This window comes from Xenopus tropicalis, chromosome 7 (genome assembly GCF_000004195.4).
Source record: "Xenopus tropicalis strain Nigerian chromosome 7, UCB_Xtro_10.0, whole genome shotgun sequence".
In the NCBI taxonomy this organism is placed as follows: domain Eukaryota; kingdom Metazoa; phylum Chordata; class Amphibia; order Anura; family Pipidae; genus Xenopus; species Xenopus tropicalis.
Genome location: NC_030683.2, coordinates 75,076,932 through 75,365,289, shown reverse-complemented (window position 1 = coordinate 75,365,289; position 288,358 = coordinate 75,076,932). Strand labels below are relative to the sequence as shown.

Sequence of the window (288,358 nt, the reverse complement as noted above, 5' to 3'; positions counted from 1 at the left end):
TGAGCTAGAGCTCACAGCTTTGTGAGGTTGTTCACCTTTGTTGACATTAATGGAACAATATTTGCCATACATAGTTAACAAAAAATGTGAAGCTGGAGAGATATTCACCTCAGTTCTGCACAGACCCTGTGATGGGGGGGGGGGGGCAAAATAATTCACTCCCATCCTTTCAGAAAACTGATCATTGACACAGAAGAAGGGCTGATTTACCAGGTATAAAAAGTAGCTTTTACAGTGGCCTTTTTACTTTTTTATGGAAAATGGATTTTCTAACACGATGGGAGCATTGTTGGTGATTTCATTAGATTTGGACATTAAAGGTGAACAACCCCTTTAATTAATACACTAGTACATTGGATGAATCAAACAAAATATATTTTTGCAACATTTCTTCTCCATTTAGAATTTGCTCTTCGTGACACTTCAGACATACATTTAACATGGTAGTTGGGTGTTTGGGAATTAAATGTGTGAAATTTCTGTTATTGTTCTTGATGTTTTGTTATCTGACATATTCATACTAGTGTTATGAATCTGTTTCAGCAACGTTTGACATTTGCAGTATACCTCTGTGCATAAAGGTAGTTATAAACTATACCTCCCTTAATGTTAAAGGGATAATTGCCTCCCCCCATCAACTGCTCATGTATTCATGGAGGGGCAACCTGGTCATTGATGGTGGGGCAAGTTGCAAAGTATGAAAAACATGGTGGCTGTTTTCTGCACTTTGCACCCTGTCCCACCTTCAGTTATGAGTCTGCCAACTCCAGTTCGGTGCATCTAAATACACCAATATTTTAAATGCTTTAAAATATCCATATATAGTAAAGTCATATAAGGTCTTTGTAACACTGAACAGGTTGTTGCTTCGAGTTTAGAATGCAGCCAATCACATGGAGCCTTCAGGACTGTCTATGCCCCGCTAACTATAAATGACAGCTATAAAGGAGAGGTGTTATTGTCAGGGAGGAAGTAGAGCAACTCCAAGTTGGCAAAGGTATTATTCTTGATTGACTTTTGAATTGTTTTCAGGAACAAATAAATATTTTGTATCTCGAAGACAGTATCCCTTTAAGAGCTTTCACCCTTTACTAAAAATAAAATCTTCCTCTGTCTTCTTTTAAGAAGCAGCCCTTTAATATATTTATATAATAATTGTTTTTCCAAGGCTTCCATGAGATCCTATGAATCAATTATTGAATTACTGCTGAACATCTATTAATTACAGCAGCTTTATTATAGATATGTAAACCATGTTTCACAGAACATTAAATTATATAATTTAGTTTACAATTTTTTCAAGCCTTGATCTGAGTACTATAAACCAATAAAGACTATTACATAATGAATGACATTATACTGTTTGTAGCATAATCTGTTCTTGTGGATACCAAAAAGATCATTTTACAAAATATGTCACATTCTTCACGCTGATTCATTTCCATAAAATGATTCATCATTGTGCTTATGTAATCCTTCCAGGCCCCAGATCTTTGTACAGTATGTCTTCTTATTTATGAATGGTATAATTTAATGTGCACTCATAAATCACGAGCATAGTTTTTTTTCTATTTGTCATCTAATCATGCATTAATAGCAGAAGCAGCAGTCTTTTTTATGTTAGTCACAGTATGTGCCTGAAATACATTCGGATTCATAAAGCTGTGCAGATGAATTCTAAGCAACTACAAAATAAACAAGCACACCAAAGGAAATGCTATGGAGAAGGCAACTACAGAAGAGACTCAGACATATACAGCTATGGAAATAATAAATATTTGAAAAAGGAGCCGAAAGATTGCAGAACATTTGTTATTTTCTCAACTTACCTGTTTCTGTGCCAAACTGCTTCCCATGATCTGCTAAATTGCTGTTTAATACCAGCTGAATGCATTAACTCAAAGATTTATCATTTGCTTTTTAGCTAACATTGTGAATGGCAAAGCAGATGATAAAAAGTGGAATATTGTTGGATTGTACATCCATAGGGAACAATAATTGAAATACATACCTGGGTGTTTTCTGATCAACTCTAGCAGCCAAAATGGCTAGCTTAAAAAAAATGAGTATAATGTCCAAATAGGTAAAAATCACTATGTTTTATTACCCCTGATCCAGGGGTATTTCCCAGAATTCCAACTGTAGCATTTACTGCTAATTGCCAGAAAATTACAAAAATGGATACACATTGGTAGATATATGCAAGTTAGGTTTTGTAGGGATCAGTGTGAAACACAGCTACCGTAACTTTTCCGCAACTTTTTTGACACAATTGCGACTTACTGTATTTGAAGCAACTGTGACTTTTTCCTCACTCAGAAAATTTTTGTTAAGGCGAATGTTTTCGGCGGTTTCATGAAAAAATTCACCAGTGCTGAAATGCAAAATTTCGCAGTGAATTCATGCCTGGTGAAAAAGACCGCTCAGCACTAGTAGCACGTTCCACATGACAGATTAAAAAGCATTAAATAAAGTAAGTGCAACATCCATTTTTTTTTATAGAAATGAAGTACATAAAGGCAACACTTTATTGTGACGTTACATCGGATGTTGATAGCATATCCTGTGCATGCTATATAAGCTTGAAATGTTACTTACTACTAAAGGTGGCAAAACACATTATTAGCTTCAATTAAATAAATCCCTTGTTTGCTATGTGTAGACAGGGATTGTTTTACAATGCAGGGTATGACGTTGAGCACAGCTTGCATCCTCTCATTAAATCTGATCCAACAAAATGATTTTCATTGGGCTCCTTCATTCCTCTAAAAACCACTGAATAGTGCCTTCTCTCAATTGCTGCATGCTGAATTAAGCACTTTCTATTCAGATGGTATAAGCTCCCCCCTAAAAATCCAATACATTTCAGTAGAACATATGGAAAGGCTGTTCCTACTAAGCTATGAAAGGACTGCATAGTGTAAAAATTTCATGGCTTGCTAATAATTAAAAGCAGCAGCTTTGCACTGACTTTTTTATTTCCAAAAGGAATTCTATAGGTTTTATACATATTGCCCTTTGGTAAATCTTCAGTTTGTAAAAGCATTTTTAAGGGAAGAATCTTTTTAATGGGACTTATTTTCTGAGTTTTATATAGGAGGGCCAGATGGTAATTGCAGTCTTATTACAACTTGTCATGGGAGCCATAGCCAGGAATTGCAGTTTGACCCTGGAAATTATGGAAGCTGTTGAATAAACTATAAAGTAAATTACTGTATGTTATAATAGTATCTATATTGTTTAACTTTTTTATTGAAAGGCTAATGGACTAAAGCTGGCCATACACCAGCAGATCCGCTCGCTTGGCGATGTCGCCAAGCGAGCGGATCTTCCCCCGATATCCCCACCTACGGGTGGGCGATATCGGGGACCATTTAGGTAAAAAAAATAATAATCCGATCGTTTGGCCCTGGGGCCAGACGATCGGATTATGTGGGCGGCAATGGGGCAGTCGGATCGGGGACCGCATCAACGAGCCGATGCGGTCCCCGATCCGACCAGATTTTCTAACCTGGCCGATCGAGATCTGGCCAATTTCAGGCCAGATATCGGTCGGCCAGGCCGATCTGCTCTCCCCATACACGGGCCGATTAGCTGCCGAATCGGTCCAAGGGACCGATATCGGCAGCTATAGTCGGCCCGTGTATGGCCACCTTAAGACTACTTACTTATTTTTCTTATCTTTTATAAAATAAATGTTGAATAAATTCCCATTATTTTTGGTACGTACTTAACTTAGAAAACCCCTAGGTACATATTTTTTCTTGTGTCACAGTGTGCTGTTTAATTCTCCCAGACTGGAATTATAGAATCTCATTGGTCAGATTGGCTGGCACTTTATAACAATTTGGGGGTAAAAGAAAAGGATCTTTTGTCCTTTTCCACAATGTGCTGCTGCGTAGTTCTGATATGCTATGATGGTGCAATGTCATTGATCAGATGGGCAAGTTAAAGGCTAAAGCTCAGCACATTTGAAAACCCCTGGTACAGGTTTTGTTGCATTTGATCATACCTTGATCATACTTTGTGGAATGCCAAAATCTGATTTGTCACATAGATTGGTGGGCCATTTGAGGTGTTTTGAGAAGATCGTCTAAACGCCTAATTGCCTAAACGCTTTTGCAACAGAAGCTGTTGTTGACCTTCTGGGCGAAAAGATAATTAATATTAAATAAATATATAATGCAAATATTAATGAATATATTAGAGTATATGTGAAAATATTCTATTATTTCCATTCATAAATTTTGCTGTATTCATGTAAGAATATAAGAAATTTCATATTCTACTATATGTGAATATAGTGATATTGAAGAACTGGCATCCATATTCAGAAAGTCATCCATAGTTACATAGGGTTGAAAAAAGACCAGTGTCCATCAAGTTCAACCCATCCAAGTAAACCCAGCACCCCTAACCCACACCTACCAATCTATACACTCACAGTACTACAGTACTAACTGTAGATATTAGTATCACAAATAGCCTTGGATATTCTGATTGATCAAGAACTCATCCAGGCCCCTCTTAAAGGCATTAACAGAATCTGCCATTACCACATCACTAGGAAGGGCATTCCACAACCTCACTGCCCTCACTGTGAAAAACCACCTACGCTGCTTCAAATGGAAGCTCCGTTCCTCTAATCTAAAGGGGTGACCTCTGGTGCGTTGATTGTTTTTATGGGAAAAAAGAACATCCCCCAACTGCCTATAATCCCCTCTAATGTACTTGTACAGAGTAATCATGTCCCCTCGCAAGCGCCTCTTTTCCAGAGAAAACAACCTCAACCTCGACAGTCTCACCTCATAGTTTAAATCTTCCATCCCCTTAACCAGTTTAGTTGTACGTCTCTGCACTTTCTCCAGCTCATTAATATCCCTCTTAAGGACTGGAGCCCAAAACTGCACCGCATACTCAAGGTGAGGCCTTACCAGGGACCTATAAAGGGGCAAAATTATGTTCTCATCCCTTGAGTCAATGCCCTTTTTTATACAAGACAGCACTTTATTTGCTTTAGTAGCCACAGAATGACACTGCCTGGAATTAGACAACTTGTTATCAACAAAAACCCCTAGATCCTTCTCCATTAAGGAAACCCCCAACACACTACCATTCAGTAGATAGTTTGCGTTTATATTATTTCTACCAAAGTGCATAACTTTGCACTTATCAACATTGAACCTCATTTTCCAGTTTGCTGCCCAGTTTTCTAATTTTGTCAAATCGCTCTGCAAAGCGGCAGCATCCTGCATGGAACTTATAGTTTTGCAAAATTTTGTGTCATCAGCAAAAATAGAAACAGTACTGTCTATGCCCTCCTCCAGGTCATTAATAAACAAGTTAAAAAGCAAAGGCCCAAGGACTGACCCCTGCGGTACTCCACTAACCACACTGGTCCAATTAGAAAATGTTCCATTTACCACCACTCTTTGTACTCTATCCTTCAGCCAGTTCTCTATCCAATTACAAATATTATGTTCTAGGCCAATATTCCTTAATTTGATCATTAACCTTCTGTGAGGTACTGTATCAAACGCTTTAGCAAAGTCCAAGTAGATGACATCAACTGCCATTCCAGCATCAAGGTTCCTGCTCACCTCCTCATAAAAGGCGACTAAATTAGTCTGGCAAGATCTGTTACGCATAAAACCATGCTGGCACAAACTAATAGTATTGTGAACTGCAATGTATTCAAGTACCCTATCCCTTATTACCCCTTCCAAAAGTTTTCCTACTACTGATGTCAGACTAACAGGCCTATAGTTTTCAGGCTGAGAACGGGATCCCTTTTTAAATAACGGCACCACATTAGCAATCCGCCAGTCTCTCGGCACCATGCCAGACCTCAATGAATCCTGAAAAATTAAGTGAAGAGGTTTGGCAATCACAGCGCTCAGCTCATTTAATACCCTGGGATGAATCCCATCCGGCCCTGGACCTTTGTTTACCTTTACATGTTCAAGTCTCTTTTGAATTTCCTCCCGAGTGACCCATGCGTCAGTAGCTAAATTACTAGAACTGGGCATATAACAAGGGAAGCCTTCATTATCTGGCTCCTCAGATGTATAGACAGATGAAAAAATAAGAGTTCAAAATTTCAGCTTTTTCCCCGTTCTCATCAACCAACTTACCCCCCCGTGATAATAAAGTTCCCACCCCTTCTTGCTTTATTTTTTTACTATTCACATAATTAAAAAATAATTTAGGATTCTTTTTACTCCTAGCTGCAATATCCCTTTCCATTTCTATTTTAGCTTGTCTGATTTGCTTTTTTGCATGCAATATTTGCTTCCTTGTACCTGATGAAAGTTTCTGCTGTCCCAGCTAACTTGAATGCCCTAAAAGCACGTCTTTTCTTACCAACCTCTACAATAACACTTTTATTCAGCCATAAAGGTTTTGCTTTGCGATGCCTCTCCTTGCTTACAAGGGGGATATACTGTTGTGTATACCTACAAAGCAATGTTTTAAAGATGTTCCATTTTCCTTCTGTGTCTAACCCCATGAAAAGCCTTTCCCAGTTGACACATTGCAGAGATGCCCTTATACTGGCAAAGTCTGCACGTCTAAAATTGAGCGTTTTAGTTACTCCCTTATAGCGCTGTCTCTGCAGCATTATCTCAAAGGAGACCATGTTGTGATCACTGTTCCCCAAATGCTCACCCACACAAATGTTAGAGATGAGTTCATTATTATTAGAAATCACCAGGTCCAAAATAGAGTCATTCCTAGTAGGTTCTTGAACCGCCTGAAATAAAAAGTTGTCATTTAGCATATTTACAAACCTACTAGCTTTTTCTGACTTAGCCACCCCACTCCATGGCTTTGAAAATATTGTTTTTCACCTTCAATAAGATAAGTACTTTCTAGATACAGATAAGGGATCTTTTTTTTGGAAAGTTCCTAAATGTATTTCCCCTAGGGTATTTTGTAAAAAAAAACTATTCTTGTTTATGGCTTATTTAATTGTTCTTAGTATTTAAAATACATCAGCTTGTAAATGATTCTAATAATGCTAAAATAAATCCATGTTTATGGTATAACAATCTATTTTTTAAGTTTTTAGCCTTCAGGCATGGGCTCCACATTATGGAAAGTAAACACCAATTCCCAGTCGTTCTGGAAATAAATCTCATACCTGGTTTAGGCCACAGCACGTTCTGACTTTTTACATGATCTGGTTGTAATGTAGCTATGGCAAGCTGCAACTTTAATAAGCTGAAAGCAGAGGCAATAACTGTAAAAGATGCTATTACATTTTTAGGATAAGCTTGAACATGAGAGAAACAAAACTAAACTGAAATCACATCAAAACTGTATTCTGAAAACTTGTGTTTCTGATTCACTTGAAAGCTAAAACAAAAATACAAAGGCATCTTGATTGTGAACAGTGGCGTAAGTACCTATACAGCTGACACCATGGTTGTGGGGTGGGGGGGGCGAAGATACAGGGGGACAGTTTTAATATAGGTTTGTTAAACCCAAAAATACCATGACACAGAAACAGGAAGGGTCCCTTTCTATTTCTGTAAGGCACTTAATATTAGCATTTTAGAATGACTTTGAGAAGTAGGTCTATTAACTACTGAGGGATCTCCAGATGGGAGTCAGTGTAGGACGATACCTCCTGTGATTTTTTTTGTTATTCATAGGCTACAGCTTGAATTTGGCCTTCTTCAAAGTACATCCTTTACTGTCTGTCATGAGACCCATAGCTTCTCTTTTGAAAAAGGTATCCATGTTTGAGAGAGAGACCCAGAACATTAATTATCTCTGGTTCCTTATAATGAATACATTAGCTAACATTACAATTACAAATCATCTGCATATTTAGGATTAATTTGCATATAATGCGTTGAACTAGGTAAAATCATTCCAGAAAGAGTAAATATACATTGTATAATGAAGGCTGCAGAAAAAGAAATGAAGTCAGAATGGTATGTTTAATTTAACTGAAATGCATGGTCTGCCTGTTAAGGTTGTGTCATTGTTACACTTCTTTCTCTACACTTCCCAGTTCTCATTGTTCTCATTGAGAGTTCTTATTGTTCTTGAGCAAACATATTTCTTTACTGTTTGGTTGGATTAAACCTCTACAATTTTCAATCTCTTTCATGCAATACTGCGATCAACTAAATACAGGAAAATTGATCTATAGTTATTTATATAAGGCTTTAACATATACACTTCCAAGACCTAGTGAAAGTAAATAGCTTGAGTAAAATATGTTAACTGGAATCGGAAATGATGTCTTTGTTGAAAGAATAGCAGTTGGATGCACTGCTGGTTAGTTTACAAATCCAGCTGCCCCTGTGAATTGCCTTCCTTCCAAACAATAGACCACATACTTTATAATTCAGTGTGTGATCATTGACAAACCCTCTTCTTTGTTCCCCCTTCAGACCTAATATCCCAAGCCCAGATGGGTTAATACATAATGCAGACATGCAAGTAATTGGCTTCATCTCTCTCATATTCAGATATAGACCCCTGTCTCTGTGATCTGCTATTAGAGGTCAGGCAAACACTCCTTCCACCTAATTAAGCACAGCTTTGAAACCTCCTTCCCAAATGATGCTTTGGTTTTAAACTCACCAAAAACACATGAGCCACTACCTGTTGGCCGCCTTTCCAACTCTCTTTTGGGACAAGCATCACCGCCTCCCTCAGGCAGCTAGAGATAGTTTGGCCCTAGGGGACTGAAAAGTAATAAATTAGGGCTAGATACAAAGAAATAAAGAGGAAAAGATTGGCTGTTAATAAACCCCCAACTGCTATATCATAAAACATATGGAGGAAAATATTTGGTAACAAACTGGCCTGAAATTGCCTGAAAATGGCAATTTGATGAGTAAAAAATGTTAATTAGCAAACAGTATAAATCATTTTTTCTATACATATAATTACTGATAACACAGTTGACAGATTTTGCTTGATCACTGCTACAAAGTATTTTCTACCTTCTTTGATTTCAAAATTCTACATATAATACAATTCTAAATTGTATTTTAGTAGTTCTACTCTCTAATATAGCTTTGTACAGTGTTGCTTTTTAACATCTGTTATAAAAATAAATATTAAATATATTCTTTAGAAAAAACTTTGACTGTGTTCCATTATTTTTAGTTATGGTGCCTATGGTCTGTACAGCCCTACAAATACTGATGAGTGAAAATTTTTACTAGGTATAAATGTGTGTGAAATTTCAATGGCAACAAAATTCCCATAGACTACAATGAAAAAAAATAAACTTAAATGTATTCTGCGGGAAAAGTCGCCAAAAAAAAAAAAGTTGCGGTGAAGCAAAACGGAAAAGATTCGCTCATCACTACCTGCACAATGATTGCATCAGCAAATTAGCAAATATACATTTGCTTAAATGTTATGAAATTCCCAGTTTGGGGAACAAATATGTCAGGCACTGAGACTTCAGAAGACATGTTTACACAGTGCAGGTGGAATTCCACTAGGGAAACTTGGAATTAATTTCAATGTTTCCTTGCTTCCAGGCATACAACTAAGCACACTTAGTTGGGAACTCCCCCTGGTCGGTTCCGTCCATAGACAGTTGTGATGGCCCACAATGACTGGTATTGTGGGGGGACGGGGGGGGGAATGGTAATTCGCATCTGAATTTTGCCCTTTTTACTTTGAACTTGCTTTATAAATGAGCCCTAATTACTTTTTTACCTCTAGAAATATATTGTATATGAGTTTTATGGACCTAAAAAATAGATACAGTGCTAAGCAAAAGTATTCAGATTCCTGACCAAGTCTCTAAAATGTTGTGGTTAAAAAAATTCTATTTTGAGTTTGTGGCCTTATATGTGTATTGCCAAATGCTTTAGGGCAGTGGTACATGGGGAGATTAGTCGCCCTGCAACAAATCTTTGCTGTCATGGGCGACTAATCTCCCCACAATGCCATTCAACCGGCTAGAATGGGGGGATGGCATATGCGTCGCTGCAATGTCCCGCAGTCGCCCAAAGTTTCCTCTCAGGACAACTTCGGGTGACTGCAGGACATCGCATCGATGCATATACCATCCCACCGGCGACTTACATTCTAGCCGGTGGGATGGCATTGCGGGGAGATTAGTTGTCCGCGACAACGAAGATTTGTCACTGGGCGACTTATCTCTCCGTGTTCCACTGCCCTTAAGCTTGCTTTGTTCTGAATGGTGCATTTATCAATAAACATTGCAATTTCTGATAAAGATGTGAGGGTGTGTGATATGGGGCTTTATTCTTTTTTTTAATATACCACATGCATGTTTTGGTCTTTTTAGGCCCAGAAACTTAACTGTACCATTCTACACCTATCTAGCACAATGCAATGGACCATTTATAAGCCATGTTGTTTAGTTAATGTCCACTTAATATTACAAGGTACTTTGTCATTGATACAGCTTGCATGATTAAGTTCTGCACCTGTGTTGTGGCATATATTGTGCCTTGCAATTAATTTTGACTGCCGCAATTATGCTTGAATTCTACATAAAACCCTGGATTTAAGGGGGGAAAACATGACAAATTGCACCAATATTTTGAATGTAGCCTTTTAAGTAAATGAGGCCCACAGGGGTCATGTAAAAATGCAAGTCAAGGTATAATGATAAAAAAAACAAGCGCAAACTGCTATGTTTTATGCACACTTGCACCGTGCTCTGCCCATTTTTGGAGGGTAGAGACCTGTACAAACAGGATGGAACCAGCACTGCCTGTGCCCCATGGATACAGCACTGCCTCTGTTCAGCAGCACTGTATTCATGAGAGGTGTCCTCGCTCATTTCTGCTACTAGGTGGACAGCAGAGCCAGATTCTGCATGCAAATGGTTTAGGAATGAGTACTAAAGCTAGCCATACACACAACAATATTATCATACAAAACAACATTTTGTGCGTGTATGGTGGTTTGACAAGGTGACCAATATCGCAAAAGCTTTGCATATCGTTAGTCTCATTGATTGGGCAGGCCATTGAAGACTTCCGAGCAAAAGCTGTGTTTAGGGCTGAATCGTCATATACTATAGGGGAGAATTCTTATTGTTCAGCCCTGAACTGTAGTGGAGGGTAGGGACGATCTTTCCTGCGCCCATTATTGCCACCTTGGGTTGGCTTTTCCTCTAATTAATTCTCTACTGCTTGGATCCAGGGTCATACTCAATGCTCCGATATCCATAAACTAGGAAACTTTGTAAAAATTTTTTCAAAAATACAAGTTGACTTTACAGTTGTTGTTTAAAGAACTTGGGTAACTAATTTACATTTTTCTTTGCCAAACAACAGGTGGATTTCAGACTCCATTCAGAGTTTTAAATGTGCCTGCTGCTGGTCATAAATCAAATGTCATGAAATGAGTTACATCAATATGCAGTCTATTCAGGCTTTTGCAGTGGTTAAGACTTTAAAGAGGTAATTAGGAAGCAGACGTACACCAAGCTATTCCATGTGATCAATAATTATAAACCACAGTGTTAGCATCACATATAACAATATGTTCTTTGTTGGGTGGCTATAAATATGAAAACCATGGCAGATATAAACTTGGACTTTACACACTGTATTATGACCTACAGTATATTTGCTTTAGGGTTATTTACTAAATCACCACTACAATGGAGCATTTTTCCAGATCCTTTATGGAGTTAAAACATCACTTGGCTTCATTTATCAAGAGTGGGTATACTTTCACCAGGGTAACACATGATAACTGATTATATGTTAGAACCCAGGTGCAAACTTGCCTAGTGTTGATAAATGATAATTCATTCAAAGAAATGTAACCTAATTAAAAATGAATAATTTTAACTGATAACGTCACCTTGTCTGGGCTATTTTTGACCAATATAAATGAAATAAGGTCTACCACTCACTTCTTAACTATTCAGTGGTGTGTTTCTTCCCTAGATGTCTGGTATTGGTATCAATTTTGCCACATAATTGGGAAGAGGAAGCTACAAGAAAAAAGGTGTGTAAAGGTGGCCATACACGTATCAATTTTGATCTTTTGTGCGATCGATGGTCGAAGATCGTTCTCACCCTCCACTGACGTTCAGGGCTGAATTGTCAGATATGGAGGTAGAAACAATAGAAATTCATTCTACCTCCTTCTGCCGATTCAGCCCTGAACGTAGATTTTGCTTCGGTGCTTTCAATGGCACCCGATCAAAATCTTTTAACCTGGCTGATCAGCGAGTCGACCGATATCTGCAGCATTTTGCAATCATCAGTCACCTCGTCGAGCCACCATACACACACCGAATATTGTACGAAACGAGGTTTCATACGATATCATCGGTGCATGTATGCCCAGCCAGATTGTGACACAACATTTTGGGGGACAAGCCACCCTTCATCATTCGCAACCCCTCTAATAATCCACCGTGATGTAACCCTGTCTTCTCCCAAATTAATAGTTATCAGTCTACAGAATGAGTCCTTGATTATGCTTGGTAAGCCATAAGGTCATCACTTGTTATATTAGTCCTTTATATAATACTGCAAACAGCTATTATTAAATTGTAACCGATATGGTTTGTGGAACAGACCTGTGAATACAATATGCATGCTTAACAGTAAAAATGAAGTGTACAATTTACAAAATACTATACCTAGGGTATAACTGAGGTGAGATATTGAAAGAGCCGCTGCTTTGACTCACCATGTAGGAATCGCCGCGCTCCACATATAGGGATCGCCATGTAGGGGATCACCGCACTTCAAAGCATTGGTTAAAACATAGTTCTTTGTTTGTCAAAAAGTAACATCATCCAGGAGCATCAGTCACCTGATGCATTTTGGGCACATCTGCCCCTTAATCATAGGCCTATGATAAGTGGCGGATACACCTGAAATGCGTCAAGTGACTGATAATGCTGGATGATTTTAAATAAATAACTGTGTTTTAACCAAAGAATTGAAATGCAGAGATCCCCTCCTTTTCTTGTTTTTCAGTATAACTGGTGACTGTAAGCTAAAATCTATCAGCTGGGTTTTTACCTTCTGTACTTGACTGCAACTGTAGAAACATAAAGTTATAGGTTGCTTTTCATGCTTCAATTTCACAGTTGAATTATTTCCAGTTCCCCAATCCAGTTGCGGTTTCACGTCGCAAAAGATACTTGTGAGCTCCACCCATGCTGAAGTTTTACAATTTTAATGCCTGCTATTTTATTTGTGCAACGTTATGTTTCTTCTCAAGGAAGTGTTCAGCTAAATATGTTTTGCTTGTGTTCTTTTAATTTTTTTGTTTTTGTTCCTCATTTTTGCATTACATTTCCTGATCACTCCTATATGATCATTTAGCCTTTGTCAGATTTACCTGCTGAATTAATCGGCAGGAGTGGACAAGAGCAGGACAGGAATTCAGGATGGCTTACAGGAACTTACAGGACAGGAACTCAGGATGGCTTGGTCTCAGCAGAACAGCTAATAATCCAGCACAGGTTGTTGGAAGGGGAAGGCTTAAATCGCCCCTTAATTTGGCTATTGCCTGCAGATGAATTGTAGGCAGTGTTAGCCAGGGAAAATGGACAGGTGAAAAGCCATTAACTGACCGCAGCACCAATAGCCAGAGGCCTCCAGTGGCTCAACATAAAGAAGCTGTGGTCAGGGAGTTCCTGACAGTACTAAACTGTTCAAAATTACCCTTTGGGTAATACAAGATAATATTTTCTGATCAAATTACTAATTGAAGTACTAAGGGAGGCAAGTCAGATGTGCTGCCAAGATCATAGAACTGCCTGGAGAAGGGGAGCCACCAGGATCTGAAAAACTGGAGGGAAGGGCTGCAGACACAGAGGCTGGTGGCATGACTGCAGGCATATAGTTTATGCAGCTGTTGACTGGAGGCTAGTCCCTAGGCTAAGGATACAAAGGATTAAAAATTATCAAAATACATTTCTAATCCATTGTATCCTTAGCCTAAATTAATAAAAAAAAAAAAAACACAAATGCAAAAGTATTGTAGAAATGATACCTATATTGGATAACAATAAAAATACATTGCAAGGAGCAAAGCTTTGGAGCTTTTCGGAGACCCTTCATCAGGCAAAATACATATCCTTAGCCTAGGCACAGTCTCTTCTGTGCAAAGATAGTTGCAAAGACTGTTGCGTCTGTCCTTCCTCCTGTTATTGCACACAAAGTTAGCAGTAGCTCCAAGGTTTCCATGGTGGGCAGTGGCAATCCTATGCAGAAGTAATTTCTGGGCACCAGAAATTATACAATCCTAACTACCAAAATTTTTAGCACAGTTGCCCTTAATTCTTTAAAATGAGGGGAAACACGTGGCATTTGCTGTTTTAGTCTCTACTTACCTCATAACAAGGTTACAGAAATGTGAAATTATTTTTAAAGCCTGGTTGCTAAGGTAATTTGAACTGCTGAAATTCCAAACTATAAAATAAATTTACATAAATTTAGTACTAAATCAAGTGATTTTTACAATACTAACTATTTGAATGAAATATATTTACATCAGAGTTACCGACAAGTGTAAAATGTAAGAAAACATGAATGTTAGCTTTTCATTCTCCAGGAGGCCCATCATGGCTCCCCTCTGGACCCACTCTTGTTCCCTTACATTCTCACTCTTCACACTTCTTTCCAGCTCCTGCAGTCCCTCACTACTGATAAGCATTACTACTGTAATATCTGGCACTCATTAAATAGAAATTGTTATTGCATTGTGCAAATGGCATTACTTCTGGAACATGCATGAATTACTAGACCCAAATCAGTCAGTCAAATGTGGTGCCAAAACCTCTTAAGGTAAACATAGTAAACCTCCTTCTATATTTTCCCCAGATCCCATTCTATCTGTGGGTAGTGCCCATGACTTCTTCCCCATTGTAAATGGCACCATACTGCCACTAAGAGTGATGGAGTTAGAGTCCATACTTTTCTTTAAAAAAAACAATAAAATAAGCTTATTTGACTGGCCCTTTCTGCTTAGTCACTGAAACATTGCCTTCTCTCTTCTGTATCCAAAATAAAGAGGTAGGAGGGCATCCAGAAACCCCTTATCCAGAAAGTTCTGAATTACGGAAAGGCCATCTCCCTTAGACTTCATTATGAGCAAATAATTGAAATTTTTAAAAATGATCCCAACTAAGATATAATTAACCCTTATTGGATTATCTGGAAAACCCCAGGTCCCGAGCATTCGGGATAACAGGTCCAATACCTGTAAAACACTTTAATAGGTAATGCGGGGGCCCTCTTCCTTTGCACCCTGAAGCACAACATTGGGAGAACTGCACCTACCTCTACAAACATGGCACCAACTTGTCTCTGTGACTGACTGCAAGTTAATATACTGTAAATGGCAGCTAATAACAGAGGAGAAACGGACACCAGTCCTTTTTAAGGATGCACAAAACACATTTTTTCATGGTCAGTGACTGATGATAATATCTGCCCCAGCCCTATGAACTTCACACCCACTACTTGTCAGACGCTTTTACTGGGCAGAGTTGGAATCTGCTCTTCAAGTTGTGGGGTTAACGTGCATAGTGAATCTTAAAACCTGTACATTTGTTTGCTTATCTGTTCAAACGTAATCCTCTTAAACATCACTTAAAAAAATAAAAAGGAAAAAAACTGTGGTAGAGGTACCAAAGAAATGCGTAAAAAAGTGAGTTTTTCGTTTAAGTTCTCCATAGTGAGAAGTGTAAGCTTTAAGGGAGATGTTACTAAATAGAGAATGCTTTCTTTGTTTAAAGAAGAAGGAAAGTCATTTTGGCATTTTACTTCCAATAGATTAGCCACATTAGTGCCACCTAGAATTCAATATTTATTCTGCAGAAAGCTTTATCATACCTGAGTAAAGTGCCATAGAAGCTTTCTCTGTTTGTTTAAGATTGCAGCTGCCATTTTACTTTGGTCTTCATAGCTTCCTGCTTAGCCGTTATAGCTCAAATTACACATTCTTAAGGGTGGAAGGAGTGAGTATTATGAATTCTTATGGGAGGGGGAGGGGGAGCAGGAGAGAGGAGATAACTGCACAGACTCTGGCCCCTGGAATGAGGTATTTTTCTGAGAGAGGAAGTCAGATACCCTAAGAACATGTTTACAAAAAAGTAGACCTGTGTTTCTTTTGATAGAGGACTTTGTAAGTGCTTATGGCTGTATTTACATAGACTTTTCTGATAAAGATTACTTCGTTTTTACCTTTCCTTTAAAGGATTTTGCTGCCTGGTCCAAGAAGCTATAGTGTTCTGGAAGAAGCAAACAGATCAGGCAATCCATTCCACTAGTCCAGCTCACGGATTGGAGCTCATTTTCCACAGGAAGGCTGTAATTACTGGAAACATACACTTTCTTTGCACTGCATCACCAACTAGCAAATCCTTAATTGCTTTATTTGGGTCTAGTGATGAGCAAATCTTTTCTGTTTGCTGCTTTGCTGAAAATTTTTCAAAAGTTTTTTCCTCACTCAGCGAATTTTTGTGGCAGTTTTGCAAAACAATTTGCCAATGGGAAATGTGGAATTTTGCAGTGAATCCATGCCTGGTGAAAAAATGTGCTCATCACTATAGGGGTCATCTACTTCTTTCCTACATGAGACATGCTTTTACAGGAAATAAATCCCAATAGGGCTTCCAATAGTTTTCCACAAAATTATACTGAAGGCAAACATGTATCCTGCAGGTAGTTTCCATTTTACTCTCTCATGGGGGAACTAATAACACAATTTTACAAGATCAGGAGTTACTTTACAAAGGTTTCCTTTTCATATTGAATTTAAACTATAAATATGCAATGCACCCAGCTTTGAATTTATCTAACAAAGGTAAAATTCTATTAAAATGATAATTCTACTAAGAATTTAATTCACTTGACTAAATTAGGTTTACAAGCAGTTTTATTTTAGAGCTTCTCAATCAGTAAAGATATACCTTGTTTGAGCTGGTACAAAATGGGTTTTATATCAAATGTCGGAAAGTGAAATCTAAGGAGACATAACAGGAAAAATTGCCCAGCGTTTTACATTAACAGAGTGAGTGACTGTCAATCTTTCTTTGCTATCTGAGTGGCAGGTAATGCATTTAATCTTTCAGGCACCAAATCCAGCAATATAAAAGATTGCTTTAAAAACTCATACACCCATATGTATCTATGACTTTGCATTGTATACCCCACCGCTCCTGCAGTAAAATGGAATCCTGCTTTGCTAAAAGCTCTATTTTTTCTCCTTATGTTATTAATGTAAGTAGACCCGTGTCTATATAAGAGTAGCAGTTCAATCTGCATAAATTGCATTATCTCTGTTATAAATTATTATTCCATTCTTTATCTATCAACATACATCGACAGCTCTACTGCTTTGTGTATAACTTTAATATTCCACAGCATGCAGTCTGTGGAATATTGATTATGCTGGTGCCATCTGAATATGGAATATACACTCTTATTTACAAGTAATTGTCAGACTCTGTGTAGTTTTTTTTCTCTGATTAAGGCACAATAAAAAGATAACTTTGAGTAATTAAGGGACAACCAAATTTGTGCAGATAAGTTTTTGGTTCATTCTGAACAATGTAAAGTCAATCTTTGAGTGGAACAGAGGATTTCCGAGTTGTAGTCTTTCCATAACCTTATAAAACCAAGAGGCCAAAGTCTACTTTTATACAGGTTATATAACTTTGGGGTGACTTCCAATATCTGCATATTTTATAAATGTGGTTCATTAATTTCTGCAATACACAAATTTCAGTGAGTCCTGTGACACATATGACATCACTAAGTACTGATTATAACTAGCAACTTCACTTAGCATCTTTATAACTAAATCATTTACAGAATATTTATGGCTCTTGTGTATTGTATGGTGGATAGTGTGCCCTCTACTGTAATTTCTAATGATATTAGAAGCAATCAAGTCTTAGATAGCACAAGACCACAGGCTAAGTGATCTAATACAGGTAACATCAAGGTGACTGTTAATATGCATATAAATGTAAGTACTGGGTACATTTATTTTTCTTCTTCCATTATGTTTCCATCTGATATTTCCCTTGCATTCATTCCCCTCTGCTGTCTTCTTAAGTTTTTGTGGCAGCCTTCCTCAAACACAATTGCCCACACTGCTCAGCTGAGAAGTGCCGACATGTTATACTGGTAGGTACTCTTGCTTTAAAAAAACAGACATGTAGGTTAAATAATGCTATGATTTTTTTGGGCCTTAACCCATTGTTTAATTGATAGGGGGCTTGAACCCAAAGACTCAGATAAACACATTTCTGTACTGAGTGTTATGCCACATGCACATATGTAATGATTGCAGTAGGTGATTAATGACTGCAGGGGTTGCAACTGCAGTGGCTAATAAAAGCCTTATATTTTATTTCTAATGTGCATCAACAAAACACTTATAAACTGTGTATAAAGGCAAATGTACACAGGCAAAACTACTACAACAAAGCACACACACATAGATATACTGCAAACTGATGAAATCAGTAACATAACCAATCTAATACAAGTTAGTTATATTACCTATTTCAATACGTAAGATGACTTTACATGGCCTCTATTTCCATTAGTAAATCAAGTTTTCTTTCCAGAACAGAGTTACAAGTTAAGATTTTCCATTATCACATCCAAATATAAATAACAAGGGCAAACCCCTATTCCAGTAGCAGTCCCAACATGTACAGGTTGTAAAAACAATCTTCAAATCTGGAATTATGAAATATTTAAAATCACATGAATTACATCTCTACATCTGGCAGGTTGCTGTTCTTTTTTAAAGAAAATATTGAATTACTTTTCAAGTCGATTGATGCTGTGTTGTTGAATATAAACTATTTATACCTGTAGCCCCCATATGAATGGCTTTTCTGAGTAGATATTGCTGAGCATTGCTTTTATCGTTGGAGAAACTCTCATAGAATCATCAGGGAGCACATTCATTTTTTAAATGTTGTTGTGAAGACACAGTTCATTAAAATATTGGATTCAGGATATATTAACCACTTCCCCTTCCAACTCTACCAGTAATCTGGATATTGTGAATGCTACATGCCTCACATTGTAACAGTGACACTTTATTAAATAAAGTGCAAAGTAAGCATGCTTAGGTGCTGCTACATTTTCCTGCAGGTGGGTTACAAATAACATAACCAAGCCTTGGTAGCTATAACTTGTTGTTTGAACTACCAGCCTCTCTAGCAAGAGTTGGCAAATTTTAGATCCCTGGCCTATTTATTTCACAGGTAAATGGAAAGCTCATTAACTTCAAGCATTATCTGTATAAAACTGTATCAAACAGCTGTAAAAATTCCAATCCTGATTTCCTAGTTCATTGCAACAATACAATTATAATATAACACCAAAGGATTTAGGACAAATAGTATTTTTTTTACCCACAATTCCAGCATAATTGTAGCTGAGTGTTTGATAATGAGTGTTTTGATGCATGTTGTGGCGAAATTTCTTACAACAGGGGAGGCATTACTTCCTCTTTTTGCCACTGAAATGGACACAAGTCTGGTTCATCTCTTGACCCTGGGAACCCTAATATTACCACCACTTTCAGAGTGGCTGTAACTCCAGGGTTCCTTCACACGGATAAGCACACTTGCACACAATTTTTACAATGAAGGTACAGGATAAGTATCTTTAATGAATAGCATCAGTCTTGTGTTCATCTCAGCTCACATGCACTTGCATTAAAAATAATTATAATATGTGAGTGTAAATTCTAAAAACAAACATATTCACCGAGATGTACCGAAATGTTAGGTACCACCTATTGAATAAAATCACTAGGTTTGTTCCTTGGGTCAGTTTCCTGTTAAGAAAAAACTGTATCAGCCAGGGAAGTTTAAATTGCAGCCCCATTTTATCTTGCTTTCCCAGTTTCCAGTCAGGCTTAGGGGCTGATTTACTAAGACACGAATTCGAATCCGAATTGGAAAAATTCAGATTGGAAAACGAACATTTTGCGACTTTTTCGTATTTTTTGCGATTTTTTCGGCGCCTTTACGACTTTTCGGAAATTATCGCGACTTTTTCGTTACCAATACGAGTTGCGCAAAATCTGGCGATTTTTCGTAGCGTTAAAACTTGCGCGAAAAGTCGCGCCTTTTTCGTAGCGTTAAAACTTAAAAGGCGCAACGTTTCGCGCAAGTTTTAACTCTACGAAAACATTGCAAATTTGTAATAAATGTATATTGTTGCTTAGAATTTTGCTTAGAATGTTTTCTTTTATTAGGCAAAAAATATGTTGGGTTAACATTTCCTTTAACACTTTAAACACTGTTTAAAGCCTAGAGATTCTAGAGACCATTTATAATCAGAATTATGCCTAGTAAAATAGCATACACTGGCTTGTTCGCATTTACATTAGCACCCACCAATTTGATAACTGTGTCTACCTTATTAAATGACGTGCAAGCTGTCACATGCTTGATCTCAAGAGATCCTTGACAAGGTGCTATGCACAGGACTTCCTTTGGCACATAAGCTATTGATCTTTTATCAGCTGAATGGCATGCAATTGAAGGTCATGTAAATGTTCACCAGCATGCTGCCCCTTCCCTCCCAGTTCAGCAGCATGCTGCCCCTTCCCTCCCAGTTCACCAGCATGCTGCCCCTTCCCTCCAAGTTCACCAGCATGCTGCCCCTTCCCTCCCAGACACAAGCTGCTCCTATTTGCTGAAAATGGACTAACTAGTCCAAATCTTTTCACCTCCAGTATCTTTACTTGATGGATGGTGTAGTTATGGCAAACTTACTGCTTTTTCAAACTTTTGGAGGAAAGTGATACACATAATACAGTGTAAGACAATGGATGCTTGCTTCAGTACCCTGTTTAAGAAATTGTTGTACCTGCCTCTCCATGGTAGGACATAGTTAGGGACCTAACACATGATCAATATGTAAATGAGGAAATCCTTGCTTACATGGAGGGACAGTAAGCAGGGAATAAAGTGTACCAGGAACTCATTAATAGGAACATAAGAAATTTATTAAGCAAAACACAGAGCACAGTCATCAGGCAGGAACAGTGTTAGTAATTACTAACTGTTTTATAGTTGCTGGTTGTTCAGCCAGGAGATTGGTGACAGTTAGCATGATACAAATGCAGGATAGACTTGGGCTATATTCTTTGTCAGAACTCCCATAACCCTGAGGGACAGTTGACTTTGCTTTTGAGCAAATCAGTAATGCAGCACTTGCCTTACAGGTCTGCCCGAGGGAAAAATCCTCACAGCCCATTTATAATTCTTAGGGAAAAAGGGGATGCGGGCTAAGGGAAGCAGGCAAATAAACATGAGCTGCACATTTATTTATAGGCATATTGATTACGTTTCAGTCGGAATTTTAACATGTTCTCAGTATAGTAAATCTTGGTTTGTATTTCTTGACAACTTTTAAAGAAGGTACACATATACAATAACGTGGGGCTTAGCATGGGAGCACAATTGCTTCAGTTAATTGTATATTATTGAGGTTTCTTTATATTTACAGTTATGAAATCTGTTATTTGCAAACCCCCCAGACTCCCAGTCTGGACCTGTGTGTACCCACTGCACTTCTTCATATAATTTGAAAAACAGAAAGGGAGAAAATAATAGTGTAATATGCACTAAATTTATCTGAAACTTAATAAATCACAATTGGCTACTCACACAATGTGCATATACTGTAGGTTCAAACATCAAAACCTGCATCAGGGTAAAAAGGCACCAGTATCACCCTTATGTGTCACAGTCCCAAAAGACTGTGAGCAGTCCTTAATGATATCTAGAATGTGTTTCACGGACCACTGGGTCTGCTTCCTCAGCCAGTGTCTATTTTGTGTAGCACATCCACCCTTTAAAAGGGGCAAGGGGACATAGAGCATTGGCCCTTTGCTCTCAGCCTGCATTTTTTATGCAAGCTGAGAGAAGCGGATTGCTCCCTCTTGCTTCTCCATATAGCTGTATTGACAATTACATATCCTGCCTGTGTGTGGTTATAAAAAGCAGAAGCTGAGATTGAGCTGAAAATACGAAAGCAGGTCTCCACTTCTTTTCTGCTTAGTGTAACCACACACAGGTAGAAGCTGTGATTATTAATACAGCTATACAAAGTAAGGAGCAGATCCGCTTCTCTCAGCCTGCAGAAAAAATGCCTGCAGTGCCCTTGCCCTAACTCCTAGCAATACTTAATAACATCACTCAGAACACCTCTTACATCAAAGCCGGGCAGAAGTGCAAGAAAAATCCCTACCCCTTAGGTTAAATTGAAATAGCACTTCCATCTGGGTTTTGGTTGCACTCTGCCCCTTGCACCAGATAAAAAAATCCGCCCAAGCTAAAGTGTAGCGTCTGGGAGGCGCAAGACTCTATCCTTATCACCTATCGTAGGACAGGTGGTAAGTACTGGACCCCATTGCATACTGCACCCACTGGTGCCTTCTAACTTGAATGTGTGAATGTCTCAAGTTAAAAGGGTGGGAGGATAATACACCTCTCATGAGTACAGTGCCGCTGAACAAATAATTCAAATTATGCCTGTTTTTGGCACTTAACACCATTACCCTGCACATAGTAAATGATCCCTGTATGCAGTAGTTATGCAGCATATCACAGGTCAGAATCTCACTTCTACCTCTTGGGTTAGTTTCATACAAGGTTCTTAATAAACAAGAAAGAAAGACATATTTAGTTTTGATAATTATTTGAATATAAAATCAGTGTCAACTAGTTGCTGAAAGATAGGTAGTGTGCATATAACGATTCAGTACTTTGGAGCAACACATGCCCTCCACCATGCCCCAAAATAAAGTGTTGATTTAACACCTTAAAAACATGAAAAAGCCTAACAATACCTTGCTTCGGTGCTTTTTGTAAAGGTTGCACCTCCACTTCCTAGGGAAATGTCCCTTACCTGAGCATTCATGCATGCTGTTGTGCGCAGTTCAGCAGAGCAGGCTGAGGGAGTGCATTGGTGCTTGATGAACATTACTAGGGGCATGTACAAATATAGGCCTAATTTATGAATGGGAGGCTAAAAAGAACACACAATTGATCACTCATTAATGCTATTCCCTTTAGGGTAAGTGATCAATTTTGTGTTCTTTTTAGCCTCCCATTCATAAATGAGGCCTATATTTGTATTACTATTTGCTGGGCTCCCTACAGCAGTCCCAGAATTTACCTTAAACCTGTTTGATCTTCATGTACAATATACTGAGGGGAGCACTCACCGGAGCTTCCAGCTGTAAATGGTTCCCATGCTGCGACGTCTCCTGCGCCCCCGATCCAGACACAATCCAATGGTCAGAAACAGAAATACAGATGGAGCACTGGGACCATTTCTCCATTTAAAATATCACTTTTATTGTTAGCATTAAAAGCATGGCAATCCTATGTAGCACGCTTAACGCGTTTCATGGCTTCGTGCCACTTCATCAGAAGCTGCTACGGTGTCCCTTTTCCACCATTCTTAAATACACCCAAGTGCCCCCGCCCAATTGTGTGTTAACCCCATATACACCAAATAAATAAAATAGTAGTTAAAAACATCACTATCAAGAAGCCATAATATTCATTAAGCAAGAAATAGAATTCCACATATATGATTTATAACGGTATCGTCCTAATGCGCAACATAATAATCATTTAGTAAATTATACATAAAATGTAATAATTATAATTATAATAAGTTAATACAAACCCCCATACACCAAATAATTGGTTCATACAGGGATGTCAACAAATGCCCCATCATAAATTTGCTGGATAGGAAAAGGTAAACAATTAATATTGACCATAATAAAATCTGTAACTGGTTCACAAAATTAGCAAAACTAACAAAATTAACAAAATTAATTTGATCGTCAGACTGGTACAGCTCGAGGGTATGGAGAGAAGTTATTGCAAGAACTAGCACATGTAAATTGTACTGTGTCACTTTTTAGGGCCCTATAAGTTCTACAGGTACAATATCTACAGATGTACTAAACAGCTGGCTGCTTCCTTTAATGTTCTCATGGATACAGGCTGTACCTGGACTCATTATAATTTAATTAGTCTCTCTTGACAGAGAGCCTAATAGTTTTTAAGGTAATCCTTTAATGCTCATGTGAATTACTATGAGAAGCATTATTCACCAGCACCTAGACTGCAGAAGGCTTCCAAGATTCCGCTAAAACTCTGTAAGAATAAAATTATGCACCACTTGGGGATCAGTGTCTGACTTCTGAACATGTTTTTTATTACTTTAATAACTAAGCTATGATTATAGTTCTAATAACTACTTCCAGTAACTGCATTGATTTTTTTTTTACTTAAATACTGACAGCATTTTGTGGGATCATTAATATTATGTATTAAATAAAACATAATTAAAATAAAGAGACATATTAGCCTAAACTACCTGCATTTAAGTGAGAATATATTTAAGAAATGCAGTTATTAGAGAGCTTTTGCACAGGAACAGTATGGATACTGGATATGTTGTTTTATAGTATGGTATGGGACCTGTTATCTATAATACTTGTGATCTGGGGTTTTCCAGACAAGGGGTCTTTCCATAATTTCAATCCCCATACCTTAGATTTACTAAAAATCATTTAAACATTAAAAAACGCCAATAGGATTGTTTTGCTGAGAAAAAGAAAATAATTTGGAGAGGTCCTTCCTGTAATTCAGAGCTTTCTGGATAATGGGTTTCCAGATAAGGGATCCCATACCTGTATGTATAAATATGTACCACCTGTACTTGATACTCATGTATACTAAGACTGCATTTGTTTTGTATAAGATGTTTAAATTAAAACTGTTGGAAATGTTGGGTAAATGGGCTTGGACGCCTATGATATATTTAAGTAGCGGTATGGTAGCTACACAGGATTTAAAAAAATAAAGAAATGAATTACAATTCCACTTGTTGCAGATATTTCTTAGCATGCAAAATTACACTTGCAGCTATTATAAAAATGTCAGCTCCAAAAAGAGTGGTGATGGTCTATGGCTAATCCAATTGCAATGCCATCACGCTAACTGACTTCATTGACTGTTCCTCCCTAGGCCACAAGGAGTTTGCAATTTACAGTAAATAACAAGAACGTATTGAAATGTGTATTTATTAAAACCAATTTTATATCCCATGCAAATGAATTCTTGAAAATCAGCTAAAAACCTTAAATAGATAAAACAACAGAATAAACTATAAATAATATTATGGCAATAAAAGATTCTACAGAAATGAAGAGATCCCAGGTAAAATGATGTGACACACATCATTGCCGTAGATTATATAGTGAATAATTTAAAGGCAAAAGATGCATTATCTGGAAACCCATTATCCAGAAAACTTTGAAACACAGGAAGGCCATAGTATACAGTAAATTTTAAGTAAATGCTTTTTCTCTATGATAATAGTAATAAAACAGTACCTTGTGCACCCGATGGTAACTTAGCTAGGATACATCCATGTTGGTGGCAAAACAATGCTATTCATTTCTAAACTAACTGGGTAGGGTTTTAGCAACTGTTATTCAAATTACCAAAAGATCCCTGCTCTGGAAAACCCAAGATACCAAGCATTATGTATAAGAGACCCCATAACTGTACCCCCAATTGCATAATATGAGGCTATTAGAAGTCACTGAGGAGTTCCATGACCATATGAACTTATACAGGTCACAGAGTTTAATGTTTGGAGTACAGAAACCTTTGACTGCCCATTTGAACGTGGCCCTGTGTTCGGCAGCACCGTATTTATGGGGGGGGGGGGCAGTAGAAAAAGTAGACTCGCTGACTCTCTTGCATTAATTAATGCTATTAAACTTTTGTTGTGACTCTTTTTAATTGACCCCTATAGTATGTTATTATAATCCCAAGATAAAACAGCCATTATTTGTGTTCTCAATATTATATTGGGGTTTTTTTTTTGCCCAACCAAATCATGCTTCCATATGCATCAAACATCACAATCCAGAACTGCACTCCTTAATTACACACTTGTCAGGATAGGTCCGAAAATATGTTTTGATCTAATGGGCTGTAAAACAGGAACAGGACTGCTATTGCATTGCATAAGCAGTCCTGTTCCTCATGCTATAATTTGGCTACACTTATAGGCATCACATCACAATAAATTACCACTTCTATTTAAGTCCTGTGAGTGCGGAATCTATCTTTATGGTCTATGTGATATCTGCTATACTGCACCCAGGCTCCAGAATTATACGTGGGGTAACCTCAAAATATGCATAAGGTCCAAATAGTATTAATGAGCAATGGCCTACCTGAATGAATGTTGCTGGGTAACAGTTTTGTGCCAGTTGTATACTCGCCTACTCCATCTTTAAAAAAACATTGCAGGATATTTTAAATACAAAGGTTTTAATATGGTGCATGGTATAGATTAAAGTGGCAATGTTTACTGTAAATGTTTTATATTGTTTAAAAAACAAGTATGTGCCAGTTCATTATACTCCTCTAAATGCTAAAGGAATGTGCTTTAAGAAATTGTGTTTTAGACTGATATAATAAGAAATTTTCACAAAACCCTACTAGTCTCGCCCCATCTGATCTGCTTCTTGCTGCCTCTTTTCCCAGACTATGCAGGGGTGCCAGAGGCACTCAACTCACTGCACTGGATAGGAACTGATAGGGAACTGAATCCTCCCTTTGCTTGTATTACTGCAGGGCTGTGACTGGCTATTCCTCTCCTGCTGTGCTTCTGGCAAGGACCATTAGAACACACCCACCCCTCAGACAAGGACCATAGAAGATCTATAGGGAGCTCCAATAAAGGGGATATTTTTAAAAACTAATGATAATTTCAAGCCAAGAGTGTAACGGGCACCATATATTATTCATTATCGCCTGCAAGATTGGGGGTTTTAACTTATAATATACGGTATGTCTCCTTTAAAAGATAAATACCACAGTAACGGTTGCTGGAATTATTTTATTTTATTAATTAACCATAGCTACATAAAGCATAAATGTCTATACATTACATTAAACAAACATGTTTATATATATACATTTTACTGAACTAAACACTAGTGATGCTTTTATCTAAAATAGTAAAAAATATTTTCTAAAGAGAAAGTGTACCGGCACAGCAGCAGAAGGAAGGGACAGAGCCCCAAGGTACTCCTATAAGAGAACCTTTAGAAGAAAGGTTGTTTAGTAAGATGGGTTTGCTATTGATTATGAATAAACCATAGTAAGCCTGAGAGAGAAGAACATTGATATACAGTAAGATTATTTTATTTTATTTGGTGTATAATAACACATATGTGAGTTCAGCCACAGACAGGTTTAACGCAACAGTGCCATGTTTGCAAACTGAGCACATAATTATTGTCAAGTTTTTTAGTGTCAAAGTATGCTGTGAGTGAGCTGAAGTAGTTCATTAGCAAATCAGATTTTGTCATCATTTGCCACTAAAATTCACAGCATGGGGAGGGTATTTATGTTGTAATGTTGTCACAGTGCATTATCCTTAAGAAAGGTTCCCGGGTGTTGGATTTGATGCTGTTTTACTTAGTGAAATGAAGATCACTTGTATCACTAAGATAGTGCTGATCCATCACATTCACATATACACACTTCTGCATATTGCACCTCTTATCAAAAATGGATTGAGTGCAGGCACTTCGGAAATATACAAATACACACACAAGCACACACACACATGTTTTAACTTATTATCAAGAACCAAATCATGCTGGAAGCTGTAAAGCTGTAAACATTAACGGCACTATGTGTGGCTTTCTGATGTTTAAACACAATTTAATATAGACAAGCTAATGTGCAGGTTTAACAACATTTATCCAACTGAATAGGACTGGGCTCTGCCCATTTTTTTTTAATTAAAACAAATGTTATTGTTTCATTTTAAAGTGCTAGAAACTAGAAAAGTCAGGGCTCCTTCCTTTGTCTCACATCTACAGTTAAGGAGATGTTTTTAATACAGTGGGGTTTTACTGGCTTGGGTAATGAGATAAAGAAGAACCATCAAGGTAGGATAAAGTTAAAAGGAAAATGCTTTCCGTTTTACAGCTCAGCACTGTTTGGCATAACAAATAAAAACTTTAAATGCATAACATGCAGTCTTATAAATAAGCCCTGGAAAATTGTCTGCTTAGCAGCAATTTAATATTATTATTGCAGTATATCAGTAAAAGTAGAGCTTTGCCAGAAAACCTATAATCTAAGACCCACACTAACAACAACTCAGTGTAGTTAGGGTGAATTTTATAAGTGGCATATAGGCCTGAACCGATGGGGAGACCTTCTTTTACTGTGGAAGACCAGACATACCCCAAATAAATGGTAATTGCTGCTTGGTAGCTATCACTATTACTGTGCATAACCCCCACTGAATGTTGCCAGTTTTTTTTTTATCTGAAAATGAAATACTTGTACATGTATATTCTTTGAGAAAATGTATTTTCTCATTTGTTCAACAGGGAGTAGTTGTTTATAGGACTTATTATCTATGCTACATTTGCTACCTATTTTATTCAGTGATTACTTGCTAAAAAAAAATAATAGGCAAATAATACAAAAACTATAAAAAATGTATGATTGAAATGCTACTTAGAATTGTCCATTGTATAACTTACTAAAAGTTATCATAACAGTGAACTACCCCTTAAACTTAAAGCATGTGTTAACATTATCTAGCGCTATCTAGCATTATCTAGTGAGCGTTGTCTGTTCAACACACACACACTGGTAAGTTCCAGAACAGTCTATACCTCATAATAAGTGTGCATTGTATATCAAACTCACTGGATATATGCTGTTTCTTTGTATATATATTGTAAATGGATGTGCATAACAGTTACTACCCATTTGTTATGTACTCAGCCCCATGGACCCATTGCAGACAATGAGGATTTTCTCTTGCCCATGCAAGAATGAGGGCTGGCCATAAAAGGCCACTGATGCCTTAGTACACCTGAGGGTTTCTGCTAGTTCAACCCTGATCTAAACTTCAAAAAAAATCTACTGAACAGATTGTACAGTTGGGACTTTAACTTGTTTACTTGTAGAAATAGGTGTGTACACTGTTGGGGGCTGTTGGCTGGAAGTCAATACAGTTATTTGGGATTTACATCAGATCATATCTGAAACAGTTATTTAAGACTAATTAGAGAAAAAGCCTGATAGCACCTTTTATTAATTGAGTTTACATGTTTACACATTTCTTCTGCTAACCCACAGATTCAGTTTTCTTCCAAACACTTTCCATACTTCATGCTTCCTTGTTTAATTACAGGATGTTTGCTGTAGGATTTGAACAGAAAGCTCTCATTTGTTATGGCAAAGGATATGCAGACATGGCAACCCAAACACATCTTGAGAGTCTTTTGTTCTCAGTTGATTTCTAATCTGCTATGATCCCATTTGTGTTTGTGATCTGCTTAGACTAAATTAGAAGGGAATTTTGTTTTTTACATTATTAAAACTTAATTAAAATTTGGGGGACCATATGGCAGTGTTTGTTGTACTAACTGCTGTATGTACTTGGGATTAATCAGGATGATTGTTCAGTAAAGTTCAGTAATCAGTGGTAATTGATAGAAGTCATACATTTGCATTTCTTTTGTAGAAGCCCGATTAACTGTGCTTATTGCAATTTGTTGCTGTGAATATCTTAAAATGAATGAAGGAAGGAAATGCCCATTCAGGCTAAAAAGAAAGTCTGCTCCATGTGGTGCATTTTGTTCTATAAAGATTATTTCTATTCTGCATTGAAGACTATTCGGAAGAAGATGTAGCTAAATAAATTTATTTATCAAGGATAAACAGATAGAAAAATAATGATAAGACAAAACAGAGGCGCCAAAAGGATAAAATTAGCTAAAAACACTTAAAAACCCAATGGGTAATTCAGAGGAGGTAGTAGTGAACTTACCTCCTCCAGGCAGATACCAACAAAAGTGGTAATTTTCAATAATAGTTTATTCACAACAAGCGCCTCTGTTTTGTCTTATCATTATATCGAGTCCACCCCGAGTGGAGGGGTGTCATCCCCATTTTTCTTCCTTCTACAGAGAGCGACTTCTTATTCCTGAGTGGGGTCAGGATAATCTCCCCACCTGCCTATACAGTGGTTGCCTATTGGTAACCCTGGCTTGTGAGTATTAATTTGTTTACTCTACCATTACTCCTTGTAAAAACATATAACACTATTGGGGCTCTTGGTGTTCCTTTTTGTCTTTAGATAGAAAAATAAAACTGTATTGATAACTTTGTTCCCTATATCTTCTTCTACAGTAGAACAGTAGGTGCTGTTATGTGCATGTGTAGAATGTCAGTAACCAAGTGCCCTGCTCGTCAGTGTCCTAACTATTCAGACCAAACATCTACAGTGCTTTCTGCCATCCTGATTCAAATACATGTGGTATCAGTAACTGCATTAGCATCAATTTCACTTTTCAAAGTTCATTTTTGACTATGAATAGGAGCCACCAAGAGAACCCAAAAATCCCCAGCAGGTGAACGCTGACAGTAATTCCAGGGTTCCCTTGGATCAATTAATGAAACTGCACACATTTTACTAGAGAAGGCTGAGTGGGTGCAGAAGTACACACCACAAATTGCTAAGAAACTTCTATGGAAAAAAGTACCTTTGTGAACAATACAATTTATTTTAAATACCTTCTTATATATTTAAAGAAATGGCCCAATCTTAAGGGCTATGGCACATAGGCTTCATTAGCATTTTTGAACTGTCATTTCTGCAACCATTTGCTTATAGCTTAATAATGGCACAAATCTGGGAGCCTATTGTTTTGAGCACTTCATGTTAGTAAGCCCAATTATTTTGGCAATGAGAGAAAATAATATTGCATGGTGGGTAAAAAGTATGGTGAATTGCAGATTTGTTTTGCACTAAATATCTTCTAACCAAAGTCAGTAATTAAAACAAGGGAAAAATTCCTGATTTATTTCTTATTACTGTTGTAAACAGCATGGCCCATCACTCAGCTGGCTTGTCAAAGGCAATACATTCGATCTTTTGGATATATATCAGACCTTTGTCCAAAATGCACAGCATAGGCATTTTGTTCTGCATATTATCTTGCTGCTTAATCTGTGCATGCAAAGAGGGCTAAAGATAATAAACCAATTAATTAGCATTTAGCTTGAGCAGTTTGAAATGGCAATTAGCTTTGAACACAGTACGAATGAAAGCATATGTATTATCTGTTGTAGTAGATGCAATTAAGCTTGCTTTACTATACAATGCTCTAATAAGACTCTAATAAGACTAGAACATTTTAAGGCTTGTTTAGACTGATATTATTGGTTCCCACATGTAAACAACAAGTTTATCCTGAATAATTCTAAGTACAGGAAAAATGTATATTACAGACAGTTTTTGCTACATGTATGTACAGGAAAACACAGAGGAGTTTTCTTGCTGATTTATGCCCCAGTGCTAGGCTACTTCTGTTTTGACCACATCCTATACTGGCTTTATATAAGAGGTTTATTGTGCTAAAGTAGGGCAGGGTGTGGCCAGAGAAAAAGAAAAACATGACATTTTGTATATGGCAGAATTTGAAAAATAATTCTAGAATTTTGACACTGAAGTGAGAGCTCATTGTGCAACACCCTATCATAAGATGGCCAGTGCTATAATTAAAACTGAGTTTATGGCTAAAGCATCCACTGACTATATTTAGTCAGTGGATGGATGGTACAGGTAAGTACAGAAAAAATTTGGTGCTGTTCTGTAATCAATGCAGTGTTTTTTCAGTTTCATTTCAGTTCCCACTACACATTACCGAAACATTCTGTGCCTGCTGATTATTGGGACAAGTTACCTAGTATGTTAAAAAAAAAGTTTAGTTGAAGACTGATAGTCTAGAGCCCATATGCTAGATAATGCAACTAGTTAGGACCATGAGCAGTCTGCTTAAGATCTATGCTGTCCAACTTCTGCGGTGCCAAGGGCCGGAATTTTGCTTCCATACATGGTGGGGGCCGCTAATGGAAACCAGTTTTGACCACTCCCCCTTTTAAACCACACCCACTTCAAACCAAACCCATTTTATCACAATGGTGGTAGTGCAGCAAAACCCCAAATGCTTGGTCCTCACTGCAGGGATATCAACAATCCTTCATATGTTAAAGAATTATATTACCCTACCCTGCCTGTGTGTGCCATACTCTGCCAGCCCTACTCTGCCTGTGTGTGCCATACTCTGCTTGCCCTACCCTGCCTGTGTGTGCCATTCTCTGCCTGCCCTACCCTGCCTGTGTGTGCCATACTCTGCCTGCCCTAAGCTGCCTGTGTGTGCCATACCCTCCCTGCCCTATGCTGCCTGTGTGTGCCATACTCTGCCTGCCCTACCCTGCCTGTGTGTGCCATACTCTGCCTGCCCTATGCTGCCTGTGTGTGCCATACCCTCCCTGCCCTATGCTGCCTGTTTGTGCCATACTCTGCCTACCTTATGCTGCCTATACACAGGCAGAATAGGCCAGGCAGTACATGCAATGTCTGAGGTGTGAACAGGTGAACAATGTGGGTGATTAAATTTTTAAACAATACAGGAGGATTACAGCCTGAATCTGAGGTGACAACCATGCAGGGGGGCAGTTAAACTCAGTAATGATACCATTTAAAGCTAACACAAAGTTAAGCCATCAAAGCAGCACTTCCAAAATATAAAAGAATAAGCACATGATTAAAGTACCCCTTTACATTTACTGAAATATATACAGTTTTACAACTATAAAAAGTGGCAATATCAAAAACATATTTGTTTGAATAAATGTAATTTACTAAACACTTCACATTGCTATCATTTAAAATATTTTATTGATGATAGTATCTCTATAACCTCTTGCCTATCTGCTGGAGTCTTCTTGATGTGAACCAGCAGGAAATGATTCACATAGATCAACAATTAACCCAGAATATTGTGTTAATTCAGCAACTTATCTGTAGAAAATCTCTGCATGCACAAATAGACCAACTACTGCATGACTGCAGTTTGGTTGTGTTGTCACCCAAGACTATCCATTAAGCACATCTCACCCTTTTACATTTTTTGCATTTATGGAATTGTCTGTAAATATAACTCACAAACAGACAGTAAAAATACTCTATAATGTTATTTATTTTTTTGAATTTATTAATGTACTTTGGCTCTCAGCTACCAGTTTACCACAATCATTCTTTTGTACATACACGTCAAGCCTGAATTATTCTTGAAGGCACACTGCTTAAGATTATGCTGCATGCTACTGAGTATTAACAAATCTTGTACTTGGAGAGATATATTACACAAGATATATTACACAAAACAAACCCTTGGTGCTTGATTAGGAATCCATCACAAACTGTTGCCTCTCCATTTATCTTGTTATTCTTTTACATTTAGCAGTTACATTAACTTTTTAGATGAATTATTTGTATTTTATTCATGGAAGCAGAAGGCCCTTAAGTGCTTTTGGTTCCATGTTGTAAGGCCCTGCTGAAGAATACAATACAGATGGACATTAAATAAGAATGGATTGAAAATAAGGCCAAACAGGGAAGATAACGGTAGAAAAATAGAGAAGAGCAAAAAAAGTAATGAGAGAGGACAATAAAGCAAAGCAGCAAAACACTGAGAAATCAATGGTGACAAAAGTGAGTAATAGAGTCAAAACAAAGGTAACCGAGAAAGAGCACATTATAGGCTAAGATAAAGATATCTGATTGCAGTAATGTCAGGAACGTATTTAACCTGAGATTAAAAGGAGTTCAGAATATATATGTTACTCTTTATGGAAACATTTCCCTAGAATGTTAAATCCATGCCAGTGCTATAAAGAATCAGCAGGGAAATTTGTTTTTCCCAAAACAATTTTCTTACGTTTTGTTTATCCCAAAATGCATTGATATCTTTCAAATGCAATATATAATGTGATATGAGGGTCAGTATTTGTATACAGGTTGGGAGGGGGGTAGAAGGGGGAAGGTTGATGAACTTATCTTAGCTGAGAGTCCCACATCTTGTGCAAGGTGTTAATTGGCTTCCTATAGGGAGATTGTGGTACTTACCTGGAGAAGAACCCACTTCTTCTATCCTATGGTCATTATATCAATATGGACAGGGGTGATGTGGTCATTACATTAGGAGATGGTAATGGGATTTTCTGGGCATGGCAATCAGCCCCTGTAGATACAGGAGGTTCAGGGAAAGACAGTTCGGGTGAGGACACATGCAGTCACACTGACAGATGTATACCCCATTGATAGATGTATTCATATGGGGTGTGTAATGGTGGGTCATCTGAGTGGTGGAGGGGGCCATGAATAATTATGTTGGAGGGCCCAGAGAGCCTAGGTTATGCCTGTGACTGTGCCCTTGGCAGAATGTGGATGCAAACAAAAAAATTGCCCCTTACTTGTGCCCAATGTTCCCTCTAAGCAGCATGTAGATTTGGAGGCTTTTTCTGTGAAAACACATAATTGAACACTTATTCTGAGCCAACAGACTTTGAGTTTGCATGAAAGATCATTTTGACACACCTGTTTTAAAAAGTGGGCATAATAAATATTATTTGCACACACGTCTCAAAAGACATGCATCAAATCGCATCAACCTCAGTGGTGTCAGGCACAACTCCCCTCAGCAACCAAAATGATGCTGGAATTATGGGGAGAAATGCTGCATTGTGGATAATAAATATTACCTATAAAATTGCACACTGCAGAATGGTAAGTAAATGTCCCTTATTGTAAACTATAAGTTAAGTTCTTGTTATTATCCTTTATGTGTTGTCCTTTATGTAGCATTAGTATGTTCATCACTGATATAAATCCCTGCCCCAGTGGAGCTTACCATTTAAATCTCTTCATGCACACACACTAGGGGAAATTTAATCAGGAGTCACTTAACTTTGTTTTATGTTTTTGGAAGTGGAAAGAAACCCATGCAAGCACAGGGAAAGCATACCGATTCCATTCAGATAGAGTCCAGATCAGAAGCAACACTAGGCCCCCTGTGCTGCATTGAAGCAATGCAAACCTGCTACCATAGATCTTAGTAAAGCACACCAGAAGAAAAGAAAAACACTTCATTAAATGAATAAATAATGAGAAAAGGACAGTTTGTTATGAAAGGTCTTGAAATAGCATAATAAAGCAAATATTTTAAAAATATATATGTTATGTATCAGATAGATAGATAGATAGATAGATAGATAGATAGATAGATAGATAGATGGAGAAAAACCCTATGTTTCCTGAGTGTTACTGGTGCACTAAGGAATATGCTGCTTATTAACAGGTCACTGGGTTGGTTCATTACACTTTGAATTGGTGGAGGTTGATAAAGGCAGGTCAAAGATAAAGTTTTCATGCTGTGTGATGTGTATGATGTAAGTCTCCAATATGATGCATACTGTGAGGTGTATGATATGGGATAGGGAAAGTGACTACGAGATTAGAGTCTGTAAGTGTAGAGCAATGAGACACTGCTCTTTATGTAAAAAGTAATGTTCACTGACAGCCTTTATAGTCACATATGTATAACACATACTGTATATGACTTCTGGAGGTACATTGTATGAAGACTCCTACTGGTTCGAATATGCAACATGCAGCAATCCTTTTACTGTGCAGGCCTGAGTGTTTCTGCTTTTGCCTACATAAATTTTAATCACCCCTTTATTTTGTCTTCAGCAATGCTCATGAAGTGTTTGCATTCTATGCCAATCATAAGGCTAATTTTAGGGCTAAACTCCACAAGTGTTTTTCATAAGATTTTTGGGACAGATTTAATCTGATCCTCCATACAACAACACGCAACCCCATGCAACAAGCATGAGATTCTGTAGGATCCTATACAATCTGGTCTCCACAGGTTGTAATGTAAAGTCGGATCAGCTAAAGTTAGATGGTACTTTATTCCTGCGTCTACACACTGCAGTCAATGTATTTCAAGGCAAAAAAAAGTCGCTCCAACTGGATGAGATGAAATTGCCTCAAACACAGATGCAGCATGCCATGTTCACATCCAACTGTTGTGTCACATCAGATAAAAAACATTCCATGTAGTTTAAGCATTCGATTTTTGTATCAGTCCCATTGTATTTTAATGCAGTTTGTCACATGCGTTTTTTCGATCCAAAGCCATACGAGAAAAGGGCTTGTGGAGTTTAGCCCTTATAGGCAGATTTACTCATTTTCTATTTCAGTCATGTGATCTTAAATTTTAGTAAATTCTCCCCTAGATTTATAGGAAAGCCCAGGAGCTATAAACACAGGGGCTGCATGACAAGGGATCTGGATGACCAGCAGCCAGATTACACTGGTTTATGTTTAAAGAGTTGGTAGAATCAGATGTAGCTGTGCCTGAAGCAACAAGTCAAGACGGTTAAAAGCTGTGATGTCACAAGAGAAGCAGTTCACTTCCTATCTTTTGAGCAGGTAGAAACATCCCACCCACCCCTCTTTTTTGCATATTATGTGAAATCCCAGGAGTTTCTCTTCTTTATTTTCTCATATTTTCTATTAATAACTAAATGTGGATGTTTTCCTGAATACATTGTTATATTGTGGTTTCAGTAACGTTATACAGTATAAACATGAGAGTCTGCATTGTATCATTTATGTTAAATGAATGTCACTTCCTTGATCCAGGAAATGTTTCAGATCCCCATTGGGTCAGGAAGGAATTTTTCCCCTCTTGCGGCATAATTGGCACAGGCTTTAGGCTGGGTTTTTTTGCCTTCCTCTAGATCAAAACAGTGGATATATAATAATGTATTTTAAGTAGTGATGGGCGGAATGTTTCGACAGGCATGGGTTCGTGGTGAATTTCACCATTGGTGATTGTGTCGTGAAATGGATGAAAAAATTTGCCGTGCGTCCAAGAATTGTCGCAAGAATAGTCGCGGGTGTCAAAAGAATAGTTGCGCGGGCAAAATTGTCGCAAGAATAGTCGCAGGTGTCAAAAGAATAGTCACATGTCCAAAATTGTCAGAAGAATAGTCGCATGACCAAAAATTGTCGCAATAGTCGCAGGCGGCAAAAGAATTGTCGCAAGAATAGTCTCAGGCGGCAAAAGAATTGTTGCAAGAATAGTCTCAGGCGTCAAAAGAATAGTCGCACGTCCAAAATTGTCACAAGAATAATCGCAAGAATAGTTGCAGGCATCAAAAGAATAGTCGCGGGTGACTTTTTTTCCACGCAACACGCAATCTTTTGAAAGATTTGTGAATTTATTGCAAAACGAAATGGGACTGATTCGCTCATCACTAATTTTAAGTTTTATTTGTCACAGCAGCAGTAGGACCTTGCCAGAGTACTGCACAGGAAAGAGGGAGAAAGGAGTTTCTCTCCTGTGACTGCATGGTAGGTTGATTGATACAGTTGCTACTACTGCTTGTGCTAATAGTCGACAAAAAACGAGGTTCCGAGCACTCCAAACCTTCTAAATTTAAAACACCATCTTTATTGATCCCTCAAGACACAGAAGCCTAACGCGTTTCGTGCGCGTGCGCACTTACTCATAGGCTAGGTGCTTGTGCTAGGTGACAGCCTGCTTGGATTTCTTATCATAGAGACACTGCAGATTCAGGACTGGCAGCAGGGCTGCTGAACTTCTCTCATGGTGGGAGATGCAGCTCCTGCTGGTAGCAGAGTTTGGGGCCATCCTCTCTGTAGGTAGAGGCAGCCTAATACTCAGTGGTGGATATAATGACATAGTGCTGATCTCAAGTCTTCATTAAGGAACGGCAGAGCATAGTAGCAATGAATTCTGGCTTTGAATATTGCCTTGCGGTGAGGCTGGCAAGGTCCTATTTATTTGATAAAATGTGAATAAATGCTGTGGCCAATTTACCCATTTCTGGCTCCTGGTGTTTGTAATAATGGGGTGTAAGGTTTGTAATAATGGGGTTCAAAGGGATGGTTGAAAGCAAAGGGTCAGTTGAGGAGTCCCCTTGTCAAGAAACATTTAGATGAAATAATGTACAGTGGATCTTACCCAATATTTTATAGCTGCAATGAGCATGATGAAATGTTAATTGATTGGTACAACTCATGAACAACGTATTTGAGAATATTTATGTTTTCTCTTTTCCTGTATTGGCATGTGCATAAAATAATATGTTAGTCAATTGTTGGTCCATTGCCTCCAGATGGGGGTGAAAGACAGTGTATTGAAATCTCAAAGGACCTTGTAGCATGAGAAATATTTTAAGAAAAATACGACAGCTATAATTGCCCATAGTCTCTGACCCAGGGTGGAAAAAATACTTTTTAGAGATTGCACATAGTTTTTAAGTGTATTTGTAAGCACTGAATGCACAGGTTTTTTAGGGGCAGATTTATCAAAATGTGAGTTTAGAGTTATCAATGGGTGAAAGTTAGAATTCACCATTTCATAAATACACTTCTAAAAATCCCATAGAAATAAATAGAATGTGCGTGAGTTTTTATGTATTAAACTCTAAACTCACATTTTGATAAATCTGACACTTAGGGGCACATTTACTAATCCACGAATCCGAATCACGAATGGGAAAAAATCGTATTGGAAATGAAAATTTCGGAGGATCTCAAATATCACGAAAATGCTTACGAAAAAATCGTATTAGTCACGATAATATCGTATTGGCGATCCGAAAGTCACGAAATTTTTGTAACGAACAATTGTAAACAGCGGTAAAACCTTTCCGATTTTTTCGTGCAAACGTCCGAAAAAGTCGTGCGCTGTACGAAAAAGTCGTGCGCCGTACGAAAAAGTCGTGCGGACGCCCGAAAAAATCGGCGAAAATACGCTCGGAGCGTTCGCATGAACGCTCAAGCATTCGTGCCTTTGTAAATGTGCCCCTATGTGTAGACTCAATTTCTAAATAATACCAGGCTGGAAATTTTGCAACATGCATATAAATGCACCATGCTAGAACACTGTTTCCCCATTTGAACTACTGCATGCATTTGAATGAAAAACTGCAAATATATGTATTGTATACTCATGTGTACTGTATGTAGCCTACTTGAAAAGGTTATGTTTATGCCACCATTGAGCAACTCAATCATAATTATGCAATTGCTTTATGGCCCTCAGGGACAACAATAAGGGCAGCTGAGCTTGCAGTTGGTAGATGTCCCTGGACTAAATAAAGACCAATGGCAGGCATGGATCTGCAGAGAATTTCCACGTTTCGGCATTGGCGGATTTTTCGGCGAACTGGGTGCAAAAATTTGTTGTGGAAAAAAATTGTCACACACATTGTTTTTTTACACGTGCAAAAAATTTTTTCGACTTACATTTTCCACCATCATTTGCAAATTTTTCCACTATTTCGCAAATTTATTTAAATTTAAATTATAAAACATGTTTGAAATAGGTTATTTTCCCCACAATGTGCATTGTGATGAGACATCTTGAAAACAGAAGCTGATTTCCAATATGGAATGCTTAAAGTAGTGATTTAAAGGGTGTCAAAAGAAGAACAGTGCATTTCCAATCATAAGGCTATCCCAAAGATTATGTGTCTATTGCAGAATGTAATTACATGCCTTGAAGGGCTTATCTGAGCTTTTTGTGTTAACTAAAGAAAAGATTTGCTCAGTTACGGGACTGCAAGAAACAATTCATTTAATGAAACGATGAATGCTGCTGACTGAGGCATTTTTAAAAATCAATGCTGAATTCGACTTATTCAGGATATCGAAGAATAAGTTATAGCATCTTTCCACAATACAATGGTTAACTATTTCCCAGCTTCTGGATGATGTAACTTATGCTTGTTATGCATATATAGCTGGAAATAGAGTCACTGGACCTACCTCTACAATACCAATTTCCCACATGTAAAATATACCATTTTCAAAATCTAATATGTTTATACATGTATCCAAACCTTGGCTGAATTTAACATATATTACATTTTCTTCAAATATTTCAGCCTCTGAGAGTGGTTATTTTTTAAAAGCAAATCTTGTTATAGCTGCATCACCGTCTCTTCAGTAAGTGCAATATAAGGCTGGAGCAAGAGAAATGCCAAGTAAACTGATCTCCCAACCTAATCAAATACAGCAAATACAAGTTTAAATATCTAATGCTTCTGCATGATATGGGAACCAATACATATAAATCTGCAAATGTTCCAAAACCCTCTTCCAGCCAGGTGCAAATTGTGATTTAATGAAGGCTTCCCTTGAAATATATATTTTCTTTCATTAAATGTTAATGTGTTTTTGACAAGTGACTCAGAGAATTGCATTTCAGAGATTTTAGGTAAACAGTACCAATTCTAAGACAAAGCAAGGTTTATTGAAACTTCAGGGAAGTTCTGTATTTGCAGGGTCATTGGCTGATACACTGCAGCTGCATTTAGGGCTTTTTCCAACAGAGATTACATTTCTTGCTGTTATCCATTATAGATATACACAGCGGTATATGCCTTCCCCTGAGATTCTCACTGCACTAGTGATGAGCAAAATTTTTCATCAGGAATCAATTTGTGGCGAATTTCTACGCCTTGGCATTGCCGGATTTTTTTGTGAAATGGGCGAACAAATTCACTGCAAAAAAAATTTGCCACACATCAAAAAAACATTGTTGTGCGCTTAAAAAAATGACACACGTCAAAAAAATGACATGCACGTCAACAAAAAAGTCTAATTTCACAAATTTTTTTCCGCTTCACAATTTTTTTCACAGTTATGACATTTTTTCAGCGAAACAAAACGGGACAGATTCGCTCATCGCTACTCGTCACTACGGTTGTGACCTCATAAAATATAATTGTGGTAAAGCACTTATTGGGGATAAAATATTATAGGCTAGATTCAAATTTATAACAAGAGCTTATCTTTTAATTTAATTCATTCAATTCATAAAGCCATATGCAGTTCAAATAAAAAAAAACTTATCTCATTGTTTATCACACAAAAACTCTATTAAAGTCTTTAGGAAAAATAGACTTGGGAGAAAATGATTTCTCCTCAAACCTATTCTCACCCTTAACTTTTATGTTATAAATACGGTTTCTCATTCATTTGAATCTGGGATATGGGATATTCTTTTTCCATTGAATCTGGTAATATGCTAAACTATAGGTATATTAAATGTATATTGCTAATAACAAAAAAAACTTTATTTCAGGGCAGATTTACTCAGCTGTCTCCCATCTGCCAGCGTTACCTGAAACATTGTCTGGCTTTGTGTGCCAATAAATATGTTTTTAATTCAGTCAACAACTGTTTCCATTTTTGTAAGATTGGCCATAAATGAGCCCTGAAGTCACACTCTGAACTAAGACCTTTCTTGAGCCTTTCTCAGTCTTCTGTATATGTATCTTAGCAGCAACTAAGTATCATACAGCAGGGTCTGCTGAATGGTTCCAGCTCCCCAAAATGCTGCCTGCCACTCACTGCATGCCTGGGCAAAGTGTTACTGGAGTGCTTTCAGGGAGACCCTAAAATTTATTTTACAGATGACCTGGCTACCCATCATTATAACATTGAGTAGAAGATGCTTCTTATCCACCAGATCCAAAATTAAGTAACTGTAAATGGTAAATATAACAAAAGAGCTTAATATAAACTAATTGAAAAGTACAGGTATGGGACCCATTATCCAGAGTGCTCGGGACCTGGGGTTTTCCAGATAAGGGGTCTTTCGTAATTTGGATCTCCATACCTTAAGTCTGCTAAAAAATCATTTATACATTAAATAAACCCAGTAGGATTGTTTTGCCCCCAGTAAGGGGTAATTTTATCTTACTTGGGATCAAGTACAAGGTACTGTTTTATTATTACAGAGAAAAAGGAAATCAGTTTTAAAAATGTAAATTATTTGATTATAATTGAGTCTATAGGAGATGGCCTTCCCATAATTCCGAACTTTCTGGATAATGGGTTTCCGGATAAGGGGTCTGATACCTGTAATACAAAGCGCAAAAGAAAATGCTATAGCTCTCATCTTGACTACTGTCTCTCTGTCAAATCAAATTAGTGCATATTATGTACAATGTACAAACTTGTTAGATCTGTAAGGCTGTGTCTGTACCCTCCCCCTCTTCTATTGATTTTTTCTGTCACTGTTGCTGCACCTGGCTCTCTAATGTAATTTCACAAAATCTAATGAAAAACTGTAATAAAGAAAAAAAAAAATTGCAGTATCCATATCCATATGTCTGGAGTATATTCAAGGAATGTGTGCAATGTTTATGAATACATGCATATGTATATATGAGTATAAATATATATATATATACACGTAGGTGCACCTTTGCACAAGTAGGTCTGTATGCAAACATAGGTGTATATAGTGTATAACTAGGACTATACTGATAATTTCACATTGTTGATACACATATATACATATATTTGTTTTAAATATATATATGTCTAAAAATAATATATAATGAAAAAAGAAACTGAGCTGCCAGAGGCATAGACAGAAGGCACATTTGGAAATGTTTATTCAGATGAGAAGATTGCAAAGCAATAAGATATAAGGCATGGGAATTTCAATTACAGTGACAATGATTAGAATCACAAATAAAGAATGGCTGAAGCAGGTGGTAGATTTCTATAGGGAGAAGAGGTGTTCCTTTTACCAAGCATCTAAAGAAGTGACATGCTCACAGGCTTCTTAGGATCTGCCAGATATTCATTGTGAAAAGCATACAATTAGAGTCTCTTATCATTTCTTGGAAAACAAACATCATTTGTTTCTGAAAATGTAACTGGTGCTACATTATTTGACTGATATATATCAGCTGGGGGGAAGTAAAAGCAAGGAATTATAAGAGTGACTGTATTAAGGATAGCTGATTTTGCTATATGACGTAAGTACTATCACAAAATAAAAGAGCAAGCGAAAAAGGCAATATCATTTTTAAGAAATGTTTATTATGCTACTTCTTATAAATTAAATGGTGCTATGTGACATGAAACACTTCAGTGATGCCTTTTGACATAACTGCCAATAATGAAAGACATGCTACTTTTTATAAATAGTGTACGTTACCACCATTATGAGGTAATACAACTTGCTTAATGCTTTGGCCAGTAATCATCTGTAATTATTGCTAAAAACAGCCCCTCAGGTTCATAACAGAGGTTTCTCTGATAAGCTGGCCATACATGCACTGAAATAATTGTACGAAACCTAGTTTTGTACTAATTTCAGACCGGGTGTAGGCTGTGAATGTTAGATTTAGATTGTTGCATTTAAACATATGATCGATATCCGAACGTTCTTCGTAAGAAGATTAAAATCTTAACATGTGTGACCACCTTTAGTCTAAGAAACAATCTTGAATTTCAAGAGGTTTAGCTGAACATTTATAGAACAATGGCTCTTATTGGCAGTACCACTTTTACACCAGATGCGACAACAGGTAATTTTTCTCAGAGCTGCAACACAACAGTATCAGACTCTTTTCAGTATCAGATTTTTCTCACAAAAGCCCGATACTGAAAAGAGTCTGATGCTGTTATGTTGTAGCCCTATGGGAGAAAAATGGCCTGAGAATATAGCATTAATATTTGAAGAGTAGCTTCTTCTATATGTTATAGAAGCCTGTAAGGTTTCTATAACATTTATATTTAAAGACTAATACATTGAAACTGAAGATGAATGTATACTTATATATGTTATGTGTTACATAAAGGTGTTATGGATTCTTCCTCATTTTGTCTCTACAATTCCAGGAATAGTAAGTAGCAATCTGATACAGCAATAGCAATTATGTGATTGCGTTATTGCGTTGCAAAAATCATTTTCTTGCACAACATTTATTACACAGGCATAAGTAAGTCCTTAAAAACATACATTTATTCAACAAAGTAGAGGTTTCCTGTATAGAGATATATAGTTGAGGTGCTGCTCCATTGCTTATGAGGGGTTACTATATAAGCAGTGCTGGAACTTAGGAGGGATGCAGAGGGATGCCATCCCTCCACTTCCTTATTTCTGGAAAATTGCATATCCCCCTGGGAGGATGAAACAGTTTTAAATTCTGGAAGTTTTGTCTTGTAATACTGGAGCTTTCTTTTGCTCCTCTGCACTTCCACATTCTTTAAAATACATAACCTGCAGTGCTGCCATTTTCTAACATCCTACAGCGTAATGGCTCATCTTTTTCTCAAAGTGTAAGTTTCGGTACAGCCACACAGTGATTGGATAGGTTGGAGTATTAACTTTGTACCTGATTCCAGCCTTTTAAATCCCCATGTGGCTGTACCGTGACTTACAATTTGAGAAAGCTATAGGAAGCTATGAGAAGCCATAGAAAGTTAGAAAATGGTAGCGCTGCAAGTCAGTACTGAATTAGAGACTGAATAAAGTGAAAGCAGAAAACAAAATATAAAACTGAAAGCAGAGAAAGAAAGAATGGTGAATAAAGATAAGAAGGGTGGATAGCAGGATAAAATGATGTAAAAGAGTTAAGAAGGAGAAAATTAAAACAGAGAGGTTAAAATGTGATATGAAAAGACAATGAAGTGAGGATGACATGTATAACATAATGAGGGGGTTGTTTTGTGTTATGACAAATAATATGCAGGTGGGGGGCTTTGTTTGCAGGAGCAGAATTGCAAGCCAAGAAAAGTCATATGCACAATTTCATTTTAGGGTCCCTACAGGCCAAATACTTTGGTGAATCTGTGTATATTGGCATCAAACTTTTCAGAAGGTAGAAAGTGGGTGAAACCATAACGTTTTAATGGGCAAGGCTCATTATACAAGTGGGTGTGTCTTATAAATGTGGGTGTGGATTATTTGTGACACGTCACGCTACTGGAGGTACACATAGCATCCCTTCACTTTTTTGCCCCAATTCAAGCACTACCATATAAGAATTCTAAAAAAACTGGCCTGATGACAATTCTTCCAAGAAAAAACCAGGGACCTGTCATGTAACAGGGCCTGACATAATTCAAAATGATTGGTCATGGACAGCTGCCTAAATCTGCCCTTAGTTTGTACAGAAATTTCTTAATGTATATTATGGTTATTCTTGCTTACTTACTGTGAGGAACATTGATGGGAATATTGTTCAATATTTACTGAAGTAGTCAAATGAATAACGTTATTTGCTTTACTGGAAATTTTCAATTCAAAGAGCCATTTTGTAGGCCTGACAATGCTACGTGAATTTGAATATTCAGCCATAATAAAATTCACCAAAATCAGAAGACATTCTATACAGGTATAGGACCCTTTATCCAGAATGCTCAGGACCAAGGATATTCCGGAGAAGGGGTCTTTCTGTAATTTGGATCGCCATACCTTAAGGGGCACATTTACTAACCCACGAATCCGAATCCGAAAAATTCTGATTGTAAAACGAACATTTTGCGACTTTTTCGTATTTTTTGCGATTTTTTCGGCGCCTTTACGACTTTTCGGAAATTGTCGCGACTTTTTCGTTACCAATACGATTTGTGCGAAAAAACGCGAGTTTTTCGTAGCCATTACGATTCGCTCGTATCTTGTCGCGACTTTTTCGTATTGAGCGCTCGTAAGCGGCGGGCGAAACTTTCAGACTTAGCATGATTTTGGAAGCCTCCCATAGGACTCAATAGCACCCTGCAGCTCCAACCTGGCCCAAGAAAAGTCACCATACTGAAGCTTGAATGAATCCGAATGTTTCGTACTCGGCGCGAAAGCTGCGAAAAAATCGCAACATTTTGCGCAACTTTCGGAATGGCTACGAAAAAGGCGCGACTTTTCGCGCAAGTTTTAACGCTACGAAAAAATCGCCAGATTTTGCGCAACATTCGGAATGGCAACGAAAAAGTTGCGATAATTTTCCGAAAAATCGCCAAATACCGATCATTACGAAAAAAACACAATCGGACGCATTCGGCCCGTTCGTGAGTAAGTAAATGTGCCCCTAAGTCTACTAAAAAATCAATAAAACATTAATTAAACCCAATAGGATTGTTTTGCATCCAATAAGGATTATTTATATCTACTGTAAGTTGGGATTGGTTACAAGGTACTGTTTTATTACTACAGAGAAAAAGGAAATCAGTTTTAAAATTCTAAATTATTTGATTAAAATGGAGTCTATGGGAGACAGGCTTTCCGTAATTCGGAGCTTCCTGGATAATGGGTTTCCGGATAAGAGATCCCATACCTGTACTTGCAGCATTGTTATAATAACATTTATATGCCTTTTGTAAGTAGTCATTATTTAAAAATGAATTTTCTTTTTAGCATTTGTCCACAACTAGTAAACATCTGCAACAGCTTGGTTCTGAGGAGGTTCGGCTCTTGCCCATTAAGTTGTGCAACACAAATGTTCTTGACCTCCAAATCCAAGCTCTAATACACCTTCACTTTGGTACATGATCTCATAATAATAAATAAAACATTTGTATACTTTACAGAGAAAATATGGTCAGAAATACAAAATGCCAGACTTGACACTAAGGTTGTATGACTTTATTATGCAGAAGCTTTTAGTAATTTTCTTCTTCATCCTGTATAACAGCCGATTAAGCATAATGGCAGCCCTTCACAAGCCCAGCAGACTCTGATATTCCATTGCGCCAATGTAACAAAACTCTCCTAAATAAGTGTAGAGTGATTCTATGTTAGGAAAGCGCATGAATATTTACACAACCTTAATTGCAGATAAAAATGCAAACATTTTATCTTGGTCTGTGTGGATAATTGGCAAGACTACACAACTCTTGTTAGTACTGAAATTTATGTGTTTATTTTTAATTAGAATTATTCCAAAAATTATCACAATTCATTGCTTATTTTTCTAAAAACATGTGCTTCCTTCTCATTAATCACTGGCCATTTCAGAAAGAAGGCTAGCTTGTCTGCTAATATAAATCACTTACAACTTTTCATGGTAGAATGCAACAATTATAATCTTGTTTCTTTTATTCAGATCCAGAATGAACATAAAAAGAGTGAACTTCTTCTGCCTACTAAGTATTTGGAAACATCAGATTTATATTTTCAGCCTAAAAAAATATAAATAAATCTATATGTATATACATATATATGTTCTTGGCCCATCCAGAATTTTATGATAGTTAAAAATGCTGTTTTTCATAGTGATCCTTGACAGGTGCCTTTTTTATGGATATCTACAAAGAATAATTCATAGATCAGTATGTAAGTAGGTTGTTATGATGGATCACCCCTCTACTACAGCAAGAATATCCAGGAAATCAATGGTTGGTCCATTTCATTTACTAAGCAAAAAATCTTTAAAAGGTTGATAAGAATCCATTCTGAGACATTTCTTCAAAAAGACAGACTGCTGATATTTTTAGGTTGAACATTGTGTTATACACAGCAGGGACCTGTGTAGGATGGTTATTGACACAGATATGGACAGCTGAATTTGCTGTGTGGCAAACACACATATAAATGAGGTGTGTGAGAATGCAATGTTAGCATATCCGGTACCTTGCAGACGGGACTTGCAATATCAGGGAAAATGGAGTCAGCAAGAGAATTATTTCTCTTTTTTTTTGCTGATAATAGCTTTGTTTGTACCGAAGCCCAGTAAGATCTTGAAAAGCCACAAGTAGTAACAAGGTAAAACAAATATAAATAAACAGACATAAATCTATAAATAAAATATACTGTATATATACTGTGTATATATATATATATATATATATATATACTGTATATATATATTTATAGTATATACAGTATATTTATTAAGTCCTATAGCAATGATGTCACATGACTCGTTGGAAAATGCAATTTTTTTTAAAAACAAAATGTTTTTAAGGCCTATGGCATATGGGTTGAATTTTGGATTCTTGTGCCTTCACATAGTTTAATGTGGGCCCAAAATTGTCCTGAAGTTAAATGGAAAATGCTTAAAAAAATCAGCACTGAAACTTGACAAAGTCTAAAGGAGATGGCACAGGGGGCAATTTAAAGCCCTTTGGTGCTAAAAATTCATCCAGTGTCCCATTAGCTTCAAGCTTTGGCACACAAGATTTGCATTCCCAAATCAGAATGATGAAAAAAGTTGGTGCTACAACATCAAAATCCAGCCAATTTGCAGAAATGTTAGTGCATGTATTTTGTAATAAGGTTTAAGAGCTGTTTGCAGGATTAAAACCTTTTTTATATATTAAAATCCTTTTCAGGTCTTTTTCCAGTTTGTTATTTTAAAAGCAAAGTAATTAAAAAGGCATACAAGTCTACATGGAGAGCATTGCCCAGTACAGAATTAGCATGCACAACACTCTCACTGCACCGTGCTCTGACTCAATGAGCTAGTCTCAGGAGATGAGTAATTGCCTTGCTACGGTTAAGGCATTGGCATTTTTTATGCTAACTAATGCATCTCCACTTGTGACAAAGACCAATCACTAATCTAACATTGGTTTTGGGTTATTTTTTTTTATAATCTTGAAGGTCTGTGGGTCATTTAGTCTTTGAACAAGTTTGGTCATATTTTTCTTATTAGTTCTAGTAGTACATGAAAGGCCTCTGAGAGAGAATAAAGTCCAACAGGAGAGAACAGATGAGCACTGGGAAAAAACGACTGATAATCTGTATCATTTTCTGATATCCTCAAGAGACAGACTGATTCAGTATAAGTATATATTTTATTGCAGGTTTATTTTACCCCAGTTATATTGAAAGAAATTGGCCGCAGAGACAATGACAAATGCCATAGATGCCAGGCTGATTAAGCCATATTCTTTTATATGCTCTGGAGCTGCCCTAGGATCGAGGAATTTGTGGTGGACATCACCACCCACGTGTTGGCCTACCCCGCTCTCCTATCTCGACATACCTGTCTATTTGAGATTATGTAGGACCAAGTGAAAGGAATATCCTCCAGACTGCTCGCCTGTTTTCTATTATTCTATGCATGGAAGTACATTGTACTCCGGTGGATGGGGCTGAAGCCCCCCCAAAAAACACAGTGGACTAAGTTAATTAATGGGGTTTTACCCTCTATCAAACTAACATACCTAGAGGTTGCCCAACAAAATTCGACAGAGTATGGCAACCATGGTTGGAGACTGAAGGAGATACTTTGCCTGAAATAGGCAATCCCTGTGAACCACCACACTAGGGGGCACATTTACTAATCCATGAACGTCTGAAAAGCGTCCGAATGCGTTTTTTGTAATGATTGGTATTTTGCGATTTCGTAGCCGTTCCGACTTTTTTGTAAATTTTCGAACCTTTTTTCTAGCGTTACGACTTGCGCTAATTGTCGCGACTTTTTCGTAGCCGTCGCGCAGAGTAAAAAAGTTTCGGATTCATTCAAGCTTCGGTATCGTGACTTTCCTTGGGCCAGGTTGGAGCTGCAGAGTGTCATTGAGTCCTATGGGAGGCTTCCGAAATCATGCAAAGTCTGAAAGGTTTGCCCGCCGTTTACGAGCGCTCAATACGAAAAAGTCACGACAATATACGAGCAAATCGTAACGGCTGCGAAAAATTTGCGACAATTCGCGCAAGTCGTAACGACTATGAAAAAGTCGTGATAATTTATGAAAAAGTCATAACGCAAAAAATACGAAAAAGTCGCAAAATGTTCGTTTCCAATCCGAATTTTTCCCATTCGGATTCGTGGATTAGTAAATGTGCCCCTAAATGTCCAAGCCTAATTTATTTTGAAGCAAGCAAGATGTACTCTTTAGTCTCCCCTCTCTCTCTTTCTTTTCCTCTCTTTATTCTCCTCTCTCTTTTTCTTTGCATGTACTCTTTGTGCTTGTGTTGGTTTCCTCAGTTTCCTCTCACACTCCAAAAACATAAAGAAAAGTTGACTGGCTCCTCTTGAAATGATTCTAGTGTGTGATTGTAAAACCCACCGGGGCAGGGATTGAGGTGATTAGTGTATAATCTCTGTATTGCACTGGGGACTACACTGTGCTATATAAATATAGTCATCAAAAACTAAAATATCTGGACAGGTTATGTCTGTTGTTGTTTGCAGCAATTCAATTATGCAGTTTTTTTCTTTCATAACTGATAAAACATACTGATTCTAGGCTATATTTTTGTATATCATCCTGCCCAAGATATTTTTCATAAGAAAGGGTTACTGTGTTAGGGTACACTATTACAACATGATTTATAACCATACATCATTACTTTACTTGTCAGCTTATTTCTGCAAGTCATTCACATATCATATTAAAATATCATCTATAAAACTAGTCCACTACCATATGTCTTGTAACATTACAATAAAACCTTGCTTGTAACTTGTACCTATTACTTAAATGTCACCAGCCTCAATAAATCATGCCATAATTATTTGTAATAAATGACCGTATCTCAGGTAACTGCAGGGCTTAGTGCACATGTGATACTGACACTGAAACTACTCTTCAAAATATTAATGTATGTAAAAAGTTACCTATAGGTCATGCTTTTGATTTTTTAATGATAGTGCTGCTTTTGTAAGTAGTTTGAAACTTGAAGTTCCTAAACCTGACTGTTTTGCCAACCTGACTGTCCCTTCTCAGCCTGTCAGTTATAGCTTCTAATGCTAAGGGCCTACTGCTGGACAAATATGGCAGTCCCCTTGTAGAGGAACATGGAGGATCAGATAGGGAATATAAAAAGTATTGGGCAAATACATTTATGGCAAAATTATATTATAAATTATAACAAGCAAAGGCAATGTTATGACAGTTGTAAAAAGTGTTTCATTTCTGGTGTCAGTATCTCTTTAAGGGGAATGGATAATGAAAAAAACAAGTAAAGAAATTAATTTTGTTGCATCTATTGCATCTATTATTTTATTAAACACTTAAATTCAAATATAGCAGCATTAATCTGGCATTGAATGAAAATAGACTTTACCACAGTTCTGTTTGGGAAAATACCAGTACCAGTGGATAATAATTGGTCCCTGATATCTAAGTAAGCAGATAAAGTTAAGTAGAAGCTAGACAGTGGCATTTGGGAAGCATGAACTCAATTTCTGTGCCCACTCATCCCATTAGCCATGTCAGAAAATGTATATGTGCCCCACCCAAACAACACAAAATCTATAAAATAAGCACATTTTAGCCATGTCCTCATCAACCCAGCCAAAGTTTTATAACTACAGCCCACTGACCTTCTCTTTCTTGTATGACATAACTCATTTTTATCTATGGGTCTATGGACTATTCTATAAATAATTAGAATCAAACAGATACCAAAGTTGCTTGTAGGCTTTGTATAGAAGGTACTTACAATTCTTCAACATTAATTCAGTTAAATTAAAGGAAAACTATACCACCATAATGAATACTTAACCAAGTGATAGTCTATATTATGTTAAGTGACCTATTAAAGAATCTTGTCAAACTGGATTATATATATCAGTAAATATTGCCCTTTTACATCGTTTCCCTTGATCCACCATTTAGTGATGGGCTGTGTGCTCTCTCAGAGATCACATGACCAGAAATAATGCAGCTCTAACTGTAACAGGAAGTAGTGTTGGAGGAAAAAGCAGAACTCTGTCCATTCATTGGCTGATGGGGCCTAGCATGTATGAGTGCCTTGGCTTGTTTGTGTGCACTGTGAATCCTATGATCCCAGGAGATGGCCCTTAAATCCCAAAATGGCAATTTTCTATTTAGTAATACCCAATAGCACATACTACTAAAAAAAGTATATTTCTATGAAAATGGTTTATTTAGATGAAGCAGGACTTTACATATGATATATTGAACCCATAAAGAGTGAAAACCTATAATTATTATGTATACTGATCTTAAATTAAGAAAAAAGCAAGGTGAGAGGTGGGGTATATATTTTAATAAAGGTTTAAGATCTGTTATCTGGAAACCTGTTATCCAGAAATCTCCACATGAAGGCCATCTCCCAAAGAGCCTATTTTAATAAAATCATTCACATTTTTCACTATTATTTTCTTTTCTCTGTAATAAGAAAACCATACCTTTTACTTGGTCCTAACTAAGATATAATTAATTCTTATTTCAGGCAAAACAATCCTATTTGGTTTGTTTAATGTTTTAATGATTTTTAGTAGATTTAAGGTATGAAGATCCAAAGTACAGAAGGACCATTATCTGAAAACCTCTGAGCCCCAAGCATTTGGGATAACAGGTCCCATACTTTTAATAATATTCAGGAAAAGTGTATGTATGAACAAAATAAGCCAAGCTTAATAAGCAGTAGGAACGTTCAGTAATGAAATTACAATATTGCCACTGTCTTTTCTAAACTGTTAAGTGACTGATACTCATACTGGCATTTTTTACTAAATTGGTGGGTCACTGGCCTTTAAAGGGCTCATACTCAAAAAGTATTTGTACCTGTGCTCCCCTGCAGTGGAGTTCTCCTGCGTTCCACCGCAAGGGAGTACAGGAAGAAACGCATTTCATTCTTTCCAATGGGGCTGTACTAACATAGGCACATGTAAGTACCAAATGCAAGTGGAATGCAGGGGAGTACAGGTAAAAATGCTTGTTAGTAAAAGCCCAAACTGGATACCTTTGAATTAGTATTGCACAATGGTCCAGTAGTTGATCAGACAGGGTAGAAAATTGTGTGAGTACGTTTCCAACCAGTTAAGACAGCTAGATTTGGCACATTTCATGACCATAAATCCGCTTATTTACTTGAATTTGGCCCTTACCTTTAAAATATAACAGGAATACTGCTGACTACTTACTGCAAATGTGGAAAACAATAAACAATAAAACAACTCATAATAAGAGAAGTAACTCCATCATATAAGTACTATATACTGTATATGGCCCATGTTAGAGGACATGGCTTATTTTGTGTTTCTATACATATGAGTGTGAGCTGCCATATGCATGCGTGGGTATACAGATCTTCATTAGTATGCAATAACAGCAGCATGTTTATAATTGCTATTGGTGAAAAATTACATTTTCTTCTTTGCAAATGCAGCTTCTACACTAAAATATACAATTAAAAATAGAAGGTTTTGGCATAAAGAACACAATAACAACACATTATACTGTTATACTGTCTTTTTCTTAGGCAATTTAGGTGGAAATAAACGCCACTTATAAGTATGGAGCATTTTCCCTTTAATTAACAGGCACACAAGGAAAACCGGTCTGATCACCTCTGGCAGTGAAAAGCTACCAAGGAATTTGTAATACATTTTTATAATTATTCCAGCCCCGCAACTTCATATGATTGCTATTGCATGCTTAATTGGTAGGGTGAATGACCCTTCTCAAGGAACACCCACTGCTCGTTCTCAATCTCAGCTGCTGGACCTGCTCAGATAATACAGGGCAAATCAGAGGCTACAGCACTCAGAGCCTTGTAATTGCACTGGTTTGTATGCAGTGACATGACTGCTGGGTTTAACTTACATCTTTAACCAACCTCCAATTCACTCCAACACTTGTAATCTATCCTGGGCTGAAATAAATTATCTTTATAGTGAGCCACTATCTGTCTCACTTTCATTTAGAATTAATACCTTGAGGTCCATAAGCTTCTCATAACATAATTATTGTGTTTCAAGCAGTTATGGTTTCTGTCACACTTTTCAAAAGTAGTTCCAGTCATGGTTGCTCTGGTAGTTATAGATTTATTAATGAATATATGATTTTGAACATGGGCAAAACTGATTGTTTAATTCACCACTGACTCATAGGGGCAGATTTACTAAGACACGAACGCTTCGAGTGTATTTTCGCCTAATTTTTCGTCGCTTGCTCATCTTTTTCTTATGCTTGCGCAGAAAAATCGGAAAGGTTTTCCCGCTGTTTGCAGTCATTCGGTACGAAAATTTTGTGACTTTCGGATCGTCAATACGATATTATCGTGACTAATACGATTTTTTCGGAAGCATTTTCGTGAGATTTGCAATCTTCAGAAATTTTTGTATCCAATCCGAATTTATTCCATTTGGGATTTCATGAATCTGCCCCATAGACTTTATATATTCACAGTATTTAGAGTGTATATCTCTAAAGTGGGAGGACATGTTGATTTGTCAATTTCATTTTTAACAGATTTAATCATGACACAGTTATTGACATGCAAGCTTATTTGCTATGAGGTAGATTTAATGATTCTTGCACATTTATTGGCATTCATACAAATATTTCATAAAATATGTACAATTTAGTAAAATTAGCAAAATGGTAAAATACTTTACGCTATTTGCTTGTAGTTTTGCAAATTCAATGGCAAATTTGAGGGAAGCCTATTCCTCATATAATATAGTTTAACTTGCCTTTTTTAAAGCCATGCTCAATATTCATTGTTTACAAATTTAAAGGAGTTGTTCTCCATAAAATTAATTGCTTGATTTAGACAGTGCTACTGCATTCTGAGATGGTTTGCAATTAGCCTGTATGTTTTATCGTTTGTGGATTTTGAAATATTACAAATGATTGTTCATCTACTCTCATATTTAGAATTTCCTCTGCCATTTGATTCCTATGGATTAATTATTATACCAGATTGGTTAGTCCATCTATAACATAACCCCTTATGTTACAAAAGACACTAAATTTTCTCAGGTGCACTAACCTAGAGCAACCAATAAGATGTTTGCTTCCAAACAGTTGACCAGTATATGCTACCTGCTAGGTGACTAGAGCTCCAGCTGAACCTTCCATTTAAGGAAAACTAAAAAAGACCATGGTTGTAGAGGAAACTTTGCCTGATGTGTTATGAGCATTATACTGTATGTAAGTGCAGGCATGGAAAATGAAGGTTAAAGGGAATATATAAATCCTGTACAGACCCCACTGATAGTGTATTTAAAGTATAGTCTGTAGTTTAAAAATCAAGGGGTTTATTTTAGTTTATTTTGAGTATGAAATTGCCATATATTTACCCTTTGTACCATATTTATAAAACCAGTTGCTGCCATGGGCACAGGGTTTAGAAACTGAGTGATAACTGCTAGATTCAGCTCATTGACAAATATTGGTTAAAGAGGATGGGAGACTGGGGCATGAGCCTCGGAAACAAAAGCTTTCTATTCGGGGGTTTTCTGGGCACTTTCCTAAGGTGATACCCTAGCAGTGTTGCATAGAATAATCAGCACTTGCCTGCACCCACAGTTTCTTTTCTTGCTTACTGCAAGTGTTCTGGGAAAACTTTCAGGACTGAGACAAAACTGTGAGCGCAATACTGACAGAATGCTTAGCAATCCATTAGTACACACACCCCTCCACTCAGGGATCAGATTAGAGCTGTAAGATACATAAAACAATAATATTTTCAAATATGCCCAATGTATCCCTATTTACTTCTGCTTTCTAACCAGCTCCTCTGCTCCATATGTGTAGAGCCATTGACACTAGGGACAGGTGAACAAACACCTTGTTGCCCATAGATACGCAAGACATGTTCAAAGGCTCAGATCTATAATGCCATTGTGCTGATGCATGTATAAAAGCTTTTACAGCTTAGCTTGTTGGTAGTATACAATGTTATAGACATACTGCACATAGAAAAACATTAACCAGGAGTGCATGCAGAACCATAACAGTCTAGTCAGTCAAACTGTCACATATCGCTTTATACAATTATACCTTATACTTATGAGAAAAGATTGGTAACTATCAAACACAGCCTTATTGGCCTGTCATGGAGAAGGGCCATTAAATTAATGCATACTCCTGTGCACTTCACTAGCATGGATAAAATGTAGTGGACTGTGGCCATCTCTGGGCATAGCATTAGCTGTGGGCATGGGGGGCAGTGTTAGGTAGGGGACTGGCAGTTGAAATCAAAAGAAGGGCACAACGTGGTAGGAATCAAAGCTAGGCATTTCCCTTGTAATTCATGATATAGTTCACATCAGAAGAAAGCTAAAAAAAAATGCTTAACCTTAAACTTAACTTTAAACATTATTATTATTGTGTATGAGGGCAGAGTTTATCAATGCATTTCCCTACCCAACAAATCGTTAGGTATCAGTAACAGACTTTTGCAAGACAAATCTTTTCTGTGGAACACCTCACTAATATCAATTGATCTAATCCCATGTGTTCTGTTGCTGGAGGGGAAGACGGCACTGACAAGTCACTATGGGAAACAAGACAAAATTCAACCTGATAGCTCATTGCTTGTATACAGTCCACTGTGAGGCCAATGTCGTGGTGAAAATATCACTGATCTGATCAATAAACTCTGCATTCCTCCCAAAGTGCATGGGTTAATCAGCCCGCTCTCACCTGCTAGCAACCAGAGGTAGCATCTGACATTCATAACCTAAGATACTTAGTTTTTGCTAAACTATAACTCCCAGCATCCTTCAGCGGTCATAGGGACAATGAGACCTGTAGCTAGGCAGGTTTTACTTACATAAAAAGGGTAACTGCTAGTGATGAGTGAATTTTTTCACCAGGCATGGATTCACTGGGAATTACCGCATTTCGACATTGGCAAATTGTTTAGCAAAACTTTTGCAAAAAAAGACGTGTCAAAATAGGCGCAGTTGCCGTAAAAAAGGGCGCGCATCAAAAAACGACACGCATCAAGAAAGATGTGTTGCACCCAAGTTTCGCACATTCTTCCATAGTTTCACAAATTTTTCAGCAAAGCAAAACAGGACAGATTCGCTCGTTTTTCGCTCATTCGCTTGTTATTTTTAGCCTTGTGTACTGTCTTTCTATGTTACAGCTTAAACATTCCTGATGCAGCCAGTGCCATGTAATTGGTCTGAATGCTAGTGATTAGCCTAATTAATTTTGTTGTTTCACTTACATATTTATTATAAGCTAACTGTCAGGTGCTGATACTACTAGTGCACATACTACAGAAAGACTGGAAATGTGTTAACAAGGAAATATCACACATAGAACAGGGTAGACATTTTACTCAGGGTAAATGTGTGATGTTTTTCATTTGCAAATGACTAAGACTGTAACAAATCTGATATTTATAGTGTTCATTATGCTATAAAAAAAAGTCTATTTTGTGTTCTTACAGGTTTATCGGTATTATGGTTTTAGATTGTAAGCTCTGTTGATCAGGGCCCTTTAACCATCTGTATTGATTGGTATTTGTATGTTTGGAAAATACACACTACTATTGTACAGCTCTGAAGAATACATTGGCTCATTCTAACTATGTATTAATATTAATTATAATAACTGTTTACTTTGGAACCCATCATATTATTCTAATTATTGCTGAATATGAGGGCCCATTCCATCTGTCCGGATGTGCAGACCTCAGTGTCTGTGTGTATAAATGATAATATGGAAGTTGCCCATACCCTGTCCCCCTTACCCTCCTAGGAATGGAAGTGTAGCAGCTATTTATCGCTCACAGAGGATGCTCAGCACTGGGCTGCCAGCAGTGTGCCTTGTGTGTGTGTCACCATGCCTGCCCCCCTCCAGGGAGTGCTATTAATCCAATAATTAAACATTTATTGGTGCCAGCACCTGGTTTCTGCCTTTCCTGTGGGCTTCCCTGGAGACCACCCATCAAACTGCTAGTGGAAGGGGGGACAGACAGAGAGGGAGGAGTGAGAGGAGAGCACAGAGCAGCAGATGAGCACAGGCAGGGCTGGGAGCAGTGCATGTCTCCGCACACACACAAGCCTGAGCATCTGAAGTTATTCCTGACAGATGCCTGGACTGCCCTAGAGCCGCACTGGCTGGGAGGCTTCTCTCTCTCTACAGCCTGCAGCATTGGCACTGCCCTCCTGCAGTGAGTGGGACTCCTCTCCTGGCACCGCAGCGGCAGATCAAGTGGATTGTGTGCAAAGGAACAGGTGCATGCAGTTGAATGTAATATGGAGTGCAAAAGCTACAGTTTCCAGTGATAAAGGAACAGCACCCAGAGATCCCTGCAGTACCAGGATACAGCACCTCCAGGCTCTTTCCTCTGGGTATAAGGGGCACTAGGCGTGCGGCTGCAGGCAAACATGCTGCGCTATCTGCTAAAGACTCTGCTGCAGATGAACCTCTTTGCGGACTCCATCCCAGGCGAGAACTCCAATTCCACTGATTTATTTTACCAGTTTAACTCATCCTTTCCTGCTTTCAATGACAGCTTAATTGACTTCATCAACCTGACCAACTTCAATGGTAAGAAAGCCATTTACCCTCTTGTTCCTTAACAAATCTGCTACCATTCCTGCCTGGTGCTGGGCAACTGTGCGGCATTTGGCACTCACGTGACCATGGCACGCCTCTGCCTCCTGTAATGAGCTCTCACACCCTGGATTGTATGGGCACTGACGGGCAGGGAAGTTTTCTCTGGCCCAACATGAAGTTGGCAGTGGGTGCAGCAGAGTCCAGGATTGTCCAGCCTTCTGTCCTACAGCTGTGGTTGAACTACAACTGTATTTGGGAGACTCTATAGGGATGCTGAGAATTGTATTGGGCCAGCTGTTATTGGAAGGGGGAGATATAGTTCAAAAATAGCTGGACTGCAGGCTGGACATCCATGATTTATTAATATTTTCAAATATGCTGATTTTGCTGTTAGTGAAATAGTTACTTTTACATATAGCTTTTGATTACAAACATACTAAGCATTTATGACATTTTACAGGTGTGGTTAAATCATTATACACTTCTTAGGAAACCATATGTCAAGTGATAATGCTAATAAAATGCCATTTTAGGGAGTATGGGAGATATACCAAAAATTATAGAATAGTAGTACAGTACATACTGTTCTGCAGCACATCTTCTGCTAAAGCTCATTTGGTTGCAGGATCATTTTTGCTTCTACCAGCTTGATAGATCTCTGGTTTGGACTGTCAGGAGAAGCTGCCACTGAGAATTGGTTAGTGCTGCAGTGTGCTGATCCTAGCATTAACCCCCCATGTGTGGATAGGAAGAAGATCTGCTTAGTGTTCATAAATATGATGGTCACTGCATGAGCTTTTATTTATGGGGTGTGGGTAATCCTGTTCACTGTATCATGTAAAAATAAATACACAACAAGATTGCTCTGGGTGTGATTTCATATGAAAGAATCATTACATTCTCAACCTAGATGGCAGATAGCATATAACACGGGCCTGTCAAATATGAGGGTTTCTTTGGCTAAGGGTCACAGTTTTTAAATTTCATTTATGTGAAAACATAAGTTGTAACGTGTAACGTGTGTAATATATCCTATATACTTCTGCACTAGTGATAATAGCACAGTATAATAGTCACCAAGTAGAATAAGTATGCAGGGTGCTATCTATCTATCTATCTATCTATCTATCTATCTATCTATCTATCTATCTATCTATCTATCTATCTATCTATGTCTGTCTTTCTGTCTGACAGAAAGACAGACAGAAAAGATTGACAGGTAGATATGTATCATCTACCTGTCAGTCATTTCTGTCTGTCTATCAGTTTGTGTATCTATCTTCATTAGTCTAACCCTATAACAAAATGTGCCCAATGTAAACTGTATTTCACATGTTGTGCCAGGTACCTGCAATACCGGCATCTTCTTGTTTTTAAAATATTTTCATGTGAGCAGAGTTTAGGATTAAGGGAGGCGTTTTGTGACGCTTTGTGACTGCCATGTGGCATTTCACACAACTTAATCACTTATTTACTATTTATATGGGTGTATTTATTGTATTGTAACACTATACATTGAATGTATTTTTACTTGTATCTCCTATATGTTCTATGTAAGTATGTCTGTGTCTATCTATCTATCTATCTATCCAGGGTTGGACTGGGGGGTGAAGGGTCCACCGGGGCTCCTGCCCCAGGGGCCCTGCAGGTGCCCGCGCCGCCGCACCCCCCCCCCCACAGGGGCCCCCCTAACCTCCCTCGCAGGGCCCCCCACCCAACGTCCTCCCCCAAGGGTGTAAATTTAACGCGCCAGGGGAGAAACAGTTGGGCAGTGGAGCCCTGTATCTATCTATCTATTTCTGTCTGTCTATATATGTGAGTAGCACTTCTGGCTTGCTGCGCTGGGGTTCAATCCCAGTTTCCTACAGGTACTCTAGTTTCCTCCCACATCCAAAAACATACAGACAGGTTAACTGGCTTCTGACTAAAATGACCTTATTGTGTGTGAATGCGATAGGGGCAATAGATTATAAGCTCCTCTGGGGCAGGGACTAAAGTGGATGATGAATATTTGCTGTAAAGTGCTGCGGAAATGTTTTGGCAATAAATAACTAACAGAAAATAAATATAAAAATAAATGAAAATCTATTTGTCGCTGCTATTACAAAAGTATGTGTTCACTGGGGCCCTTGTACAAGTGTAATATTTAGTACTTTCTATTCCTTATCAAGTATTGGTTTTCAGAATTGAGTGCCCTCCCCTACCATTGCACCCCCATTGGCTGCCTGGCATTTAGTGAATCTGTCAGGCTAATTATGTGTCTATCTGGTCATGTATACCTGCCACTTTATCTGTAGGCAGGGAACAGATGTGTGTTTCAGGCTCCCTCTAGTGTCCAAGTGTGAATTACTGTGTTGCAGGGGCATGGAGTAGTTTGAATGAGGATTACTTTGGTGTATCTAGTAAATGATGTTGAGTTATTGCTATCCTTGCAGATAACATAAACAAGATCCCTTGTTGCATGTCCCTTATTACTGATGAATTGAATGTTTTCTATCTTCTCTGCAGAAAACTTCAGCATCTCCTGTGTGATTTTAAATTTTGCCTCAGATTCAATACACAGTTTGGCTCTGGGTGCCACACTTGTGTGCCACTGGGTCTTGAGCGATTTTGTATTCACAGTTCAGTCTATCTACTGGTAATTACTGTTTAGTGTGTTTCAACATATAATTACTGTTCCTCATGGGTAAACAATTTGCAGATATTTAGATAAAAGTTTCACTGGAGACTAAAGGGATGAGTTACAGTGTCTGGGTTAAAACAAAAAAAGATTGTAGAAATAAGGGGAAATACAGGGTCAAGTGTTTAAATGAGGATGGGAAAAAGATCTCTGTACTATTGAGTATCTAAAAGATTATATAATATATGAAAGCAAGCTATCATTCTCCCATTTCATGTGATCATGTGGAGGCATGCTTTGGTTGAAACCTAAGCCTGAGCATTTAAACTGGTAAATCAAAATACTTTCTATAAAAAAAGAAAGAATAATTATTCTAATATATCATTATTACAAGTCATTCCATGGTTCCTTTTTAAAAGCTAATCAGCTGAAAGTCAGTAGGTGGTACACTGTGAAATTCCAGGTCAATTCTCAACATCCTCCAATGTTCTTACAGTGGGTCTTTATACTCACATTCCTATATTCCTGGTAGATGCATAAATAATTTGCGATTACTGTTACATTCACTGTTTGTGATTTTCTTGTCGCTCAATAAAAAGAGATATTTCTTACACAGCATGGTACTTTATTATGTTACTTGAGATGAAGAGTAAAATGTAATTACTGTTACTATTACTGACAGTCGCTTGTGTAATTTTTCCCTTGGCCATAAAGTGCATGCAATTATCAGCTTTCTGGATGTGTAATATATGTTTTATGGAATGTGTAATATATATTCAATGAACCCAGCTACCTATACACCAGTTGTACTTCATAAGCATCATTCAAATATCTGCAAAAGCATAACCTGTTATGGATTATATGTGCTGGGGAAACAGAAAGTTCCAGTGCGGGCTGCCATAAGCAAGTTTGTATCTCTCTTCTGCCTATGATGATATAAAAAATGTGCAGCTGCAGTATAATGAATGTACTATTGTACACTTGAACTGTATATATGTAATGTAATATCAAGAGCTGAGTTTGTACCAGGTCTAGTAACCCATAGCAACCAATCACATATTTGCTTTCAAGCATCTGACTGAAAATGTTACCAGCTGCTAAGGGTTACTTGATCTGTTACAAACTTGTGGGGTTTTTTCTGTTTTTTTATCACTGAAAATAACTAACACTGGTGCTTCTGCGAGTACACAGGATTTTTTAAGGATTTGTTATGATCACCAAAATTGCTCAAATAACTGTACTTTCTAGTGGTATATGGCAACTAAACTTTACATGATATCATATGTATTGATTTTGCTGTATACAGCAAGAAATATAGTTGTTTAAAAAAAATGTGTCCAAATATTTCAAATAAATGCTACTGCACTGAGTTAGTATATGAGCCATCCAGTTATTAAAGTGTTTATTTACCAGTGCCCCCTATCTGCAGAGCATAGTAATTAAAGACAGAGATGTGGTGGTAGGTGTTACAAGAAGCTGAAGACTTGAACTGTTTAAATAAACATTATGATCAATTATTTATATAAGTCCCTTTAATCAGGAGAACATTTATTGAACGCCACACATTTAAAATGTCACTGCGGGAGAGGTTAATAATGAAGTGTTTTATAAGTACAAAAATAACTAAGGTCATGCCTTCCACCTGCAAAACAGAATGTGTTGGTTTTACAGTATATAACCTGTGAAAAGAAAAAGATTTCTAACAATTCTACGTGCACGTTTATCAGTGGATGAAACTGGTACCAAGGAATTGTACTGTCTGTTCTTTCTCTGTCCTTGGAAGCTGAAATCATGTGGTGGCCACAAGCTCAGGGCATTCTAACTAAAACACTCATCTAAAAAAAGACAATCAGCAAAGAATGTTGCTGCCATATCTTGTCGCAATGGCTGTTGCATAAATTTGGTTTCATATAGAGGAAATATAAAAGCATGACCAAAAATAAAAATATAAAAAATGAACAAATGGTTTACAGTAACTTTTTGGTTTATGTCTCCCCCAAAGATTGGCAAGTGATAGCTCAAAACACTGCTACAACCTTCTATAGCAGAGAGGCAATTGTTTTAACTGTACTTGCCCAACTTCTAGGTTTCTAAGCCTCATATTTTTGATGAGTCCCTTGGCTATTCTAATATTCTAGTGGTCACTATAGAATAGAAAGCTGCAGTCTGTCAGTGTGCCTGCAGGCATAGTGTCTGTTACCATTATTGTCTAGCTGTGATCAGCTTGTCATTTTGAGTAATACTAATGAAGGAGCCATCCCTGTCCATTTCATTATTTGCATTCACAATTCCTTCCTGATTTGGTGCATCTGTTACATGCACAGTTATGCAAACTAGTAGTTTAGCATTCATATCTGAATTGTTCTGTACATGACAACCATTTTGCTCACAGCTCTGCCTTGTGAAATAGGAATTTTAAATTTTGGAAATGCATTATCGAAGACTTTTGAAAATGTTTATTATCTGCAGAAGATAAGATTATCCATTTCATCAGTGCTGGCAGCATGAGACCATGAGTTTATTTTAATCTTAACTAAATTTGGCATCTATGGGGGTTATGTAATTAAAGGTTTAAAAAAAAAAAAAAAAAAATATATATATATATATATATATATATATATATACTTGTATATAGTGTAATACCATACATCCCAACATTTGTAAAATGGAAAGAGGGACAAAAAGAAATGGCACGCGTAGTGTCATTTTTGCAACCACACCCCCTAAATACCACATTTTACTAAGTTTGGCAGGTTAGTTAAAGTTTGAATACATTTCTGGGGGTTTTGGGGTCTTGGTTAATCTGTTATTACAGTTTTGCTAATGAAGGTGAAATTGCCCTTTAAGATGCAAGTCTTCCAAGTCTTCCAAGAGACCTGTTTAGCTTATTAGTTACAATGTAAGTGCAGATGAAGCTTGTTGAGATTTCTGGGCTCTCTGCCAAAAGCTACTTTTTAATGAATGAGAAACAATGTATCTAAGTGCAGGTGAAGCTTGTTTAACCTTCTGGTCTCTCCACCAAAAGCTACTTTTAAATTAAGTTTGTATCTTTTTTAGCGTTCAGTGCAGGAGATCAAAGGGAAATGAGGGACTTTTCAGTAAGAATCAGGGACTCGGCTGTTAAAAGAGGGACTGTCCTGCGAAAATCGGGACAGTTGAGAGGCATGTAATACTGTTAGTTAATTTCCAATGTGCACTCCCATATGTGCATCCATTAATCACCATTGATAACTTTACTTATAACACCCTTCTTTGTGCACAAATACAGTATTTGATTATTAATCTACTTGCAGACCCCTTGGGTTTGTATAGCATCCAATAGGTCACTTTCAACCCACAAATCTGTGCTTTTTCTTTTCCATCTCCTATATTCAGGTAGTATTAAGAACCTTTTCAAATAGATTTGAAGGAAACTTTAAGCCAATTTCACGACTTATTCGTTACCTTCTTCTCATAGATCAGTGTAGTCTGCTCACTTACTGTTTTCTCGAGATGTACCACCCTGTAATGTACTGCCAGATATTTATACCTGTATCTACCTTAGGCTATGGAACACTTGTTGCATTTCCAAGGGTTTGCAATTAGCATGAGTGGCAGGACTATCTGTTATGTATCCAGGGTGATGGTGCTGACATGTAGATATACAAAAATATAAGCAGCTTATCTGCTTTCTGGAAGACAAAGTATAATGTTTTATGTACCATATTAATGACCAGGAAGATGTAATGAATGGTGCATTGGGGTAGAATGCAAACTTATAGATATCTTATGTATTTGCCTAGACTTTAGCAGAGGGCAATAGTAGTTGTTTTATTAAAAAAAAGCACATCTACCACTTTATGTGTTATATCCCAAGTTTTAAATTTGTTTTGTTCACATATAATTACGCTTATTCAAACTCGCTGCCCTTTTACACAGTCTTTGATTTTGTCCTTGAGTTTTAGAGAACATGGCATGCATCTGGGCAGCTGCCACATTCTCAAATCTGTATTCCAGGTCAATTTAAAGCATTCTGATATATGTAGAGAGAATAAAATATTTGACACATACTTACTAATGTAGTGTTAAAAAGAAAAGGGGCAATAATGGATATCAGTTCTGTCAGATGTTTAAAATATATATACATAAGTATATGCTTAGGTGAAGCTTTGATGAACTGACTTGGATAACAAACCAATGGTGAATGCCTCCACCTGGTCTCCTTTCTACATGATTAAAGGAAGTGGGATGAAAAGCTGAATTTTCTGAGATAATCTTTGATGTGATTTTATATTCAAGAGATAAAAATACCACAATACACTTGGACCAAAAAAAAGAAAGGCTTGTTCAGAAGAAAGGCTTGTTGACAATTCCCTTTTTTGCTTTCAATATCTTGTGAACTGAATTGTGATATGTTTTACTAAGAATGTTTACAAAAAAAGAAAGGTGCAAAATCTTCTGGAAATGTATTTGCTTATGTCACATGGGGCACGATGATGGTATTAGTACTCTCTACAAGTCACCTCACACTAACATCACTGACAAATGGTGTTCTATGCATGAATGGTGGTCCCCCAAAAACACAAACCTATCAAAACCACCTATGTTTTGTCACTATTGTTGACTGGAAGCATCTCTGCTTATGGTTGTTGTAAACAACTTCCTGCGTAACATAACACAAAGGTGAACACAATTAATACCACTGCATTCTTTTCCTCTTATTATAAGTGCATTAAATAACACAGCAAACTTTCCCCTTTCTCATTATAAGTAAATATTGAACCAGAGTGATCTTAGAATTTGTCACCGTGAGCTAATTAAAGCCACTTCATTAGCTTCTCCAAGGTGAGATAGAAAGAAAAGGACATAAGATATAAAAGTTATCTTGGAATCTGCTCTGTGAGAGAATGCTCAGTTAGATTAAAAAATACCATTGAATCCATTTTCCATATTGAATACAGTATAACCACAACATGTCCTTAAGAATAATTTAATTTAAAACAGAGCATTGCATTGAAGTAATGCAGTTATACAAATCTCAAGGCACACAAGATGTTACTGGCTGCCTCAAAATACAGATATTAAAGGGGTTATGTAATAAAAGGCACTTAGTTTGCCCAGGTGTAGTAACCCATAGCATTTACTGGTTACAAACAAACATCGTACAGGTTGGATTGCTGCTAACTTTAGTGCATTTTATTACAAATGGGGGTTAGGGGGTCATGGAGGATGGGGGGGGGTCATCATTTCTGCCATAGGTTTTTAAATTTGCCAAAATCTACACATTGATAAACAGAGGCAACAGCAACCTGCATAGCACGGACCATAGTATGTACAAGAGCACTCAATTTGAAGGATGTTTACATGAAAAACATAGCTAAAACACTTGGGGCCCTATTTATCATATTGTGAAAAAAATAGTGTAAAAAGCTTTGTAAGACAAATGGTGACTATATTAAGGTGTGAAATCTATATTTTATGCCATTATTTACATCACTTCATTTGTTAAAGTCAAGTACCAAGTAAGGTACTTCTGAAGTCTCTCTGGGAAAAATCTGTAAAAGCAGCAATGGATATACATCATATTTTCCCAAAGCATTTTCAGGCAGCTGATTACTTTTACACTGGATCTGCACAAAAATGTATGTAATTGCTGGAAATCAATGTACAACTTGATACATACACCATTTTTATTCAGCGATGCCTGGTGATGTGTGATGCATTTGGTTGCCATTTTATTTTATTTTTTAGGCCCATAGGGATGTCCATACATTTCCATGATAGCTTCATAACTTTATAGACAATGGGTCAAAGTTAAATTTATTATTAAAACTGTTTAACAGAGGGAAATTGGCTGATTTTGCAGTTGGACAAATTTTTGGTAAATCTGGAAAATTCTTGAAACTTTAGGGACTTGCTCTGCGTATGTGGAAACTGTAATGACGCAAGAACATACATGTCTTTTTGCTCCATGTTTGATAACTAATAGTTATTTAAGTATTATCAGTAACTATTAATTTAAGCTATAATTAATACACCAATAATGATACATTAAGAATGATGTCTTAACTAACCTATTGGGTTTCTTTTATTTAAATGTTACCAAAAATTTGTATACTTAAGGCGTGATGCTCCACATTATAGAAAGTTCTCTTATCTGGTTGAAAGCATTCTGGATAATAGCTCCTATACCTGTATGCCATGATTGGCCTCATTTATTATAATGGGACAAGGTACAAGTGCAAAAATCTAACACAAAGTGCGCCTATGTTTTGCAGTTTGCATCTTGTCCTTATGTGATTTCCATCACTAAATTCGGCAAAAAAAGTTGTGTTTTCTGTAGTCAGTGCTGCCAGAGCTTGCTAATGCTGTATATATATATATATATATATATATACATAGCTGCAGTAGAAAGCACTCACGGCTTCAATTGTTCAAAAGTATCAAAAGAGTTTTATTGCTCCACACTCACATCATATATATATATATATATATATATATATATATATATATATATGTGAGTGGTATATTGACCCTATTCCCCAATGTGCAAAGCACAGCCATTGCCCTAGAATCTAGTGTTATGTGCATGGGCAGTCTTGAACCCCTTACTGCATCTGTGGCAGTAGCAAATAAGCCTGGATATTTTTAGTTACACAGTTTGGTAAATACAAAAATAATTTTGATATATTTTTTACTAGACATGCATGTAATGATATAGAACAAATAATCCATCTTTATTTCCCTTGCCACTGACAATGTTCATTAGTGTGTTGCATAAAAATATCTGCACTGGTTAAATAAATCTCATCTGTTTTAATATCAGTGTTTTGGCAGTTCATCTGTATAGGTGAAATCCATACTGCCCTGGATTAGATGCCCTTTATGAGTCTGTGCAACACGTGCAACAATAGACTTATTTGAGTCCTCAGTGAATTGCATGAAAGAAAGGGCTGAATGACTTAAAAAGCTGATACTGCAAGGGAGGGCTCAGTCACTGAAGTGACCTTTTAAAAACCTTTTCTTTTCAAGAACACAAAGAAGATATATTGATTATTTTTTATAACACCCACAGTTAACTGTTTCACCATCTGGGAGTTAATAAGGTTTTTTTTCCATTGTAAAATGTGCCAATACTTCTGGCTGGTAACAATGAGAACATTAAACAGTACATTATAATATAATGCTTATTTAAATAAAATTGTGAAAATACATTAATTCCCTACTGTAACATGTCTCAACACAGCAGACTTCTGAGATTAAAAATCCAAATAATGTTTTAATTTACTTAGCAAAAGTACAAACCTTGTCCAGAGTTCACACCTGACCATATAGTGTAAACTAACTATAAGCATTTTATAAAAGAGCAGTACTAGGTAAAATTATTCACAATCTTTAAAATACAGGGTTCGGGATTGCAAACCAACAGCACTGCTTCCCATAACAAACAAATAATTCTTCATTTTTGCATGATTTACCTTTTCTCCTGAATAAATAAGCAGTACCTTGTATTTGACGTACAGTGATTGCAATAGCCTGGAATAGACATTAAGTTCCATTTTGCGTAAAGATCAATTATCCAGAAAACCCAAGCTCTCAGTTATTCTAGATAATGAAGTGACCAGGTATTGTGCGCATTATTACATTTAATTATTACATTTAATATTACATACTACATTCCAGGTCTAGGATCCCAGAGCAACCAAGCAGCAGGCCTTGTTGTCATTTATCAATACTGGACAAATTTGCTTGTGGGCAGTAACCCATAGCAACCAATCAGTGATTAATTTTTTTAAGCCAGCTGAAGGTAGAACAATAAAAGCAATGTCATTTTTTGTTTCTAGTGGTTACTAAAAGGTGCAAATTTGTCCAGTATTGATAAATAAACCCCCTACTGTTTTAAACTGTTTATGTTATTGGTTTGCATGTTTCACTGCACCTGGAGCACAGTTTGGTCTTGTTCCTACACTACTGTCAATCTTGTAAAATCATAGGGGTTATATAAATATTTATACTGGTCTATTCACCTACAGCACCCAATCAGCAGGTAGCATTTGGTCACCTGTATAATGGAGCATCTTACTGGTTGTTATGAGTTACTGCACCTGGGCAAACATAGTGCTTTTTATTATTAAGGGAAGTGAGCCTTAATCATTGTAAATTGATATCAATTCCCTATGAAAACTATGCTCATTTAATATTTCTAGTGTAAAGTGTGTTTAACAGATGCAAAATGCTGTGTTTACGCACAATGCAGTTTTCTCAATGTAATAGTGGGTGCTTACTAAGTGACATCTACAGTATTTGTGTTTAAGGGTGTGTTGTATAAGGGTGCTGTTATTTCTGCCTCAGTGTCCAAAACAATGTTTTAGACACTGGGCAGTAGTGGGGTTGCCTGGCATCCATATGCGTAATTGTGTGCAGCTCATCACAGCAAGCTTAACAGGCATATTGGCGGGGCAAGTTTCTACTAACATGTGTGGTTGCAACTTATTTTCTGAATTGTCTTAATTTTTGCACTTCCACGTGTGTACACAAATAGAGCCGTTATGCCATTATTTATTCTGCAAGTAATAACCCAATATGAATCCATGTATCCATATGTTAAATCATATGCTTATAACAGTTCTTCAGTTAATTGATGTTTCTAAATAAAAATGGCTTACTAAAATATGTATTATGCATTAAAACAAGGAAGAAATCTGGTTTTATCATTTTCAATTACTAAAAAGACTTCTGTGAAATACTGTGACAGACCGTAAAAAGCGTGACTCAGGGCAGGCCATATTTGCAAAGTGCCTGAATGCAACTTGCACACCATCATGTATTGTTCTGATAAACAGTAGTTTCACATTTGCATTTGGTCATACTAATGCTTGCCAAGCGCTACGGGGTCACTATGCATTTACATTCTTTTATAAGGGAGGATCTACACTGGCATAAAATGAATGTGCTATAGCTGTTGGTACAGTCTGTAAGAATATAAGGAGTTACTGCTATAGGGTATACAATTTATAGGACTCTTAGATAGGCTAAGCCCATGGGTTGCATCAGTCCACATGCTCTGGTTAGTGCCGTCTGTTAGTTTACATTACCTAACACAATAGGAGGGCTATGGGAGGTGATAAATAGGCTATCCAGAGTTATTGGCTGCTTAGATAGAGCTATAACTTTAAGCTAATAAATTGTACCTTTATAGAAGTTAGGGGGAAAACACAAGATTAGCATAGTTATGCATGTACTGAAAACAACACATTTTCATCATAAGCCCTGGTTATTGTGTTTATGCTGAACATATGTGTTTTTTGACCTTTAAGTTAAATTTGAATTATTATGCAAGCTCAAGGATTTGTAAACACTTGTCTTGCCTTTATAACTGTTGATTTTCTATGTTAGAGAGTAGCAATATGCAATTTTAATGAAATATTTGCATTCTTTATGCAATATATCAATAAAACACCAACTGCCATTTGTAGCTTGAGCTAAAATCACAAACACTGCTACCTACTTATGCATACAGCTCTATTTCCATTTTAAATGCATTCTTACTCCAGTGTTCCTGTGTAGCTTTCAGAATCTAACTCCCTACAGTATTGAGGTGAGATTGCTACATTTGAATAAGAGGAAAAAATACCAGTAAATTATCCAAGTGTCCTAGTTGTCATGAGTGAATAGTTTCTTTTATGAGGATGCTAATATGATATTGTTTTCTGCATAAAAAAATTCTGTGCAAATCAAAGAATGCTGTTTTATAAGTAGCAGATTTAAGCCTTATTTACCATGATTGGCATGGTGCGCAAAACTGGAGCAAGTCATGATTTTTGCCCAGAAGGCAATTTTTTGGCCCATCATGCATTGATAGCTGTGGCTGTACAAATCTTTGCACATGATTCTGTGGCTTAAAGATTTACACCTACAAGAGAATGACTTCCATCCAGGTTCGAGTTTTGCCAACAGTTTGGGCAACATGGGGGTGTTCTTTTGCAGGCCCTTTATTAATGCATCACTCTGTTGGTGAGTGTTGAAGCTCATAGGGACTCATGGAGGTTAGCACCGGAGCTTATGGGGTTCATAGGGACTCATGATTTTAAGGCAAGTTATAATCCTTAATCCTGTGTATTGGGCATTGTGTTACTAAATAATAGGATATATATTATTGGTACCTTAGATTTTTGTTTTGCCCTTTTTTTTGTCTAATGGAATTATAAAGAAAATGACTCTTTCATACCTCTCCACTAAATGTTTATTATCAGGACCAAACCTTCCAGCTTTCTGTCTATGAAAGTTTTCATTCATCCAGGTCATGGTATATATAGTAGAAGTAAATCTAGAGCAACTGGACTTGCTGAGTAATCATAGAAGATTTTTCACTACTCATCCCAGCAGCTTCTTCAGTTCAGCTGACTGGTATGGGCAGTCCTTGGCACATAACCTCTTCCACTAAATCCAATCACAACAGTGCATTGTAACTCGTCAGAGAGGTGACACCTGAAACTCACAGGGGTGTGAATGCTGTGGGGTTACTGTGATAGAATTACCAAGGTGTCATACAACTCACAGAAATAACAGCTCACCAGGCAAATGGCTCAGTATACAAAGGTGAACTCCACAGGGCAAGACTCAGCTGTCTTTCTACCCTTAAAAAACAAGAAAAGATAGAAATGTTAACATTTTGGACAGGGAAGACCGCTGGTTTGAACAAGGCTTAAAATAGGCTATTTATGCCAAGCTGGAGAAACCACCCCTAAACAAAGGGAACAAGATCTGTTTTCCAATTTTAGGCTAGAAGGAGTCTAGCTGGTTTTTATATGTGCACTACTAAGAGTTTGTCTGAGAATTTCAAGAAATCCAAATCAAGGTTCAAAAGACCTGTTGAAGCTGAGATAGTCATCAATTGTCTAATTGTATTACTTATTAAGTCAAATACTTCATGCCAATACAATTGTAGTTTAGGACAATTCCACCATATGTGAATATGAGAAGCTTCTTCACTGCAGTTTCTCAAACACAAGTTAGTTGCCGTTTGAGGGTAGATCTTATAGAATCTTGTTGGGACCAGGTACCATTGGAGCATAAGTTTGATACTAGTTTACATTAACCTGACTGATTTGAGGATCCAGAGGAAAATTGGAAGCGTCATTTAATATTTCATAGTAATTGGAAATATTGGCACCCTAAAGAGCAGCCATGGTAAGTTTTTGTTGGGGTCCTGATAAAGTTTTTGATTTACCATGAACATTATGTTTGCAATAGCTTGCGAACTGGAAGTAGGATAAAAAAAAGTTGAGTTGGGTAATTGCCACTTTTAAGGAGATCTTCAAAAGATAGTAAGTTATTTTTTTCAAACACATTCGCCAGTGGTGTAATTCCAGCCTGTATCCATAGAGAGGGATTCAAATTTAGTATGACTCCCTTCAAAACCGTAAATGGTAATTTAGGATGTAGATCTGACATAAGTGAATCAGCATGCATGACTTTAAATGTAGCTTGTGTAGTAGGAAATAACAAATGGGTTTTAGATTGCAATTTTGGGGGGATTCAAGCTATTTGTTCCAGTTGCAACACAGGCAATGTTGAGAAGTTTCCTTCTTGTAGAACCCATTTGGGTTGATTGACTGTAAAGAAAATATGCTGAGCAATTAAAGCGTGAGGCTTGATAGTATTAAAGTTAGGGAAACCAAGGCCACCTTGGAGTTTGTTTTTAGTAAGGATTATGTTCAAAGTTCTAGGCCTTTAAATTTAGATATTTTTTTTTGTAATAGATAGAATCATTTATTTGGTTATATAATAGGTATCATTCCAAGAAAATATAAGATTTTAGGTAAACCTGAATTTGATTTCCACCATTCTGCCTATCCTTGAAAGTTTTTTAAAGGATCATGCTTGAAAATACCCAGCAAATTTTCCTAAAATGGGTTTGTAATTAGCTTTATACAAGTTTTTAATAGTAAATCCATCTTTCAATCCAAAATAAGAAATAACAAACTGTTGCCAGACAAACCAGTAACAAGTGTTTAAAGTATTTAGGGTATCTTGAGGAATCCAGATAGGTAGGGCTTCTGTCTTGGTTGTATTTATATTGTGCATGCAAAAATGAACCTTCACCCGCACTCCCTCCGCTCTCCAAAATCCACTCACCACTCGGTGCACAGTGCTTAGAGGGATCGGTACCCTCCCCACAACTTCCAAATAGATAGCAATGGCACTCAGGAGCTTAATACGGGACTCAGTCCTTCAAAAGTTTTATTGCGGAAAATGCAACGTTTCGAGGCAAAGATAGCCCCTTTGCTTGACAAAGGGGCTGTCTTTGCCTCGAAACATTGCATTTTCCGCAATAAAACTTTTGAAGGGCTGAGTCCCATATTAAGCTCCTGAGTGCCATTTGTATTTATATTGTAACATGAGGCCTTAGAAAACTGAGCTAATAGTTGGAGTAAGGTCGGTAGCGATGTAGAAGGGTTAGTAATCGGTAAAATAATATTGTCTGCAAATAGGGACACTTACATGTATATGGACCTTTTGAATATCCATGTATTTGTAAATGTCACCCAAAGGATTCCACTTAAGAACCTTGGTAATCACATTAACTTCACAGCATTCACACCCCTGTGAGTTTCAGTTGTCACCTCTCTGAATAGTTACATTACACCATTGTGATTGGATAAGTTTATATGCCAAGGACTTCTCCTACCAGATAGTTAAACTAAGAAAGCTGCCCGGATGAGGAGTGAAACATCTTCAGTGATCTAGTCTAGTTGCTCTAGATTTATTTCTTTGTATTAACAGTGAAGCAATATAAAGAGCATGTTATTTTAGAAATCTATTAAATGTTGGATGAACAGTACTGGGACTGAGAGTTTTACAAGGGCCTGTATGACTGATAGTTTTCTCTAGCACAGGCTCAACAGCAATATTGCTGATCTGTGTCTGTGTGTGACTTGGCCTTGTGTGTAGCGAATGGTCAAGTACAAAATCCCTTGATTTCACTAGAAACCCTATTAAAAATAAAGCACTTTATTTTGTGATAGATTTTTAAGAGGGAATTTGGTGTACATGCTGTCATTCCTCCTAATTGGAACAAAATTGTTACTTTGAAAAGACAAACCAACCTTCTCGTTGTTTACCGATAATTGATTCTCAGTACATGATTAAACAATTGTCATTTAAATGAGTTTGACTTTGAGCAATTGCAATCAGGGAGCAGGTAAAGGGCTCTTGTGTTTCCCTAGCTGCTGCATCTCAGTAAAGATGACAGCGACAACATTGGCCAATGACAACACAAAGAAAGAGGCTCCACTTGAACAGCAAAATGTTGATTAGAATCAAGTCATAAAAAAAAATTCAACTCTATAGAGGGACCAAAATGAATGCTAATAATATTCCTGTCTGGCTGAACGTAATCCACCTATTTGATGTAATTGATATCATTTTCAGAGGGACTTTTTTTAATATTGCTAAAAGCAGCCACACTGATTAGTACCATTGTGTTCTACACTATCCATTTAACACTGAAAAAATTGCACAGCTAAATTGCAGTGACCCGAGTTGTCTAGTCTATCATTATTAGTCTATTATTAGCACAAGACTCTATGGCACCTTGATTTCTCATCTGTGCTCTTTCTTTTTCTTTTTCAGATAAATCTGAAGTCCTTGTTTTGGCAGCGGTTTGCCCAAAATGTTATACAAGCTGGATATCTTTTTTGTAAATACACCTTAGATGATCATTATTTAGTCAACATATCCAATATATTCCAAATAGGAGGAGAGTCAGAGTAATATTATAGTTGCTTCAGATGCATTGCAGGATTAATAAAGAATAGTCAGCAACAGATCAGATACCTTGTAAGTAGAAGGGCTTACCTAACTGTCTATGGCTTTTTTCCTTGCGCAATTATTATACACTTGCTATTCTCAAGACACAAAAGCAAGCACATATGAGTGCATCAACCTTGTAGGCAGAAATTTTATAGTACACAATAAAATATGTCTACTTTTTAGGGGTCATTTATTATTTCAGTACCACATGCACAGCACTGCTGCAACTTGTGGCCACCACCACTCTGTAACCTGCATGTCTGAATAAATAGGGAAAAGCAATGTGACTCACCTAACCCACCCACAGGTTGCAATGTATACTTTGTACTGTATCCCATTTAAGTAAATGAGCATTTTTTGTCTTGTGGGGTTCCCTAAGTAAAGTACCTTCTTCATACCTCCCAGCACTAGAGTTTCAACCAGCCTACCTAAATGAATTTGGTTAGCAAAACCAATTCAGATTTATTACTTTATAATAATAGTTGTTTCAGTATTGTATTGTAAAGAGAAGTTTTCTACTTTGAAGCCAGTGTCCAAATCCAATTAGTAGGCATAAATTACAATAAATACAGAATATGAGAACATGTCATCCCTGTACTGCTGGTGAGATATTATTGTCCTTGATAGTGTACGTATGTGAGAATATTCTTGAAATTCAGAACTTAAAATCAAATCAGTGCATACTCATGTCAATAATGTAGAATTGATTTAGTACAAATAAGAACAACAGAAATCAAGTCTTTTCTAAGCAAAAGTGTATAATTATGCATAATAAACAATAATTAGTTTCATGGGTACTAGGAAGCTACCCATTAATTACAGGAAATCAGCTTGTTTTGGCTACATCCCCAGAAAAAGCTCTGAATATGCCCCTTGTGATGAGTCTGGATAAATAACTTGAGAATGCTGTATTGTACTATGAAGGGAGGATTGTACAAAAACAAACACTTATCTGCAATTAGTAAATATATTCCATGAGAATGTACCCTGTTTATTTATTATTTTGGAATCTATTCCCTTTACTGGTACTGCTCTGTATTTTTGTGTTCATCCATATCTGTGGGAGCTACCACACTGCTTTTCTCATCTGAGACACTATTTAGGGACAGTTTGTCTTGGTAAATAATAATCAAAGTAAACAAAGCCGGTAACACGGTAGATGGTGAGGTTGTAGTTGTTGCAATTGCCTCAGTTTTAGCAAACAATCTTGATTCTGTGCCATGTATATAATACTTTAAAAACAAAGGTCAGTTGGAAATTCTACTTGTACATTACAGTAAAGTAGAGCCAAATTGGTGCTGTCATTTTGTTGGCAGTATATGAAGCGTATTTATGTATGCAGAAAGAAAGCAGCTCTGCTATGAGGAGGTGTTATTTTTGTGCTGGCAGCCTACAAAGGCAGCTCCCAGGTATATGTATAAGTGCAAATATGCTGAGATATAGGTGGTAATTTACCAACACAAGTGAAGTTGCCAGTAGCAACCAATCAGCAATTTTTGAAAAGTCTACTACATGTTGTAAAGTGCAGTCTGCAAAATGCAATGTTGGTGCAAGCCGTCATGTACAATTTACCATTGTACCATTTTCCCCACAATTTCAGCATAATAGTGTCCACGAGGTGGTAATGTTCCTGACTCAATTGCAGCTGGTGCATTAAAACGTACACAATTGCGCTTAATATCTTTGGTGTCAGAATGTCTTCATTTCCAGCAACAAACTGACATCTGTACTCAGATTTTTTAGGTGCAAGCATGCTGCATCAATTGAAAAAAGGTCACTGGAGGTGACAGTGGATCCAGGGTTACCTTGAAACATCCAAAAAGAGTGGTGGGGCACAATCACTCCAAAACGCGCAAGTGCGGGGAGTAGCTTTGGGTGCAACTACCTTGAATGTTGATTCATGCAGATTCTACATTAAGTTGAGTACTTAATAAACAACCTTTAGAATGTTTTTTTCCATTGGTATTAAATCAGCATTGTGACCCTTGAAAATCCAAAAAGTTTATAGTTTTGTTCTTGTAATGTACAGCTCCGATCAATAGAGCTTCACTTCCAGAGACCTTTAAAGAGTGAATATTGTGGCTTTTGTTCTGGTTTTGCCAGGGATGCATTTTTTTGTTTATTTATTGCTAATTAAGCTGTTAAAATGGATGTTGGTAAATTAAGATGCAGCACAGTGTATTTTTCTCAAACAAAGGCTGCCAAGGAGTCACACCTAATTAAGCAAAAGATGTTAAATGGTGCCCCTTTGGCCTTTCTTAACACCTATTGATCCGCATTTGGCCATCTGTTCTGTCGCCAGCTCTGCAGTTCAATATTACCTGATACTTTCATTAGAATTATTCTCACAGAAGAAATACAGAGAAAGAGCTTTTTGCATAAAACACCACGTGGGCACAGAACCAGTGCTTCTCTATAAATCATATCTAGTTTAGAATCCCTGCATGGCTGAGATCAGAGATCAGTATCGATTGTTATGCGGTAAAAATGTGAGATTGTGATATGCAGTGTAAGGAAAGAGTAGAACCAGTAAAACTAGATGTGTAGCCCTCCAGATTTTCTTGAACTACAACTCCCAGTATCCCTTAACAGCTTCAGCTGTCAAGGGATGCTGGGAGATCCTGATCAACAATAGCTGTGGGTTTTTTATTAAAAGCCATGCTGACAGGTACATGAAAACCTCAAATTTTGATGCTATGGGATTTAGAGCATTAAATCCCACATCCCATTCAGATCATGTCATAATAGTTTTTAATGAGAGTACACATAAATTATTTTTTCTTCCAATGTAGATGAGCTACGTGAAAGGTTACAGTTGCACCGGAGCTACAACGGAGACAAGGTGGACTGCCTAGAAGTAAGAACATTAGTGAGAGGGCAGCATTCTCTTGTAGTGTATAGCAGACTATGATTTAGGAATGATTTCAAATGTTTCATTCTCTGTTGGGAGCATGTATAACTGAAAGCCTGGGGCTGGATACCTTACCAGTTTTCCCCTTACATGAAAAGGATTGGACAGCTCTAGTATAGGAACAATCTAAACTGACATGTACTATCAGGGACCACACTGAGAAGGAAGGCATTTTACTTGCAGTGATCCTTATGTCATGTAATGGCAAGGCATTTTTTGAAAATCTCCCCCCTCCCTGCGGTGGCGCAGATTTACCGCAGGCCATTGCCCTAATAGAATGTTCTTCTAGCACAATTGTTGCGAGTTGAAAAACAAGAAACATCTCCTACTAAATCTCCTATAGAAGGCACCCAGGAAACACTGTGCTGTAGGCTGTAGGGCACACATTACTACTGTGGGCTCTAAACTAGTGTTAGATGCTTCAGAGGGCAGTTTTTCTAATAGCTGAATCTGAATTCACGAAACCACAGAAAAATTTGCACAACAGTGTAAATTTGTCAAACACACTGAAGTTAATGGCATTTTTATTGTGGCTACTTTTTCAGCAGCGACTTTTACGGCGCAGAATACATTGGCGTCTATGGTCGCTGCATATTTTTGCTATAGTGTCGCAAAATATCTGGCAATGGCAAAATGCTGTGGGTAAAGCAGGCTAAACTATTAAAGTGTTATTACATTTTCCCCAAATAGATATATGTTGTGGAATCTTATCACTGATTAAATGTAGGAATCTGCTTTTTTTTTTATATTCAAGATAGAATTGATAGCTTTGTCACCTGCAGTAGTGATGAGTGAATCTGTCACGGTTGCGCTTCGCCATAAAATTTGCAAAACCACGAAAAATTTGCGAAACACATTTGTCGCACGATTTTTTTGGCATCAGTGTCTTTTTTTTTTTGTCGCCGCGGTTATTTTTTGTCGGCCACGCCCAATTTTGACGGAACTGCTGCCTTTTTTACATGACTGCGCCTAATATGACACGTGACAAAATAAATCCGCACAACAAAGTTTTCCGCTCCAAATTTTTGCGAAACAATTCACCAATGGCGAAATGCAGAAATTCGCTGCGAATTCATGCCTGGTGAAAAAATTTGCTTATAAGCTAACCTGCAGTTTCTTACCTTACCATTGCTCACTGCTGTTGAAGGACAGTGTCATAGCCTATGATTTGTGCAGCATCATGCTACAAACTATTCTTAATGGCCGAGCAGATTTTAATCAGGCTGTGCCTGATATTAGCTTCATTCAAAGTGTATATAACCACATTATACTTGTGCAGAGTGTTTCAGTGCATTCTATACGCCAATCTTTTTATTTATAACAGTAGTTGGTGTTGCTTTTTAATGGATACAAAGGATTTTGCTTATACAAAGTATAAATAATTATTTGTATGATGAAGCAATCCCAGCCTATCACTGTCAGCTTTCTGTGGGTAGATCTAATATTACAGCTTTATTGATATTGGCAGGAGAGTTCTGCTAAGAATAATGATTAGCATAACCTATTTGTTAGGTTGAGTTGGAGGCTTCTGTTTTATACAAATACAGCTGGGCTTTTTCATATTTTATAAGCAACTGTTGGAAGCTGGGTGGATTTCACATCTCTATTCAGATAAAGCCTCAGTATGCCTAACCTTTCTCTGGCATTTTAGCCAAGAATCATGCTTTCCCTTTAAGTAATAATTCCACACTCCATTATTCCTGATGTGAAAGTAGGCCTTGATGTTGTGATAGCAAGAAAAAGGAACCTTGGGCAATACTAATACCTTGAGGGGGCCACATGAATTGGAGAAAACTGACACCTTTCAGGAAAGGGCATCTGTCCTAATAAAATTGTGCCCAAGTTGTAGTGGATAATTCATATTTCTGTTTCTATAGCATCTTTTATGATCCATTTCTTACTTTTGAAATATTTTATAGATAATTAGTGCATCCCTCAACCCAGTAGATTGTTAGTGCTATAAACAACTCTTATTCTGTTTGGCAGTGGGTTATGCTGAATCTATCACTCATTCTGAAATCTGTGTGCTACACCAACTAACCTTCCCAATGGTACAAGCAATTGCTCTCTTATCAGCCTGGGCTTTGCAACATGACTTTGTTAATAAATCAGTAAATATATTTGTGAAAATGGTTTATTAACAAATGAGTAATCTTTTAATTGCAATTACAGTTCTTCTTATATGTATCATCCTTAGGGCAGCGGCAAAGTCAAGCACCTGCCACAGATCTGTGATATTTTTCCATTGTAAAATTTGTTGGTATATTTAAGGGGGTAGTTCACCTTTAAATCAACTTTTAATATGTTGTAAACATTGCTATTCTGAAACAATTAGCAATTGATCTTTGTTTTTTATATTTTATGGGTTTTCGGGTATTTCATTTTTTGTTCTATTTTAGCAGCTATCTGGATGCTACGGTCTTTTTTACCCTAGTAACCAGGCAGTGGTTTAAACAAGAGATGGTAAAATGAATCGTAGAGGGCTTGCACAGAAAGATAATTAATAAAAATTAACAATAATAATAAAACTGTAGCCGTACAAAGCAGTAGTATTTGGCTGCCGGGGCCAGTGACCCCCCCCCCCCCCCCCATTTGAAAGGTGGAATGAATCAGAAGAGGAAGGCGAATAATTAAAAAACTATAAACCTTTATGGCTGAATAAAAGTGTTATTGTCGAGGTTGGTAAGAAAAAACGTGCTTTTAGGGCATTCAAGTTAGCTGGGACAGCGGAAACTTTCATCAGGTACAAGGAAGCAAATAAAGCATGCAAAAAAGCTATCAGGCAAGCTAAAATAGAGATGGAAAGGGATATTGCAGCTAGGAGTAAAAAGAATCCAAAATTATTTTTTAATTATGTGAATAGTAAAAAAATGAAGCAAGAAGGGGTGGGAACTTTATTATCACGGGGGGGTACGTTGGTTGATGAAAACGGGGAAAAAGCTGAAATTTTGAACTCTTATTTTTCATCTGTCTATACATCTGAGGAGCCAGATAATGAAGGCTTCCCTTGTAATATGCCCAGTTCTAGTAATTTAGCTACTGACGCATGGGTCACTCGGGAGGAAATTCAAAAGAGACTTGAACATGTAAAGGTAAACAAAGGTCCAGGGCCGGATGGGATTCATCCCAGGGTATTAAATGAGCTGAGCGCTGTGATTGCCAAACCTCTTCACTTAATTTTTCAGGATTCATTGAGGTCTGGCATGGTGCCGAGAGACTGGCGGATTGCTAATGTGGTGCCGTTATTTAAAAAGGGATCCCGTTCTCAGCCTGAAAACTATAGGCCTGTTAGTCTGACATCAGTAGTAGGAAAACTTTTGGAAGGGGTAATAAGGGATAGGGTACTTGAATACATTGCAGTTCACAATACTATTAGTTTGTGCCAGCATGGTTTTATGCGTAACAGATCTTGCCAGACTAATTTAGTTGCCTTTTATGAGGAGGTGAGTAGGAACCTTGATGCTGGAATGGCAGTTGATGTCATCTACTTGGACTTTGCTAAAGCGTTTGATACAGTACCTCACAGAAGGTTAATGATCAAATTAAGGAATATTGGCCTAGAACATAATATTTGTAATTGGATAGAGAACTGGCTGAAGGATAGAGTACAAAGAGTGGTGGTAAATGGAACATTTTCTAATTGGACCAGTGTGGTTAGTGGAGTACCGCAGGGGTCAGTCCTTGGTCCTTTGCTGTTTAACTTGTTTATTAATGACCTGGAGGTGGGCATAGACAGTACTGTTTCTATTTTTGCTGATGACACTAAATTGTGCAAAACTATAAGTTCCATGCAGGATGCTGCCGCTTTGCAGAGCGATTTGACAAAATTAGATAACTGGGCAGCAAACTGGAAAATGAGGTTCAATGTTGATAAGTGCAAAGTTATGCACTTTGGTAGAAATAATATAAACGCAAACTATCTACTGAATGGTAGTGTGTTGGGGGTATCCTTAATGGAGAAGGATCTAGGGGTTTTTGTTGATAACAAGTTGTCTAATTCCAGGCAGTGTCATTCTGTGGCTACTACAGCAAATAAAGTGCTGTCTTGTATAAAAAAGGGCATTGACTCAAGGGATGAGAACATAATTTTGCCCCTTTATAGGTCCCTGGTAAGGCCTCACCTTGAGTATGCAGTGCAGTTTTGGGCTCCAGTCCTTAAGAGGGATATTAATGAGCTGGAGAGAGTGCAGAGACGTGCAACTAAACTGGTTAAGGGGATGGAAGATTTAAACTATGAGGTGAGACTGTCGAGGTTGGGGTTGTTTTCTCTGGAAAAGAGGCGCTTGCGAGGGGACATGATTACTCTGTACAAGTACATTAGAGGGGATTATAGGCAGTTGGGGGATGTTCTTTTTTCCCATAAAAACAATCAACGCACCAGAGGTCACCCCTTTAGATTAGAGGAAAGGAGTTTCCATTTGAAGCAGCGTAGGTGGTTTTTCACGGTGAGGGCAGTGAGGTTATGGAATGCCCTTCCTAGTGATGTGGTAATGGCAGATTCTGTTAATGCCTTTAAGAGGGGCCTGGATGAGTTCTTGATCAATCAGAATATCCAAGGCTATTGTGATACTAATATCTACAGTTAGTACTAGTGGTTGTATTTATAGTTTATGTATGTGTGTGTATAGATTGGTAGGTGTGGGTTAGGTGTGCTGGGTTTACTTGGATGGGTTGAACTTGATGGACACAGGTCTTTTTTCAACCCTATGTAACTATGTAACTATGTAACTATGTAACTATAAAAAGTAATGAAAACCAATTGCAAAGTTGCTAGGAATAGGCCATTATATAACATACTACTACTAAACGTTAACATAAAGGTGAACCAACCCTTTAACCCACTCCAGTAGTCACTTTGATTACATTATAACCAAACGCATTAATCTTTACTAAAACATATATAAATATTTGTGTGTCTGCATAGAATATTGGGTTTTATAAGTATTGCTGCAGTCTCTTTAGTTGGAAAATATTTCTAGGTCTGTTTTATTGTAAATGTATTATCTGAAGTGGGAGCTACCATACTGCCAACTATGGAATTAGTTCTTGAAGCAAAACATAATTAGTAAAATTTTGGCTGTGCTTTAAGTTGGGTCTGAAAAACAGGTCAAGTGTGGCATCAGCTTCAGGGCTCCCCAGTGTCAACTGAGTCATTTGTTGTGATCAGAGAATTACAGACATTTTCGGTAGAAATTCTGCTAACAGTTTCATAAATCATAAATCACTAGGCATAGAGTAAATATTCAAGGGTATATCAAGGTACATCTCTTTAACATTAAATTAGTGCCTTCAGACATTGATATTCTTATTCAGCAACCAGCATTAGTTTCTTGAGCTTTTTTGGGGGCAGGTAATGGCTCACCAGACCCACCTAATAACAAAATCTGCTTCTGTAATACAAATGCTATGATAGATGTGGAAAGGTCAGCATTAAATATTCATCAAAATAGTTATAATTTAGTTAAAATATCTTTAGAGTTCAGTAGTAATTAGCAGAAACTCTCACCCAACATCTTTCTGTTAAACAAACAAAATACATCTATGCATGCATACTGGGACAAACCATTTTAATATCAGCTCTCAACATTAATGGTAACAGAAGAAAATGTTGCTGATTTGGTTTTACAAGCTATGCAAAAGTACCAATGTTGCTTGAGTTCTTTGGAAAAGAGAATACTAATTCTGTGCTTAAAATGTCAGTTGGTCTGTACTGCATATTTGGACCACCCTTGGAAGATGTACTGTAGCTCATCACATCACAGCAACAACCACCATTATAAATATATGCAACCATCCAACTGTTGCCTACCCCTAGCTTCAAGCACCCCCAAGAGTGGGTGCCAGCAATTGTAGTTCAGTTACAACAGGGGAGGCATGAGTAGAACATGAAATGTTACAAAATTATAATTATTCAGTGCAGCACAAATGATTCAGTCCCAAAGGAAAAGGAAAGGTAAGCAGGCATGTGAAATAATAATTCAGTGCTATTATACCATTTCATTATATATGAAATGTTTAATGGCACCTCTCAGCTTAGTGTGATGAAGGGAAGTATGGGGTTATTGACGTTTGTTGTGTCAGTTTTCATTTGTATGGGGCACTGCATTGTTATGATAATCAAATACACTCCCACATTTCATACACCATTTATCTCATTATCATGACAAAAGTAAGAGGTTGCAACTGCTGTGCCAGGTGTTTTTGCCATTCTGCATAGAAGCTTGAGGAGGTGCTGAAATGGAAACAAAATGGCATGATATAGAGAAGATGTTATGAAGTAAGTTGTTATTCTCGCACATTTCTATCCATGCGAATTACTACTGAGTGTAAAATTCTGTATCATCCCATGTGACATGATTGTTCCTAACTCATGAGCATTTAAAGATGTCTAAATGGTTGATACCTAAAGAATACTAAATAGTTGAATTAAACAGAACAAGATCAAATTGAAATTTACATATTTGTATTATTTTAACATCAAGTAAATTCACTAGGGTTATGTTGCCTTCGAGTAGCAAACACTGCCCAGCACAGACGTTTCAAGTGTTCAGGATTCAGCAGCTTGTCTGCCTGTGTATGGGGCCCCGATGGATCTCCCCGATCAATATCTGGTAGGCCCCTATACCCACCAATTAATTCAATTGCTTGGCCCTAAACAATCTAATTAGCCCGATATCACCCACCTTAAGGTGGCCATGCACCTTAAGATCCACTTCTTTAGTGACCTCAGCAAACGAGTGGATATTCCCCCAATCAGGTCCAAAGACAGCACCTTGTGACACACTTGTGCAACAGTTGCCTGAATATGGATGTATGGTTAGTTAGGGGTGTGTTTCTATAATGTCATATAGCGGCTTCCTCTGGTCATGCCAAATTTAATGCTTGCCCAATAGTTACCAATATCTACCACCTACATCCAGCTTGTGTTTATGTAAAGCCATGAAAACAGATTACATTGAAGCCTGATTCTTGCAGTTCTCAAACCATTATCTCCCAGCATTCTCTGAAAGCGACTGTGATACTTTAGGAAGTATAGGAGAAAAATTGCCAGCGCTTAGGTTGCCTTTAAAAATAATTTTTACTTTAGGAAGTATCTAAAGAAACACAGGTTGAAAATTTTAATAATAAATTTGCTAGCAAGGTGTGGTAGTGTGAATGTGATCAGAATTATTTCTTGCTAAACTTCCTACTTTATACATACTGCATAAGCTATATGATAAACGGCAATGTCATTTGGAGCCTACTGTACAGATTAATTCATGTACATCTCTCAACAATGATTTCTACATAACCTATTCCACTGAGTTTTAAAACAGTATGAAGAAAACAACATTAGCAATACTTTCTGCATTTCTGCTGTGGATAATGAAAGAATATAATTGCACATAAACCCAGACCTGTCAAGAGCAGGAAATAAACTAGAAGTGGCAGAAAGAAAAAAAAACACACACAGTGTAGCATGTACACAAAAAATAGATTTTGAAATGAGCAATGAAATGGATTCTCAGACACAAGCGGCGATATTGAATATTGGGCGCAATGGAGTTGTTTTCATGTATGCCACAAATTCACATCCAGTGATCTCAGACAGAATGTAAATCAATATGAATATTTCATCATTTATACAAAACAATGGGGGTTAGGGAATCGTGTAAAGCTTGAAGGCAATACAGAAAAAACTGTGTATTCTTCTAACCCATGGTAAAATTATTCAAGAATATGCTTGGTGGTGTTTCGTATTCTTCCTTCGTGCTTAAAAATAATGATTAATAATCAGATGCTACAGCCATCCTACATTCAACAAGCAGACTTTTAAGAGTGGAAACAGCAGAACTGATGGCTGGTGGGAGAGCCAGGTGTAATGAGAGGCTTGTTGGGATTTAAAGCACAGTTTAAGTCACTGTATGAAAAGCTACACATGATTTTCTCAATGTCTATTTAAGCAACTGCCAAGCAAAATTCTTGGTAAAACATCATGGGTATTTTGGGCCTACATTTTTCTGTTGACTTTAGGTTTCCTCATAATTATTTGCTATTAATTGTGGTGTCTAATGTGGCTTACATTTATTATTAGGAGTAAAATCCACTTATAAAAAGCCTAACATGTTTTTGTAGTAGTTATCTTAAAAATGTTGCTATTTTAAAAATGTTCCCCTAAGTAGGTATCCCAAGCGTATCACCGCAAGAAGATTATCCAGTTAGAATTAACCCTGCCAGAACTATATCACTCAATTTTCTGTAAACACCTTTGACACTGGGTTTTTGGGTTCCTATAGTCAGGGATCACCAACCTTTTTTACTCAGATGTAAAAAATTTTGGTAAGCCACACAAGCATGAAAAAGTTCTTTGTGGATGCCAAATAGGGAATATGATTGGCTATTTGGTAGCCCCAAACAGCCCTACTAGCCTGCAGGAGGCTTTGCTTGGAGTAAAACAGTATCTCTGTGCTTCCAAAACTTGCATCCAAGCCAGCAATTTCAAAATTGGCACCTACTTTGAGGTCACCTAGGAGTAACATCAAAGGGGCGGTGAGCAACATGTTGCGCATGAGTCACAAGTTGGGGATCACTGATATTATTATTCTGTAATCAACATCACATGGACGGTTTAGTTTTAGATGTAATATACCAGTGATCTGGGTTTTAAAAGAAGGCAAGATGCACACTTGCATGTATTATACAAACCATGAAAAGCAATGGAAAGGCAACACTTAGGGGCACATTTACTAACCCATTTTCGTAATGATCAGTATTTTGCGATTTTTTGCGGAAAATTGTCGCGACTTTTTCATTACCAATACGATTTGCGCGAAAAAACGCGAGTTTTTCGTAGCTTTAAAACTTGCGCGAAACGTCGCGCCTTTTAAGTTAACGCTACGAAAAAATCGCCAGATTTTGCACAACTTTCGGAATGGCTACGAAAAACTCGCGTTTTTTTCGCGCAAATCGTATTGGTAACGAAAAAGTAGCGATAATTTCCGAAAAGTCGTAAAGCCGCCGAAAAAATCGCAAAAAATACGAAAAAGTCGCAAAATGTTCGTTTTCCAATCTGAATTTTTCCAATTCGGATTCGAATTTGTGTCTTAGTAAATCAGCCCCTTAGGGGGAATTTATTAAGACACGAACGCTCGGAGCATTCATTCGAACGCTCCCAGCGTATTTTCGTCAATTTTTCGCGCTTGCGTGACTTTTTCGTACGCCCACACGACTTTTTTGTACGCTTGTGCGAAAAATTCGGAAAGGTTCTGACGCTGTTTACAATCATTCGGTACGAAAATTTCGTGACTTACGGATCGCCAATACGATATTATTGACTAATATGATTTTTTTGCAAGCATTTTCATGATATTTGCGATCTTCAGAAATTATTGTATCCAATCCGAATTTTTCCCATTCAGGTTTCGAACTCGTGTTTTAATGAATTGGCCCCATAGTGCTCATGACTATGGAAATATGTAGAGTCATAAACATAGTATCTTTAGAATACTTAGAACATTTTATGTTAGTTTTTGTACTTTTTACACAGTGCATATCTATGAGTGCCATTTTGGTAATATTTGGGTTTATTATGGACCAACGACAAGGCATGCTAGGTGCCAGAGTTCCCCTCTCCCTAATATAGCAAAAGCTGTTTTACTGCAATATAAACAAATCAGTGCTTTGTGCATCTTCAATTATCTGTCTGAATGCCTAGAGAGAAAATTGAGTAGCATTATCCTACAAAGGCACAGGCTCTCATTAAGAAGAAACAATTTTATAAATATAATTTTGTGGGATGGATATTGTCACCTTTTGTAATGAAAGGATTAACATTCTAATTCACTTATATACTTCAGTGTCTCTGTCTCCAACTTCCTCGACTATATTCAGAAGGGGGATTAGTAAACCTTTCCAAACAGTCACGCACGCAGACATCCTAGGTAGGAGCTGGGTTTATGGCAATGAAGAATCTCGTGCTGTGAGCAGGCTGAGTGCTTATTAATTAGCAGCTTAATCTCCAACAGATAGAATTGTGAAAGATGCCACTCACACTGGTAGGAGGTGGGGGGCTTGCTGGCACTGAGACAGCAGGAATAAAGTAAGTCAATAGCTCATTGGGGATAATGCATTTCCTTGGAAACATAGTGCATTGGACAAATATTTGAATAATTTACCCTTAATCTCATCTCCTCTAGTTTCCTGTTTAAGCCAAAAAGGTTTACTGCTAGCCTTATGGTTTTGCAAAACACAGAGAAAATGTTGCAGAATGACATTTTATATAGGTGCTAGTTTCAAAATGAAGAAAATATCTCTATGTGGATATAAGTTACAGGCTACACTTGTATTAATTAAACCCAGTATTTCCTATATACATAAACATATATGTTATAAGACACCTATTATACTGTCAGCTTGCTACATACATGAATGGCTCTAAAATCTTAAAAATATTTATGCTATCTCATTGACACTTAGGGGCAGATTTACTACAACTCTATAATTTCTCTCTTTTTTTTTAATTTTAAAATTCGACTAAACTCATTTCCTCGAATGTTTTACATTTACTTAAAAAATCCGATATGGAAAGTCCCACAAAAAACCAGTGTCAAAAAACCTAAAGTTTCAAGACAAAAGAAGGATCTTGAAGGAAAGGTACCTCTGGCATTGACTTCTACATGATCTCTGCAAGTTTAAGCTGGTGAATGGTCAGACTTGTTTTTGCCATTTTGCCGCATAGTAAATTTTGAAAAAAATCAAAACTTTTCTTTTCTGTGCTAAAAATCAGAATTGTGAAGAAAAAAATGTGATGGTTAGTAAATTTTTGGTTAAATCCACTCATTTTGCCGTTACACCCCAAAAAAACCCCAATATACTTTTTCCTATTTATTCCTACTAGGAATTTCCTAGTTATTGACAGGGATTTTGAAGAGATCTCAGCAGGGCATTATAATGCCTGTATTGCATTTTGTTCTCCCAATCCACACACATATATCTTTTTTAGAATCTTGCAGAACACAGTATGAATAAAGCTTGCTAACGTGCCATTGCTTAAACAGACATGGTGCATTTTGTTCGAATGTATTCCATAAATCCCAATGAGCCCTGTTTTCCATTTTTTAATTGCAACACTGCTCTGTAATTCTTATTCTCTCATTCCAAGGCAGCATTATGATAACCCATCCTTTTCAAAAATATTTGTATAGTTTCCTTTTGGAGCTGATCCACTCTAATCCTAAAGCTTAGCCTATTCATTACCAGACAAATTACACAGCAAGATAATTGTATCAGAGGGCCAGAACACAGAGGGTTCCATCTATCAGGTTGAACACAAAGGGAGATATATGTTTGCACATTTTAACAAATGAGTACCTGAGCCTCTCAATAACTTTTAATTAAAGCATTAAGCAAACAAAATAGGGGAATTAGAAAATAAAACCTGTATGCAGTAGTGTTGCATCTTTACATTGAGAAAATACAGCCCCTGCATAACAAGAACTGAAAAAAGGTTTTTTTTATCATAAAGGGGAGGTTCACCTTTAAGTTAACTTTAAGTTTGTTATAGAATGGCCAATTCTAAGCAACCTTTCAATTGATCTTGATTATTTATTTATTTGTTATCGTGTTTGAATTATTTGTTTTCTTCTAACTGCAGTTTTCAAAAGGGGATCACTGGCCCCAGGAGCAAAAAAACGATTGCTCCGTGAGGTTACAGTTTTATTGTTATTGTTACTTTATATAACACTTTTTTCTATTCAGGTCCTCTCCTATAAATATATCAGTCTCTCATTCAAACCACCGCCTGGTTACTAAAGTAATTTGGACTCTAGCAACCAGATAGCTGTTGAAACTCCAAACTGCAGAGCTGCTGAACAAGAATATAAATAAATAAAAAATTACATATAATGAAAAATTAAGACCAACTGCAAATTGTCTCAGAATATTACTCTCTATGTCATAAAAAAAGTTAACTCAAAAGATGAACAACTCCTTTAACATTCAGGATAACATGGGGTGGAACAATATAAGCATTATAATCACTCCAACATAATTAGATCTAATGAGAAATTACCATTTTACTAAAGCCCCTGTGGGAAGGATATCCCTTGGAACACTACCCCTTTACACAACCTTGTACCTGTGTTCCCTTTGGAATCCCTTCCCCTAAAGACACAATAACCACATCCAAATTTTGGGGACTTAAAAGGCCACAGCTTATAATTAGAGTTTTTAAAGCAACATTACATGATGAAAGTTTTCCCAAGCTCCTCAGGGCAAGAGGCTCTAGTGATTGAAGAGGAATACACCAGAATGCAGCTAGTTCTGTTATCAGACATGTAGGATTTAATATTTGGATTAGCAATTCCTAAACATTGTTAGAGTTTATGCAATACAGGTATAGGATCCGTTATCCGGAAACTCCTTATCCAGAAAGTTCAGAATTACGGAAATGCCATCTCCCATAGACTCCATTTTAAACAAATAATTCTAATTTTGTAGAAATGATTTCCTTTTTCTCTGTAATATTAAAACAGTGCCTTGTACTTCATCCAAACTACGATATAATTATCCTTATTGGATGGAAAACAATCCTATTGGGTTTATTTAATGTTTAAATTATTTTTTAGTAAATTTAATGCATGGAGATCCAAACTATGGAAAGATCTTTTATTCAGAAGACCCCAGGTCCCGAGCATTGTGGATAACAGATCCCATACCTATAATACATAACTAAACTGTTACCGGGGGCAGTACACAATTATTTGAAATTATCAGCCCCTTCCAGGATCAGTTTTAAAATGATTTGAGAATTATTGAAATCACTGCCTGCTTTGTCTGCTGTTGATGTTAGGTAGAAGTGGAGAATATTGTGTTATATGAACAAAACATTTTAATTGTGCTTTCAATTCTAGATAATCAAGTTCCAAAGTATGAATGGTTTCATTATGTGCACTCTTGTTTATGAAATCCAGGCTGTGCAGTCACAGGAGACGCAGTGAGAAAATATACCCTGACATGCAGAGAGTTGTGGCAGGAAGTACCCTGCCGTGATACCTACTAAATAAAAGATCAGACACATCATGAGAAAACTGCATGAACCCTCCACTTGCCAAATGCCAGAATACTGAATGACCAGAAACAGTTCTTGTTAATACCGTTTAGAGGAATTCTTATTTTTAAGATCCAGAAAGGAGAGATACTGTATCTATAACAGAGTCTAAACAAGATCTATACTTGTTCTATAGTGGCTCTTACATAGAACAAACGTGAAACACACTGATAAATGACTGAATGTGCTGGTACTTTCACACACATCATATGCCTAATGGGAATTTCATAAGTTTGGCAATATGATACTTGCTGAAAGTGCTTGCAGGGAAATTATTAGAAACCTTGAAATCTTAAAACATTAGGGTGCTCTCTAGTGTATGTGTGGGGTTGGTGAGACCTGTGCCACCAACACAATCAAATATGCAGTTGGAAGTTATTAAGAAAACAGTTTTTTTCTGCTAAAAGATTGGGTTTTTTTCCCAGATTAAAAATGAAATGAAATTAATCATTGGTTAAAGAATTGATCATCTTTAAAGGACTGTTAATGCTCAATCAGCCAACCTTCCTCGTTACCTGATAGATTTTATTGAAAAAAAAGACTCAATGGGAATGCATCTATCAAGCAGGAATGCATCTATCAAGCCAATGATACATGTGATCGATGGAGGAATGGCAAAACAGACAAAAGTATAAAGAGAAAAGAGAAAAGAATATAGCATGCCAATGAGTGCCTAATGGAGGATAATGAGCAACAGGCATACAGAAAGAAAGATGAGAGTAGCTGAGAAGTTATATAGTGACATGATAACTACAGAAAACAGTACCAAGAAAATAGCATTGAAAGCGGTTCTGCTTTTATTGGTTTTCTCCTTAGCCATTAGGCATCTGATGCACCAAAATTGCTTGTTATAAATCATGGAATTGATTTGCTTTTTTCTATGCTAAAAGTTGTGTTTGTCTTATGATTTTATCAGGGGATGTAATTTCACCCTGTAAGCTGCTTGATTCGTGCTGCTACCTTGCTGTGCTAATTGCTGCACTTTCGCATTTTGTCCTGGAACAGAAACAGCTGACACCAGAAGATTCTTTTGTGATACTTTAATAACTTCAAATGCTAATAATGTTGCTCTAAATGTTTGCTGCAGTAGATACCGCATAGCTATCCATTGCTTGGCCTCTAACACCTCGTTTCATTAGTAAAAATGATTCTTATTTGCATTCACCAAGCATCTCTCTGCCAAAGCCTGCCTCAGTCTTTCACCTCTCTGCACCGTGTTCTGCCTATCTGTTTTACATTCTGCACCATGCTATCTAATTTCTTATTTCTTATTGGAAATGGAAATTCTTGCTATGCTTTCACAAGCATTTTAGCATCTAGTCCCTAGTCGCTTTGTGCACTTGTTCCTTCTAGCTTGCTTCTACTTCAATGGAACTCTATTTCTGGAATGCCACTTGCATTATAATGAGAAAATTAAAAATATACTGAAATATCTGCCTATATTTTCTTACAGCCAAGCAATATACTATAAGGCATACCCTGAAATCCTACATATTAAAAAAAAATCTATTCCCCTGGGTAGCCATTAGGGACAGAGGTTACAACTGCTCCAGATGTCTTCATCCATAGGGGTTCTACAAAGACATACTAAGTCCTGCTCTGCAAAACAGCATGCGCATGATGTCCTGCTGCTGTCTTGGGATCCTAAACACATGGGTGAAAGAACCACATGGCTGTTGCTCCTTACTTCATTCTATGCCTTCTCCCAAAGTAAGTCTCCCTATTAGTGATGAGCGATTTTTTCACCAGGCATGGATTCAGGCCGAAATTCTGCATTTCGTCATCAGTGAATTTTTTTGCGAAACTGCGGCAAAAATTTGCTGTGAAAAAAAAGTTGCTGCAGAAAAAAACACCCATTGACTTTAATGCATTTGGAGTTAGAAAAAATGGTCATAAAAAAGTCGCCTATTGACTTCAATGCTTTTTGCAAAGTTTTCAGCAGTTTCATGAAGGGACAGATTTGCTCATCACTACTCCTCATTAGAAGGACACACCTAAAAACACCTTTGCTAAAATGGGCACAATAAAGAGGTTTTGTGTTGAAATTTCATTCTGCCTATTGTTTTAATTGTATTACATTATTCTATTTTTTGCCATTCTAAAGCACTAATTTGAAAGTTGGGACTTTATAAATAGGGCCATTTATTCCGAATATAATATCTACCTTTAAATAAACAAACCCCTTCCTTATCTAAGCAGCAGCTTTTGAGCAGCTCACTATCAGGGGCTTCTCAGTAGACTGGTAATTAGTTTTATCAGCTCCTATGAAGTTCGAAGTGACCACAAGTGACAGGAATTACTAAAGTGAAACTGCCTTTATTTCTTCATTAAAACAATAGACAAAAAGTATGTTCAGCACAGTCCTACTTATTCAGCTCCTGTTGAAAAGGGGTTTATTATGTGCCTTTAATGAATGATGAGTTTATATTAAAAAAAATACCTGTATGTTGATTTATAACAAACCATTTTGGGCCACCTTCTGTGGAGGGCTGGGGAATCCAATGGGATGTCAGGTCCAGGGTTTATTTACTAGATTAGCAGTTGATTAAAAAGGTTAGGTGCATCTTGTCTGTCCTTTGAATATGCTGGATTTAGCTATAGACAAAATAGCAGCAGCTGAGCATTTGCTCTGCAAGTTTTTCATTATTAGTTAAGGGTTTGCGCTGAAAAAAGACAAACTTGTCAGTAAATGTAATATATTATAATCACATTTGACTTGGTCTGGGGGACCAACAAGTTGGGTTATATTTTACATACATGTATGCATTGCTATGGTGTTCATCACTGGACAGTTATGTGGAACATGTTGGGTGCTTTTTCAAGGGCATTTGCACTGTATGGCAGTTTGGCTCTGTTATATTTGTGCATAATTTAAAATTAAAACAGATTTTTATGTGCCTTTGTTAATCAAGCATTTGCAGCATACTGTACTGTATACAAAATAATTGAATCTACCGTAATACAGTTAAAATGATCCTGTTCTATTATTTACTTTAGGAGCGTGTCTTCTTGCCAGGTAATTACACATTGTAATGGAATAATTATGCAAATGATTTAACACTGTATTATTAGCGAGAAAGGTTCTACAGGCTACGTGGAAACAATCTAGAGTTTGGCTCACTTCAGATATGCCTTGGTTGCTATGGAAAATTGGAAATCAATTTGATTTGGTCATTTGCTTTTAGTTAGGAACAATTATTTGGATGTAAATAGTGCAGTTTAAAATGTCAAAATAAATGAATTATATTGTCAGCACAGGTACATAAAATCTCCTTGATTCAGTTTTAGTGTACAGATTGTTATCATCTTAAAATATATTTTATAGAGAGAGCTCTAATGGCTAATGGGGCTGTTTTAGGCTCTTTAGGTGCATAATCATAGCATAAATAACAGCCCCCATTGCAGTCACCTGACTAGCACTAGTAAAAGCACCACAAGCCCATGTAAGTCTATGGGCAGTTAATTTCTGCACTATAGCACTGCTTTTTTGGGCTATTTAATACAGGAAGCTTAATGCAACCAAAACAGCCCACTGTGCCACTACAGTTAAAACAAGGGGTATACCTTTACCTTTATGGGATCAAATGTAATTCTAACTATACATCAGTGTTTTGCCTACAGGATAGGAAGGATAAGGAAAGCCACATAGGTGAATAGGCTGTTCAGCATTGCCTTATCTGATGTAGGTTTATAGATATTGGCTGCATGTATCATGGTGCAGGGAATTGCTGGTCTATTTGATCTCCAGTGCTGACTACAAATGTACATTTCTAGAGCGCCTGTGGCAATTCCAGTGAGATCTCAGAGGACCTCTTCCCATCTGGCTACTGCAGAACACAGGGCGCCACTGCTGGGGACTTTAGAAATACTTTCGAAATTGCATGTCTTTTTCTTTCCTAAAACTGCATAAATCATAACCTGTGTGAATGTTTGGAGGTATGAATAGAGAAATGCATTATTAATAAACACAAAAAAGAGATCTCTTCTACCACATCATTAATATATTATAATACCTAAGAGACCGCAACAGCCAGGTAAGTACTTACCAAGAAAGAAATGTAGTATAAGGAGCATTTAGTAAATGCCACCCTGACCAAGTGTCATATCTACAATATTCTGAATGTATTAAGATTTGCAGCTTGACTGATGGCTTGGAGTTCCAAAAATGTGCTGCTGCTTTAGAACAGGCTACATGGCATAGAAAGAGATTTCAATAGAAGGGGTGCAGGCAGCAAAATTATAGGATACATTTTAGATCCTTGCTATAACATTTGGTGTGGCTGGAACCTTGGACTTTTCTGTATTTGTCCATGTAATAAGAAGATATAGTAGTGTATATTGCTGCTAGAGATAGGACTTTGTTTCTCTGAAGTGGGTTTAGGGCATACTCTTTCAGTTCAGGTCCCACTTAAAGGTCCACCCTTTGGTCAGGGGCATCCTAATGAAAAGAGTACAGATACAGAAAAATATTAGTGTTTAAGTCATTCAATCAAGAATATCAAGACATCAAATATAGTTACCCCAGATTTCTCCTTAACTAACATTAAGTTGGTAAATTGCCATTCTCCCGAATTGTCTCCTTCTTGCTGAGCACCCCCTGCCGCTGCTCTAAGGTCCCGCCCCACAGTATGGGGGAACCAGGCTATGTCTGTATAATAGCAAAGCCCAGAGCAGGCAAAAGCAAATGCTATCCAGATTTTGTGGGTCTGTATGAATGTTAAATAGATCTTGTTGTATCTGTTATTGTTTCTGTTAGCCCTTGTGACAAAGTGTTTGATTCATCAATAAAATGAGAGCAAATGAAAATTACCCCAGCAGCTAAATGGGAGACAGCACATCTAACACAATGTAACTAGAGCTCTAGAAAATGATGGGGACTTTCATATGTATCCAAATCAAAGTACAAAACACTGGTGTTCCTAAACACATTGGCTATTGCAGCATCTGGGCCCTTTAATTAAACCCTGTATGCTGTGCATACTATCTTAGAATTTAGTCTTAATTATATTTTCACTTGCATTGACCTTGGTCCACCTCTGGTCTCTCAATAATGAATCTATTTGAACAAAAGTTTTAGTTCTTTTTAAGCAACAGACATTCCATATAACATAAATTGTAACATTTTTTCCCCGTTACAGAAAGCCTGCGGTTATACAGTAATGCAACTGCCAACATTTGTTGTAAAATGCTTGTTAAGTATAATATTGTGTCTGAAAGATGTCCTTGTTATCTGGTATAATGAATCTTTCAGCGAAGATTCTTTTGTGTTCATCCGTGTCCTGTTTGTTTAGCTCCATTCACCCTAACAAAGTGTTACTATCATCTTCTTCGGAGCTGACCCGATAAAGATCAAATAGTGTTCTTTCTTCCAGAGAAAGGCCCCGGCAGTAATCATTCTGCAATTGCTATCTGATTTGTTTCGCTTGTTCCCAGATGAATGAAAACCAAAATATCAGCCATACTATCTATTGCTAGAAACAAGCAAAGGATTACATTTACCATTAAAAGAACAAACATGACAGGAATGGTGGCGGAAACAAATCGATAAGCTCATTTTCCCCGCTCATTCCACTAAAGATTTTTGCGTAACACAAGCTGTACCTATTAATGGCCATGTTTCTATTAAAGCTGGAACAGAATGCAATGTATTTTGCTACAGTGGATAAAGATACTGCATGTGTCACTGCACTGGGTATATGAAAACCACAGACACCCAAAAGGCACCTCTTTGCCTTAAAGGGGTTGGTCAACTTTGAGTGAACTTTTAGTATGATGTCGAAAGTAAGATTCCGAAACAGTTTGCAATTGGTTGCATTGTTTATTACTTGTTTTTTAATTATTTCAATTTTGTTTAGCAGCACTGCAGTTTGGAGTTTCAGCAGCTGTCTGGTTGCTAGGGTTCAAATTACCTTAGCAACCAGAGAGTAGTTTGAATAAGAGACTGCTATATGCATAGGGCAGGGCCTGAATAAAAACACAAGTTATGAAAATTAACAATAAAACTTTAGCCTTGCAGAACAATAGTTTTCTGGCTGCCGGGGTCAGTGACCCCCATTTGAAAGCTGCAAGGTGTAAGAAGAAGATGGCAAATAATACAAAAACTATAAACTACAAACAAATAAATAATGAAGAGCAATAGCTTAGAATTGCCCATTCTATAACCTACGCCTTTAACTAATTAGCTGACTGAGAACTACAATTGTAGTCTTTTTGTATAAATTTAATATAAGTGTAGGATTAGGAGCTTCATCCTGTTTTCCAGGTCACTACACGTATCCACATGACTTTAGAGCATCACAGGAAGGTAGGATGGGGAAGCTGTTAAAGGTTTAAGAACAAGCTTTAATATATGCTCGAAGTATTGCATCTACATTGGCTTTGGCTGATAACCTTTTAAGTGAAAATGCATTACAATTAAACTAATCCCTATAATCCATTCATTGATTATTTCAGATGTTTAAATGCTAAGCCTTTTTAGCAGGGCAGGATTCAGGACATACTTTGCGGTTCAGTATTTGGACAGCCATTTTCTAGAGTCATGATAAAGTAATAGACAGACTGCCATGTTGACCATCATATTATAGTATAAGGAAAACTAAGGAGCGTAAGCAAGATAAGTTTGACCAGAGAGTACCAGCAAATCTCCCATTGTGTCCAAGCTCTAGCGGGCTCCCAACCTAGGAGAATGCCCATCGTCTATCCTTATTTACAACATGGGCCTACATAATAGCCAAAACCATTTGACTGTATCTACTGTATTTCTGATTGTCCTGAGAATAGGCCCAGGGTGTCAGGTTCTCTGGTGGGCCCTAGGAGACCCAGTAATAATAAAAAAGCGTACATTGCAGTTTTAGTTAGATTGCCAATCATACTGGGCTTCATGGCTTATGTAAATAGTAAATAAGCATTGATCCCAAATCGTATACTGAACAGCTTTCAATCATACATCCCTATACAAAGTTTGGGAACCTGCCAATGGGAAGAGTGCAAAAATTGACCAAAGATTCACCCTTTGTACAAATGCAGAGAGTTTCCTATATGAGCTTGTTACATTTGGCTTCAGTTTCTAGCTTCTCATGAAATCCCTAGCTTCTAGCAGATTCTTGTGTTACTCCACAATGGCTTGATGCATATACTACAGATGTAGGTAGTGCATTAGTGATTGGGAATGTTTCCCACTCACTGTCTGGCATTGCATAGAACTGGCTTTATGTTTGCTGGTTACACTTCTGTTTTGTATTACACTGATAAAACAAGCAGGTGGGCAGTTGGTAAATGGGGTCACAGATTGCCCTGTCTGTACACTAAGAGGAATAGTTATTACAGTGTTATCACTGGTGATGTTGCCTATAGGAACTAATCAGCTCTTTGCTTTTGTTTTCTAACTTGTAGGTGACCATTGAAATCAATTGCTGGTTGGTTGCTTTGGGCAACATCACCATTGATGTTGTATTACACACTATAATAAATAAGCACCTGAGCCTTGCTGGAAAGACACCAGTTCATAGGTTTGATTAAAATGGAGACAGACAGCAACACACTTGATTTTATAAAATATATCATTCATTTTGTCCCGCCTACCAGGGCCGGAACTAGGGGTAGGCAGAAGAGGCACCTGCCTATGGCGCAACAGTGGGGGGCACCAGGCAGGTGCCTCTCTTTTAACTTACCCCTGGTTCCATGCCCTTCCCCCCCCCCCCCCACCGCATCACCTCCCTCAAGCAACCCCTGTGTGTGCGTTCACTCACTTACTCACTACGTGTGTGTCTAGTGTGCGCCCACAGGGGGGGGGGGCAACACAGCCAGCGCTGTATCTGTGCTTAACTTTTTGCTGTAGCTACATCCCTACATGCATGCAATGTATAAATAAAGGCTAGTATTTAATAAAACTGAGAAAATCTCTCCTGTGCAATAACCCATAGTGAACAACCAGCAATAAGCAATTTTTTTTTGTGTTAGTAAATGTTTCCTAATATGTTTTTATATTTGGCACCAAATTAATTTTAAAAAAATTAAGAAATTAATATTTTATTGTACTGATGCAGCACACAACTACTAATTTGCACACCCTTAGGTTTTGCACTGGGTGCTGTTTTTCTGCATATTCTGTGCTGACATCTTGTGGTGGTTTCTGAGAATACATTTACATTTATCCAGCAAGCATTTTTATTCCTTGTTCATGATCCTGGGAAAAACCTGCACATAAATTAGAGGAAACCTTTATGTACATTTATATTGGTTGTTAAATAATAGATTAACTACACTCAACATCCTAAATATATAACCCAAGTAGCCAGAATGAGTACAACTGATGCCTACCCCTAGTAAATTTCATCAAGATAAATATGCCCTAGACTTGGGATCCATAACAAATATATGCACAGCTATACTCAGATTGTTATTAAATAAACTAAGAAAATAAATTTGCCTTTGTTTCCTTTTTTATGCTTGACCCTATTCCCTGGTGAGGACCCTGTGCTATTAAAGACTGACTGTTACAAGCAAGTTTCCTGCAGAATAAAGAGTAATAAGAAAACCTAGATGCAAGATAAGATGGGCTGCTTACATCTGTATGCCAGTTATATAGTAACACCGGCAAAGTTTGTCTTTGTCTGATAACCTATAGCAGCAACTGACCTGCTAGCTTTTATTGATCTTGTACCATTACCATAACTGTTGGTTGCCATGGGTTACACATAACCCCAGCACATCAGCCTAAGCAGACTCTGGGCATGCCTATTGTATTCCATTGTCATTTACTATCATTTGAAGCTGGCCCTGAGGTGCCCTTCATTGATTCCTTCAATATCTTATGTGCATTGGGAGAGGATCCTTGTCTCTAAAAAGGAGCTATAACTTTCAAATACAACTGTTACTGGTATATATGAATACAGTATATACAAACTTACATTACAAAAGTGTATGTGCTGGAAGCTGCAGTGTTACAAAGAGTTAGACAATTGGCATAACTACTAGGGGGGCTGGGGGTGCTGCTGCACCCAGACCTACCCCTACTGGATACAGTGTGGGTACAGGCGTGGTGACTGTGCATGTTTTTAATCTGTGCTAGTGGGACTATAGTTATGATAGCGAGGACACTACCATACTGGTTACCTCTCCTGGGGTACTCTTGACAATAGTGAGAGCAGCAGTGGATGTATGATTATCTGATCACTGCCTCTTTATTATTTATACCTTTGCAGAATTAGGCAACCTGCAATTCATTTTCTTGCCCTTCAGTGTCATTTGCAAGCAAGAAGGCAGTGTGTAATGTGCATAAAATAGGCTCAGTCTGCCATTATTTTTGCACATTGGCCTTATGGTTTTAAAAATTGCTACAGGTCTCTATGCTCTGCAGCTGCCCTGGTGAATACAGTCTGTGCTGTCTGTGTTTGACAGGGCTCTATTCATGGGGAGCAGATAAGGAGAGGGACATAGATGTGTTCCCCTCTAACTTGTGCCTCATACACACATACAAGCAAGGCAATAAAAGCAGACTGGACCCACAAACGCTGTGTTCTGCACATCACACCCAATAAAAAAGGTGCAGAAAACAGCCAGATATGGGAAAGTATGTGCTCTCTGCATGAGCAGACCAGTCTTGTGTATTGCTTAATGGACAGCTAAAATACCTAATCTCCACTATATAGAGAGAGACGAACAGATCCAGGACAGCAGCAGGGCCAGGCTCACCTTATCAGACAAAAGCAGTGCAGGAAAAATAGTTAGTATTAGGTGCAGGGATTAAAGATCAGACTATTGAGGTGCCTGTGACACTCCAGCTCCTTTCTTCCTTCTTCTTTCCTTTCTTCTTTTTTTATATTTCTTTTATATTCTTCTCTGAACACTTATTTACTCTCCATCACTATCCACAATTCAATCCATCACTCCCAGCCTGCACAATGAGGTCTTACAAAACTTACAGTCTTGCTAATGGTTTGTTCCTCTGAGTAATAATATTTCTGAACACCAGATGGCACCAGTGGACCTTATACCTAGCAGAGCTCTCTAACAAACCTGTCATCAGAATTCACCTCACAAACAGCTACAGATCATGGGCATCTCGGTATCTTATAATTTAAATGAATAGGATACGGTGAATCTCTAGGGAAATCAATTTCATGATCTGGGGAAGGAAATTGCTGCTGCTGATGCTGCTGCTACATTAATTAACCAAATAATGTCACTGTATTTAACTGTATTAATAACGCTAGTTTCCTTCAATTCCCAAACACATTTTCATTTAGGAGATGTTGCTCTTTGGCACCATTGGGATTTCTAACCATACAAATTATATACAGATGTATTTGCAAGCAAAATATTGAATCATTAGATGGGATTAATCAGAAAGGCAATTTATTTTGTGTTAAGGTGTTATCTGACTCTGATGAAGATGTCTCAGTAATAATATGCTGGTAGGGTACTATTTGCAAATGCACATGTAACTGTTTTAGCAAATCAGAGCTTTAAATTTAATACCAGTTAACAAGTGACCTGTACAGTACATTTAATTATATGAAGTATTAGTGCAAGTAGCTATGGGAGCGCCCTCTAGTGACATGAAATAAAACATAAAAAATAGTACAAATCACAGTGTTAACAAAACCTTAAACAACTAAAATACCTGAAATACAGATCCCGATAAATAAAATCAAAATACAAGAGGGGACAGAGGTGAGAATTTTGATAGGACTGTTTGTATTAACTCAGAGAGGAAGACACTGGCTAATTTTTGAACTTCCTTTCTGGGCTGTTTTGTAAGATTTTTTTGTTTGAAGTCTGCTCTGACCATTTAACCTGATAAATTCAGCGCTATCTCTGGTGCAGAATATAGGGAGGCCCACAGCTGCAAGAGAGTGAGAATCTGCAGCTGTAGTAGGATAAAAGGGCAGGTGAGACAATAGAAAAAGATGGTGACAGTAAAGCTGATCATACATGTAGATGTGCCCATTTGGCAAGCTTTTCAAAGGAGTGTACCTTTGCCTGACCTGGCCAATCTGATCACCTCCCCCCCCCCCCCCATGCCTATGCAGACCTGGCGGGAGAGGACCACATCAGTGAGGTTTAGGTAAGGCATACATACATACATTATATACATATTTATAAACATGCAAATTTAATGTTACACATAAAAAACAAAGTTTTATATAAAACGAGACACAATATTTAAAATAACATAGTTTCCCCATTAATGTATCTATAAAACTGTGTTGCACTGATATTTACAAGAATATGTTACACTTTAATGGAAGTGGATGAAATTTATTAAAATGTGGAATCTGAAGGGAACAAATCTGGGCAAGTCTAGAAGCTGGCTTTATTCTTAAATTTGCGTAAAATAAACATATTTCTACAGTGTTAATATCAGAATTTTGCTACCAATTATTGCTGAAGTAGATCTGCCTACATTTAGCAGCCATTTGTAACAAAGGGCCCCCATAGACTTATATGACATTTGTTCATATGCAGATTTATTACATAGGTGGCTTACATAAAGCTTATTTTAGCCACTAATCTGGACAGAAACACTTCTGGTCAGAGCCCTTGCAGCCACAAATGATCGTCTGACTACATGAGACTGAGCTCTGATAAGATGGCACATCAGGCCTGTGGTCAGAATTGGGAACCAGTTTGGACCATTACCCACATCTGTACATGTATTGGATCATTGGCTAACCCAGACTAAACATAGGAATAATTGCTGATAGCCCTCTGAACAAAAATCATTTGTTTTATCAGATATCCACAAGGTGGCAGTAACACCCTAGAATATATCCAAGCTGAGTCCTGTATTCTTACTCTTTGATCATTACTACCAAAGCCCCTTTACAGTTTTTATAGAAATGTTCTGGATTTAGAGAAGTTTAAACTTCAGTACCAGGGTTTGTAAATTCAAGTGTTTTCCTTCATTCTACTAGAGTGTATATATGCCACTGGGTTTCAGCCTTTAGAAGACAGAGTAAAGCAAAATGTAGCATTTGCAGAGAACAAAGAAACAGAACCTTCTCCCTCTGATGTGAAAAACAGAGCAAGATATAAAGGAAGAACCCCTCTTCACAGGGAGTCAATGTGCTGCCAGATCTTGCTTAAAAGACATATAAATAGAATAAAAGGGCTGAGACCATTTACAGTCAGTTTTCTAAAGGTTTAAGTCAGACTGGGAGACTCCCTAAGCCATTACATGCCAAGCTAAATCTCTTAAAGTGAGACAAATTGTCGTCTGTGGAGGAAGGGGAAGTCCAAGGGATGACAAGGCTGGTAGCCACTGGATCTTCTCGCTGATATTTGCAAGGAGTTTAAGGGGCAAATAGGGTGATTTTGAGTGTTTTGTCATTTTGTACCATTTTGTAGCTTTTTGATAAGTACTCAAAATTAGCTCTCCATTTATTTTATTGGGAATCGCCTAGAAGGACCAGTGCAGTTTCATAGGGGTAATTTTAAAATTCATGCAGCACAAAATTATTTGCACAGTGAACATATTTACCCTGCTTGTGTTTACATTTAAAAAGCAAGACGAGACTGCTGCATTTAATGTGCAGACATAACTGCAAAATTTTTATTCGCAGTACAAATGTCCCTAAAGCTTATTCGCAAATTGAATCGCTTATTCGCAAGTGAATATGTATGCACACTCTGCATCCGAATTACACCACAACTTAATGGTGTAAAAAATATTTGCTTGAACTGATTTCACAAATTGTAAATTTATATTTGCAAAGAGAAAATCTGCGCTATATTTGCACATAAACACAAAGAGAGGGTATGCTCATGTAAATTGCAATCTCATTTGCAAATTTTTGCATTTCACCAGGATTTGCGAAAAAAGGAAAGACAGGCACTGCAGTGCAAAATGTAAGCATTTAGGGAAAAACATGCACAAACAACCATTTGCGAAATAAAATATGCGCTTCATGAACTTTTAAAATGACCCCCAATATCTCTAAAACAACCCCTTAGCACGCATTTTTTAGAGATAATTGCCTATATTTACCTGGGCACTTTCAGGCAGTATCTATACAGATAAACTGAGGGCTGACTAACACATGACTGGGAGTTTCATGTATAAACGACTCCACGTCTGGCCAGCAGGGTATAATAATTTTTTTTTAATCCAAAACTGGTCATTACCATGCTCCTTTATAGCCTCCCAGCTACTGAGGATGCCATTTGTTATGTGGCTCAGGTTTAATAGTGTACTTAACTAAAACCATCATGCACTCACCAGGTGTTGCCTCCTTGGGGTTATTGCCACAACTGCCACAATTTTTGTGTTTTTTTCCCACACTGGGAAGTTTAATACTTGGGTGTAGCTTTTCTCGCAAACCATCTCTATAATCTCCAGCCAACTTCACCTTTGTGAGATAAGAAACACCAACAGCTGCTTTTCAGGGATAGAGGTGCAGTCATTTTCCAGTTTTAAGTAGGCTGTATCTTTGTACCTTCCGTGCGGTCCCTAATCTTTCTAGACAAAAGAACTTGTAGCCTCCGGCCCCATTAACTTTACTCCAAATAGGAACCGGAAGGCTTTAGCTGTTTTGTTTTTTTTCTTTTGCAACATTAAGCAGATGCAACATATACTGGGAATTGTATAGGATATTGCAGTCTACAGGGATGGCTATATATATCCATTATCCATTGTAAGTATCTATTATAGAAGCCTTATACATAACTTAAATATAATATAATATATACCAGTCTATCTTTATCTATTCTAATAAAAAAATTGCAGATTGGCATTCGAGATATAGCTCCATAACTCCATATAGCTGACTGATGTTAATGTGCTTTATGTTGCCAGTGACTCTCATGGTGAACACTGGCCACAGCGAGAGATTTAGCAACTCAGACAGCCTCATCCATCTCTCGTTTCCCACTAAATGGCAACAGTGGGATCTGACACAACTGAGCCATATTGAATTGCCCTAGTTTAGCCTTTTAATCTCAGTATTCTAATCAGATGCAGTCTCACGTGTCAGCCCCGTAGCTCATTACCCTATCGCTGGCGCACATGGCATGGCTGCTGCATTGGGGGGGGGGGGGCTGTTAAACAAATTAATTTCTTTTTAAAAATGAAATGCAAGGGTGATACATCTGAAATCGAATGCCAGTAAGTGCAGAGTGTGAATTTTAAATGTAAAATCGGAATTTGGATTATAGGTTTTATGGGAAGCTGTAGCTGGGCAGGATAAATAGACTACTCACATACACATATACAGGCCAGACTTTTAGAAATTCTCTATAGTTCACAATAAAATGCAGTTTAACAAATGACTCACATTAACCTCTCTTCTAACTTCCTAGTGCAATATAAAGGATGCATAAGATTTTAAAAGTGGATGAATAGGTGGTATCAGAATTGGTTGGCCATCAGTCACAGATGACAGAATGATTTAATAAATGTAATAAATGGAGGGGCACAGCATTGAAAAAAAGGGACACTCTGTCTCAGGAGTCAGGAATACTGGTCACAAGTCACAGAGGTTAAGCGGAGGAGGAATGCTGTCAAAGTGCTCATGTATATGAGGCCAAAGCAATATTCTTACGTGATTTGTTTTGTTCTCTTCACTTCTGTTTTTAATATGATTTGTATTCAAATACAGATCATGTATAGTCATAAATACTTCCTAAAGAAAAAGAAAAATGACTAAATTCCTTTTTCTGCCTAATATTAGAATATACTCAAAAATATGAAGAATATGTTCACATCTGAGCCCTGATGTAGGAATAAGGAACTCTCTTACCAAGCCAAACTCTGTTTTAATCACCTTTTATTTGCTGGCTGTAGTGTGTGGATTTCTGGGAGCTTGGAGTGGGGCACAAGTTAGTTCTAAGACTTCAGTAATGTAAGTGCATAAAAATAGTATTTCCCATACTAAAGATCAGTAAGGTTTTCTTTAGTAGACACACACTAGCCATTGTTTCCATTGTTTCCAGTGCATTATAAAGAAAACCCAGCAGGGGGCACTGTGTCCCTGGAATGCAGGCAGTAACTAAGTAACTATGAATGTGGTGCAGTGTCTTTAAATGTGCTTTTTTTAATTTTATTTATTTTATGGAATTTCTTTGTTTTGTATTTTCCTCAAAGCATGCACATGTAGTAGTATCATATGAATTTGATGTAATGAAGTCATTGTTCAGGTAAGTATTAGCAAAAAGCAGCTGTGATGCTGTTTTACTTCAATTAATATTTCTGTGTGTTTGAAGCCCCAGCCTTAGGTACTAATGATATTGATGCAGCAGGGAAGGAATACACAAAAAATAGGAAGGGTCACCTACGATTAAAGTAAATTAATTTATTTATTCTTTTGCCGACAGTAGATAGGGTCATACAGGCCAGTGTTTCTGTAGTTATGGTAATTGGATCCCAATAGCAATTTTAATTATATTTGTTAAAAAAAATCATTCTAGCGTAACAATTTATTAATTGGTGCTTTAAAAAAACCTAGAGAGTGGGAGGTGTTGAATTTCTTCCAAAGATTCTTTCATGAAAGAGGAAATAAAATGAAAAGAGAAATACCTTAAATGTTTTGTGTGTATGTAGCCGGTAGCACACTCATGCATCTTATCATTTAATACTTTATTTAATGAATCCATAGACTTCCATGTTAGAAAGGTGCAACCAATACCAATACACACAAAACAGACAACACAAACATATCACTAAAAGAAATAAATAGATAAGGATTAGCAGCCAGCATATATAGGTGTGAACAGTGTAACCATCAGTCCCCATACAAATATTAATTCAAAGGGCTTGTTGTGCACAGAAGGACACTGGCACATGAGCGCAGAGCACAGCTGTTCGGAACCAGTACCAGTGTATTGCGCCCATTAATGCATAGTGCTTGCATCTCATGTTGGTATACAAGCCCTTTAGTAAAGGGGCCCCACACCAATAAACACACCTTATCCTTTCCTCCTATAAAATATCCTGGTGTGATGTAAATGATTGTGACTTTCAAGGTCTGCACTGCAGAACAATCTGACAACTGCAATGGCAAATCAGCAGCGCCAACAAGTCACATGGTTTCTGGCCTAGAATTAATTCAGCAAGTTCTTCTGTTTAATGAAATAACCAAAACTCCCAATTTAGACCATTTTGATGGGGCCTCCTAATATTTCCTTATGTGGGGAGATAAAAGCATCTGGGTCCATAAAGGCAAGTGGCATCACCACCCCCACCCAAAGTTCTGATACTGTTAAATGAGTGACCAATAAGTGACGTTAAGCTACATTACTTTTGGTTGCAGATGGTACTGCTTGAACAATTTTTTTTTGGAACTTGCATTAGGGTGCAGTTTTGTATAAACTATGGATGGTCCACACACCCCTCCCCCTCTTAGTGGTAAAATGGTAAAATTAATTTTACAGATTTGCCGTAACAGGAAATACTGTTTTTGATTGATGTTTCATTCTTCGCTGCTGAAGTAGTGAAATAGTACTACTATACTGACATAAAATGAGATTAAGAAATTAAGACCCGTACTTTCAAACAAGAAAAATAGGGAAGCCGATTTATGTCTACATTCCTTCAAAAAATCTCCCAGTGGAATCATTCGTTTTAATTGGAGAATAACAACATATAACACATTGATTTGGTTAAAAAAGGCATCTGCAGTTCCTCATGCTAAGAGCCTACTTGTTTCTTTTTCCCCTTTTTTTCTGTTAAGCTAGCTCTGATGCTGTACTTGCATTATCCCTATTCACTGAAATTATTAGCTGCCATTTAGCAGCAATTCCTGCAATCACCCTCACTATATTCATTTGCCAAACAATGATTTTCTGTGTGTAGTGCACACCTTCCCATTCTCAGTAATAAGGTATTATTCTGTCATACACAGCAGTTTACCATTCAGAGAAGCACTGGCAAAATGCTCTGTCAGTAACCTGTCACTTTAAGTTGCAGATGAAAAAGAGGAATCAATGGAAAAAACTGAAAGGTTATCCTTAGGTACAATGACTTAAGCTGACATGGCACAATGTTCCTGCTGAACACAGACAGAGCATTTCCAGCCCAGAATCAACTTGGTGCTTCTTTGTTATGGTGCAAGTTATGCAGTTTTGGGCTTTAGCTGTGCATTTTACATTAGTTTCTGTTCCAGGGCTACAGTATGCCATTCAACTTACTGTATATAAATACTAATAAAAGGTGCCATATATTAAAACGTTATTTGCAGCATTACAGTATCCTATAGCAACCAATCAGCAGGAAGCATTTACTGGTTACCCATGAAAAAACAAACATATGTTGCTATGGGTTACTGCTCCTGGGCAAAGGCTCCTTAGTGCCTTTTATCACACATCGGAGTAAGACCTTTATCAGGAAACTATGGGTCCTGACTAAGGTCTCTGTATGTGAACAGAACAAGAGGATTATTAAAGACATGTCAGTGCTGTTTCTTCTACTGTATATATAACATACCCCCTGTGATAAAATATATATAAATCACTGACGAGTTCTATTACCATATGTGAGGGTAGATGTACTAAAACTCTAACATTCCTCTATTTTTACTTTAAAATTTTAATAAACTCGTTTCCACGAATGTCTTACATTTACTAAAAAGTCTGAACCGGAAAAGTTGCAGAAATGTCATGAAAATTCAGAATTTTTTGTCTTGACGCCTGAAAACTATGACTTTTTTGAACTGTTGCACAAAAAACAGCATCAAAAATCAGAAACCTCTAAAGTTTCGAAGCAATAGAAGGATCATCCAGAGAAGGTAAGGGACATCAGCAATTGACTTCTACATGATCTCGGAAAGTTTTAGCTAGCAAATTGTCGGATGCAAATTTTATCACTAAAAATCTGAATCGAAAAAAAAAAACCCAATGGTTAGTTAATGGCCCTCCAAAGGCTGAGGCCAAATACTGAGTTCTTTTATACAGGTCATGGAACTCTGAGGTGAATTATAATATCCTCATATTTTACAACAGGGGGTACATTATTTATTATAAAACACACGTTCCAGTAAGTCATGTGACAGAAATTACATCACTAAGCATTGATTATAACTGATGACATCACTAAACACCATTTTTAAAAATATAATTTATAGGATATTCATGATTTTTTTGTGTTTTATAAATACAGTTTCAGCTGTTCTTTTTTTTTTGCATTTAAACTAATTTCGAAATCTTTGCCATTGTTTATTTTTGGCAAGGAATATATGTATTTGCCCTGTACAACTGCAGCAATACTGTAAACTTCTGATTATCCCGCGGCAAAAACAACTTGTTAATATGTTAAAGATCAATAAGGTACGTGTTTTCATAGATTGCTTCAGTAACTCAGACATTACAGTCTGTTGCCAGCTTAGTCCCTATTACTGGACTGGTCAGTATTATATTTAGGATTTCTCCTTCAGATCTGTAACTCTTAACAACCAATCCCCTATTACATGAATTGCTAATTGCTAATTGGTTGCTATTTGTTTCTGAACTGCACTAATGCATATTTATGTTAGTAAATAATGGTCATAAACTGGAAAAATAGAAAATATCTGATTGCTTTCTGTAATTTAATTAATAATACCTAACTCTCTAAAATGCACAGCTAAAGCCCAAATCTAAATAACTTGATTCTGGGCTGGAAATGGTCTCTCTGTGTTCAGCAGGCTTGTGCCATCAGATTAAGTCAGGATAACCTTCCTACTTTTTCCATATTTTATTACATAAACCCAAATAACTCTTAAAATAATTATTTTTCCCCCCATAGGCGTAGATATCTTATATTTAAATAAAGTTTGTATGTTTAATTCCTAACAAATGTTAGCCTTATAATGGATAAAGCTATCATTTTTCTCTTTTATATATACTCAACATTTCTACCTTTTTGCCTCTAAAAATCTCATGTTTCATTTGGAAAACATTGACATATAATTTGGAGGCTGAAATAGATGTTTCCCCAGAGAATGGGATGTCTGTGAGGTTGCCAGGGTAACCTCTGACACTGCAGATAGTAAAAACAATGATAGTTACACACATATGCGCATAAATGTACACATTCACACACACCATACCTGAAGATTTAGAAGGGGTCACTATACTATGGATAGTTATATTATGTCTTTAAAATAAGATGTTTCAGGGGCCACATAATGTACTGTAAATTGGATCCATAGATACTATATTACCCACCCATTTGTAGAAGAACTTCCCTTCCATAAAATGTAAAGGTCACTTCTAGATGTGGATAATAAAAATAAATAGTGATGATTATGGAAGCATAGGGAGGTTGGATGCCATCTACTTTTATCGGAAGGACAGTGTCAGGGGTCTGTCTCTGATTCACAATAAGTTTAATCACATATAAAGTGGGCCACAGTTGCCAAGTGGAGATGCCACTAAAGTTTTAAGAATGCTGGCACTCATTACACAGCACACAGTTGTAGAACATCTAGCAAGATTAACCGGCGATCAAGAAAGAAACTGACCATCAGGGAATCCATGACAAAAATATATTTGACCCTTATCTATCTGGAAACACACATCATATAAAAATAAAATATATTCAGAAATGACTTTCCAAATAATTTTAAACCTTTTCCTGGCACCTTTAATCTAACCATGGCACTGCAGTTGTCCTAAATGTATGTATGTATATTTTTATTTATATATTAATACTTATGTACACAGGCTGTACAGCAGAACAATACATTAATAGAACACACAGGGGTTGTTATAATAAAAAATTCAAATAAATATATTTGTCAAATAGACAAGAGTAAGGTCCCTGCAATAACCCACTTAGATGCAAATGGCACTGTTGGAAGACGCGTCTGGTTTTCTGACATGTACCTAAGTTTTGAATGCTGAAGCTGTGCATATGAAGCATAAGGCTGAAATCAGCATTGGAAAAACTAAGGTCATCTTATTCATTTCATGTGACCTCATGTAATCATACCAAATAGCAGCATGCCCGCATCAAAATATGGCACCATCAGGCACAATTTCCATGATTCTCAGCTCTCCTCTTCTGAAATTTAATTGCACTGTTAGCAAAGGAGTCAGGCCAATGTCATTTTACTATGCATTAAAAATCATTTAAAAGGCTTTACCTACTTAAAGAATGCTTAATGCTAATTTTAATGTTGTTATAACGTGCCTTTCCAAGGTACACTGACATTGCTGAACTGTTGTGCCAGTGCTCTTCAGGGAACACACATGGGCCTGCAGACAATCTTGCCACACATATAATTAAATTGTTATTTTATGCAATAAAATATTGCTACAGAAGTACAGGTTTGCATGTCATTGTATGCCTCCTGCCTTCTGTAAGCAAACAGCTTGTGTCAACTTCATCACTTCAAGCCAGCAAGTCTTCCAACAATTTCCCTAAGATAAATAATCAAACCAGGACCAAGTCAGCATGACATTTATAAAAAAGACTACATTTACATAAATTGCTTGGTTTCAATGGAGACAAGCAGGACTTGTTTTTATACACTACTTTAACCCCATGTTGAAAGGACAATTAAATAGGTTCATTAACTGAAAATATTGGTATGCATGGCAGTAAATTGGAAAAGACTATGTTGGGGGTAAATTAAGGACACCTGTTTGTAAAGAGCTTGCGTGGTATCCTGAATCTTTCATTTAATACCCTTTTAAAACTACTTGTTAATTGACTTTTATACCCTAGAATTTTACAGTTTCCTTGTGCTACTTAGTATATATTATGCTATATGTTTACATTTTCATGGTTTCTTGGGATATCTGTTATGAGCAAACTTAGTGGTCTTGTTCTGCATGTATTTTTTGTACAACTGTTTTTGGCTGCTTCTTTAATAACACAAGTCATTGTTCAATGTATTGTAACTCTTGCAACTTTTACGCCTCTCATCCAGTATTCCCCTTGGTACAGACTAAAATAAGGGTCATGGCTTAATTGAATTACAGCCAACATGAATACTCATTAGGAAAACTAATGCAAAATGTCAAAGCCATACCAAAAACAGACAGGTGGTTTGTAGGAGTTACATTATGTTTTCTGTCCTTTGACATGTAACACCCACCAGCTAAACATATATTGATTAAATTGGTGTTTATCTAGGGACCAACACGCACAGAAAAAAAACAAGTCTTAACCCCCCGGAAGTCAGACACCAGTTCCCAACTTAATCCCACCCACTATGTGAAAACATAAACATAAAATAGGTTCCCCAAACACTTCTACTTGGCATTTGACAGCTCAGTTATTAAATATTACTCTATTTTCCCTAAATATACTTTTAATACACCTTGTCCTTACTTAAAAATGTCCACTGGCTTCTGATTAGTGTCTGCCATCCCATATAGTCATCTATAGATCCAGCATTTTCATTACAAATATCTGTTGCAGTGGTACCCAGCCCTTGCCTCGTGCTCCTTTAGGTGGCACCCATCTATGCTAGTGCATCTTAGTGTTACTATACGCTATGACTGATTATAAACAGTGCATTTTGATGTCTAAAGGCACTATTATAGGTATATAATGTATAGTTTGTGTACTGTGAAAATGGCTATATTGTAGATTTTATAGTTAATCAGGAGTCCCTATTATAAAATATAAAGTCACCAAAAGAGTCCAAGGTGATTTTTTAGTAACCTCATATTTAACAATGGGGTACTTAATTTTTTTTCCAATGCACAATTTTGTGTGGGTCATCTGAAACAAATTACATCACTAAGCACCAATTCTAAGTGATAACATCATAAACCACCATATAAGCAATATATTTTACAGGATATTCTTAGCTTTGTATATTATATGTACAGTATTTATCTTTTTTATACAGCTTACTGCTGCTGGTTTTTCTAGTATATATATCTATATATCTAGTTTATAGGTATATATATATAAGTCCCAACAGGTAGGCACTCACGAGAAATGAAAAATCTGTTGCCTGGGTGCAGTCCTTGGTTTAATCTACAAATATATATTTTGAGAATGGCTGCAGTAGCAGCCGAAACGTTAGATGCAACTTTGTAAATAAAGATTTATTATTTCTTTAAGTCCTGTGAGTGCGGTACCTTCCATTTTTTATACATTACTGCATTTTTTCGGACTGCACCCAGGCATTTTTGATTGCTTTAACGTAAGTGCCTGCTACATGACTGAAGATATATATATATGTACAAAGCAAATCTTTTGGTAGATTTTGCAAAGGTTGTGAAATTTCTCTTAGGGCCATCTAAGGGAGCAAGTTTCTGTAATTTTAATAAATTTCTTAGTGAAAGAATACCAGACAACAAAAATACACAGCTTTTGAAAAATCCATTATTTTCATAGAACTCTGTTTATCTGATATATGGACAAAGTCATGTAAACGTTAAATTGGAAACCTACACTCAAGAATGTATGTTAGCATATACAGAAAATAAATGCATTGACATTAGCATTCCTTCACATTCGAAGGTCACTGTGAGGTAAACCAGCTGGGATTGACTGTGACATATGAATGTGTTTGCTTGTGATAACCTGAATTCTAAATTTTCTCTTTCAAGAAAACTTGAAAATAACTTAATAAAAGCAAAAAGTAATTTCAAAATTTACCAAAAACACAACTACAAGCCCATGGGCCAAATAATGGAGCATAATGGCATTGTATTCACCCCCCAGCCTGCTAATGACCTCCATATTCTTCTTTGCATGATGTAATCACTGTAGGAAATTGATGGCCAAATGCTTGGATGGATCTGGATGGCACTCTAATAGAAAATACCAAAAGCAGATGTTGTATATTTTAGTGTTGATACAGATACTATAAAAAGTAATTACTTTAAATGTGAGATGAAGTTTAGTGTTCAATGAAGTGCAGCGTTAATTCTAATTTCCACCTCTTTGTAGCTCATAAAATGAATTCTCCCTCTTTATTGGCAAACACAGCCAACAATTGGGAATAGGGTTGCCACCTTTTCTGGAAAAAATATTTTCCTTTATTTTTATGGTTCTTCCCTTTTAACAACATTGGCATCAATCATTTTTACTGGCCCTTAGGAGAAGAGCAAGACTTATTTAAACTAAGTTCTATATTACTCCTAGGTGGAAAGGGAGGATTATAGTAAAGTAAAGAACAAAATAACTATCTAATAGTACTTTATAATGACATTTTTTGAGAACATATGGATTAAACAAAATAATAAATATATTAATAGCAGAACACTGGCTCAGTGAGTAGCACTTCAGCCTTGCATTGCTGGGGTCCCAAGTTTAATCCCAGCCAGGCCACTATCTGCAAGAAGTCTGTATGTTCTCCCTGTGTCTGCATGGGTTTCCTCCAGGTACTCCAGTTTCCTCCCACACTCCAAAAACATACAGGCAGGTTGACTACTGACTAAAAATTTACCATTTTTTTGTGTGAATGTGATAGGGACCTTATATTGTAAGCTCCTCTGGGCCAGGGACTGATGTGAATGATGAATAATCTCTGTAAAGTGCTGCGTAAATGTGTTTGCACTTTATAAATAACAGGAAATAAAATGAAAGAGAGAGGAGAGGCTTTTACTTTGAATCAGCAAATACTATTTTAAGTAACAATTCACTTTCAGTCTGTGCAGGCTCTTAGTACTTTGTTTTAGCACATTATGGACTAAACTGAAATCTATGCATTGGACAAAGGATTGTTTCACTAGCCATATCAATTTATAAAGTCGATTGGGCCTCAGTACTAATGAAATCTTTCTAGATTATCATCACCATCAGTTGCTGGGTCACTTCATTTTCCATGCTGTTTCACAAGAATATGACTTGAACTTCAGTTATTAGCCGGTGGCATCTCCTCTCTCTCGGGAGCCCTTGGAGCATCCTGGGCCATCAGGGAACCCTGATGGGAAAAGGATGAAAAAGTTATTCTGGCTATTGAATACTATCTCTAGGGAAGCTCCTCAGACAAGATTGTGATGAGCTATGTAGATGCCTCTGGGTATGTTACTGGACTATGTTACTGATCGCCTGCCTGTGCTCACAGCCCTGTCACTCATGATAGCCCTCCCCTTTGAGGCACTTTTGATTCATTTGAATTCAGAGTCTTTCATCTGCTCAAGAACAAAAGTCAGGTTCTTGTAAAATTCCCTTACTGCATCCTCACACAGGTCTTTTGATGTTCCAAAGAATGTGTCAGTCACATCGTAGGTAGGCTGTTATATGATATCTCACCCCTTTTCATTGAAGAATAACCTTCTCAGACAGTTCTTCTCTACACGATAAATTATTTGCCCGGAAATCTTAATAAATTATTTCTGAATTGAATGCTCATACTTGTCAGCAAAATCATTTATATGTTAAAAGAAAAATGGAATATTTCGCTGTTTTCAGAACTAATGCTGCGAGCAGTCAGATTCCTGCTGCTCCTAATCAATTTCCCACAGAGCTGCAAAAACCACACTGTTCCCGGAGAAGCACTTTAAAAGCACCAAAAACCTCCCGAAATTTCATTTGTCCTCTGGCCTCTTCATTATAGAAAATTAGATTATTAGATGTGATTATTATTCAAAATAAGATCATTTTACTGCATTAAAAAACACAAATGTGAAATGCATGTGACAATGAATATTGCTGTGTGATTTATGGAAATATAATATAAAGTTCCAGTGTATTTGATTTGATGCAGAGGCTTCATTTATCAGGGGGGCAAAGGCAATAATATAATATATAATCCTATATTTTTTTTAAAAAAAAAACAACTTTGAAATATATATGCTGTTTTTGGATAAATTGCATGAACCTTGTATTGTTTGCAAGGATTACGGCTGCATGTTCATCATTTTTTAATTGCCTGGAAACCTGGTATACTGGCAACATCAATTCTTCACAGTACTGAATTTTATTTTTGTGGTTGAACATAGTGATGTAGTGATGGATAGAGCCAACAATATTCCAAACTTTTCACTTTGCTTTCTGCACCTTTTAAGAGCCATGTTAGCCATGCTTTCTTATCGCAAACCTTATCTTACAGTCCTGCATTCACAACGTGAATGTATCTCCGTGGAATTGATCATTTATAATTCAATTACATTTTTACAATAATGTGTAGTGTTTTTTTAACATTGGGGTTTTCTGCAGGGTAGTGACACTTTATTTAGTCAAAGAACAATATTTTGTTACATTTAGCTTACAAAATCAGTATTATTTAATATGCCCTGACTGGTGGAGTAGTACATGAAGAATTCAGAGTCATGTCTATGATAGCTAATATAGTTAAAAGAGCTGGCTTTTCACAAGTTTCAAGTTTCCTTTAATGATCAAAGCCAGATTATGCATAAGGCTTCCTGTGCATTTTATTCTCCTAGGGTGCCAGCAATACAAGATGACCAGAATGACTTCAAGACAGAATAAAAAAACAGAGCATACATTTTTGGAGAAAATTGGAAAACTGGAAAAATTGCACTTCAGCAGTGACCCTTGGCATCCACTCACACCTTTCTTTTATTACTTTGCCTTTGAGTGAACAAAGGTAGTCAGTGATAGGTTGCCATGGGTTACTGCTCAGGTGGCAATTTGCCTAGTATTAGTAAATGAGCCCAATGGCATTTGCATAGTGCCAATAAGAAGTTTTCATTCAAATGGTTAAAATCCTTACTTTACATTAAAGCCCGGTGAACACATAAAGCTACAATACATACTCAGGCAAAGCAGCCATATGATTACCCAGCTGCTGAGCATCTGTGCATTGAAGAGAGTGATAACATACAATATAGTACTTCTTTTATCTTTCTTATAACGTAATACAGCTTTTCATACATATAAAAGACAGGTGGTGGGAAATGCTAACCCCTTCCTGCAATAGTTTTACAAACTTCAAATAGAAAGGATATTGAATGCTTACCAGCCTGGAAATATTTTTAATTCAAGTTTCTACAAGGGAAGCCAGGCTGGCAAATGTACACTAAGGAATACAGCAATGTTGTCTTCCACATGGGTCTACATACAAACTGGTTTTGACAGTAAAAGGGTAAGAAATAATTGTGTTTGTGGCTGAAGTGATTTAAAAGGAGTATGCATAGTACAATTATGCATTAATACAGGACAAATATGTATTCTACATCCAACTCACAGCAGTCATGTGGCATCCTAGCTGACTTATTTGTATCAAATGTTTATAAAGAATATTATATAATAGAACAATAGAACTATATATCATTTCCAATGGACATCATGGGTTTTGTGTGGTTAATTTATATCTATATTTATTTATACAATAATGGAGGACACAGTATTCACTAGGAAATGTTTTTTCTTTTTTTTATTTTTCATTCTCTGTCTTGTTAATACATTAGTTACGTATCAGGTAAAAGGCCTTCTTAAACTTCTTTAAAATTTTAGGCCACTCTCACCTGAAATGGACATTATATCCTAGACAAAGGTTCATCCTCAGGGGTGCAGGAGATACTGCAGTCCCATGGCAAAAGGGGCTTAAACAAATTATATGTGTGTTTTGTAGGTTATGAATGGGGCTGGGTTTGTAGGGGAGTGGACTGGGTTTGGTTGAACTGTGAGTGGAGTTTCATCATAATAGGGTACAGCATGTTAGATTGTGGTGCAGTCACGAGTAAGCGAGTCATTTTTTTCTTTGGGGCCACATTCTACTTCTTGGTAAAGGCCATTTAATAATTGGGGCCTGGGGGAGAGGCATGCTAACTTACTATTATGGGTCCATGTGAGTCATTTAATCTTCAATCATAAGCCTTAAATCTTTCATGCCATCACTAGCATTAATGGGAGGGATAAGTATGCACCTAAACTTTGTGTTAATGCACCCTCCATATGTTAGATTTCTTTCTAAGGCTAATGTCCCACAGATCAAGTTAGTCACTCACGACAGATCTCTGCTACATTTTATTAGCTCCTATTCGTAAATAAACCTGCCACACATTTTGAACCTTCTTATTACATTATCCCCTAGTCTCATTGCATGAGGAAGGTTGGTTTTATTATGAAAGCCCCACAGCTTTTAATTTTAAAAAAAACTTTTTTTGGTAGTAACCCCACTATTCCTTATGGTTAAATGTTTCTAAAATTCAGATATCCGATATTATATAATGGTTAAGTAAGGATACGTATACTTTCCTTAAAAAACAGCAGTATTTTCTGAGACAGCTGTAGAGAGAAATTATTATATGAATTTAGGACCTTCAAAATACCAAATTTCAATGCTAATATATTTGTGGTATATTTGTAATTATATATTGCATCATTTGTCCAAATTATTTATCTAAATTAAATATTAATGAAGGAATGGTGCCTGGACCACTTTATGACATAGGAATATGCAGTTCTTCTGAATCTGCCCCTGTGGATTTAAATCAATATAATTAATGCCTTTCAGGGTGTTTTAGTGGCATGCTTCATAATTTCTGCTGAGACTTAACAGATTGTTTTTCAGGTTTCATTTCTGCCCTTTTTGACCTCTTACTGAGCCTGTGGGATGTTATGAGTTGTAATTACATGACTCTGTCTCTAAGCTCCATTAATACTAAATACTAATTCTAAACTGCAACAGAAGCACAGCTCATTGCATTTTTTTTATTATTAAAATCATTTGGTAAAAGCACAGTTAGAAATTTCAGTTTTGGATCATCATCTACAAACCCACTGTCTAGTGAAGAGAACGCCACAACTTCATAATTCACTTACAGAATCTTCCTTCTGAACACCAACATAATGTATAAAATATGCGTTTGAAGGTATCATGAAGTCCTATTACATATGCAATTCTCCCTCAATCAAGTGCCTGCATGGAGCATGGGTCATATCTATAATGTAAAAAGGCTGTGATGTATAACTGATATTGATATAATTTAATCATTTAATTTCACAAAACTCTGCAATAAACATGGACAGTTCTATAAAGGGTAGTAGTATTGCTTTTTATACTAGCATTCTATTTTTTAAAAGGCAACAAGCAGACTGACTTTTGTAAAAAAAAGTTCTTCTGCCTGTATGCCAAATGCAGTGGTTTGTAAATTCTATTTATCATACTCCCACTGCAAAGAAGCAAATTATTTTCTATCCTCAATGGCTCACATGACATTTTCTCAGCTGGCAGAGAAGTGTCCAAAACCTCACTGCCCCCTCCCATTTATTTGATTAGAAGTGTTTTTTTTAGCCAAAAGCTAGATCACTAGATCATCTTCCAGTTGAAAAGTACAACTTTGACAGGCATTTCCCATTGATGTGAACTGGAGAGGAGGTTTCATGCACTTCTCTATGCCTTGTGGGCCTTAGTCTTCATGTTCACAAGGATTCGCAAAGCTTTAACTATAGATGTCCAACAGATATAACTGGCTTATAATACTCTATAATTCAGTAAATGCATGACTAACTTAAATGCAAATATGCAGAGAAGGGATGTAACTTGAACACATATAGTTGTGTTGTGTTATCCTGCAATACATATGGCAGGCACTCACAGATCCCACAAGCAGGCAATAGTAGATAAAAACAAACACGCTTTATTGTAGACAATTAGACCACATTATAGCCTAACGCATTTGGCACCTAATCATAGGCTGTGTTATCCTGCTGTCTAGAACTGGTGACCGTATTAATGACCCAGTTATTTAACTTATAACCAAGTATAACATCGGTGGTCAGATGCTCAAAACTGACTGCCACAAGTCCCATAATGAAGTAGTGACACTTGGATATTTTGGCCACCTCTGTAATGGTCAAAATTCCTTGTGTGCCATAGGTCTAGGAAAAAGGAAAAAGAATATAAACCTAAGTTTTAGGATTGATTCTAAATTTGAAATATTGAATAATTACATTATTGCATTTTAGTTATAACAAATAAATAGTACAGGTATGGGACCTCTTATCCAGAATGCTCGTGACCTAGAGTTTGGATCTCAATAACTTAAGTCTATTAGGCTTGTTTTGCCTCCAGTAAGGATTAATTATATCTTAGTTGGGATCAAGTACAAGGTACTGTTTTATTACTACAGAGAAAAAGGAAATCATTTTTAAAAATTATAATTATTTGCTTATAATGGAGTATATAGGAGATGGCCTTTCTGTAATTCGGAACTTTCTGGATAACGGGTTTCTGGATAAGGGATCCCATACCTGTATATTCAAATAGGATTAGTAAATGGTCACTTTTTCTGTGTATCCAGTATTGTATTTGTTGTGGACCTGAGACCAAGTCTTAAAGCCAAGGAGGTATAGAGAATGAGAAACCATAAAGAAATCAAAGTTGGTTTATATTGCTTCTTTTTATAAAGACAAATGATAAAGGGCATTGGAAAATAGGTTTTGGCTACAAGTGGGATTTGCTGAAAAAGTAGGGAATTTGCTGTGAGCCCCTGACCTTTGCCCTGGTGTCAAATATTACATTTTGTCAGACATTTTATTTCACAAGGGAAATATGGAAAGGTCAAACATCAAATGAAGGGATTTTTTTCTTTCCCCCACTTCAAACTCAATTAGGGTGATAGCTGTCACCCACATAGATAAGCTAAAATAGAAAACATAAACAAAGAATAGAAAAGTATTTCTTTTTTAATAAAAAAAATTCAGTTGAGTAGCTGTACATGAGGTTACCTTAGTTTTATGTTCCGTCAAAAAAACTTAATTATAACCACTGGACATAACTGACAACATGAACATAGGGTGGCTTTTGACAAGGCTTAGCCTTACATTAGAGTCTAAAAAGAAGATGATAAAATGTTATATGTCTTCTTTTCACTAATGGTAAGTATCTCAAGGATGTGTCATAACAGTAATGGATCTGAGACTTTTTGAAGAGGTTGACTGGGCAACTTCATGATTTTGTTTTATTCATAGTAGAATTTATTTACATGTTGGTCATAGCTTATTTCACGTGGATAGACATACTGTAAGACAATGTCTGCTATGTTTTAAAAGTAGTCATACTGCCTGGGGCACTTTTTATAGTCTGTAAAACATCTATGGTGGATCTAATGCTTTATATACACGTGACAATGCTGTTTTATATGTAACCAATATAAAAGAAGCAATTTTTTTATTAGTTACTTTAGTTATTTCCTTAAGTTACTTGGTGGTATACCTTTAGCATATTACAGCAAGTGCATTTAATGGGCGCCGGGACACTCTGTTTAACGCAATGTATCCCGTTCCATTGCTGTGTACATTCTAGTCATACAGTCGCATTTATAATGATCGTCAAACCACAAGTCTTTTCCATGCTATAAACCACAAGTCTTTTCATGTAATTGTCTCTGTCTTTTCTACACCCTTCCCAATCTTATTATATGTCTGTTGAAGAGAAAATTAAATGCTCCTTTGACAGATGTTAAAGAATAAGTAAACCTTTTTTTTTTCTTTGAGTAAAATTACTCTAAACAGCCTCCAGAATTACCTACCTTTGTCCCAGCATTCTCTCTGACCTGGTTCCTCAGTCAGAAGGTATTCTTTTTCTTTGTGCAGAGTGAAGCCCCGCCCCCACTTACTGTTCAGTTCTCTCTTCAATTCGACAAGGTTGTCAGAGTGGAGAGCCTTCTGCGCATGCCTGGAGGCAGCAGGAGCCAGTCTGTGCATTAGCTGTGGTTTTTTTTTTTGATGAGAGACCTGAACAGGAAGTAGGGGCGGGGCTTCACTCTGCACAAGGAAACAAATAAAAAGAATATCTTCTGACTGAGGAACCAGGTCAGAGAGAATGCTGGGACAAAGATAGGTAATTCTGGAGGCTGTTTAGAGTAATTTTACTCAGAAAAAAAAACGGTTTACTTATTCTTTAAAGTTGACTTCATTGGTAGCTTTCCAACCAAAGACAACATATTTTTATTTATTTATTTAACTTAATTGGGTTTCTGTTTTTTCTCATAGAATCCCTAAAATGGTGATGGCTATCCCCCTGGTACTCCAAATGCTTTAACCGGCATCCCCAAGCATTAAAATTGTGCCTCATACTGCAAAGCATTTTACTAATAAATGTAAAAGGTGCCTAGTCTTAACTGAGCATCCATATGTACATTGGTAAAGTTAACAATAAAGATTATTGGTCTCCTACCAGATGATATATTGTATATTACTGTTGCGTAAAATCTTTAGCAACACCATCTCTGGTGACGTAACATTGGACAGGTTTAGGGACTTCTGAGGGCAGAAATAAGTCTCCTAATTATTGAATCTGTGTTGGTTTAATAACTGGCCACTTAGATGACAATTAAAACCAACCAATTACTTGTCTGTTATATCTCTATAGCAACCCTACAATTTACAGGACAGTCTGTAACTACCACATAACTGATATTTCTCAGTGGGAGGTTTGCAATCGGTCATATCCTTTTCTTAATGGTAGGCAAGTGAATATATGTTCTTATAATGAATTAAGCACCAATTAAATATTATGTGTGCCATTTTTAGCTAGCGAAATCATCAAAGAAATAATAATTGTTTTGCAGATGCCATAGAAAAACGATTAACATATGGGCAAAAAATCATATAATGAAGGAGAAATGCTATTTGTATCATGTGACATAGTACTGGTGCATTGTATGGTACTGGTGCAATGTAAGTTAGGTAATCAATCAGAGGGTCAAGTATAAAACATGGCATTACATGAGACTTGCACATCATTCTTTTTTCTCCTTGGCTCCAGGTAATTTATCTGAACAGAATAATATCTCTTCAGATTAATGTGACCATCTTTATACTTCCAGCCTATTTCTGATGATTAGGTCGGTAATTTTCCTAGCAGGGGGTAAGGTAAGGAAGCATAGTGCCGTAAGTTACTGTATCAGTGGAGACTGGGTGCAGTGGTACAACACTGACTTTGCCCACAAATTTGGTCTATAATAATGGTAAACTTGCCTTCCATCCCTATTTTTTATGTCTTTCTGTCACTTCCTCTACAGCTTTTTCTCCTTATATTCATTTTTCTATTCATCTTACTCTCTCCCAGTATAAATTTAACCTACATATTTATAATGTGTGGAAGCTGATATCAAACAGATGTAATGTACATGGTAGAAAAAAATGTAATAATGTATTCTAATAAAAAAGAAAGAAATAGAAGTTAAATGGGGAAAAGCAACACAACTTTTCAAAGCAAAAGAACATCTGTGCCAAACTTCAAAGAAACACCATCTGCATATTACCATGAGTAGGCCCATAAAATAGAGCAATTGAAGAGAAATTAAGAAAAAGATTACAAAGCTGTGCAGCGTAGAAGACGGTGACACATATGCTAGGTACAGTCCTCAGGCAAATGAATAAATTGATTCTTGCACAGTGATGGTGCTTGGAATAAAAGAACCTGTACCATGTGAGTGAAATAACCTGTGTATCTTTTTATATTATCCATTCCTAAGCACCTAGCAGATGTGCTTCATTGACACTCATGTCCTGAAGTTACTGTATAAAATTTGCATAATGGCATGCATTGATTTTTATTTAATTAATTATCTTTAGCAACTAATGCTCTTTATTGCAAAGATACCTGGCTGATTATATATGCACAGGTCTCTGCTGGATCCCATGTTTTGCAATTACATGATGTTATAAGCTACCGTACCAGTGCCAGCATGAACATTTCTCTGTGATGAGAAGAAATTAAGGATGGTCTGTTACCATCTCTATCATGGTCTGTAAGTGAAAGTTGTGTTTAGTATACTGATGTGTCCCAAGCAGATGCAGGTTTTTCTTGTAAAGAATGTGGACTCTATAATACAAAAATACATAAAACACATTGGGCCCGATTCACTAAAGTCCGAAATAAGGAGTGCTATTTATAGCATGCGTTAAAAATCTTATCACTTCTTATTTTTCACTCGATTCACTAAAAGGACACTTGCAGAGCGCAATATATTACGCACGTAACCATTACTTTCTGAAAACCACCATTTCACTCTAGGGCCAACATATACTTGAAAAAATACGACTGCAAACTCCATGTTGTGTTGCCAATAGCTCACGAACCGCAATTTTCTTTAAGTACCGCCTGCCCCAAGTAGGGTTAATATTCACACAGATTAACACGATATTTTGCACGTTTAACGCTTCATATGTGTTTGTGAATCATGCGTTAGTACTATTTCTATTCGCTAATTAACGCAATGCGTTTTTTTTGTGCATGCGATATGCGGATTAACACATGCGAAATGACTTTGATGAATCGGTACTTAATTATCGCATGCTTTTTAATGAAAAAAACTATGCGATAAGCGTTATTGACCTTTAGTGAATCGGCCCCTATAACGCTTATCGCATAGTTTTTTCATTAAAATATGTCATTGTAAGATAAATAACGCCAAGAACATCGCTTCTTAATTATGACAAGTGTCCTTTTTGTGAATCGAGCGAAAAATAAGAAGTGATAAGATTTTTAACGCATGCTATAAATAGCACTCCTTATTTCGGACTTTAGTGAATCGGGCCCATTGTGATGTTACTAGCTTGGAATTCTTGTCTTCTTTCAGTAGTAATTACTCCAGTGGTTCCACTGTATACATTTAATTTTTAAAAGAAAATTAATTGCCCACATTACTTTCTGCCATTACTGCTTCCCATTAGCTTTGTTCAGACCCTTTTTCAATGTTATCATTGTCTGTTCTCATTATTCTAGTGCCTTCAGCTCCAAATTCTGCCTCTCCATCCTTCAGTTCCAGTATCTTCATGTTCTTCTTCTCAAGCTTTGCTTCTAAAACCATTTAGGGCTGTAAGTGCAATCTGTCATGTATGAGGTTAGCAATGTTTTGTCTCCTTCTCTCAGTCCTGGTGCTTTGAAAGCAGCATTGTGTGTTTTAGATTACTTGAACCCTTTGTTATATAGCCAGCTTTTAGATCTTTTTAGAACAGTAATAATGCTAGAAGCAGAGAAATTTCTGAAGTACACTCAGGGAGCCATTACCAGTGTTTATTGTTTGACTATCTATTATCCATCTTTATAAGTATTTTAAAAAATGGTTGGGCATTTTCTATTACCCAAAATCATACAGAGTAAAGCTGACCATATCTGTTTGGCCAGGTTGCCAGTAATTCCCACAACTGTCTAGATTCCCCTATCATGATTCATTTCTCAAAAAGCCCATACAAAATCATGTCAGCTAACAACTTAGGAAAATCTAAATCAGGAGCCTTGCTCTGGGAATGGACATCAACTCCAAAGAGAGGACAATGTTGATTTTAGGTGGCAGGGGCAAGGCTTTTATTACTGTTTCCTTTTTGTTTTACAGCAGCACAGTGTTCTTGATAAATTGGCTTAAACATCGTCTTTTGCCCGATGATAATTTCTTAGCTGAAAGAATGTTTTACTTTTGGCTAAACCATGTAGCATGCTTGATCCATAAATCTCTCCTTTATATATTATCAGTTTGTGATTTTGTTACATGTGAGTTAAAATGACAACTATTATTGAAAGTAAATATTCTAATATGAGCCACATGCATAAACATGGTAATAATAGATGTAATTCTTCTTTCAACAAAGTTATCCTAAATACTTTAGTACTAAAGAGCATTAGTTCTAGTTTGGTGGCGATTTATCTTTCAAAATACTAGTTCTGTTAGACCACTTCCTCCTCTTCTGATTGCTATTAGTATATATAATTAGAATATTCTGATGCTTCTTAAAGAACTAGTAATACCCTGAAATGAAAATGCTATCATTTTCTTTCCACATAAAGTTCACTTAGCCTGCAATTGTAAAAAAGGTGGTGTTTGTATGTAATTATAAGCATTTTGTGAAATGCAAGCAGCAAAATGCTCTTAACCTAAATACTACCCGTATTTTTATCAGTAGAGCTTTTGCAAGCAGGTCATTAAATACTGAATCATCCCAGCACGCAAAGGACATTTTTCTGACACAAATCGCCATGTTGCTACTTGGGGATTGGTCAAGCATACTGTGCGCCCTAGGCAACCCGGTTGGTCACCTCACTCCTGCACCCTCCCCCCCAAGTGCGCGTGCATGCGAAATGCCATTGTGGGAACAGGGGGTGGGTTAGCCTCACAATTACAAGCAGCAGGGGCAAGGGAGCTAATTGCGCCCTAGGCAGGTGCATCTTCTGCCTACCCCTAGTTCTGGCCTTGTTTTTACTCATAATGTAGCATTTTTCCCTCCAGATATATCAAAATGAATACAACTATGCATCTGTTTTTCATTGAATCAGGTACAGCTGCAGCTAATATTTTGAGAGTAGGGATCAGTCTGTGGGTACTTGTGTTTGGACACAAGTACCTTTAATGAATGGTGCCAACAAAACATAGTTTAGTACAACCACACTTGTAGCTGCGTTTGAAAATGACCTTCCAGTGTTCCGACTGGCACAGCTTTTAAATTGTAATGAAATGTGCAAATGTTTGTCAAACTCTGATTGCTTTCATAGGGGAAAAAATGGTATACAATATCCTAAAAACACATACTAATATTTTATTCTCTGTGGCAGTATCTGGAAACAATTTTCCTATGTGCTAAATTGCCAAGTTGGTATTTGCTACATAAAACATAAAAACATATAGTAAAAAAGACAGATGTAATCCTGGGAGAATATAGATGGGTCCTTCTGACTACAATCACTCTCACACACGGAATAAACCATATTGATTTTGTACATATTACAGGAGGGCATTTGAAGGACACTGCTGTCCTCTAGTTAATGGTAATGTCTCTTGACATGTAATTTCAGAATTCTCTGTCTGCGGCTTCTGACTATATAATAGTTTTAAGCTCTTCCTTGGCCACTACAGTAATGATCTAACTGAGCAACGGAAAAGCAAACAGAATGCTCCATAATATAGATAATGTCCTTTTTGTAATAAAGCAAATTATATTTCGACATTATATGGTATAATTTGCAGTGAAATACTATTTCCTTAATACATCACAAATTCTTACCAATCATCCAATCCATTTTAAGGGGTAATTCACCTTTAAGTTAACTTTTAGTATGTTATAGCATGCTCTATTCTTAACAACTTTTCAACTGGTCTTTATTTTCTATTTTTTGCGTTGAATTTTTTTTACCTTTTTCAAGGTGTGAGATGTGGGTCACTGACCCCGTCAGCCAAAAAGCTCTTGTTTTGTGAGGCTGCAATGTTAATGTTACCAATACTTTGTATTACTTCTCTTTCTATCAAACGTCTCTCCTATTCATCTTCCAGCTTCTCATTTAAACCACTACCTGGCTGCTGGGGTAAATTGGACCCTACCAACCAGATAGATACTGAAATTCTACACTGGAGAGTTGCTGAAGGAAATAATTAAAAATCTAAATAAAAAATAAAAACCAAAAGCCTTGTTCAATGTTCTATTGCAAATGTGCTTTCAATTTAACATTAGCCTTCCTTTTGTGAAACCCCCAAAGGCAGAGGGGTTAATAATGTGAAAACATGTATCTGGTTACTTCACTTATCGCTGTCACAAAGATGTCTATCACATATGACAAAGATATAGAGCTCTGCTAAATAAACCACATTATATTACCTAATTATGGACAAGTCTGTTTGTTCAGTGTTACATTCCTGTAGCATATCCCATAATCAAATATTCATTCTTGCTGCCTGTGGAAGGCTGATTATCCTGATAACCTGCTGGGCAGCACTGAGATACGAAGGGGAGCAGTTTGAGAATTAATTCTGCAGCTGGAAGACAAACTTTAATATGAACATAAAGCAGAGTTCTGTGGATTAGCAGCAAGACTGCATCCCCTTTTGCTTAGCTGCAGCTTACTAAGAAACCCTAAGGCAACAGCTGTATTCCATTTCATTGCATATTGGGATCACTTTAAACCTCAAAAGATATCTTAGAAGAAAAATATAACCTCTTTATAAGTGTAGTCTACATTCACTTACATTTCTATTTATGTTAAGTAAAACCTACCTGTTTGTTATGGAAGAAATATATAAGCCATATCTGAAATATTATTTGTTCTGGAGTTTTGCCTTCTGTTGCAAAATTATGATGAAGAATTGTTGCAAAGCTTGCCTGGGGGTTAACAAAGGATGAAGGGAAAGAAGGAATGCAGTAACAGGTGCAACCTTGCTCCAGGTCTTAGTAATTCCCATAGAAACCAACAGGCAGTTAGCTTTTCCTGGTCTGCTTCTGTTACGATAATTAAAGCAAACATCAGATTGCTATAGCTTACTTGACCTGCAGCAAACTTTGCACCTGTTACTGCATAACCCCAAAAATTATCTCCTAGATATAGAAGAGTCTTTTACAAGTCTTCAAAAACTTGTGTTATTTTCAAACACAAAACTGGTCAGTATGATGTCCCTGTGAATTGCAGAATACAGATAGCATTGCTTTGTTTCTTTTTATGACAGGGTACAGTTAATCAAAGTAATGAAAAATTTCCAGTAAATTGATACACTGGAGATAATAATATATAATTTAATGTCATTTTCAATATATCATGATATGTATATAGGTATAATGTTGAAACTAGGTCACTGACAGACATAAAAGGATGAAGGAAACAAGTTTTGTAATTGGACTTTCCAACTTTAAAGCAGTGGTTGTTTCAGTTCAAGACCTCTTTAAAGATCCAACCTTTGGTCAGGGCCAGCTCTCAAACTAGGTTTGCATGTGCATCTAGCAGAGGAAATGGCCATTCTCCTGAAATCTCATACTATGTGGCCTTCAAACTGAGCCCTTCCCATGCTTCAAATCCACCCCAACCCCGCCAGGGGGCAGCCTCACAGTTTGAGAGCTGCTCTAGTGTTAAAGAGCTTCCAAATAGTTTCATTCAATATAGGATAGTTTCATTGATGTGACATTATAATGACAAAACGGATTTTTTACTGAAAAAAAGCTGTTAGTAACAACCTTAGTAATTATAATTCAATAACAATGAGCTTATCAAGGCCCATGTTTGTTAGGCTGATGCCACACCAGGCGTAGGGCTGATTTTTTCGGCAAGCGGAAAAACGCTTGCCGAAAATTCAGCCCTACGCCTGCTACTTGTGCCTGCACCCGAATGAATGAGATACGCTCGGGTGCAGGCACATGTAGCCGATATACGCATGAAAACGCGAGAGAATGCAAAGTCCCAACCCTGTTGGGTTCCTGAAAATTACTGAAGTGACAGCAGCAATGGCATTTTTGTGGCCAAACTGCCCCATTAATTTATTGGGAAATATCACATGTAAAATACACTTTAGGGGGTTCATATAGTTCACATAGTGAACTAGACTTTGTTGTTTTTATGTATTTTTTTTTTTTAAAGAGGCAAAATTATGTTTTCATCCCTTGAGTTAATGCCCTTTTTTATGCAAGACTTTATTTGCTTTGTTTGCTTTAGAAGACACTGGCTGACACAGAGTTTCAAAACCTGTTATCTACAAACACAGTTTAGGAGGCCCCCAACATACTACCATTTAGTGTCATCTGCCAGTTTGCTGCCCAGTTCTTCAGTTTAGTCAGATCTCTCTGCAAACTAACAACGTCATGCAGGGAATGTTGCACAGTTTAGTCATCAGCAATATGATACATAAACAACATGAATAACCAGTTCCTTCTAATCCTTCTAAGGAGGTCTTAGATGTCCTTTCTGTCTCTATGTCCAAGTCAAGCCTCTTGTCTCTTTTTAATTTGCCTTGCACTTACATTTTTGTTACCAATGCCCCCATATGCCAATTACTCCCATCTCATGGATATTTTATTTTCCTTAATTTTCTTGTAGATATATATATATATATATATATATATTTGCTATTCTGAGGTAAGGGTATATATGTGAGCAAAATTGGTAGTGAGTCGATACCACACCCTAAAGATGTCAGGTATTCTTTGTGCATTCCTGTCTAAATGTCACATAGAAGATTAGTCATGCCTTCAGGTTAATGTATGTTATGTTCATTTAATCAGTAATCTTGTGTCTTTTTGTGCCAACATTTACATTTTCTTAACACATTAAACAAGCTCATACTAAACCAGGTTTTAATTTTTGCCCTGATACTGTACAACATGGATAATTCATGAGCTATCTACATGCTGAAAGTCAAATGAGTCCTCTGTGACCTTTGCAATGGGCATGAATACTCAATGAATTCATAATGGAAAATGTACTGCAGTTATTTAAGAAAACTTAACTTCATTTTAGAGACTGAGGCTTTTAAGAAGGCATTTCTACCATGACTGGTTGTTTAAATATTTTACATTTGTGTTACATACAAAATTAATTTGTTTAAACTATTTCCCACAATTACCATATCAAAGAAAGTTTATTGGCTTAATAAGGCAGACATGGCATTTACTTCATTTTCTCTACTTAGATAATAATTGGTCATTTAATGGACACAGAAGGTTTTCCAGAAAAAAGACATTTAAGGGGAACTCCATCCAAATAAAAATGAAAATCCTATGATCCCAGGAGGCTGCCCTTAAGTCTTAAAATTGCAATTTTCTATTTAGGATTACCCAATAGCACATACTACTCAAAAAGTATATTTTTATGATAATGGTTTATTTAGATGAATCAGGGTTTTACATATGACCTTGTTTATGCAATATATTTATATAGAGGGGGTATAGTTCCCCTTTTAAAGGAAAAGTAACACTAAAAATTTTCAAGTAAAAAATCTATTCTACCCTGCACCATTAACTGCCCTATCCTGCACACCATTTATTATTTTAAATGCTTTTTTAGAAAATACCTGCTAAAACTAGGCTTCCGGTCATTTGAAATAGGGCGATACGGAGATGCAAGGAAGAATCCTCTATGCAACAATCGATTGATCAAGCCTAGCCTTCCTTCTGTATAGGAAGGAGTCAGGCTAGGATCAATCAATCGATTGTCGCATTGTGGATTCTTCCCTGCATCGCTGTATAGCCTTATTTCAAAAGACTGGAAGCCAAGTTTTAGCAGGTATTTTCAAATAAAGCTTTCAAAATAATAAATGGTGTGCAGTATAGGGCAGTTATTGGTGCAGGGTAGAATAGATTTTTTTACTTAAAAATTTTTAGTGTTCCTTTAAAGGGTTACAAAACATATGATATATGTGTAACATAGTGTAACAGTGTAACATAAGTCTATAAGACATCAATTATTTGATATTTTTATCTGCAAATACAGGTATGGGACCTGTTATCCAGATTGCTCGGGACCTGAGGTTTTCTAGATAAAGGGTATTTCTATAATTTGGGTCTTAATGCCTTAAATCTACTAAAAAAATGTAAACATTACATACACCCCGTAGGGTTGATTTATCTTTACTAAGGAATATCTTAGTTAGGATGAAGCACAAGGTGGTTTTCTATTATTTCACAGAAAGAAGAAATATGTTTTAAAATTTTGAATCACTTCATTAAAATATAACCTGTGGGAGATGGCCTTCTTCCAATTTGGAGCTTTCTGGATAACGAGTTTCCGGGTAACGTATTTTTAAAATGTACTTTTATTTTCACTTTGAATGACACCGGCATCAGTTGAATTCTTGCATGTAATCTGTATGTTTGACATACACCATTCTTTTGTATAGCTAATCATAATAATTGTTTCCACATCTTGCGGTAACACTAGCATACAGCTTAGTATTTTTCTTACAATACAGGGGTAATTTATCTTAAAGAAACTTCATTATTTCCTCATTGTAAAATAAGGTGTACACTGTGTAACAGACAAAGCAATAGGTTCAGCAACATCAACTAGAATTTAATGTAATGATGCATAAATCACAAATTCATGTGAGTTATGGAACAATCTACAAAGGTTACTGCCAACGTCTATTCGAAGGATATTGTTGTCAATATTTCAACACATCATAAAAACATCAAAGTTAGTTTCTATGTCCACAACCAACACTATATTAAATAATTGCCCATCATAAAAAAACAAAATGCCTAACACAAGAAATCAATAGGGTCATTTTAGAATTTACACAGTAAGCATTAAAAAAGAGTCTGTCTTGTCTCAGCAGCTAAAAATCTGGATTACTGCAAGATTATGTAAGGCATGGATGTCACAAAAGGATTTCATACTGAAAGCATGTACAGTGATAATTCATTTCAGCCTGAACATAAATTGACAATCATAGAAACATGCTGATGAATAGTGATGAGCAAATTTTTTCGCCAGGCATGGACTGGCAGCGAATTTGCCCATTTCGCAATTGGTGAATTGTTTTGCGAAACTTCCATGAAAATTTGTTGCACGGAAATTTTTTTTGTTGCGTGTCAAATTGGGTGCGAGCGAGTCAAAAAAGCAGTGGTTGCGTCAAAAAGGGCGTGGTTGTATCAAATCTGACACGGTCATGTCAAATAAAGTGCGGGCAACAAAAATAGACGCTGGCGACAAAAAATAACGTGCAACAAATGCGTTTCGTGAATTTGTCGCTGTTCCATGAATTTTCTTGCTGTTTCGCGAATTTTATGGTGCAGCGAAACGGGACAGATTCGCTCATCACTATTGACAATCATAGAAACATGCTGATGAAACCAAACTTTTGATGCTGTAATATTCACAATACAAAAAGGAGACTGATTTCTTTGGAAACAGTGATAAATCAGCAACAAAATGTGAATGGCCCCCTAGATTGAACAGTATCTGATTCATACCAAAACATTTTAAGATTCCAATCATTATGATTTGGCATGTCATTCAAACAATAGTTGATTTTCTTATCTATAGTGAACAGAGAAATGAACTAGGAGTCTCTGAAGAGAAAGATTAGTTTGAATATTCAAATACTTTTTTTATTTAAGGGTAGATGGTAGATATTCTTACACACTTATTTGCCAGGTTGCCTAGTAATTTACTGCACTGATAGCTGTATATATGATTTAAGTGACTCTGACATTATATACTGGGCCTCTATTTTTACTTATAAAGTCCAAAGTCCAAACACATTTTGCCACATATGAAAATCTCTTTAGATTGAGTTCCTAACAATCATCAATACTGACACTTTTAAGCTAATGAAAACATTGAATTTCTGACATAGATATACCCCTGTGTTGTGCAGTTAGTAATGTGCTGGGGGTTGGCACTTTGACAGACAGGAGAATATAGCAGAGATCACAAACTATGCATCTAAGCAATTCCCACCCCCTGACATTGCACAGCAGAAAGCAGTGAAATTGTCAGGTCAGAAAAACAAAAGAAAGAAAGTGCACAACCTGAGTAATATTTATGTCCTATCATTATTTTAGAAGTGCCAGTATCACTGAAAAACCTATTTTGACATATTAATCAGCGATTCATGAATATTTTGCCTGGTAACATTTTTTGCACCATATTTTTGACCACTGAGCAGTTTAGTAAAACACCCCAAACCATCATGCAGTGATTCATGTCATACCTAGTTTATAGGTATTTATGATTTAAGAGGTGTAATATAAACATGGCTACCAAAGTGCAGAATATAACTTAATTTTACTCTGTTTCTATAATATGAATATATTATAGAAACAGAGTAAAAGTAAGGAAAGAATAATCATGCACACTATAAAAAGCATTTACTGTTTTTGAGAATAGAAGCAGGTATTTTAAAATGCTTTTTGGATGGAAATAATATGTTTCCTTTTTTTTCCTAATTAATGTGAACAAACATCATTAAGAACATTCCAGGCTTTGGGGACATTAGGCAATCAGTTTATCGATGACATGCTAGTGCTAAAAGGGTCGAAACTGACCTTTCAGGCCACCGTAGTGCTGAACAGAGCTTATTTACCAATGAGAAATTGCTAAAAATAATTGGCTAATAGGTGGCTCGACTAGAGAGCCAACCATGTTTATAAAGTGGACATAACAAAAGCTTAATTACCTAAGGGTGTTTTCTGAAGGTAGGAGGTAACATGCCAGTCCTCCCCCTATGAAACACCAGGTTGTCATGTTTTCCCACTTAATAAACACAACTTCACTGTCTACTCAAGATGTCTGAAAGCCTGTTGTTTTTTTTTTTTGCTTTTCTTTTGAGTGGTACCTCTCATCTATTTGCTCTTCTTCCATTTCTGTGCTGACTTCCAGTATAGCTAGGTACTTGTTAATGATGTATGAGTGCCATGATTAGCAGGAGAGACTGCAGAAGTCTCAGGTTTCAGTAAACCCTCTCTATCACCTTCCTGCCTCCCAGTTTCTGATAAACCCGGCCAGGAATTTTAACAGTGTTTACATACATTGAGTCTTCAAAGCTTATTTTTCTAAATGTTCTCCTTTATATTTCATATTTTTTCTGCTTTAAAACATAACTATATTGTTTCATAATGAAAGGTGGAGAACATGTTTAAAATACAGTATATAGCAGAGGTAAAGTATCTTGTGCATAAAAAGAAAGAAGTAAATTTCCCTTAACTACTGGAAAATGTAATATACATTGCATTTTCTTTAAAAACAAGAGCAAAAGGAGAAGGAAAGGGCAGAATCTATGCAGTGTGCCAATGTTAGTTCCCCCCCCCAGTGATTCAAGTTCTTATTTCCTACCCTGGGCTGGCACTCCCCTTCTTAAAAAATCACCAGCCTGGGATACTTGCGAGCACCGCTCCACCATGTTCTTCTGTGTCCTGAAGATCCCCTGCAGCACCCTGGGTGAGCACATACACCATACATACAATGTTTCACTGATTTTTGTACTGCTGATGTACCCACCTTTGAAGGACATGTAAATCATACATTTTCCTACCATGTATAAAAGTTAGGACATCTCCCCCACCCAAACCGCACCGTTTTTACTGCATATACTGCATATACTGCATTTAGTGCATTTTCACTAGCACCATCACATTCTCCTAAAACAAACAGCAGCTTTTGCCATGTGGCCATCTTCCCTCTAACATATCACCAGTGACATTTACATCTGCAAACAGTACATGTGTGCTGCAAAGGTCATGCAGTGAAGAATGCAGGCTTACACAGACAGAACCTACTCTGATAAAAATCTCTGCTTGGATTGAACACTTTAAGGGCTCTGGCACACGGGGAGATTAGTCGCCCGCAACAAATTTCCCTTGTCACGGGCGACTAATCTCCTCGAACTACCATCCCACCGGCGAAAATGTAAGTCGCCGGTGGGATGGCACATGCTGCGCAGGCAATTTCGGCAAATCGCTGAAGTTGCCTCGCGAGGCATTTTCGGCGATTTGCCGAGCAGAGTTTAGGAAAGTAGATTACAGTTTCTATGGAAACCAGCAATGCCATCTCTTCATTGGCTACTAGATAGGAGGGTATGTTTGGTAACCTGAGTTGGGAAGAACTGAGCATGCTCAGCAGCCAACAGCCAGCAAGTAAATTCCTATGGGAGGGGGTCGAGTGAGGTTAGAGGAGGAGAAGGAATCCCTTAAGTTATTAAGGGGAGTCTGCAGCCTTACTATTAATCTTTTAACAGCTAGAGGCAGGTATTTAAAGATTTTAAAGAGGTCGTTCACTGATTTTTTTTTTCTGTGGAGAGTTTACATGTATGTATGTATGTATAACTTTATTTATAAAGCGCCACAAGGGTACGCAGCGCTGTACAGCTTACAGAATACAAAATTACACACAGGGAGGATGAGTGATATAATAAATAAATACATAAATACAATAAATACATATATGTATATATATATATATATAAGTGCCATGTGGTATGAGACACAGTAGGAAGGAGGTCCCTGCCCCGTAGAGCTTACAATCTGAGTGGTTGGGTAACATACAGGCACAAACTGGAAGGTAAGAGTGCATCAGGTATGGGCATTTGCTCTTAAGCGCAGGACTGGGCAAAATAATGTCTTAGTGCTCCAGAAGGTAACAGCTGAGTTTTTTCTTAAAGAGAGTTAGTGAGTGTTCCCTACGGAGGGATTCAGGGATAGAGTTCCAGAGGTAAGGAGCAGCGAGATAGAAAGGTTTAAGAAGAGAGCGCGCAGTGGGTGTGGATGGTGTAAAGAGACGGAGGCTCTGAGAGGAGCGGAGGAGACGACCAGGAACATGTAGGGAGACCAGTGAAGAAATGTAGTGAGGAGCAGAGGAGTGAAGGGCTTTGAATGTCAGCAGAAGGATTTTGTAAGTTATCCTTTGCTTGACAGGCAGCCATGCTAGTGAGCTTAATTGAGGCTGAGCAGGTTCCCTCTTAGGAGAGAGCAGGAGGATCCTGGCAGCAGAGTTTAAGATTGATTGCAGGGGAGAGAGGTGGGAGTCTGGGAGGCCAGTTAGTAGGAGATTGCAGTAATCTAAGCGGGAAAGGATAAGGGCATAGATTAGTGTTTTAGCTGTTGCTTGTGAAAGAAAGGGGCGTATCTTGGCAATATTGCGGAGGAAAAAGCGGCAGGTTTTGGCAGTGTTATTAATATGGTTAGAGAAGGAGAGAGACTGGTCAAAGATAACCCCAAGGCAGCGTGCAGAATTTACAGGGTTGATGGTCATGCCATCAATAGTATACATGTTCTTTAATAGGCATAGTGCATTGCTTGTAAGTAAAATATAGAACCCTAGAAAGGTGGATCTTTTGAGGAGAGGCATGCCAGGGTAGGAGGTAAGTGACTAAAATCACTAAGGGGTTTCTAACAACTTGGTACCCCAGTGATTATAGCTTTCCATGACCCTTAATTAAGATTTGAATTCATCCACTTTTTCCCACAATTATGATGAAACTGATTGGTTCAGAGTATAAATATGGCTGTATATCTTTTTTTCTTTTTTTTATGGTGACATGCATAGGGTATGTTTTGTGACCTTTTCAGCCCTTAGTAAAATGTTCTTCTGTTTATTTTTATGTGGGGTTTTTCCAAGTACTCCAGTTTCCTTTCCACACTCCCAATTCATATGGTCAATATAACTGGCTCCAGATGAAATGAACCATAGTGTGTAAGTTAGTGTAGTTAATAGCTGTTAGCTGTAGTTAATAGACTGCAAGCTTCATTGAGGCTGACATTGTTGTGAATGATGAACCATATCTCTAAGGAGCTCTATAACTAGGATAACTATACTAATTGTCCGATAAAATGAATATTTACATTCATCCCCACCCCCATATTTGTGTGTGCACGTCTGTAAAAAACACAAAGCACCAACATCTGTGTGAATAGTGTAACCTGCTTGTGTTTGTGTTGCAAAAAGTCCAAGATTTTTAATGCTACATCCCAGCTTGTTGTAGGATTTGACAGTAGTTTGGGTCATTAGGGTGGCTGAGACTGTGGACATCAAACAGAATAATTTGAAGCAAATGATATGTTTCGAAGAACAGTTTGCAAGCTGAGCCACTCTTTGATGTACAAAGAGTATGTACATTTAGACTTATTAGCCATCTGGATAGCTGGAGACAATGTTGGAGGATCCAATTAAATGCTTTTTTCTCCTTCGCACTGAATGACATGTATTTTTTATCTGGGCTGCCAAGACTCCCTATTCCACCATCAAAACAACTGCATATGCCAGGCAGCATCAGTTCTGAGAAACATAATATGTTGTAATTTCCATGTCCAAAAATTTCTCAAGTGAAGAGGTGATGGACAGCGACAAACAGGGCATCCGTCAGTAAAATGAATTTCCTTGTTGATAGTGATGTTCATGTCACAGTGATTTAAACATCTATCACCACTACTCCCACTATTATTATGACATTTATTGTACCCGGGGTTTTAATTAATTACTTCATATATTAGTGTGTATTGGCAAAATATATTTTCTCTTATGTTTTAGAAAAAAATATGCCTGAAAGAGAAGGGATAACTTCTCTTTATAGTTGTTTTGTCCATAAGGGACACCATTCTCTTGTCTAAAATACAATCAGTAAATGTTTTCACTAATAGGGTTGCCACATTTTCTTTAAAACTGCCCACATATAAAACCCACATCCTTCCAGGCTTACTAGCAATTAAGACAGATGTGACATTCCTTAACACATTAAGGCAGAGCTGAGTCTCAATTCCAGGTGCACTCCTAGTATAAGATTTCCCTCCATAAAGAATATAACTAAATCCCTAGTAAGGGACCTTCTCTAATACCATAGGCAAAAAGTCAAATAGGATATGGCTGTGCAAAGGCTCAGAGATAATTTTATTTGTTACTAGTGTTACATAACATGATTTTCCACTTTAAATTACTGTATTATTTTAAAACCCATCATGACCTCCCCTGTAGCTCCAGTCTGTGCTCAGGAAGAATAGAAGTGGGGAGTATCTGAGTGGTAACTTCTTCAACAGAAGTGCATGGTTGACAGGTTCTCACTGTGCTTCATGGCTGAAAGACCTTTGACATTATAACCTTTGTTTTCTTAAGTATATTTAAAATAATCAATGGAATTATACATTCTGCTTCCCATTCAAAGCTAGACTAAATATGTATAAAATCCTGGCACCGTATTTGCACTAGTTCTGTACAATACCAACAGAAAACATTCTTATAATCCCTGGATAACCCGTCCACAGCTATGGACCATAGACCTTAGGTTTGAGCAATATTTGTGTCAGGAAATGAAACGTAGCCAGAAGCATCTCTAGCTGAGATGTGTAACTCACTTTTAAATGTTCTCTGGAGGGATTATATAAATATTACAGCACATGAGATACTGTATGTAAATGTTTTATCTTTGCAACTAAAATATAAATATCATAGGATCAAAGCAAACAAAAGCTGATGTTTTAAGTGCATAGATTATTTTTACTAGTTTTAATATTCCTTTTGGGAAAATAATGAATTTGTATTAGCTATTAACTGTAGCATACTGTATTATGTATATGTGTAATTTGCCTGAAGTAAAGGCAGTATAGATATGCTTATGAACTCTGGAAGAGAGGGGCTATTGATTTAAACACATATTTGAGGGCAATCCTATGAGATTAAACTTGCATTGGTTCTACTATGAAAATTAATATTTGTTATGTATTCTCTATTATATGAAAAAAAGGTGTTCAATGTGTGAATCTGCACAGTTGGGTTGAGTTAATCTGTACAAAATGAAATGGCAGCATCAACAATAAGGCTGATAAGATTTTTGAGGAGCTTTCTTCATAAAACATAAATCAGGCATGTCCACTGTGTAGTCCTCCTTATGTTGCTCAACTGCATCTCACACCATCCTACTGCCAACTAAAGGTGACAGCAACATCTGGAGAGCTAATCGATGTCCCATCTGAAATCAATTGCACATTCATCTTTCTGCCTCTTTGTAATGGTTATGAGTTAATTTCTGTCAGCTCCTTTTTTCCAGTTATATTTAATGCATTTTTTAAAATTGCATTACATTTTTATTCCTTGAGTTAATTATTCATCATAAAAATATAACAATACATGCAGCATAGTTTTTTCCAGCTGTCCAATCCCCTCCATAGTAGTATTGTTTGTTTAAGATCATGGAAGAAAGCAAATAAATGGCACAAAAGAACCTTTCATTTTCAGTGATAACAGGAGAAGGTGTCAGGTGCCTGACCAGTCTGAGATGTACATGAAGCACACAGAATAATGAACACAGAGGTGAGCAGGGAGCAACAATATATGTGTATTACTGATCTCAGTTATTCATGTGTGTCTTGGAGTATAGGGAGTTGAAAGATGTGAGCTGAATGTATCATCAACTCAAGGATGTGTCATCCTTTTATAATTATGGACTAGCATTTCTATTGGAAGCCAGTATAACAAATCAGCTACAGAACTGGAGAACAGGGTAAGTGAGCTTAAAAGCAAATGTGTGTTTAAATAAAAAATATGCCAGTCTCATCTGTTAAAATGAATGGCAAGGGCCCCTTTATCCTTTTCTTATGTCAGGGAGATGGAACACTGTGTGTAAGCAATTTATGTGAAGTGATGGAAGTCTTAAGCCTTTGTTACAGTTGAATAGCTTTACTCTAACCTCCTCTTTGGGCAAACACCTAAACATTATGCCTGCTCACAAGGTGAACTGTGGACATTCTGGCCACTGAAAAATGCTGTGATCTTCTGGTGCTTTTCACTTTTTGACTGTGACCAAAATTCGGCATATGCACCATACACCTTATTAAAAATAATGGTAAAGACTGTCAAGCAGAAAAAAACTCCAAACTCAAACGGCAGTGGTTCATGGTAAAAAATATTTGCAGGTGATAGTAATAGAGTGCACTGTGAACAAAATACAGTGGGCTAAACACCCCAAATCAATGGGGTCATGTCAGGTGTTTTTTAGGCAATTGTTATAGACTGCAGTGTAGGGTGATTTCAGTACCAAAATGGCAAAGTATGCCTGTTAAGTAAGCGATAAAATTGCTAAATCAATACAGCAGTTCCCAATGCGTTTCATTGTAAAATGACTTCATAAGGGGGAGAAAGTTTTCTACAAAGCTTGCATATATATCAAATGATGCCTGTTGCTTCATGCAACATTCACTTCTTAGAAAGGGAAAAGGAAGCTTTTTCCCAGGAAAGAACACCCTGTATATTACATTATGACACTACATTATGTTACATTAAGGCACCACACCCCAACCCCATTGGTAAAACAATTGCAGACTGTTCAAAATGGTTAAACATTTACAATTTGCAAACTCTAGGGGGCTGATTTACTAACCCACGAATCCGACCCGAATTGGAAAAGTTCCGACTTGAAAACGAACATTTTGCGACTTTTTCGTATGTTTTGCGATTTTTTCGGCGTCTTTACGAATTTTTCGTTACCAATACGATTTTTGCGTAAAAACGCGAGTTTTTCGTAGCCTTTACGAAAGTTGCGTAAAATCTTGCGATTTTTCCGTAGCGTTAAAACTTGCGCAAAAAGTTGCGCTTTTTTCGTAGTGTTAAAACTTACGCGAAACTTCGCACCTTTTAAGTTTTAACGCTACGAAAAAAGGCGCAACTTTTCGCGTAAGTTTTAACGCTACGAAAAATCGCAAGATTTTACGCAACTTTCGTAATGGCTACGAAAAACTCGCGTTTTTACGCAAAAATCGTATTGGTAACGAAAAATTCGTAAAGACGCCGAAAAAAATCGCAAAAAATACGAAAAAATCGCAAAATACCGATCTTTACGAAAAAAACGCAATCGGACTCATTTCGACCCGTTCGTGGGTTAGTAAATCAGCCCCTAGATGTTCATTTTTACAGAAGGATTTCAGTATATATAAGCGGGCTTATCGATACTTACCAATACTTACTATACAGGTATGGGATCCATTATCAGGAAACCGGAAACAAATTACTGAAAGACTCCATTTTAATCAAATAATGTCATTTTTTAAAACATGGTTTCCTTTTTTCTTTGTAATAATAAAACAGTCCCACCTAAGATATAATTAATCCTTATTGGACGTAAAATAAGCCTCTTGGGTTCATTTAATGTTTAAATTATTTTTTTAATTAATCCAAATTATGTAAAGACTCCTTATCCAGAAAACCAAAGGTCCCAAGCGTTCAAGAGAACAGGTCCCATACCTGTATTTCTAATTTTACTACTTGCAGCAGATTTTTTTCTATTATCAGAAAATATATTGAATGTAAAAATCCAGTATTCCTCGGGTTTCATTCAGACTACATGGAGATTGAGAATTATGTTTTTGCTTTCCACCACATTTCCTATGCATAACATGGTGCATATGAAATGTTGTTCATATCATAGGTTAGCAAATTAGACATTTTCTGTGGCCACAATTTAGTACAGAATGAACTGTTGAAGTGAGAATGAAATCGCCAAGCACAAATGGAAGTACAACATACATTATTCAGAGACAATTAAAGATTTAAACTGATTTATATATTTTACACAAAGCACTTTTAAGTACACAGGTGCTGTCAGGGTGATAATTGCAATGCTACATATGTTTCCCCAAAGCATTAAAATGCAGATTTTCCAGAAAGAACCACTATGCATTTAACAAATGGGACATAGACCAGAGTAATATTGTATTGTATAATATACAAAAATGTATGACTGTTTTCAGTCATTTAACAGTGTTTAAAAACTTTAAAATATAATTGAAGCCATGAAATATCCAACATGACATTAAGGTGATTTTATATATTAAATTTTTTTTATATATTAAAAATATTAAAATAAACGCCCACTGTGTCTCAGAATATTGCTAATATGCACTGTGTGTGCTTTTTCCAGTAAACCCTTCTATTACATTTCCCTATTCATCTACAACCAGGACCCCTCTTCTCCTTGTGCAGTCACACAATGTTGTTCACTAATTGCAACACAACACATTCATGGGAACAAGTGTTCGGAGTCTGTTGGAAATTGGGGATTATTCTTACTTAAAAAACATTTATGCATACAGAAAAACAACTAATGGCTAATGACAAAACAAGTATGGTTTGGAAAAATCAGCTGGTAGTATTGGGTCAATCCTGTTTCTAAATATTATATTAACAGTTAATTTAGGTCTAGGAACTGGTCCTAAATTAACTGTTAATATTTTTTTTAAATTATAAAATTATACACTAGACCATCAGTAACGTATGGTTATAAGGATATTAAAGTCCCAGAAGAGTTTAGTGATAAATGGCAAAGATACAGATATCTGAGGGGAACTGTAATATACATACTATTTATACAGCTAAATAGTATAAAAATATATGATATGTCAAAATGCTGTAATTTACCAATGAATACAGTATATAGACATTTTGTATTGTCTTCAATGTGTCAGAAAGGCAGTGCTAAATCATATACATCTTACCTTAGTGGCAAAACTTGATCATTATACTCAAAGATAGTCATGTCTGGAAAAGAAAACAATACTTGAACTTGGTCAGTGCAGACTTTGCAAATGTATATTTGCTTGTAATGTAAGAAAATAAAGACAGTGCTCAAAAAAAAAATGTTTGTATTTGCTGTCCGTGTTCTAAACTATCAAATGTAGTCTTGCAGAGATTAGCTAAATAACGCTTTGTTGTTGTATCTCTCAAAATTTACATGACGAGTTTCTGCATTGCTATATATTTTAAATTAATTTGTAAGTTGTGTTGCATAAAAAAATTACAACATTTTTACCTCAGAACTCAGCAAGCAGCAGAGACAAGAGTGAAGAGATTAATTAAGTCTTGCAGAAGGTCAAAATCAACAGTTCTAATCTCATCCGCTCTTAACTTCCATTTATCTTGTCAAAGGCAGTTGATTTATTTGTACAAATAACTGAGAAGCTTGGTTAGTGCAGAAACATAAATTATCATTTACTGTGGGTCACACTCCAGCTGTTACTATCAACAGCATCCCTTCTTTCCATCCCAGATTATTAGAATCTGCTGCTGCAGTTGGTGGATAAAAGCGGGTGGCGACAAAACTATGATGAATTGTGAGCTCTTGTGCTTTTTGTATGTTTTAGAGATCCAGGCTTTGGTCATGGTACTGTGCACCACTTACTGATTCTAAGTAATGACTTTTGAATGCACTTATAAAAGGCAAAGCTCAATGAAATAGACTGTACTTACTTTTACTAAGATTGGCAAAATAGTCTTTATAAAGAGAGGGTGTTCTGGCACCTTTACAAAAATGAATACTTAAGTATTCTAAAGTATACTAAAATAAATCCTAACATTACATTCTAGAGTAAGAGAAGTTTGAACAACAACTAGTGCCCCACTTACCTCCTTTCACTAGAATTGTTCATACAGGCAAATGATAAGGTCAGCCATTTTCTTTGACTTCTTCATTGGGCCTATCAATTACCTTTTTAGGGTATCTCAGTTCAGTATATTTTACAATAAACCAGAAGGTTTGGTCAGTTGATGAACCTGTTTGACTTCTCTTACTTGGGCAGGAATTGATGGATCAGATCAGTCTTACTTTGGATACATTTTTGATGGGTATATTTTTGGACATTGATATACTGTAGGCTTCTCACAGTGATTTTAGATTTTTTAAGAACATAGGGCAAAGTCACAAGTGCTGAAGCTTTAGGGGGCACACAATTGCACTTCTTAGTGTACCTTGCATCCTACAGTATCATTTATAGAGATGAAATCCGCATTCAGAAAGCACTACGAATTGAGCCTATAGTTAGACTCTAATGTGTGGCAGGATGCATTGTAGGCAAAAGTTTAGTACCTGTTTTTTGTACTTTGCACCTTCACCGATACATGTAAATGAGCCTTTAATACTTCTCACGCAAACGTGGCAGATCTTTTGTGTCATACCTCTTACTAATGTCACAAGAACACCTTTTTCTCAAAAAAAAACAGTAAGATTTGTAGATTATTTTCTCTCTGTGGACTCTGTCCCTGAACCTCTAAGATGTCCAGATGTATCAATACAATACTGAAGCAGAGCACAATGGAGCACCTGTTAATTTATCTCCACACCATCGCTATACCCTGTCTTCTAATAGAGAAGCAGTATGTCTCCCTTGGAGGGGGCTGGCATTCTGTAATATAAATGGTCCCTTTATTTCTTACTGCATTGGAAGAATGAACTTTTAAAAGAAGCCACTATATGTATTTTTTTAACTGTGGAAATCCTGTGATATGAGTATTACAATAACATTTGAATTTTTTTTTTTAAAAAGGCTAATTTTTAATTTTGTTTCCCCAAACTTCATGAGTGAGCATGATAATAAATGCATACCTTTAACTAAATTGTTTCACTGGCAACTACTAATAAATTCAAGTAAAAAATAACTGCATATTAAAAATGTTGGCAAAATTCTATATTTAGAGAACGAGATTATCTGTTCTGTAAAACCGGATATGGCTTGACAAGGGGACTCCTCAATTTCCCTTTGCCTTCAGCCATCTCTCTGAACCCCATTGTTACATACATTAATAAAACACCAGGAGCCGGAAATGGGTAAAAAGAGGCCACAGCATTTATTTACATTTTATCAAATAAATAGGACCTTGCCAGCCTCACCCCAAGGCAATATTCAAAGCCAGAATTCCATAAGAGATCGCTACTATGCTCTGCTGTTCCTTACTGAAGACTTGAGATCAGCACTATGTCATTATATCCACCACTGAGTATTAGGCTGCCTCTACCTACAGAGGGGATGGCCCCAAACTCTGCTACCAGCAGGAGCTGCATCTCCCACCATGAGAGAAGTTCAGCAGCCCTGCTGCCGGTCCTGAATCTGCAGTACCTCAATAAATAATACCATGCAGATACTGTATAGTGTTACCGAAACCACAATATAACAGTGCATATAGGAAAACATTCACATTCTGTTATTAATAGATAATATGAGAGCATAAAGAAGAAAATATCCTGGCATTTTACAAAATATGCAAAAAAGAGGGGAGAGTGGGTGGGATGTTTCTACCTGTTCAGAAGATAGGAAGTGAACTCCTTCTTTTGTGACATCACATCCCTATCCTTCTCCACCCCCCGGCCCGGCTTTCCCCCTCCTTAACTTACTGCTTCTCATCCAATCACAGCTGCATTTGATTTTTCCAATCTTTAAACATAAACCAGTGTAATCTGGCTTCCTTTCTCTCCAGAACAAAGAACTACCAAAAGAAGTAGAATAAAATAGACCAGCTGACAGATGCTTACATGCACTTGCCTTACTTACACTTTATTTTAGTTTTACACTTTATTTTAGTTAAATCATCCTTTTCCCTGGAAGGTAAAATACAAACTTTAGTAATTCCACATAACATAAGATAAATCATAGCAGCAATCTGCTTTTCAAGCTGTAAATATATATGTACATAAAGTAGAATTTGCTACATTTTAAAGTAGAATTTTCTACATTTATTACAATCAAATTGATTTTCCATTTTTGTAAATATTCTCAGAGTTCTATTTAAAAGCACACAAGCTGTTTCCTTCTTTGAAAGCCTCCCAGCTGTTGTGGAGGATTGTTCCCAGAAAATTCAGCCAGCCAGAGGTTGAAGACTGGAAGCTGTATCTGACATAGGCTGGAGGTCAACATGTTTGTAAGATATTTACTTGAACAAAAACACACCTTGACAAACAGCTCGTATTTGGGACAATGCAACATAGGACAACCAAAGTGTATACCTTACTAAAGCTTTCCCATTTTTGCAAAATTATTTTTTTGCTGCAGTGGCACACATATATTCTGTGTTGTATCTAAAACAGTATTAATGTTACCATAATTATCCAGTTTTTAAATTATGTTTTATTTTTATAGATATAAGAGTGACCTCAGCCCACTGGAAAGCAAGAATCCAGTCATATCCAGTCATATAATAAAGACCTAGGCCTTCACTAGACTGATAAACAACATAGCTTCAGAAAACATGACTGTTTAGTAGAACACAGAACCCTAGAAATATGCTACTCCCCTAAAATGAAGATTTTCTCTAGGGACAAAGTAGTAGTTTAAAGTGTAATCACTGACTGAGAAATTCCCCTTTATACTAATTTTCATTCTAAAGAAGTGCAAACAAAATTCCAATAACCATGGATTCTATGGTGAGATAATTCATTGCATTGAATTCTTTGAAGCTATGCACTCATTGTAAATGTTTTAGTACAGATAGTGCTATTGTGCTTTCTGCACAAGCAATGCGCCCTCCCCCCCCCCACCTCATCAAACGCAAATCTAAGCGTTTAGGGACAAGAGGGGGCAGCATCCCCTAGGCCACCTCAGGGCAGCACTAGGGGGTGAAATGTCCCTGTCAGTACTGAGATTGCCTGGCCCCCTCTGTATTGTTCACAGCCCAAATTCAAACTGTAAGATCCTTCACACCTGTAAGACGTCAAACTCACCTGTTCACACCTCAGACAGACTGTAGAAGCAGTGCCAGCATGTAATTATGTACTGGGGATTGCTGTGCTACCCACAAGGGTGAAGGAGGCATTTGGATTTAAGAGTATGTCGCAATATGATATAATAATTAACTTCTTTCACATAGGGGTGATATCCCTGCAGTGAGTAATGTTGGTATGGTCTTGTGATCACATGGGTGTGGTTTGAAGTGGATGTGGATTAAAAAAGGGGGGTGGTCAAAACTAGCTTCTGTTATTGGCCCTCCACCATGTAGACCAGAAAACTTGCTGTTCTCAATATCACAGAACTTGGATAGTACTATTCTATACAAGAGAAAATCAATAGTTAGAGAGGTCTACGTATATATTTTATAGTAGATAATGTTCCACTACTATAGTTTATAAGAGTATCATAAGTAGCCAAGGAATTACAAGAAAGTATTTCAGCATTTATGCATAGACTTTTTCATGAATAATTTTGTCTTAAAGGTAACTTTTTCCCCTTTAAACATAAATCATAATAATTAGTATGACAAAATTGTCATCTACACAGTATACACTAATAATTTTTATAATATATATCATTATGTTTACAGATTTAGAAACATAAAACTGTAATGATATGATTGCATTGCATTTTTTTTCTTTTTGAACCTCTCGGCTGCTCACCATTAGGGTTATGTTTAATTTAAAACTTAGAAGTGAATATAGATTTCCTATGGTTGCAGGTAAATGTAAATTATGCTAATCCACACTCAACCACATCGCTTATTTCACTGAGTTTTAATACTGTGGCACAATTCTCCTGCCTACTCTGAGCAGGAATGTTCTAATTTCCCCAAGGAGTGTCTAACCCGGTGCAAACTCACACATCATAAAACCTGTATGAATGCTGAGGCCGAGATGTTTGATTACCCTTTACATTTGACATAAAAGTGAAATTTTATATCTTACATACATAGTATTTATAGCCAAGACAATGTCCATTCCATCATACATAATGTGTTATTTCAAGGCTACATAATTAAATGCTGTAATTCACACAGCCAGGAGTGTGATGACTTGCCTGAGAGGAAAATATAGGCACAGATACAAGGAAATCTACTTTGCCCTAGAAAAATAATAAGAAAATAAGCAATAAATTTAACTAAGCTCAGTTAGGGATTGAAGTCTTACTAATATATTGTAACAAGTAATAGATCTGGTACAAAAACAGGTCACAGTTTCATTTTGCTACTGAGATAAAATGAGCACAGACGTTTTAAGAATTGTAAATATGCATGTTTTCCTGCCCTTGTAAAGGTATTAAATAGAATACAACTGACAGACAAGATAGCTGATATAATCTTAGACAGGGAAGTTCAATGTGACTTTCATCGATAGTCAAAAAGTTTTAACTTTTATAGATTGTTGAAACTAAGATAAAAAATTACAAGACCCAATGAGAGCAGAAATGCTTGCGTGTATTTGCATATGTTGTTTTGAACAAGCTGGTTCCATACACATTCCTTTTAAAAAGAACCTTGCAAACTTTATAGACTGTACCATTTTAGTTTGCTATGGGGTATCTGAGTGATATTATGTATCTCAGAAAAAGTGGTAGACAGATAGAACATCACCCTGTTCACATAATAAAAATAGCATGTGTAAATGAACATAGAGAAAAATAGAGAAGTTCAGTTGCAATTACCAGATTGCATCTAAATGTTGGGATTGAGAAGAAACTTCTCTTCAGTTACAACTCCCTGCAGGGGGCATCCAAGACATTTAAGGTGGCCACACACGTGGCGATCTGACGATCTTTCGTGCGACCATCGGTCGCACAGAAGATCGAAAGATATGCCACTAACCTTCAGGGCTGAAACAAGCAGATAAGGAGGTAGGAACAATAGGATTTCTACTTCCTTCTGCCGATTCAGCGCTGAAGGCAGATTTTGGTCAGGCGCCTTCTATGGTGCCCGATCAAAATCTTTTAACTGCCCAATCGGCGAGTCGACCGATATCAGCAGCTTCCTGCGATATCGGTCGACTCGCCAACTTGCCATACACGCACCGAATATCGTACGAAACGAGGTTTCGTATGATATTATCGGTGCATGTATGGCCAGCTTTAGGGACAGATGTTTACTATGTAAGCTAGACTAGAGAGGGTGAAAGTAATTCACTCTTTGCATTAGCATTGGGATCAGGTGACCCTTGGGGTTGTTATCAGCATGGTAGACAAAAGTGTATTGCCATGTATATAGCCATGCATGTAGGTTTTTTCTACCTTTCATGAAGACTTCATTCACTCTAGGACTCCACCTTAATAAACCATAAAACCTTTTACAGTTTGGAAGTGAAAATATGTCTGATTGTTTCTGTGATGATAAGTGATTAATGCAAAAGCTGCACACTTTGCCTTTTTAACAAATTACCTTAAATTTGCAAATGAAAGCATAAAATGTGCTATTTCAAGCTGTATGGAAAGCTTCAGTGTAAATATTGTTTACTTGCAGATCTGATGAGTCCTAAATACAGCACAGAAGCCAATTTCAGATTCTGTTGTGCTGAAGTTAACATTTAAAAAGATTGTAATTTTTATTGAATAGCATTTATTTTGGTTACAACAATATAAGGTGTTACATAACAATAGTATTTCATTCACCTAAGCTATAATTTTAATTGTGGTAGTGATCATTTAAATGATTCAAGCCAGGGTGCTGACAATGATAAGCAATTGTGACCTGGGTGTAAAAAGGTTGAGAATTGCTGAGCTAAAAGATAATTATTCCACACTCCACTGGCTCAGCTTAAGCATTAGAGTGTGGCCATATCCTACTTACAAACACAGCATAATTGGTGGGAATATAGTGCCACTCTTAGTTAGCACAGGGAGCTCAGTTCATTCTTGCCCAATAAGAATTTAATTGCCAATCAATTTGGGAGATGTAGGGAATTCATACTGCAATGTTTCCTTAATGAACAGGAATAGCTGTAGCTGCCTCTGACCCTGACTGCAAATAACTTGATGGTAATTTTTCCTTGGAAACCATGAAGTAGAATCTTCTACCATGTTAGCCATAGATAAGATAAAGGAATACAATTTTTTGGTGGTAACCAGATATCATTTATTGACCAACTGATAAATATTTGCTTTAGAAAAAATACACATCTTCATCTTTATTTTTCTTATAAATCAGTCTTTAGAGGTTAATATTTCAAAGTAAAATGTTGAGTGAAGAGTCCAGGTACTGGTAGTTCTGATATCAGAGTGTCAGTTGCCTACTTGTGTGTATGTCATGTATGTCATATATATACATAACTTGCCATTATTATTATTAACATGTATTTATAAAGTGCCAACATATTCCGCAGTGCTGTACAATAACTGCCATTAGATGATCTTTCTTGCTCGTAAGTCTTGTCTACTATACGTATATAGTAATTATATAGTGTATATCTTTTCTGTTTGTAACAGAAAATGTACCAAATCACATTTGAGAGACCAAAATCTTGTCTTGATATCTAACAGATGGTCATTCTATAACATATTCTCTAAATAACTGCTCTTTTTCATATGGACTCTGTTACTTTATGCTGTTTTTTGCCATGCCTCTGCCTAGTTGATAATATGGACAAAGCTCCGCTTTCCCCTGTAAAGTAGAAATTGGATTTTGCTCTCACTGATCAATATTAATCTATCAGACTTTCAAGGAGAGATGCAAGGAAGCCAGGGAGGATTCATTTCAAATACACGTGCAGTAGCAGAAGGATTTTATAGAAATTAAATCAATGAATATTCATGAAGGGTGCCTCTGGGGATCTTCCTTTTCAATCTGATGTCTTCAGATCAAATTGTGTAGAAAACCTGGACTGAAAAATAGGGTTTAGCATATGCACAACTATAAGGCAATGCTGTTTCTTCTAGATGATTAGTCACAAATGTATCCTTTCCTTGATTTAAATGTAAGGTTACTATCTTTTTAAGGTTAACCCAGTGTTTTTTATCTTCCACTGTGGATTCAACTGAGTATTTGTGCATGTGCCTTCATGAGCAGATTGTAGATGGATTGCTTTGTTCCATACTTAAATACACCTCCCTCCAGCAATCACAGCCTTAATTAGATCAATTAGGCATAGACACATGCCCATATATTGTGCTGACACACTGCGAGACCATCATGTCTTTGTGCATGTCACAAAAAAGAGGAGATGTCTGCATTTGAGGACACATCTCAGTTCATATTTGCCAGTGCTACTTTATATGCAGACAGTAATCTACAAATCTGCTCACTGCATGCTCTTATTCCCACTCAGAGGATAGTATACTTGCTGGAAGGAGTTGCATTTAAACATACATTTTGGCCAAAAGGAATGTAGAATTGCTGTTGTGCTAATTTGCATTTAGGCAAGGGTTGCATATGCATACTAAATAGCTTGATCAAGTGTTTACATACATTTTTAGATTATGTTAAATTTCCTTTCTCCAAGGCTTTCCCTGCCTGTTGATCATTCCTTTCCCCATTACACACTGCTTCATCGCTGCTATCCTAGTCTGCTTCTCATTACTCTACTCCCTGATGTTCTTGTCCAGCACCCAATAGCACCCTGCCAACACACACACTGTTATCCACTGTGCTTTTCCATGTAATTTGCTGATTTCACAGTGAAGGCAATCTCTTCCAATTGTCTGTTTGGATGAGCATCTAATGGCTTCTGTATCCATGGTAACAGTTTTTAAATCCTTTGCTCTTTACTTCCTCATTATTATTATATTGGCCACACAACCACACAAGGCCAATATCCAGTATATTACAGGGCTGATCAGTTGGATATTTCTATAATATGCAATAAAGTTTCTCTCCAGTCCTGAATTTCCTGATCACCACATAAATGTGCCAAATCAAAATATCACCCTTGTTTACCATTTTTAATACCAAACTACCACATTCACTTGGTAGAATTGTATGAAAAATCTATATGCGGGTGTGTATGTGTGTGCGGCAATCATACCTCTTACCTCAGTAAATGCATCATACATAACTAAGTAGTGTCTATTTAAAAGATACACCATGAAGTATAGGTCATGACAGATAGAATACATTTTTACAGATAAATAGGTAAGCCAGTAGCAGTCCTGGCTTTGGCATTAAGGATGACAGTGACATGTTGTTTGGGGAGTGTAATTTAAAGGATATATTTTACATATACTATATTTTAGCAATTGTTATATAGACAGATACATGTCCAATACCATTTTGGTTCCTTTAAATAAGCTACAGGTTTTATAAAATCATGACTTTAATTTGAATTTCCAGCTCTTTGGAATGACTGCACTCTTTAGAAAAGGCAATTGAGGCTGCTATTCAATGCAGAAGGCATTTGGGAAGCTATGAATATATACAAGTTCCGTCTGTGCCTCTCTGTAATATCTACAAGTAGCATCTGGCACTAGGAAGACACAAGCATTTTCCTATAATTGCAGGAACCCCTGTTGATGCTTTCCGAAGCTAATAAAAAAATCTTTGAGTACAATCTAGCAGTGGTGTTGTTTTATTCCGCTGGATCAAAATGAACCATGGCAGTTTTAGAATCATTGTTAGATCACCCATGCAATGCTCTGGCAGAGATAACTACAAATAAATTACCAATTTCCCATAACAAAGTCTGCCATCAGTACATTTACAGTCCTGAAAACATTTACTGTGCTGTATTCCTAGACCTTATATTACTTGTGTTGCCAAATACCTGCATTTATGGCAATGCTATTGTTTAGTGTGTCACAGAAATAACTTGAAACAATGAATCCTGGTCTCTGCTGAACATAAATAGCATAAGGGTAGTGACACCTATTCTAATGTAACTTAGTGGAAAAAAGAGTCCAGAAAACCTTTGTTACATTTCACAGTTACCAAATATTAATTTTATTTTTTTAAAAGGAGAGGAATGAGGTGGAGAAACCTGCTGATCTAAAAATATTGGTTAAACTACAATTTCCCTTAACTTATCTTGCAATTATGACCAGGCTGAAATGAATGCTGAAATCCAGCAATGCTATAATTTACACAAGTAACAAGACGATAGTGCTGCAGTTTCTTCTTCAAGTTCAACAATTTGAAGAGCAGGTCACCTTTTCTATTCTTGTGCCTTTGCACAGTTTATGATGCCAGTACACAAAACCAGTTAAACACACACACCTGAGCAAATTAAAAAAAATCCTAGAAGAACCAAACAATGCTACAACCCTCACACAAATACACACATATTTCCACCAGGCTTTCTTAAGAAGCTCTTTTCTAGATTGTCTTACCTAGATTGTGAGTATTGAGAGGGCCTATTGGGAGACTTCAAGCCTTTAAAGTTAGGGCTGCAGGTTAGAAATCCTTCATTTATATACTCTTACCACCCTAGTTGGCCCCTTCTTCTCTAAACCCACATCTTTGCCCTGTCTTGAAGGTGGAATTACCAGTCGAATGAGAACACAGGCAAAAAGAATGAGTATGTGATTTACCAGATAGTAGAACTTGGGAACTGTTAAACAGCGAGGGACAGAAGGGGCTTTTATTGGCTCAAGGCCTTTCGTTATTTTATTAGATGGTGCTTTTGTGATTACTATTCTGTATCCATGGATTCAAACTGATGCAAGAGAAAGTGTTGTCAGTGCCATTTTAAAAGGATAAACATAAAGATGAAAGTTCTTTAGAAACTATAAATAGTGATTTTATTCATGTGTGGATTACTGGGCTAGATGTAGGCAGAACACTCTATCTTATAAACTCGGCAAGGAAACAAAATGCAAGTGCTGACATCTGAGTCTCTTATGTTTGGCTGGGAATGGGAGTCTCCTAATTAATAACAACCGGCAAGTTAAAAATAAACACAGCTTTAGAGCCCATCATAATGTAATTATACAGCAAAATTTGATGTGACTGAAGTTCACATCATATGGAAATACTAGGGTAGGAACTGTTTTTCCACAGTGCCATAGCCTTAGTTATAGAATCCGATTTCAAGATTTAGAATTTGCAAATAAAGTAATGTGTAAAAAAAACTTTAGAAATAATAAACTGAATCTTATTCCAAAGCTTTTTTTTGAATGGCAACTTATTGCAATTAGTTATTACTGTAGGGGGCAGATTTATCAAAATGAAGTTTTAGAGCTTAATACATAAAAAACTCACCCATGTTCTATTTATTCCTATGGGATTTTTAGAAGTGTATTTAATTTATCCATTGATAAATGCGCTTCTAAAAATCCCATAGGACTAAATAGAACGTAAGTGAGTTTTTATGTATTGAAATCTAAACTCACATTTTGATAAATCTACCCCTATGTGTCTATCATACATTTTTTATGTTGGTTATTTTAGCAGTGCCAGGCTTTTACCAAATAGGACTATAAGAGGAATTGCATAAGTTTACTGGGTCATTAATAATTACAATAATAACAAAATTAAATCAGGATATATAATAAAATGCCAACACATATTTGGTGTTTTTCTGATATGCCAACAACAGATTTTTTTTGTTTCTATTTAAACATGTGTAACACTTGTTTGGCTTAGATATGGCAAAACCCAGGCTAGTGATAGGTATAGAGCATGTGTTACATGCGACCTTAATGCACAGGAGTGGGCCTCCGCTATATGGGAGGTATTAATGGAGCTGAGGGTGTAGTTGACCCACAACTAGATAGAGCTTGTGTGGTGCAGATAGAATAATGGACGCCAGAAAGGTTCTTGCTGATGAACTATAGTACAAGTTTATTTGACAAGGCACAACTTGATAGTGCAGCAGGGATTATACTCACAGACACAGCAGTATAGGAATTGGTCACAATGGATTATAGCAGATGTGACACTGAAGGAACAGAATATCCCACTTGGAGGATGCACAGAGGATTAGCTGATACCTGAGATGAAGTAGGGAGTGTTCCGGCCGACTATGGTCCAGGGGAGAGCTCCTAATACTGGTACCTGGCCTGGTCAAATAAAACCGGTCCCTAAAGAACGACAACAGAGCCGGGGTAGGCTAAACCCTTTTACAACTCCTGGTTGGGGCTATTAACTGCCCTTACTAAATAGACTAACTGTTCTCACCACTTCTAGAGGGTGCTATTATATAAACTGACTGTTCTGGCTTTACCTCGTTCACGGGGCCCTGTCCCCGACTTTAGATAAAGATGTTTCTCTTTACTGGGGCCTTATGCCTCCAGGCTCAATGACGTGAAGCCTGAGACAACAGCAGCCAGAGAGAAAGACACTTCCTTGTGCAAGACACTATATAGTCTGCCAAGGGGAGTGGTCAACCTGGGCTAAACCTATAGGGGGTAGCCTAATAACTGTAACCTGAGTGTAGAGGGCTCTGCCCTATAACAGCACAGATAAGGAAAAGATAAGGGATAACACCATAGGGAGCTTAACCCTATGGGTCCCTACACATGTGACTCAGAACCATAATTACAAGACTTTACAAATGTTTGCAGTAAAGAGCCTGTTCAGTTCTTTGGTCAATCAGATTTACATGCAAAACATTAAAAATAGTTCTGCGATACCATTGGTGAACAACCTCCTAAAGATGCTTTTCCATTATGTAAATCACCAGTGGAAAAACATGTGTTGCTTAAGGTTTCTCAAGTAGTCCAAAGTTTCCTTGTGAGGCAACTTCAGGTTACTTTGGAAAGCCAAAGGAGCTCATATGTTTCTCCACTGGTGATTTATATTATTGATGGTGGAAAAGAAACTAGGGATATTTTATGGCCATAGTAGCCCAGATTTATCAAAGTGACAAAACATCCTGTGTGCCATTGCCAATATATACATTTTAAAATTATTCTTAAAGGCTAATGACGCAAATAGGTCTCCTGAGGGGGAATCACTGTCAAAGTGTGCCAGTGTACTTACCATGTACCAACAGAGTTGTTGGTCTACAGGACGAACAACCTCATGGATTCTAGGTATTGAGCTATGATTAGAAGTTGATTTATCATACCCTATACCCCTGACAACAGAATGTGTACTTAATAAATCCTAGTATAGCACTACAGAAAATGACATTCACTATAATAATAAACAAACAAAATGTGGGCTCAAATCTGTTAAATATACATTGTATGCTTGTTAAGTGAGGACTTGTTTGATGTTGGCAATCAAATGCAACAATGGTGAAGTAGTTTGTTCCCCTACAATTTCCTATATTTAATTCTAAAATGTGTTTTAGTTATTTATTTAAGCAATAAGTTGCAAAATTAGCTTGTAAACATCATCTGTCTTTAGCAAACCTCCATAACTTTACATCAATTATACATTTAATTTAAAAAAGGCTAAGTAATACAAACTCAACAAATTGCCATAATAAATACAATTTATTATATGCGGAATGATTGAAGACTTAAAATGTCCTATTTGGCCTCTACAATACAGTAGTAAGAGGAATTTTAAGCATTGGTCTTAACTATTGAAACCATTAGGGTTAGAATGTCATGATTAACATCCAGGAATCAATATTCCTCAGACTAGTTCTTTGAGTTTTAACGTGAGATTATTATAAATCCATCATTCTGCTATTGTATGCAGCATTCCTCCAAGCATTCCTTGGGCTAATTATTTTGTATCTTGTGTTAAACAGCAGATGTGTTATATTGAAGAGGCAACTTCTGACAAGTCTGAGATAATAGAGACTTAACCTTGTGAATGTTTATCCTTAGCAGGAGAACCATTCATCTTTTTTAGTCTAAAGAAATGCATTTTAAGTGGGGAAATATTTTCCATTAGACCTAATTCCCACATTTTCTCTGGTTATACTTTTCCATAAATTCATTGAAATACAGATGCATGGTATTATTAAGGGTCACCCATAGCTTCAGTAGCTGTACTATTACCAAAATACTTGACTTGAATTTGAATAATAAACATTATTCAGAAACTTCTGTTTTAGGTGGTATCAAATCCAGATAAATATAACTTGTTTTATTATAATTTTTATAATAAATAGTTGTTCAAATCCTTTTTTAACAAGAGGGGTATAACAATCTTATCACTAGATTGCTTGTCATGTCATGTATATACATATTAGTCAGTGTGTTTTAGAGGGAGTGCACTTCCATTCCCTGAATTTTAGTTACATGTACAGTATATCTCATACTTTAATATATATTTATGATCAAAAATAGCTAATTAGAAACAGAACAGAACTCCCACACTATTACCAAACTTTTATGACTGTTATCTCACAGTTGGTATGTGGTTTAACACTGGGTAGGATGAAAGTTTATCTTGAATTGTTTATAGTGAATTAATGGAGTGTTTCTTCAGCAGCATTCAGCTGTTCCTGGAAAACTATGTAGCTACTAGTAAACATTGCTACTCGACTAGACCAGTGTTGAATATTGGCTATGCTGGTTTTGGGCAGTTTGCAAATCTGCCTGCATTGAACTTTCCATGACTTTTACAATTAAACCCAAACACATTAATTCATTAAAGTACAAATGAGTACAAATGAGAAAAATTCTCAAATTTTAGAACTTTGTCGCAAAGACAACGAACATTTCGGAATTCATTGAAGCTTTGATATCGTGACTTTCTTTTGGCCAGGTTGGAGCTGCAGAGTGCCACTGAGTCCTGTGGAAGGCTTTCAAACTCATGCAAGTTTCAAAGTCAGAAACAAAAATTTTGTAACTTTCGGATCGCAACTACAATATTTTTGTACTGCCACGACACAAATTTTTGTGGAATTTACGTACATCAGAAATTATCGTGGTTGCTCCGAATTTTTTCCAATTGTATTTTTAACAATCCGAAATTCACGCTTTGATAAATCTGCCCCCTAGTGTAGCACAGATAAGAAAGAGGAGCAAGATAGGCTTCAGGTTTTCGTGGCTTCTGTATTTCCACCTCTAATATTCTATGTTGCTGTCCTAATTTGTCACCCTTTTTCCATCTTGCCCATCATATACACCAAGGAGGTGGCACTGGATATATATATGAATAGACTAGAGCACATACTCTTGATTTATTATCTGTTTCATACCACATGAATATTTCCTAAACTGTTATTGGGGTGTAGCTAGAGATCATTTGTCAAACCATTACATATGAAGGTGTATTTGCACACATCTTTTAATACAATATTATAGGTGGGTGGCAATGTAACTGGTGCCAGTACCCACTAGCAACAATACTAACACAGATTTAAGACTTTGGTGTCAAGGGTTTAGATCTAGTGTGCCCAACTTTCAACTATCCAATCAGTGACAAATTTATCAGTGAGATGTGATTCCCACTACAGGACTTAGCAAAGAAAAAACCAGCCAGCGCCACCAAAAACACCAGCACCTCAGAAGTGCTAATAAACCCTCATTACCAAATGTCTAGCAACATATATTTGTCATACAGTCATAGAGACTGTGTGCAATGTATTTCAGTACCTTACACCCTCTTAGTAGCTCAATCTATTTGAAAACAATTGTCGGCAAATATAGATTTTACTCTAAAGCTAGCTCCTGAATACCATTAAAACTGTGTAGAACTGTAGTTCTGTGTCCTTTCTCCCTTCTACTACATTTGGCTGAAGTATGCCCTGAATTGTATTATGGTTAAAACTGACAGACAAAGTGCAAAATTGCCACCAGTTTAACAAATGTTGACTTTTTACCCCACTTTTTTGTGTGTTGCCCCTCCATCTTATGTTTCACAACTAAAAGAAAAAATCCTTAGGTTGATAATCTCCTTTAACAAGTGCGGGTGCCCACTGTTAGCCCAAAAGTGGCAGGATGTGCACCTTCCCCAAACTTCCATGTGTGTGGTCTGAAAAAGAACAGAGAAATATCTTAACTGTTAAATCACAATCCACAGCTGCCATATAACTTTCTTTCAGCATTGATAATTGGAATGGTTATATTGCTTAGCAATTACGGAAACCAAACCTGGTGCATGTTCTTACTTGGTATTTGCTATTTTACCATGAATTACAAAATGAGAAAAAGAGGATTAACGCAATGCTGACAAATGCCTAATTCTTTCTGGAAAAATTGCATGTGTTTAGCTGAAGGCTAAAGCGTCTAATACAATACATGAGTGAAACAGAATGCTTTTAAGGGACGGATTGAGGAGAGCACAAACACTTGGAAGCCTTATGGGCTAAAATTTTATTTATATATTATGATCATAAAGAACATTTCTTCTTCTCTTAAAGGGCAAGTAGCCTTGATAAAACTTGCACCAGGCCACCAAAACATTATGGCAAAGTTACAACTTGTCCACCTGCTTCAGTATAGTCTGTGGGGTAAAAGGTATAGGGAGCCAATTATAGTCTCATTCCAAATTCCTTTCCTGCAACACTTAACCCTAATGCACCACTCACAGTTGGGTAATATTTGTCTAGGTGAGGTTTTTGATCTCTTAGCGCACCTTTTTATTGCACTATAAATAGTCCAGTTGCTGCTGTATAAACGTGTCAAAATGTATTAGTTTGCATATGAACATATATTTCATATACAGGTATGGGACCTGTTATTCAAAATGCTCAGTGCCGTGAGTTTTCTGGATAAAGGATCTTTCTGTAATTTGGATCTTCATACCTTAGGTCTACTAAACAATCATTTAAACATTAATTAAACCAATAGGATTTTTTTGCCATTATTGCTTCTGATCTGACTATGATGAATGCCACGTGTTATGGGCTCTTAGAACTCCCCTGTTATTAAAGATAATATTGTGTATTCTAAGCATGGAATAATACTATTATTGATCGACACTGACAAGCACTAAATATAACATATAGGTGTGTGGAATATAATGATTTCAATACAATCAAAGGTTTAGTAAATAATTACTTAAATAAACATAGAAAACCAAAACCCTATATGTTCCATCGTGTTAAGACTTTCCTGAACAGGATGGCCATCCAGTGTGCCGTTAATAAAATTGCCCCCATCTATGCTCATGAAGAGATTTTAGGGAGTGGATTAAGTAAGTAACCCTGAGGGCCAACTTTACCATTGGGCTGTGATAAGTGTCAGGTTGAATTCAAAAACATTTGCGTTTAAATAAATTTGTCAAGCACCCATATCTCTGAAGGGCAAACACCATTTTTCCTGATGTTCCTGATAAATATAATCAATATAATCAATATGATCAATATTATCAGTATTATCTTAAATAACAAGATCTAAATCAGCTTTTATTGACTGAGAGTTAAGACTGGCATATATGTTTAATTGGAAAATAACTCAAAATAACAGAAACATTGTTAAAAGTAAAGTGTAATTGAAGCGCAAATGCAAAGTATCCAAAATGAAACAAATATGTTGATGGAATAAGGAATAAATTGTGTATTTGCTGCTTCCAAATTTCTCCATGGTTGCAGATACTGCACTGCTCAGTGCCTTTCCCTACGGATTGGCCAGCCAGAGTACCCACAGTGCACCTGCTTATGTTGTAAAGACAACAGAACACAACACATGCTCATCATGGCAGAAGGCACTCTAAGGATAAAAGACAAAGGTTTTGTGCTAATGAATTTCATTAACAATGATCCTACAGCACTTGCCTATTGTTTTGGTAATGGATTACCCAATACTGTAATGTGTTTGTACACAGTGCCATGTGGGTTCTATTTTTCATGCATTTCCTTTCAGGGATGGACTTAAGGTGATGTGTTACATATGCATTTTAAAGTAATTGTTTTGAAGGAAGCAAAACTAGTGTTAAACATGTAAGCTGCCACAAACAACAACTCCCAGCATGACCAATTTAGAGTCTCTGCTTCCATTAGGGACCAATAATTGTGAAAACTACATCCATATATGTAGATATGTAATAGAAAAGGTTTCTCAAGACCCAAGAGTTATTGTTATAAAGTTAAGTGTGATATTTATATGATACTGTGAATAGTTCGGTGGACTAATTGATTGTCTATTGTTACATAGTTTTTCACTCTAATGTTATAATCTTTTCTGTTTTTAAAACTCTACAGTAAAGATTTTTTGAATCCTTCAATTATATGTTACAGAGGAGTAAACTGCTTGCATTTTGCCTCATTATGCAAATCTAGTATGAGTGCCCCTTTAACTGCTGCCTCCTAATTTAATCAAACTGGATATTTTGCTTGTATGATCCTATACTTAAAAGAAAATAGTAATTTGGTTATAAGTTACATCCAAAGCTAGGCACTCAACACTATATTTATGTGTATTGTTTGTGTGTGGCATTCTTACAACACTTTGATAAGCTTTGTTCATGAAGGTGGGGCTTTAGATAATTAAATAGAACCTGTGTAATGGCATTTCCTCCTATCATTTGTATAGGTGTATATACTAGGGATAGTTCAACTCAGCCCAAATTTTGACTATTCTGTTGCTAAAGTGATCAGATGTACATTGTGATGTCTCCTCAACCCTTTTAGCTTGTTCATTAATCCCCACTCCTGGCTCTACCTAAGCTGATCAGAAAACCCTGCACTACACTGATGAGCCCCAAGAAGGGCGAAACCGGTCTGTAGTTGGGAATCTGATCAGCTATTATCCTGGCTTTTGCATTGAAAACCCAGTGGGTAAGCATTAGTCTATAGGATGGGACAAGCCCATGTAAATGGGACTTTTCTAAGAGCCTAAAGGAATTTGTTCCCAGAATCCTGTTATGACTTATTTGCATACGTATGAGGCGGTCTCCTCAACCCTTTTAGCTTGTTCAAGATATTTTTACATAAACACTTTTGTAGCTAAACTATACTATGCTAACCATAATGATGCATTCAGTGTGCAGAAGACTGTGATCTCAAAATGTTTCCTGTAAAATCTATTTCAGCAGCTTAGACGAAGCCAGAATTTGTAGATAAACAGTCCAGAATTGTGTCATTGATTTACACTGAAAGCATTAAAATTGTGTTTTAATAATAAAATACATTTGGCTCCAACGCCTTCCCATTTGCAAATTCAAATGATCTTTCTAGCATATCCTTTAGCTAAAAGTGAGATAGTTTAAAATATAATCACAATGTCAGCTCAGTTAAGGGTTTGTTTTAAAATGATGAAAAAGGAATATACCAGCTTGAAGAGTAATGTGCCGCTTTAGACACTATGACATTATCCTTTGTATAGTGCCCGAGACTGGAGCAGCTGGAACTGTTTGCACTACAGATTATATGAGTAAGAGGTGACATAATTACCTTTTCCAAATATTTGAGATGTCATTATGCATATCGAGCAGATTGCTCTATTTACCTGGTGTTGAAAGTGAAATCTCATCTCTAGGAAAGATAAAGACTGTTGTTGCTTTAGGATATATTCGAGATATATATATATAAACATAAATAAAGTATTTAAAACCTTTGTGGCTACACAAGACAAATTTTACTGAAATGTTTTTGAATCAGCTGGTGGAATTTATAATATCTACATAAAAAAATTCCAAGATTGATAATATTTTAAGCTTAAATAAAATGACCAATGCTTTTAAATTGAGGATTTCATGGGTCATGATAAAATTAATGTAAGTTTACATTCTACACTAAGGCATTTTGTTTACAGACATGCCTCTTCCCAAGATTATCACAATTTTTAAGGTATATTCCACTCTTACACAAAGCATGCACTGGATCTAGTATCCCATAGCAACCAACCAGGTATTTGCTTCCAAACAGGAGACAAGCTGTCTGCTGATTGGTTGCTATGGGCTACTAGATATGGAGCCTATTATAACATTGCTGCATTGCAATTATGTGATTGAGTCTTTCTTTGCATCTGCATTTGAATGTGATGCATGCATCATCCATTCATTATAGCTAACATAAAGTGCAGTACCATGGCATTCAGAACTAAAGTCATTGTGCTTGAGATTGTGGCAAGTGATAATTAATGCATACATAGCTATTTCTCTTCTCCGACCACTATGCAGTACATTTCTAACAACATATGGTAAAGCCTGCTGTTTTATTTTAATTAAAGTCTGCATGGAGCTGCTAATGAATAAATGACAGTCTGGATCATAGCTAAAGAATATATTGCTGATAAATTTCAACAAAACTATCCATTTCTTTTGAAGTGTATATAAATCAGTTACACACGAAGAACTGTCTGCAGTGCTTAAAAAAGAAGTGAGGTATGTATGACTCCACCATATCTTTTACTGTGCTTGGCTTATCTGGAGTCAACTTAAGGTGGCCATACACGTAAAGATTTGCTCGCCTGGCGAGGCCAGTCACTGTTACCCCTACACATGCCGATAAGCTGCCGAATCGGTCCAAGGGACCAATATCGGCAGCTACAATCGGCCCGCTTATGGTCACCTTAATGCCTCTACCTTTTATATCACAATGTTATATCAGGAATAAAGTATGAAAATATAGCATATCGTGCTCAGAACAAATCTTTTGTATAGTTACATTTATGCATAGAAAATGAATCTGCTATTCAAAGGCCTCAACATAGCAATTCCTTCTATACATCTGTACAACAACCCCACCACCACTGTGGTCACAGATCTATTGTACTGTCCTTTTAATGTGCAAGGAGAATATTTCTGCTGAGGTTGACAATATGGAAACTGCTCTCATGCATAAATGTAAATGTACAGAGAAGAAATGCTCTGGGCTCATAATTTTTCTCTATAGATTGTGGACAATAAAGACAGGATAAACACTCTATATAAAATGAGACACTTACTGCTTAGTGAAATAAGAGAACGCTCTGTGTTATTGCAGCCGTTCATATAGAGTTTTATCACAAATAAGGATGATGACTATGGGTCATGTGTAGGGCCATCAGACCTTTTAGCATGTCTCTGTAGCTCCCCCCCCCCTTTATATAACAGCACTACAGAAATGACTCCTAAATAATGATCATAATAATAATAACCTTGGTTAGATTACCTCATCTCTTTGCATCATTGTTTAATCCCAGTATGATACTTAGTCAATAAAATGTTGAATGCTGCTGCTAGAGCTTTTTCTCTTAAACCAATGCCACAGGGCTTTGTGTCAAACTGCTTTCATGGTATTTCAAATCAGCCTTTAGAATTGTAAAATAAGAAATGGGTTAGATTTTAGGGGATGCAGACAAATCAAGAAGAAATAACCATCGCCATTCTTACTAATTTTATTATAATATTTTGTTTATTTATAGGGATGCACCAAACCCACTTTTTTGGGTTCTGCCGAACCCCCGAACCCACCCTGATGGATTCTGCCGAATCCCGAACCGAACCCTTGTCGCGGGCGACTAGCCTCTCCGAAAATACCATCCCACCGGCGAGTATGTAAATCACCGGTGGGATGGCATCCCACCAGCGATTTACATTTTCGTCGGTGGGATGGCATTTCGGGAGATTAGTCACCCGCGACAAGGATGATTTGTCGCAGGTGACTAATCTCCCCATGTGCCACAGCCCTTAGGGTGTGTTTATTCATCTGGATAGACAACACTAGGTAGAGAGAACTATCTGCTGTAGAATTTTGCATTTTTATGGCACAGGCAGATGTTGCAAAATATACCTTGGGCCCTGTGGTTTAAAGTCTAGTGGCAATAAAACATAAACAAATAAGGTGCCCTCCAGTTACTCAAATGTCCTCAAAATAAAGGCACATCACATATTTGACACATACAGAGCATGTTGTTATACACAAGTTGCAATTATTTTGCTGGTAAATGTTATTTTAATATGTTAAAACTAAATTTTCTTTACCATGGTAGTAGGCACCAGGCTAATTGACATATCATAATATTTCCATTGGTGTCCAAATAATAAGAAATTACATAGTGACCTCTACTGTAGGGAATTAAAATCCTAACTCGTACCAAAGAGCACAGACGCTTTTGATCATTACAGTAAACACACTGATTCCATATTAATTTATTTTAAAATCCTTTAAGCTGGCTTTTTCCCATCTGATTATCTTTCTTGCAGTCCGCATGCAGTTCCGCTCATAGATTCCCATATGGTTCTTTATGTGTTGTTCCAAAATACACATGCTTTTAATATCCTCAAAATTATTAGTAAATGTAAAACAGCTCAACACTGTGAATAGCTTACACGTTTGCTTTCCACGGGATCACCTTTTTTGTTAGTCAAAGATTATTAAATTAAACTTTACATGTCTTGTAGAAGAAGTAACAGCAAAAATTAAAATAATTTTTTTGACTTGGCATACTGTTTGCTTTAATCCTGTACAATCTTTGAAGCAGACAGTGCCATAACTAGATCTTACTGGGCCCCACAGCAAATTCAATTTAGGGCCCCAAAACATTGGTAAGTTAACCTATTCTGTCAAGATATATTGAAAATTAATTATGGTCTTACTAGCCATCTGGACTTCTGGGCCCCCCACATTATGCTATCCAAAAATGTCATAGCTGACATCAGGAAAGCTCAAGGTGATTGGCTGACTTGCTTTCTATTTTTTGCCCCCAAAACAGTATTAAGAGGTATAGATTACCTAGCTTTACTGCTGACTTCACCATTTAACACTGATGTTCTGTTCATCCAGAGCTGTGAATTTCAGCCACTGGTGCTGTACGTCTTTGTCTCTCCAGGACTACTGTCATTAGTGAAATAATGATTCAGTCTGTGCAATGTAGCTTCCATTATTCTGCTTTCTATTAAGTGCTAATTTAATTAATAAGAAAAGATTGTATTTCACAATGTGATATTCTTCTTCAGGTCGTTATTATTAATCATTGCATACTTTAAATAATTGTGCATGGTGCATTTTTTAGGATAGCTTTTTTGGTACAAATCCCCCCAACTTTTTCATAGAGAAGGTTTGTTACATACACTGTATAAACTATAAAACACCAGCCTTTTTCCCACTGCTGAAATGGTTGCTAAATACCTTTACTGGTTTGTATGAAAGCTGCATTAAATGTAATAAAAGGAAACATGGTTGGCGCAAAGAAAAATGATTTGCATTGTAAATATTATTCCTTTAGATTAGAGTAATAAATGACTGGATAAACCAGAATGCATCATTATGTCACAAACAACAAGACATTTCTGAAGTATCTGATTCTGTGCTACTATAATACAAATTCTCCCAAGATTGAATATGAAGCAGTAAATATAAAAGAATAATAAACTGAGCAATGCAAAATATGATAATATATTGAGATTGAGAATGACTAGAAAGTATATTTGCCCAACCTTCGTTAAAGGTGTAGTGGTCAAATATACATATGTTTAATTTCAATGTTATACTGCATAGTTATTATCTTAAAAATCTTTGATATATTTAGAAATCATTTACTGTGGCAATTATAGATAGGATAGGAACAAAACCCATGCACAGATATGGGACCTGTTATCCTTAATGATCGGGACATTCATTAAACCCAATAGGATTGTTTTACCTCCAATAAGCATTAATTATATCTTAATTGGGATCCGTAATAACATAATTTATTTAATCCGATAACATAATTTATACCTGTGTTTTACAAATTATTGTGTAATGCAACATGTGTAATGTGTACCCATGCAACATTAAATGAAATAGCATTGCAATATTATCATGTATATTTCCTTATTATATTATGCATACCACACAAACACACCAGTAACAACCTGTATTTGCCTTTAAACCCTTTAATAATCCTTCAGCATCTCCATAAGGACCCCCTTGGTGACAGCAATGATACCCACAGATCCCATCACACCCTTGTCTAAAAGAAAAACTCTTTCTGCTGCCTCAGTGCTGCTAAATTTTATGGTTCACTGCTTCCTGTGATCAATTAACTTTTGCTCACTGAAATTCAAAGGAAGAGGAAATCAAGAAGCCTCTATCACAAATCTCCTGAAGGAAATACCTCTTCCCTTTTGCATTGTGTCACTGAAGAATGGGTCTCACTGTACGCACCACCACACCATTTAATTATTTTGGGAGATAAGGATTCCTTTATTTAATCAATAATCCCCATTTTGCTGATTCTGACTGCCAGATTTTTCCAACTCATTATTTCTTACCACCAACTCATTATGAAGGACTATTAAAAATGGAAAAACATACTAAATACGTGAATGAGTTGAAAGATCTCTGTAGGAGAACATAAATCACTCCATTTCCATCAGTTTGCCAAGGTTAATCTCCAGACAGACTGGGAATTTTTCAGTTTTGGGTTGGTTGGCATTCACAGTAATAGAACTTATTATCCAATATTATACAATATTATTGCAAGACTCATAGGGCTGCTGCTGGCAGACAGTTGAGCCAGTCGATAAACTCTGTCAAGTAAATAAACAGTCTTTGATTACCAAGAAACAATTACCACACGCAGCAAGAAACCATCCTGTCTGTGCAAAATACTGCCCGTTTATATTTATCTTACTGGGGAACTGCAGTGAGATTTGATAATACAGTTATACCAATTTGTGCCCTTGTTTATTTGAAGTTATGATGCAGTTTAATGTAATGTAATAAGGACAGAAACAACAACAATAATAGTGCATGTGGGCATGAGCATTGACTAACTGCAAAGGAAATTTATCTTGTTGGCTACAATTTGACACTGTAAATTGTGCTTATGATTTAAATACACAATTTGTTAAAATAGGGTGTTTGTATCTAATGTTTATTTTTGCTATAAAGGACAAGTATAACCAACAAGTGTTTTAAATTATCATCAGCCTCCCTCATAAATATTATGCTGCTTTATCAAATGTAGTAATAGGCGTATACATTTGTAGATTGTAAGCTCTTTTGGGCAGGGCTCTCTTCACCTCTTGTATCGGTTATTGATTGCTTTATATGTTACTCTGTATGTCCAATGTATGAAACCCACTTATTGTACAGCGCTGCGGAATATGTTAGCACTTTATAAATAAATGTTAATAATAATAATACATTGTATACTCTGTTTATTTATAGAAGCAGGAAAGCTATAGATACAATAGTTAGACTAGAGGAACAGAAAGACATACTGTTTGGAAAGGCTAATAGGCTCCAACATTGTGTCACACAGAATCCATATGGTGGTCAGTACTCCTGACACCCCAAAATTGAACTGATATCTGTTTGCTAAGAGTTTCAACCAGCCATGTAACTGTTGAATACATTTTTATTATGATTATTTATTATGGTCCTGGGGCCTTCACCAAATCAAAATACCATTGAATTCAGTGACTAGTTGCTACAGTAATTATTTATAGAAACCAGTAATTAAACGGCTAAAATAAAGAACTTAAGAACCCAAATATAAATAAATAAAAGATCAACTGCAAATAGCACTGCTATTTTTAACTATGACAATAGTACTCCCTAATGGTAACGTTGCAATCTAATGTTTGTACACCCTTCCAGGATATATGAATCATTGAGATTAAAGATACATGATGTTAAAGACCCTGAAACCACCCCATAGAGTATCACATGCAGATACCCCCGAAAATGCCTTGTGTGCCATTCTCCTAATCCTCTCAATACAAACCAATCAGGTAGAGCACGTAGAGCAGCCTAGGTAAGGATTACCTGCAATGTTTGTTTTAATTTCTACATTTGCTGTGTCTGCTGGCCCCAGAATTTGTGTGTGAGGACAAGCGCATGCTTACAGGGAACGCTGATTCCATGCCATTGTGGATACTGATTGGAAAAACCTCTGCATATGCATGTAACCCATATGCTATCAAAAGCTAGGAACATTTTTCTCAAAAATATCAAAGATGTAAATACATGTTAATATTTTTCCTCTTTGAGCTTATGTATCATCATATATAGGAGTAGATTTTTTTTTTCTTGTTTCTCCTGAATATAGTGTTTCTAGATCTACTATTTTACTTAACATATGCATTATGTATCCAAGGGACCGATATCGGCAGCTACAATCGGCCTGTGTATGGGGACCTTTACTCTTGAGGTCTTATTAGTATATCTGATGGTTTCTGTAAGACCTTCCACCCTTGACTGCCCTGACTGTCACATGTATACATTTACTAATCCTGGAGCTTATTTAAATGCTACGGATGCAGTGTTCATGATGATAACTGACTGATGTGCATTTTTCTTTCTGTAAAGGAAATAATGCCAACTAGAAACAATTCATTGTCTAGATTTGTAATATGTCTTGATACTTCACTGCATTCTAATATAAGAATTTATATAAGAATTGAAGAATTGTAAACACATTAATACATTATCAGATTTGGGGATTCTTCGAGCTAAATGGGTAATGCACAAAAAGAGGTTGTGGGAGCACTCCAAGGCTAAATAAAGTATACAAATACAATGGAAGTGCAACTGATCTGGCCAAATTAACTACAAACATACAGAAAAACAAAAGGGATTGATCAATGCACATTCCCTGGTCCCCTGTTTCATAAGTAAATTGTCTATTAGTTTCATGCTAGTGCATACAGTATATTGACAAGAAACAGGGGTTTTTAGTTACAAAATTATGATCATAAGATTGGTAAGCCACCATACCACGTCAAGGTAAACCCCGTATGGTGGGTAATGGACATAGCAGAAGCTGCAGAAAGTTATATAAAGTAAAATCCTCCATAATGGCTTAAGTACCTTTGCATCTGCCCAAATGTAGATAGCATTGGTGACAAAAACTGAATGATTAATATCATTTCTTGACTGTGCTAACAAATCTATTAAGCTCAGCCCATTGTGAAGTGTTGCAGATAGTAAACCTTGATCTTTTAGGGTGAAGAGAAAGAAAGTATATAGCATAACATAACTGCCAATAACATTCTCCCTGTAAACAGAAAAGGTTTTCCAGGATGAATAATAATTTTCCCCAACTCTACCTTAGACATAAAATACTGTTATCACAGACGCTTGTGTCTCATTTTGCTCCGTTTTACCCCTTTAAGGAGGAGGGATAGGCATAAAAAAGAAAACACAAACACACTAATAATGTTAAACCCCCAGTGGGCTGATCAAACAACAGCAGCACTCATGTTAGAAGTACAAGCAAACAACAAACTGAGGACAAAGTAGCAGTAAAGCAAGTGACACACTGGCTTGTGGCATAGTCCTTTTATGGGCTCTGCTGCTCTCTGTGCCAGTTGCTTATCATCTTTATCCATTTGCACTGGAAAACCAAATACTGAAACTCAAAGTAAAACAAATAGTGCTTCCAGAATCAGTAAAATATTCATGTTTTCATTGTATACATAGCTGGGACCCAACTCTGATTAAGATATTTAAGGGCAAAAAAATGAAATTAAAAGGTAAAAAGAAGATTCTTGGATATACCCAAGCGTGGTCAGGGACTCTACACCACATAACATAGTATTTGGTATTGTATCTGTAAACTCACTTGCAAGAACAGGTGTGCCAGTTGTTCTGGTACTGGGTAGCATGAGATATGGCAGAGAATATCTGTGCTTTATTTAGCCCAGGAGCACTGATTTATGATGGCTGAAAAGGACTCATGTGCATGTAGAATGTCAACATCCCACACAAAGATGCAGCCCCAAGGGATTCCCACCTGTTTTATCACTGTTAAACTGTCTGTTAATGTCTGCATTGGGACCTTTCCCCCAACTAACTGTTGTAATTTATGATGCTCATATTTTTAATTCAATATCCTTTTGGCGTAGTATGGATGTCTGCTTTTCCGGTTGTATTAAGCATTTTAGCAAAGCATTTTAATAAAACATTTATTGCTTCAACCTAAGGGTAACTCAGTATTTTACCCCCTTCTATCTGATCCTAAAATGTGAAATGGTTCAGAAGAGAGTGGGAGTCATTTATTAACACTGGGGGAACTTGCACCTGGGCAATAATGCGTGGAAACCAATCAAAATTTTGCTTTCAATGGTTTGCCTGCAGCTGGCAAAAGAGAGGTAATTACTGATTGGTTACTGCCCAGCTGCAAATTTGTGCTCAGCTAAACAATGCTTGATATACATTCTACCTTTTCATAATCATCTGTCCACCAGGGGATGCTATTTACAAAAGTCCCGCATGAGGGTATTCCATTAAGAGAAATTATGGTTGCTGTCATCCTTACCACATGCTGATAACTTGAGCTATATAAGCAGAATACACAAAAGAAGGAGCCCTAGGCAACCCGGTCGGGCACCTCGCCCCTGCACTGCGTTGTGACAAACGGCAGGGGCAATGACAAGAGAGCAGGACAAGGGGTAGACAGGAGAGGTTCCTTGCGCCCTAGGCAGGTGCCTCTTCTGCCTACCCCTAGCCCTGTATGTAAAAAGCAATGTATTTTGGGGTTAACCCTGTAGTTCCACAGCTTTAAATGTAGTAATTGAGAGAGGATTCATATTTCAGCAATGTTTGCAAGTCGTTGGTTACATAGCCACATTGTTGCTGTTTTGCTCTGTGTAATCTTTAGTGTGGGAGAGGCAGTTTGTACACAGCAAAAGACAAGAGTGCTAGACTATACAAAGAACAGTTCTGAGAGAGGTACAGCATAGGAAATAATAACAATTTAGAAGAGCTAAGAGCAGTAGATGGCAGTGCTGACATACATACAGTTTTTATTGTAAGAAATATTTCCTTTTACTGAAGTATAATATAAAAGTAGCGGGTTTTCCAACATATACACTTTTGCTGTGCATCAAAACACAAAGCAAAGTCAAACCTGGTTCATAATTTTCCTGCAATATAACTCTTTTGCAGCTTTCTACAGATTAGCCATTAACATCTGTAAAATGAGTACATCCATTTAGCAGACAAGGGATATCTGTGTAGAAATCACTAGAGCACAGATGGTACACATTAACTAAATCCAGGCTCTACAGCACACAGACACAGGGGTGCTGTAGGCACGTAAATTTGTATCAAGGTGTATATGGACACAATTCAGCACTGGGACATCTGACATTACATTGAGCTTAAATAACTCCTGTGACTATGAGGTTAACAGCTAGAAAGATCCTTAGCTCAGCAGAGTTATGAGGCAGGGATAGAATGTAAAGAAGAAGACCCAAGAGATGGATTCCAGCAGGCAGAGGGTCTGAGTTGCTGAAGTGGAAGTATCTCACAGAGATAATAATTAGGTCAATTTACACCTACACAAGATATATTTTTTTTCTAGCTAATTAAATGGCCAGCAGTAACACCAACAAATGAAAGTACTGTATGTGAATTTAAAAGCAAATTTAAAAAGTTCAATAGTGTTTCTTCTTCAGAATCTCTAATATGGTTTCAGCAACTAAAACAACATATAAGTAAGCTTTAATATAGTAAAAGGGTCTACCTTTCAAGTTCCCATAGCACTATAAGGCTCATATTTGATTAGTGGGCAAATTCTAAGCCATTTAAAGTACAATAGGGTAATACTTTAGTTGAGATTAATAGGGATCAGATGTAATTCATGGTTCTCTACATACCAATTGTCTTAAAACCTATTATATGAAACAAGACTGTTAGGTGAAGACACACAGAGCTGCTAGTAGCAGCTACTTGTCACAGCTACTAAAATAGACAATGCTGATCATTTGCTAATCATTGTTTCTATGGGTGAAAATTACAGAAGCAATTCTCAGTATTGTCCATGACAGGGTATTTTCTGGAGTTTAGTAGCCTTGAAAAAGTAGCCACTGTATACATATAATCTTTTGATGTAGATAATAGAATTGTCACTTTATGATTTTACTGTGGTTTTACTTTTTAGGCATGTGGCACACTCTGCTGGTGCCCAGATGTACCATACAGCTTGTCCTTTAATTGAATGGAAGGCCTGTCACTTTCAGTTGTAGGTGGCTTCAGTCAGAAAATGCACATTGGTGATTTTCTGTATGAATGACAAGTTGATTCTATTTAGCTAATGACAACCTGTAGCAGTAGCAAAAACAATGGCAGAGACTGTGCCCTGGGTACAAAATGCCTTAAATTGCTGCAAAAGAGCAGGCAGTATTTAGCATAGGAAGTACAGCACTATGTGATTGATGAAGCATATTTTGACCCACTAGCTGTAACAAGACCATTCTGAAAAATGCTCTACAGATTTCTGTATTTAAATAATGTTATGATGTTAAAAAATAAACCATTTCTTGTTTGAAATATGAATGCACTTTTTCCATTTGCTCCTACACAAGGAACCATTGCAAGCAACTTAATATAAATCTCGAACAAAGGGTTCTTAGTTCCACTCTTGCCAGTTCACAATCAGTCATCTCTGCAGTTTGTCACTTCCTCTTCCTCTGAATCAGGGGAGTGGAACGTACACCCATTACCATATATACTGAGTCATTTGCCATAGGTTTAGACATAGTAAGTATCCAAATATGTATCCGAACAATTTAGATTACTAGTTACCCCAAGGCCATAGTGCTTATTTAGATATTTGCCATTAATTCAAAACTTAGTGTGCTGAAAATAAGAAACACACATTTTCAATATATAACATGAAACAAATTGGAAAGGTCTGTAAATTAATGAACCCATTGTGTCATTTCAAAATGGTTATTCTGCATGTTTCCTGTTAATCAGTTAGTTAAGCCATGGATGTCCAACTGAAGGCTTGCAGGTCAGTTGTGGCCCTCTAGACAATTTATATGGCCCGCTTTAGAGCTACAAATATTTTTTAGTATGCTTCACATTTAATTTAAACAGGCCCTCAAATGTGAGATATGTCAAATAATCTGCCCACTGCATGGAAAAAGTTGGACAGGAATGACCTAAGCAATTACCATTGCCCATTTGAACATAAACTATAGTCTAATTTTGTTATAAACAAGATCCTTTACTACAGAGTTGCCTTACCTAGGTAGGGCATCTCTATTCTCAATATGCTGACTAAATTAATGCAGCACAACAACGCCATAGAGATACTACCAACCTCCAGCACATCAGCTGTTGTAGAACTACATAATGCATAAGGGAGTTTATGTATTGTATATCCATGCAAGCTAAGGGAATTCTGGGTGTTGTAGTTCTACAACAGTGAATTAACAGCAATTATCAGTCCATAGGTAACATGTACTAGGTTGCATTTAAACTGCTTCTTTTGGGGACATGTACAGTATTCATACAGTGGATGGTCCAGTACAAATACAGTTCAGCAGTTCATGAAGCTAAAGGAGAAATGTTTTATCCCTCTTGGCAGGTGTTTGGGGTGCAGCACAGAGCTGGATGGCAGCCTCATTGATCATCTGTCTCTGCTACAGACTGACACAATGCTGTGGAGAGACAGTGTCCTGTTCAAGGGAGGTATTGCATATAATGAAGGTGCTCCGAAATAAGCATAATATATTATATAAAGAGTTGCCATCATGCCATATTTTACAGTCCTGGCTAGTAGGAAATTATCCTCGATCCAAGTATTTTTGATAGGAACATCAACATCTGGCCAAACATTTTTAACAAAAACAAGATTGTCTATATATTATTGCCTCTTACTATTACATAACAAAGTTAAATATAAGAGAAATCACTTTTAAACAGTCATGCTACTAATGCTGCTATATTTGCAGGAACATCCAAGGCAGAAAATACACCATGATCCTCCCTTCCAGTCGACTGAACATCACACTGCCCCACCATTTTCCACAAGCAGCTAAAGCTATAGTTGTAAATATATGCTTTCCAATCACAACAGGAAGTAAGAAAAGTGCACCATTGAAAATCCTGTACACACCCATTATTAATATTTAAACAGTGTTGTGGGGAATTGTTACATTCATTTAATAAACATGATGAAACGTTCACTAATAATCCCACCAACATCTTTTTATTTTTATTATTTTGTAGACAGCCCTAAACCTCAAGAAATGTATGGAAATGTAGATGCTTAACATAGAGATCTACAATTTGACCCCTTATGAAAAAGGCAGGTCGCACTGTACTTGATAACTTTCCTATACGCCGGCAGCTATCTAATAATCCTAACAGTAGCAGTATAAAAATGTGTTCGTTGTATGTAGGGTTAGCAGTTCATTGCAGTGCATTTTTCAAGCTATTGGAGTAGTACAATGAAGCTCTTGCAGAGCATTTTCTGCTGTGTGTGCAGGTGCCTGCGCCTTTAAATGGCTGGGGGCGGGGCCGATGACACAATGGTGTAGGGCTTGCACTCTCCTCACGCTGCACTATGCCTGGGAAAGCGAGCAGCCAGTGTGTGTATGTATGTGTGAGTGTGTTGTGCCTGCCTTGAAGTGCATCACTACATGGGACGCACGGCTCTGCTGCTCTGTGTATTTCTATGAATATTTCTAGCTGCAAGGAGAAAGCACTTTGTACCTGAATGTGGATTATTACACGGGACAGAGGGGGCTCGAATTCTCAAGGAAAACTAATCTGCCAGGAAAAGTGGGCTTTTCAGACGGGACTCCCAAGCCTCCCATGCAGCTTTGCCCGAATTGTGCCTGCAGTGGCAGCAGCGAAAGGAATACCGAGGGCTCAAACAGGGATTCAGCGCTTGTTGGGATGTTTGTCCTGAATGGATGGGGCCACTGAATTCTGCTCTGGCAAGTGACTAGCACCGCAGGAGTTACTCTATATGCGCCTACTGCCCATTTATTTGTGGGTGTCGGGCACCCCATCTGCACCTAATAGAGGAATTAGAGGCTTTACATGGAAAGGCAGAAGATGAGCTTTATGGGCAAAACCTTCACCTGCGTTTTATTTGTGTCCGTATGTTCCGTCCTAGGTAAGAATATCTGATGGCCAGAGACTGGTGCTGGTGAATAATTGTAGGTCACTTTTTTTTTTTTAAGGATTTAAAGGGTAAATATTAAACTTTAGCTTCTTCTCGAATCATGAAAACCTAAGGGCAGATAAATCAAAATGCAAGATTAGAGTTTATTCATTTGTATGGGATTTTCACAAGCATATTTATCAATGAGTGAAATTTAGAGTTCACCACTTTATAGTCTAAAAATCCCATAGAAATGATTAGGAAGTGGGTGATTTTTTCTGTGGTGAGAGCTAAGTAGACCTGTGTACTGAGGTCTCTTTGAGCTTCTTTCGTTTGTGCTGGTTCTGTATACCTCTCTAGGCTGCTTCTGTATGCTTCTGTACTCTGTGTATACTTTAGGGCACTTGAACCCGCTGGTATCTGAATGATATTCTAGTGGTGAGTACTAGTAGCTCTGGGCATGGAGTCCTCTCTTGGTTCAGTCTCTTAAGGGACAAGCAGCCTCAGAACCCTCTTTTCCTTCCTTGGAAGGCAGAGACTTGCCTGGGGGAAAGTTGTGAGCTTTCATACTAAGCTGGTTGAAGTGGCTGGGCTTCTTTGCTAGCATTTTTTCAGCATTGTTTATATTTATTTATTTTAAATTAATAAATAATGATTACAGAAGGAGACAGTAGGATTAGAGGGCTCTGTTTCCAAGAGCCTTCAATTTAAAGAACTTCTTCTCTTTGTAGTCATTGTCATAGACAATGCTTATTGCATGCAACAGCTTATTAAGACTTGTTTGGGAGAAACTGAGATCCTCCTGGCCCTCAAGAGGTTAACTGTCACTAAGGACTCTCTCCTTACTGGTGCTCTAGCACAAGTAGAGTTAAATGCCAGGATATGAAGGCTTTGTATTTTCTTCAATGTTAAAAGGGACAGAATTAACAATACAGATCTGTGAACCGTGAAATTCCACAGTTATTTGATATCCCCTACTCGCCATCAATTAGATCAAGAGAAATTGTATTCATTTGAGTTGAATTCATTCAAATGGCTATTTTAATAGGGACTAGTATAAAGAAACTCCAAATCAGATAGCACTCCATGCAATGTGTTTATGTTACAGTTTGATGGCACACTTGGGGACTGACCTTTTTATTGGGTTGTACAGATGGGTGGAAGAGAGCCTGAACTATTTGATCTGTAATGTAGAATATTCCCGAGGAACATTGTTTGTTTGTGGATCTTTTTCTTTGAACTGTATGTGACAGCCTGGAGAATTTTTCAGATGTATTGTAGATACACTGGAGTAGCCCTAAAGTGGAGGGACCTGTATGTAACTGGTTGCAGGGGCCAGGCATTAGGAGCTGCATGCCCTAGGGGCCTGGGGAGCATTCAGGCTGGGTTTTATGGCCCTGAAGTTGAAATTCTTTAGTAATTCAAGCCACAGAATGTTTTATAGCCTTCTATAGACTTTGACACCTTGACAGTTTTTTTTTCTCCCAGTGACAAAAGCAACGGTTTTAAGTTTCTACAAAGTCAGTTGGGTGCTAGGAAAGTGTGTTAAAGAATTATGTTCTGAAAAGTAACAACAAAAAAGGGTTTCTCTTTCAGGATGAGTGTTAACCGTTTTAGTTCCAGTGACACATACCCCATATGTTTAGGGACTAGCAGCAGTTACCACTTGAAAAAACAGGTTTGGTACATGTAGACATATGTCTTTATTAAATATCATTATATATATTACACAATGTTTTATTTTGCAAGAGTAAACCTTTCAAAATTCTCAAGCATTATCTGGTAAAATTCTATAGGATCTAATAGGCTACCTTTTATACAGGTGACCAGGCTTGCCCTTACTGTATGTAATTATAATGGTACATTCACAAACAAGCTCATGTGTTTAATTTAAAAATTAAATTGTTTCCTTGGGTGACGTTTCCCACATTATCAGCACAGATTTTCTTTACTGGCATATTGATGCTGTCCATTGAGGATATTGCCCTTTTTTTTTCATGAATATTTATAGCAATAATCACTTTTACCTTAATAAATTCTAACTTAAGTGCCCAAACTAGCAACATAATTGGCTTAGAAATTGCTTCCCATTAATTAAAATTCTTACTAGTTAGTTCTGAAATCATGGCTTCAGGGAGATCTTCTTAGTTCTATTCAGTGCAGAAAGCGCATTGTGGCATCAAGACCACTCGCTGGAGTAATTGAGCTGGGAACTTTGTTTCAGAACACCTCATTTTTGTTAAGCGTCAGGTCAAAGCTCAAGCGACAACATAAAATAGAAATTCATACACAAGCAGTTCATTGTCTAATGTGCCATGGATAATGTTTATCATAGCTGTAATATATTACTGGAAAAAGTTAATCAAATTTGTATGCTATAATAAAAGTGATCCTCACATGTTTCTGTCTAATTTAGGAAGTGGGTCAATATGCACTAATATTCAGTAGCATTTGGCCAGAAATGTACAGTTCCCTTTCATGCTGGGCATGGGGCAGTGTGAAACCCTATTAGGCTGACTGTAGTCTTCCCAATCATAGCTTTGCATATTACAGGTATGGGACCTGTAATCCAGAATGCTTGGGACCTGGAGTTTTCTGGATAAGAGGTCATTCTGTAATTTGGATCTCCATACTTAAAGTCTACTAAAAACTAATTTAAACATTAAATAAACCCAGTTGGAGTGTTTTGCGACCAATAAGGATTCATGTTAGGGTCAAGTACAAACTACTGTTTTGTTATTACAAGGAAAAGGGAAATATGTTTATAAATTTTGGATTGATTAAAATTAGGTCTATTTGGAGCTTTCTGGATACCAAATTTCCAAATAACTTATCCCGTACCTTTATAACAACCTATCACAGGTTTGTGTGAAGGGCAAGCATGTAGCCCCAGCATGAGTAATTTAAGAATGCTACTGGGAGGTAGAAAGGAAGGTGCACGTGGATTTGACCTAACAAAAATTATTTAGATTTACAAAGTATAATTAAATCTTCAGAACTCTTTAAAAATCTGCCTCTTGTAGTACATACAAAGGGGTGTTTTTAAGTTTTGTGCATATCGCGCAAGCATCCCATTTATGCCCACCTACCGCTGTTGTGTTCTGTAACCACATCTTGCAATGCAGTCAAATATGTTGCAGACTTAAAGGAGAAGGAAAGGCTAAGTCACTTGGGGGTGCCAAAATGTTAGGCACCCCCAAGTGACTTTAATCGCCTACCTTTTTCCCCCGGGGTTAGGAGAAGAAGGAGGAGAAAACTGCACCAGCCCGGGGTACATGCAGAGAGTGTTTCCTCTTCCTTATTTTTTCTGTCTTTGGAATCCCTGGGCATGCGCAGTAGAGTGAAAAAGCTGACATTCTTGTTTTTTCGTATGCTGCACATGTGCAAGCGCGCAAAGACAGAAGCAGGAGTTTGGGATTGCCTAACATTTTGGCACCCGCAAGTAACTTTGCCTTTCCTTCTCCTTTAAAAATACCTGTGGGACTGGGTCCTTGAAATGATCCTGAGACATTTTTTGGTATTGTGTCAGTATACTTTAGAAGTCAGAACACTGCTGGTGCTATTTGTTATGTCCTCATATTAATCGCTAGGTAATGTGTCAGTATCCAAACAAACCAAAAATGTAGGGACTGAATAAGGCCATGGCTGTTGTCCTATTTCAATTTGTCTGCATGGGCCTGTATGTGATCCAGTGATTAACATGAGGGCCAAAACAATTGGAATGTCTTAATTTTGATTTGTCTAGCTCAGTTTAACAAGCAGTGTGCTAACTTAACTTATTGTGTTTTAGTATTTATTTTTTTTCCTACCTTAAAGCGCATTAACTGCAAGATGGCTTGATACAACAATGCCTTTGCTAGACAGTGCTAGCCCTTTATTACGGGCTATCGGTATTACTTCAGGTTTCCGATACTATGTAAGGTTTATTAATATTCAAAATATTTTCAAATGACACACCCCTGAACTGTTTGTGAGGGAATAAGAGTACTCATGGGGGCTGTGGGTGAAGAGATGCAAGGCTGTATTTAGAGAATGTTAGGGACATAAGCAGCAATTAAAAGTATTCTAATGCACTGTCCTTGAGGACTAGCCTTGGAGAACTACTAATTTAGTAAACTGTAATATCCTTTTCCCCCTGCTGTCAAATGTTGTTATCATAGAACATGTTTGTATAATTAAATAGCCATTCACTTCCTTTAAACCTTCTCCTATTTTTTAATAGTTTAACACTCGACAGTTTGATCCTAGGTTACTTCCTGTGTCTAAATGCCTTTGTGTTGCCTCTGTCCCAAATATCCTTATATGACGACACGTATAGAGTGCCTTTTCTAGTAAAATGTTGGTGAAAAAAGTTTATATTTTGAATCTTTTATTAAATCAGATGTACAAATACATTAGAATGTTAGTACTTTAATGCAGGTGTGGCAGTCTTATCAACGTGGGCGTGTTTACAAATGCAAGTGCTAAGTGCAAATTGCTGAAATGTGTGCAGATTGTCATGTTTTTAAACCCATGGTGTGTCTTTTCCCAGTATTACTGCATAATAGCAGGTTTCCACTAATTAGTGAATGTAGTGATATTTGTGGTGTGCTGAGGTTTGGGGCCCCAGTAACGACAATAGTATGTGATCCATTTGAAAGTCAGTTGTGTCTATCAGGGCAACTTGCAAATAGTATTGTGGGGTCATTTCCTCAAAGCAAGTGTTAATACAAAGGCTATTTTGCACCTTGCATACAGTTTATGAAAGCAATCTGAACCATTATATTGGCAATCAACAAAGATTGTAAGGGGAGTGTATAAACTCCCATACTCCAAAAACATACAAGAAGGTTAATTTGCTCCTGATGATAAGAATGACCACAGTCTGTTTGTGTGTCTGGGGCCTAAAGGTGGCCATACACGCACCGATATTATCGTACGAAACCTCGTTTCGTACGATAATCGGTGCGTGTATGGCATGTCGGCGAGTCGACCGATATCGCAGGAAGCTGCCGATATCGGACGACTCGCCGATCGGACAAGTTTGAAAATTTTGATCGGGCGCCATAGAAGGCGCCTGACCAAAATTCTCACTTCAGAGCTGAATCGGCAGAAGGAGGTAGAAATCCTATTGTTTCTACCTCCTTACCTGCCGATTCAGTCCTGAATGGTGTGTGGCGGATCTTACGATGTTTCGTGCGACCGATGGTCGCACGAAACATCGTCGGATCGCCACGTGTATGGCCACCTTTAGACTTTAATATGCAGTCGGGCAGGGACCGACTGCAAATGACGTTTGCTCTGAATAATACTACTAATAATAATAGTATCTTGTCAGCAGCTTCACTAGATGGTTGCAAAGTCTAGTACCTATGGGATTTTATGTTTGTCCTCTTCTATGACATCAGTTGGCCCCTCTAAATGCACTAAAAAAGATGGAAAAAAAAGTCCATGGAGCAGTACAACAGCTGGCGTGGGCCTGTAAAAACACTTCCCATATGGTGTTGGCCCTTCCTCCACAGTATGATCAAGAGAGCAGGTGAACAGGGATGGCCTGTAATTCTCTGAATTTCCAGTCATGGATGTTGGGCAAAACATGCATATCTTAAAAAAAGCACATATACATGGCTAAAGGGCATATTTTTGTAGTAGGTTGCTAAGTAGCAAATAAATCCTGCAGTTTAGGGGCAGTAGTAAATACGACCACAACAAGTCTGGAATGTAACGTCTCTAAGCAACTGTATGCATCCTAAAATAACGCTGTGTTTTACAACACCACAAAATTCTATGAACTTTCCCATTGCCAGCTTACTCTTGATGCTCACCATGTAATATGTTTATTTCTTCTTAATGTTCTAGTATTATGATGCCAGGGCCATATATTGTCATGTCTTTATTACTATCATGCATTAGGGAGTTATGTGGGAACATTTCATCCAATGGTCCGTTGCAATCAAAATAATAAAAGTGGTTGTTGTGGGTTACTATGCTAGAAAATGCATTTTCCAGTTGAATTTTAAACCATGACCTAAAAATAATTGGCAAGCCTGAAAAAGTCATGTATTATGTTAACCATAGTAAAGAACAGGTGATTGTGCCAATATGACTGAATCATTAGTTACCTGGCATTTACTCAGGAAAGCTTGTTATATCTTGGCATCTTAAGGACCAGAAAATTTGTAAACTAGAAGTCTTGACATATACTGTGATTTCAGTCAGTACAGTTATAGTCTCAACTGCATTAGGAAGTTAATGGGACAATTAAGTTTATTGCTTGAATAAAACATCCATATTCAACAACATGTAAGGTGCCCAGCCTTTCCTTTAAATTAATGGTGGCCATGAAAAAATCATTTTTCAGAAGGGGTAGGAAGTAGTAGTAACTCCTCACCATATATAAGCACCTTAACAAAGAGGGAAGAGAGAATCGTAGCTTTTGCCTTTATTTTGGTAGTGCTGAAAGTGGCTTCTTTGTTAGCAAATTTGCACAGAGCTTTCTTCAATGTATTTTTGGTTATTTCTGGGTATTGTGTTGATAATTCAGCAATAATTGCTATCTAGTGTCCAATACTAATCTATATTGTTATGGCTTCAATTACAGAGAAAGCTTAGAGTAATAACATGCAGTGCTGAAGTCAGTGGTCCTTCAGGTAATTAGAATAAGAAAAGAGACAGCGGGCATTTACTTAACGAGGTCAAAGGAAGATGCTCAAGGTGACTATTAGAGGATTTGAAAGGGGGAGGGAAAATTTGTTCTTTCAGCACAGAATAAATCTTGACAAGGTGCCTTGAGAATACAAATATATTTTCTGTGCAACCTGACTTCTGCAAAAAAAGAAGGGAAAAAGAAAATCAAACCTGACACAGGATTAAGAAAACCATTCCAGCAGCCAAGTAGTATGGTTTATGGAAATGTCCTCGACATCTGGGCTCAAGGAGTCAAAGAGTATGCACCACAGGCATTGATTTTTCCTCATTGCTTATACATTAGGTGACCAGGCATTCATTTTAATGCAGGGTGTTTGAAGTGGTACATATGAACAACTGAACCATTCACTGTATGTCCTGCATGAAGAGGGCTTGATTGCTTGAATACACATATTGGTTTGGCACAAGTTAGGCTAAACAGTAACTTTTGGTCAGTGCTCCTCATCTACCATTTCATAAATAGGGCAAGCTGGGAGTCGGCAGTACTATTTCTGTGAGATAAGGAGACCTGTAGGATCACCTTTTCTGATCTATAAAGTGATAAGCCCAGAATAAGTATGCAAGTTTTTAAATATCAGTGATATATTGCTGATGTGTTTGTAGTACTACATCATTTAAAGCAATCAACTGCATTTTGTGGTTTAAAAGATTCTTACCAGCCATAGGTTTTAACAGGATTTTAGATTTTTATAAAAGTGCAGATTTACCCTTTTGTCTTTGTGCAGTACATTTTGATTAATTTTGGTATGGAGAGAGGTTTGCAGTTAAAAAAAGCCAGGGAGGAACAAAACAGTGTTCATATCTAACTTAGTCACACTTTGTCAGTAGACTGGCAGATTGATCAGTTACGGTGGATTCCAGTAGAATATTTTGCAGCTTTAAGCTAACATGATACGAATGTTATACTAGAACAGGAAATCCCCTGCCCTTGATGTCATGTCCAGAGTAAGTGGTGACTGAATACAACCAGTTGCAGGTCTGTAACAACAGAAGGACACAGACATTCCAGGCACCAAATTATTCCTTTCCTCTATTGTGTCTCGGATCAGCCTGCCAGTCCAAAATAGGAAACTAAGGAAGTGAGCAGTAAATATAAAAAAATCCAGAGTTTACTATTTGTTATGTAAATAGCATGTGGTTTTTAATTTAAAAGATAAGGTAACAAGCCAAGTAAATTTGTTTATCTTTAAGTGCTATTTCTTGCCAGCAAATATTTTGAAACTGATCCCATGGCTCCTTATCTCCTTTTCAGAAATGCCATACTAGTATGGTTAGGGGTGGCAATTGAACACCTGTGTCTGCAAGTCAGTGTTACCTATTGCTAGAATTTTCTATAGCTGCATATGTTTTGGTAATAATCACTGAGCCAGGGGAGGGTAAAGGATAAGAGCATAGTCATATCATATATACTTTGTTTTCCATTTTAACAGCTTCATGATTTTTCTGCTTAAAACAACTAGATAGAAGCCATTGGCCCAGCACTACAACTGCAACTGGTTTGTTCTTTGTTCTACTTTGTGGTCACTTGATTAGATTACTGCATACATATTGGCCCATTCTAATTTGGGTTTTCCATTGTAACCATCAATGATCCTTGGCCATGCAGTTTTCTGTTGAGAGCAATGACCCAGAAGTCTGACTAAACTGGACAACCTTATAACCTAGTGTATAATTAACCTAAATTATAAATCTCCATGTCTGTTATTCCATAAGATAGCTATTATGGCCACATATACTTTCCTTTATATCATGCCTTACGCTTTAGTGAATTTTGCACTCTGTAAATCCTACCTAATTTATTGCAGTCATATGTAGAGGCCCTAATAATATTTTTGATGTATGGAGTTTATTTTTGTTATGGTTTTAAAAGACATTGTTGCGTCTGGTGAACACAATGCACATCACTCACCATTTCATTGGTGGATGACTGGGTGTTCCATTTGGTTCCATTAAGCCTGTAGTGGTGTTCACACAAAGCAAAGATAGGAGCATACTGGTCATCCTTACAATCCATATGTATAAAAAAACTCTTGAGTCTTGACACACTGTCATTTTTTAGTCTAGCTGTGTTTTATAGAAAGTGATTATTTTCTAAGGTGAAGAATGCTTTACAGCAGAAAATTTTAAGAGGGAGATATAAATCCTGTTGATCATTAATCATTTGTGACTGTGCATTGTCTTAATGACCTCTTTCATATGGGCTGAATAATTTTGCACAGACCAGAGTATATTGCCTTTCAAACAATAAGATCCTAAAAAGAAGGGAGGAAAGAAAACAATTACATGGACATGCTGGTTTGTTCCATTTTCTCCAGTCTTATGTAGGTATTTTGCTTTGTCTTTCTATTGTATTTTAAAAAGAATGTTGTAGTTCACAAAAAACACCCTCTTCCACTCTAATCTGTGTGGACATTTGCAACTGAATTCCTAGGCCCTCTCCGGGTAGATTCTAGAAAGTTGAGTTAGTGTTAGAATAAAATGGCAGAAAAGCCATTATTGTAAGGCCTTGCCTTTTCTTTTGACAGTGGGATCAAGACAGATTAGCTGCTTTAGGTGTTCTTTTAAGAAGAGATCTATAGCAACTGTTGGAGGCAGGATCAGAATGTGAAAAAGGCACTAGGACAGTGAATGCACAAGTGCCAAACAAATTGAAATTTACATTGCAAAACAACAATGAGGGTCAGCTAATTACCAAAACCATGGTATGCGAAAAAGAAAAATGGTGTTTGGGGACTCTTATTTTCTTTGACTCATTGGGAGATACTGTATTAAAAATGTACTTTCCGTGTTTCACTATATGTTATTCTAACCACCCGCTATGTTTTCTGATATTTTGCTTGGCTCTGTCTTCCCTATATCTCACTGTATAATTGCAGCATTTCTAGTTTCTGAAACAGATAATCTTAGCCAATTTTGTCTTGTACATTTAAAGCTGAAATATTTTAAAGCATGAAACATCATGTTAAATGCTTAGTGGCTCATAAAATGTAATTGTTAACAAGACATGGAGTTAAGAATCCATTTGGAAGAAGTCAGTGTTTCTAGTTGTCCTATCTGCCTATGGGGAATGTGTAAAGATGCCAGGACAGGTGAAATTATATAGGTTATATTTTTTTTGTAGAAAAAAAGACTGAGAGTTGCAATTCAGCAACAACTGGAGGCATCAGTCTTTACACCCCTGAGGTGAATAAAATGCCCCAGTTTTCATACATTTTTACCACAGGTATAAGTCACTGCTTAAAACAGAGAGACAGAGAGTAACAGAGAGAACCAAAAAGCTGTATTGGCCATAAATGTGTAAGGCACCACTGGGAAAGAACCATAATGCAGTGTATACATTTATATGGCAAGCCAGTTGTGTTTTGGGGTATTTAAAAAAATGTCAACATTTACCCTTGGGGGTTTCTGTTGCTGCATAGACCATACTGGATTGTTTCATGCTCTGATGAAATTCTTAGGGCTCATTTACATCTGCAGACACATTGAGCACAGTCCAGTCGCCATGTTTTTATCCCACAATGCAGCATTTTCCCCCAAAAAGCTTCAGTTGAGCCAAATATTTTTAAAGTCAGCCTGGCGTAATTTCCAGTGTTCAATGTGCGAATGACGTCTGAGTCTGATTCCTTGGGTGCAAGTGTGCTGCACCTATGTGTGTGGGAAAGGAACCCTGAGCTGGTCATGAGGTGTTAGCTCCAGGGTTCCCCTGTGTCAGTAGACAGAGAAGGACTGAGTGGCACCAAGCCACTATAGGGAAGTGCAAAGAGCGCATTTTGCCCAAGCACTTTTAATGAAAGTGGTTTTATGTGCAAATTGCCCACTGCATCTGTGGAGCACCCTTGAGTACTTGATAACAGGCTATAGGGGAGAATATGTGCATTCTTGAGATGGACGAATTTTTATTCAGTATGTTTTGTTGACCATAGTGTTGTCAAAATCATGCAGTACATTGATTAGCTGTGCTGGCTTTTTGGGTAATAAGATTCAGTGTCATGATTCCCTTGGGCAAAGCTGATAGAGATTCAAGTTGTTTATATTTTAAACAAAAGCATATTTCAAATAAAATATGTTACACCACCTAGTTTTATGGTTTTATTTGCAATTGGGGAAAAAGTTATAGGAACACGAGGGTTGATTCACTAAAGTGCGCTAAATCGAGCGCTATTTATAGCATGCGTTAAAATTTTAACACGCGCTAATGAACGCAGCGCGCTACTTGTCGCGCACGCTAATTAACGCACGTGCACTACTTAACGCGTGCATGCCATATTAGCCATACACACCATTACGTTCGTAAACCTACTTTTTTTGAAAATGACCATTTCTCTGCAAACTGGAGGCTACATTACTCTAGGGCCAACACATACTTGAATAAATCACACTGCAAAGTCCATATTGTGTTGCCAAAAGCTCATGAACTGTACTTTTCTATAATTACCGTCTGCCCCAAGTAGGTGATAATTTTCGTATAGACTAATGCGATATTTAGCGCATCTAAGGGGCTGATTTACTAAGACACGATTTCGAATCCGAATTGGAAAAATTCAGATTGGAAACGAACATTTTGCGACTTTTTCGTATTTTTTGCGATTTTTTCGGCGTCTTTACGATTTTTGCGAAAAAACGCGAGTTTTTCGTAGCCATTACGAAAGTTGCGCAAAGTCACGATTTTTTTCGTAGCGTTAAAACTTGCGCGCAAAGTCGCGCCTTTTTCGTAGCGTTAAAACTTTGCAAGTTTTAACGCTACGAAAAAATCGCGACTTTGTGCAACTTTCGTAATGGCTACGAAAAACTTGCGTTTTTGCGCAAAAATCGTAAAGACGCCGAAAAAATCGCAAAAAATACAAAAAAAATAGCTAAATACCGATCATTACGAAAAAAACGCAATCAGACGCATTCGGCCCGTTCGTGGGTTAGTAAATGTGCCCCTAAGTGTTTGTGAATCATGCGTTAGTATTATTTCTGCACGAGAATTAACGCAATGCGCTAAAATTAACGCATGCGGTTGCGTGCTATTTAATGCACGCAATATGTGACTTAACACATGCGATAATACTTTAGCGAATCACGCGGTTTTTTTGCGTCAATTTTAACGCAAAAAAGCAAGCAATAACGCTTATCGCACTTTACTGAATCAACCCTATAATGTTTATTTTTTTTACATAATTACATTCAGCTAGTTTAAAAGCCAGAGGATTATCATGCCTATGGCACATTTCCATATTTTATTTATTCTTTCAAAGCCCCTAAGTAAAATAGCTGGATTATTGAAGCTCTCAATTAGGCATCCTGTTTTTAACTGCTGCTAAGTCAGGCAGGTAACTTCCACAATCCTCTTTTGTCTAATTGGACTTCATGATTTCCATTCTTGTGTTCTGCCCACCACCCCGGGGTTTCTTCTACAGCAATGCAAATTGTTGCTTGCCATTCAGCTGGTGTGGCTCTAAACAACACAAAGAGAGTACGACAACATATGCATAAAAGATACACAAGAATTCCCCAAGAAGGCTGTCCAGAATTCAAATTAATATGCTATGGTCTAAGTAATGTCCTTAAATAACCTTACTTAATATAGATAATATAGATAATATAAAAATTGAGAGTAAATATAGAATAGGATCCCTAGGAAACTCACAGTGATGTAAAGTATAGATTCACAGTGTCATGTTAATTGTGGGTTTTCTTTTGTGTGAAGAATAACATTGCAAGTCTATAGTAATGATAAACGAGATATGTGCATAGGATAGAAGCGTACTAAAGATAAAAGGCACAGGTCACTATTTGAAAAGGATTTATACCTTGTGTAAATTCACAGGCAGTGACCTTACCACCAATGGGTTCAGTTAGCAATCATCACCTTTTTTGCTTGCTTTTTAAAACAAGTGAAGAATGCTGTACTACTGTGTAAAAAAATGATAAATTGGATATATAGGGAATTGTTGGATGCTGAAACCTTTAGGAAGTACAAAATACAGAAGCAGAAATTATACTAATACCTTTGGGATATAATATTTGATTTATTCCTTCTGGAGTCACTCCTATAAAGACATACCACAAATATAATATTATGTTGACTTGGATGCATGCACTGTTTGAGTGTAATAAAAGTTATTACAATATAGGGCCAAAAGTTAAACAGTAATTATCTAGATTACAATCTAGGTTATGTATGTTAAGATTGTTGCCCTATATCTGATGGGAACTGTGGCTACCAGCATACTTAGCAAGCCCTAAAATGTGTATATGCCTCCAAAACAAAACTAGTTTTTTATAGTAATAGTAAGGCATATATATTTTATTTGCCTAAGATGGTTCGATTTTCTAGTAAAATAAATGTGTGTATGTAAATTCAACTCCCAGGATTCCAGCACAAACCAAAGGTCCTGAAAGGTATACAGTGTAGTAATGCAACATATGAAGTGTCATTTTTTTTGGATAATTGATATGTAGATAGGCAGACAGATAGATTGGTGAATGGACAGATAGATAAATGAGAACACATTCAAAGAGAGAAACGGGATTAATTTAGTGGATTACAAGTCTATGTTGAAGCTATATTTTCATCCTTTACTGATTACAAACCATAGGTTGAACATAACAATCTTTTTATATTTACAGTATCAATCAAGACCTCAAAGAATTTATGTTGGGGAAGAGCGTGAGCTATTTTCTACTAAACAATGCAACCAAAACCATGTTTTTACAGTAGCAGCTGTCACACTCAGCATTTCAAGGGCTGTGAGCATGGATTATTTGCTAGTAACCTAATAATAAAATGATCTGTGTGTGACATTAATTATAGTTTGAAATATGTCAGGAGTTGTTGTGATGAATGGGTTTGTCTTAATTGCATTTTAAGATCTGTTTATGTAATTTTTCCTTGTGGAAAGATGAATGAATACCTTCAGTCAACAAAATGACTTATGGTTATATTCCTAAAATTTGGCACAGCCTTAGCAGTGGCTATTAAAATGCTGTAACACGAAGTGAAATTAAGTTTTATATATATATATATATATATATATATATATATATATATATATATATATATATATATATATATATATATTTATATTTATATTTATTATTGTTTTTGTTGTTTAAGTCTAGGTAGTTACAGGAAAGGATAGTGATGCTAAAATGAATTCCAGCTTGGCAGCTTTTGTTCAGTTGTTGATTGGTAATATTTTTTTTTATTTGTTGTGTAATCACTGAATGGAAGTAAAAAAATTAAAAAATTAAATACATTTTTTTAACCGATGCAACACTATAACCTAACTGGTCTTGTCCTTAATGTGTTAAACAGTGAGCTAATGTCTATTTCTAATTATTTATTACATTTCATATGTAATATAATTGGTTGCTGTCTCGTAAATTTATTCTAGAGTAGTATCACTTATGAAGCAGAAATGTGTTGCTAATGACAACCTGATGACATTTGTGAAGTGGCTCCTCTGAGAAAGGTTGGGCCACCCATGGCTCAGTGTTCAGGTCCATACACCAGCCAGTATTCTCCTCAGGGATAGTCATTTCTGACAACATCTTGTGTTGAAGGGAAAGGTTCAGGAGTGATCTGAAACTCTCCACACCACTAACTTGGTGATAAAGGCCTGTGAATTCTTGAGGGATTTGGTGCGGGAATTTTAATATTTATGTAGAGACCTGTGAATGATTTGTCTTATCAGCATGGAATTTGGTTATCCATCCACCAACTGCTAGAACAGAACAAAACTGACTTTGTTGGGGTGTCGTAAGATTAAAATAAAACTTGCTCATTTATTTTCTCAGTATTGCCAGATGGAGATCTCTATCTGACATCTAACTCGGAGGGTGGTAAATAGAGTGTGGAGGGCATTGAGGAGCTGTTATTAGATTACATATGGACAGCTGAGGTGGTTTGTTGCAGGCAGACTGCTGTGTAAAGTCAGAGAAAATATGTCAGGTTAAATGTTAATTTGCATTCATAGCTTGATTTGACCTTTTGCCTGAATTTGCCCCCTCCCTGCACCACAGTATTCATAAGATATTTGTTAGGAAAGTAAAGTGGCATAAAGTGTCTTTATATGGGATAGAGTGTGTTGGTGACATGCACCCAAAGTTAAGGACAGAGAAATATTTTCTATATAAAAAAGGTCTTGTATCGTTTGGGAACCTTAACTTTGTATTCACCAACTCTGCAGGGTTGCTAATTTAGGGCTTCCTCTATTTCCTATTTCCGGTGAGCAATTCTTATAGTGCTCATTTTCCAGACACAGTTTGTGGTCTGAGAGTATTCTCACTAACAATGTCAATTTGTTATTTGCTGGCTGAAATTACACTTTCACTTTATATGTTCTATAAACTTGCTCTTGTGCTGTAAAGCATACATGGCATGTTATGACGTTTCTTGTTATTTCATCCTACTAGAGCACTTTAATTCATATATTGTGCCTGGTTCTAGTTCACACTATTGGCTGCTTATAGAATTTATACTCCTATTTGTGGGACCAGAGGCACAGGGTTGCAAGACGAAGGTTACAGAGTTCTGTCACAGAGATCAAACATGTTATTTCTTTAATATATTAGTATCTTGCTTCTCCGAGCCATTCCTACCCCCTAATTTTGTATGCTTCTAATATGATATACATATATATATATATATTACATTTCTGTTCAGTAATCTGAAATAGAGAAATATTTCTGCTACCACTTTTTAGCCAACCCCTTCCCCCCCCCAAAAAAAAAAACATTACAAAATAAATTTCTCATATTTAAATTGCTGGTTGTATCAGTTGCTCATACAAGTACAGGATGGTATCTGTTATCCGGAAAACTCTGATCTGAATTACAGGAAGGCCATCTCCTGTAGACTTCATTTTAATCAAATAATTCAAATGTGTAAAAATTATTTATTTTTTCTCTGAAATAATAAAACAGTACCTTGTACTTGATCCTAACTAAGATTTTATGAATTCTTTTTGGAGGCACAAATTATATTGGATTTCATTAATGTTTAAATGATTTTTTAGTAGACTTTAGGTGTGGAGATCCAAATTACAGATAGACCCCTTATCCGGAAAACCCCAGGTCCCAAACATACTAGATAATAGGTCCCTATTCACACAGCCAGTAATAACCCTTACAAGATTTAAAGGCATTGGGATTATAAATATTTACATGTTGCAATCATCAACATGTTTAATTATTATGTTTAATTATCTATGAAAATGTAAGGAGCAACAAAGATATTTTTTTGGCTTTCATAGATTGAATGAACCTGTTCCACATAGCCTAGAATGCAAAAAGAAATATATATTTTTTAATTATTATGTGCCTCACTGAACAAAAGATATGATTTCCTTTCCTCAATATATCTGAGTTGTCAGGATCACAAGTCATCACCCTACTAGTCTTTGAATCAGGGTCAGGAAGTCTTCACTGCCAAATAGGTTTTTTTATTTTACTTATGTGTTCTTAGATTGAAATTTCTATGAGAAGAACTTGTTCACTTCAAAGCTATTATCTAGGGGAAGAACCTGAACTTGCAGGGGGGCACAAGCTACCTATTCTTCGGTTTTACAGAAACAGCAGCAATAAAATGAATTTAAGATTCCCATTCGATTTAGGGCTGGAATTCAGGAGACACGCAAAATTCACAATATTGATAAATTATATCACCCCGAGATGGCACCTGGTCAATATTTTTCTATCAGAGTCTAAAGTTTCAGCGTTATTGATTGCTGGTAAAATGGAGATAAGATAATGCTAATGCCTCGCTTGAGAGCAATATCTTGGTATTAACCAATTTGAAGACAACTGTGAGCTCTCTGTCATTTTATATGAAGTCTAATATTTCTGCTTTTAATTAACACAGTCTAGATAACCACAATTTACCTGCTATCAATGAATCAACTGAAAAAAAGAAAACTACTTAGTAAAAAAGGGGGGTGTATTAGGGCTCCAGTACACGGGTAGATTTGCCACCCGTGACAAATCTCCCTTGTTGCGGGTGACTTATCTCCCCGATATGACATCCCACTGGCGAAAATGTAAATCGCTGGTGGGATGGCATACTGCGATTTGCTTCGAGAGGCAACTTCGGAGATCGCACTGCCGCGTATGCCATCCCACCGTCGATTTACATTTTTGCCGGTGGGATGTCATATCGGGGAGATTAGTCGCCCGCAACAAGGGAGATTTGTCACGTGCGACTAATCTCCCCGTGTACCAGAACCCTTTAAAGGCTCTGTGTAAATACATTTTGCATTTGAAAAACATTGGGAACCACAGATATGGGATTTTCAGGGACAGCCTTTCAGCCTCCCTAAACAACATTACTATCGGGATTCCACTCCCACCATTGGTAATAGGTACTGCTCTGTTATTCTTGTGATTTGTTGGTGAGTGCAAACATGGATTTTGGTTCCTGAGTGAAGCACAGTTACAATATATGGCTGCAAAACAGATGTACCACAATACTCTTTTATTATTAGCGTGAACCAACCCCCACCATGAAACCTTATTACATTAATGGACAATGTAATGTCCATAATATCAGTCTTTTGTTTCTGCCATTTTCTTCCGGTATTATAAATAAATCTCTCATCTATTATTAGTGTTACCAGATGACATTCCCTAGCTGCTTATTACTGTGCTGTGTGCATAGTCTAAGGTGCTCAAATATAATTTGGAAATTATAAGCAAAATTAATTTGGACACATGGTAGTGTTTGAAAACCGATTTTAAATAACTGATCTCTTGCTAAATATTTTTTTGTGTCAAGTAAGAGAAATGTACTCTTTATTAGCGTTCCTAAACTATATTTAGCAACCATTAAGCAACAGATCTGTTTACATGTATACATTCTCTACATTGTACACAATGCAATAAGCTGTGAATTTTATTCCAAATAGGTTACAGATGAGTGTGGGTTATTTTTGCTCCACTGTAGTTTGCAAGGATAGTTACTTTAGCAAATAACTTGCCTGCAATTTCTATGATAAACTGCAATAGCATTTTAATGAATCTGCTTCAGGTTTGAAAATGGCTCACATATCATACTGTTCATCTTTTTTTTTATCGGTGAACATGTTTAAATGGTTACACTGCATAACATGGTGGTACATTCTCTGCTGTAGTACTATGCTGTGCAAAATCTGCTGGGGTGAGTTTGGTAAAGCACATTGTATGGCAGAGCTCTCAAACTGGAGGCCCAAGGCCCGAGACTGCTCAAATACTCCAAAGACTTTGCTGTATGACATCATCATTTTAATTTAATTCGACCACCAACACTGTTGTAGGGCATTAGAGAATTAATGTTCCATTTCAGTATAACGCCAGTAGCTTGTCACCTTTGTGAACCTGTGCTTGCCATTGACAATGTTAGGCCTATGTGGCCTTTCTTTTCCATACTGATAATCCCATTAAAGTAATACTGTCTTTAAAAAAAACATGCCTTTTAAAAAGATTAATACAATTATATATTTGAAAATGAAAGAGTAGTTGTTTCCATTGCCAGCAGACTTTAATTTGCAAAAAGGCCACAAAGAACCAGGGGGGGGGGGGGCGCGGGGGGCAGCAGGTTGATAGGATGGAAAGGCCATGGCAATGCTCTGATGGCACACAGCTTCCCTGGAACACTTGTACACTTGTCACTTGGGACAAGTGGGAGTTTCAAATAGCTGTCAAGCCTCCGGTCTTCAGTAAGGTTTGCTGGGGCAGCATAGCAGTTAGGCCTAGGGGAAGAAGAGGGGAAATCTGGTCCTGATTGCTAAATTTTTCCAGGGAACTTAGACCATTGCTGTCTGAATGTTCTCAGGAGAACATTTGCATTAAAAAAAACATATTTTTCCCACTGGTAAAAAACAGGTTTGTAAGCCATATAGTTCTCTGAACTGTTCAGAACATATAGTGCTAATAAAAATATCATCCGCCATGAAAAGTGACCAAAATAAAAACAGAAAGAAAATAAAAAGTTACAGCAGTTCTAAACTTTGTTAAAAACATAAAAGGTGATAGTGTTCCTGTCCAGATGCAACTATCTTGATTTATACTGTCTAGGGGGTAATAAGATCAAAGGAATGTTATCTTAACAACACAGTAAATCACTTGCTTGTTTTGAGACGCAATTGCATGGAAGTTGCTGTGTAATTAACAAGTTTCCATAACTTTCTCTTTGAAGTAAGGTGCATCAGTTTCCTGAATTCAGAAAAAAAAACCTGTTTGAATGCTGCAGAGAACTACTCATCTTACATATATATCTTTACAATGCTTTGTATGAATCCCTTTCTTTACAAGAAGGACTTACTTTATGTGGAATAGGACCAGGAAAGCTTCAATAGCTTTTGTTTGAGGCAATCAGACAGGAGATTTTCTCAGGGGTATTACAAATCTCCAAAACTCTTTAGCAATGTCTCACTATGGAGGTAGCTTCATTTCCAATTTTCATAGCTTACAATTGCCTAGGTCTGGAGATGGGGCGAGATGGGGCGAGAGTGAACAGTAGTCTGAATGTTCTTGTGCGCCTAGCAGGAGTATCAGTGGTAAAACTCCATTCTGATTGAATATTTGTGTTGTTTTATCCCGTGGCACATCATAGTGATATTTATATCACCAAGATATTGGTGAATTCACTATACTAGAGCGCTATTCAGTGACTCCATGTTGTGTAAGGATTCTGGACTGGAACAGCGCTATCTGTGGGTAATGCTTCCTGTATGGGAGTTCTAGGTTTCACTCATTTCTTGTAGACTTTTAGATCACTTGTTGCCAAGCAGTATGTATTAAACATTTCTTTTTTAGTAAAGCTAGTGCTTGGCAGCATGGTGACAATTATATGGGTTAAAAATGCCCAATCAAAAACATGCAGTCTTCTACAGATTTACTTTTGTGGTAGTGTGCATTTATTAATGGTGAATTTTTAAAATAATAAAAACTGCTCTAAAAACTAGAGCTAGAAAATGACAAGTGCTAAACTGTACTCTAATATTAAATGTTTGTATAATTGTCTTATAGGTTCTAGACCCCGACTAGAAGATTTCCCGCCTCGAATAGTGGAGCATCCTTCTGATCACATCGTCTCAAAGGGGGAACCAGCTACTTTAAACTGCAAAGCAGAAGGCCGACCAACACCTATTATTGAGTGGTACAAGGATGGGGAAAGGGTGGAGACAGACAAAGACGATCCTCGGTCACATCGCATGCTGTTACCCAGTGGCTCACTTTTCTTTCTACGAATTGTTCATGGCCGTCGGAGTAAACCCGATGAAGGGGTATACATTTGTGTTGCAAGAAATTACCTTGGAGAGTCTGTCAGTCGAAATGCATCTCTGGAAGTAGCAAGTAGGTTTTCTAGTATTATCTGTTATAAATGTATGCTAATTGTGCAGCCAAAAAGCAGGAACCTGTATTAAGCTTCAACTATGTATACCTCTGGCAGGATTTTTATTCCCAAAAGTAAAGAGTTACAGCAATTCTTTACTACATAGGCATTCATTAGAAACATAAATAGGTGACTGTTCCTGTCTGAATACAACTATCTTAATTTATATTGTAGATGTCTAATGGTAAAAAAGATCAAATGAATGATAGTTCAACAACACAATAAACCCTGTATCAAGCTTCAACCATCTATACCTCTGCTCTGAAATAATTTTTTTACCCAACAACAGGATAGTGTCTCTGGAGAGGGGCTTCTAATGATAAAAACATTAAAAATATGTCCAGTGCACATTTAAACAAAAATCACCCCACTCTTTGAATAAGACCGGGTCAAAATGGTGTTATTAATTTTACTGCTGCAAAGAGCTGCCATACAGTGTGACACATACATGTGTTCTGTTGGCATTATTTAAAATATTGAATATATGAGAAATGCTCATATATTCAAAAAAATGCTGTTCTTTTTTCAGTCACTAAAATAGTGATGATGATGATGGCTGGAGTTAGTGAGGTTAGTGATGATAATTTTATATCAGTGTCCAGTCTGTGGCCCTTGACATGTGTCATGTTAGAGATAAATAAATATTAAAGAGAGCTGTATAAGCACATGGTCAGTCAGATTCATCTCACAAATAGAGTGAAAAATCATAGTGAGGGAATGGTTTGCCAAGCATGATCTGGTTATAAGAATGAAGCCAATAACAAGGCATACTTTGCTTTTTTTTCAGAATAGATGGAACTTTGTACAAGCATCAGTGTTCTGTAGCTTTTATATCATATTTCCACAAGTGGTTAATAATTTAGCTTTTTTACTAGCCCATACTTCTTCTTAAATACATCAATTAGATGTCCCCATTTGTTTTTTATTTTCTTGATGTTGCTTTGGTCTGTCCCAGTGTGAATTTAAATTTGTGCTTGATCCACTTGCATGTCAGGGGTATAAGTCCCCTCAGGGCTTTCATACTGCTTGTATTCCATTCTCCTGCCAAGGCTTACAAGCACAATGCACGCTTGTTTGTCAGTGCACGTTGGGAGAGCTGTAAAATAGCCTGCAGATGGTGTCACTCATTAAGTCGCCACTAAAAGCAGCTATACAAAGCTTTTCACTTGGGCTTACCTGTACTTTGGTGGAAATTCAGAGTTCTTGCTTCCTGTCTGAAACCTCTTAGGGGCTGTTAATGTTTAATGGGTAACACAGAAAATGCAACTAAGATTTACATGTTTAATTACTCGATTTTTTCGGTCACTAACTTTGTTTACTAGAGTATTCAATGTAATTTCCAAAGCTATTAGTTAATTGAAATACATAGCTGCTGGTTTTCAAGCCTAGACTCTGCATGCTTTACAGTATACCCTTCACTGGCTGAAGCATTGGGGGAAAAAAAAATCTAGTGAACACTATATGAGCAGTCTAGTGCAAAAAGCTCTCTACAGAGGTGTTAATGAATTTATTTAATAAAAAAGTAAAAAATCAAATATTTTGCGTTATAGACCTTGATTACTTATTGTGTCAGTACTGGGAGGGTACAACAACCCTATAAAAAAGCAAAAGAATAGTTTAAGAAGATTTATCTTTTTATCTGTGGCCCCTTAAAATAACATTGATTTGAAATTCAACCAAAAGAGAAAAGCAGTGACCAAAACATTTATTTAGGCATGGATTTATTGGCAATGTCAGTTCTGCATTGGCCTCCACTTCGGTACTTACAGTACCTAGAGGTAGGAATTTAAGGTAATTTTTTGAATATCTAGTCGGCTCAGTTGGGTCCTCTATATTTTTTCTTCATACTGTCTTTGAGAAATGACTGTAGAATTATGGCACATGCAGGTGATTATTGCTTCAAAATTTGGATATCTGCGTTTTGGGAAAATCCCAGTATTTTATCTTCTTGACATTTCCCTTGCAAAAGATACCAAAGCCAATTTCCAAAACAAATATCTTATGTGTTATATGTTATAGCTTAGGTGGGTCAATCCACTATCTAATAATTGTGTTTTAGGCTTGAATTATGTATGTATGTGGCCGCATTCTCTATTCAAATCAGTTGGAACCTTTACAGTGGTCAGGGTTGCATTAAGTAACAATTGCTATTGTTTGGGATTGAGTGTTTTTTTTTTACATACAGCATTATATACCAACATGCATTACAAAAATACAACATTGCAGAACAAACAAAACAAACAAAAAAAATGTTAAATGTATATCTATCTCTATTCTTCTAGAAGGAGTGTGGTGCTTATTCACTAGAGGCTGGGTCAGAGATCGCTATTGTACTCGCCTTGCCTTTTGACTGCTTCTGACCTCTGAGCTCCTAGCACAATCTATTGATTTGGGTTCTACAGCTTGAAATGAAAAGATGAATGAAAGCAATAACTAACACAAAATATAACCAATAAATTATTTAGTGGGTCACTAATCTATTGTAAACAAATTATTACATTTACAGAAACAGTGTTATTATATTTATGATAGAATATGTGGAATATCCTTTAATTAGATGTAGCACCTAATGCACAGAACTCTCATTCTCTGCTTATATGTATGTATGAGATGAGTGCCAGGTCCTTTCATCTGCAATTTTCACTAGAAGATACCATTTTTAAATATTTACTAAGTTGAACGCAAAATAAAATCAATCAAGTTTTTTTTTTTCGTGATCAAGTCTTTTTTTCTGTCCCCCCTAGAATGTTACTTTATTGTAACTAAAGCTTTATGTAGCAACTATATGATACTCTCTTCCTTCAATATATATTCTTTCTTTGAGTTTGTATGTTGCTTATCAATCTTTTTCAAGTGTCACTGAATCATTGTATTTCTTTTCTTATTTTTTGAGAGTTATTTGAGTATGCATAAGTGTGTTTGCCAGTTCCTTGTCCCAAATATTCAGGGAATATATTTATCTTCTTTGACCTCCTAAACTGGTAACCCCAATGGCCTTAAAGTAGTAGTGACTCTTTTGTCTTCACTAATGGCTTCATTGAGACAAAGATCTACAAACAAACATTCAGTGGAGAAGGAAAAGACCCAAGTGTCTTATATAAAGCAAGATAAATGGCATTCCCGTGACAAGGAGAGTGGCCTTCTACCAGAAACCCATTAGAACAAAGACAGAAACTGGGGAAATAAAATGGCATTTCTTCCAAGCACTAGAGTAAAGAAACTGACAACCAACTCTTTCTGTAAACAAACAATGCACTAAAACATCACAGAATGATTATTTTGTTGCCATAAATCCTTGGAAGCATTTAGACAAATGCACAAAAGGTTCTTCAGAGAAAATAAAGCCCTCTAAACAAATTCATTTTTTTATCTCTTTCCAAAGAATGGTTTGAAATGGATAGAAAAAAATATTTGTTTTAGTGAATACCTTGATCTATTATAAATGATAGTGTGTGCTTTTTAACTTGGTGGACCCTGGTCATAGGTTTGGTAGCAAGTACTTGATTATGATTAAAAAAAATAAAGAAACTATCATACTGATGGGTGAAGATCACCAGTCTATTAATATTTCTGCAGGTGTAAAACAATTGACTCTGTACTAATTTTAATCATTGCAATTGTTATTTGCAAGATCATGATCTGCAAAGTGATTTGGTAGCAGCCAGCTAAGCCTGCAATGAGTTCTGCTTGGTAAGAGACTTCTGCTCTGGCTGGGTGGGCAAAACAATGTATAGATGTTGCTAGAAGGACAAATGCCATGCATGTATCCATTTATTTACATCCCAGTGCCCATTGTGAACTCTGGGTTGTGAGAGCTAATTCAGATTTAATCTTTGCATGGCAACTTTTTCTGAGTCTTGTCTTAACTCTTTTTCCTTAGTATAATGTGTATGGGTGCACCTATTACTGAAGCTTGTGAACTGGATGGGTGTGGATATATGGCATTAAGCAGGCCTGACATAGAATAGAGATAGCACCTTTATTTTTAGTTCCTGTTCTCACCTGACAACATGGATCTGCATTTGCCTTAATAACCACAAGACAGAAATATATCTTTCCAGTTTGTATGTTTTGTACAGATCATGTCTGTGAACATGCTAACTGTTTATACATGCAGTTATTTATTTACAAATCCACATGTTTTTTGGTCTTTTTTTAAAAGGCTTTGATGAGGAGATACAAGATAGTAAACCATCTAGCAGTGATGCTATGTATGAGAAATTCAGTAATTGCACTTCCTTTCCTTTAGCCCAGACAGAGACACTTTTTATCACATTTTATGGATCTTCAGTAAGACGCCCACATTTTGTCGGTGTCTGTGACATACAGAAGCTAAAACAAGCAGTATCTCTCCAGCCCAGGTTTCTCTCAGTTTTTCAATCCTGCTATTGGTTTTAGGTGCAGAGATTGATAGGTTTAGCAGACAAATAAACAGCCAAGCAGCCATAGAGTAAACACTGAGCCTTTCTCAAATTGCAGATAATCATTTACCTCTACAAACTGAGTTTATAGGCTGTGATAAACTGCATCAATTCAAAGTGAAATTGTGTTTAGAAATGGCTTTAACTGTTGAAGTTTTCACACTCCAATGGTTTGCTGCTATAAAAACAAAGCTATTATCTGTTGTTTTTTAGATGCATTAATCTGACAGTGTGTGAGTCTGAAAGATTAAAATGTATAGGTGTGTGCATTCTAAATACTTGGTTTTACAGGGCCTTTTGATAAGGACACAAGAAAGTCAGTAGCATAGATCAGGGTTATTCAACCATTGGCCTGTGTGCCAGGTTATACTGGCCCCCTGACATTTTTCTTTGAAAAACATCTAGTAAAAGTCAAAATATTCAAGCAAACTTGAAAATTGCACAAATGGGACCTGTTATCCAGAATGCTCCAGAATTGTGTGATCAAGACAAGGCACTGTTTTATTATTACAGTGAAAAAAAGGAAATTATTTTTTTTAATTTGAATTATTTGCTTATAATGGAGATGGCCTTCCCGTAAGTCAGAGTTTTCTGGATAACATGTTTTCAGATAATGGATCCCATACCTGTATCAGCATTGATGTAGATAAATTCAATTTAACAGGAGACATGAAAAGACTATTGTCATAACTCAAGTTGTTTGAAGATATGCAAAATTTATTATTAGAGGAACCAACTCCAGGTGGCATATCATGAGCGGTTGTAGGTGAATCTCTGTATATCATGGATTTTATACTTGCTGCATATTTGGCTTTAGCTAAAGGAAATTCAGTTTCACTAATATTACTGACTGTCAGTTGAAGGACTCCACTATTCATTATGGATTTTGGTATTTTTTCCTATTATAAAACCATGCTTGCAATACAGCTGTTTTATTAACATTGCTGTTGCCAGATCCTTATGTGGCACTGCTAACCTGGCAATACCATATCATTCTATTAAATACACATAAAAAGTAGGATTCTTTATATTTAGTGGAGTGAATTTACTTTTATTGTAGAAAGTCTGCCCAGCGACCACCCAAAGTGGGGGGTGGTGGGCCATGGCTGCCGGCCAGTGAGCTGGGAGCGTTTCTGGTTTCTAGGCAACCCCTGAACCTATCAGCATCCCTCCTCCAGTACCTCATGCCAGAAGAAAGTGATTCCTGTCAGGGAAGAAAGCTCTACAACTTAGAAAAGTTCCCGCCCACCCACCCTTCTTCAAGTGTTGATTTGTTATTATTGTGATATGTTCTGTTTATGTTTATCTCATGCCTAGGTTCTTTATTGTCACAGCTTTTATTTGGCGGTTGGCAACATCTGACAGTGTAGTTTGGAGATAAATTTGGTGAGTTAAGCGGCTGGTCAGCAGCTTACGGCTGGGGCTAGCTGCAGGAGACTCCTGGTACAGCGGGGGTTCAATTTGTGCCTGCCAGGCCCCCCGGCAGTTGGCATATTTTGTTAATGGTGTTTTTTCATACATATGTTTAATAAAAGCTGTGGCCGCTAATTTATCCACACAAATGTTGTTGTGTCGTTATTACGAGGTTTAAGCGGCCACAGTGGCACTCCCAGCTCATCTGGCCTTTTGGCAGCCAAGTACCCAACAGGTAATCATGCATTTTTGCAAGGCATTTCATTTCTTTTATACTTGTTGGAAAATCCTGACAAACTCAAGAATACTCTTCTTGCATGTATTCCTCTTCTCACGAGGGAATAGGAGTCATAAGAAAATCTTGTCAGGGATCATGCACGTAGATGGCAGCTTTTTATGCTGAGTGGAGATGTCAAAGTCAGATGCATAGAAAAAGCATTTACAGGTTGAAAATTATTTTACTTTTTTTTTTCTGGAATGAAAGACAGCTCTGCAGGAGATACAATTCAACCATTTTTAAATAGGAATTATTTATTGATTTCCTGTCACTTTCAGGCCATTACACAGACAAGATGCATTTAAGTAATTTGGTTGGCATTCTTAGTAAAGATGCAGCTGCAAGGATAGAAACAAAAAAATGGTTTTACATTTTTAACAGGTATTTTCACTTAAAGCAAGCTTTTTTTCAGAACGATTAATTGAGCACTGCTTTTTAGATTGGCACCAATTCTCCCATCTTGTCAGCCCAGCTTGTGAATAAGATTCCTTTTACTCTTGCATCACACTGGAGATAGCAATCTTGATCCTGAGCAGAACACCTTTTCTGAGCATAAACATGCACTGATTTGAAGGAATTAATGTAGTTATAGACAGTTTTTATAGCTTATAATAAAACCTTAGTTTTAGCTTGCAGTATCTGCTCTGTCTTTTTGGTCTGACATCCTCAGGCAGACTGGACCACCCAGTGATAAAGTGCTTTTCTCCAAGCTAAGAATGTCACAAGATAATCTTAAATTGTCTCATTTGTAGGAAGGAGATGTACCAGGAATATCAGAATGTTAGCTCTTTCTTTTTTAAGCTAAGTTATAGCTTTCATATTTTATTGTGGTACTTTACACATGATATAATTCTTACATGACATGAAAATATTTAAAAAATTAATTTACAATTTGAATCTGAAATTGCACACAATTACAATGACCATTATTACATATTCGGCTACATTATCCTATGGCACACAGAGACATATTCATATAGACACCTTAATTTCTTACAAGAGGTGTCATAGGCTGTGTGTTGTTGTCAGAGCCTTCTGCCACTGAAAGATTTTCTTGAGCATACATGAAAATGTTGCAGAAAAACAATTGCCTCTATTACCTTAAGCCATCTGGTGACTCATGGGCTGATGCATCCTTACAAAGTATATTTATGGACTGCCAGCTGCTGAATGCAGCTACACTGGAAATTTGACCTCTGTTGCAGCATTGTGTCTTAAGCAACTATTCATCAACTTGAGGTTGATAATATTAGCAATTGCTAGCTCTTTTATGTATCACTTGGAAAAAGGTATTTGGTGCCCTCCAAATGCCATAGCAATGAAGATGAATGGGAAAGTCACATGTCCATATAAGGCTATTTGTACTGCATTGAGGAATATGTGGGCGCTTTAGAAATACTTGCCTTTTCCACTTATTGCAGTAAGCCAAATTGATTTCATCTCTGGAAAGGATGCTTCCATGGAATATCCATATTTCGTTATCAGGCTAATGTATTTTTACATTAATGTTTGTTTATAATTTTTGTTCACTTGTCAAACAAGTGGACAGGGGTGCAAGTGCCCTTTTAACCCCTTTACACCCATTATTACACCAATTAGCTACCTGATACATTCATTTGGACAACAGTTTCACAACAAATTTCAGGTAAAGAATTTATTTTGTGGTCACCTTTAGCTGTCCACATAAACATCAGTTTCATACAGTGAGGTTATTTCAGTCCAGTCAGTATGCTTGGTTGGTATGGTGTATGGTTGGTGTAATTTGTTAGAGCAAACCGAGGTGCAGGTCAGCCAAAGCAGAACCATAGCCATTTGAGCATATTAATCAGATCAGTGCCATTTCACAGTCTACCTATGTTATCAAGATGCTGCTAGGGCATAGCAATTTGTAGTCTGCTTAAAATTTACTGCAGTAGTTAAATAAATATATATTTTAACCAGGTAATTTCAGACATTAATTCTCACATTTTTATTTGTGAAGGCAATCTGAATTTAAATATGGTATTGTTAGACCAAGAATCAATGTGCTATTTCTGTAGCAATTTACATATAATTACAAATTTCAGTGGTGGGTGAAATTGCTAAGCTACCTAGTTGCTGTCTCATTCAACTGCAAAAAGAGTAAGTATGATGAATACTAAAAAGTAATTTTTTTAAGATTCACTGCAACTGAATAAGACTCTGCTTTACTGTAGCTGATTGAGACTGCAAGAGGGTAGCTTAGAAATTTCACCCACTGGTGAAATGTGTGACTAATTACAAACTGAATTAGGAAAAATAAATGTTGAAGTTGCAGCATTGCCATTATATGATGTCAACCAGTGAGAATCAGAAAAAATACCCTTTTTCAAGTAAACAATATGATACCTTTTCTGTATTTTTTTTGCCATAAGATTATCACTATAATTACATACAGAAAATTGCCAGATTTCTACCAGTATCGCATCTTATTTTATTATTATTATTAACATATATTTCTAAAGCATCAACATATTCTGCAATTAAATGTAAATTAAGGGTTTATACTGTACATGAAACAGAGTTCATTGTAATATTCCTATACAGGCATGTTAAAATTACTTTACCTAACATTTAATGTATTTAAAGTTGTTTTCTTGTCATTCTTTGCTTTTCCACCTTAATTCTCCCTGGTTTTGGGGAAGTACATTTTGTTAATGTGTGACAAATGTACACACAGACACACAAATATGGAATGGACATCTGCATTATCCTTGTCCCAAGACTTTCCAGCAATTCAGAATTTTTCCAGGTGAAATTAGATACATTGCTATAGTCATAATAAAATTGTTGTAGCTAAAGTGTTATTTTTTCCCGCATTTCAAGCCTAAAGACGTTTAATTGATAACAATAATCCTGGGGTAATTTTTGGTAATTACACTTTTCAAAGCCTTTAATTGTTGGATTGATTCTTATATTTTTTAATTTTCAGTGTTTAATTCAAACCACCAAAAGTGTCAGAAGATTAATTACTTTACCCTTGAATAATTATCAGTGGATTTTTCATCCTACTTTACATAGAATCAATCATTGCTTGGCACCATCTATTTGATGCTATGCATCCTAAAGAAGGGGATTAGGCAATGCAAATTGGATCTAGAAAGTGAGTGGTGTTACATGAGGGAATGCGTCTGTCCCTAAAGTACGACTGCACACATATGTTAGAATGTAATGAAAATTTGGATTTCTGACTTCATTATTGAGAATGGTTATTAGTTCAGGGCATATGCAGGGCAGAACTGAAGGCTTCACCAGGTAATAACTGGTCATGACTAGGTTGTAACAGGGCATGAGTGTGGCTGGGACATTCCAAGGGAGTGCCACACAGAAAGCCGCTTTTAGTGGTTGATGCCAATATATTTGCCAGTAAATTTGTAATAACTAGTCCTTCCACCCCTAACACACCTCCAATCAGGCACTTGCCCTACCTGCCACTTTATGGCATGGCATGCCCCTGGCTCACCTACTCACAACCCTACCTTTGGCCTAGCTGGTATTATCTCTGCCAAAATATGGCAACCCTAGTTATGGGACTTAAGCTGGGTTGTTGTTGGAAAGCTTACCAACAGCCAATTACAAATTTTCTGTTGTGATTGTAACTCCACTACAAGTGAAAGTTAACTGCTGATTGGTTGGTTGCTGTGGGATAGAGGTCAATAGAATTTAAAAAAAAAGAAGCAAATAGATTTACATTTTAGTGACATGTTTGACCCTAAATCTGTTAGAGATATTAGAGAGATATTAGAGTGGTAAGTCTTTGTTTTTACATTGCATTTTTCTTTGAAGTTAAGACTTTGCTTTTGTAATAAAAAAGATAAATGTTATATATTTTCCCATACATTTTACAAAAAGCTTCACTGTGTGGTAAAGGTCCATAAATATAGCATCTTGAGTTGACTGACTGTTTCCTGGACTGTGGTTTGCTTCTCATATAGGGCAATATTCTGGCTGTGCTGCTAAAATATGTATTTTCTGCATAATGAGCTAAGTACATTCTGAAAATGTATATATATATATATATATATATATATATATATATATATATATATATCATGGTGGGATAAGCAGTTTCAATCATAGTTATTATTCCTAAAATATTAAGTACAGATCAGAAAACACCAACATGCTACAATTATGGTGGTTATATGCTCGAAAAGAAAGGGGCTTTCCTTTAATAAAATTGTTAGTTTAAAAAACGAGACATAATTTTTTCTGTCATATGTAATGTTTATTGGGTTGCTTTCTCCCCTCTTGAAATCCTCTGTGCATCCATCAGCCAAATATACATATGTGTAGACAAGGCATAAAGGAGCTTCACTGATGTTTAAGGGCTCTGGCACACGGGGAGATTAGTCGCCCGCGGCAAAACTCCCTGTTCGCGGGCGACTAATCTCCCCGAGTTGCCTTCCCCTGCCATCCCACCGGCGAACATGTAAGTCGCCGGCGGGATGGCAGACGCGGCGGCGCGATTTCGCGCAAATCGCCCCGCCGTGTCTGCCATCCCACCGGCGACTTACATTGTCGCCGATGGGATGGCAGGGGAAGGCAACTCAGGGAGATTAGTCGCCCGCGAACAGGGAGTTTTGCCGCGGGCGACTAATCTCCCGGTGTGCCAGAGCCCTAAAAATGATAAGGCTTAATTTGCATTTGAAGACCTTGTTTTCACAAAACAAAACTCACTCTGCATTAGCGTCAGATGCAAATAGTTTTCTCTTGCAAATAACTGTGCATATATAATAAGCCTTTATGTGTTTGTACTTGACACCTGGAGGCTTATAAGAGTTTCAATGACAAATTATGAAAAGCAAACTTAAAAAATGTTACGTCTACTAATTAAAGCTTCTGTTGCTTGGTTAATTCATGTAAGCATCTGACACTTTTATATATTTTTTAAGCAGACACACTATTTGATTAGTTTGTTGAAGACATTTCTTGTGCGCTCATTTACTTTTAAAGGGATGTTCAAGACCTTATGTTTTTTTCAAACCCATATATTCACAAAAACCTATTTGTAGAAATAACTTAACTACTCACAGTTTCGGAAATAAAGTTAATATGTAATTATTAATATCTGTATCTAGCATGCCACTAAGCATCCATGCATTTCACATATATATGCCCTTCACTCTTCCAAACCTCTCTAAGGTTCTTTTCTTTTTCATGTATATCTTAAATCTTACTATCAAACGATCAAATTATTCTGGATTCTCCCGATATCACCCACCCATTGGTGGGGATATCGGGAGAATTCAGGATAATTCATCGAATTATATCGACAGGCATAGGAAAAGTCAATCCGGGGACCGCATCAACGAGCCGATGCGGTCTTGACATCGCCAAGTGAGCGGATCGGCCCATGTATAGGGGCCTTTAGCGACACCAAAAACAAAGACACATCCTCCATAGGTTGCAGAGGTGATCACTATCATAGGCCAAAGGCTTAACTGAACGCAATGTGTCCAATGTGCAGACCTATATTAGTGCTCTAGTTCTTCACTGAAGGAGAAAATGCACAGATCTTTCAGTAGAGAGATAAATTATTTACTAAATGGTCCAAGTGTCAGCCATGCAATGTGAAGAGGTCACATAAATCATCCAAACTATTGACCACACAATCAATTATTCAACACTGCATTTAACTCTAGTGTGGGATAACATATTGCAGATGACATCCTAAAGCACCAAAAAATATTTTGAATATATTTTCAAGAGTTTTTTGTGAAATTATCTGTATAATTATTCTAAAGCAAGTACAGTATGTGCTGCTGAACTGTAAACCCATTTCTCAGATCTATTTCATTTTAGGTGTAATATAATATAGTAATTTCTAACATATCTCATAATTATTTGTTTATCTGTAGAAATACTGTTGTTGATCTTCAAGCCAGTCATTTTACAATCTACAATTTCAGATGCAATTTGCCATGTTTATTACCCACAATGCAGCATTTTCCCCACAGTTTCAGACTTATTGTGGTTACACACTGTAAACTAGCGGGATCCAGGACAGACACTTTCTTGGCTTTAAGGCAGTTTATTTATACAGGGGTGCCCATTTCAGCATACCAAACAAATCATAAAAATAAATCCTGCCCTCTGGGCGCTACCTTCACACATTAGATTAGTCCCCTCAATAACCTGGGCCCCTTGTGGACTACCAGTGGGAAAATACAAATGTTGGGGCCACCCCTGTACTCACAACACTTCTGGGGGATTAGCTCAGTCTCCGGGCTTTCCTTTCAGCTCCTTAGATCCTCAGTCTCTTGGCAGCTTTCTCAAGTCTGGGCTCCCTCTGCTTCTGGCAGTGGCAGGCAGCACCCCCAGCCCCTCTGGGAGTCCTAACACAGAGAGGTATCCTTCCTGCTCTGTGCCCTGCTCTGAGAGACTGTCTCACACCTGCCTATACAATTAAATACCTTTTCCACAGGACAGCCTTCCTGTGGAAAGTATGCTCCAATAGGCGAGCTGGACTGCTGGAATGGATCGCCTGATCCGCTTGTTCTATCCAGAACCCTATGGCTTCCAGGGCCAGACAGCACAACCTTTTAAACAGAGCAACCCTTCTTGGTTTATAATCCTCTCCCTTAAGGTGGCCATACACGTGGCGATCCGACGATGTTTCGTACGACCATCGGTCGCACGAAACATCGTAAGATCCGCCACACACCATTCAGGGCTGAATCGGCAGGTAAGGAGGTAGAAACAATAGGATTTCTACCTCCTTCTGCCGATTCAGCTCTGAAGGGAGAATTTTGGTCAGGCGCCTTCTATGGCGCCCGATCAAAATTTTCAAACTTGTCCGATCGGCGAGTCGTCCGATATCGGCAGCTTCCTGCGATATCGGTCGACTCGCCGACATGCCATACACGCACCGATTATCGTACGAAACGAGGTTTCGTACGATAATAGGTGCGTGTATGGCCACCTTTAAGGTGGCCATACACGCACCGATATTATCGTACGAAACCTCGTTTCGTACGATAATTGGTGCGTGTATGGTATGTCGGTGAGTCGATCGATATCGCAGGAAGCTGCTGATATCGGCCGACTCGCCGATCGGCCAGGTTAGAAAATTTTGATCGGGCGCCATAGAAGGCGCCTGACCAAAATTCTCCCTTCAGAGCTGAATCGGCAGAAGGAGGTAGAAATCCTATTGTTTCTACCTCCTTACCTGCCGATTCAGCCCTGAATGGTGTGTGGCGGATCTGACGATGTTTCGTGCGACCGATGGTCGTACGAAACATCGTCGGATCGCCACGTGTATGGCCAGCTTTAGAGATTACATCTCCCACTATGGAGAACTTGAAGGGAAAACTCACCTTTTCTCTCATTTGTTGGGCCATTCTACCACAACACATACTCACACCCCCCACATTTGCTCCTGATGTGTCAGGAAGAATGCAGGCAGTGGTTTTATTAATCAGATGCAAGTTGTTCCCTTGCTACAAATATGTGAAAGTGTTAGGAGTGTGTTTGGATGCAACTACCTTTAATGTATGGTATTTATATGAGCAACATTTGCATTTGTTTTCTGAGTGATTGCAATTGTGACTGCTCTCATATATAACCCATATAATTCCCCTGCTTTCCATGACTGTGGCACACTGTGCAGGAATGGTTCATTTAATAAATGTATCATTTATATTTGTATGACCCCTATGGTGTAATTTAACTTAGAGATCCAGGCACTCAACCATTTTTTTACTGTCTCTCTGATTTAATTTCCAAGCCACTGAAACTGGATGAAAATAGGACCAGCTATATGTCTATATATATTAAGGTATGCCCCTGATTTGTTTTTTAAGTAATGCTGCTCGTTCCTGTAGCTAGCACATGAAGGAATTGTGCAGTTTGTGTATATAATTGGAATTCATGCAGAAAACTGGCCTCAGGCGTAACAGACAGAGCCAGACACTAATGGAGAAACAATGAGTGGTAAATGGCTTTTGTATAGAAAATAGTTGGCCCCTTCAAAGAAATCTCACAACCAAAACAATTGAAATAAACATGTCTTAGTCTACTGATTAGTGTATTTTAGCATAATAATTTGTGGGTTCACATCTACTCACAATCTGCCCTCAGAATTATCAGACCAGCTGATTACATGGAATTGCATAAACTTTATAGTACTGTTACTGTTCAACTGCATTTGTCTTTATTCTTTCTCAGTGCTGTCTTTTGCTTAACAACATTGTGTGCAGTAATGTGCTATACTGTGCACTTCCCTCAATTCATATACAGGAAATGTATAAATAACTTACACGATGATTTGGGTGTGCATTCTTTACTAATACTCATATCCTATGTTTATCTGAAATGTCACAGTTGTTCCTTTACTTATTACATAGAATGAAATTCAAAGAGCTGATTGTAAGATACATGAAGAATGATATATATATACATACATACACACACACACACACTATTTAGTCTGCTAGAATCTTATCCACACACTTCAATGTATCTTCACAACCATTGAACTGATTATCATAGACTTTTGAATGATTTTAAATTATATTTGCTTGCGTTGCCTGAGCAGTATAATTTCAGCTGAACTATTCTTAATAATGGACAGTATGATTTTCAATAAATTGTAAAATTCTTTTTTCAGTCTACTGGCAGTCTACAGCAGGGGTGGCCAAAACATCGATCGCGGTCAACCAGTCAATCCCCCGTGGATTTCTGGTGGACCGAGTCGAAGCTGGGAAATGCGGCACGTGCGCTGCGTCGCGTACATACGTACGTACGTGAGGACCCAAAAGTCAATCACCAGGGGAAAATATCTGGGCACCCCTGGTCTACAGTAAACAGCCTTATTAAAATGACCCAGTGGTTTAAAAGTTATTACTAAAGTAGCAAACACTACAGGTTTAACTGCATGTGTTTTTGAGGCTACACATTGCATTTTAATTTTCCTTTTAATGAGTGTTTTGCAACTATTGGGTAATTTGTCTCCTAGGCATACAGATAAAGCTTTTAACTAGGTTTTTACATTTAAAATAGCAGCAACATTTTAACTTTTTTAAAACTTGATTTGTATAAAGTAAATAAGGGAATACCAATAATGGATTCTGCCTTGCAGTTTTGATATCATTGGACTCAAACTGTTTCACAATGTTAATAGAAGTAGTTTAAAAAAAGCTATACAGTGATTTTCAGGAGGGAAGTTACATGTATTATGTGACAGCACACAGGAAAGAAAATGAAACAGATTTATCATACTTATCTGCTGTAGATGTGCCACTGCACTCTGGATACGTCCAGCTAATTGGGGGCTTTTAGGCAATCTGCAGCCCCAGTGATTGCTAAGGGTTATTGTGCATACCTGAGAAATTAGCAGTTTCCTTTGATAATTATAATGTAAGCAGACAAGACTGTTCCCAGGCATTTTATGACTGGAATGTCAGGGGGATGAAGAATAAGCAAATCCATTACAGCTGGCATCAAGGAGCCAGGGGAAGGGGCAGGTGCATAGAAGAGGGCAAAAGGGAATTTTCTTTTCACTTCATTAAAATTATTTAAATTAAAAAAATGTCTTTGTAGAAATCAGTTCTAGCCCTTTGTAGGTATTCACCTTCATAGTATTACAATATTTCTGCAATTGTGTTTTTTTTTTTAATTGAAAGTGTTCAGATTTGGTCAGGCAAACATTTATGAACTGAACAGCTAAATCTGACCATCACAAGCACCTCATGTTTAATTGAATATTGGTGTGTATTAGTTGTGTTTAGGCAGTATCCATTCATTAAGCCTTTGGGCCGCACAAATATGGTCACCTTTTATGATATAAGTTCTCGGTAGAACTGATCTATATAAAAAGCAGAGCGTCATTATTTTGAAATATCAAATGAATGAAATAGGGCTTGTAAAAATAATGTGTTAATGTTGAAATAACATCGGGCTGCATATTTGTGTGTATACACACACACACAGATTTGTCCTTCCTGTTTTATTCATATAATTTCCTAAAATGAATTGGGATTGAGTAGAGTTGTTTTACTGGAGCAGTGCGCTCTATGCTGTAATTATCTCTATATACAAACTTTTACAAACTAGTTTATATATATTGGGAGCACTCTTTGGAATGTGTCTTTTGCACCAGGAAGACAAGCAGATGTGCATTAGCTAAAGTGTGGTAATTAAACAGATGTTTTCTTTTGAAGCAAGGCAGTCATACAAAATTCATTTAGCTATTACCTTTGAGGATATGTTTTTGCATCCAAAGGGGGAATGTGGGGGGGGGGGCAAAAAATGAACGTACCCTAAAACAAGCTGAGGAAGAAAAGCAGTATGCTTCACAATAATTGTTCAATAAAAAATTTAGATAATCATGGAATTTAAGAAGGGTTGCAACCTGGCTGATTTTTTACTGTCCAAGTCAGTAAAAATGATGCTTGATACCAGTGTTATTAATAGGGAATAAAACTAACCATTATAGGAAGGTCTGAATTTTTTTACCAGGAAGGCCAACATACCTAACATTAGAATCATTTTAAATGAGGGGGCTAAGAAGTTGTGTTTAGTAAGTCTTGTAAAGGAAATGGATTTTCCAAGTATAACTGCTTCCCCCATTGCTTTGTGGGGGGAAACGCAACCTTTCTTTAGGTAGTGACAAAGATAGCTATGAGTGGTAATATGCTTTCTAGTATGCTATTTGTACATTTGCGTAGATTTATACAGCCATTTTGAGAACACATAGCTAAAAAAGTATAAATGAGAAAGACTGCATTTGCTATCAGAAAATAACAACAGGAGGTTGTCTGCAGTATTAAATCTCTGACTACTCTTGAGATTAGTCTCACAGGAAAGGCTTCTAATAAAAAATATATTGTCTGGCCAGAGGCAATAATGCAGTGGTAGGGTTGATACTACTAATCATAACTGTTTCAGGTGCGGCATATATCTCATTTTTGTTACAAATAAATATGTCAGTGTAAAAACACACAATTTAATATTTATTAAGGAAGCCAAATCTGACATTTAAGTTCAAAGAGTATATACCTTCAAATGTGCAAGCTGAATATTATATCTGCAACTTAGCTGCAGTACCATGGGTAACAACCTTTAGATATTGTTATTAAGGAGTATCCATACATGGGATTTAAGGATTCATGTCTGAGATATGTTTTTATTTTTAAAAGTAGTAAAGTGACTCCAAACAATGAATCAGCCTTGAAAAAAAGCCAAAGTGCTTGCAAGACTGGGTGCATTAATGGTTATAGGGAAGACTAGATAATAAGCAGAGCTCTCCTCCCCCACTCTCCCTGTGTGTTCCTTCAGGCTGCTTTGGTATTAGTCCCTATGACTTTATTCTTTCTTCCTGGCCCCTGGTGGCTCTCTCATTTTTTTGCTTTGTCCTGTAGCTGCCTTTTCTCCTGTCTGTCCCTGACATGAGTCACTCTTTCTCAGTATGTGTTCACATTCAGTAACTAAACTGATGTTTTCCCTCAATATGGTGATTATAAGGACATGGCTGATTGCATGCACAGGTTATATGTGTTCTGGCCATACAGGTACAGATTTAAGTTGCTGATTCACCTTTTTGTACTAAGTCAGCACCTTATGGGCCAGTGTATGGACCCTCTGGCCAAAAATCAGCAATATACAGTCATGGCCAAAATTTTTGGCACCCCAGAAATTTTTCCACAAAAACAAGTATTTCTCACAGAATTATTGCAGTAACACATGTTTTGCTATACACATGTTTATTCCCTTTGTGTGTATTGGAACAAAACAAAAAAGGGAGGAAAAAAAAGCAAATTAGACATAATGTCACACAAAACTCCAAAAATGGGCTGGACAAAATTATTGGCACCCTTAACTTAATATTTGGTTGCACACCCTTTGGAAAAAATAACTGAAATCAGTCGCTTCCTATAACCATCAATAAGCTTCTTACACCTCTCACTGGGAATTTTGGACCACTCTTCCTTTGCAAACTGCTCCAGGTCTCTCTTATTGGAAGGGTGCCTTTTCCCAACAGCAATTTTAAGATCTCTCCACAGATGTTCAATGGGATTTAGATCTGGACTCATTGCTGGCCACTTCAGAACTCTCCAGCGCTTGGTTGCCATCCATTTCTGGGTGCTTTTTGACGTATGTTTGGGGTCATTGTCCTGTTGGAAGAGCCAAGATCTCGGACGCAAACCCAGCTTTCTGACACTGGGCTCTACAGCGCGACCCAAAATCCTTTGGTAATCCTCAGATTTCATGATGCTTTGCACACATTCAAGGCACCCAGTGCCAGAGGCAGCAAAACAACCCCAAAACATCATTGAACCTCCACCATATTTCACTGTAGGTACTATGTTCTTTTCTTTGTAGGCCTCATTCCGTTTTCGGTAAACAGTAGAATGATGTGCTTTACCAAAAAGCTCTATCTTGGTCTCATCTGTCCACAAGACGTTTTCTCAGAAGGATTGAGGCTTACTCAAGTACATTTTGGCAAACTGTAGTATTGCTTTTTTATGTCTCTGTGTCAGCAGTGGGGTCCTCCTGGGTCTCCTGCCATAGCGTTTCATTTCATTTAAATGCCGACAGATAGTTGGCTTTGACACTGATGCTCCCTGAGCCTGCAGGACAGCTTGAAAGTCTTTGGAACTTGTTTGGGGCTGCTTATCCACCATCCGGACTATCCTGCGTTGCAACCTTTCATCAATTTTTCTCTTCCGCCCACGCCCAGGAAGATTAGCCGCAGTGCCATAGGTTGCAAACTTCTTGATAATGTTGCGCACTGTGGACAAAGGCAAATCTAGATCTCTGTAACCTTGAGATTGATGATATTTTTCCACAAATTTGGTTCTCAAGTCCTCAGACAGTTCTCCTCTTTCTGCTGTCCATGCTTAGTGTGGCACACACAGACACACAATGCAAAGACTAAGGGGCTGATTTACTAAGACACGAATTCGAATTCGAATTGGAAAAATTCCGATTGGAAAACGAACATTTTGCGACTTTTTCGTATTTTTTGCGATTTTTTTCAGCGCCTTTACAACTTTTCGGAAATTGTCGCGACTTTTTCGCTACCAATACGATTTGCGCGAAAGAACGCAAGTTTTTCGTAGCCATTACGATTCGCTCGTATCTTGTCGCGACTTTTTCGTATTGAGCGCTCGTAAGCGGCGGGCAAAACTTTCAGATTTAGCATGATTTTGGAAGCCTCCCATAGGACTCAATGGCACCCTGCAGCTCCAACCTGGCCCAAGAAAAGTCACCATACTGAAGCTTGAATGAATCCGAATGTTTCGTACTCGGCGTGAAAGCTGCGAAAAAGGCGCGACTTTTCGCGCAAGTTTTAATGCTACGAAAAAATAGCAACATTTTTTAAGGAGCATCACATGTTTGAAACAATCTTATTTATCCACCATTTTGAAAGGGTGCCAATAATTTTGTCCAGCCCATTTTTGGAGTTTTGTGTGACATTATGTCCAATTTGCTTTTTTTCCTCCCTTTTTTGTTCTGTTCCAATACACACAAAGGGAATAAACATGTGTATAGCAAAACGTATTACTGCAATACCTTTCTGTGAGAAATACTTGATTTTCTGGAAAAATTTCTGTGGGGCCAACAATTTTGACCATGACTGTATCTATTGAGCTGGTTTAAAAATCTCCTCAGATGGGGACCAAATTATCTTGTTGATGTGGTCCTCCCTATCCTGATGGGCCTGCATAGCTGCTCATAATGTTGTGAGTTCCCCAATCTTGTAAAGGGTGGCATAGAAGAATGTGCCTCTCCAGACAAAATGTGCTTGATGTTTGCATGGCATCTGCTTCTGATCAATTACCAATTTACATTTTTTTGTGTTCCCTGAAAATTGCCTGATTTAATGTGATACTTTCACACTAAATATGTGGCTCTTGTAAGGGATGTTATAGTTATGACCGCTCTGTGGAGATGTGTTGTTGTTCTCTACAGTAAATACTTCTACCAATGCAAGCAGCGCATTAGCTACATATTGGTGCTTTAAAAATGCAAAATTCAAAAAATTATTATTATTATTATTAAAATAAAAACCTTTAAAAATAAATGAAGAGTTAACCCATCCTACAAACAGTATATTTTCTCATTAAATAAATGTTTCTGATATATGGAAGCATAAAAAATGCAGAGCTTGTTTGGGGTGTATTATTAGATAGTATATTATCACACTCACTGATTGCATTTTTACCAATACAGTGTATTATGTTTTTTTAAATATGTTTTTTTTTTCCAGCCCTGTCCTACCATAATATGAAAATTAAACTTTCTGAGATTTTTTAAAGGCAGTGTTGTCCTTTTTTGTTAAGATATTGCTATCACACAAAAAAACCATAGTAAACTTGTTAAAAGTCACCATATTTTAACTGCCTTTGAAGTATATTAAAATGTATATAGAAATAACCTCATCTTCTTGGCCAAGGGAACATTTCTTCTGATCATCCTCAATATTGATCATTAAACTGTACTTTGATTCGAAGTCTGCTTCTCTTTAACTTTTGCTGTAGTATTTGTTCATTTATGCAAGAGAATGGTGCAAGTTCTTTATAACTGTACAAGAACATGTCTGCTATCATTTGTACTCATTAAAAAGGATTTTTTGATTTTCATTAAAATAATTTTTTAACCAAGTTGACCAGAGACTGAGCTGTAGTGAGATTCTACGAAAATTGTATTGTTTATTTAAAGTGACTGACTCTGGGTAGTTAAAGCAAATTAGCAGTGCTGTCAGTTTTAGTTTAAAAATGCCCCTATTTCCACAACCGCTGCGTCAGTTCATCTGTGTGTTTGAATCTGGCACAGAGTGCATGTGGGTGGCACAGTTCCTGTTGGGCACAGGACTTCAGGGTGCTATGATAGACTGGAGGCACTAATGGAAGAGAAGTGGTAGAATTAAAACCCTGATAAGGGTATAAATATTGGTATATTATTTGACAAGATTAATCTATATACATATAAATGTAATGTACTGTTTGTATGCTAAAGCTGATCATACACACTCAAATCTGCTTGTTTGGCTGGATATTTTCCCTGATACAGCCATTGTGGGTTAAATGAGCTGGTCTTGGGCAACAATTATATGTAACCAGTCTAGAGCTGGTGGCTGCGGACTGTATGTGTAGCCATTTGAGGTCCTCATCCCATGAGATTTTCCATTTTGCCAAATCAAATATCGATCCCATTAGTAAGAATTTTATTTGAGCCAGTAGTCTGCTAGGTCTGTCAAGGGACAACTAAGTCAGCAGCCACTGTATGTTTACATTTACACAATTTTTTTTCGCCTAGTAAACTGTGCATTCAGAATCTGTGCCTCTACCAGACATGACACACACACACACAAATAAGGCTTTACTTTTTATTATCTGACAAAGTCCTGGGGTTTTGGGTGTATATTAAAGGACCAAGTCTGATTAGAATTTGTGTAAGTAATCTGCTTTTGTTATATTGCCAAAGGGCTGTCCAGCTAAGTCATAAAAATGTAAGTATAACAAAGTGTATTAAGATGGCTGCTGTAAATCACCACCTGTAAAGTGTACATCACGTCACATACACAAACACATCTTACTGCTATTTTTCTTGTAGAACGTCCCTAAGTATACGTAATACAGGTTGATCTATTGTTAAAGGGATAGTGACAAGTCAATGCAAAATACTAATATATAAAAGATTATTTTTTTACACATACATGTAAATGGGCATGTAATGGGCTTATTTGTAATCATAGGTGCAATGTGCAGTTTCAAAAGTGTCTTTCTGATTTTTGCCCACAAATTTTTGCTGTAATTCCAGCATAGTTGCTACCTCAAGGAGGCCATGCGCCTTAAGGAGGTGCAACCAGTGCGTTAAAACAAGCGCAGTTGTACATCTGTTTTAATGTGAATTGGATGTAATCGCACAGAATCTTTAGTATTTAGAAGCTGTCATTTCTGGCACCTGATTTTTTAGGTTAAATTTTGCTTTGTCTTTTGACACAGGCTGTTGTGGGTTACCTGGAACTACAGCTACCATTGAAGGTGGCAGTATCATCAGTTGGTTCAGGGAACTTGAAGGAGCAGCTTTAGATGCAAGAAAAAAATGTAAATGGTAGAGTGAATTATTTGCTATGTAAATAGTGTAATTTAGAAATAAAAAGTACACAATAAATATCATGACAGAATCCCTTTAAGGCCCTGTAAAGCAAATAGACTGTCTAATGGTAGGAATAGGGGTGGGGGGGGAACTGTGTGTCAAGCCATGCTTACCATATTAAAGTAAGGCTGCTGAGAGACAAGCATGCTCTCTTTTTGAAGCACATTTTCAGGATGATTAATTTCAATATCATGTTTCGTTTCTCTAAGCTGGTTTTACATAGTTTTGCCAAAAAGACACACGTGTCAAACAGCAGGCTCCCTGATGCCAAGCATATGAGGAAACTGGGCCAAGACATTTATTCAGGAAAATCAGCTAAATCAATTTAGGAATCTCAATTATCCTACAGTCAGATGCTAGAAAGCATTTTCATATTTAGGTTATTTTCGCTTTTCCAATGGAAAAGAGAATGTATATCTGCCAGCTTAAAAACTAGGACACCACAATATAATGTACCATTATATTTATAGTTATAAGTTTGTCCAGGATCACTAATATACACATTGTATATGGTATTTTCAGCTGCAGTTGCATTCTGGTCATTCAGTTTCCCAGATACTTGCATTGTTACATTTAGCCTGCTAAATACATTTCCAGTGTTGTCTCACCTCAAAAACAACAAACAAATTAGTTACACCACCTCTCCACTCTGCGTGGAGTATGTCCCATAGACTAGGAATTTATAGCAGTGTGACAGCTGCATCTTACTGCAGTGGGCAGTGTTTTTTTGGGCATATAGAGCACAAGCCAGCATGTATTAAGTATTAGGATGTCACTTGTAGTAAAATAATCCTTGTCACACTGTGGCTTATGATGTGATTGTAGTGTACATTATGCCGCCTTGCTTTTAAGGTGGGCATACATAAAAATATCCACTTGTTTGGCTAGAATGAATGCATACGATACGAGTGGCCATAAATGTATATGATCCATTGCTCCAACATCTCAGACAATTGAAACTGTAGAAAGTACTCAACTGCTGATGTATCATGGACCCATCAACCTAGTGCATTGGCAGGTAATTGACAGATTATCTGTTATCCAACAGGGGCAAAACTCATTTCAGCCTGGCATACATGCCTATGTGGTAGTCTCACAGACCCATTCTCGCAACTCCCAGAGGGGCTGCTGTAAGATGTCATAGACAGTCACTATTTATTGGGCCTGTGGGGGCTGTTTGGGCCTCTGTGAATGCCATTTTGAATCCCAGGCCTAGAGTATAATCAGAATCACAACTGAAAACCATCTCTGTAAATATATATGTGCATTTTAATTGTGTTCTAAAAAATGTGACATTTTAAGAAGCAACAATAAATTCTATTAACATGTAGTTTTTAAAGGAAATACATTTTCCTTTATCAGGCATTTGATTAGACCTCAAAATGAACTGGCAAAAGAATGAGGGCATTTGTTAGGCAAAGTGGATAGTAACTAGAAACAAAACAAACACAAAAATTGCTCCCACCAGCTGTTCTCAGTACTCCTGAATAAACTGGATTTCCTGCTGGGCTGAGTGAAGATCAGAGACTGCCATGAATATATAATACATAAAGGCAAGGAACAAAGCAGTCTGCATTGCATTTCACAGTATTTCCACATCTAGTCAGAATCAGGATATCCAAGGCTATTGTGATACTAATATCTACAGTTAGTATTAGTGGTTGTATATATAGTTTATGTATGTGAGTGTATAGATTGTTAGGTGTGGGTTGTGTGTGCTGGGTTTACTTGGATGGGTTGAACTTGATGGACTCTTGATGGTCTTTTTTCAACCCTATGTAACTATGTAACTAGTCTTAAATAGGAACTATCCAATGTTTTAACTCAAAATCATATATTATGCCTTACTGCTCCCACTGTTGACTGACATTGTGGCAGCACCAGACCTTCACTGTTGCCTCTAGGGACATTACTCTGACCTAGTCCTGACCCGTGACTGCTACAGCACCTTTGACCAGTGCTACTTAGCATGAGCAGCAACCTCAATACATTACTAAATCTCATGTGAGGCTTCTGAACCCTTGTGGCACATTTCACAACAGTGTGTCATCACCATCTAGCCTTGTATTTTGATTTCTATGCCTAAAAAAATGCTTCTCATGAAATTATTCAGCATGCTACAGTATATGGGTAGGGTAGTGCACTAACACAGGGTTTGTTTACCCCTTTATACTGTGAGCTCTTGCGAGCAGGGCCCACTGTTCCTATTGTTACTCTGTATACCCTTGTTTGTTAAACGTTTTAAGATGTATCCAGATTTGCATTATCAAGGGATTTTTAAACAGCAATTTACTGTAACTGGGACTTTTGCATGGCCATGTTTAGTCATTTAGAAATTTACACAGACAGTGGCAGATAAAGGTGAAACACAAGTACTAAGGGTGGATATGTGTTGTTGATTTCAGGGGCTGGGTGAGTTTTGAAACTATATTACATGATTTGCAGGGTGTCAAACAGTGTCTTTTGTTTTTGCATTCACTACATTCATTCATCTGGATGTTAATGATGTTTTATATGTTCATATCTAAGGGGCTGATTTACTTACCCACGAACGGGTCGAATGGAGTCCGATTGCGTTTTTTTTCGTAATGATCGGTATTTTGCGATTTTTTCGTATGTTTTGCGATTTTTTCGGATTCTTTACGAATTTTTCGTTACCAAAATCGCAAAACATACGAAAAAGTCGCAAAATGTTCGTTTTCAAGTCGGAACTTTTCCAATTCGGGTCGGATTCGTGGGTTAGTAAATCAGCCCCTTAGTGTCAAAGGCAGTCTTTTTCTTACCACCCCCTCTTTGTGTTTTGTTTTGAGACCTGTAATACAAAACTCAATTAACAAGTAATTCTACATCTTTCTCCCACCTTAATATCTCTTTTGATTAAGGGTTGAAGGAATAAGGAAGTTTAGCTTCCACGCTATCAATCCTCTATTGTTTTCCATTGTTGTTAAAGGGAAATTGTACTAATAGCAATTAAGTTGTTTAACAGAAGGGCTTATTGGTGCAGCTGTACAGTATATGTCAGTGTGATGTCTTAGCGTCTAGTATAGAATGTCTTTATATATGGGGCTCTGACTGGCCTTTTGTGGCCTTTTGGGTGTATGTATTAACATGGGCAAAGCTTATCTATTCAGATGTTTGTTTTCATTATTTGACTCTGAGTGGCTGTTATGGATTACTGCCATGGGAAAAACATTTTCCATGCTTTAACAGAACTCTCATTATGTGGTATCTACCACATGGAAGTTGCAGAGCTACCCATCTGCGGGTAAAACAGATATTCTTACCTTCAGTCCTCTTGTGTATTCATTGACCTATGGTGCATAAATGTAGGATTTTCCAGATTAATGGCAGTAACATATTTAATGCGGGGAATTTTAATTCACCAATAGGTGTAGGGTAGGGTATCAAGCACTTGTTTAAATTCTATATGTAGCCCATCTTTTACGGCACATTTATTACTGCTGATTCTTTGGTTAGGAATTAATTGTCAGGAATCTATAAGACAGAATTTACTGTAAATATGTGAAGAAAAATGTAAGGTCATATCTCTTTAATTATTGCGTAAAAATGTTTTGTTGGACATTTCTTTTTTGTCTTATTTGTCTTTTTGTCTTTTTTGTTTTCAGTAATAATATTAGTAATAATAACTCTAAAATGGACCAGAAACTTTTTTTCAAAAGGCAGATATACCTTTTCTTAAAAAGTCTTCTCATCCAGATTCAGTTCCTGAACACTAACCAGGGCATGACAGAAAAAAGATCAGAAAAAGACCCTGTGGCTGCTATACTCGAGGTGGGGGTTTGGGATGGTGGTGAGTAGTGTACTGCAGCTGTAATTTCTTTAAAGGTTTGTGTCCTACATCATTTTGCTTTGGGGCACAGTATCTACTAGTTATAGGAGCAAAGGTTTTACCTGTTTTTACTTGAATATCATGGTCATAATATTTACAAAATCCACAAATTTTTTCTTTGCATAGCACTGCCCTTTCTTTACGTGTGTCTTGAATTTAATGGTATTCATAGCTCAATCAAAAAGATATTAATACGCCCAGTGAACCCCTGTAATGTTTCTGAAATGGTTTTAGTTTCTATTAGATTAGGATAATCCTCTTTACTTTACAGCTTCTGCAATGCTTCCTATATCATTAAACCACATGTAGATTACAAGTCATGCAGTAATGGGTTTAAGACTTTACGGTCAAGCTGTTAAACAATTTCAAGTGCAAAGGTCAGCCTGTATTATTATTTGAAGATAAAGATAAAAGACAAGCTTCTGTGCGTTTTGGTTTATTTATCTTTACGCTTACCTTGCTTTTGATGGTTCTCTTATGAAAATTTACCTTGTAGTAGGATTAACAGATTTAACAACACATTTAAATCCCACAACAGGAATTGGTTTTAATAAGGGATATCCAACTGTAAAGTCCTTCTTGCCTCATCAAATATAATGATATACCAAAGTGCTTGTATTTTGGGACAGAAAGTGATCTTTGATAATGATATAGGAATATAGTAATACAACTGTAGTGACATTTGAACAAGACTCTGAACAAGAGCTGTCCAGCTGGTATTTCTATAGCTTTTCTTGAAATACAGCCTCGGTATTTTTGTTGTATTTCCAGAGTAACTGAATGGCTACAAATCAGTGACTGCTCTCATGCTGTAATCCATGCTTAAAGCATGCATACAACTCAATTTCTTCTGCAACCCTGATAAATATTTATATTGTATATGGCAGGTGTGGCACATTGTGCATCCTTTTGGTGTAAGTCCCCATGGGGAATTGGCCCAGAATATTGTGTCACCATTACCAAACATTTTGGAGCTGGAAACTATTTCATTAAATTGGATGAGATCAGTGATGCTATTCCTCCCACTGGAATTGCAGTAAAAGGAGGACACAGAGCCAAAAATGGTTAATATCTGTTAGGGCCTAGCAGCTTACCTGTTGGAGTTGGGACCAAGGATGAAGCTGGTGTACAGATTAGGCAGGACATAATCCAGTTAGTGGGGGTTAAAAGAGTTTGTGGTCATTTCCATGCAAAAGATCAGAGCAGGTGGCTGTCAAACATAATTGGGAGTCAAATCAGGAAGGTCAGGAGCCAGAAATCAGTCAAACAGGAATTATAGTGCACCCACGAACACACAACAGTTGAACCTATACTCGGGTATTGAACCCAGGTCCTCTGTGCTTTTATTTTGAATTTTCATGATGACATCATGTGCCTACATGCTGATGTCACAGCGCCGGCACCACAACCTACATGGTGGCCATGGGTGCTGCCATTGTGGATGCAACGCCGGAGAAGAGAGGAGCACTGTCAGGAGCGCCTCACAATATGATTCCTTATTATAAAGACAGAAGATTCATTATGCAGATGTTCTTAGCCTAAGCCACCAGTTGAGTCTACAGGGACATTAAGACTGATATTTTATTGCTCTAAATAGGCAATAGTAATAAAACAGGGGCCGATTTAGCTAAAGTAACTCTGTTTTTTTAATCTATTCTCCCAGGAACTTTATACATATATATTGGTATCACTTAGAAAGAATTAACAATAGCTGATAAAATGGTCCCACAATTATAACAGCACTGGCTAAATGGGAAATAGTAAGTGTTTATTTATTTGGTATATCAAGCTGATGTATCAATAATGCAGTTTCTTCAGATGGAAGACCATTGATTGGCTGCTTATCATTTGCTTGACCTGTCACAAACATTTTTATATGGGACATCTCTCAGGAGAATACATATTGGAATTTTGAACCTACATGCCATTGTATTAGGCCCCCATAATTTCAGTTACAATGTACAAATAGTATGGGTAGACAGAGCCTGACTGCTTAAAGCAACATACCTGCTAAATTATTTTTCCAGTGAATAGTGTCTGTCGGTTTATTAAAAAAAGCAGCATTATGATATTTTGTGATGTTTGATTAATAATCTGTGTCTCAGTGAAGTATAGGTTTTGAAGATGAATCCATCTATACATGCATCAGTATTAGAGACCTTTAAACATCAAAGAGACATCAAAAATGTGCTCGACATATTTTCTAATGTGCATTGTTGTCTTACCCTGCAGGCAGAAAAGAGTTTTTATTTGCACTTGGCTTTATGGTTTAACAGCTTATATTGTAACAGTGATTAATAATGAATCTTCTGCATCACTGACAAGCACCTGCATGCAGATGAGATCAGTGACATCAAGTATGCATTGTACGACTTCTGTACATCAGTGAGTCAATCTGAAATAGATACTGTACTCCTGAATACTTTCGTTCATGCTTGTTATCATGTTCTTATTGTGGAATTTGGGGTTGGAGAAACCACATCAGAAAACCCTATTATTTAGGCAACCCTGTCACAGAAACAACATTTAGGTCTGTTTGAACTGGAACGGGGAAAATATAGAATGATTCACAAAAGATCTTTTTCAGTAACTACCAATGTTTGAATTGAAACTCACATAGCATTACCCCTTAACTGCAATCACAAGAAATCCCATGTGTCAGAGTATTCATAGGGTTAAAGAAGAGATATGCCCTGTTCTAGGAAGTGGGTGGTGTTACTTTCAGTTGATTTATCAATAAAAACATGGACATGAGTTTTTTTTCTGTAGAAAAGGTTGCAAGCTTCAATATTCTTAAGTTTTACAGTCTAAACTATAACACACAATTTAGTCATGTGACACAAATGACATTATTAAACACCCCTGCTAAAATGAAATGAAATATTGTTTATAAAATCCAGTAAATTGTTTTCCCTATTGACAAAATAGTAATGACAAAAAGGCAAAGTTTTTTCTTCGTTTTCCCAGGCTATGACATTTGGTTTGGCTAGGCAAGCAGAACATACAATATATTTTTTATGTATTGTATGCCTTTTTATCCTAATGCTACCCCTTAAAAATACTTACATATTTGTACTAAAATATGATGAGGAAATTATACAGGGTGACCTTCTGGTTGTTTTTTATTTTCTGAGTAACTCTATTATACCAGTAACATACCATCATCCCATGTCAAATGGAAAGATATCTGATTGCTTTCTACACCAGACAAAGTCACCTCTGTTCCGGGGGGATTTCACTGCATTAATTGAATCCACTAGTCTTAGCACTTTTTAGTGACCTTAACTGTACTATTTTTGTTCTTGCAGTTATGCTGTAAGTAGTTTATGGAAATGACTTACTGGCATGATGGTGACTTTCCAAGAGCAAGAGAAAAATTGGCTTAAATCCTGATTGATACTTCCAGGAGCCCTTAATCCACTAATGAATCTGGAATATGTCACTGGAAGTAACAGTTACACTGAAACAGATTGCCTGTGCGTTAAAAAGCATGTTGTACTATAACCTACATATACTGTATATAGTCTAGTCCCTTTACTATTGACTATTTACTAAAGTTCCTGTGTATTGAACAAAATTGATATAGGTAATATTGCATTTTAATTTTTTACCAGAAGCATGTGTGTGTGTTTGGGGGGGGGGGGTAATTTGGCCTCATTTGCTGCTGAAATTCCACACAAATGACTTTAGTGGTCCTACAGATCAGCACCTTTTATTGTATTACTGGAGGCAAACATATTCTGCAAAAGTATGGGGCTTGTCCTTACATCTTACCAATAATGACTCCATGTAATAATATTGATCAAATCATGCATTACTATTACCAATTTGTGACATCATAGGGCATGGCTAAGCCCTACACTCATGTAATAATTATTTAAGTCAGATCACATGTAAACTAGCTTTATTTTAAGAAAGCAATATGAAAACAATATGTGCTGGTTAAAGCATAATTAAGAGTGTAATTTAGACCCATGTTTAAAGCTAAATAATAATTTAAAGAAACTATAATATATTCAGAAATTTGGTAACTAGTCTCTATAGGTTTTGTTACTATGTAAAAAACTTAATGTGAACAGCTAAATATATATTTTCCCTACAGATATGTCATGATTGACAGACAGCCTCTTGGGAACCAATGGGTTAAAATCCAAGAAGTCAGTTCTTAGCTGATATTGCATACTATTGTAGTGGGATTAAGTTCTCTGAATGCCTCCGAGGCACAGTGGTTTCATTTGGGATACTTTCAGCCTTGCTACCCTATACTCTGTAGACAAGACCCCTCTTGCTCTCCTATCTTTCTTTCTTTAGGGCCTCATTCTAAAAGAAAAATCTCTTTGATGTTGGCTAAGGTATTGTTTTCAAAAGAGAGGAGTAGTTGACAATAAATGTGGGCATGAATGGAAAAAGAGGAAAAGAAGAAGAGGAGCAAGCACGCGCCTGCTTCTTCTCATCTAGTCCTTATGAGCTGCACCCGATCCAAGGGTGCATCTGACTTCCATTTACACGGTCAATCAGTTTAATTAACTATTCGAACAAAAGCAACGGATGCAGGAAAGTGTATCAGGTGTTGAATGCACTCTACGAGCTCTAAGGGTTTCTTTTTATCTTTTAAATGGATCACAGAATACAAATATATACATATATATGTTGCTATGATCATTACTGTTTAGTTAATGTGTGGATTTTTTATATTTGCTGTATTTATAGAGCACATATAGGTGACCTTAAATTATTCCAAAATGATCCTTATGGTCAAAATTGCCTGTAGTTCTTAGTACCATGGCAAATTTGGATCTGTTTAGCTTGGGTTTATATTTTTATATATATTATTATTATTCATTTATTCTATATTATTCATTTAGTGGGACTCACAATGATTAGCAGGAAATGTATCTCAGAAGTATTCCCAGATTTATGACGTATTTATTTGTGATCAGTGATCACCATTTGTTCTTTGTTTCATAAGTCAATTTTATGTGCTTAGTTGGTGCTGTCCAAATAATAAAAGGAGGACTGGATCAGGTCTCAGTTCTTTTCCTTCTTTGTTACACAATTTTGTTAAATGTTACATATGCAAGCATTTGTGTACAGCTCAGTTTATTCACAGAAAAATAAAGAGGTCCTTGTTATTGTATTTATAAAGCCTTAACTCTTTCTTTAATAGCTATTATCTATGTAGGAAAATATTCAAGTTTTTAAATGGTTTTTGCATCTAACAGTTTTGAATATTATTTTCCTTAACTAAGCAGTAGCTGTAGTGATAAGCAGCTATACCTGACAGTTATGTCCATTAACCAGCACCATATAACTAATAGCCTCCATGGGCTCTCACCTGTCATGTCATAAATTCCGAGTCTGTAGTTCTGCAGACAGCAGCTGACTCAGACAGGCCCATGTTTAATTGTGGGTTTTGATTTCTGCTTACAAGCCTAGTAAAAGGGCCCCATTAATATGACATTTTTGTAAAATACAGAAATGCTTAAAATACAAGGCAGACCCTTGATTTATGTGCTATATATTTCTACATTGAGGAAATCATTCAGTGAAATACACCACAAGTGCAAGGTTCAAGCCCAGCCAATAAAGCAGATTTATTTTCCCATATGTGAAATTGTAAAAACTTTAACTTAAATAAAACTAAAATCTGTTTTCCATTACATGAATGGGTTTATATCAAATCAACAAAGTTGCAAATCAGGGTGTGAGTTTTGTATCCTGTTTCAAATGTGATTATAATGACTTAGCTCAGGGTTTAAAGAAACACACACCAGCACAATAAATTTCTTTAGAGGTAAATCTAAGCCTCTCCTGTGAATATATTAAGTGAGCTGCTTAAGATTTTTCTTTTTTTGGCAGTATTGCAAGCCAACAGAAATTCAGTATGGCTGCTACAAATGTGATTGTACTACCAGTAATGTATGGTAGCTACTAAGATAAAAGCTAGCATGTACATTAAAACTGGATCATTTTTCTGTTTAATTTCCCATATTCCCTGACAGCATTTGTACATTTCTTTCTCTAAAATATTCTTGACATTTTTTTTTTTTTTTATGTAGGTCTTTTGCATCCAAACAAGTATTTTCTTTGATTGCCCTTTACTTAACATACAGGTTCAGGAAGATTTATTTTTATTGTTTTGGATTTTTTGTCACATGGTGACTAAATAGCCAGACTTGGACCATCAGATGGAGGTTGCTCCACTGGTTAGAAATCTAGGCTGCAGTGGCATGCAGTGAGCAAACCATTGGGATAGGCCCAGGAACTTGGTTTGCAGACTTCCCAAGTTTAAAGTACTAGAATTATAGGGAGAGTATATGAAAATGTTGATAAAAAGAAATTGGGAACATGCTATAGCACATAGCAATGCTCAGTAGAACTTCCAGCCTTGAGGACATGGGAGAACTGATGCATGCTCACATTTCACTTCCTTTTTCTGTATCTGTCACATTGGGTTATACAACACCAGCCCTTAAGGGAGCCAAACCTTCGATTTTAGAGATATTCCTGACTTCTGTCATAGAACTCTTCAGTGATTAATGTGAAGAGAAGTGCTTATAAAAAGGTCTCTTTTTAGTGTAACAAGACATTAACCATAGACTACATGGTCAGCAATAACCTTAGCCAATGGGTTCTGATAGAATTTATTCCCCTTAACTAGTATAATCTACCCTTTTTACTAATCTCTCTTATATTTTTGAACAAGTAAAGAGTGATTTGTAATGTCTGGATTTTATATGTGTACAATATATGGAATACATATAAAGAAATGTATTTCATATAATTTTTTTTTATAGAAGATCTTTTGAAAAAGTTCTTTGGACCATGCAAGGAAAAAATATGTATTTTGTTGTATTAGCAGATATATTAGGATTGTAACATTCTGTTTGCTTCAGCAAGGATGACGGACATTTCAGCTGAACAGCAACTGGAGGATCAGAGGTCACCCAGTTCTGCATGCCGCCCTTGACTGTTTAGTATATTCAGTTTTATAGGATGCTTCAAATGGAAATAATTAAAAAAATAGATAAAATAAAGGGTTATTCTTTCCTTTTAAAATATTTCTTAAAAAATGGTTAAGGTGTCTCCTTTGCAATATTTTCACTCACTTTATTAAGTCTTGTAGGGGCACCTCATTTCCTCACTATATACTTTACCCAGGCTATCTCTTTGGGCCATTTTTTGCTAACTGAATGCTATGGGTGGTGTTTCTATAAAAATAGGGCCATTACCTAGAAAAGATATTATTTGTTGAATCAACATGTTGAGCCACCCAAGGGCAAGTGGGATCCATCTGTTGATGCCACAAACTAACGATGCCCCCTTTCTTTAACAATGTAACTTATTGATCCAAATGTAATATTCATACATCTGATGACCTTTCCATGGCTGCCTCCTCCTGCTTCCAAGAAAATAACAGTCGGTAAGTTATGTAGCTTGCTCAAAACCAGAGAAAGCGAGAGAGGAAAAAAGAAATTCAGAAAGAATATTTTCTTATGTTATAATTCTCTGAAGGTATAAATGTCTCAAAGCTATTCTTTCAATTTATGTTTCTAATGTTAGATAAGTTAGAATGTAATTGAATCCTATTATTACACAGAATGCTGTCTGCAGGGGATGAAAGGACAAACACAAATGTGAGCAATTTTCCAATAAGTGCAGCATTTGCTGACTTTACACCATATGTTCAGTTGATAGGGAGACAGGAAGCCCCTCACAAATAGGCTCCTTTTACCTATTTTGGGCGATCTGTCTGCTTCCATGATAAATGCACCATGATAAATTTACATGCGCTGGAACACCTGTAGCATTCTTGGGTTGTTTGTATGATAAAGTAAGTGCACTAAAGCAAATGCCATTAATAGTGTCATAGGTTTACATTTCCTGTTCAACCCAAGTGACTGTTAAAAAAGGCTTACAAATATATTAATGACATGATATGAATGTGTTCCACTTCACAAATCTGCAATATGTAATTAGGCTGTGAAAGAATATTGCATGTTAGTATGGTTGTGTAATGAATTTCAGCTTTCAAACATAAGAGTACACATGTCATGTATAGCCCGACATGAGAAACAACTCTACATCAGTTTTACTAATGTAATTTTAGGAGCTTGCTTGTATTTAAAGACCTTTGCTCAGTGCTAATAAAAATACATAGAAAATCCAATATTTGTAAAAAAAGAAAGATGTTAGACTTTAGCAGCACAAGAGTTTTGTTATTTACATTATGTGTCGTATGAGTGGAATAACAGCATTCATGTGTGAAGTGTAAATGTATAAATTGTGTAACAGCATCATTTAAAATAGAGCCCCCACTTAAAATACTGTTTTAGTAAATGTGATAACCACAATTCTGGAAAATGGAGCCCCTTAAATAGTATCATAATGTCAGGGGCAAGGCTGTACTTCCTCTTTGTGAGCCATATGTGTGCATAAGCAGGGTGAGTTCAGAAAGGGAAAGAGTCAGCAAGCTGCTTTTATTGATCTTGTGTGACTATTGTAGTTGGGTATTAAATCTGTGAATGGCAAGGGTCAGATTCATAATCTGTGAATAACTTCAGGGCTTTGTGTGTGATTGCCAGAAATCCCAATTAGGATGCTCTCTAGTAAAACTGAAGCAGAGCCTCAGAAATGAATGTAGAACATACTATTTCATATTTAATTATTGGATTGTTTTCTTACTTATGCAGTTAACATACTTTTTATAAAATAAAATAAAACTAGAAACCTTGAAACAACATCTACTGATTTAATGAAGGTATTCAATATTCATAGAAAGTTTATTTTTTTTCTATACATTAGCAGTTAGCAAAATTGCAATTTATTTGCAACTACATATAAGCAGTAGCAGCAAGAATAAATAATCCCATGGTTTAAAGAAGTATTAATATTTAAACAAAAATGGTAATTATCAACACATTGTCAAAAAAGCACTGGGGATAATCAGGTTAATACTGTCCTTCCATTAAAATATCATTGCCATCAAGCATATACTCCCAGGACACCTTCAGACTCATATGTGTTTGGCTGTGTAGTTTTGATATAAAAACCTATTCATTCTATCTCATTTTTGATGATGAAAACCAGAGTAACACATACTGGTAGAGAGTCCCTAGTTAGTATCTGTCTGAGATTCGCCATTCTGTAATATTATTCTTGAGCTTCATCCCTAAAGGGGGTTGTGTGTCCATAGAGGCCAAAATGCTATTGATTTGAACCACTAATTGTTGTTCGCTTGCTATTCTGTCGCGCCTGGGGATCCATATCAACTCTTAAAAACAAACAGTGATGAAAAATGCATTATAGAATTTGAAGTGTTGCTTTGCTTAAAATTTAAGCCTTTCCCTTTTTGTGATGCATCAACCAATGTGACAAGATAAGATTAATAGAGTCTATATAGCAGGAAAACATATATTTTAGAAGCAGATGTAATTTTCTTATGAATGTCTGATTTACTGTATACTTGTAACTATAAATTAATTTATTATAATTAATCTAAAAAATGTTTAGTTTCAAGATAAATAAATATGTTTGATGTCTGCATTATTAGTACATTCAATCTTAGGTTTTATAATAAGGCCTAGCTAAGGAAGGAGAAGCATAAGAAAAATGACTTTTTCCATAGCATAATAATGATTTCTTACGCAAGATCAAAACTGGATGACAAAGAGCTTATCTCTTTACAGATTTGTTGTCCATGGGAAAAGCAAGAATGAAATCTGAAGATACATTTTTCTTAGTTAACTCAATCTGTTTCACTGTGTCAGAAATGTATAAATATCAGTGAAAGTTACAAACAGGATTGCAATATATGATCAAACCTTTCATTAATATTTGCAATTTCTAAATTCTATGATAATGTATTTTTCATTGTGTTGATTCACTATAAAGAAAATTGGTAGCGCAAGATACAAGAAAGAAACCCAAAAAAGGTCAAGTCAACATTTCTGAAATTCAATTAAGCAGGAAGACATAAAACCAGACAAGTGACATGCTGACACAGTATTAGCTTCCAGAGAGATGATGCGTTTTTCCTAGGGCATGAATTGATTCTTTGCACAAATGCAAAATATCAGTGGGAATATTTCAGATACCTCTAAATAAATAACTGCAGTCTTCAGAGTTAGCAGATACAAGCCCTGTGTAGCTTTTTAAACAAACAGCACCAACTGGTATTAAATTAGAACCTTATTTATGGATTAGATTAGCTCTTTTAACATAAATACAGTAAATACCTGTTGATTAATGCAAAAAAAAAAAAAAAAAAAGAATATCCATTAAAAAATGTTTTATGCTTATAACACTCATTAACACTTGTAAATATTTCTGAGTTAATTGGCTGGTTAACCTCCTTTGCTCAAGGAAAAGTTTTTTAGACAACTAATCTTAAAGGGAAGAAATTACCACATTTTTTACATAAGCTCATTCAGTTGGGCTTAAGTAAAAAAGATGGATAAATAAATCTAAACTGCCAGAAATAAATATCTATTTTCTTACATCTTATATATATATCTCAAGTTTTGGCTATCTGTATTCAGAATAGTAGGCCTGTTGTTTGAGGAGTTTGTGTACACAGATATACATACAAGAAAAAACACTGAGCTGTGTGAAGAAAGTTCCCATAATGCCTCACTCCTGCACAGACACCCTGACCAAGTGAACATGCTCAGTTAGTAAGAATAGGATTGGCTCAGATCCACATTCCTAAGGGGGGAGTGAGTTCTTAGCATTCTTGAGGGAGGGGGGAGCAGGAAAGAGCAGAGAACAGAAAGCTGCATGTCTCTGGCACAGGAATTACAGACACAATAAATCTTTTTTTCACTGCAGCGTTTCTGTGAGTGCTTATGGCTGTATTCTGATAAAGCTTACTGAGTTTTTACCTTTCTTTCTCCTTTAAGAGGAAACCATGATAGTAAAAAAGGTAAAGTTGTGCTCACCATTAAATTTTAAACCATTAGTGCAACGAGGCTGTGGCTACAAAATTCATACAAAGACAAGAGGTCCTCTGCACTCACTATAGGACATTTTGTGCATTAATCTATACCCATTATATATAAGTCAAAAGGTCCTCTGCACTCAGTATATATAGGTACATGTTGTGCATTACTCTATACCCATTATATATATTGATAATGGGTGAGTGCAGAAACCATGATAGTCTATCTTTGACTAAAAGAGACCATATTCCCATCCCACTTCTCAACAGAACATGGTTTCCATAGTCCATAGAAAAAAAGAGGCAAAAGTAAAAGAGAAAGTTACTTGAAAAATTACAGAAACATAGGTAGTGTGCTCTACAAGAATCTGATGCCTTTATCAGTTTTATTAGGTACCATGCTGTTATTGCGCAAATATATAATGATTTTGTATTTGCTTAAAATTCTATGACTTTGAGGTCTTCTACAACTACCCTGTTTTCCCGAAAATAGGACATCCTCCGAAAGTAAGGCGCCCCCCCCCCGATTTTTCACCCCCTCGGAAAATAAGGCACCCCCCGAAAATAAGACACCCACCCAAACGATGGAATAAATGTGTACTGTATTCTTCTTCATGGAAAAATAAGACATCCCCTGAAAATAAGTCCTAGTGCATATTTTGGAGCTTAAAAAAATATAAGACAGTGTCTTATTTTCGGGGAAACACGGTATTTATCTTTTCAGTTGCATGACAGTTGTCATGGATACAGAAGTGTTATTGTGTCTGAATAGTAGCAGTCATTTTCATTTGTATATAGGGTAGACTTTCTGTAAATCCTATTTGCTGTATTTTATTATAGAATATATCTGTATGTAAAGCACATTTTTCATTTTTTTAAAGAAAACCTTTGACATAAGAAATAAAGGAAATATATAATTTGGAAGAATAAAAGGTGGCTGGTATTAGATCTGATGCTTGCCAGTTCCATGATAATTACACCACACCAAAAATGATGATCTAAAATAATGCCAATTAAATAAAAGCTTGAGGCTTAGCCATCGATGAGTAATTTTATATGCAGAAAGGCATTTAAGTGTGCTTCTGGATTTTGGCATGCTAAAGGAAACCTTATTTAATCGGAAATACTATTTGATTTCTCTATTATGAATAATTAATACTTTTCAGTACACTCTGATATCTGATTTCTTAATCATGTTGAAAAAATGTGTATTGGTGTTCAGACTGATTAGAAAGGCATAGGAGTAATAAATAACTTTATAGATGCACTACTGAGAAGGTGCAGCATGCTGAAGACACTGCCATTTGTTTAACTGAACAGCTATATGCAGCTTATCTACTCCAAGGTGACAAAGCTGAATTTGAATAATTCAATATATTAATGAAAAATTATGTTGTTATGGCAACTGATGATGGCAGAGTCCCCTTTTGTGGCCTAGCTTTTGGTCTGGCTTCATCTTAGCTTATAATGGGCTTAGGCAGAAAAGTTGCATAAACACTATTTGAATTTCCAAACTGTGATGTGTGGTATAAACCATTTCTCAACCCCTCTCAGACTCACATTATAATTGAACCCCTTCCTCACTTGTATAGATTCTGGGACTTGAAGTCCCTTTGATTTCCAGAGAATCTGTCCACCACCCACAATGGAAATCAGAGGGACAAGTGCCAGAATCCATCACTTAACAATGAAACAAGGTGAGTGTTTATCAGTATAGCAATATATCAGTATGTGAAATTGAGATTCTATTGACATCTGACTTGTTTGGTATGGTTTCAGGTGAAATTATGAAAACATGTGGTACTTGTTTCTTTAATGAGCCTGTTTCAAACTAAGTTTGTGCAGGTTTTACAGCAGTAAATTAGCTAATTAATGTTAAATGTAGTAAAGAGCATGTTGCCTGTAATAATTAAGATTTCTGGAGCTGGCATTTCATTGACTAGTACCCATGGGGCCTAATTATATAGCTTAATGGCCGTTATACTTGACTGTGCATACTTTGAACACCAAGGGGGGCATTTACTAACAGTCGAATTTTTTTTTTCACAATTGTGTTTTCTTGAGCTAAAACTCGAATTGTTTGTGTAAAAAAAACTTTATTAAGCGTAAGAACCATGAAAAACACTTATACAAAACTTCAACTTCACTTCTAAAGCTGTCAAGGTCATGTAGAAGTCAGTGAAAGTTGACCTAGGCAAATTTTAACAATCTTTATTTAATTTGTGCTTTAAAGGTTTTCTGGGATTTGTACATGAAGATTTGCAGAAAAATTTAAAAACACAAGAAATTAGTGTTTTGTGTTCTTTACATTTTTGTTCCACATTTTCATTTATTCATGCCCAGATATTCGTGGTTTTAGGGGAAATGAGTTTTGGCGTGGTTTCTAAAACCACAAAAATCAGAATTTTAATAAATTTGCCCCCAAGTATCCACACACTTTGCCAAATACTATGAGGTCACCAAACAAATGGATCTTTCCTTTGATATATCCACTTATGGTGGGTGATATTGTTGTAATCAAATCTTCTGGGCCTAGGGCCAAACAATCGCATTACAATGAAGGAGATAGGAGCCATTGGAGTGAGGACCACATCAGTGAGCCAATGCGGTCCTTGAGCCAACGGGAAAAATCAAACCTACTCGATTGTCATCTGCCTGATTTTTGACATATAGGTCGGGCAGGTTCCCATACACAGCAGATAAATTGGTCTAAAATAAAAAAATTTGTCAAGATGACATTGTTCTGAAAAGCTGGACAGATCATCTGGGGTTCTTTAGGGTTAGGCAGTATGCATAAATGTGTGTGATCAGCCAACATGACTTTCATTTCTTAGAGGTCAACATGAATTATTTGAGAGTTCCACTTAATGAGCAGTGGTCAGCCAAAATTTGCTGGTGCTTTTGCATAATATATTGGTTCTTAAAGCTCCAGGCATAGCACATGGAAATTTACAATTGCTGCCATCAGTCTTTTGGAAAATGTAGATATGTTTTATGCTTGAAATGTTATGTTAGTAATTGGTTAGTAAAGTTTGTTACTGCGTCTAAAATACGCCATAAGTAAATTAATTTCCCGATTAAAATAACTCAGAGAAATAGACTGAAAAGAGAAAGGACACATATTGCATGAGGTTTGTGGATTTTGTTTTAGTTTTTAATGTATTCTTATAGCTATCTTTCTTTGCCCTGTATATATACTGTACATGAACTGTATGTAAGTATATTTCTTAGAACTGTTATAGCTACAAAGAAAATTTAAGAGAAATACTTACATTATTCTTATTTTTTTGCTTATATTACAGCGTTCTGTTTATGGTTACTAAATACGCTGTTTTTATGGTTTAAAATATGCTCAATGTCAGTAACACTTTATGAAACTCTCCTTAATGCTCATTAGGGACCGATAACCCACTTGCTATTAAGGTACCATCTGTACTAAATTTAACAGAATGCATCTTGGCACAGAAAAATTAGAACTCATAATTATTATGGATCCTTTACCGAGTTAGGATTGAAAGTGTAATTACGATTCTACTTCTGAGTGGTGATTGTATTGAAATGTAGAAAAAATATATTTGTCTCACTTAAAGCTGAAAACATTACAACTATTGACTGTTATCAAAACAGCCAATAGTTGTAATGGCTGAACAAGAGATGCCTGCAATCCATGGCAATGATAGCAAAACAAATTTGTTAGCCCATTTTTTCTGTATCTTTTCAAGCACTAATTAAACATTGCCTGTGGTGTTTGTTGAAACTCATTGCTGTGCCCTAGACAAGCTGTTTTTTTGTGTGCTGTACTGTAACTGTTTAGAGCTTATACCATTTTATACTTGAGACCAGCTATGGACAGATGTTATGGAAGTATATGTTAATTTAGATAACTTATCAATTCTGACTACCTACTGTATGAGTACTGCAGTTATATATTTCTATATATTTTTCTATATATTTTAAAAAAAAAATGCATTTTCTCTGTTAGCATCTAGAGTAAGCTAACGAAATCTGGACCTTATACTGAGAATATGTTTTATAATAATTTTATTTCATGTGATTTTATTTATTTAAACATTTATATTTGCACATTATAAATAATTTAGAATAATTATAAATCCCTTTTCTAAATCCAGAGTTGATATGCTTATGTTCTTGGCTTCAGCTAGGTATTTCTTACCTAGGGTGCTATAGCTGTTGTCATTATTTGGTTTTGTCCATGTGTACACACAAAATCGGTAAGTCCTTTAGTGCAGCATACAGTTTATGAGAACAAAAGCTGGGAAGCACCAATTAAGCAAATGGTTTATGGCCCAGGAATATAGAGGGCCTCAGTAAAGAAAAGTTCCAATATTTATGTCTAAAACAGGTCATCATGTTGCCTTAAAACATTTTAAACATTAAAAAGGCTATCCAAGTAAAACCATAAATCCTTTTATTTTCTCACTTAACATAAAAAATGAAGCTCTGTTTGTTATATTTCTAAAACATCTCCACATGGATTAAAGATGAACTATTTACTCTAAACATGGGTTAAAGGGATAAAGAAATTTTTTTTTGTAGTGGAAATATATTTAAGCTTAGGCAAAACATGCCCATGAGCCAGATACTTTATGTATTGCAAACCTTATGCGTTGCAGAATTTAAGGCACAGAGCTTTTACACTAGGGGGGATCCAGTCTGTTTAGCTCTGTATGAAGCACCATCAGCGTCAAACATCAGGTCAATGACAGACTTTGAGTTGTCACTCCTTTTTTGCATGTAATTTCAATTAGAATCTTTCATAAATTGGCACAAGTCCTGTGTTCATTAGCTGAAAGGGTCATAATGCTTTAGCTGGACAGATGTGCAATGTCCAGCAACGTTGGTGTGCTTTGTATCTGATTCAGAATAAGATTGACCTACAGCATGCCAGATGTCCCTTGGCCAGTGGACATGCATAATGACTACTTCACATATGCTGTTGTGCAACACTTTAGCCAATGATAATGATTGCACTGTGTCAGAGAAATACAGATATTTTTAAAGAAAACAAGTTTTAACTGTCTCACGATTTAATTCTGATATTTTTGAAAGATTCCTAGAGTTTTTAGTGGCCAAGTGATCAGTTCCACAGATGTTTTTATTGGGGCATTTCTTATACAATACATATAAAAGTGTATTTATTGCTAATAAAAAAACGTCATTAGATTACTTATCTATTTACTTTTAAGAAAACAAGATAGATTTATTTTCAAGAATAATTATGGTCACCACCCTCGTTTATATATACATGCACAAGTATATAAATAAGCAATGACCACCAGAAGGAGGAAGGAATCGGTGGGCATTAACGTTGCAGGCAGGGTGGTGCCATTGACAACGTTTGATCCCCCACCTGACCCTTGACCTGCTAGGAAACTGCTGTGCTGGCCCAAACCTGCTTGACACACAGGTCCCCTGGGTTTAGGGTTGGCCCACGCAACACTATGCCATAGTTCTTGGGGTTTCTTATAGTGTAAAACAAGCCATGCTTTGTGCCTTCACCCACATGCCTGCCCCCACTTTGCTGGTACCAGTTGCACCTGCCATTTCACAGTTTCCTGCCTGGTTCATTGAATTACTAGTCTTTATGGAGCAACGGGCATAGTGTACAAAAAAAGATACCCACTTGTACCAATCATTTACTCTGTATACACTTTGTTCACTATCTGTATATGAGTCCTATTTATTTGAAATAAAAAAGCAAGATAAAGTGTGCATACATATATATATATATATATATATATATAATGATACGTGAATAATGATTGTTTCTCTGTGAATGTAATATTCAATTTATTTAAGATGACAGAAATTTATCTGTAATAAAAATGTTCTTGCCTCTGACTTTTTAGACTTCAGGCTAATAGGGATCATTTTTCATCTTCATGGCTTTAGATATTCTTATGACTTATACTTATCTTACGACTTATCTTATATTGTTTGATGAATGATCTAGTGGAATACAATCTCACTAGTTGTGTATTTAAAGATTATTGTGTAAAATCCTGTCAGACTATGTGGCTCAGATTACTACCTGACAGTGATCCATCAGTTTGAATGAATGTCTGTTTTAGTAAGATGGCATAATTGCTCTCAAAATAGTAATTACATTATTATACTCCTTTATATAAACAAACAACATGTCACTATATAATAATCTCTCTCTTCTATTGACTTAGCTGTTTAACACTGATATGTTTCTTCTTAATCCACCATGCTAAATTAGGATACACACATATATCTGTCTCCTTCTTACCAGGAGCATTTCCTACTAAGCCTAAATGCTTCAAGTGCAGTTTTGTAACAATAGAAGAATCAAACCCTGTTGTCATGGGGGGACTCAGAATGCAGGCTCTGCTTCCTCTAATGTTGCATTTAAATCTCTGCTCATGGGTCTAGTGGACACATCAGGGCGGCAGACACGTCAGAGTGCAGGGAGAGGGGGGAGGTGGGATGGGGGCTGGGTGGGTGCGTTACTCTGATTTTTTGCAGGGGGGCCCGGTGCAGAGTCATTACACCACTGTTCAAGTGGTGTACTTATCCCAAAACATTTTAAGGTATTGCCTTTGAAATAATTTCATCTTTGAAGATATTCTATATCCCTTAACAACTATTCCAACAACTTTCAAAACCCCTTTTGAGCTCTCTTCTTTTAAATGGGGTCTGTTATGCATAGATAAAGCTTCCACCATTGTTCCAGGCTAGAATATTTTTCTTTCTTATAAAGTCCCAGCTACCATGTGAATTCAACATGCCCATTAGCGATATAACACTATCTTGGCTGTAAAACTAGGCCGATGATTGAATGTTCAGCAGACAAGAGAATAGCTACATTTGATGGTTCCTTGCTGCCTTCAAATTTTCTGTTTTCCAAAGCTGTCAAACTCTTAAATTAAAATAATCTGTCTTATCTAGAATAGAAATGAGCTGCTCATGAAATGGGCATGGATTCATAGTTAGTTGACACATCAAATGTATCAAGCAAATAGAAAGTATGAAGGTGACCTGTAAGCAAAACAGTAAATGATAACTCCATAATAATTTATTGAACTTGTCTCTTTCAGTATTAAGAGATGATTTTCGTCAGGCACCCAATGATGTGGTAGTAGCAGCAGGAGAACCAGCAGTCATGGAATGCATTCCACCCAGAGGTCATCCTGAACCCACTATTTCCTGGAAAAAGGATAACATGCGCATAAGTGATAAAGATGAACGCATCACAGTAAGTAGGCTGCAGAGAGCTAAAATTATTTAACCTTAAAGTGGACCTGTTACCCAGATATAAAAAGCTGTACAGTAAAAGTCCTTTTCAAATTAAACATGAAGCCCAAATTCATTTTTATATTAACACATCCATACCCATTATAAAGGCATTTAAAAATCCCAGCTGTCAATCATATATTGCTTGCCCCGCCTTTATGCCTTACGCATAGAGGCGGGGCAGACAATAACTTTAGCTTTCCATTCAGCACTACCTAGATGTCACTGCACATCTCACTTCTCCCCTCCCTCCTCCTCATCTAACTGTGTAGCCAGTGCATGGGCCTGGGCATCTGGTCCCCCAGTCAGTCACATAAACAAGATTTTGGCATGATACAAAGCTTGCTTTCATAACAGTGTCCACAAAATGGTGCCTGCCTACTTGCTTTGATTGAGTAATTCCAAGACGGAAGGAAACAACATTTATTTTATTTATATAGAGTAAGTAAAGTTTATTTTGCTCAACTAACAATATAGAAAATAATTTGGAGTTATTTCTTAGGGTGACAGGCCCCCTTTAATACATTACCAATAGAGAATGAATACCACATTCTAGTTATCACATTCTAGTTGCAAGATTAATCCCTGCATCATGGAAGTCCATTGTGCCATACCAAGTAATTAACAGAGATCATCAAATAAAAATATAATGTTTTTTATAAATAAATACAAATTTTCCAAAGTACAGACTATGAATATATATGAAAATGCTGTTAAGCCATTATCTTTTCCTGGTGTTACCACTCTTTTATGCTCCTACCACATGTGCTACCTTGAGATAATTAACCTGTAAGGTATAAAAGTACTCATATGAGTGTAAAAGTAGCACTCGCTTCTATGGGTGTCCTCATTTCATATTGAGCTTTTCTTCAACACCAGTTATTTATGTTGAATTTATATGCATGCTGTAGGTGGGCCCCACACTAAAATATTATTATTTTTTTTTTTGCAATTATAACTTATAATTTCACAGTATCAGGCTGTTAGGCTTTTGAAATTCTGGCCGTTTTGAGAATAGTACAATTGACAATAGACAACTGCTCTGATTATTGTGATAAACACAGACAGTTATTAATTTAAATACGGATGCCTAACTTTATGATGTTTATCAAAGACTTGTCTGAGCATTTTTCCCAGGGAGAAGTTGCTGTGAAAAAATTCAAGAACGCTTCACATGTACCTGTACAGTTCATAATTATAACTGAAGCACAATTTGTCACTTATGAATTGGAAGGAATACATTTATTGTAGCTCCATGTGTCACTCTAGTCCTTTACATAAGAAAAACAATGCAAAAGGGGTATACAGATAATTACAGGTACAAACTAGATACTTATCCTAAATATAAGGAATGACCAAAGTGTAAACCATTTGCTGTTTTTCCTTATTTTAAATCCAAGGACTGTATGTTTTTAGTAATGGCTATTGTATTTGCAACTTGTTGATACTGAGATGTTTCTAAATCTGTTTCAGAAATGTTTCTTAACTCATTTCTTGTACCATATGTTAGATTCGAGGTGGGAAACTAATGATTTCCAATACGAGAAAGAGCGATGCAGGCATGTACATCTGTGTGGCTACAAACATGGTGGGAGAACGAGATAGCGAACCTGCTCAGCTTGTGGTCTTTGGTATGTATAAGTCAAAACATCAATGTCAAAATAATTATACCTAGGATTTCTAGTAGTAGCTTTTGTAAATTGCTTTAATTTCTCTTTGTACCATTGACAGAACGCCCCACATTTATTAGAAGGCCCATAAACCAAGTTGTTCTAGCAGATGATATGGTGGATTTTAACTGTGAAGTTCAGGGTGATCCTGTACCTACTGCTCGCTGGCGTAAGGAAGAAGGAGAACTACCACGGGGCCGGTAAGTCAACAAGGGGAAGCAGATATTTAGCATATAGTCTCTTCCATCAAATGTCAGCACTATGCAACATGCTTGTGTTGCTGTAAAAGCTAATCTAAATTCTGTATTATAAGGTATGAAATCCTTAATGATAATACATTGCGGATCTCTCGGGTGAGTGCTGAGGATGAAGGAACTTACACTTGTATCACTGAAAATAGTGTTGGAAAATCAGAGGCTTCAGGATCTCTTGGCGTTCATGGTAAGATTCTTATTTATCTAGTTCTTATTTATACATCATGATTGATTAGAAGTATAACAATGTTGCCTAAATATTCATCTATGAGGATATTTTTACAAGAAAATGTATTATTACACAATTGCAAAATCAGCATTGTTTATATTTTAAATCTGTCACAGACTTTTTGTGAACGAGGATGGTAAAAAGGTGTAAATGTCAATGTTTTATCCATTTATCCGTTTTCTCATACTGCACGTAAGTCTACTAATTATATGCAGGGAATTTTTCAGGCTCGGCAAGTCCCTTTCCCATAGAGCTTTAAATATAAGATTTGTGCCTGGGGCATAGGAAGATTAGGTGACAGAGGAATCAGTACTATAAAGCTTTACCACTAAGTCACTCCTTGCCAGTATATATGAAGAAATCATTGATGTCATTCTAATGTACTTTTAGAGTTGAGGGGGATTTTATAGTATGACAGAGTTGTAGAGGTGTCAGGCTCATGTGTCTAAAGGGTTTTGCTACTACATTTTTGTTGACCATTGCAAATCATTTTTTTTAAGCATTTCAGTGATTTTTGATTTTTACATTTATTTGCAAAGCCTGGTTTGCTAACCAGCAATGCAGAATGAAGGGTGCACTGTGGAGTTTATATCAGGAGTGGGGTGTAGCATTTTGCAATTGCTAATTATTCATCCTCTTTTCTTATTAATGTATGAACAGTGGTTTACATAAATATTGTATTGATTACATTGATTACATTATAAGAAATGTTATAGATTCAGAATGTGCTTTGTTTGTTGGATAAAAGGATAAATTGTCAGTTAAGTGTAAGGGAACAGCAATTCAGAGGACATGCCTTTCTCTATATACACAATTATATACTGTATGTTTGGGAGCTACATTGCATGTGACTGTTTAGGAAAAAATGAATGTAATAGCTACCAGAGAAGGAGGCATTCATTCATTTCTCATCTAACTGGCATCACGATTTTTGTCATAGAGTTTAAGCAGATGTAACTTGAACCATAAACATATATTAATTTAATAGTTTTTTGTTTGCTCTCATATTGTCATTAAATGCATTAACAGCAATGTTCATTCAGTCAGACTCATTTCATGCTTTTTCTGTTTTATTTTTATTTTTCTCGTTGTTCCAGTTGGCCCATTTTGTAAGTATCCATTTCATCTCATTACATGCATGCTGGCTGTTATGGATGCAGGCTTCAGGAAGCATTGTCTGGTGCATGTTCTTTTAAAAGTGCCATTCCCCTGAAAATGTGTGTATAAGGCAAAAAACCAAGCCAGTTGACTTGTTCAGTTGGTTAGTAACCTTAAAGGAAATTTATATTACATTTCATCGATTTACTTTTAAGAAAACAAGATAGATTTATTTTCAAGAATAATTATGGTCAAACGTTTTTTATGGTACTATGAATTCCCTACTCTGTACATGTGACCATGAAGTGAAGTGAGATTTTATATCTACATATATAATGATATTAACTGGCTGTGAGAGGCACCTACATTCATGCAGGATTTTCTGAATCCTCTTTAAAATTATACTAAGCTTTGTCATTTTTTTGAAAGTCATCAAGTTCCTTCAGGCTCTATGCAAGTTCCCTCCTACCTATGCTGGTGACATGGGTAGAGCCTATTTGTGGGTTTGATGCTTGAGATGTTGCTGTGCTCAGTCTGCTTCATTGCTGTTAGAAGTAGCCCCCCCCCCCCCTTCTCCCTAGATTTTTGTACAGTGAAGTTCTCCAGAGCTGGTAATAGGCTGTCCTTGATTTTTCTAAGCATGAATGTCACCTAAATACTAGTCTAAGGCTGGCATAATTGATGCCAATATTGTTGTATGTTTGCTCAAGTTGGGCATGCATGCTTTTTGCCAGATTGTATTGATCTAAGAGATCTGCATATGTTCATACGGATCAGGCAGACAAATTGGGAAAAATGCAGCCTCTTTAAACTTCATGAAAAATCAATGTAGAATTTAAAAGGGATTAATAATTCTAGCTTATATTGGTTCTAGTACTACTAAATTGTACCTTTATGTATGCAAATAATGCACACAGCCTAAAATTCCATTTTATTTTTTGTTTGCCATTGAAATTACCTCCTGATTAACAATATAATTTATACAGTTTCAGTGGGAATTGCACCAGTGTTCTTTATTTCCTTCTCAATCGTCATTGGGAGACAATCCTTATACGCTTCAGATTTTTTTCAAAGACTGAAGCCCAAACTCTGCTGCCTTATCTGAGGTTCTAACTAGAGCTGAACTTAATTTATCATGGGCTTATATGTGATCTAGAGCTGTTCCTCAATGGTACCTCCTAAAATCTGTATTTGGCAACCACTTTGCTGTAACAAAACTAGAACCCAGACATGCACCTATTTCCAAACTATATACAGATAGGAAGCATTAGTCTCAGGAATAGACATAAGTGTATCTGAGAATTGTCTCCTACAATAGATTTAACTTTCTTATACTTTTTCTTACTTGTTACTCAATTTAATTGAAAAGAATAGTTCCAATCTAAATGTTCAATAAAAGCAGATGTTATTAGCAGTACTGTTGCAGATATATGTACCACTCTGGTGCAACTCTATGATGCTAAGTAACAATAGTAATGAAAGGTAAAAAAAAAAAAAAGGATGTCTAGGCAGTGAAAGGGTTAAATTGTTAATACGTTTATCTCAGTGGGAATTTCTAACAGCTGTGCTTCGGTTCTAAGATCATATTCACCCACGGTTTATTTTGTCATACTTAAACCAGACAGCTAATGCAAGTCAATTTCCTGCCTTTATGCAACCAGCATTTCTTATCAGCTGCTTCTGTGCAGGAATAAATGCTGCCCCAATCTTATGTCTTGGGTCACATTCACATCTTCTCAGCTGTTTTGTCTGAAGTGGTGAAAAGCCGAAAGGGTTATACCCTCAAACAAATTTACTGATACCTGAGTATCCTTAATCTGGCAATCTGACTTGTTATACTTACACATTATGGCTCCTTTAATGCTCTTTGAAGCAAGATGCTTGTGTGTTACAAAGAGCATGGTTCATAGCAATAAATAACTTACAAAAGTCCATAAGTTTTTATTATATAGCCAAAAAGAAGAGAGTAACCTGTGCAGTACAGGGATACAGAAAAAAAATACAGCCTACTGGAGTTTATGTTTCAGCTTAAAGAAATAGGAACGGAAGTCAAAAGTAGATTTTTATTTCTGTTGATTTTGCCTTAAATAGACCATAAAGCATGAAGGAGCAGCATTCTGGCTGCATAAACATTTCTTTTTTTTTAAGTGTTTGCCTTTTTTACATGAGAAAGATACCTGCCATATTTGTTGTTTTAGCTGAGTCAAGGAATTTGATAGTCTTCATTCAGTTATGAATGCATATATGCTAAGAATGGCTCCTCATTGAACACAGCAAGCTTTAAGTTTATGCTTTATTGTCTAATTAAGGTAAACACTTAAATAAAGTTCAGTTATTAAAGATAGACATATGTCTGTGGACAGGTCCATTCTGTTTCATTTTCTTTATGGCTTGCTTTTTCTTGTCTATTTGATCAACCTCAGACCTACTACTTATTTCAAGGTACTGACTCTCTAAAATGTAGCATGGAAATTTAACAATAAAAAAACTCTGCTAAAAGCCCTTGTTTAATAAATGATACATGTGTATATACCCAGAGTCCAACAGTGTAGAATACTTGTTGTCACTTCCATTAATACAACTCACATCCAGTATTTAGTCAAAAGCTTCCCCTCTATTAGTAGGAAAATATATACACTTAAATATCAGACTGCAAATGTATGGGTGCCTTTCTAACATGTTTGCTGGTTTTTACACAGTCGTCTTTAAAATATTCTTTAAATTAAGCTGCACATAATTTTAAAGCTAGTTTTCTGTTATGCTTAAAAAAGCAATTATGGTATAAGTTAATGACTTGCTGCATGTCTAACCCAACACTATGAAATTCAATAACAATTAAACATTTCCCTTTCCAGTTGGCTTATTTGAGCATTCATCAATCCATGTATGGATTAATCCATATGTTCATTAAAGAGGAATCTGCTATCATCAGCATTAGAAGTAGCAGATCTGAATCAGTCAATTAGTATCTGCTTTCACAGAAATACTTTAAAGACCTTATATATAGTGTTTTTTATAGCATTGCAGCTTGTCATAAGACATGAAACAGCAATAGTATTTCTTCCCTTTCTTACCACCATTCAGATTTCTCTCTTCATGCATAATATCATTCCATCATTTATTTTCTTCTATCATCTCTTTTCCTCATTATATAACTTTTTGAGCTGTCTACCTATAATGCTGACCTTCAGCTATCTTTTTCTTGATAACTATTATGTCACACCTTATTTTCCCCTAAAATTATCCATCTCTATTTTTGTTTTTGCCTATCTCTGATAGTATTGTGTATTTCAAGCCTATATTTCTCAACTAATGTTTTTACTTTTGAGTAGCGTGTCTACCAGAGACACCCCTTCCTACAGAGCACCTGCTTTTCTGTTATATTTAAATTTATAAAAACAGATGGTACTTTAGTCATTTGCTTGTTTCCTATGCATTCTGCCTAATTTTAATCTTTGTTTTCCATGAATCAATAATTTCCAGTTCCTCCACAACTGGTCACCCGACCACGAGACCAAATAGTAGTTCAAGGACGTACTGTTACATTCCAGTGTGAAACCAAAGGGAATCCACCACCAGCTGTATTTTGGCAGAAAGAAGGAAGTCAGGTAATTGTGGTTGATTTAATCGAAAAGTTAGAAGAAAGAAAAACAAACATAACTGCATTAATTAGCGACAAGTTTGCTTTATGATTTAAAGACATCTAAGGAGGCATTTACTAACTCACAACTTTTTCGGGCCAGGGTCTTTGATACCAAAAAATTTGCAAACCCAGAAAAAGTTGCGGAAAAAAAATCTCAACTTTTGTGAGAATTATTATGCGGTTCTTCAGCAACAATTCCAAATCCAAAAACTCCACCTAAAACCTGTCGAGGTTATATAGAAATCAGTAGCAGATGTCCCTTCCCTGGAAAATTGTTCTTTGCATAAAACTTTTTCAAGCTCTTCAAATTTTTGACAATGCTTTTTGTGTAACAGTCTGAAAAGGTCACGGTTTTCCCAACTTTTCTGAAACTTTTTCCTGCACGTGCTTTTTCACTTTGGATTTTTTAATAAATGTCTGACATTCGTGGAAATGAGATTGTTCGTGGTTTAAAAAAATAAAATGACATAAATTTGAGTTTGAGAGTAAATCTGCCCCTTAATGTCCTGTTTATACAAATGTGGGCATGTTTAAAATATTTAGAAAAAAAAAAATCTACCATGATTTCAAATATGTGCTTCACAGCAGGAAGGAAGTTATCTTCAGTTTTAATGCATTAGTGAATGTCATTGAATAATAAACTGCAATCTTATTAAGATTCCAAATTAACATTTGCTTATTATTAATAGGCAAACAAGGGTTTCATTGAGATCGGAATCAGTAAAATGAAAATTTTGCTTCCCTAAACATATCAAGCTTTCCATTTAGTGTCGCCTGTATTCAGGAGGTGACGATCAATAGACATCTTCAGTAAATAGCTTTTCTGGCAATTTGATTAATGAGCACTGGGGGAGTACAGGTTAGCTGATTAAAATGGCAGGTCAGAGCACCTGAGGAAACCTTTACCCTGACATACGTGTTTGCTTTGAAAACGAGAATCATTTGATTTATTATCCTAAATGATTAAATCTTAGCTTTGTTCTTTATAATGCTTTAGTGATTTACCATTTTAACTTGCTAGAAGATCAGTAACTGTAAAGGTGTCACATGTCAGAAGCAGGGTGGATCACATTCAGTGTTGATTAACTATATCTCCTATTACTCCTGATGGTCTTTGGCATTTTTTGGGTTGCTGAGAAGTATCTGGTGTCCTGATGGTTGTCAAACCCCAGCCTACATCAACATTATTATTATCCTTTATTTATACAGATCTTTTTATACACAAGTGCTCCAGTATTAAAAATATTGTGTTCTATGTGGTTTTGTAGCAGGCTGAATGTCCTACTTCCTGTGTCCCTTGTAAAACTCAAGTTCTAAATGGTTCTTTGAAGGGGCCACCTTTTAATGTAAAATTAGATTTATTTCAAATATCTTTTCATTTCTGACTAGATGTAGCAACCTTAATATAGATAATGTGCATTTCTGCATTCACTAAGTACATAACCAATGTGGAAACACATATATAAAAATATATAACCCAGAAAACATTTCACTGAGAGTTTTTTCATAAATGGAAGTATTGTGCTGAAAAAAAAAGCATTCTAGCTGTTTTATTGTGTGGAAGTAATGAGAAGGTGGGCTCATCAGAAGCAAGCACACTCTGCAGATGGGGAATGCCTGTATTGTATCAGTTGAAGGTCACACATTAAACTCTCTTAGCATTAGAAAGGAATGTTTATATATATTCAATTTCTAAGAAAAATACTCCCAACTGAATCACTATCAATGCTTAGTTTAGTGACCAAAAAGCCAGAGGTTGTTTCTAGGTCACATCAGAGATTAACCACCCAAGAAGCAGCTATGATTCTTGGGCCTATGTTTATAGAAGGGATGTGACCTTAGGTGTTCCTTTTATTTAATAAAGGTCATATACGCAACTTCAGAAAACAACTCCTGTCATTTTCTTTGTGCATATAATATTTTGCTAATTAACCTAATCACTAAAGTGTAGTCTGAGATTTGGTTTTATGAAAATGAAAAGTTCATTTCATAAAGCCCTTGTTTGAATCCAGATTATTTACCTTACCATTAAATGAGTCTACATATAAAAAGCCATGGGTAAAAAAGCATGCTCAGCATGTGCTTTTAATCAAGTCTGGTATGCACCTTTACAATGAGATACACTTAAGTAAACAGCCGGTCTAACTCTAGCACTCTTAAGTAAACCAATCCTTGTGTATCCAACAATGGAGTACAAATAGTTGTGTGACCTGATGAATTAATAAATCAGTGTTGGGTCTGCTCGTTTAATGAAGCTCATTTGAGCAGCACACTTTTTTTTTTTAACGTGATGTTTGTACACAGTATTTTCTGTCTGATAAGCAACCTCAGCCTTTTTATGTATGTGTGTATGCGCATAACTAGGGATGATACCAGCTCAGTGTGTGTAAACCACAGTACCCAGCATAAGTATAGAATTATAAAACCTTAAAAAAATGGTTATTATATATTTATTTATATATTTTTTATATTTAGTTAAAAGTTCAATAAAGAACACATAGTGATAAAGGATTGTGGATTTTGAATGACTAGAATCTGCTATCTCACTCTGAATTAAGAGCTTTATGTCTCCATTCTTTTTAGGAACAATACAGACAGTATAACACCAAGATTTACTGTCAGATGGTTCTCAATTAAATCAGTGGGAATTGTGTTTAGGGCACACACAAGCGTAGTTTTATCCCAAAACGCAGATGTCCTTTTTATCATTGATAATATGGCCACTTATTTAGTAGTTTGTTGTACAGATATCAACAGATAACAATGCTGGTTTTTAATTGAAAATGCATCATTAAATGTATATGCTTTATCCCAACAGATCCTTCTTTTCCCAAGCCAGCCTCCCCAAACAGTGGGACGATTTTCTGTCTCTCCGAGTGGAGAACTGACCATAATCGATGTTCAGACAGGAGACTCAGGGTACTACATGTGTCAAGCCATTAGTGTGGCTGGAAGTATCTTAGCTAAGGCTCTACTTGAAGTGGAAGATGGTAAGAACATAAATGTGACACAATAAGGCACAATTTTTGTTACATATATTCCTCCTGATGAAATTAAATCAATGTAGTATCTGTGATACTGTATATAATATTTTAAGAATTTTAGTTGAAATGTTTTTTTGACTCAGAGATCCTTTATTTTTATGAAATATACTTTTTCATTTTTATTAATTTAAATCTTTTGGGATAATTTACACTTTCCTTTAGTTGGTTCAGTAGTATTAAAATAAGGACACAGTTTAATAAGCTATAATTATAGGAGCATCTATGTCTCACTTATTGTCATGACAACTATTGTATGTTGTCAGGCATTTTTACCACAACCCACATAAAATGCTAAAAATATATTTATTCTTACACTTAACAGACTGTTGTGTTGTTTGGAAAATGGAATACAAAGTCAAACAGATGATCATTGTGCTTTTTTAGCTTGCAAAATACATTTTGCTTTTTGTCACCTGTAACATTTACCCCCTTTATTACCCCTTTGTTTGATCTTATATAAAATACACATTAATAGCAAAAAGTATTTTTTTCTATGATTGTAATGCTAGTCTCCCCAGTGTTTGAATGCTGGCACTTGCATTTGGGTGGGTAGTACATTTCTTGACTAACACTGGGCTGGGTGTTACAACAAGGCTGCAGTATGCTGGAGGCACTGCTTATAGTTATGTACCCTATAAAGACCTTGACTTGTTGTGGGGGCAGAGTGCATTTTTCACTAGTCAGTGCTGTATCATTCTAAATCCAAACATACACTTTTTGCATGAGAGTTTAATTCACTTTAAGGGCCCATGACAGATCCAAACACCAGATTTTGAAACTGTTGCATATTTTATGACTAATTTGTAAAAGTGTCCATTTAGTCTTCTTTAAGACTTTGGATGACAAGAAAACATGCACACATGACTCAGTAGTCAGTCTCTTTTACATATGTTTTGATGGCTATCCTTTGTTTTATAAAATTCTCGATTTGGTCCCAACTGCACCACTTCAAACATTTGACATTAAACTTAGCTGATAGCAATAAGAGAAAAATGTATTCTACTGAGACCAACATTCCTCTGATCAGATATGAATGTTTGGTCAAAATATGCATCATCTGGAGATATACAATAAACACTATTCAAGTTCTTCAGAGTTCTGGATGTTTAACTGAAATGTTGATATAAATAAAATTTGCTGTGACCTTAAGTAGTCTTCAAAATAAGGCAACTTGGAAAATACACTGTATATGTGTTTGAGAAAGTTGTACATGAAACAACTGTTTAGCTTTAAATAAAATTAAGTAGATAGCCAAAAGAGCAGAAAGTGCATTTAGGAGGCCAGACGATCAGTGGATGAAAATTTTATGAGTAGCATTAGAAAATAATTATTGTTTACAGAATGGGTGATGAATCCATTCAGTAGTCTTACAGAAGTACTATGTGCTATTAGAGCATTGGAATTCAGGAATGCCTGGGAAAGGCACAAGGTTATCTTTGACATGACATTCACCCAAGGATTGGTGAGCTCTGATCCTTTGCTAGTAAGATATGAGATTAGAGGTTGGTTAACTGAGTAATATCGCCTGTAACATTAAAATTCATTTGCATCATTCCAACATTCTCTTTTTCTTTTTTTTTTCAACCTTTTCAGACTTTATACAGCTATATGTCCTTACAATTTAATGAGATGTTAGGAACGAGGGCTGAGGGTGACTCCAATTATAAACTATACCATGATATTATGGTAGCTTATGACAGCATACTCAGAATGTCATTTGTGATATCACAGGGTCTTAAGCACTGCAGCCTCTTGAAGTTAGCTTAGCAAAGTCATCAGCTGTGACTTGTTTGGGATTTTTCACTATTTTTATATCACCTGGTAACTATTGTGAGCAGAGTATGTTCTGCTAGGACCATGTCTGGTAACAACATCCATACAGTCCTGATGGTCTATTTAAATCATATATCCCTAAGGTTCAAAATTGCATCCCAAAAAACACCATATGTAACCTTCACATTTGTATTTGTTACAACTTTTTAGCACCATTCCTTGTATGCTCTAGTCTATGATATCTTTTTTGTGGGCACACCCTACTTGCAACCCCATTCAATATTTTAAAATTGCTTAGAGGTGGAAAATTGTTTTTAGTTCTGATGAGGTCCCTAAAATAACTAAACTAAACTAAAATATTGGATTTTTTAAAATCTTTTATCCTGTGAGTGCTGATAAAATTGTGTTTTGTATTTTCTACTATATCATGCTCCTAGTTACTTTGCATCTCCTTTTTTTTTTGCCATAGTTATATTATGCCTGGTTGTTTTCAGTTTAACATTGCATGCCTAATTTAAAATATAGGTTTCGCAAAAAGATGTCCTTTTTTTCTGTCAACACCACAAAGTCTCTTATCTTTTTTTTCTGTCCGCTCAATAAGGCTATTATTCTGAATCATCTTTTAGTGTCGGAACAAACCTTCCAGCAATAGGCAAAGTCAAATGTATTGATCTGCAATAAAACCAGCCACTGCCAACAGGCTTACTGTATGAAACAGGGTGATTTTAAAAACAATTGTAGCTGCAAGCCAGACATTGAAGTATCAGTCTTTACAAGAAAGGAAACTGTAGATGTAATTACATTTTTTTTGCTAGCAAATGGGTACTTTACCTTTTACTTTAACCCGATTTCTAATTATATAATTTACTTTTTAGATTGAACTAAGATTGGGATTGAAGCCATATCATCCAATTAACAAATAGCATTTACTGGTTACCAGTAACCTGCTTGAAAGAATCAAACATTGCATCTTTTTGTGCTTTTGTTGCTTTACCACTACTGCTGACTTTTTTTGCACCTGCCTGTGTTATCCCACAGAGCTATTAGAAGCAATATTTATATAATATAGTTATGTTAATTTACATTGCACTGTTTCAGAATTGGCTTCATAATTATCTTGCTAAAAGCAAAAAAAGAAACTCTAGTTGTTTGCTAGTGTTCAGCATCCCTAGCAATAAATAATTATCACTCTCAGATTAATTAGAGTGTGCAAGAAGAACAGATTAATATGATTTTACTGACTCTTCTTGTGCAGTATGTTTGGAATTGCCCATACATAGTTTGCTACACCATTGAGATAATCAATTATTTATAAAGAGATGCAGGTCAGCAAAACCAAGCACAAACCATGCTTCAGCAAATTGTTGATTAATCTTTGATCAGAATGCGTTACATTAAATATGTGAGTGTTTTTTTATATTTACAGCCGATAGTAAAAAAACAGAAACAGCGCTTTCAATTCAACCAAATTTATATGTTGGATATTTTAGTTATCAACTATGCACTCTGAGGCCTACAGATTTCAATACTGACAAATAAATGAATATTTTTGGTTTATAGTCCTATAACACAAAATTGATTTGCCTGATATAACATTTGGTTTGGCGAAGGGAAAGGGATTGTTTTCATACCTGCTACAGTGGCAGACATGGTGGGAAGTATGTTGGGGCTCCCTGTTGTACAAAGCCGATTTCTGGAAGTCTAACAGAATTATTCAACTCATAGCCCACAAGTCAGAAACCAGAAATGCATGCGAAGCTTTGAATCATAATGTCACTGGCAAATTCCTCATAATATATTTTTGGTTGGATTATTAGGCTTTAGAAACCAGTCATAAGAAATGTTTAATATACTATGAGCAACACCAAGTCAGATGTAGTTGTGGTTTCATAAAGTAATGATAAGGCATTTGTAGATTGTAAGCTCTTTTGGGCAGGGCCCTCTTCACCTCTTGTATCGGTTATTGATTGCTTTATATGTTACTCTGTATGTCCAATGTATGAAACCCACTTATTGTACAGCGCTGCGGAATATGTTGGAGCTTTATAAATAAATGTTAATAATAATAATAATAATAATAATAATAAATATGCTTATTAAAAATGTGTAGAAACAAAAATCTGCCAGTGCATTTATCCTTGCAAACAATATTAATTAATATACTTCTTTATATAGTCTTTTTATACATACATAGCTTGTTATGCCTAAACATTGTAACAAGTAGGTACTCTCCATAGCCATATTTTTGGTATGCATGAGGATGAGATACAGGTTTTAAAGTCTGTTTTTAGCACTACTCTAACTTTTTTTTTTTAGCAACATCAGATCGAATTCCTCCTATAATTCGTAGAGGACCAGCCAATCAAACCCTTGCTGTTGACTCTACAGTGCAGATGCATTGCCAGGTATCTGGTAATCCTCTTCCAAGTATACATTGGCTCAAAGATGGCCAAAGGATTGTGGGAAGTGACCCTCGAATAGGAGTGTTGGACAGTGGAAATTTACAGATCACCCATTTACAGGTATGTTCTTTTCAAGTGAAGTTTTTTCTTTCAGACATGTCACAAAATAAATATTATTAAACAAATATTGATTGTTTTCAGCCGGTTGCCTTATATGTTAATTTGAAATGATATGTAAGCAATATATACAGTAACCTTGCAGTGTAAGGCTGACAATTATTAAAGAAATTGGCTGATTGCTCCCAGAGTTATTCGAGCATTAAGGGTTATTTACCATGGTGTCCAGAAAATGTTTTGTTTGTGTTGTGAATAACTTTTGTTATAGATTTGCCTTTCTTACTTATTAGACAGAGCAGTAGACTGAAAAGTAAATGACTTGTCATTGTTAAGGCGGTGGGGGTTCAACTCCCTATCCCTGACTGAATCACCCTTCCTTTACAATGTAAAGCAAGAAATCGTGTCTAGGATTTAAAGGCCACAGCTTTAATAACAAATTTGCATGCAGAAAAGGGAATGCAAAAAGATCTTATCATAATGACCAAACCTGTCCACTTCGCTGACCTCAAAAGCTGTAGACATCCAATAAATAACATGTAATTAGCCAATATATTTTGCTGTCACTCAGCTATGCAATGTTGTTTTTATTTAGCTATTAACTAGGCAAGTCATGATTCTTGTAAAGTGAACCTTCTAGTACTATAACCAGTTTATAGTGTTCGTATTAATTAATAGATTTTTAATTGGTAATATGCCCTTTAAGGGGATAGTATCCATAAAAAATTGGGAAGTATCGTGAAGAGATACAGGGAAAAATGCCAATGTTTTGTGCTGTTGCACTCTTTATGTATTCTTTCTGGTTGTAGGCAGATAATTGTATGATAGCATAGTATTTTTCAAAATGGTGTTAAAAATAGTTAAAAAACACATATATAGGAAAAGCACAAGCTTTCTTGGGATTATAAAAGCAGCTCTATAGGTTAACCATGTAGATAAATCAGATAAGTGATTGGCTATCAAAGAGATCAACCAACCAATAAACAATTATATTTGATTCCAGTCACAAGGGTCCATAATAACATTTCCTTTATGGGACCCATTGGATCAAGTTTTTTATTAAATAAAACCTGTGTTTATTTGCAGCCTCTACTGCCTCCCATTGGAGAAACAACAATAGGATTGCACTGTGTTGAAAGCTTAAATGATGTTATAATAATTATGTGGTGCCCTTGGGCAAACTGGGGGTCTCCAGCTGGAAAATTCCCAAGGTCTTTACAACTTTCTTGCACATACTTGCATTCAAAATTATACTATATGTGCACAAACACAGAGCAAATTTATATTTGTATTTTTTTTACTACCTACATTTTTCATTATATGGAGGGGAAGATTGAACTCTGAGTGCACTGTCAGACTCTTTTTTTCAGTTACTTACATACATATTTAATTCTGTGCTTGCACATTTTTTAGTGTTGCTGTGCCTGATCTGATGGGAACTTTATTAAAATTTTAAAAGGAGTCAAGACATAATTTGCTGGAGATAAAAAAGATAAGAATGAATGAATGAATGAAACATTCATTGTTCTTTTACTAACAAAATAACTTATTTATTAAAATGGGAAATTAGAGCTCACCACAGATAAATTCACCCATTTTTTATTTATTGCTTTGCATAGTTATCAAATGAACTCCACTGATAAATACACTTCTAATAATCCCATAGGAATAAATAAAAGTGGGTGAATTTTAATGTGGTGAGCTCTAATCTCGCATTTTGATAAATCTGCCCCTTAGTATCTGGCATGTAAAGAATTGCTGATCATGATTTCAGTGTATTAAAAAGAATGTAAATTTTACTCTTTAGCATAACTGAGAGCTAATTCCATACACATGCTTTTTATTTTTGTAGACTGCTTACCATCAGTGCTGTATTTAAGTGACCCTCTATGGTTGCCGGGGTACCCCTCACCCCCCTATATCTTTATTTTCTTGACTCGCTTTAAGGAAAGCACCTTTTAAATGTGTTTAGTAATCATTGGCCTTGTTCACTAATTTTCTATGTAAATACATTTCCAACCCCCCCCACCCAAAAAATGTCTTCAGATGTAAGAACTCCCACGAACCATAAAGACCTTGAATTAGAAATGTTCTGTCATGTTTTGGGATTGTTTGATGTGTGACTCATCTGAACACGAACCTTTTACAGCCATCAAAGACTATGTTTAAACAAGAGCCTCAAAGAACATATTTATGTTGGTCCACTGAAATCCTGAACAACTTGAAACAACAAGAATATTTTTCTTATAGAAACCCTGAGCAGTTTTTGCCTATTCTTAAGGTGAAATAAACCATGATAAGCCCATGCCTTGCACAGTGTACCTTGGTATACATTTGCAGTGAGATTTGATAGTTTTCAAGTCAATACACATTTTTTTCTCATCATGATAACAAAGTAAAAGCACATTTTAAAAGAAAATTAATTACTAAAGATGTCTGGTTTAATTGTGTAAATAAGGTATTTGTGTATGAAAATTGTTTTTTGACACGGCAAACTTAAAACAGTAAGTGGCAGGGTTGCATATCTCAACATTTCCTATAAATATGAGAACTGGGCAAATGTATATACAGTTTGGCTATTGCACTGGAGTGTGTTTGTGTAGCTACAGTTTAGTATTTTACTATCAAATATACTTAAATTGTTTACTGTCGAAGAAAAGCAACTCAGCCACCTTTAACTTTGTTTGCAGAGGCCATTTTAAAACTTCAATTGATTGTCTCAGGAATATTCCTTAACCACCTAATATAGCAATTACAATCATGGACCTAAAATGTTTTATTCTGGATTAATATGGTGCGTTGGTCCCACATTTTATGGGAAAACCTACTGTCCTAAAGAACCACCTCATGGGATAATAGCGAAACCATTTTGACATATTTGTTGTCAACATGAACAAACATCTTTGGAGGTTTAATGAATAAACTTCCTTCTGTCTGTGGACATTTATATTATCACCACGGCATGAAACATTTCACACTGTTAGAAACCGTTGATAATGGGCTCTAGCACATACATGGGTTACAAGCATCGAAGAGGATAATACCAAAAGGGAAAGAGTTAGTGTGTTTCCCAGGAGGCTCTACACTTCACTTATCTTGCCTTGTGATGGATTGCAGCACAGTGGAACTGTATACACAATGACAGGTGTATTTTATGTTTATATATCTACACCTCTGATTGCAGTTTGAAGAGAAAGTTGCCCTGACCTCCACATTATAATGGTCCAAGTCACACACGAAAGCTAAATCATGTCAAAGATACTCCAGGGACATGTCACAGAATGATATAGTGACATGATATTCCATCCCACTATGAATCAAAATAGTCCTTCATTGGAATGTAATATATAACAATTAGCAGCTTTCTGAAATTTGAAATTAACCTCTGCATTTTTTTCTTTCCCCTGACACTTTCCATTGCTCTGTAAATTTTATACAGAGCTAAATAGCCATGCAGTTAAAATGAGAAATATGTATGCATTATATGCAAGCCCTTGCATTGTTTCATTTCCACAAACTTATGCAGATTTTGCTTCTCTGCTCTGCTTTGGAATTGCGTTAAGAGGTAAAGTGGAGGTTACTCATAAATTTCTTATACAACATTGCGTTCATGCTAAATATTTGCTTAAAAATTGATGCAGAAAGTCAGTGGGGAGTGAAATATTTCACGTTATTTTTGCTCCTTCATTGTATAAGAGTCAGAAGGTTAATGCAACTCCCGTGTCCCTGTACAGCTAATAGCATCATTTTATAGCAGCCGTGGCTCTTTGCCCAGAAAAAATTAGAGTTGTCATGTGGATTCAAGGACTACTATGAGTTAATGGTCTCTAAGGAAAGATTCCTCATCAGGTTGCTATGATTCATGGGAAGAAGTGCAGAGAACCATGTGGCACCCACCCAGACCAGTCACTTGTATGTTGCTTCAAAGATTAGATTCAGCCGGGAATAGACCCAAGCAGGCAGGGCATTTTAATGTAGAAATTTTTCACGTTAGAGTCATATAGACAAATAAATTACAGTTAAACAGTAAGTATGCAATAAGCACTTTATGACTTAATGAGTTTGGATATTAAATCAATGCATTTTATATAGAATGACTCATTTGACTCATTGTACTGTACAATGGTATCTCCATGTAAAGGGATTCTTTTTAAAGACCTAAACTGATTCATTGCCTTCCTTGATGCTTTGTGGTTGGGTCACTAATCACCCTGAGCCTTAGGCACGAAAATGGTGGAGCTTGAGTTATTAGCTATAACTATTCTGGTTGCCTTGTTTAACCCTTCTTTTTCTTGCTAAAGTGTCTTTGTTCTGTGAATAAATATGAGAAGAGAAAAACTATTTTCTGTCAGATGTTCTCAGCTATCATGCTCAGCGCTTTTTCTCTGAGATGTTTTATGAATTGCCTGAATTCAGTCACATCAAGTGCTTATAGTCTGATCTCTGGCTTTTTATAGAAAATGTTTCAGCTGAAGCAAGCAATATGTCTGCTCATATACACGTATAAATGTAAATATGCAGATCAATTTTCAATGCACACAGTAAACTGCTGTATGCCCCTTACTGTTTTTTTATGCTAAAACATGAAATCTTTGTTTAAGTAAGCTCTTTTTTATAGCCTACTTATACAACAAATATTCCCAATAGGTGTTTTACATTACAAATACAAGTTAGTAAGCTTCATTTACATGGACATTATATTCCATATCACTGACTTTATACCTTCTTTATTGAAATTACAAGTCACAAAATGCAGAGGAAGATAAAAATGGTAACGTGTACTCTACTGTTGAGAAAATAATGTTATATTACTTTTTATAATAGATATAATATATATATTACCATCTTCCTGTGGTGTTTATCACAGCCCCTAAAGGCAATTACTTAAAAGACCCCAAGGGCAATTCCCACTTCTTCCCACTGTAGTTAACGGGGATCACTGCCCTTATTTTACATGCAGAACACGGAGGTGTTGCAGAAAACAGAATTGCAGAATACAATAACTAGAACATTTAAAAAAAAAATAGTTGCGAATACTATATTTTTTATGATAGTTTGATATCTTGTGGTAGTTCTTTGCCTGACAAACCAAAGTTGGCAGTATGTTATTATTATTTATGTCTTATACTAGATTTATTTCAATTTTAGGTGACTGATTCAGGTGTATATACATGTGTGGCTACAAGTTCAACTGGGGAGACTACATGGAGTGGATTTGTTGAAGTTCAAGGTAAAAAAATACAAATACAATAAACATAAATATGATTTCAAAATTGTGCATCCTTGTGCTATAGTGTCAGGTATAACATTATAGCATTATTCGCTGAGGAAAATTATTATGGTATGGTGTGTGTGTTTCTTAAAGGATAAATATAAATAATCCGTTTTTTAATTTGGTCAGTTGATTATGGCTTTTATTCATTTTATAAACTCTTTACCTTTGTTTTTTCTGTTTGTGTTATTATGGCTATTCTGCTATTGACTCCAGAAGATAGATTTAGTATAGATTTATGCTGGTCCTAATGTTGTCAGAATATGTCCTCTTTTTACTAGACTTTATACCCCTTTATAAATTCTTATAAATCTTTTATCTACAGAATAGATATAGGAGGACAAGATTTATTCAAGGCTGAATCTGCAAGCTAAATTGATATCAATAATACTGTGGGGGAAAAAAACAGAATAATAAAAAAATAAAATGAAAATTATTATATATTCACCTCTTCCATTCCATTAGACACATGCAAAGAATGTCTGTTAAAGCACCACTTTGTGTGCACAGAATATGTAATTTCAAATCATCATTTATGCAAAATGAGTATGTTCTGTTCATACTGAGCAATAGCACAGCGTTCAAAACATCAGTAGTCACTCACGAGAATAACAGCAAATGTTCACACAGTGAAGTTGTTATGAACATTTTTATACACATCGACAATGAAAAGTAGAATGATAGTGGTACCATGGATCTACCCCTTAGCCTTTATGTTTTCATTGAGGTTTCCAGGGTATGCAAGCAAAGCTTTATGAATTATTATATATATATATATATATATATATATATATTTGTGTGTGTGTGTACATGTACATGTACATACCTGATGACAGTATATCTATATAAATAAATGCCTTTTTATTTCTTCAGAAAAAGGATCTCCAATACATGTGCAGCTTTCTGAGCCCAGCCTTGTTCCTGGATCTCCTTCCAAACCTCTTGTCACTGACGTTACCAAAAATAGTGTTACTTTAACATGGCAACCCAATCTGCAAGCAGGAAACACACAAGTTAATTCCTATATCATTGAAGCATTCAGGTAATAATTTGACTATCCTGACTAACCTCAGTAGAGGTTATAACGTTTTCTTTTAGTGTTTGTTGTTAGAATATTGACAGCCCTGCATGCCCTACACATTAGCTATTAGGTACTGTATGACAAATGCACTTCTGGCTTTTTTTTCTGGCTTTTCAGTTCAGTACCTGCCGCATATTACATTTAAAAATGCATTTAAGTATATTTCACATTCTCATTTTAACTCAGATATCAATGTTACACTAGCAGCTATCTGTCTTGAATTATAGAAAATGAAATAGTCATGGCAGGATAACTGATAACTGCTAGTATCTGTTATGTCTTTCTCATGTGCTTCAGAAATAGCAGGCCAATTTGGAGTGCTTCTTTTGAGTGGGTTTCTTGCAGTGATAAATCACTGATGGGAAATTGACATCTCAGACACACAAAAATTGCCATGTTGGCAACATGCATTAGCAATTACAATGCACATTTTAAAGCATATATAAGAATATATATTGGGTGCAGATCATCTCCTGGTGAAAAAAGAAAAAAGCATTGCAACTGCCACAGATGAGAATATTTCTCATAACTTTGTTTAGATAAAATTCACCCTTTACCCATTCAAGATGTGCTTCTATTTGCACTACAAGCTTGTTATATCTGCTACCTAACCTGTCACTGTCAAACACACCTGTTGCAGACTTTTTTTCTACATTCACATGTAAATAAGTTCACATTATAAGTTATAAAAACATTAAGCCAATACTGCATGCTTGGGAAACAAACTGCACTATTACATAGTGATGCTGATGCTGTTCTAAGGAGTAACCTGTTTTTTATATACTCAAATCTACCCTAAAAACCAATTCAAATTTTTTTAAAATTCTGACTATATTTGACACATTTTCTTAGGGTGTTAGTGTATTTATATCACAAAGCCAGCAAAAATCCCTCTCACACACTAGGATTTTTCAAAGATTTATCGAGTACTCGGGTGGTGAATAGTTTAGCAAGCAATGAAAATTTCTTTGCAAACATTGGAGCAAGAAAAGCCAAACCATAAATCAGAAATATGGCTGGATCATAGAGAGGTTAGGGAACAAAGATGCAGGATTTATATTCACCCAAGTATTTTCACTCTTTATTAAGAAGGAACACAAAAATACCATTTAAAAAAAGCATAATTTCTTACAGAGGTCTTCATAATATATATTACACTCCAAAGAGTTTCTGGTTACCAGGTATGGTGCCCCACAGTGGATCAGAAAGCTAAATATAGGGGTATCTGTGTTCTGTTGATGCATTTATGTTGTTACATATGTGGTATTTGCCAAAGTTATAATAAATGGACTCTTATCCTAAATTTTTTGATATTCTATTTAAGAAATTCCTTTCATCACAGGACCTTCTGCTGAACAATAGTAAAATATCTTGCCTATGTGTTCAGACATGAAAGGGGCTTCCAACATTTTAGCCAGCCAAGCAGTAAAAATAAGTGTAATTTTGCTTGGTAGGGGCTAGTATGTAATGCAAACATAGTTTGTTGCTAAACTGTGTTAAGTTTAGGGTAACTGACATTCTTTATGTTATAGTAATTGTCTGTTTGTGGCATGATGAAACATTAGGTTAGTTCAGTTCTTGCTGCTTCCTAGGCTTGGCTCCATTGAGCTAGTTACATTTATAAAGGTTTTAAAACAAAGCTTCTTAAGGTGCCCATACACCTTAAGATCCGCTTGCTTGGGGTGGGCGATATCGGGAGAATCCAGGCTTTGATCGTTTGGCCCTGGATCCGATTAGATTTTCTAATCTGCCCGATCGAGATCTGGCCGATTTCAGGACAGATATCGGTCGGGCAGACACGTCGGTAGTCCCCATACACGGGCCGATTAGCTGTCGAATCGGTCTAAGGGACCGATATCGGCAGCTAGAATCGGCCCGTGTATGGGGACCTTAAAGGAAAAGTAACACTAAAATTTTTTAAGTAAAAAAGCTATTCTACCCTGCACCAATAACTGCCCTATCCTGCAAACCGCGATGATCGATTGATCGAGCCTAGCCTGACTCCTTCCAATACAGAAAGAAGGCTAGGCTTGATCAATCGATCGTCGCATAGTGGATGCAGCTCCTTCCCACGCCGTATCGACGTACTTCAATTGACAGGAAGCCAAGTTTTAGCAGGTATTTTCTATTAAAACATTTAAAATACTAAGTGGTTTGCAGGATAGGGCAGTTATTGGTGCAGGGTAGAATAGCTTTGTTACTTAAAAAAATTTAGTGTTACATTTCCTTTAAGTCATATTGCCCTGTAATTCCATTTAGATTTTATTCTAGTTTTAATATACCATTAAAGATGATTTTTAGTACTTTAACTTAGCACAGAATAAACAATGCCATATCTAAACAAATAATCATCTAAATCTTTCAATGAAAAAGGTCACTTTTGTTGACTTGAAGGATGGATGAGCTATAAAGATAGCAAAGAGAATTTGCTCTCATACAGACAGTAAGAGGGATCTGTATGGATTTCACTGTCACTGAAGGCACATATTAGAATTATTTGCACACCTTATCAAGGAGCATGATCTAACAGTTACTTGTTCTCCAGTGAAAGAATCAACATGCTCACATAGATGCCATTATAACTTGCAAACCACCTGACAACCTCCCCCGTTCTTTCTCAATAATAAAAGGTTATACTGAATTATACTGTGTGCTTACACATGGAACTCCTTTGTTTCTAGGCAAAACTGATATTGCTGGGTCATTTTGTAGTTTTTTTATAGTGAATAACAGGGATGTTAAAAGCAGCTTTTTATCTTTAATATCATTGTAAAGTCCATGGTGTTGATCCTGTGAGAGATCATTCTCCTTTAACCAATATCAATATGCCTACTGAGGAATTAAACAAAAGAAAGTACATGTACCGAATTGTGCATAAAAGCCTACTGCAATCATTTTGTTGCAAGAGAATCTTTTTAACATATTCTTTATCAATAAATCTTTTTCATTTTTTTTTAATTACAGCCAATCAGCAGGAAGCACCTGGCAAACAGTTGCAGACAACGTGAAAGTAGAAAAGCACACGGTGGTTGGGTTGAACCCAAATACAATTTATCTTTTCATCATACGAGCAGTAAATTCATATGGACTTAGTGACCCCAGCCCAATTTCAGAACCAGTGCGAACACAAGGTGAGTTCTGGGGCTTTCACTGCATGACAAAATCATTCATATTAAATGCAGTGAAGCTTTTATAGTGTTGAATACAATAGGGGTTCTAAGCATCATTTGCATTGACTCTTAGGGGCTGATTTACTTACCCACGAACGGGTCGAATGGAGTCCGATTGCGTTTTTTTCGTAATGATCGGTACTTTGCGATTTTTTTCGTATGTTTTGCGATTTTTTCGGATTCTTTACGAATTTTTCGGATCCAATACGATTTTTGCGTAAAAACGCGAGTTTTCCTATCCATTACGAAAGTTGCGTAAAAAGTTGCGCATTTTGCGTAGCGTTAAAACTTACGCGAAAAGTTGCGCATTTTTCGTAGCGTTAAGTTTTAACGCTACGAAAAATGCGCAACTTTTCGCGTAAGTTTTAACGCTACGAAAAATGCGCAACTTTTTACGCAACTTTCGTAATGGATACGAAAAACTCGCGTTTTTACGCAAAAATCGTATTGGTAACGAAAAATTCGTACAGAATCCGAAAAAATCGCAAAACATACGAAAAAGTCGCAAAATGTTCGTTTTCAAGTCGGAACTTTTCCAATTCGGGTCGGATTCGTGGGTTAGTAAATCAGCCCCTAAGAATCAAACTTCAGCTTAAAGTTTGGCACTTATTGCACATATTGTCATGCATTCTTTATTAAAAACAACCGTACTCCCCTCTGAACTGGAGGCCCCCAGAGCTGAAGAACAGATAAGAGATGAATGTGGGTCAAGCACTGGTGGACTCAAAGAAAACTGAACTTTAGTATAATTGGCATGCATGCTATGTTAATAAACTCTTTTATGCCCATCATTTCAGATGTCAGTCCAACGAGACAAGGTGTTGATCATAGGCAAGTGCAGCGCCAACTAGGGGAAGTGGTGGTTCAGCTTCAACAACCGATTATTCTTACATCCTCTACTGTGCAAGTTACATGGACAGTAAGTTGTGTTTAAATATTTAAGTGAATTTCAATACTGTATCATTGCATTTCTTCTACAGCTCAGTAATTAAGATGTGAACCCCTCCTTTTAATTTCTCACACATTTCAAATTTAATTTATCATTTAGACTTAGAAACATCCAGAAGGTTTAATTCAGATTTAAAATACTGTGGGTTGAATTATAAATGATTATGAGTTACTATAGATTGTTATGCATCTTGAATAGCAAGGAGGAATAAGTCAATATGTAATTATATCCAACAAGATTTTTAGTTTCAGATAAATTATATACAATTTATTATGTAGAATTTAATTGAGTTTATTTTATTATGTCTTATTTCTTAACATTAATTGATATTGTGTTGTAGTAGGGAACCAGCAATATTCCTTTGTGTTCTAAAAAAAATATTTTTTTGGTCGCTACTGTTGCTGCTAGAGACAATGTTATTTACCATTATGTTATCATAGCCTTCTCTCCATTACTATGTTATATTTTTTTATTTTTCATTATAAGTGGCACGTTTTTTGCATTTGTATCCCTGATTTTAAAATTACACAAAAGATGTTAATTGATTTTCTGTGCCTGTTAATGTAGAATTCTAAGCAAAAGACATTTTAATGGGATATTTTAAATTAATATAGTAAAATTATATTGGTTGCCGTGGGAAACTGGTACTTCTATCCTTGTTGCTTTTGGCAACCAAGTTTAGCCAATCAGAGAGCAAATGCCAAGGAATAATGTAACATCCCCCCTCTCACATTAAATAAAGAATTAATTGAATTAGATACTGTATCTAGCTTTTTTCTGAGCCCCACAAAAATGTAGCTTCTGATTACCAATACCCCTCAAAAGTATGTGTTTGAGTAGTAATTAATCTTCGATAATACAATTATACATTGCTGTCTATATATATATCAAACTCAACAGTAGAAAGCACTCACAGCTACAGCATCAATCAGGTCAGTGATTTATTTCAGCATACCATCATATATAGTATGCTGACTATATATATATATATATATAGTAAATGATAATGAGTAGCTCCTACATTGCAGAATAAACGAATTATAAGCCTATAAAATCTTCATCCACTCTCTGACATTTAATCGCTTCTCATTTTGGTTGTCAGAATGGTCTTTAACATTTCCCGCTTAATTTAGAGAACATTAGTTAAAATGCTTTAATTTACAATGGTTTGTAACCACTTACAATGTTTTAATTGAAATTAGCCAAATTCTAGTTAATTATTGCTCCATCTAATACTGACCTTTCCCTTGAAATTATTCATGTTATAAGAAAATCAGATAAGCTAGGAGATTTGTAGCATTTATATTAATCTTGCTTTGGATTTATTATTCTCTGTCAGAGGGGAACCATTCTTTTTAATGCCCTCTAGAAATAAGTAAGGGGTCCTACCTGAGTTAAGCTGGTTGATTTCTGGTTTGGAAACACAAAATTTTGGTTGTATTGCAGCTTCAATTAACTTCTCTACCTCTTTTAGGCTGGTAGTATAGCCTAGGGCAATGGGAAGCTCTATGTTATTATCAACACAAATGGCAAAAAAAGAAATGTATCTGTCCATATATTTTTTGTAATTACATGTGGTCTCCTCTTTCAGGTGGATCGGCAAGCTCAGTTCATCCAAGGTTACCGGGTGATGTATCGTCCAAAATCTAGTGTTTGGCTTGTACAGGATGTGAAGTCTCCCTCTGAACGGAATACTATCCTTGTGGACCTCAAAAAAGGCACAGAATATGAAATCAAGATCCGTCCTTATTTTGATGAATTTCAAGGCATGGACAGTGATGTGCTTTTGATCCGTACACCTGAAGAAGGTAAAATGCCTAGCAAGGAATATTAATACAAAATGTATATGTGTGTATATAAAATGTAGAAATGTACAATGACTCCTTGACTCTTTTTCCTTTGATCATTAATAAAGAGTCAAATGGGAATGTAAAAGCCTTGCTCAGTGAAAACATTTGTATTTCCATATAAGAAAATTTGCTACTTTACCTGATAATTATGAGATGAGGCCTTCAAAACTAATATGCTGGCAATTAGTGGATGGTAGACATTCTGTTACTGGAATTTTGTGAAATATATGTGCATTTAGCAATTAAGTGTTGTGGAATATTACAAAGGGCTTGCTTTTATAGAAACCATTATTCATGAGGCATGCAGTTTTATAAAGCCACAAAGAATGCAGGAGAGGATGTAGTCTGTATAATCCATTCTTAAGTAACAAGCAGCCTGGCGAATGTGTCAAAGATTACAATGAAACGACTTGATGGTTGGAAAGATTATGCTGCTGAGAGACTGTAGGAAGAAGGCAAGATAAAACATTTTACCTTTAGGAATAGAACTTGTCACTGCAATATATAAAATTTATATTGTTTACTTTTAATCAGATGTTAAATTACCTGAGCCAGCATAATATTTCCTTTCTCTATACTTCCTATACACTGTTTTTATCTTTTGATGATTTTGAGTCAGTTGAATGTCACATTGCTGCACATCAAAACACAGATTTACCTGAATTCTCTTTTTCTGTAAAATAAATTAAATCCTTCTTACTACTATGTCAGAAATCTTGCCTGTATAAAAAATCAGATTATTGCATTTGGGCTGTCAAAATTACAAAGCAATGAAATATCAGTAAAGTAAGTTCTTCAAAAAAAAATAAATAAAAAAAATTGCCCCTTTTCCAATCACAAGAAGAAGCCAGGTTTACACAGAGTAGCCAGGACAGTCTGAAGAGAACCTGTTACTTTTATGAGCAAGGGAAAGTCTAACTGAACAATTTTGCATTAAGAATCCATCCAAGATGTAGCTGGGCTGTAACCTCTTGGATAACATTTTAATGTGAGTAGTTAACCTTTGCACACCTTTTGATGAAGTATCCAACTTTTAAATGTTAATAAAGTTTGCACACTGTATTATAAAAACATTGTAATTCAACTATGATTTTTTTCAGTGAGCATAAAATATTTATCAGCATAGAATATAAAAATAAATATAAAAAAACAGGTTGTAAACAGGTCAATCTAGTTAATCCAAGCTGTGTATTTTTAGTGCAACATGCAAAGTTGAAAGAACAGGCTTAATATATAACAAGAATGTAAGAACAGAATCTGTGTGTTAATTTACATTTCTTTTCAGAGATATGTGGTTAGTGCCAACATTCTTTCTATGAATATATTTGGGGATGCATTTAATGGGGTCCTTCTGCTGCAATTGCCAATGAAAAACACTATATTTGCTCTGTTGTAATGGAAAATCTATAGTAATTGCTTTCAGTTTGACAGGTTTGGGTGAGAAGAATTTCTGAGCTCAATCAGTGAAGCAAAGTGACTTGCTTAAATGTCCCTAGATGATTGAAATTTAGAGCTCTGTATTATTTTCAGATACGATATGACACTTTCCCCATGACTTACACTTGCTTAACTATATCTTAGGTGTCTTTTGTGCCATGCACCTTTGCAATTACATATGAAAGGCATAAATATCCAATATAGTCCCTTACATCCACTGTGATGTAATTAGTCCTACCCTGTATTGATACACACATATATATATATATATACAGCCACATTGCGATCCGCACTCCGAACTCTCCATTAATTTCTCTGTAATTATTGCCCGGGTGCAACCAGGGAAATATTACACAATTCGAGACACATCGTAGGCGCACTCCAGGGTCTTTTTCATTAAAGTTCAGTCTTTATTTTCACATTGCCATCCGATCAACGTTTTGGCTCTGGCCTAGAGCCTTTCTTAAGATTCAAATTTTTAAAAATGATAAAACATTACCTCGTATTTGATCCCAACTAAGATATAATTACTCCTTCTTGGGGGCAAAATCCTATTGTGTTTATTTAATGTTAAAATTATTTTTATTGACTTATAGTATGGAGATCTAAATTACAGAAAAACCCCAGGTCCTGAGCATTCTGGATAATAGGTCTCATACCTGTATATATACACTAATATAAGTATTAGCATGTATATATTCTAGTATATAAAAATTCTTGGAAAGGTTCACTGCAGTATCTTTCAATAGGCCTATATGTCAGCATAATTAGACTCAAGCCTTGTATCAGAAATGTTTAGTTCTAATAAGCTTTAAACATATATTTATGAATGTTGGAAGTGCTTATTTTATAAAACAATTAGTATGTCAATTTAAGTGATAGTATACATAGGATACAATGGCATCATTTCATACTTGCACTACAAAAACAAAAGCTTTTTTACGAGACCCACTGTGTGACATAGCTCTTAATAAACATTTATAACAGTGCTTCTTTTACTTTGCCTTGAATGAACAAATCAAGATATTTCTCTGCATATATTACACAGTACTTGTATATTGCTTTTCCTTTATTAATTAACATGTTTTGTTGATTTTCAAACAGTGCCAAGTGCCCCGCCTCAAGCAGTATCAGTTGTTACATTAGGAACGAATAACAGCACAAATATTAGTATATCGTGGGAACCTCCTATAGTGGAACATCAAAATGGAATTATTCAAGATTATCGGGTAAAATAATTTAAAATTTTTACAAGCTTAAAGTTTTGGACAGGGCTGTGGAGATAGTAGATAAATTCTCCGACTCTGACTCCTCAGTTTCTGATACTTCCGACTCCACGACTCCGACTCCTCTGTTTTTAATATGCTAATGTATTTAGTGAAGCATACAGTCAATGCTTCATGGTCACTCAATGTGTTCGTTTATGCACTGCGTGCATTGGGCTTTATTCTTATAGCAGAGAAGTAATTAATTATGACTGTTTGTGAATTGGGACATTTAAACTTGCTTTTTTTTTTTATTCCCATTTAAATTTAGTAGGAGTCGGAGTCGGTTCATTTTTTGCCGACTCCAGGTACCAAAAATTGCCCTCGACTCCGACTCCACAGCCCTGGTTTTGGACATTGATTTAATGCTTCCAATAATTTAATTGTAGGAGAGTTTATTGTTTTATTGTCTTATAATGTTGATTGAAAAATGTTGATTCTGCCTGCTTGGAATATATTCTCAGTTTCTAGAGACACCCGCCTCTAAAAGTAAAATGTTTATATGATGTCTTCAAATTGTGTTAGACTAGTAAAGGTTTTATTCATGGTGGTCCGGATGTCAAACTGTATTCAAATGACTGAATAATATAAATGATGGTAATCAAATAAATACAGCATATGCTTTTAATATACTAACTCTAATATGTTGTGCATTTAAACAGTTTATGTCAGAGAGTGAAATTGTTTAAATGCAATAGTAGCTAATATTAATCAATATTAATCTTATTTTTTTCATCTTAAGATTTGGGTCTTGGGAAATGAAACACGCTATCATATCAACAGAACAGTAGATGGTACTGTCCACTCCACTGTAATAAGAGGCCTTAGTCCTGGAGTTCTTTACCATGTGGAAGTGGCTGCTGCAACAAGTGCTGGTTTTGGTGTAAAAAGCCAACCAATCACCATCCAGATAAGTGAGTGAGAACAAACAGATTTGCTTTTTTTCATTTGGAATGTATAGACAGCATTCATATTTTCATTTAAATGTAATTTAACTTAATGGTAACTCATGTTGTAAAACCAAAATTAACTCATTTGTAGCTTTATCAAAGAAATATTAAGTGATTAAATACAGATGAAAATATTAATAGCACACTTGCTAACAAGATAAATATAGAAATGTCTAATTAATGTCCCATAGTTTATTTGCAAGCATATTTATCAAACATTTTCACCCTATTTCAGAGCCTTCTTCAGATCAAGTTCCAGTTGCCAGTGGAGAAAATGTCAGCTTGACTGAACAAATCACAGATGTTGTTAAACAGCCTGCATTCATAGCTGGCATTGGAGGGGCATGCTGGGTAATTCTAATGTGCTTTAGTGTCTGGATCTACTGCCGAAGGAAGAAGAGGAAAGAACTGAGCCATTATACTGGTAAGAAAAAAAATACCTTCAACAAACACAAACACCTTCCTTTGGAAAGCCTATTTGGAAAGGTCTTTTAATGCTGTATTCCATCAAAGCTAAATTTTTTTAAATTAAATATATATATTTTATATATATATATTTATTTATATTTACCATAAATTTATCAAGGCACATTTTGGTGGGTGACATAACTTGGGAGTCGACAGTACATACTTCAATAATATCTACACAATAAACTCTTTCCGTCCCACCCATTGCTTCATAGTACCCCACCTTCTCCATAAGGGTATTGCTTCTCCTCTTGTCCATCCACCTACACCACAATGCTTCTCCTCAACTCCTTTTTCAATACTGCTGTTGTCCCAGCATACCCCATTGCACACAAAAAAAAACAGAGCATAACTTAATGTAAGTATAAACTACACAGTTTCTGCTTAGTGGGATTTATAATTATAAAAAAACTGTCATATAAGTAAAAATGTATTGAAATTAAAATTTCTACAGAAAATACATATACTTATGGAGACAATATTTAATCTCCAGTTGATACCTCCTTATTCAAATATTTAAAGAAGTGATTGTATTTGAACTTTAATAAGTATACTATTTTAGAGAAATCCTAAAGAATTAAAATAAGCACAGCTTTATAAATTACAGAAAATATTTTGCTTTTATATTTTAGTAGGGGGCATGGCTAATTGTATGAACCCTTTTAAAATGTAATTTTATAACTAACATTTTTTTTTGTATTTTAATTTTTAGCTTCCTTTGCATACACACCAGCAGGTAATATTTTAATTTCAGCTACTTATTAGATGGAAGTTAATTTTTAATAATGTTACAAAAGTAACCTTTGATTTTTTTTTGTTCCTTTTCTCAGTATCTTTTCCAGAAAGCTCAGGGCATATTACTGCAAGGTAAGAGGAACATATTAAGCTGTTTGCTCAGGCCTTAAAACATTATTCATAGGTGCCCCTGTTGAAGGGAAGATCAAAGATTTTCAGCACTTGTTACAGAACTGTGCATCCCAGCATTCCTTTAACAGCTCCACATATTCATTATTATATAGTATATAGAGCATGTGGACCATGAAATGTTGCCCCTATATGTCCTGTAGTAAGTTTATACTTTTCTTAATTATGTTTTAGCTACATATCCATATACAGTAACTGAAAGTTGATGAGCACATGATGCTCATTCCACATGGAATGGTAGCTTCTTTAACAGCACTTACTGTTCCACCCATTACTTTTTTAAGAAAGATTTGCATTGCTTGAGTTTTGTACCAGAATAATATTGAAAATCTGGGTTAACAATTAGGTCTCGAGCTTTAAGTAATATTAATGTGACTTGTTTCATTTCCCATACAGACCAGGAATGCTAGCTACAAGTGCATCCAACTACCCTTGGCTAGCAGATTCATGGCCAGCAACCAACTTACTACGAAACGGAAAGCCAAAAGAACCTGCAGGGAATTGTTGTCCAGGAAATCACAATCCTTCAGAGAGATATTATAATGGTAAAGCGATACATTTTTATGCACCTCATTACTTCCTGATAGGAACAAAGTTATTCATCCAGTTACAGAGTTTAGGTGTGGAGCAAATCTTTCATAATATAAATATTTTACTTTCTTTAAGAAATTATTCTTTGAAACAAGAAGCTCTGCAGAATATATTTAGTTTTAACTATGTAAAGTCCATTTGGGATTGATCTTGTCCTCAATCCAAAGTTGCTGCTTAGGACACCTCTAAAATCACAATTGTCTATTTAACAATGTATTTATTATAAAAGTTTAGTATCCAAATATTTTGTAAAAGTATTTTAAGAAATAATCTGTGTATTACTAGTTTTCCATGTTAATGCTTGTGTTGTGGATTTGGTTTGAATAGATGCTGGCATTTCAAACTATATTGCTCAGACTGAGAAGTTCGGAACAGGTGTTTCAGATGGTCCCATATACAGTACAATTGATCCAACCACTGATGACATGCGAACTTTTAATGGAGCTTTCTCTCAGCATACTACACCTTATGCAACAACACCTGTTGTACCGTATGGAGGACAAAACATGCATTCTCCTGAATTAGAAGAGAACCAGTGGAATGTACAGGCTGGAACATCTGGTGTACTTTATGCACAACCAGATCGAACTAAAGCAGAGAATGGTACTTACATTTTATTTGTAAACCTTTATATAAAACAGTTAAAAACAGTCATTAATTTTCCTTAGGTATGTTGATTGCATCTCGTTAGAGTGAATAGGACTTTTAAAAGATATTATTTTTAAATAAAATACAAATTACTTTATGTTATAATTGCATTCCTAAAGTTATGTTTCTTTGCTTTAAATTATGAAATGTATCAGATATTTAGCTAGCATCAGGCCCAACATAATATTTCATCGTTATATAGCTATATGCATGTTGGCCTTTTCAGGTCCCAAATCTGGAAAGCAGAAGGCCATTGGAAAACCAGTAAAAACACCATCACTAAATTGGACAGAAATTCTTCCACCACCCCCGCCTGCCAATGAGCTGAGTCAATACCAAGAAGAAGATACAGATGTAGAGATGAGGTATGGATGACCATGAGTAATCCAGTTAGTATCTGGAAATCTGAACTGTTGTCATGCAAGTCATACTTTTTGTTGACATATTGTATGGTTATTTATTAGACACATTAATGTTCTCTCAAGCATTACATATTTATTGATAACTTTTCCAGCAAGCACATTGCTAAGGCAGGTGGATCTTTCACTTGGACCCTTCCTTTACATTGCTGTCCTTCGCTGTCAATGTATAGCTGTCCTTCACTTGCAGTGTATAGCTGTGTATAGAAGAATTTTAAGTATTAAAGAAGGGCCAGCTATGATGCAAGCTGCTATAAGTAAATATTTAAATAATTTAATTCCAAAGCTGTAGCATTGTTACTGCTGGTGTCCTGTGCATCCAAACCATTATTAAACCTTTATTGGTATATTATAGCTCCGACACAGAAGAATGGTGTCCACCATTGCCTGAAAGAACTTACCTCATGGAAAACATTCAAGAAGGCTGCCCACTTCCTCCACCTCGGGGTGAGGCTTCTTCTCCTGCTCATTCTTACGGTCAGCAGTCAACAGCCACTCTAACACCATCTCCCCAGGATGAGATGCATGCTGCAGAAGATATTCCAAGGCTACATCAGTTTGAGATACCCCCTCATCCTAGGTTAGAAAGCTTAGTCTGATTTTATATTTATATATAAACAACTAGAAAACATTTTGCTTTTGCATCACTGATTATTATTCTATGATATAGGTGGGTTAATTAACAGACTTTGTGCAGACATGTTTTTAAAGCTTCGACCAATTCTTGACTATGCTACTTTAGATTTTCACTATTTTACATCCCAATATATAGGATTTGTGTATTGAACCAAATAGTTGCCACAAAAACTGGTGCTATTATGTAAATAGGCACACACTGTGTATAACTGCATTACCCATAGCAAAAATCATAGTAAATAAATGTTACCGCTGTATTTTAAAACTGTAATTACAAAATGGAAAATATATATAATTTTACATGTTGTCCCTGTTTGGTGGCTTCCATTTACAGCTCCAGTTATTCTGGGCATACCCCCAGTTATACCATACATATTAATATAAAAGATGCACAGTCAGTTTATTTAAGGGATAAACATTTAAAGTTTATTGTTTGTGATAGGGCTATAATGTTACATAGGTACACCTAATATTGATTCACTTATTCAATCTTGTTTGTTCAAATTATTAGACGACTGCCATCTGGATCGGTACCAATTCCAAGAGCTCCAAGTCCTCCTCTGACACAATCAAATCCTAGTCTTCATACAGCAACGGAAGGTGCAGAAGCACAACGGCAGGGACACAGGCGGAACTTAAGCCAAAATCCTAATCTAAGTGCTGAAAATGTCAACTTGCCAAACAGCGGTAAGTAGAGACATAAATGTATAAATAATTACATATATACACATCAGTGTAGAGGAGTCATAACTCCTGTGCGCACACATGCTTAGAAGTCCAGGTTTCCCAATCAGCCACCATTTTATGCTCCTGTCAAAGAACAGTTATAAACAAAGGAAGTAAATTAACCCATTTTTACTAACAAACAGTGGTCTTGTGTCCCTCCTTTTTAACTTTTCATTAGAAAAAAACTTGTTGTTTTGAGATAAGTATCTGTCCTTTCACCCTATATTTCTAGGATATCATCCAGTTATCAAGTATATTCTGCAATGTTGTGGTTAAATTTGTGTTTCAGGAACCAATCCTACTTTTCTGCACTTTAGTATATTAATTTTCAGTTTTTTTCCATATATTTAATTCCTTCACCAGCTACACCGGTAGTGTTTATTTGGAAAATGCAGGTCCTTGTGCTCTATTGTGGAGTGAAAGGACTTCGGCATGTAGGCATCATGGCAGGGCATGGTGGCTGGGAATTCTGTGATTAGGATTTTTTTGCCTTTAGTAAGATTATCTTATTGTTACATACTTCAGTAACAAATGCATCAGTCTTCTTTTGATCATATTAGTGGATCATTAAGGATTTTCTTGTAATTCCTTAAAATATTTAGCTGTCTGTTGGGTTCTTTCAGATGCACTAGTGTCTTCCCTCCCCTACCCCCATTTCTGCCTTTTTTATCTGGACTGTTATCCAAATCCTTTTTTTTCTGCCCAAAACAAGTTGTAGTATTGCACTTACGCCTTCATCGTGCTGATAGTTTATTTGTGGTCTTAGTGGATGTGTAAATTAACAAAAGTCTACTTGCCAGGCTACAAAGCCACTTAATACTGTACACAATCATTGCAATTAAAAACTTTGAAATCCAGAGGTTTATTTAAATGTTAAATACTTTTGACGAAGTATATCACATATACTGTGATAATAGATTATTGCAATAGGTAACTCACTGTTTAATAAGTGGTCCTAAAACATATACTTGCCTTTTATTGTTGATTTAATGTTATGTAATGCAAATCCTTTCAGGAAAGTCACAACTAGGAGAAAATATAAGCACACCTCCAGGACAGAAATCGCGAGCAAAGAAGAAGTCAAAATCAGGTCACTATCGCAGGGAAGCAAAACAAGGAGGTTAGTACCATATTGCAGTGAATGTTTGCTTGATACATCTTACAGTGTTTTTGAACCCAAAGTGGCTGCAAATTTTGCAATACACTAAGTACCCTACACAATAAAAAGGCCTAAAAAAATGCATAACATTTAACAATAATAATTAAGATAATATAAACTGTTGGTTAAGTATTCATTCTGGTGGTGTAGTTTGCCTTTAAAGGAACAGTAACACCAAAAAATGAAAGTGTATAAAATTAACTAAAATATAACGTGCTGCTGCCCTGCACTGGTAAAAGTTGTGTGTTTACTTCAGAAAGACTACTATAATTTATATAAATAAGCTGCTATGCAGCCATGGAGGCAGCCATTCAAAGGAGAAAAGGCACAGGCACATAGCAGATAACAGATAAAACACTATTGTGTTCTACAGAACTTATCTGTTATCTGCTATGTAACCTGTGCCTTTTCTCCTTTTTTCCAGCTTGAATGGCTGCCCCCGTGGCTACACAGCAGTTTATTATATAAATTATAGTAGTGTTACTGTAGCAAACACACCAGTTTTACCAGTGCAGGGCAACAGTGCATTATATTTTTATTAATTTAAAGCTCTTTCATTTTTTGGTGTTACTGTTCCTTTGACATTTTTTAAAGGGTTTAGTTTTAAACTGTCATGTGCTGGAGTTTCACCAGTTATGAAGTAGAAAAGCATTACATATTTAATGAGCATTTTATTATTTTGCAGCATTAATTTCTAGTCTATATAACCAATTGTATAGTGGACCTAAAGCATTTTAAACAACATATATCAATATGCATTTCTGTATAGAAGAAGTTGACATATAACTCCATGCTTATTTATAAAAAGGGTTAAATAAGTCTCCTTAAGGTCCCCATACACGGGCCGATAGTAGCTGCCGATATCGGTCCCTTGGACCGATTAGGCAGCTAATCGGCCCGTATATGGGCACTTCCGACGGGCCTGCCTGACCGATATCTGGCCTGAAATCGGCCAGATCTCGTTTGGGCAGGTTAGAAAATCTAGTCGTATCGGGGACCGCATCGGCTCGTTGATGTAGGTGGGGGATATCGGGAGAAGATCCGCTCGATTGGCGACATCGCCAAGCGAGTGGATCTGCCAGTGTATGAGGACCTTTAGGCATAAGCTTATGTGTATGTACAAATGTGTAAATCCCATACACCAGTTTTAGATGCATTCAAGCTGAGATGAAACATTACAGATGGATGAATTATTAATCCCTTGTGTCTATACTCAGTCCTCAGTTATGGCTTTCCTGTCCCTCCCCAGTCACTGGAATATTGGATAGTTTTAACCACATCACACTTTGAAGGCAGAAGAGTAACCAAACAAAGTGGTTTGATATGAAATATTATCAGTATTAGGTGAATATGGATCATAAATTGAAAACCAAGAATTACATTCTTGCCCTATATTAGCTCCCAGTAGTAAATAGTTACTTAACATAGTACTTGTGGCTTGATTTACTGTTAAAATCAGCAACCATGAGACTGCAGTATATCATGTATCACTCACTACAGGCATAATGCAGGGAATTTAATATCACTTTAATGATTTATATGCAAGCGACCACAGTGCTGAAACAAAGACAGTGACATTATATTATAGATTAATAATGATTTTACATTTCTGACCTAAAAAATAGTAATAGCTCCCCCCTGCAGGTTGTAACATATATTGCTAAAATTCACACCTGTAATGGCATCAGGATGCAGCCCAAGTGCTTTTCTTACAGGTTGTGACATTTTAAGTGACTTCCAATATTCCTATTTTTAAAATTCAGGGTTACCTTATTTAGTATTAGAATACACTTATGGAACACAAGAAACATAATTTCAACAAGAAACAGTCATTAAGTAATGCTTATAAAGATAAGTTATTGGCAAATTATTGCTCTTGTGTATGTTACATGATCTTCTTATATCTACATGTGTATTGCCTTCACTAATTAAAGTATACCATGTAGTATATGCAAACAATGTTATGCTGTATCTTTATTACTGAAGCAACATTATCTATTATGGCATTTTGTGAAATCGTTTACTGCTTGTAATTTTTATAAAAACTAAATGTAATACAAGCTTCATCTCACGGAAATAAGAAACTTTCTAAATACAATCAGTTACAGATTCTGTACTGTTTTACTCGCAGTAATCTGTGTCTATATGGACCAGTGATGTATTAGGGTTAATTATTCATTTGTTTGCTGAGTGGGGGACAGTGAAGATTACTTTTGAAATGGAACTGAATTTTTAATTGATTATATTCAGAAAATGTCTTTTTTTCCAAAAGACAGAATGTAATTTTTTGATTTGATGCCAGTGACAGCAAGCAGTGTGATTGTCACAAAGTCACAGCTAGACATCCAGTCAGATCCACTGAAGGGAACTGCAGTTACTTAGGTACCATAATAAGTAACAAAAAAAGTAAAAAAATCTGTGCTACACATCCATTGCATTCCTGTTGTTTAGGAGTTATGTTACTGTTACAGCTTGTTTATGTAATATCTAGGATAAAGTATGCCGGCAGAGCAGGTAAATTGCTAGATTTTTAAACTTTAAAACATTAACAGCTTTTTAGGTCCATGAGAAGCATGGAAATATAATTAAAATCTCTTAAAATTGAATCTGAGATATCTGTTATGTCTAAAAAGTAATTAGCTTGCTTGGACAGTCCTGATTTTATGGATTCATTTTCTATGGGGATTAGATTTCTTACCAGTGGGGATTTGGTAATGCAGGTTTACTGATGTTGATCCTGGATAAATTAAAGATTGCAGAGATATGTTTGTACCGTATAAAATATTAAGGTTGGTGAAGGAACACCCACATCTTTATTATATATAGGTTTTTTTATATATATATAATTAGAAGAACTTTCATGACTTTATTAAAAATTACAAGTTTTACATTTGCAGTTGGAGGGATTTTCATAGTATATTAAATAATTGTTTTAGCATAAAGGAAAGACAAAGAGTAACCCATCAAATTATTTTGCATTGGTTTGTCAGTTTTTTTTTTTAGCTAAACACACATAAGCTCACTCATTTTCACTTTCACTCAAATGTTTTCATAGCTATAATCTTTTTTTTTTATGAATCTTTGCAGATCTTCCTCCACCACCTGAGCCCCCTCCAGCAGATGAGGAACCATGTTCTCCACACACTAATGGACTACGTATGGAATGTTCAGCCTCGTCCTTGGAAAGGGATACAAGTACTTCTTCAGTTGAGCGGAGAAATGGGGTATTACAACAGCGAGGAGCAGCAGGACCTCAATTCCATCAGAGAGATGGTAAGACAAAACATTTTATTATGTTAATTTGATGTTACGACAATAAGAGGGCTACAAAAACCCATCAAGCAGTGTAATCATTGACTATGGCAGGTGACTTATCTTACCTGTTTACTGATTCCTGTATTAAATACAAATCAGACACACACTGCTTGTTTATCATAAGATTTATGTTTCAGCAAAGCAGCAGCAGCTGAAAAGCTTATATCACCTAGATCAGCCGGTTAATACACTTAAGGCTTATGTGCCCAGTGAGGTTTCATATTAAGCAGCCTTTCAGTGAGATCATATGTAATATTCCTCAAAATAAAACATGCTGCATAATTAGAATATGCAGCAAAATGCTAGCAATATTTAATATTTATATGAACAAGCCAGTGCCCAAATGCTTCATTTGATGACTGAATATTCAAAATGTGCATTTATATAGACTTTTTTTTTTACATGAATAGCATTAAATCACTAATGTTTTATGTGTCTTACATTACAGATGAAGAACTAATTCCTTACAGTAAACCTAACTTCCTATCACGGAGTCAGATGTCAAGTAATTGTTCCACAACAGGAAGCAGCTCCTCCAGAGGGTCAGCTGGATCTAGAGGTCAGGCATCTGGAAGGAGCAAAACAGGAGACCGGAAAGAGGTATGGTTCATAAAACTCTGATTGAAAAAAATCAGTTATGCTGTTCGTACTTTCTCTTTTCTAATGATTAGTAAAATAAAAGGACAGAATACTGCTAAATAATACATTCTGAAAAGAATAAACATACATTTATTACATTAAGGGTAGTCCAACTTGTGAGATGTGCTGCATTAAAAGCAGTTATTTTTATAACAGCCAGCACCAGAGTCTATAGATGAGCTTTAAAGGAGAACCAAACCCTATAAACAAATATGAAATGATGTATTTTATATAGTGAACTTACCACACCAGGTTAAATGCTCAGTATTGATCCAGGCCTTCAATGTTGCACACAGGAGCTTGCCATCCATCTTAGTGTGTTCTAGGCAGCTATTTAGACACTTAAAGGGGAAGGAAAGGTTTAATCACTCCAATAAAATGTAAATATATGTGTTTTATACATAATAATGTGGTTTTCTGAATAATGGGTATATCTGTCATTTGTATCACTATACCTCAAGTGTACTTAAAACATTTTACCATAAAAAAAACCTTGCAAGTACAAGGCACAATGATTAATCATTACAGATAAAAAGGAACTCATTTAAAAGAAAAAATAATGAATTGCTTAAAATGGACTCTGTGGGAGATTCCTGTTTTTTGGAAGTTCTGGATAATGGCTTATAGTAGATGTAGCCTTGAACTAAGGTGACCTGTTTAACACGTAGCATTGTGCCTTTATATGGCCGTATATGTCCTTGGTAGCTTAATATACTTGCATAGTTTACAACAGGAATACAGTATTCTCTTTATAGCATTTGTGAATAACACCTGGAACATAATGCAGATTTCTACATTCATTTATTAGTCTTCCAACCATTGTGGCTTATTTTTGGAACACATGCAATGCATCTGTATTTAAGTTTGTGTATATATTTAAATGCTATTCTGCAATGTTTGCATTTCACAAGCATTTTTATCTACACACATACAGCCTGACAGGCAGTTCTACAGTATGGGACTTGCCACAATTCAGATTTATTATATGCTAGAATTTAAGTGCTCCGATTTAGCTTCCTAAATGCACAAGCAATTCTGTCTTCATAGTATACATAAGAGAGATTGGGAGGAGACTGTTTAAAGTCACTATCATTTCAAGGGCAAACAAATCTTAAGATAGTCATTGTCTGTTTCAGCAAATAGTTTGAAACGATGTAGAGTGCAGTGATCAGCATTTATGCAAAGGAATTTTATCTGTATTTGACAGAAAATAAAACAGTGCAGGCACTATCTTCATTTTAGTAAAGAAGAAACTGGTAATGGAAACTACGGATGGATGGATTATGGATTGAATTTATCTGTTATGTTAGGGCATCTTTAGTTCATTAATAAGTATTGGGTTTAATAAACTTTTCATTAACACATGGGGCAGATTTATGAACGTGCATATTTTTATTCTGTGATACAAATATTTTTGCACAAAAACTCACAAACTCAAATCATAACTTTAAATAAAGTATTTATTAAGTCCCACCGAAAGGGATTTTCCCATGAGTAATGTTCTGTAGTTTTGAACTTTGAAACAAACTTCCTAATTTTACTAAATGTTTTGTTCTTATTTGGGCAGAAAACCATCATTATGTTGTAGTTGTGCTGGGGCTACAATTCAATGTATTTGAGTGCAAGAGCAATAAAGTTACAATAGCAAAAGGTACACATGGCATGTCACATTCAAGGGACAAATTATGGGATGTCATGGTAATTATGTAGGAACATAAATAGATAAATTTGCTTGTGTGACCTTACACGAATGGCTCTATAAGTCAGGGGGTGTCAAAATAATAACTCTGCATTCCTCGCCAGCTCCAATTCCTAGCTTGATGATGATTGACCAAAAATAAAAGATATAAAAAAAAAGGTGGCTACCAAACATAAACATGTTTATTGAACTAATTCATATTTTAAGGATATACACACCATCAGTAATTAGTTTTTTTGGGTGCAAAACCAAACCTGTGGATGTTCCTAAAATATATAAAAGATGATTCTCTGCACAATAGTAGCTAGTAGCTCACAATAGTAGCTCAAGGTATTGGATTCAGCCATTCTGTGCCTGTTGTCCTTTTCTTAAACTATTCTCAGTTTTTATTGGCTGTTTTATTACCACTATAATGCCCTGTTCAGAGCTAAAAATAAGACCCCAGCTTATCATGGCAGGAATGCAGACCCAGACTGGCAATCTGTGAGTTCTGGTAAATGCCAGAGGGGCTGCTGCAAGATGCCATAGTCTGTCACTATTTATTAGGCTTTTGGGCCCTCTGTGTAATTGAAATGCCGGGGCCAATTTTAATCCCAGTTCAGGCCTGCAATGTGAAATCTTCTTTTACTTTTTTTATAACAAGATATAAATACTTCTCGTCCTATTCTTTGGAATGGAGAGATTATAGAAACACAAGGTTATATAACAAGATTTCTTTTCAAGAATGTCGATAGATGATAGATAGATAGATAGATAGATAGATAGATAGATAGATAGATGATAGATATAACAAGGAACATGAGCTCCATACAATTAATGGGCAAGGATCTGTACAAGGATTACATACAATAATTGCAATCAAACCATGGGAAAAGTCTGGTACCAGAAATCAATTGTCACACTTAATATATTGCTTGAAAACTCTGTTGTTATGCAGAACTACTTCATTAAAAGATTGATACAACACAGTGCTAAGTTGCAAAGGTTTGTGAATTGTTTAGTTCTACAGCACTTCACAAACCACAGTACGAATGAACTCTGAGGGAGAGAGCTGCAACAGCTGTAAAACTTGTTCTGCCATCTCTTCTGTCAATTTAATAGATGCAGCGTTAGTCTAATTAACTAGATAACGTTACCAACAGAAAACTTCCCATGAAAACATCTGATCAGGTGCTAAAATATCTGTTTGTAATTTACAAAGGGGCAAAATGTAAACATCAATGTAAACATAATTAGAAGAAATGTAATTAGGTTGGGTTTTAAAAGAGCACATATACAGTATATATAACTGACCTTAAAATGGGGGAAAATCCAGATATATTTTAGATACATGCATATTAAATTACAAATGACTCATATTGTCCCTTCTGCTACCTAGCTGCACATATGTATAGTTGTTTATTTGATGTGTAAATTCAAAGATTGTATTCTTTCATTGCCATCAATTCATACCGCGATTTCCATATCCTGTCTCTACAAAGGGCAAAATCTGTAAAGGTTTCAATTTGAACTGATGTCTGAGAGGCTTCTTGTTCAGTCATGTAACAAGGATCTACTCTTAGTGGCTCTTTGTAAAGAAAGGGTTGCCCTCAATAGCAGATTTGGTTACATGGCTTACACAGCATGCCTGGGGACATCTTAAATCTGCTCAGGTTTCTCAGTGTTTTTCCCAACAGTATATGCCTTTTACATCTTTACTAAAATCTCAACAACTAAACTTCAAAGATGCCAAAAGGCGCACATCTATCCTGTGCATAGCAGCAGAAACATAAAGAATCAAATATCAGGTTTAAGAAACACGATCACAAGGCAGACATAAGACATGAAACAGTTATTCTTTTGTTCCCAAGAGAAAATATTTACTTTTTTGTACTTTTCTTTTTTTTGCTTTAGGTGACAGGGTTTTGTTGAACTTCAGTAACCTTAAAAGTATCAATCAGTGTATGACGAGCATGATTTTATTAGAGAAATATATATTCAGAGGAACAGAGCAGGCATTTGACTTTGCTTTATTGTGTCTTTTCAAATAGTTTTTACCTTTAAATACAATGACCCACAAAGCTCAAATGTCTAAGTAATGAGAAAAATACATCTTGTTTGAATGAGGGGGCCAGCGATCCTCTAGTTCTCCATGGATCAGCACCTCAGTGGTCAAACACATTTAACCCTCAAGTTGTTTTTACTTCTCCTCTTTGTTTATGTATAACGATGCTGTCAGTACATTTAGCTAAGTGACTCCATTATTTAGATGACCCTTAATTTAGTCTAGTGCTTTGGTGGCTAGAAGAAAACCTATGTATTATTTAAAGGAAAATTGAACTTTGATATTGAAATTGAACCATGAACCTAACTGAGAAAATGTATATTATTGGTATCACATAATTATTATTATTATAGAGTGTATCTTTATCTGTAGCAATGGGCAAATCAAACACCAAGTTTTAAGAAGCATTAATTGATTGCGCTTTGTTTTGTTCTTAATATTAATCTGTGTTTTGAGTAAACATGCTGTATAGAGGTGATCTAGTGTAGCTGTTAGGGGCAGATTTATCAAAGTGTGAGAAGTAAAATTCACCCACTCACTATTCATTCCTATGGGATTTTTAGAAGCATAATTGTCAATGGGTGAATTTTTCTGTGGTGAGCTCTAATCTCACATTTTGATAAATCTGCCCCTTACTGTTGCTTCCATTACTGATTTGGAAAGACATTGTTACAAAGGAACCTGTCCCGTAACACCTTAAAAAATGGTATTTCCACTGTGATTTTGTAGAGGGATGGCATCCCAGTTCATTACTATGACATTAGCCTGAGTACTGAGCTGTACTGAGCTGCCTGCATCACCGGGCATTTTCCACCTAGGAGACATTTCAAGACTTTGTGCTAAGTGTAATGTTTCATTATTATTTATCTTTATTATTTTACATAAAATGGCATGCATTCCAGTTGTTTTTAGGAAAAGGTACTATGTTGTCTTCTGTGTATTAAACAAGATTTGTTGTTTTTTTTTACAGGAAAAGAGATGAAGAAACCCCATAATGGCTACTAAGGCACCATGTTGGTTAAGGTTTCCTTCCAAGATCTACGAGAAGATTCTTTGTTAAAGACACTTTAAAACTGTTCAAAATATTTTACATTCATTGCTTATTTATGACCTTTTTGGGACTTTTTTCCTATTTTACATGTAAATATGCCTGTTTCCTGCTAATCAGATGAATCTGAAATCCAGGGAATGAACTATATTTATAAACAGTTAAAGTTAAAAAGGCAAATTGTACATAAAAATGTTGCTGTTTTAAATGTGCCAAGTTTTATAACAAGTCGGATACGTTTGCACTCTTGCATTTAAAGAATGACGAAAGCACAAGGCTGTGTGTTGCATGCTGTCCCTTCAAAGACTGCGTTATGGAGAAAGCCAACATCAACTTAGGGTGCGTGGAATTGAAAGAGGCCTACAGTTATCACGGACATTTGACTGAATGTTATGGTGGTTTACTCACAGTACAGGAAAACTATGGACTGTGGATGCTGCGTTTTCTATTGCAATCAAAATTTCGGCATTATTATGGACTGATATTTAAGCTGGTGCGCCTGAAAAAACCTCTTTGGGGAGAACCACAGCAGACAGAAGAGACAATAACTCATGGACATTGGTAATCATTTTAGAAAGATGGTAATAAAAATGAGCTTGCTGTATGACAGAAAGGGATGTCTCCACAACTTTTAAGGTACCGTAATGTTGCAATCTGCTGCTTTTAAGGCAGCATGTAACGATTGCATTATGGTAACTAGGAAACTTATTTTGTATGCTACAAATAAAGATTTTTGCTAAACATTCCAAAAGCCTTTTTGGATGTTTGTAACAATAAATAAATGGTATGTAGAAGGGTGCACAACTAGCAGTTATTCACTTACATAGCAAAATGCTTAAAGTGATGGAAAGTTGCTTAAAAGAGCATTTCCTCAGCTCTCCAGGGCATGGTGGGAAAAAGGAACTTTCTGTGAGTCTCATGATTGCTCTTTGTATATCAAAAGCTCTTCTGTCGATTTGCATTATTAAAGAAGTGATATATAACAAAACAGAAACTTCACTAAAATGACTTTTATATGCCTGAAGTCTACCATTAAAAGAGAAGGAAAGGTAAAAAAAAAAGCTTTATCAGAAAGGTAAATACAGCCATAAGCACTTACAGAACTGCTGCTCTCAGTGAAAAGAAACACTGTATACATGATCTATCTATGCTGTGTCATCTGAGTTTAGAGCTGTTCCAGGGAGCAGTGTGCAGGCAGGGAAGTGAAGTCAGACCAAGCTAGAATGTCAACTACTATCGTAAACAAACAGAGAGAGCTTCAGTGGCTGTTCATTTAGGTATGGTAAAGCATTTTGCAGAATAAATATAGTGTTCTAGCTTGCACTAATTTGACTAATCTATTGACGATCCACACTAGACGAACTGTATAAGTAAGCTATGGCTGTACATCTCTCTGTCTCTCATGCTCTATTTTATGTGATTGCATAGCAGCCCTATACAATGACCATATGTATGTAGGTATGTATATCTTTATTTATGTAGCGCTACTTATGTACGTAGTGCTGTACAGAAGAATACATGAATACAAAGGGGGTTAAAGATAATAATAGATAAATACAAAGTATAACAATAAATACAAGATACAGTTGCAATAAGTTAAGAGTCACAAGAGGATGGAGGATGGAGGTCCCTGCCCCGTAGAGCTCACAGTCTAGATGGGAGGGTAACTTACAGACACAAATAGGCACATATAAGTGCTGTAGGTCACAGTGGGTGACACTACAATAAAAGTGCTAATCCAAGATCAGGGGCAGTGCAAGTGCTCCAAGAGGTAGTCTTTAAGTTTAGTTTTAAGAAAATAGGGAGGATTCTCTCCCGAGGAGATCAGGGAGGGCATTTGAAATAACTTCTCATGGTAGAAATAGAGACATTCTACTACATCTAGGTAAAAGGCTAATTAAATACCTGCAGGGCAAAGTGTGAAAAACAGGTGCAGTCTACCACTACCTTTTTGGCAGGGCCCTCCATTTCTATTGGTTTTTTTTGTACAAAATCTGTATGTTCAGTGTATAGACCCCTTTATTGTAAGGTGCTCTGGAATACGTTGGCCTTTATAAATATGTGTTAAAAATATTAATAACTTCAGTCACATGAATACAGCACTGCCTGTTTCAGCAGCGCTGGATTCATTTGGGCTTGGCACTGCAAGTACATAGACGCAGAGCACAGCCCCCAGACTGCTTTCTGTTTGAAGTCTAAATAAATAACCCCTAAGGAGTTCTTTTTAAAAGGCAAGTGCTAAGTTGTGATGCATGTGAATTCAGTTACCTGTTTTGTCTACTGTGAGACACTTATTAGATCTGCAAACTAAGCTGCAAATTTACTAACATCCTGCTAAGGATCTCAGTCATTGTGTCCCCACAAGTCTCTGTAACCACTATGACTGACACTAACTTTAGGGCTCCCCATAATCTAAGATGGGACCCCACCAAGGTGCATACCACAGGGTGCCAGGCCAGCCCTGTATTAATTATGTGCACATCACTTTTGTTGGTGGACAGCTAGGGGCACTAAGAGGGACATCTATATGCCTCTCCACTCCTGCTCCTCATACAACGCTGCCAAACTGCATAGGTGCATTCACAAGCACTGTGCTTCTAAACAAAGCGCAAGCAACCTGTGGCAATCCAGAATCCTAGGAAGGCAGTGTGCAAAGTGCAAAAAATTGCTGTTTTTTTGTAGGCATTTTTTACACACTGTCTTCCTTACTGTAAGTGACCCCGCATATGTTTAAAATGTGATGTTACGGGTGGATAAAAATCTACTCCTAACCAGATTTAGGAGTATTAGAGCCTCTGCACTCACCTATTTTGGTCACATAAACAGGGATTGTTTTCCTATAGATTGTAATATATTGAAGCTTGCCAACAATGTTTAAGTGGGTGAGTCTTTCCTTTGGAGAGCTGTAATCTCACACTTTGATAACTCTGCCCCAAGGGGCACTGCTGCCAACTCCCTTCAGGTGGTCTGTGGGGGTAGGCATCTCCAAAGCTGCCTCATGCAGCATTAGGGCTAGGACCACACCCTGTCTGTCCCTTAGTGTCAACAATTATTTCTTTTGTGGTAAAGCTTTACTAAGAGCCCCAGAGAGTCATGTGAAATAGCTCCACCTGTTTTTTGTACGACTTTCACTGTTGCTATTTTTTCTACTTACTTGCACTAAATACAGGGCCATAGTACTGCCTCATTAGCTTGTATCCATGGTCTGTGCTTTTTTTATTACACTGCTATCTGCAAAGAAATGTTTGCCAAGGATATCATGCAATTGATTTGTATGTGAGAGAGTTACACGCAATGTTCTAGTTTTAAAGATAAAAAATAACTTTTTTGGGCCAACAGCCTGGAACTGTGTTGCCTTGTTTTGCATTATGTAGCACTGAAGCCAAGGAAAAGTCTACAAACAGGCTGTAAAGCAGGGTGGCTAAAGCAAGGGCCAACCCGCAATCCAAGTGTAGGGGTGTCCAGTGTATGAAAATGGCACTTGATGATGGCAGACATGCTCATGAAGGCAACTTCTGCTGTAGTGACATCTTTACTTTTCATTGTAATTAGGGCTAAATTTGTAAATTCTCTTGATTTCTATGATATTATAGTGTATTTTTACTCTAAAAACATATACTAATAACTGTCTCAGAAACCTTTCAGTTGCCTCTTGATAAATATTGTGAAGAGAAAAAGCTTAATGATGTACAATGTTTGATTAGTACAAGACATGCTTTCAATTTTTCTATTGAAACACAATTCACCTGATTTCAAGGAAGAAAACAATGTGCGACCTGTTAGGGATGGCAGATGTCAGACATGATCCACTTGTTGAAAATCATGGTATCTTCTAAAATAATAGTAGACTTTTTGTTCAGTCTTCTAAAGCCAGGCCTGTATTGTAATGTCTAAAATTATAGGCTCAAAAGATTCCATGGGAAGAAAAGCTAGATAATTAAAATTCCGTGCTTTATTTGTATTACAGATGGTGCCAGATGCTGGGTTTCTAAGGGTTAAACAGCTTTAGTGTCATTTTGCTGTATATCCTCCAATAAGCCTGAAAAGGGACACCTGTGCACAGGCAAACTGAAGCAATCAGACACCATTCAACTTCAGACAAAGTGGAAACATGGCATATAATAAATTGTTCATCAACTTAGGGATGTTAGCACATCCAAAAATAACATACCGGATAATGAGTGAACAAGCAGTAAGTCTGTCATCTGTGATCTGTAAAATGAGAGCCCATACGATGGAAGATCCATTTTCAGGGAGTGAAAGATTTGTAGGGTATAGGAATTGTATAGTCATTATTGTTCTTAACTCCCTTCTGTGTCTAGAGGTCCAGCTGGAAACTCTCAGCAACCCCCAGTAACTTTCCACTTGTTCTCCGTCTTTCCCTCCTAAATATAAGGGAGGGTGAATAGATTATTGAACATTTGAGGAGTTACGTGTTTTAAAACCATTAATTATCTGCAAAATAAAAAATAATTCAATTCAAACTTTACCAACCTGAGTTATTATGCAATTAAAGAGAATGCACAAGAAGTGGGGTTTTTTTTGTTTTGCCAATTAATATGAAAACTAATAGCTGCTATGTTTCCCATTTACACCTCTGTAAATCACCCACAGGACTGCTGGGATATGTAGTTATACAGAAGCAAGGGGAGGGCAGTTACGTACCTGTACAATTCGTTACCTCAGACACTCGCCTACCCTGCAGTGTTTAAAATGTTCCCTTAAAACTTATCTGTTCCATGAAGCATAACCTCTTACCTGCTAACTAAACAGATATGGGATATCCTATAGAACACCAACTACTGCAATTTCTGCTGAGCCATTGTCTCCTCAGCAACTTTTATTGCTGCCATGCTGGGGGATTGACAGCTCTGCCTCCTCACTAACACTGTCATAACACTTTTCCAACATATACTTCCCCCACAGCCACATAATTTTATATTTTGTGTATCAACTATCTCTATCATAAGCCTCGTATTGTAAGCCTTCATTACTTAATGTATCAATTTGTTTGTATATTATGTCTCCTTATGTACAGCACTGTAGCACATTGCGATACTTTATCAATAGAAGTAATAATAATAACAACAGACAATAATATTGATGAAAAAAGATTGATCGGGGCATG

The 288,358-nt window shown here is 36.5% G+C and overlaps 1 protein-coding gene across 3 annotated transcripts; it reads left to right on the top strand.

Annotated features, from left to right (window-relative positions):
* The first annotated feature begins 57,450 nt into the window (after window positions 1-57,450).
* Window positions 57,451-283,981, top strand: robo3 (roundabout guidance receptor 3). 3 transcript variants are annotated; one of them, XM_002937521.4, is made up of 29 exons: window positions 57,451-57,974; window positions 194,044-194,370; window positions 238,518-238,675; window positions 240,224-240,344; window positions 240,445-240,583; window positions 240,697-240,824; window positions 241,964-241,975; window positions 245,448-245,572; window positions 248,426-248,597; window positions 252,741-252,946; window positions 258,089-258,170; window positions 259,086-259,254; window positions 262,258-262,424; window positions 263,261-263,382; window positions 265,004-265,220; window positions 267,804-267,928; window positions 268,707-268,878; window positions 269,150-269,338; window positions 270,095-270,118; window positions 270,213-270,249; window positions 270,703-270,851; window positions 271,225-271,500; window positions 271,772-271,910; window positions 272,320-272,544; window positions 273,112-273,287; window positions 274,342-274,446; window positions 277,573-277,758; window positions 278,249-278,400; window positions 283,153-283,981. In XM_002937521.4, the coding sequence occupies exons 1-29, from the start codon at window positions 57,812-57,814 to the stop codon at window positions 283,162-283,164; spliced, it is 4,275 nt and encodes a 1,424-aa protein (XP_002937567.3). In that variant the 5' UTR covers window positions 57,451-57,811; the 3' UTR covers window positions 283,165-283,981. The 3 variants fall into 3 exon arrangements, with proteins under 3 accessions (XP_002937567.3, XP_012822435.2, XP_012822436.2); XM_012966982.3 differs by lacking the exon at window positions 57,451-57,974 and adding an exon at window positions 173,807-174,378; XM_012966981.2 differs by lacking the exon at window positions 241,964-241,975.
* The last annotated feature ends 4,377 nt before the right edge of the window (window positions 283,982-288,358 follow it).

What these genes read in the sequence shown, in the direction of transcription:
- robo3 (XM_002937521.4), top strand. Translation starts at nt 57,812, where the DNA reads ATGCTGCGCTATCTGCTAAAGACTCTGCTGCAGATGAACCTCTTTGCG. An exon ending in ACCAATCACCATCCAGATAA is followed by an intron (nt 268,879 to 269,149) that starts GTGAGTGAGAAC and finishes ACCCTATTTCAG; the next exon opens with AGCCTTCTTCAGATCAAGTT. An exon ending in TCAATTCCATCAGAGAGATG is followed by an intron (nt 277,759 to 278,248) that starts GTAAGACAAAAC and finishes CTTACATTACAG; the next exon opens with ATGAAGAACTAATTCCTTAC.